The sequence below is a fragment of the Schistocerca gregaria genome, chromosome 3, assembly GCF_023897955.1.
Source record: "Schistocerca gregaria isolate iqSchGreg1 chromosome 3, iqSchGreg1.2, whole genome shotgun sequence".
In the NCBI taxonomy this organism is placed as follows: domain Eukaryota; kingdom Metazoa; phylum Arthropoda; class Insecta; order Orthoptera; family Acrididae; genus Schistocerca; species Schistocerca gregaria.
This window is the reverse complement of record NC_064922.1, coordinates 373,752,759-374,041,116: the sequence shown is the minus strand read 5'-3', so window position 1 is coordinate 374,041,116 and position 288,358 is coordinate 373,752,759. Positions and strand designations below refer to the sequence as shown.

General features: G+C 40.9%; 3 protein-coding genes across 3 annotated transcripts; 1 reads left to right on the top strand and 2 right to left on the bottom strand.

The window, feature by feature from the left end:
- Positions 1-137,351: 137,351 nt before the first annotated feature.
- On the bottom strand, positions 137,352-151,185 carry LOC126353849 (cytochrome c oxidase subunit 6B1). The gene is made up of 3 exons (XM_050003004.1): positions 150,281-151,185; positions 138,121-138,245; positions 137,352-137,784 (listed from the first exon to the last, which is right to left on the bottom strand). The coding sequence occupies exons 1-3, from the start codon at positions 150,404-150,406 to the stop codon at positions 137,613-137,615; spliced, it is 423 nt and encodes a 140-aa protein (XP_049858961.1). The 5' UTR covers positions 150,407-151,185; the 3' UTR covers positions 137,352-137,612.
- Positions 150,281-171,904, bottom strand: LOC126353847 (eukaryotic translation initiation factor 3 subunit A). The gene is made up of 2 exons (XM_050003002.1): positions 171,760-171,904; positions 150,281-152,124 (listed from the first exon to the last, which is right to left on the bottom strand). Exons 1-2 carry the CDS (start codon positions 171,902-171,904, stop codon positions 150,809-150,811), a joined length of 1,461 nt encoding a protein of 486 aa, XP_049858959.1. The 3' UTR covers positions 150,281-150,808.
- Positions 171,905-172,281: 377 nt separating this feature from the next.
- LOC126353848 (uncharacterized) lies at positions 172,282-234,567 on the top strand. The gene is made up of 3 exons (XM_050003003.1): positions 172,282-172,906; positions 173,020-173,153; positions 234,226-234,567. Exons 1-3 carry the CDS (start codon positions 172,748-172,750, stop codon positions 234,338-234,340), a joined length of 408 nt encoding a protein of 135 aa, XP_049858960.1. The 5' UTR covers positions 172,282-172,747; the 3' UTR covers positions 234,341-234,567.
- The last annotated feature ends 53,791 nt before the right edge of the window (positions 234,568-288,358 follow it).

The following is a 288,358-nucleotide window of genomic DNA, read 5'->3' as shown; positions in this document are numbered from 1 at the left end:
CCGCCCGCAAGCAACAAATCTGTGAACTAAAGTGTCAGTTTGATGACATTCCTCACACTGATCAGTCGGACGAAGGCCAATACAAAAAGACGATCACCAGTAGGTATCAGTCGGTGAATGACCTTATACCACGTTGAAGCAATCTCCATCGGCAATATAGGAAGACTAAGATGAGACCAGACCGTTTTCCAAGACGTTGACGGGGAATCAAGCTCAACAGAAGAAAAAAAAATGGCTCTGAGCACTATGGAACTTAACACATCTGAGGTCATCAGTCCCCTAGACCTTAGAACTACTTAAACCTAACTAACCTAAGGACATCACACACATCCATGGCCAAGGCACTGCGACCGTAGCGGAACAGGAGAAAGGGGAGATGGCGCACCACAAAGGGATGATAGAATGTTGGTAATAATATGCGTCATAGAAAGTACACTCCTGGAAATGGAAAAAAGAACACATTGACACCGGTGTGTCAGACCCACCATACTTGCTCCGGACACTGCGAGAGGGCTGTACAAGCAATGATCACACGCACGGCACAGCGGACACACCAGGAACCGCGGTGTTGGCCGTCGAATGGCGCTAGCTGCGCAGCATTTGTGCACCGCCGCCGTCAGTGTCAGCCAGTTTGCCGTGGCATACGGAGCTCCATCGCAGTCTTTACCACTGGTAGCATGCCGCGACAGCGTAGACGTGAACCGTATGTGCAGTTGACGGACTTTGATCGACGGCGTATAGTGGGCATGCGGGAGGCCGGGTGGACGTACCGCCGAATTGCTCAACACGTGGGGCGTGAGGTCTCCACAGTACATCGATGTTGTCGCCAGTGGTCGGCGGAAGGTGCACGTGCCCGTCGACCTGGGACCGGACCACAGCGACGCACGGATGCACGCCAAGACCATAGGATCCTACGCAGTGCCGTAGGGGACCGCACCGGCACTTCCCAGCAAATTAGGGACACTGTTGCTCCTGGGGTATCGGCGAGGACCATTCGCAACCGTCTCCATGAAGCTGGGCTACGGTCCCGCACACCGTTAGGCCGTCTTCCGCTCACGCCCCAACATCGTACAGCCCGCCTCCAGTGGTGTCGCGACAGGCGTGAATGGAGGGACGAATGGAGACATGTCGTCTTCAGCGATGAGAGTCGCTTCTACCTTGGTGCCAATGATGGTCGTATGCGTGTTTGGCGCCGTGCAGGTGAGCGCCACAATCAGGACTGCATACGACCGAGGCACACAGGGCCAACACCCGGCATCATGGTGTGGGGAGCGATCTCCTACACTGCCGTACACCTCTGGTGATCGTCGAGGGGACACTGAATAGTGCATGGTACATCCAAACCGTCATCGAACCCATCGTTCTACCATTCCTAGACCGGCAAGGGAACTTGCTGTTCCAACAGGACAATGCACGTCCACATGTATTCCGTGCCACCCAACGTGCTCTAGAAGGTGTAAGTCAACTACCCTGGCCAGCAAGATCTCCGGATCTGTCCGCCATTGAGCATGTTTGGGACTGGATGAAGCGTCGTCTCACGCGGTCTGTACGTCCAGCAGGAACGCTGGTCCAACTGAGGCGCCAGGTGGAAATGGCATGGCAAGCCGTTCCACAGGACTACATCCAGCATCTCTACGATCGTCTCCATGGGAGAATAGCAGCCTGCATTGCTGCGAAAGGTGGATATACACTGTACTAGTGCCGACATTGTGCATGCTCTGTTGCCTGTGTGTATGTGCCTGTGATTCTGTCAGTGTGATCATGTGATGTATCTGACCCCAGGAATGTGTCAATAAAGTAACCCCTTCCTGGGACAATGACTTCACGGTGTTCTTATTTCAATTTCCAGGAGTGTATTTTCCCGTGAGACTATTTTGCAGTGTATAAAGCCTTTCAGTTTTAATTCATTTATACAGTCACCCGCAGGGGGGAGGCAGTGGGGGCAACTGCCCCTAATGAGAATTCATTTAGTTTACGAATATCAAAAAGTTCCTGTAACTGTAGGACCCGGGCTTCTGTGATCTAAAATACCTGGAAAGTGATAACCAAAATGAGCAGAAAACTCGAAAAAATAAAATTAAATAAAACGTATGTAAAGACAGTTCCAAAATTAACTAGAGTAACGAACGTTTTATAAGAGGTTGGAACTGAAATTACAAAAAGACTAATTAATTTAAAATCACTGAGTTTTTCTTTAACAAATCTCGTTCTTTGAAGATGTATCAAAATTTTTTATAATCATCTCATAGCTACTGCACTGTATGACTGTCAGTATGCAGAGGCTATCGAAAGTGAGGAACGTTTGTTCTCGGACAAAACGTTCTCGTAGCTGTTGCAGTTTGATATTTTCCTTCAGTTTTAAAAACTAGTTTAAATGATCGAAACACAATTCTCGCTATTTCACATATGGAAGTTACGTTTGGCGCAATATCGATTCAAAATATCGACACTTTTGTTTCCATTCCTATACCTGGTACAAATTAACAACATTAAGTGACTTCAATCTACCCTTAACATATACGAATACGTTCTTGAGAAAAATTAATGTGGTTCTCCAACAGGAACGTGAATTGTTCGTTCTTGCGAAAATTGAAAGAATGAACACTTTTTACCCAAATTAACGTTAAACATTAACATGTTTGAAATGAAATACAATCTTAAAAATGACGTCATACTTGAAAAATTAAATACTGTACGGTACCTACATAAAGAAAAACAGGAAATTAAATTTACATTTCTTTAGTCAGAATATTCCATATGTTATTGCTTCTGAACAATGTGGAATTAATAAAAGAAAGGAAGATCACATATCAACAAGCTCCGGGAATTACTAATAACGAAATGATGCTGTTCATTGACAGTGACGAAAACACTCACGTGTACATGGTTCCATTGAGAAGGATATCCGTGATGAGAGCTCCGTCTCGAAAATGTTGCCTTCCTAGGAAGCAAAAATGTAACCCTCCCTGTTCCCACGTCAAATGGCTATTGGTATAAGAAGACAGTTGTACGACGAAACACACTTGACAATTGCTTACTTCATCAAAATTCAAATAATGGCTAACAACAGTCAGACGCTGATTTAATGTAGCATATTGTGTTACATTTCGTTTACTGATGGGTTGTTCATGTGCTCTGTGTGGTTAATGATAGGTCTGTGTCAGTAGAAGCACAAAGATGTTGTCATTGGAGCTACTGCCAACCTATGAGATCTGACAGTGAGTGGAACTCGTTGCGTAACTGCTGTACACTAGCTGTACAACAGCAGTCACGAAACGCAGCTGATCAGGACGGTGCGAGATTATTGGCGGCAGTGAATGTGGCTACTTCTCAATTTTTCCATAGCCTACAATGTGTTATATAGGAACAGTGATGCACGAATGTGCATACTTAAAATTTTGTGCGTGGTGTAAACATTTAGTGAATAGAGTGACAAAATTACAGTTGTTCCTAAGTTTTAATACCCGATAAACGAAGGAAAACTGTAAATAAAAGTGAATGAAACGAAAAATATGCTACCTACGATGAAATATCACAAGAAAAGAGTGTGTGAGGCTCAAATATCTTTATTAGAAGTCCTCTGTGTCCTCGGTGGCTCAGGTGGACAGGGCGTCTGCCATGTAAGCAGGAGATCCCGGATTCGAATCCCGGTCGGGGCACACATTTTCAGCTGTCCCCATTGAGGTATATCAGCAATACCTGTTGGCAGCTGAGGGTTTCGATTAATTATCATTTCTTTCAAGAGAAGCTGCATGGTCTTCATTGGTATTTGTTCTTTCAGAACAGTTACTATCTTCACCATCAGGTCTGCCGACAACTGTTGGCCATCGGGGTGCACTCAGCCCTTGTGAAACTGAGGAGCTACTTGATTGAGAAGTAGCGGCTCCGATCTCGTAAAGTGGCATACGGTCGGGAGAGCGATGTGCTGAACCCAAGACCCTCCATATCCCCATCCAGTGGCGCCTGAAGGCTCAGGATGACACGGCGGCCAATCGGTACCGTTGGGCCTTCATGGCCTGTTCGGGCGTAGTTTAGTTTATTTTGATGTCTCAGAATGTGTCCTGTCAACCGGTCCCTTTTTTTGGTCAAGTTGTGCTACAAATTTCTTTCCTCCCCAGTTATATTCAGTACCTCATCATTAGTTACATGATCGACCCCTGTAATCTTCAACCATCATCTGTAGTACCACATATCAAAAGCTTCTATTCTCTCCTTTCTAAACTGTTTATCGTCCATGGTTCACTTCCATACATGGCTACACTCCATACTAATACTTTCAGGAAAGACTTTCTGACACATCTATAGTCGACGTTAATAAAATTTCTCTTCTTCAGAAACGCTTTACTTGCTATTGCCAGTCTACATTTTTTATCTCCACTATTTCGACCATCATCAATTATTTAGCTGCCCAAATAGCAAAACTCATCTACTAATTTGCCTCATTTCGTAATCTAATTCCCTCAACATTACCTGATTTAATTCTACTACGTTCTATTATCCTCATTTTGACCTTATATCCTTATTTCAAGACATTGTCCATTCCGTTCGGCTGCTCTTCCAAATCCTTTTCTGTCTCTGACAGAATTACAATGCCATTGGCAAACTTCAAAGTTTTTATTTCTTCTCCCTGGAGTTTAATTCCTACTCCAAATTTTTCTTTTGCTTCTCTAACTGCTTGCTCAATATACAGAGTGAATAACATCCAGTCTCGCATAGTTCGTGGAAAGAAGGATTGTCGGTATGCTTCTGTGTGGGCTCTAACCTCTCTGATTTTATCCTCATGCTCTCTTCGCGTGATATATGCTTGAGGGAGCAATATACTGCTTGACTCTTTGGTGAAGGTATGTTCTCGAAACTTTAACAAAAGCCCGTACCGAGCTACTGAGAGTCTCTCCTGCAGGGTCTTCCACTGGAGTTTATCTGTCATTTCCGTAACGCTTTTGCGATTACTAAATGATCCTGTAACGAGGCGCGCTGTTCTCCGTTGGATCTTCTCTATATCTTCTACCAACCCCATCTGGTACGGATCCCACACTGGTGAGCAGTATTCAAGCAGTGGGCGAACAAGCGTACTGTAACCTACTTCCTTCGTTTTCGGATTGCATTTTCTTAGGATCCTTCCAATGAATCTCAGTCTGGCACCTGCATACCGACGATTAATTTTATATGGTCATTCCATTTTAGATCACTCCTAATGCTTACTCCCAGATAATTTATGGAGTTAACTGCTTCCAGTCGCTGACCTGCTATTTTGTAGCTAAATGATAAGGAATCTATCTTTCTATATATTCGCAGCACATTACACTTGTCTACATTGAGATTCAGTTCCCATTCCCTGCACCATGCGTCAATTTTCTGCAGATCCTCCTGCATTTCAGTACAATTTTCCATTCTTACAATCTCTCGATACACCACAGCATCATCTGCAATAAGTTTCAGTAGACTCAAGTCTAATGTGTATCGAAACAACCCTCCTAGTCTTAAGAACTGCAACAGATCATTTCGAATTAGACTGCAGCAATTCCAGAAGTCCTGCTTCGATCCGCCTTCAGCAACTCGCTGACCAGGGGCCATAAGTGCCAAGAGAAGAATGGTGGTCACTTTCAACATCTGCATAGTCATGTTAGTACTGTATTTCCTTTCCCCTACTATGTTTCTTTGTACCCTGGAACACTGTTCTCTGGGCCACTTTTATTTGCTCCACCCTGTATAAACTGAGTAAAAAAGAACTCCGATGTCAACATATTCATACACTCCTGGAAATTGAAATAAGAACACCGTGAATTCATTGTCCCAGGAAGGGGAAACTTTATTGACACATTCCTGGGGTCAGATACATCACATGATCACACTGACAGAACCACAGGCACATAGACACAGGCAACAGAGCATGCACAATGACGGCACTAGTACAGTGTATATCCACCTTTCGCAGCAATGCAGGCCGCTATTCTCCCATGGAGACAATCGTAGAGATGCTGGATGTAGTCCTGTGGAACGGCTTGCCATGCCATTTCCACCTGGCGCCTCAGTTGGACCAGCGTTCGTGCTGAACGTGCAGACCGTGTGAGACGACGCTTCATCCAGTCCCAAACATGCTCAATGGCGGACAGATCCGGAGATCTTGCTGGCCAGGGTAGTTGACTTACACCTTCTAGAGCACGTTGGGTGGCACGGGATACATGCGGACGTGCGTTGTCCTGCTGGAACAGCAAGTTCCCTTGCTGGTCTAGGAATGGTAGAACGATGGGTTCGAGGACGGTTTGGATGTACCGTGCACTATTCAGTGTCCCCTCGACGATCACCAGAGATGTACGGCCAGTGTAGGAGATCGCTCCCCACACTATGATGCCGGGTGTTGGCCCTGTGTGCCTCGGTCGTATGCAGTCCTGATTGTGGCGCTCACCTGCACGGCGCCAAACACGCATACGACCATCATTGGCACCAAGGCAGAAGCGACTCTCATCGCTGAAGACGACATGTCTCCATTCGTCCCTCCATTCACGCCTGCCGCGACACCACTGGAGGCGGGCTGCACGATGTTGGGGCGTGAGCGGAAGACGGCCTAACGGTGTGCGGGACCGTAGCCCAGCTTCATGGAGACGGTTGCGAATGGTCCTCGCCGATACCCCAGGAGCAACAGTGTCCCTAATTTGCTGGGAAGTGGCGGTGCGGTCCCCTGCGGCACTGCGTAGGATCCTACGGTCTTGGCGTGCATCCGAGCGTCGCTGCGGTCCGGTCCCAGGTCGACGGGCACGTGCACCTTCCGCCGACCACTGGCGACAACATCGATGTACTGTGGAGATCTCACGCCCCACGTGTTGAGCAATTCGGCGGTACGTCCACCCGGCCTCCCGCGTGCCCACTATACGCCGTCGATCAAAGTCTGTCAACTGCACATACAGTTCACGTCTACGCTGTCGCGGCATGCTACCAGTGGTAAAGACTGCGATGGAGCTCCGTATGCCACGGCAAACTGGCTGACACTGACGGCGGCGGTGCACAAATGCTGCGCAGCTAGCGCCATTCGACGGCCAACACCGCGGTTCCTGGTGTGGCTGCTGTGCCGTGCGTGTGATCATTGCTTGTACAGCCCTCTCGCAGTGTCCGGAGCAAGTGTGGTGGGTCTGACACACCGGTGTCAATGTGTTCTTTTTTCCATTTCCAGGAGTGTATGTCCATTCACTATCTAAGAGGGATGCTAACAACAGAATATCTGGTTTTTCTAGCATAAGCGATCTCCTGATATTATTGATGAATTTATTAACTTTAGTAAGCATCGTCGCTATTACATCATCATCACTAATTCCTGTTTCTATACTGACACTGTCGATAAGGTCAGGCCTCTTTGTAACTACAGGGCTTAAAATACTTCCATTGCTTGTATATTGTCTAATTAGTTGTTCAAGGCAGTTTTCGGAAAATGTGTTTAGAAGTACTTCACAAGACTGTCTGTCCATACCGTCTGCAGAGAATCCATAGACATCCCAGTCTACACTCGGTAAGTTAAAGTCGGCTCCAACTAGCATTGCATGATCTGCATATTTACGTGCTACTGACTGTAGACTCTGTGAGTGGCTCTAAAACTGTCACAGAGAAATCGGGTGGCCGGTAAAAACATCGAACAGCTAACTTGATTTTGTCTAGACGTGCTACACACGTCCAGCTAACTTCACTGTCACACTCCAGTTAGACCTCAAAGTTATGAATGTGTCTGGGAGTACTTACTGCAACGTGTTGCAGTCGTTATTAGCGCGAAAAGCCGACCTGCAGGATGTCCGAGAAGTCATCGTACCCCTCTTGACATCGAACAGTTGCGGAAGCAATTGTTTTGAAGGGACTGAATGTAAATCCTTACTTGGGCGTATTGAAAACGTGGTTAATGCTTCATATCTAAGGAAAGTGTGATAGAAGCTGCACGAAGCTACAGCACACTTTGGTATCCATTGCGTGAGTTCCTTGATGAACAATTCCGAGGCATCTGGATTGAATGTGGTTCAGCACCCAGTCGCAATGAAATGACCACCACAAAGCCCAGACATTATTCTCTTACAGACATTAATCAAGTCTCACGTGGGTCAAAGTCGGTACAAAACTAATAAATAAAAGAGCAAAGGCGTTGTGGAGGCCTCGAAAAAGCTCCAAAAATGTCTAGGAGGACTTGGGGACACATAGATCTGTGTGTAAGGCACGACAGTACACATACAGATCTGCTAAATTCATGGTTTTTACATGCAAGTACTCTAATAGATAGTATACAGTGTCGACCGAGGAGACTGGTCGAATACATTGTGCAAGCTACAAGACACTTGTCTCTATGCCGAAATATTCTCTGTTGTAATAAATACTAAAATGATATTCAATAATTATCATGCAAAAAACCTATGAGAATATTCAATTATACTGTGGAATACAGCGAAACAATCACATCCGTGTATTCTCGAGGTCACGATCGCAGCACACTTTTGCGCACTGCTTCGTTGACTTGTTAATATTTTCGTAGTGATGCCCAACAGTTGGCAGCAACTGTCCATTGTGAAAAGGCCGAACATTCAAGAATGTGTAGCTCAGGTTTCCATTGGGAAAAAATACCTCTGTTGCAGCTAGGACGCAGTAAAAGTCGATGTATTCAATCATAGCCAGATGGTCTGAAGGTGTTAAGAGGGACGCATGTAGGATATGTGATAAGAAAGCAAGGAATAACTCTCAGCGTACTAGAGGAAGCTAAAGACGTCAAAAACTGCGCAGAAAGATAGTCGATGACGTTTGCATTAATTGCTGCTTTGAGATGAAGAGATTCACTCAGGAGGAGAAATCTTGGCGGGACCCATCAAATCAGTGAGAGGACTAGAAGACTGATGACAGAAAATAGAGCATCTTTTGTGACGATGTGGTGCGAGATTAAACACCTTTCATGCCATCATAATCGAAATACGAGGTCACTTTTGTTTGGTATCCTAACTGTGCCCACTCACAAAACAAGAACTTTTGCAAACTCCTTCTCAGTTCCGCTGTCCGCCTCTGGAACAAACTGCCTCTTACCTTGCGCAAAATTCGATCACCTGCTGCTTTTAAGAAGAAGCTGAAGCATTTCCTACTATCGTTCTCGCTTTCCACAAAGTTAATGTACAAGGTCAATCCTCTCCTCTGTCAAATAGCAAAGCTAGTGTCTCCTATCTTGCTCCTTTCTCTTCTTCCTCTTCATCTATCTCTATTAGCCACACAATCTTCTTTTCCTTTATATTTCCTTAGCTATGTTTCATCATGTCTCTATTCTTCTCCTCCCTTCACCATCAGTCTCCGTCATACTCCCTGCTGCTAACACTCCTATCTACAACCTGTCTCTTTCATAATGTGTAATTATAACACTACTTATCATCTACCAATATAAACTCTATATTTATGTATTTTTCCAAGTGTGCCTTTGCAATCGTTTATTTCACTTTTTGTACATATGAATGTAAAATAAGTAGAATGCCTGGTTAATGTAAGAGAGGTCCTGATGGCCCTAATCTTGCCAGGTTAAATAAATAAATAAACACTCGTACTCGTAGGACGCCCTCGTGGTGAGGTGGGGTCAGTCGTCACCCAGTTATCGTTCAACGTCAGATGATGCTGGTCTCCTATGCGAGGCGAACACATCAGATCCGTCCAGTACTGAATCTATCTGTTATTTAACCAGTGAGTGATAAGTAAGAGATAAATGATACGATTAATTCTGGTTCTAGTCAGACCTTTCCTGACAAACTGGCCAGTACCCATTGCTCAATGTCAGATGCAGTACCTTAGACAAGCGCTGCAGACGCATCAACAGAAAAGCAGCATCTGAAAGCATTGTTAAGCGATTGACTGGCCATACCCCTTGCTATGAGTCGAGAAATTCTTCCGTCGACACAGCTCATAAGTTAATGCACAAACGTAGATATGGTAGCCTGACCGTAGCCAACAGCGATGTTCCAGAGGAAAGCTCCAGACGTTTCCCCACAACAGTATGTGTAACAGCTAACATGAGGTCACACTTGATATACTGAAAATTACGTAAGCGAAAAGGCAGAAGCAATGTAGACTTCGATTGTTTCGAATATACATTGCGAGTTTTCAGTATTCACACAAACCACAATTACTACTTGCCTCCTCTCTGCGTAACATGTAATCTCCGTATTTCGTAATGATGCGATTGGATCGTGACTGGACCTAATGATGTTCCAATAACGTAATTAACGTAATTGTCAAGGGAAGATGCATTGTCATGCATATTATACGACGTACTTCGCTTTTCCAAGCAGTGCGAAGTGATCCGCTGATTCTCGTTCGAAATCTTACGTGGAACGTGGCCTCGATTGTACTGATCCCAAACTAGGAAACTTATCAAGAGGTAACAAAAGCTTGTGAATGATATCGTGATGGACGTCTGAGCGTCGCAAGACAGAAAAATGGGGTAGCTGACCGCACCTACATTAGCGTCAGTCGAATAGTGCACTTCAGCATCTTCGCCTAGCATGCTACGCAGAGAGTATCATGGTACAGATCTAGCGCGAGACCTTCTAAATGGGTAAATAGCAAATGTCAGCTTCAGCTGCCGTAGTCAACAAGCTGCAGATGGTGATCGTCGCCATCTGCCAGCTCAAATTTTTAAACCACGAAGATGGACCACACTGAAAAAGATTATTTACGAATCCAGTGCTGAAAAACCTCTCATAAAATCTATTTCCAATGGCCACTTCATTGCTCGCCTAACACTTGTGCTAAATACTGGTCACTCGGCATTCCTGTATCTCAGCTTCACATCGATGAAGTCGTTCACTCATGGCCCCCATCAGAGATTTATACAACTCGACTACCGCAGTCATTCCCTTGATAAACCCATCCAGTTCTGTTAATCGCGTATTGAGATTTCCGTTGTTTGCTTCAGTATTCCCCGCGAAATCTGGCTCTCGTTGCTGGATTCTGTCATTCAGCTGTTCCACGCTAGATTTATGTATTTCTCCTTCCGCAGTTGCTGCCTTGATATTGCTGACCCATTCCGTCAACTTTGTGTTGGTTGCTTTGAGTGTATTGATTCCTTTGACATATGCCGCACGTCGCTGAATTCTGTCATTCAGCTGTTCCACCTTGGAATCATGCGTCTCGCTCTTCGTAGCTGTTGCCTTGATAATATTATCAAATTCCGTTAATTGCTTCAGTTTTTCTGTCAACAAATAAAAATATGTTTGGTCAATGCACCCCGTCTTCGGAACGAGTGTAGGCTACTGCATTCGTGAGAATTTGTCCACAGTCTACAGTATACTGACGCAGTTACGTATTGGTACACTATCTATTGAAGAGAAACTCTTGGAAGTTTCGTCTGTTCAGTCGTCATTCGTTCTTCTCGTTTCATCAGTAATCAGGAATCCATGCTACGTGATTCCACCAATCCCCGTTTTCTATAATACGAGAAAATTCCTTGAATGTAAAGTCCATGAATGTCACCGTCACAAGTCCACCGCTGTTGGAATATCCAAATAATTTAAGAAAGGTTGAAAAAGGCTAGAGAAGGGATAGAGTTGCTGTCGACTTGACGAATAATGAAAGCGTAGGAGGAACAATGAGATAAGATAGGAGCTCCTTTGTAGGAAAGGTAGAAAAGACCAACAGTATAGAAAGGAATGCCATGACCATCTATTACGTGAGGATGATAGCCGGATACCAAGAAAACCCACGATTATACATCCAACAGCAAGAGAAGGATAGGATGACAACGAAGGAGACAGCGTGATCAACTTTAAACTGCTTGGTTTCGGAACAAACAAAGAGATCTAACCCGAAAGTGTAGACGATAATGATGAAAACATTTTCTCGACACAATTTAGGGCAACTGTGGGAACCGTTTCAAAATCACTCCTGTTCTCTCTGTGGGAATCTCCACAATGCATAAAAGGTCTCCTGGCCTAAAAAGTTGTAACTCCAGAGATTACACATTGTGTTATCAGAAGCACCTTATATAAGTTCGTACTTGAATCAGTGCATCCAATACTTCTGCAATAGATCAGAAACCTGTCAGTCGTTCATTAATACTTATCACCCTTCACAAACAAGAATGTATCCTCGCTGCTGTATATGTCCCACGTTGTTTACAGCTAAGGCATCACCTCATGTGTTTCAAACTTTCATTTTGCTTTAGCGACCTTACGTTCCCCACATAAGATTAACAGAGCTTCTATAACTGTCTACAAAATCTTCGAAAAATGTTTTGCAAAACCTCTTGACTTGCACAATTTTTCAGTAATTTTTTAAATCAGAAACATCTTCTTCTGTACTCTTCTGACCATATAAAATCATTTCGTACAACTTCCTGTGTAACGGAGGTGAAAGCAAACAAACTTGCACTGTCATTGCAGTTTAATAGAAATCGCTGAGTGTGTCATCGCGATACGTACTCTGTGGACTGTATGCACTATTCACTCTGTCCTCATGTCTCTAACGGTTACGTCAAACTCAGACCGAGTCACTTTATGGTAAGAGGGATTGCCAGCACGCATAATTGGCCGCTGGATTGGCAATCCCAGAGCGACGTTCAAATGTTTCAAATGGCTCTGAGCACTATGCGACTTAACTTCTGAGGTCATCAGTCCCCTAGAACTTAGAACTACTTCAATCTAACTAACCTAAGGACATCACACACATCCATGCCCGAGGCAGGATTCGAACCTGCGACCAAAGCGGTCGCGCGGTTCCAGACTGTAGCGCCTAGAACCGCTTGGCCACCCCGGCCGGCCCAGAGTGACGTTACTCATTCATCAACAATCAGATATACGAATAACCCTCGACCAAAAAAACACCAGGCTATAATTCGTACTTTGAGGAAAATGCAATAGAACTGAGCACTGTTGTTCTGGAGGGCGTTGTCGACTGGGACAGTACACAACCATTTCCACAACATCAATTTGGCCTCTAGATGTAGCAATGCACAATACAGCCGTGTTTTGCAGGCAGATGCGTCCTGGAACCTTTTTAAGAAAGTCTTATGTGCTGTGTGGCGGTTCTCGTATTTAATGACCCAAATGATTGGATTTTGCTGAGAAAAGTCCAATCTCAAGAACCCGAGCGCTCACTTCAGTCCTAAATATCAGTTCTGCTAAACTGTTTTGGATGAACAGTCCATAAAATCGGGCCTAACACAAAAATCCCCGAATATGCGCTACGGATAAGTACTTAAAGTCTTACTGAGGCCCTAAATTCCCATCTGGCTACCTAACCACACATAATTCGTACAGCAGTAAAAATTCCACCATTGCAGGTGAATAATAATTCTAACAAGTAAAACACCATAAGCAAACAAAAACTCTCTGCCTACGACACATCTCAAGCTTTAAGCGAAAAATAAGTTGCATTGTATTGTAATAAATTAGCATAACTTCATCATATAGGCACTACATAACGGAAGTATGGAACACTGATCTTTCAAACGTATTCTGAAAACACATATACAATTACAGCGGTGTAATCCCTAACTATCTTTCATGTAACTCAAATAATGTTAAGTTCAATATAAACGGTAATTAGTCTGGCCTAGAGCCATAAGAGATTGAAATCGGTCTCACATGAATGCTTTACTTTTTTTGTCATTGTTCTTCTGACTGGTTTTGATGGAGTCTGCCATGAATTCCTGTCCTGCGCCAAACTTTTCATATCAGAGTACCACTTTGCTGGGTGTATTCCAGTCTCTGTCTTCCTCTTCAGTTTTTCCCTCTACAGCTCTCTCTAGTACCATGGAAGTTAACCTATGATGTTTCAACAGATATCATACTGCCCCTTCTTTTTGTCAGAGTTTCCCATATCTTCCTTTCCTCGCTGATTCTGCAGAGGACCTCCTCGCTCTTTACCTTATCAGTCCACCTAATTTTCAATATTCTTCTATAGCACCACATCTCAAATGCTTCCATTCTCTTCACTTCCTGTTTTCCAACAGTCCATGTCTCACTGCCTTACAGTGACGTCCTCCAAACGTACATTCTGTAGCGGCACTATCATTTAAGATTGGAGAAAGCTAGATTCGGTGCAATATTACAGCCAGGTGCGGGCCTGTTGACAGTAAGTTAAGCTTACCAGCGGTTGCAAAGTAAAATGGAGGCCAAAGGGCTGTAGAACAGCTGAAAAGAGTAAACGCAGCGGTTTGCATGGGGAAAGTAACAGGAGGAAGGGGCCCCACTGGCGCCACCTAGGTGTTATGAGTACATGACAAAGAGCAGCACATTAGCAAAACAGAGGCGCACTGCCGCATATAAGTAGGTGCCGGTTTTCCATCGAGGGGGATTCAAGTGTGGCAGCTCTCCTGGACGGCAAGGGCATGTCACACCACCGGTTACATGCAGCAACAGATGGGGCGCCAGCGTCCCAGTCCACGGTGGGTTGCTGGTTCGAGCATCTGAGGTCTATGTGGAAAGCCAGTGGCGGGCCACTCAATGGTTCTCTATCATGGGCAGTCTTGTTGGCTCCCAGCAAGAGGCACTGAGGCAACAGGGACGAAGACCGCTGAGTTGACTGCCGGCGCATACTGACATCTCAGAACTCCACAGCTGTACACGACTGGCACGGGTTGCTGAGGGAGCCCTTCCACTCCAAGCTGTTTTGCAGACAGCGAAGCAGCATCCTCAGGTTCGCGGGACCCTGTGACATAGACAAAGAGGAACGCAGCACTGTAGCTGGGAATAATAAAACACTTGAAGATCATGGCTGAGTTTCAATATGGCGCATCCTGACAGTTTCCAGCCATGTCCAACATTCCTCCACCGCAAGCTAACATCTACATTTGGCACTGGTGGCAACAATTCTCAGACATTTCTTCCTCAAAATAAGACCCATCTATGTATGTATTAAACCGGGAACCTAGAAACCATAGAGAGACTTCATCCCACAGCAGTCCTCAGTAGTTCACAGCTCCACAACAGACCACAGCAGTCCACCCACCATACCACCACCCCACACCGTGGTTATTGTGCAGTTCAGCCACCAGCGGAGCCCCCAGGGAACATTTCATATCAGACAAGTGTAACCATAAATGTTTGGATCGTAGAATAATTATGGTGTACCTGCACATGGAAACCGTGTTTGCGCAGCAATCGCCAACACAGTGTGACTGAGGCGTAATAAGGGAACCAGCCCATATTCACCAAGGTAGACAGAGAACCTCCTTAAATACCATCCACAGCCTGACTGGCACACCAGACCTCGACATTAATCCATTGTGTGGATTCGTGTTGGGGACTGGCACACCTTCCAACCCGGAAGCAGACTGTTAGACCACGCAGCAAGCCAGGCGGGCTAATTAGACCCAGGTTCGATACTAGTAGACTTCTCTTCACCAGGAATGCCCTTTTAGCCAGTGCTAGTCTGCTTTTCATGTCCTCCTTGCTACGTTTTTCATGAGTTATTTTTCTGCCTAGACAGCAGATTTCCTTAACTTCACTTATTTCCTGAACACTCATTCTAATGCTAAGTTTTTTCACAGTCCTCATTTGTGCTTTTTCTCATTACTTTCATCTTTCTTCGATTTGCTCTCAATCCATATTTTGCACTCGTTCGATTGTTCATTCCATTCAAGAGATACTACAGCTCTCTGCTTTCACTGAGGATACAAATGTTGTCAGCGAATCTTATTATTTATATCTTTTTGCCTTGAATTTTAATCCCACACTTGAAACTTTCTTTTATTTCTGTCACTGCTTCTTCAACATATAGACTGAACAGTGGAGGAGAAAGACTACATCTGAGTCTTACACCCTTTTCAATCCATGCACTCCGCTCCTGGTCTTCCACTCTTATTGTTCCCTCTTGGCTCTTGTACATACAGCATATTACCTGACTTTTCCTACAGCTTACCTCCATTTTTCTCGGGACTTCGAGAATCTTATACCATTTTACAATGTCAAGCGCTTTCTCTAGGTCAACAAATCCTATGAACGTGCCTTAATTTTCTTCAATTCTTGCTTCCACTGTCAACTGCACCATCAGAACTGTTTGTCTGGTGGCTTTGTCTTTCCTAAAGCCATCTAGCACATCCTTAATTTTCTTTTCTATTCTTCTGTATATTATTCTTGTCATCTATTTGGATTGTATTATATTGAACTGGGGATCTAGAAACGATGGACAGACTTCATCCCAACCGTACCCCTAGCGGTTCACAACCCCACAACAGGATGCAGCAGTCCACTCACCCCACCGCCGCCCCACAACGAACCCAGGGTTATTGTGCGGTTCAGCCTCCAGTGGACACTCCCTGGGGACGTCTCACACCAGACGAGTGTAACCCCAAATGTTTGCGTGATAGAGTAATGATGGTGTATGCCTACGTGGAGACGGTGCGCAGCAATCACCGACTTAGTGTAACTGAGGCAGAGTAAGGGGAACCAGCCCACATTCGCCGAGGCACATGGAAAACCGCCTCAAAAACCATCCACAGACTGGCTGGCACGCCGGACCTCGACACATATCTGCCAGGCGGATTCATGCCAGGATCAGCACACCTCCCCACCGGGAAAGCAGTATGTTAGTCAGCATACCTAAATGGGCAGGCTGAGAATTTTGATACATGACTGTGTGATAATTCACACACTTGTCAGGTGTTGCAGTCTTCGGAAATATGTGGATGATGTTTTTCTGAAAGTCTGGTGGTATATTGTCAGTCACATACGTTATACGCACCAACCTGAATAATCGCTTTCCAATATAATTCAGATCTTCTTTTTAATCGGAAACATCTTATGGTGTCCGGTTTATTCTTAAGTTGCCGTCACTGCTCGTTCCTCCTGCGTCCAACTACTCTGTCCCCTGGCTAACTGAATTACTGAGTGGCGGCTCGTTATTCAACACGAAACAAATTTTCGAAACAATTAATATAGAGAGTTATCCCCGGTTTGAGACCCTAATTCCGTCACCGAACAATCATGTTCATTGCATCTACCTAGCACTACTATTTTAAAGCGAGGGAGAGAGAGAGAGAGAGAGAGAGAGAGAGAGAGAGAGAGAGAGAGAGAGAGAGAATTGGTAAATCTGAAAAGGAAGATAATGCATAGTTCATCTGCTGCAGGTCTACTCTTGGGAAGGATGGGGTCACCTTTTTTTCCTAAACACTGCCATCTGTTTCTTCTTATCACATTATGATCGTCATGGGAAACAACACATTGCTTCAGCTGCAAAAGATGGCCTACAGGGCTAGAAGACTTTACGTAATGAACTGTTCAAAATTACGAAACAACAACAAAAAATGAACGCTGGACCTCTGCCGCAGCTGCGGACATCACTACAAAAGTGTGAGAAATTGCTCTTGCGCTTGTTTCCCTTAACGATCATGCTTTCCGCAATTTCTTGACAGCCGGGATCAGTCCAGAACTGGGTATGTATGTAGGTGCAATGCTCTGTTGCGAACCTTGCTTTTCTGGTGCAATTCCCTTTGTCTAATGAAACTGAATAAACAGGCGTGGCAGGAACTAAATGTGAGCAATACTTTCTTTTTTAATCATGGTGTCGTTTGCACCGGTACTTGACAGCACACGATTCATTGTGCTGGTCTCCGCTAGGGTACCACAACTTATGTTTTCGGAAGATGTAGTTAAAGATATTAAATAAATTAATATTCGTATAGTACATAAAATGATATAGCACATCTGCCCTGCTTGGACAATCTCCTTTGACTAGCTTTGAGTATCAGGAGATGCAGGTGCCGCTACGATCTAACGCTAATACCTCCCAACTCCAGCAGGGCAATTATAGAGCAGAGTCGACAAACGGTACAGTTAACATTGCTTTTCTGTAAGTATTGAAGGACGCAGCACCTGAAATACACTCCTGGAAATTGAAATAAGAACACCGTGAATTCATTGTCCCAGGAAGGGGAAACTTTATTGACACATTCCTGGGGTCAGATACATCACATGATCACACTGACAGAACCACAGGCACATACACACAGGCAACAGAGCATGCACAATGTCGGCACTAGTACAGTGTATATCCACCTTTCGCAGCAATGCAGGCTGCTATTCTCCCATGGAGACAATCGTAGAGATGCTGGATGTAGTCCTGTGGAACGGCTTGCCATGCCATTTCCACCTGGCGCCTCAGTTGGACCAGCGTTCGTGCTGGACGTGCAGACCGCGTGAGACGACGCTTCATCAGTCCCAAACATGCTCAATGGGGGACAGATCCGGAGATCTTGCTGGCCAGGGTAGTTGACTTACACCTTCTAGAGCACATTGGGTGGCACGGGATACATGCGGACGTGCATTGTCCTGTTGGAACAGCAAGTTCCCTTGCCGGTCTAGGAATGGTAGAACGATGGGTTCGATGACGGTTTGGATGTACCGTGCACTATTCAGTGTCCCCTCGACGATCACCAGAGGTGTATGGTCAGTGTAGGAGATCGCTCCCCACACCATGATGCCGGGTGTTGGCCCTGTGTGCCTCGGTCGTATGCAGTCCTGATTGTGGCGCTCACCTACACGGCGCCAAACACGCATACGACCATCATTGGCACCAAGGCAGAAGCGACTCTCATCGCTGAAGACGACACGTCTCCATTCGTCCCTCCATTCACGCCTGTCGCGACACCACTGGAGGCGGGCTGCACGATGTTGGGGCGTGAGCGGAAGACGGCCTAACGGTGTGCGGGACCGTAGCCCAGCTTCATGGAGACGGTTGCGAATGGTCCTCGCCGATACCCCAGGAGCAACAGTGTCCCTAATTTGCTGTGAAGTGGCGGTGCGGTCCCCTACGGCACTGCATTGGATCCTACGGTCTTGGCGTGCATCCGTGCGGTCGGGTCCCAGGTCGACGGGCACGTACACCTTCCGCCGACCACTGGCGACAACATCGATGTACTGTGGAGACCTCACGCCCCACGTGTTGAGCAATTCGGCGGTACGTCCACCCGGCCTCCCGCATGCCCACTATACGCCCTCGCTCAAAGTCCGTCAACTGCACATACGGTTCACGTCCACGCTGTCGCGTCATGCTACCAGTGTTAAAGACTGCGATGGAGCTCCGTATGCCACGGCAAACTGGCTCACACTGATGGCGGCGGTGCACAAATGCTGCGCAGCTAACGCCATTCGACGGCCAACGCGGCGGTTCCTGGTGTGTCCGCTGTGCTGTGCGTGTGATCATTGCTTGTACAGCCCTCTCGCAGTGTCCGGAGCAAGTATGGTGGGTCTGACACACCGGTGTCAATGTGTTCCTTTTTCCATTTCCAGGAGTGTAGTAATTAAATCAAGACCTTATGATGTCGACAGGCGTTGATATACATCAACGGGGACATTTGAAAATGTGTACCCCGACCGGTTCTCGAACCCAGGATCTCCTGCTTACATGGCACACGCTCTATCCATCTGCGCCACCGAGGGCACAGAGGATAGTGCGACTGCAGGGACTTACCCGTTGCACGCTCCTCGTGAGACCCACATTCCCAACTTAATGTCCACAAACTACATTCGTAATGCCCCTGCCCATTACACTCATTCCTCGCGGCAGACAATCTTTCCGAGTCCCGTAAGAGTTCGGGCAATACGTGTGCATCCGCACAGACGAAGAAGGTCAATGGCCGGTTAGCCTTAACTGTATGAAGATGGTATTTGTTCTTTCGGATATGTCCGAAAGAACAGATACCATCTTCATATAGACGCAGTACCTGTCTTACAGATAACACAAGGCTTGTCAGAGGTCTGTAATCTGGCGAGTGTATCGCAAGCCAGATTAAAAATTGCAAGGTCAAAATTCTCGGATTTAGGGTTTCATCCACACTTTATATGCCTTATCAAAGAACAAGGCCTGTAGATTTTCAGAATCTATTTCAAAACACACTGTCTTGTATGAGGGGCAACCGCAGCATAAGAAGACATCTCGAATAATAATCGCTTGACTGCTCTTGCAAATAATTTATTTAACGACCGGTTTCATAGTCTAGAAGCCAGATCATCGCGTTAGATAAGCTGAACCCTGACATTGAAGTTGCAACACGGACAGGGCCGAACAGTCCTTGTCTATGAATAAATGACGCAATTAGTGGATCGTCAGGTAAGCGGGAAGTATGTACCAACAAGTCCTCAAGCGTGCCATGATACCGGATTGGACGGCAGAAGCCGAAAAAAACAGTAAACTATTAAGTATGGGGGCAAAAGACATTCAGAGTACCATAAATAGGCCTACAACACGCCACAGTGCACGGAGATGCAAATGGGAACGTGCCCAATAATGTACCTCAGTGCATTGCGGTTTGCTGTAGGCCTATTTATGGTACTCTGAATGTATTCCACCCCAAAATCGAGTGGGTCACTGGTTTTGTTCGGTCTACTTCCGTCCAATACGATTTCATGGCACGCTTGAGGACCCGCAGACCCATACATTCCGCTTACCTGACAATCCGCTAACTGCGTCATTTATTCATAGAGAAGGACTGTTCCGTCCCCTCCGTGTTGCATCTTTAATATCATGATTCACTATATCTAACCTGATGATGTGGCTTCTAAACTACGGAACCACTCGTTAAATAAATTATTTACTAGAGCAACCAAGCGGTTACTATTCAAGATTTTCTAATACGTTGAAGCAAATTGTAGTCAAATTTCGCCTTGTTTGCCACATAGGTTCGTGTGTGAACCCGACTGAATAGTCCGGGAAAATGGTCTGTAATTACACTACTGGCCATTAAAATTGGCATGCCAAGAAGAAATGCTGATGATAAAGGGGCACTCATTGGACAAATATATTATACTAGAACTGACATGTGATTACATTTCCACGCAATTTGCCGGATATAGACTGGGAGACTCAAACGTTCATAGCGGGTGGCAGGGACAAAGAATCCAGTGAAATATTTTTAAGTGCTTTATCTGAAAACTACCTTGAGCAGTTAAACAGAAAACCGACTCGTGGCGATAACATATTTGACCTTCTGGTGACAAACAGACCCGAACTATTTGAATCAGTTAATGCAGAACAGGGAATCAGCGATCATAAAGCGGTTACTGCATCCATGATTTCAGCCGTAAATAGAAATATTAAAAAAGGTAGGAAGATTTTTCTGTTTAGCAAAAGTGACAAAAAGCAGATTTCAGAGTACTTGGTGGCTCAACACAAAAGTTTTGTCTCAAGTACAGACAGTGTTGAGGATCAGTGGACAAAGTTCAAAACCATGGTACAATATGCGTTAGATGAGTATGTGCCAAGCAAGATCGTAAGAGATGGGAAAGAGCCACCGTGGTACAACAACCGAGTTAGAAAACTGCTGCGGAAGCAAAGGGAACTTCACAGCAAACATAAACATAGCCAAAGCCTTGCAGACAAACAAAAATTACGCGAAGCGAAATGCAGTGTGAGGAGGGCTATGCGAGAGGCTTTCAACGAATTCGAAAGTAAAGTTCTATGTACTGACTTGGCAGAAAATCCTAACAAATTTTGGTCCTATGTCAAAGCGGTAGGTGGATCAAAACAAAATGTCCAGACACTCTGTGACCAAAATGGTACTGAAACAGAGGATGACAGACTAAAGGCCGAATTACTAAATGTCTTCTTCCAAAGCTGTTTCACAGAGGAAGACTGCACTGTGCTTCCTTCTCTAGATTGTCGCACAGTTGACAAAATGGTAGATATCGAAGTAGACGACAGAGGGATAGAGAAACAATTAAAATCGCTCAAAAGAGGAAAGGCCGCTGGTCCTGATGGAATACCAGTTCGATTTTACACAGAGTACGCGAAGGAACTTGCCCCCCTTCTTGCAGCGGTGTACCGTAGGTCTCTAGAAGAGCGAAGCGTTCCAAAGGATTGGAAAAGGGCACAGGTCATCCCCGTTTTCAAGAAGGAACGTCGAACAGATGTGCAGAACTATAGACCTATATCTCTAACGTCGATCAGTTGTAGAATTTTGGAACACGTATTGTGTTCGAGTATAATGTCTTTTCTGGAGACTAGAAATCTACTCTGTAGGAATCAGCATGGGTTTCGAAAAAGCCGGTCGTGTGAAACCCAGCTCGCGCTATTCGTCCACGAGACTCAGAGGGCCTTAGACACGGGTTCACAGGTGGATGCCGTGTTTCTTGACTTCTGCAAGGCGTTTGACACAGTTCCCCACAGTCGTTTAATGAACAAAGTAAGAGCATACGGACTATCAGATCAATTGTGTGATTGGATTGAGGAATTCCTAGATAACAGAACGCAGCATGTCATTCTCAATGGAGAGAAGTCTTCCGAAGTAAGAGTGATTTCAGGTGTGCCGCAGGGGAGTGTCATAGGACCGTTGCTATTCACAATATACATAAACGACCTGGTGGATGACATCGGAAGTTCACTGAGGCTTTTTGCAGATAATGCTGTGGTGTATCGAGAGGTTATAACAATGGAAAATTGTACTGAAATGCAGGAGGAACTGCAGCGAATTGACGCATGGTGCACGGAATGGCAATTGAATCTCAATGTAGACAAGTGTAATGTGATGCGAATACATAGAAAGATAGGTCCCTTATCATTTAGCTACAAAATAGCAGGTCAGCAACTGCAAGCAGTTAATTCCATAAATTATCTGGGAGTACTCATTAGGAGTGATTTAAAATGGAATGATCATATAAAGTTGATCGTCGGTAAAGCAGATGCCAGACTGAGATTCATTGAAAGAATCCTAAGGAAATGCAATCCGACAACAAAGGAAGTAGGTTACAGTACGCTTGTTCGCCCAATGCTTGAATACTGCTCAGCAGTGTGGGATCCGCACCAGGTAGGGTTGATAGAAGAGATGGAGAAGATCCAACGGAGAGCAGCGCGCTTCGTTACAGTATCATTTAGTAATTGCGAAAGCGTTACGGAGATGATAGATAAACTCCAGTGGAAGACTCTGCAGGAGAGACGCTCAGTAGCTCGGTACGGGCTTTTGTTAAAGTTCCGAGAACATACCTTCACCGAAGAGTCAAGCAGTATATTGCTCCCTCCTACGTATATCTCGCGAAGAGACCATGAGGATAAAATCAGAGAGATTAGAGCCCACACAGAAGCATACCGACAATCCTTCTTTCCACGTACAATACGAGACTGGAATAGAAGGGAGAACCGATAGAGGTACTCAGGGTACCCTCCGCCACACACCGTCAGGTGGCTTGCGGAATATGGATGTAGATGTAGATGTAGATGCATAGATCCTGAGAAATCAGTGCCCAGAACAACCACCTCTGGCAGTAATAACGGCCTTGATATGCCTAGGCATTGAGTCAAACAGAGCTTGGATGGCGTGTACAGGTACAGCTGCCCATGCAGCTTCAACACGATACCACAGTTCATCAAGAGTAGTGACTGGCGTATTGTGACGAGCCAGTTTCTCGGCCACCATTGACCAGACGTTTTCAATTGGTGAGAGATCTGGAGAATGTGCTGGTCAGGGCTGCAGTCGAACATTTTTTGTATCCAGAAAATCCTTTACAGGACCTGCAACATGCGGTCGTGCAAAATCCTGCTGAAATATAGGGTTTCGCAGGGATCGAATGAAGGGTAGAGCCACGGGTCGTAACATATGTGAAATGTAACGTCCACTGTTTAAAGTGCCGTCAATGCGAACAAGAGGTGACCGAGACGTGTAACCAATAGCACCCCATACCACCACGCCTGGTGATACGCCAGTATGGCGATGAGAAATACACGCTTTCAATGTGCGTTCACCGCGATGTCACCAAACACGGATGCGCTCATCATGATGCTGTAAACAGAAACTGGATTCATCTGAAGAAATGACGTTTTGCCATTCGTGCACCAGGTTCGTCGTTGAGTACACCATCGCAGGCGCTCCTGTCTGTGATGCAGCGTCAAGGGTAACCCCAGCCATGGTCTCCGAGCTGATAGTCCATGCTGCCGCAAACGTCGTCGAACTATTCGTGCAGATGGTTGTTGTCTTGCTAACGTCCCCATCTGTTGACTCAGGGATCGTGGCTTGGCTGTACTATCCGTTACAGCCATGCGGATAAGATGCCTGTCATCTCGATTGCTAGTGATACGAGGCCGTTGGGATCCAGCACGGCGTTCCGTATTACCCTCCTGAACCCACCGATTCCATATGCTGCTAACAGTAGTTGGATTTCGACCAATGCAAGCAGTTATGTTGCTACACGATAAACCGCAATTGCGGTAGGCTACAATCTGACCTTTATCAAATTCGGAAACGTGATGGTACGCATTTTTCCTCCTTAAACTAGGCATCACAACAACGTTTCACCAGGCGTTTGCTGTTTGTGTATGAGAAATCGATTGGAAACTTTCGTAATGTCAGCGGGTTGTAGGCGTCGCCCTTGTGTGTGAATGCTCTGAAAAGCTAATCATTTGCATATCACAGCATCTTCTTCCTGTCGGTTAAATTTCGCGCCTGTAGCACGTCATCTTCGTGGTGTACGAATTTTAATGGCCAGTAGCGTATACAAAGCTTCCTCCATTCACCTTTCATAACCGCTCCTTCCAGAGTGCTACTAGAACTCTGCGGGCTTTAGAAAGCTCATTTACATGAAAGCGGATTCCGGCGCCGCGCCGGCATCTCCCGCCGCGGTGAGCTCACCCGCGAAGCATCCGCTGGCGGATGGAAAAACAAAGCTTTAGGTGAGGTCGCGGCTAATTACATGCCAGGAAATTGCACGAAACAAGCCGCCGTTGATCAACAGGTTGCGCAACGTCAACCCAAGCCAGTCACACATTCTTCTGGAGGAAGGGAGGGTCCGCCACGGGTCTCTTTGTGTGCCCAGTGCGGTCATGTCGGCAGGTTTCCCTGCAGACAACAATTGGAATTGGAAAGAGGAATACTGCACTTGTCATTTAACGGTTATTTGTGTTCTCGCAGTAGGATAAAATAAGAATCTGCGGACCATTCTATCGTATCATACGTTCGACTTAGCGTAACCAAGAGCACTAGATTGGGATGACGCATTGGCACCGGCCTTGGAGTTACAGCACATAGGCGGTCCCAGTCCTGTTGGTGGACCGAGCGAGGTGGCGCAGTGGTCAGCACACTGGACTCGCATTCGGGAGGACGACGGTTCAATCCCGTCTCCGGCCATCCTGATTTAGGTTTTCCGTGATTTCCCTAAATCGCTTCAGGCAAATGCCGGGATGGTTCCTTTGAAAGGGAAAGCTTGCGCTCCGTCTCTAATGACCTCGTTGTCGACGGGACGTTAAACACTAATCTCCTCCTCCGCCTCCTCCTGTTGGTGGAAGGAATTTTCACTCAGAATCTAGCCTGCGAGGTATGGAGAAGCTAAAGGTCATTGTTTGTGGCCAGTAAATTTATATTCGTTTTGACTTTTTCTCTGTATCCCAGTAAGAAACAACATACAAAAACTGAGGCTACAAAAAGCCCACTATTTTTCTGGATGTAATAGGATATAGGCCTTTTTTTATTGGCAGGGGGAGCGGTGGTTCTGCTTACGTTGACATCTAAAGGCTCAAAGCTAAACAGATAATTTTTTCTATCTTTGTACAAATGTGTGTGTGTGTGTGTGTGTGTGTGTGTGTGTGTGTGTGTGTGTGTGTGGCTTCCTAAGGGATCAAACTGCGGAGGTCATTGTTCCCTAGACTTATACACTACTTAAACTAACTTACGCTAAGTGCAACACACACACATGCCCGAGGTAGGACTCGAACCTCCGGAAAGAGCTGCCGCGCAATCCGTGACATTGCGCCTTAAAGCGCGCGGCCACTCAGCGTGGTACCTTTGTACAGTTCCACAATATGATTAGCTGTTACGGTAATTTGATAATTTTTACTTTTTGGACCCTCTGACTACAACTGAATGAAAAACAATTTTCGTGCCATACGTGTTTCGGTTTTATTCTCTGCAAGGCATCTTCAGTGTCTTGGAATATGTACATATTTTTACTACTTGGTTTACATTTTGTGCAAAGTACCTATAGGTGTTCTGGTGGTTGATTTTTGCTACTATGTAGTAGTATTTTGAACTGTACTTAGACGTTTCATGGACGAGAAAATTTTCCAGGTCGCTGAAGACGCCTTCCACAGAATAAAGGCGAAACGCGAGTGGCACGAAAATTCTGTTTCATTCAGTTGTAGTCAGACGGTCCAAAAAGTAAAAATTATCAATATACCGTAATATTACACGCAACTGAGGAAGACAGGACTACAAAAGTTGAAGATGAATGGCTGTGTCTAGTTTTGATGCCACTACATTTTGAGTGTCTATTGTGATATAAGTTTCTGATTGAAAGTGTGTACCGTTTGGTTTGAATTGAATTATGTAACAGGACCTTATTGGTCTTGTAAATGTATTTCTTCCAGTTTTTTGGAGTTCTAGCCACTCGGAACTAAATTTAACGTTCACTTAAATTGTCAGTGTTGCCTTAAGAGCTTCAAAAGGTGCCTGCTGAAATTCACGCCACCAAAAAATCTTTCCCTTTCGCTTTAGTTGGTTGAGTGGAGCTGCCAGCTGGGTAATGTTCTGGACGAATTTTGGAATGAAGTTGGTCATGACAACGAATCTCGCTATTTATATCTTATTCTTTGCCGTCAGAAACGTAGGGATGGCTTTGGCGCGCCCTTCGTCTGTCCTTACACTTTTTGCAGAGGCTATATAACCTACCAAGGAGGTTTCCTTCTTCACTGCATTAATCTTTGACATCGCACAGACGACACAATACATTCCCCACACGGTTCAGATATTCTTAAAATAATTTGCTATAAATAACATCATCCAAATAATTGCATACACTCTTCAAATTTAAATCACCTAAAACAGAATCCAAATGTCGGGAAACACTGTGGCTCCCACGTCCAATCCACAGAAAGCGGTCAAGGGCATGGACTCTTTTGCTAGTGGTACCTGGTGACAAGCCTGGTTGAGATCGGAAACTGAAAAATTCTGTGCACCCGAGAACCAAGTGAAGCAATAATGCAACTCAGGATGTGGGACTTACTCTAAGATCACTTTCTGATCTAGCTGATCACTGGATTATATCACTCACCAACTACCTTGGGAACCAAAAGCATTGGAGATGGATAAGGAGTCACAGAGGGGCTGATTACTCCATGCTGATAGATTACCTTTCTAAGTTGTCTCATTTTTGGGATTGGTAATCGATAAGGCGGCTGACACACCAACTGAATGTCAACTGTCTGTTGCATACTCAAATGCGCTACCACAGGGAAACCAACCGGCCACTATCACTGCTAAATTTTTAGGTAAAGTATCCCTTTTCCAGAAATGAGAATGAAGCCACGTTAACGCTCCACCTAATATGAGGTTTCTGAAGTACGGGGAGTTTACGGATTCGACCAAACCTATAATACCAGGGTACATCACTCAGCGAGAGGCTACTCCCAGAGAATCTATGAAAATCGCGCCCAGTGAGATTCACGCCCAACCAGAAATGTGTGAGATTCGCGCCCAATACTTGCTCCCTTTGTGTCGGGCTTACCCGCGCCGGGGCCGTCCTAATCACCCTAAACTACCTGCTCCTCGGACCTGCCCTCTCCCCCGGTACTGGTCACAGCCGCCGACTGATCACAAACATAGCCTTAGTGCCGCTCTGGCTCTCCAAGAGTTCATATCGCGCGATTCGTACATTTTTCACACAGTTGTTCACGTATGGAATTTTCAACCACTAATCACGGTAAGCCATGTTGCCACTACGAACGTTATTCTTACAAAGTGAAGAGAACTAAAGAAGATGGAACAGTAACGTGGCGCTGTTCAAGACAGAGAGCAAACCACTGCCGAGGAATGCTGAAAACGAAGGATTTGACACTGCTTTTTTCATTCGAGCATCAATGTGGACCTCCGGATGTCGCTCGGTTGGAAGTAAGGAAGACTTTGAATCGTGCAAAGAAGAGGGCAAGAGACGAAGAGACGTCCATTTCAAAAATATATTCAGAGTAGCTGAGTTGTCTGGATAATCGAGGCTATGATTTTGTCACTGAAATGCCAGAGCAGCAAACAACGAAGAGAGCTTTGTACTGCCAGTGGGCAAAATCACAGGGAAATGAGAGAGATCTGCCGACAATAGAAGAAATTGACCTACAGGCAGATTTACTAGCTATGAACGATGGCACCAGTTTTCTGTTAAGCGACGACAAACTAGGAGAGAGGATAATAGTTTTTAGCGGAAGGGCAGGAAGAGAGGCTCTAAGGAGTAAACAATACTTTTTTATGGATGGTACGTTCAAGTGCTGCAGCAAACAGTTTTCGCAAATATACACCATTCACGCCGACTTTGGGAGTACAAATAATGAGACAAACATCTATCCACTACTACCAAACAAAAGAAAAGAGACGTATGTCCATCTTTTCCGAAATTTGATGAAAAAAATTCCAGAATGGAAACCTCCGAACATGACCATAGACTTCGAATCAGCTGCGATTTCATCAATTACAGTTGTATTTCCAACAGCTGAAGTGCATGGATGTTATTTCCATATGAAAAAGTGTCTCTGGAGAAAAGTTCAGTAGCTAGGACTTAATCGTGATTACAAAGAAAACGAAGAAGTAAGACAACATGTTCCCATGTGTGCTGCGCTGGCGTTTCTACGGCCTGAAGACGTATGTGATGGTTGGCTGGAGATACATTCACATGCACCGGATATCCCCAAACTTCCTGAATTTTTTGACTGCTTCGTAGATAGATAGCTGGAAAATGAAGAAACCCCTATTAGCATTTGGAGTTGCTATAAACGGCGCACCGAACCCCCAACGCTGTAGAAGGTTGGCACCACAAAATTAATAACATGCTTGCTAATCCGAATCCGAAAATTAATGACGTTATTTGGTGTTTGAAAAGAGAGGCAGAAAATTCAGCGTGCGCCTTAATGAGGCACTAATGAGTATGGAAGGTAAAAGGAAAAAAACAGTCTACATGAACCGTGATAAAAGGTTGGGAAAAATAGTAAAAAAAATAATGAAGAGGATGGTGAGATCAAGGATTGCTTGAAAGGCATATCCTACCTACAGAAACTTGACTGAATTTATCAGAAGATGTATATACACTCCTGGAAATGGAAAAAAGAACACATTGACACCGGTGTGTCAGACCCACCATACTTGCTCCGGACACTGCGAGAGGGCTGTACAAGCAATGATCACACGCACGGCACAGCGGACACACCAGGAACCGCGGTGTTGGCCGTCGAATGGCGCTAGCTGCGCAGCATTTGTGCACCACCGCCGTCAGTGTCAGCCAGTTTGCCGTGGCATACGGAGCTCCATCGCAGTCTTTAACACTGGTAGCATGCCGCGACAGCGTGGACGTGAACCGTATGTGCAGTTGACGGACTTGGAGCGAGGGCATATAGTGGGCATGCGGGAGGCCGGGTGGACGTACCGCCGAATTGCTCAACACGTGGGGCGTGAGGTCTCCACAGTACATCGATGTTGTCGCCAGTGGTCGGCGGAAGGTGCACGTGCCCGTCGACCTGGGACCGGACCGCAGCGACGCACGGATGCACGCCAAGACCGTAGGATCACACGCAGTGCCGTAGGGGACCGCACCGCCACTTCCCAGCAAATTAGGGACACTGTTGCTCCTGGGGTATCGGCGAGGACCATTCGCAACCGTCTCCATGAAGCTGGGCTACGGTTCCGCACACCGTTAGGCCGTCTTCCGCTCACGCCCCAACATCGTGCAGCCCACCTCCAGTGGTGTCGCGACAGGCGTGAATGGAGGGACGAATGGAGACGTGTCGTCTTCAGCGATGAGAGTCGCTTCTGCCTTGGTGCCAATGATGGTCGTATGCGTGTTTGGCGCCGTGCACGTGAGCGCCACAATCAGGACTGCATACGACCGAGGCACACAGGGCCAACACCCGGCATCATGGTGTGGGGAGCGATCTCCTACACTGGCCGTACACCTCTGGTGATCGTCGAGGGGACACTGAATAGTGCATGGTACATCCAAACCGTCATCGAACCCATCGTTCTACCATTCCTAGACCGGCAAGGGAACTTTCTGTTCCAACAGGACAATGCACGTCCGCATGTATCCCGTGCCACCCAACGTGCTCTAGAAGGTGTAAGTCAACTACCCTGGCCAGCAAGATCTCCGGATCTGTCCCCCATTGAGCATGTTTGGGACTGATGAAGCGTCGTCTCACGCGGTCTGCACGTCCAGCACGAACGCTGGTCCAACTGAGACGCCAGGTGGAAATGGCATGGCAAGCCGTTCCACAGGACTACATCCAGCATCTCTACGATCGTCTCCATGGGAGAATAGCAGCCTGCATTGCTGCGAAAGGTGGATATACACTGTACTATTGCCGACATTGTGCATGCTCTGTTGCCTGTGTCTATGTGCCTGTGGTTCTGTCAGTGTGATCATGTGATGTATCTGACCCCAGGAATGTGTCAATAAAGTTTCCCCTTCCTGGGACAATGAATTCACGGTGTTCTTATTTCAATTTCCAGGAGTGTAGATACAATAGTGTTCAAATGTAGATAGCAACTTATATAAAATAATAAAGATTTTAAAAAATATTGACGATGCTTATAAGCTGATTTTAAACACGCCTAAATGACTTTTGCACTTTAGCTAGTCCAAAACCTGGATAAAGTGTGATGGAAATCAGATTATATTTAATATACAGTATATGTGTTTTACAACACACCAAAACAAAAGCGAACCCTTTTCAGAGTCAACCCTTTACAATTATACTTCTCATTCAAGAGTCACCACCCCAATTCCTCGCTAGTTTTTATAAGTTACGAGTTAAAATTAAGTGACATTACTAATCGCCAAGTATAGAGTCACTTGATATTTCTGAGTATTCAAGAAGTGTAGTTGTTATAATGAAAATGATATTGCTAATGACTGCTGAATGGTACTGCAAGTGAAGCAAAAGAATGTAATCTATTGTATTTACTGCAGTTTGAAGTGGTTTATGGTAGAAACTTAACTCTCTCTCTCTCTCTCTCTCTCTCTCTCTCTCTCTCTCTCTCTCTGTCTGATGGCTGAAAACTCCAGCTCGGAAACCTCCAGGTAGCGTCCCTCAACTATTTTGTCTGCCGGGCAAGGGGATTAGGGGACCCGTCCTCGACCCTTTCTGGGAGCGAATCTCACTGGGCGCGTTTTTCACTTGGCGCATTTTTTCAGCACTCCACTCCCAGAATCTAATGTGGCGCAAATAGATTCATGGGCTATAGTAGTGCGCACAAAGGGGAGATCCGATTGGGAGACTTTTCCGAGTTCTTTTGTTCAATCGGTGAACCTCCCCTCCCCCCATCCCCACTGCAGTCTGCACATCTCTGGTATCAGCTTTGAGTTCCTTTCTCCTGCAACATTAGACAATCATTCACCGAATGTCCCTCCTTATCACATCGAAAACATGCCTCTCCCCTGGTCAATCTATATCACAGCGGGCTTTGCTTACCTGGAGTTTTCCCACCCACTAAAACAGATTTTTACCAATGGGACCAAGCTTCCTAGCACTATAACAAGCTCACGATATTTGCTACTAATGCATCTAAATCAAAACAGCTTTGCAGTTTACATGCAAATAGCATTTGCGGCCAACTCTCAAGATGCATCCGCTCTATAATACTGTTTACAATCTCAGACATATTAAGAGTTAAATTAGTATCAGCCATTCTAACCTTCTCAATCTATTGGACCAAACTCTGTCCATGTCCCTGGACATGCAATAGAACGATTAACATGCTCATATTGAAGATGCCTGGACAAGTTATTGTTTAGTAGTCTTTAGCGAAACTTATTCAGTAACATTCCTTCCCTGATAGCTTCAGCACTTACATGACCTGGAATATCACAGTACGGTATCTGTAAGTTGCAAACACCGCAGCTTGATCCTGCAATTGGACTATTTGATTATTAGTCCATAGCCAAACTAGAAATCCCTTGCATTACAGACAGGAGAGAACTGGGCGGTTTATTAAACAGGTTCCAAGCATACAACCTATCCTCTTCTCCTGTGCAGAGTACTTTTGAACTGCACTTTCCGTGGGATCAGAATCCTACCACATTAACTTGCCAGTTCAACAAACTTGCTTGTAGTTTCACAGCTACAATAACTGATTTCTGTTTAGGATCAGAGTTAATGATGGTGAAGACTCGGGTACAGTTAACAAGATGATGTAACTGAACTTGAAGTATTTGCACACACATGTGGAGGCACTACCCCCCAATACAGGAAATGGGCTTGTATACTATACAGGACGTTGCCTCAAACAGAGTAAGTGCCACATACCTCGCCTATGGTGTTAGACGCGACAAAAGCCCGCGCCTTAGCAAGCCGTGCATCTGCTGTGCCAACTTGACCGTACTGCCTTCTGCGTTTTTCCCATGGATGGCAAGCTCGGATTTCGGGTGATCTTTAGCGAGACGGAATATCTCCAGAACTGGCCTCAATACATGATCTACCTCATTTTTCTTAGAACACCTGTAACCAAAATATCTAATACAATGAACTTTACAAAAAGTTTTAAATTTTTAAGCCTGTCACTAAACAGGATCAGAACCCTGCCATTTGATTACAACCATGTACTGCTACAACTGACAGTGGTAGGGAGTTCGTGTGCAGTAGTAAGGCACTGGGACAAATAAGTTTATTAAAATTTAAGCAAATCACTTTATTTATACAAACAAACAAAATTTCACACAAGACGGACTCTGAGACAAGTTTAAGACAATCAGATAAGAACAGCACCTACCACCAGATTTTACAAATGAGTCTTTACCAAACAGCAGCTGGTGGCAGAACTTAATAAAAGTAAAACACAACAGAACTTACTCTTACGATTTTATGAAAGCAACACTCGGCAGTTTTAATACAAACAAGTTTTTGCCTTCAGTATTAAGCTAACAAGATTTACATTTGCAGCATAAGAAAAGCAACTGGTGGCACAAAAACTTTGAGCAACCACTGGAGCAAACATCTAAAGTTAGTTGTCAGAATGTCAACAGGAGATTGATTTTCGTTGTCAGAAAGGTGATACTTTAAGTAAAAATATAAAAATTCAGCAGTGCTCATGGCTAATTGAGTTCACTATGATACAGGGTTTGAGTGTCGAAGTTTTGAAAGGGTGTGATTTTTTTAAACATACCGAATGTCTTTTAAATTATAAAGATCAGGAGATTAAGTTTTAATTTTGTCCTGGGAAGAAATATCGTTTGTGTCACCATAAGCAACAGCAAGGGTGTGTTTAGTTAAAAGGACTCTTATTTTCATTTGTTTCGTTTGAATCTAGAGCAGGCTGGGGTCTTATTACACGTTTGAGAACAGTTCTCCAAGGTTTCGATGGATAGGCTGGGTGGCATGAACAAAACTGAATATAACGTTAGTTGACAGATAGGATGACAGTGTACCATCCGCCTTACCGATTATCAACCCCAAAAATGAAATAACTTAGAAAGCTAATCGATCAGCAACTGGCCGATAGCATAATCCATCCATCTGTGTCCCATTACGCACTTTCAATAACTTTGTTTCCCAAGACAGTTAGTCATGGATACTGTTCAGTGATCAACTACCGTCAGCTGAATCAGAAAATGATCTTAAGGTCAGGCTCTCTTCCAGATTTGCACGATTGCTTCAGCTGGTTCTCAGGCGAACAGTATTTTTCATTGTTACATCTGAACCAGGCTTATCTCAGATACCACTACCAGAAGAGTACGTCCCTTGACAACTTTTCTGTATGGAAAGGAATTTATTTGGGTACAACTGAGTCCCTTGTGGATTGGCCTCAGGCGCCACAGTGTTGCTCTGGCTTTTAGATTCTGTTTCAGGTGATTTAAAGTGAAGAGTGTTGACAATTTTTTAGGTAAATGAGAATATTTGGCAGCTAAGATTATTAATTTATTTTACTTCCTCAATGACCAGTTTCGACAGACTCTGTCATATTTAAATCTTCTGCATATTTTGCTGTGCATGAATCGCACAAACATAATATGAGCCCAGTTGACTTAAAAAACAAAGGCGCCACATTGGCTTGTCAAATATCAAAAACAGAGTAAATAAAAAGTCATTAGCGCCAACAGTGTGCTATGCGACAGAGAATACATATAAAGTCATGAGCTCCTTCGTGGCATTTTCATTGCTGATTTGGAGGATCTCGATGGAATGAATCCAGGTTTCAATTCTGTCATGAAACTACTTCAACAAGATGTATCAGCTCTGAGACAGTTGTGGTAATCATTTTAATCATACAATGGAAGTTACTGGTCAGCGCCCATCTGCCGTATTACATCTTTATCGGGGCTCTACGGTGCCAGAGGCGGGTGTCGTACTAGTCGTGTGAATCAATCCTGATAATGATCATGGGAGCTCAGCTGCCCCATCATTTAATTTTTGTTGCTATATTAGTCGTCGAGAAATTAACTGTCAACCGCTGTGGTGCAAGACGATGGATTTATGTACTTTTTTACGTAGTTTTTACATGTATTCCTGTGATTTAAATTTATCTGTAAATATTGCACCCCCTGCGTGGTATCTCGCCGTAAGTTACTATGTGTTGAACCGCCCACGCTGACACTTGCTTTCAGTATGTGAAACTCAGCCAAAGGAGTAATTTAACTGATTACTGGAACATAGATTCTTCTTCGCTCTTAAATTGTGGGAGAGGTGCAAAACTGTTGCCTTCTCTAAAATTATTATGTTCTTGTTTTAAGACGTTATGATATGTGTCGCAATATTGTGGTTTTTTTCTGTTTTACAGCTCTAAGACCTAATTGTTGTATTGTACCTATATCCAGTGGGTAGGCTTGTTGGGACCTGTGGCAAATGTAAACACGGTTATACCAGCTTCTGAACGAAGTTTTCTTGGATGAGATCTTGGCGCTATTCGTCTGTTACTGGCTTGCCTTTTGATGCTGTAAGTAAACGGTAGGTTATGATCTACATCTTGTTATTCGAACTTGGTCCGTTGTTAAGTTCATTGGTTTGTTCATCTGTGCCCTTAAACTACTTTACTGTTTTCTTTAATTGCACTTTTAAATAAATTTTGATGTTATGGTGTCTTTGAACTATCTTGTCTTTGCTGTTTCTTTGTTATTGACACTTTTACGTAATTTTCGATGCTACATACATACAAACATAAATCCTTGTTCCATAGATCATGAATACGACATTTCGTAATTATGTGGAACGTGACACTTTAACATAAGTTTTCTTTACACAAAATAATTAATTAATTAATTAATTTTTTACAGTTACTACTTCATATCTAAGAAATCATCTATTGAGTAGAAGGAGTTGTCATTCAGATATTTTTTTAATTTGCTTTTAAATATGGGTTGGCTATCTATTAGACTTTTAATACTATTTGGCAAATGACAAAAAAATTTGGTGGCAGCATAATTCACCCCTTTCTTTGCCAAAATGAGATTTAAACCAGCACAGTGAAGATCATCCTTTCTTCTAGTGTTGTAGCTATTTTTGAATTGGGATGGGTTATTAATGACAAATTTCATAAGTGAATATATGTATTGCGAAGGTACAGTGAATATCCTGAGTTCCTTAAATAAATACCTGCAAGGTGATCTTGGGTGGGCTCTAGCTATTATTCTGATTATACGCTTTTGTGCAATGAATACTTTCTCTCTTAATGATGAATTGCTCCAAAATATAATGCCATATGAAAGCAGCGAACGAAAATAGGCATAGTAGGCTAATTTACTGATATGTTTATCAGCAAAATTTGCAACAACCCTACTAGCCATCAACAAGTGTCAGCGTACGAACCATTCCGTGAAACATCATCGATTTGGGCTTTCGGCGAAGAAGGCCACCTCGTGTACCCTTGATGACTGCACGACACAAAGCTTTACCCCTCGTCTGGTCCCGTCAACACTGAACTGTGAATGAGTGGAAACATCTTGCATGGTCGGTCTAGTCTCGTTTCAAATTGTGTCGAGCGGATGGACGTGTACGGGTACGGAGACAACTTCATGAAACCATGGACCTGCATGTCAGCAAGGGACTGTTAAAGTTGGTGGAGGCTCTGTAATGGTGAGGGACGTGTGCAGTTGGAGTGATATGGCGCCACTGATGTGCCAAGATACGACTCTGACAGGTGACACGTACGTAAGCATCCTGTCTGATCACCTAGATCCATTCATGTCCATTGTGCATTCCGACGGACTTGGGCAATTCCAGCAGGAAATGCAACGCCTCACTCTTTCAGAATTGCTATAGGAATACTCTTCTGATTTTAAACAGTTCCGCTGGACAACAAACTCCCCAGACGTGTACATAATTGAGCATAATTGGGAACCCTTGAAACGTACTGTGCAGAAGAGATCTCCAGCCCCTCGTTCTCTTACGGATTTATGGAGAGCCCCGCAGGATTCATGGTGACAATTCCCTGTACCACTGCTTCAGACATTAGTAAGAGTCCATGCCACGTCGTGTTGCGGCACTTCTGCATTGTGGCGGGGTCCTACACGATATCAGGCAGGTGTACCAGTTTCTTTGATTCTTCAGTGTGGTAACACGTACACTACTCTTTCGTCAGTGCTGTACCATGTCTTATGCCATGTATTTGTTGTTCGTTTCTGACGCCATTGTTAGTAAAATAGCACCGATCGCCAATACCATTTCCCAATAACGAAATATTTCAAAGCAATCGAAATTTTAAGAATAAAAATTACTAGCTTTTTTAAGAAGGGTTATTTAAAAATTAAAACTTTCGCACCGTTGCTATGGCTAATTGATATTTCGTTTTTTACGCTCTTATTAGCAAAAATTAAAAAAGCACCTACTATAGCCCAGAACAAACAAACACTGAACAATACCAGTTATTCAGACTTAAAATAAGTACCAATATCGGTTTTCACCGGTCGGCTTTTACCATCCCTAATTTCTGGACATATGTCCGTATGAACCTTTTTGCTCCTTATCCTATGTGGGATCGTTTCTGCAGTTTGTCTCCATTTAGTAAAATCACACTCCCTATTTCCGTGCATAACAATTTCAATTGACCTCGTATCGTACACAGGACCAATCACAAAAGCGCAGTCCTACCTTTTTGCTGCATAAACGACGGTGCTGGCATGGGGTCTCCAGCTGCCTGTGGTCACACTGCAATAGCCGAATATGGAAGCCTTGCCTTTCAGTTTTCCAATTTCTTTGCGAAAAGTTTCAACGCCAACATTAATAACCGTTATATCACTGTACCTACCTCTTCAACAGCTCTGGAGTGCCGTTAAAAACGTATACCGTTTTATTTAACAACAATACGCACTTGCTTCAACATATCGGTTGATACTGGAACGACTTGTAGTAAATAAGCAACATAATTACGCACCCCTTTGCGTAGTAGCAAAGGACTGTTCAAGCTGGTAAGGCTGTGTAACGATGTGGGTCGTGTGCAGCTGGAGTGATATGTCACCACTGATACGTCTAGATACGACTCTGACAGGTAATACATGCGTAGGCATCCTGTCTGATCACCTGCATCCATTCATGTCCATTGTGCGCATTCCGACGAACTTGGGAAATTCCAGCAGGACGGTTTTTTGAACGGTTCGTAAAAGAAACAGCGTGCAAGCTTAAGGTAATTCGCCCGGTACATGTACCTTTCGAGTAACAGCTGTGACTGTGGACCTAAAGGATTTTTATACCGAGACGTGCGGACACTCTCCCTTCCATGACCCCACCCCCAAACGGAACAAAAAAGGGCGGCAAACTTGTTACACTCTCCATCAATCAATCTCTATCAAAAAACGGAGGGTAGTTTGAAGATCAGAGCTGTAGCCTTTCTAGTCTGAACACTTTTTCTCAGAAAATTGCGAATTAAGTTGAATCCTCTGAATCTTCACCATCATCATTATCATCTTCTTCTTCTTTTTATTCTTTTTCTCGCTCTACATCCCGTTAATTTTCGGATTAGGCTATGTTAGTGGTAGAGGGGGAGGGCAAGGAGGGCGGGGGGGGGGGGGGAGGGGGGAGGAAGAAGGGGAGGAGCAGGATGCCGTTCCTGTCATCACCCATCCACCGACCCACAACAGTGAAAAACTCTGTAATTTGTTGTTACCAAAATATACAACAGAAGACAACACAGGATATAGTATCTCGTAAGCGACTATATACAGCTGACGTGGTTGGCGCGCCGCTGCGGGGAGAGCTCAACTTTGCATTCTTTGTGCCGCTCTTCCACTGCATTCAGTGAACCCATACACGAGAGGCCGCTGGACCTGATGGGATAGAGTTCGATTTTACACAGAGTACGTGAAGCAACTTCCCCCCCCCCCCCCTTCTTGCAGCGGTGTACCGTAGCTCTCTAGAAGAGCGTAGCGTTCTAAAAGATTAGAAAAGGGCACAGGTCATCCCCGTTTTCAAGAGGGGACGTCGAACAGATGTGCAGAACTATAGACCTATATCTCTAACGTCGATCAGTTGTAGAATTTTGGAACTCGTATTATGTTGGAGTATAATGACTTTTCTGGAGACTAGAAATCTACTCTGTAGGAATCAGCATGGGTTTCGAAAAAGACGATCGTGTGAAACCCAGCTTGCGCTATTCGCCCACGAGACTCAGAGGGCCATAGACACGGGTTCACAGGTAGGTGCAGTGTTTCTTGACATCCGCAAGCAATTTGATACAGTTCCCCACAGTCGTTTAATGAACAAAGTAAGAGCATATGGCCTATCACACCAATTGTGTGATTGAATTGAAGAGTTCCTAGATAACAGAACGCAGCATGTCATTCTCAATGGAGAGAAGCCTTCCGAAGTAAGAGTGATTTCAGGTGTGCAGCAGGGGAGTGTCGTAGGACCGTTGCTATTCACAATATATATTAATGACCTTGTGGATGACACCGGAAGTTCACTGAGGCTTTTTGCGGATGATGCTGTAGTATATGGAGAGGTTGTAACAATAGAAAATTGTACTGTAATGCAGGAGGATCTGCTACGAATTGACGCATGGTGCAGGTAATGGCAACTGAATCTCAATGTAGATAAGTGTAATGTGCTGCGAATACACAGAAAGAAAGATGCTTTATCATTTAGCTACAATATAGCAGGTCAGCAACTGATAGCAGTTAATTCCATAAATTAGTACGCATTAGGAGTGATCTAAAATGGAATGACCATATAAAATTAATAGTCGGTAAGGCAGATGCCAGAATGAGATTCATTGGAAGAATCCTGAGGAAGTGCAGTCCGAAAACAAAGGAAGTAGGTTACAGTACACTTGTTCGCCCACTGCTTGAATACTGCTCACCAGTGTGGGATCCGTACCAGATAGGTTTGATAGAAGAGATAGAGAAGATCCAACGGAGAGCAGCGTGCTTCATTACAGAATCATTTAGTAATCGCCAAAGCGTTACGGAGATGATAGATAGACTCCAGTGAAAGACTCTGCAAGAGAGACGCTCAGTAGCTAGGTACGAGCTTTTGTTGAAGTTTCGAGAACATACCTTCACCGAGGAGTCAAGCAGTATATTGCTCCCTTCTATGTATATCTCGCGAAGAGATCATGAGGATAATATCAGAGAGATTAGAGCCTACACAGAGGCATACCGACAGTCTTTCTTTCCACGAACAATACGAGACTGGAATAGAAGGGAGAACCGATAGAGGTACTCAAGGTACCCTCCGCCACACACCGTCAGGTGGCTTGCGGAGTATAGATGTAGATGTTGATGTAGAGTTGCATAGCGGCCAACTCTTCATCAGTAATCTTCTCCGCAGTACTGCAGTGTACTAATGTTAACTCTCCACGATCACAGTCGGCAACAAAACCCTAGACAGAACCCAGCAATACTGAATGCTAACTTGACGGCAACGATCTAAAGAGGGCATTACTTTTGTCAACAGCAGTTACTGTGGGCGAATGGAAACGAGGCATGCATCGCATACCGCCGACATTATCACTGTTCTGCACTATTTAAATGTAATGTAGATACGAATGTAGAAGGACCAAAACCCAAGAAAGTGCAGTTACCCTGTAACGAGCTGTCAGAGACCGCGTGTTGTACCTGATGCCAGAATACTCACAAGGTATCCCTGACCAATATCTGAATGTTTGTCGTGGAGTTCTGCTTCACACTGTACGTACAACCATACCCGGAAGGTCGCCGAAACTACCCAGTGTAACATAGTCATAATTATGAGCTACTGACCTGGCGAAGGCATGATCCTTTCGTCCTGATTTTTCTCACGAGGAGTACACGGCAAATGCCACATCTCGATTTCCCAGAAACGTCGCTCAGTGAATGAGGAGCCAAAATAGGCAAACGCCAATCTCGGCTTATCGATGGATACTCGACCGTTTCCGACAAAACGACCGTCAAAGTTTACAGTGTATTTTGCATGCCTTTTAGCGTGTAATAGGCCGACATAAACTGGTGGCGTAGTGATTAGCATCACAATCTTTCACTTTTCGGTGTTCGAAACCCAATTATTTTTTCATTTTTTTCCATTTATATACCAATGTCCGTAGAAGGTTACTACATTAATGATCCTTATCAAGTTAGGTCATACAAGGGCGCTATATATATAACTGCAAAATTACTACTGGCTACCACAATAAGTTTCTTACATTTATCACATACACTAAGTGCTAAAAAAAACTTGTGCACGTACCTAATACGGTGTAGAGCCCCCGCGAGCACGCAGAAGTGCCGGAACATGACGTGGCATAGACTCGACTAATATCTGAAGTAGTGCTAGAGGGGACTGACACCATGAATCCTGCAGGGCTGTCCATAAACCCGTAAGAGTATGAGGGGGTGGATATCTGTTCTGAACAGGACGTTGCCACGCATCCCAGATATGCTCAATGATGTTCATGTTGGTGGGCAGCGGAAGCGTTTAAGCTCAATAGAGTGTTTCTGGAGCCACTTGTAGCAATTCTAAACATGTGGGGTGTTGCACTGTCCTGCTGGAATAGCCCTAGTCCGTCGCAATTCACAATGGACATTAATGGGTCCAAGTGGTCAGACAGGATGCTTACGTATGTGTCACCTGTCAGAGTCGTATCTCGACGTATCAGTGGTCCCATATCACTTCAACTGCACATGCCGCACGCCATTACAGAGCCCCCGTCAGCTTGAACAGTCCCCTGGTGACATGCAGGGTCCATGGATTCATGAGGTTGTCTCCATACCCGTACACGTCCATCCACTCGATACAATTTGAAGCGAGACATGTCCGACCAGGAAACATGTGTCCAGTCATCAAAAGCCCAATGTCGGTGTTGATGGGACCAGGCAAGGCGTAAAGCTTTGTGTTGTGCAGTGAATAAGAGTACACGAGTAGGCCTTCGGCTCCGAAAGCCCACATCGATGACGTTTCGTTGAATGATTCGCACGCTGGAAATTATTGGTGGCGCAGCACTAAAAACTCCAGCAATTTGAGGAAAGGCTGCACATCTGACACGGTGAACGATTCTCTTCTGTCGTCATTAGTCCCGTTCTTGCAGGATCTTTTTCCGTCAGCAGCGATGTCGGAGATTAGATGTTTTACCAGATGCCTGATATTTACGGTATACTCGTCATATGGTCGTACGGGAAAATCCCCGCTTCTTCGCTACCTCGTAGATGCTGTGTCCCTTCGCTCGTGCGACGACTATAGCACCGCGTTCAAATTCACTGAAATCTTGATAAACTGCCGTTGTAGCAGCAGTAACCGATCTAACAACTGTGTCAGACACCTGTCATCTGCTGGCGTTGCCGACCGCATCGGCGTATTCGGCCTGTTTGCGTAGATCTGTATTTGAATACGCATGTCTATACCAGTTTCTTTGGCGCTTCAGTGTAATATAAGCGCGTATGGCTATTTCACTGGTTACAATCTTTCGAAATCCTCTAATTTTTATATTTCATCTGTATATCATTTCTTAATTCTTATATTTTATTCTTATGTTTATTCTTCAGGGAGATTTGGTGCACTTGCTTGGATGATACCGACCGTAGAAAGATTCGAAACGCAGAAATTCCAAACACCAGGAGCACCACGCGAAGGCAGGTTTGCCACAGCGACATTTATTCGTATCAATCTCAGTTAGGAAAGAAACGTCGTTAACACTGCTGAAGATCTCACACGTTGGCGATAATTTCGCTGTAGTCCACGGACAACAGATCACTTTTCCCAAAACTGGCGGTTTTGAATTAAGATACACTCCAAGAATTTAACCTAAAAATTTCAGATAATTTTCGATTCATTTACTGATTTTTTTTTTTTTTAATTCATTCAGACATGCACCTGGTAGACGAATAAGGACATTATTTCAATACACATTGGAAAACATCCGTGTAGATTTCTTCTATGGACATGGGTAGATATATGGAAACAAAAATAAAAATAGTAATCGGTTTTCGAACTCGGGGCGCAAACGTGTGCCTCCTCTTCGGTCAATACATTTACTTGCTAAATAAGAATATAAATAACTCGAAAACTTCTAAATTCGTTTTATCAGGAACAGTCGAATATACACGGACAAGCTGAGACACGTGTTCGCTTGTCTTGGTCCATCTTCCACTGAACGAAGTTTCTGGGAATTCGAGTTATGGCACTTGCCGTGTTCTGCTCCAGCGTTACATGTGCGGCTATCTATTGATACCGAGTGGCGGCGTAAACAAGAGAAATGCGTACCATAGAACGTGCACAATCCTTGCCGGTCGGTTGGAAGACAATGGAAGAGGGGGCTAGGTGTAGTGTGAGAGGACAGTGCACAGGTGGGTGCCTCTGGTTGCTCTGACCACGGAGGCGATGGCGCCGGACGTGCGGTGCCGCTCTGCCCGACCTGGCGCATAACATCGGCCGCTGCCAATTCCATGACATCACCGTCCAAATTAACCTGTTTAATACAGGTCAGTCTGCGGCGGCCGCCACACCTCGCTACCTCCCCACCTCAGCTTCCTGAGCCTCCATCTTTCTCTCTCTCTCCCTCCCTCTCTCTCTCTCTCTCTCTCTCTCTCTATCTCTATCTCTTACCACGGCGGTGGCACAGCGGAGGTGTGTGGCTGATCCAAAGCCTACAGGAACATCCCCGTTAGGCTTCTTTCACAGTGGCACCGACAAGAGCCACCGGGCGCACTTCCCAGAGGTCGCTAACATCGGCCGAGGCCGACGAGATCGGCCGACAGCTTGATCATAGCGCATCCGATTCTGTTTCGGGAGCTTTTGGTGAGGTCAATACGGTTACGTTAGGTTAGAAAACGGTTCAAATTGATCTGAGCACTATGGGACTTAACTTCTGAGGTTATCAGTCTCCTAGAACTTAGAACTACTTAAACGTAACTAACCTAAGGACATCACACACATCCATGCCCGAGGCAGGATTCGAACCTGACACCGTAGCGGTCGCGCGGTTCCTTTAGGTTAGTATAGAATATATTCTGTCAAGGAGGTTAGAATATATTAGGTTGTAACGTAAGTTCGTAGCATTTTTGCATGTTGGTATTCCGGTGGCTTCTGGTTTGTTTACCGGATTTCATTTTTTCAAATAGTTCAGATGGCTCTGGGCACTGTGGGGCTTAACATTTGAGGTCAGCAGTCGCCTAGAACTTAGATCTACTTAAACCTAACTAACCTAAGGACATCACACACATCCATGTCTGAGGCAGGATTCGAACCTACGACCGCAGCAGAAGCGCGGTTCCTGGAACCGCTCAGTCACAGCGGCCGGCTGCATTTTTTACTTGTAGTTCAGTGTTGCTATTTGAGTCATTTTGTCATTTGGAGATGATGAGTGGAGCTACGGGCGTTTGAAAATGGAGTTCCAAGTTAAGAAATGGGAACATTTCCGACATATCCTTCTAAGTTCAGTAGAGGAGTACAGTAGCGGAAGCAGTCAGAAATATTTGCGCCGTCTATGAGGATAATGCCATTGGACAGAGCACGATCAGAAAATGGTTTTCTCGTTTTAAAAATGATCGTTGTGGTGCTAGTGACTCTCTAGGTTCAGGAAGAACTTCAGGGTTTGATGAAGGTCGTTTAAACGCATTAATCCTCAATTAACCCTGTCAGAGTACTAGAAAATAACAAATGCGCTGAACTGTGATTATTCCACCTCCATGCGGCCTTTGCATGCAATGGGGAAGGTTCAAAACCGGGTGTATGGGATCGCATCCTCTAAGCCATCACAAAAATCAGCTCTACTTGCCCGTTACCAATTGGCTCGTGAACAACACCAAACGCTCCTGTCCCGTATCGTTACTACTAAGGCGAGTACACCGTTCGCTTGTTACACATTTTTACGAGCTTCAAACAGGAGCGACTTATTTTCAGTAATCTGTGTAGTTACTAGTTTATTTTTGTACTTTCTTGCGCGTTTGAGTGATTACCAGGCACAACCTTTTATTTCAGTAACAGTGTGGTGTACAGTACCACCCTTGCTATCGACCGTTGCATCGACTCTCGTATCGTGCAGGCTTTTGTTTGTTTGGTTAGAACAGCTCAGTGTCAGTTAGACCGTCAGAGAGGGTTCGCTTGACGAACAAGTTTCGGGCGTTACCTGTGGCTGACGAAGTCTCTAAGGCTGATGCAGTCGTCTACCCCGTTTCAGAGGAAGCTTCTCGGCCCGCAAAGTCTGGGCATTCACAGAGGGTGGGTTTGCTGGTAGGCGTGTAATGGGGCCCCTTAGGAACATGGCTGCCAAGGAGGGGAAGGAAGCCAGTGTTCACACTGTGTGCATTCCGGGGGGAGTCATTCCGGATGTAGAAAGGGTGCTTCCGGATGCCATGAAGAGTACAGGGTGCAGCCAACTGCAGGTGGTGGCTCATGTCGGTACCTATGACGTGTGTCGCTTTGGATCGGAGCAGATTCTGTCTGGTTTCGGACGGCAAGCGGAAATGGTAAAGACTGCCAGTCTTGCTTCCGAGATTAAGGCGGAGCTAACCATTTGCAGCATCGTCGATAGAACCGACTGTGGTCCTTTGGCGCAGAGCCAAGTGGAGGGTCTGAATCAACGGCTCAGGCGGTTCTCTGACAGTGGAGGCTGCAGATTCCTTGGCTTGCGCCATCGGGTGGTGGGTTTCCGGGTTCCGCTTAATAGTCAGGAGTCCACTACACACAGGAGGCGGCTACACGGGTAGCGGGGTCTGTGTGGAAGGGACTGGGCGGTTTTTTAGGTTAGAGGGTCTCAGGGACCCACAGAAGGGGCGTCCGTCAGAAAGTGGGCAGGTAAAACACAGTAAGGTAGTTGTTGAAACGATTGGTATTGTAGTTGTAAATTGTCGTAGCTGTGTTGGGAACGAACCAGAGCTCCAAGCCCTAATAGAAAGCACTGAAGCTCAAATAGTCGTAGGTACAGAGAGCTGGCTGAAGCTGGAAATAAGTTCAGCCGAAAGTTTTTCAAACGATCTAACAGTGTTCAGAAAGGATAGATTGAATACAGTTGGGGGTGGAGTATTTATTGCTGTCACAGGTAGTTTGCCTTTTAGCGAAATTGAAGTAGATAGTTCATGTGAAATAGTGTAGGTAGAGGTTATACCAGACAATCGAACTAAACTATTAATTGGATCTTTTTACTGACCCCCCCCCCCCCCCCTGACTCAGAAGACATAGTTGCTGAACAGTTCAAAGAAAACTTGAATCTCATTTCAAATAAGTGCCCCGCTCATACAATTATAGTCGGTGGTGACTTCAATCTACCCTCGATATGCAGGAAAAATTATACGTTTAGAGCCGGAGGCAGGCATAAAACATATTCCGAAATTGTACTGAATGCTTTCTCAGAAAATTATTTTGAACATTTAGTTCATGAGCCCGCTCGTAAATGGTTGCGAAAGCATACTTGACCTCTTAGCAACAAATAATCCTGGAGAAATAGTGAGTATTGTAACGAATACAGGGATTAGCAACCACAAGGCAGTTGCTTCTAGGCTGAATACCGTAACACCTCCAACCATCAAAAAGAAACGCAAAGTATATCTATTTTAAAAAGCTGATAAAAATGCTCTTAACGCTTTTTCAAGAGACAGTCTTCATTCCTTCTGACCTGATCATGTAAGTGTAGAAAAGTTGTGGAATGTTTTCAAAGAGATAGTATCAACAGCAATTGTGAGATATATACCACATAAATTAATAAGTGATGGTACTGATCCCCCATGGTACACAAAACGGGTCAGATCGTTGTTGCAGAAGCAACGAAAAAAGCATGCCAAATGTAAAAGAACGCAAAATCCCCAAGATTGGCAAAGTTTTACAGAAGTTCTAAATATGACGAGTACTTCAATGCGAGATGCTTTTTAATAATTTCCACAAAGAAATTCTGTCACGAAATCTGGTAGAAAACCCAAAGAGATTCTGGTCATACATAAAGCACACCAGTGGCAAGACACAATCAATACCTTCACTGCGCGATAACAACGGTGAAGGCACTGGTGACAGTGCCACTAAAGCACAGTTATTAAACACGGTTTTCCGAAACTCCTTCAATAAAGAAGACGAAGTAAATATTCCTGAATTCCAAGTAAGAACAACTGCCAAGATGACGAACATAGAAGTAGATATCCTCGGTGTACAAAGCAGCTTAAATCACTTAATAAAGGTAAGGCCGCCAGTCCAGATTGTATACCAGTCAGGTTCCTCTCATAGTATGCTGATAAAATAGCTCCATATTTAGCAAGTATATACAACCACTCGCTCATAGAAATATATGTACATAAAGACTGGAAAATTGCTCAAGGCACACCAATACCCAAAAAGGGAAGTAGCAGTAATCCGCTGAATTACATGCCTATATCACTAACATCGATTTGCAGTAGGGTTTTAGAACATATTGTATTCGAACATTATGAAGTACCTCGAAGAAAACGATTTATTGACATATAGTCAGCACGGATTCAGAAAATATCGTTCTTGTGAAACACAACTAGCTCTTTATACTCATGAAGTAATAAGTGCTATCGACAGGGGATGTCCAATTTATTCCATATTTCTAGATTTCTAGAAGGCTTTCGACACCGTTCCTCACAGGTGTCTTCTAACCAAACTGCGCGCCTACGGAGTATCGCCTCAGTTATGCGACTGGATTCATTATTTCCTGTCAGAAAGGTCACAGTTCGTAGTAATAGACTGAATGTCATCGAGTAAAACAGAGGTAACATCCGGCGTTCCCCAAGGAAGTGTTATAGGCCCTTTATTGTTCCTGGTCTATATTAACGACGTAGGAGACAATCTGAGTAGCCGTCTTAGACTGTTTGCAGATGATGCTGTCATTTACCGTCTTGTAAAGTCATCAGATGTTCAAAACAACTTGCAAAATGATTTAGATAAGATATCTGCATGGTGCGAAAAGTGACAATCGACCCTGAATAAGGAAAAGTGTGAAGTTATTCACATGAGCACTAAAAGAAATCAGCTAAATTTCGATTACGCGATAAGTCACACAAATCTGAGGGCTGTAAATTCAACTAAATACTTAGGGATTACAACTACACATGACCTAAATTGGAACGCTCACATAGATAATATTGTGGGTAGAGCAAACCAAAGACTGCGATTCATTGGCGGAACACTTAGAAGGTGCAACAGGTCTACCAAAGAGACTGCTTACACCACGCTTGTCCGCCCTATTCTGGAGTACTGCTGTGCGGAGTGGGATCCACATCAGGTGGGACTGAATGATGATGTCGAAAAAGTACAAAGAAGGGCAGTTCGTTTTGTATTATAGCTAAGTTGGGGAGATAGTGTCGCAGACGTGATACATGAATTGGAGTGGCAATCATTAAAACAAAGGCGTTTTTCGTTGCGACGGGATCTTGTCATGAAATTTCAATCACCATTTTTCTCCGACTGCGAAAACATTCTGTTGGCACCTACCTACATACGGAGAAATGACCATCACGATAAAATAACAGAAATCAGGGCTCGCACGGAAAAATTTAAGTGCTCGTTTTTCCCGCGTGCCGTTCAAGAGTGGAACGGGACCGAGACAGCATGAAGGTGGTTCATTGAACCCTCTGCCAGGCACTTTATTGTGAATATCACAGTAATCACGTAGATGCAACGATAAATGTTGTCCTTTCGCTTACACAATGAAAAGAAAGGATGGCTGAGCCCAAACAAAGCAGTAACTCCTAGTACAAAGGTTTGTGCACATCCACAAATGCCAGTGTTACGCATCTGGTGGAACAGCGACGATGTGATGTACCACGAATTGCTTCCCCGAATTGTAACCATCACTGCTGACATGTATTGCCAACAACTGAGACGCCTTGGAGACGCAGTCCAAGAATAGCCACCAGGATGACTGCGTGAAGTGGTATTACTGCATGATAACGCAGACTGACAGAAGACTCTATGCAGCAAATGGTTTGGGAAGTCATTCCACACCCACCTTATTGACCTGATCTTCTGTACTCTAATTTTCATCTTTTCCGCTCTCTACCGAGCAGTCTTCAAGGAACTTCCGGCGGCCGCGGTGGTCTCGCGGTTCTAGGCGCGCAGTCCGGAACCGTGAGACTGCTACGGTCGCAGGTTCGAATCCTGCCTCGGGCATGGATGTATGTGATGTCCTAAGGTTAGTTAGGTTTAAGTAGTTCTAAGTTCTAGGGGACTAATGAACACAGCAGTTGAGTCCCATAGTGCTCAGAGCCATTTGAAGGAACTTCCTTTCTGGATGAAAATTGGCTCCGAACGTGACCCGACGAGTTCTTCGCCTCAAAACCACGTGATTTCTACATCCGCGGAATCGAAAAGTTACCCCAGTGTTGGCAGACAGTTGTAAATAGTGAAGAAGAATATATTACTGATGACTAACGGAATTTCGTCAAGAAATACCGTCTTTGATTAGTAAAACGTCTTATGTCCCGGGCCCCAACACCACCACCGCTTAAATTTTGAATAATAATCAGCACAGGCGGCCGAAGACTTCCGGCAGGATCAACGGCATGAGGATCCAAAGCCCCACAAGTGGCCCGTAGTTGAAAAAGTGACATGACGGTCTCTCCATTGGCAAAAGATTCTGAAGCAGTCCACATTCTGATCTCCGGGAGGGACCTGCCAAGGGGGAGGTGACCATGAGAAAAAGACTGAATAACAAACGAAAGGATAACGTTGTACGAGTCGGGATGTGGAATGTCAGAAGCTTGAACATGGTAGGAAAGCTAGATAATCTGAAAAGGGAAATGAAAAGTCTCAGTCTAGATATAGCGAGGGTCGCTGAAGTGAAATGGTCAGATGAGTATAGGGTAATATCAACAGCAACAGAAAACGGTATAACAGAAGTAGGATTCTTTATGGATAGAAAGATAGGACAGAGAGTATGGTACTGTGAACAGTTCAGTATAGCGTTGTTCTTATCATAATCGACAGCAAACCAACACGATAACGATAGTTCAGGTATACCTGCTGACGTCGCAAACTGGAGACAAACAGATAGAGGAAGTATATCAGGATATTGAACTGGTAATTTAGTATGTAAAGGGAGATGAAAATATAACAGACATGGGGGCTAGATTGCGTTTGAAAGGGACTGAGTGGAAGAAAGAGTTACGGGAGAATATGGACTTGGTACTAGGAATGAGAGAAGTGAAACACTAATTGAGATCTGTAATAAATTTCAGATAGTAACAGCGAGTACTCCGTTCAAGAATCACAAGAGGAGGTGGTAAACTTGAAAAAGGCTGGTGATACGGGGAATATTTCAGTTAAATTACATTATCGTCAGTCAGACTTTCCGAATTGTAAGGCGTACTCAGGAGCAGATATAGACTCAGATCACAATGTGGCAGTGATGAAGAGAAGGCTGAAGTTTAAGATTAGTCACGAAAAATCAATACGCAAAGAAGTGGGATAAGGAAGTACTAAAGAATGAAGAGCTACGCATGAAGTTCTCTAAGGCTACAGGTTCTGCAATAAGGAATAGCTCAGTAGGCAGTACAGTTGAAGAGGAATGGACATCTTTAAAAAGAAGTTTGAAAGAAAAACATAGGTACAAAGAAGTCAATTCCGAAGAAACTATGGGTAACAGAAGACATACTTCAAGTGATCGATGAAAGAAGGGCCGGCCGCGGTGGTCTAGCGGTTCTAGGCGCTCAGTCCGGAGCCGCGCGACTGCTACGGTTGCAGGTTCGAATCCTGCCTCGGGCATGGATGTGTGTGATGTACTTAGGTTAGTTAGGTTTAAGTAGTTCTAAGTTCTAGGGGACTGATGACCATAGATGTTAAGTCCCATAGTGCTCAGAGCCATTTGAACCATTTTTTTTTATGAAAGAAGGAAGACAAAAATGTTAAGGACATTCAGACATAAACAAATACAAGTCATTGAGGAATTAAATAAACAGGAAGTGCAAAGAAGCTAAGGCGAAATGGCTGTATGAAAAATGTGAAGAAATCGAAAAAGGAACGATTGTCCGAAGGACTGACTCAGCATGTAGGAAAGTCAAGACAACTATCGGTGAAATTAAAAGCAAGGCTGGTAACCTTAATGGTGCAATAAGAATTTCAGTACTAAATGCAGAGGAGAGAGCGGATAGGTGGAAAGAATACATTGAAAGGCTGTAACGGGGGAAGATTGGTCTGATGTGACAGAGGAAGAAACAGGAGCCGATTTAGAATATCAGGGGATCCAGTATTAGAACCAGAATTTAAAAAGAGCTTTGGAAGACTTAGATCAAATAAGGCAGAAGGAATAGATAACATTCCATCAGAATTTCTAAAATGTTTGGGGGAAGTGGAAACAAAACGATTATTCACGCTGGTGTGTAGAATGTGTGAGTCTGGCGATGTATCATCTCACTTCCGAAAAAATATCATCCACACAATTCCGAAGAGTGCAAGAGTTTGCAAGTGCGAGAATTATTGTACAGTCAGCTTAAAAACTCATGCATCCAAGTTGATGACAAGAATAATATACAGAAGAATGGAAAAGAAAATTGAGGTTGTATTAAGATGACGATCAGTTTAGCTTTACCATATGTAAAGGCACCAGAGAGGCAATTCTGACGTTGCGGTTGATAATGGATGCAAGACTAAAGAAAAATCAAGACACTTTCATAGTATTTGTTGACCTGGAAAAAGCGTTCGACAATGTCAAATGGCGCAAAATGTTTGAAATTGTGAGGAAAATAGGGCATTGTATAGGAAGAGACGGATAATACAAAACATGTGCAAGAGCCAAGAGGGAATAAGAAGGGTGGAAGATCAAGAACGAAGTGCTCGGATAAAAAAGGGTGTAAGACAAGGATGTAGTCTTTCATCGCTGTTCAATCTATACGTCGAAGAAGCAGTGATAGAAATAAAAGAAATGTTTAGGAGTGGATTTAAGGTGAAACGACATAATGATAAGATTCGCTGATGACACTGCTATTGTTCAAATGGTTCTGAGCACTATGGGAGGTCATCAATCCCCTAGAACTTAGAACTACTTAAACCTAACTAACCTAAGGACATCAAACACATCCATGCCCGAGGCAGGATTCGAACCTCCGACCGTAGCAGCAGCGTGCTTCCAGACTGAAGCGCCTAGAACCGCTAGGCCACAGCGGCCGGCGACACTGCTATCCTCGGTGAAAGTGAAGAAGAATTAAATGCTGAATGAAATTAAAAGTGTAGTGAGTACAATATATGGACTCACAGTAAATCGAAGAAAGACGTAACTAATGAGAAGTATCTGAAGTGAGAACAGCGAGAAACTGAACATCAGGACTGATGGTCACGAAGTAGATGAAGTAAAGGAACTGTGCTATCTAGGCAGCAAAATAATCCATGACGGATGGAGCAAGCAGGACACCAAAAGCACTGGCAAAATGGGCATTCCTGACCAAGAAAACTAGTATCAAATATAGCCCTTAATTTGAGGAATATTGTACGTTAGGAGCACAGCATTGTATGGTAGTGAAACATAGACGGTAGGAAAACTAGAACAGTGGAGGATCGAAGCATTTAAGATGTGGTGCTACAGACGAATGTTTAAAATTAGGTGTATTGATAAGATACGAAATGAGGAAGTTTTGCGCAAAATCGGAGAGGAAAGGAATACGTGGATAGCACTGACAAGGAGAAGGGTCAGGATAATAGGACATCTGTTAAGACACCAAGGTATAACTTCCATGGTGCTAGAGGGAGCAGTAGAGGGTAAGAATTGTAGAGGAAAACAGATATTGGAATACTTTCAACATGTGCTACTCTGAGATGAAGAGGTTGGCACAGGAAATGAGTTCATGGGGGGCCGCATCAAAACAGTCAGAAGACTTATCACTCAAAAAAAGTCTCTACTATGTGTATATGTTGTGTTTATGCCAACCTGTGCGTCAATCTAATATCTCAATCTCTATGGGAAGGATATAAGCCATGAAACTTCTGTGCTTGAGGAAGTGTGCTGCATTGCAGTTTCCCCAGGAAATTGTGATACGACCGCTGTTGTTTTCTGTGTACATAAATGTTCTGGTGGACGGGGTGGACAGAAATCTCCCGATTGTTTGCTGATGATGCTGTCGTGTATGGGAAGGTGTCTTTGTTCAGTGACTGTGGGACGATACATGATAACTTAAAAAATTTATAGTTGGTTTGATGAATGGCAGCAGACTCTAAATGTAGAAAATGGTGAATTAATGGTAATGAGTACGAGAAACAGTCCCGTAATGTTGGGATACAACATTAGTAGTGTACTGCTTGACTCAGACATGTCGTTTAAACATCTGGGCGTAACGTTGCAAAGCGATATGAAATGGAACGAGCATGTGAGGATTGTAGTAAGGAAGGCGACTGGTCGACTTTGGTTTATTGGGATGAATTTTGTGTAAGTGTGGTTCACCTGTAAAGGAGGCCGCATATAGGATGCTGTTGCGACCTATTCTTGAATATTGCTCGAGTGTTTGGGATCCGCACTAGATCGGATTAAAGGAAGACGTCAAAGCAGTTCAGAGACGGGCTGCTAGATTTGTTACCGGCAGGATCGAGCAACACTCATAGATGCTTCGGGAATTCAGTGGGAAATCGTGTATGGAAGCCATGTTCCTTTCGAGGAACACTATAGCGAAAATCTAGTGAACCGATTTTGAAGCTGGTTGCAGAATGATTCTGCTAGCACATTTCGCATAAGGACAACCAAGCTAAGATAAAAGAAATCAGGGCTCATCTGAGTTATAAAGACAGTCGTTTTTCCCTTGCTCTTACTGCCGGTGGAAGAGGAAACTAAACGACTGGCAGTGGTACAGGGTACCCCGTCACGCACCGTACTGTGGCTTGCGAAGTACTCATGTAGATGTAGATTCGGCCTTTCTATACTAAAAAGACGCCGAATGCTTGTTAAGGAGCTATGTCTGTCTCAAACAGAACGTGGCGACTACCGTACACTCTCTCCTCAGTTTTTGGAACAACCAGACAAGTTTTATGAATGTATGAGATGAAGAGAGATGATGCATCGTGACACTGAAAAGCAAGATTACAAATAATCTGCTCAACATCAAATAAATTCATCAAAACAGACACATGTCGACTAACCTTCAATTGCTGTCATTCAGCATACACCTGAAAGACAAACATAAATCTGACAATAAGTTGCTCTGAACATCCAAATCAATGAAAAGTGGAAACACATATACCACATCTGCAAATAACTTCATGTAATAGAATCACTACCCTACCGTTATAAAAGCATCAGTAAACAGACAATAATTTCTTGACAGCTAAAGTCGACCTATCACGACTGGAAAAGATCCAATACAGTAACTTTAAGCATAAGACACCCCACCCTTCCCAGGTGAACCAATTATTTTTCGAGGTATCTAAAAATTCCGATAAAGAATTTCCCTGTTTTGGGTTTCCAACTATATTTCGAGCTACATCTCGATTATAATATTTTTCATCCTCAAGATGTCACAGACTCCTTCATTAATGGACTCAACAGTTTCTCACAGTCCTCATTTCAAATGTGAGGACGTCGACCGTTTCGATCGAAGTAAACATACTGATATGAATATCAACGACTGCCGTCCAGAGTCTCTCTGTACGCTCGGGCGATGGCAACGCCTGAATTGTGACCGCGCACGTAGTTATTTGAAAGGGTCAGCTGTCTTCGGTTAATGTCGGTCTTCGGTAGAATCACCCAGTGTCGGTGCCACTGTACTGCAGCCCTAGATACCTACACCAGCGGAGGATTGCTCAAGTCTTACTCTCGTTTGAAGGCCTGTCTGAGAGTTCTGTGCACTATTCCCTTTCAGAAACACGACGGGCAAGTCTTCGGCTTTTCTCTTAGATACATATAAACAGATACTCAAACATGAACTTGGCCTTCACACATTTGCCTGTGCCTATCGGTTAAAACATATAATTAAAAATTGTTCCATTCCTCGGATACCAGCCAAGATTTTTGTAGGTTTCCCTTGGTTATAATGCAAATACCAGAATTGAAAATTCCTTCCCTGATATTCCCAAGTGGGAGCCCTCTGCCTCTCTACCATCACTACCAGCTCGTCTACTACTTGTGTGGACTCTGCAGTTGTTTAGACATCAAACAGCCTGCGTTTTCCTTGAAGGCAGAATTATGAAATGTGTGTGAGTTCCTAAGGGATCAAACTGCTGAGGTCATCGGTCCCTAGACTTACACACTACTTAAACTAACTTAAGCTAAGAACAACACACACACACCCATGTCCGAGGGAGGAGTCCAGCCTCCAGCGGGAGGGGCCTAGCAATCTGTGACATGGCGCCTCGAGGGTAGAAAATGAAACGCATCTAGTTCTACGAGGGTGAGTCAAATGAAAACCTTAAATTTTTAATAACAAATCGAAATTTCGCGCCGTTATCCTCTAAATTGGTGAGTGTGCTACAAACAGTGTGCAGAATGGCCTGTAGGTGCAAGCATAGCGCAGATGCACACATATGGTCGCAGTATCAGTATAAAGATGGCCGCCCCACTTGCGACTTGCACCAGGGAAGTACAGCGTTCTGCTATTCGGTTTTAGCGTAGTGAAGGTGTGAAACCTATTGAAATTCATCGACGAATGAAGGTTCAGTACGGTGATGCATGTTTGTCACAGCAGCAAGTCTACGAATCGAGTAGGAAGTTCGCAAATGGTGTGACTTTAGTGGAAGATGTTCCTCGTCCAAGTCAGGCACAACGAGTTGTGACTGCACAGAAAATTGCAGCAGTTGAAGCCATGGTGAAGGAAAACCGCCGAGTGACACTGAATAACATTGCAGCATGTTTACAGATTAGTCACGGGTCAGCACACCACATTGTACGTGTTGTGCTCCAGTTTCACAAAGTGTCTGCAAGATGCGTGCCACGGCAGCTGACTCCTGAAATGAGAGAACGACGTGTTGATGCTTGTGAAGAACTTCTTCGGCGCTTTGAACGAGAAGGTGATGGCTTCCTTGCAAGAATCGTTACTGGGGACGAAACGTGGGTTCACTTCCACCAACCGGAAACGAAGAGAGCGAGCTAGGAATGGCGTCATTTCTCATCACCAAAACTAAAGAAGTTTCGAACAGAACTATCAGCAGGGAAGGTTATGCTGACTCTCTTTTGGGACGAAAAAGTCGTCATTTTGGAGCATTATATGCCTAGAAGGGCCACTGTCAGCAGTGCATCATACACAGATCTGCTAAAAAAAATCATCTGCAGCCGGCAATCAAATCAAAGCACGTGGATTGCTGTCAGCACGTGTCCTTTTGCAACATGACAATGCAAACCCCACACTGCCCGTACAACAGTTGCAACAATCACAGACCTGCATTTTGAGTGTCTTCCTCATCCACCATACTCACAAGACCTTGCCCCAAGTGATTTCCATATGTTTGGACCACTCAAAGACGTAACGGGAGGAAAAAATTTCCGTTCTGATGAAGAGGTACGCCACGCCGTGCATGAGTGGTTACGCGGACTACCAAAAGAATTTTTTTTCTAAATGAATTTATGCGCTTTGTAAGCGCTGGAGGACTTGCATGGAGCGTGGGGGAGATTATGTTGAAAAGTGATACAGCTTTGTATCAGTTCTGGACAATAAATAATATTTTAAAAAATATTAAGCTTTTCATTTGACTCACCCTCGTACAAAGTGTTGACCAAAAAACATATTACCATGTGTATTACGGTGTAAGGAACACACTGGCATTCCAAACAATTTCCAAGCGCCTCATATTGAATAAATACAAGTTTGCACTGTTTTCAAGGCAATTTTATAACATTCTTCCTGCAAAATAGTGGCAAGGTCAGGTATAAAGTAGACCACAAAAGCTCAAGACATGACAATTCATCCTCGTGCTATGAAGCCAGTGGTGGACGATGCGAACTTTGTGAACAAGGGTCCTTCCGTCTTGGAATACAGCATCACCGTTGTGGAACAAACATGGTGTCGCGGGATGGATCTGATCAGCCAAAATGGTCACATAATCCATGGTAATAACGTAACCTGGCAGAGTAACCATGGGGCTCATGGGATAGCACGATATGGTTGCCAAAATCATCATCAATCGCTCGCCATATTTCTCTCTTGGTACATAAACTCCGCCAGAAGTTGGCAATAGTGTGAATCAAGTATCATTCGACTTTCTTTCATTGTTCCACAATCCAGATTTTATGGCTTTTACCGGTTACGGGCATTTGCACCACTAATGAGTGGTTTTGGAATTCTAGCTCGCCCTGTAATCCCCTGCTAATGGAGCTCATTCCGAAATTCTTTTGGGCTGACAGAGTTCGCTAGTGCGACATTCAGCTCTGCAGTGACTATTGCAGCCGTCATCCTCTTTATCTTTTGTCACACTACTCGTCAATAACCGACTGTCACCCTCACTGGACACACACTTCCGACCGTGTTGTGACTTAGCGGATGATGTTTTCCACTTCTTTAAGCTGTGCAAATCTTTGATAGGGTACCTCCTGATGCACCAAACACTTCGGCTACCTTGGTTACGGAAGTGGTTCAAAAATGGCTCTGAGCGCTGTGGGACTTAACTTCTGAGGCCATCAGTCCCCTAGAACTTAGAACTATTTAAACCTAACTAACCTAAGCACATCACACACATCCATGCCCGAGACAGGATTCGAACCCGCGACCGTAGCGATCGCGCGGTTCCAGACTGTAACGCCTAGAACCGCTCGGCCACCCCGGCCAGAGGTTACGGAAGTACCCGCCATATGAGCACCAAAAATCTGCCCATATTCGAATTCACTGAGCTCCGACATAATGCAGAGCTACGCAGACGTCTTACACTTGGTGACGTGTTGAGGACACTGCACAGTTGCCGTTCGCGCTCAAATACCGAGGTTGTCCACAAAGCAAGTTCCGACCCGTCAAGAAACGGAGACCACAGTGAAAATCAGAAATGTTTTATTTGCAAGAATGAGCTAAACGTCCAGGTACTTCTCTACATAATCGCCGCTCCAAATTACACATTTGTCGTAGCGTTGTACCAGCTTTCCAATACCATCGTCAGACGTCAGTGCATTCCGCAAAATGTCTGCAATTCATTTCTGTGTCGAAATGTTATTGCCATAGCCACTGGTTCGTGTGAGCGAAGGAGAAAGTCGAGGGAGCCACTTGTGGGCTGTATGGTGGATGATCAAACACGTCCCATCGGCAGCGTTGCATGAGAGTCTTCATTGTCCCCGCAGTGTGCGGCCGAGAATTGTGATGAAGAAGGAAATACACGACAGTTACGCTATGTGGGGTTGCATGAAATTAAGTGAAATCTTTTGGCAGGCACCCGTACTTAGCAGGAGACAGTAGTTTTAGGTATCTTTACGTGTTCACTGTGCACTCAGAACTGCAAAGTGCAACGTGACGCGATCGACGGGCATACTACAGACACTGCCCAACACCCCTGTGAAAAGCTTCCTCGGGTTTTCACTGTGGTTTCCACTCGCAACGTACTTCCTGGACACTCGTAATACAACAGCACAAGCTTCAGGTTTGGTTAGCACCTGCATTTATGTTCATGATGAACTTGTCGCGGTGTTTCCATATTTATGTCTATGCCTTGTACATACATATACCACAAGCCACCGTGTCGTACGTGGCGGAGGGTACCTTGTGCCACTATTAGCCATTTAGTTTCCTGTTCGACTCGGAAATAAAGCAAAGGAAAAACGATTTTCTGAATGCCTCAATACGAGCCCTAATTTCTATTATTTTCGTGATCCTTACGCGAAACGTACATTAGCGGCCGGTTCTCTAAATTTTCACAATAGTGTTTCGTGGAAAGAACGACGTCCTTCCTATAGAGATTCCCACTTCGCGAAGCATCTCCGTAATACTTGCATGTTGGTATAGCCTACCGGCAAGAAATATAGCAACACGCCTCTGAACTGCTTCGAAGTCTTCCTTTAATCGGACCTGGTGTTGGTGGGCATTCCAAACACTCTAGCAGTACTCTGGAATGGGTCGTACTAACATTCTACATCGGTGTCCTTTATAACTGAGCTACACTTCCCTTAAAGTCACTCAGTAAATCAAAGTCTACTGTTCATCTCCCTGCTCCCTTCCTTACCTGCTATTCAACCGACGTGGCTGTTTCAAGCAGCACAGTATTACATCTACATCTACATCTACATGACTACTCTGCAATTCACATTTAAGTGCTTGGCAGAGGGTTCATCGAACCACAATCATACTATCTCTCTACTATTCCACTCCCGAACAGCGAGCGGGAAAAACGAACACCTAAACCTTTCTGTTCGAGCTCTGATTTCTCTTATTTTATTTTGATGATCATTCCTACCTATGTAGGTTGGGCTCAACAAAATATTTTCGCATTCGGAAGAGAAAGTTGGTGACTGAAATTTCGTAAAAAGCTCTCGCCGCGACGAAAAACATCTATGCTGTAATGACTTCCATCCCAACTCGTGTATCATATCTGCCACACTCTCTCCTCTATAACGCGATAATACAAAACGAGCTGCCCTTCTTTGCACCCTCTCGATGTCCTCCGTCAATCCCACCTGGTAAGGATCCCACACCGCGCAGCAATATTCTAACAGAGGACGAACGAGTGTAGTGTAAGCTGTCTCTTTAGTGGACTTGTTGCATCTTCTAAGTGTCCTGCCAATGAAACGCAACCTTTGGCTCGCCTTCCCGACAATATTATCTATGTGGTCCTTCCAACTGAAGTTGTTCGTAATTTTAACACCCAGGTACTTAGTTGAATTGACAGCCTTGAGAATTGTACTATTTATCGAGTAATCGAATTCCAACGGAGTTCTTATGGAACTCATGTGGATCATCTCACACTTTTCGTTATTTAGCGTCAACTGCCACCTGACACACCATACAGCAATCTTTTCTAAATCGCTTTGCAGCTGATACTGGTCTTCGGATGACCTTACTAGACGGTAAATTACAGCATCATCTGCCAACAGTCTAAGAGAACTGCTCAGATTGTCACCCAGGTCATTTATATAGATCAGGAACAGTAGAGGTCCCAGGACGCTTCCCTGGGGAACACCTGATATCACTTCAGTTTTACTCGATGATTTGCCGTCTATTACTACGAACTGCGACCTTCCTGACAGGAAATCACGAATCCAGTCGCACAACTGAGACGATACCCCATAGCTCCGCAGCTTGATTAGAAGTCGCTTGTGAGGAACGGTGTCAAAAGCTTTCCGGAAATCTAGAAATACGGAATCAACTTGAGATCCCCTGTCGATAGCGGCCATTACTTCGTGCGAATAAAGAGCTAGCTGCGTTGCACAAGAGCGATGTTTTCTGAAGCCATGCTGATTACGTGTCAATAGATCGTTCTCTTCGAGGTGATTCATAATGTTTGAATACAGTATATGCTCCAAAACCCTACTGCAAACCGACGTCAATGATATAGGTCTGTAGTTAAATGGATTACTCCTACTACCCTTCTTGAACACTGGTGCGACCTGCGCAATTTTCCAATCTGTAGGTACAGATCTATCGGTGAGCGAGCGGTTGTATATGAGTGCTAAGTAGGGAGCTATAGTATCAGCGTAATCTGAAAGGAACCTAATCGGTATACAATCTGGACCTGAAGACCTGCCCGTATCAAGCGATTTGAGTTGCTTCGCAACCCCTAAGGTATCTACTTCTAAGAAACTCATGGTAGCAGATGTTCGTGTTTCAAATTCTGGAATATTCCATTCGTCTTCCCTGGTGAAGGAATTTCGGAAAACTGCGTTCAATAACTCCGCTTTAGCGGCACAGTCGTCGATAACAGTACCATCGGCACTGCGCAGCGAAGGTATTGACTGCGTCTTGCCGCTTGTGTACTTTACATACGACCAGAATTTCTTCGGATTTTCTACCAAATTTCGAGACAATGTTTCGTTGTGGAACCTATTAAAGGCATCTCGCATCGAAGTACGTGCCAAATTTCGCGCGTCTGTAAATTTTAGCCCATCTTCAGGATTTCGCGTTCTTCTGAACTTCGCATGCTTTTTCCGTTGCCTCTGCAACAGCGTTCGGACCTTTTTTGTGTACCACGGGGGATCCGTTCCATCTCTTACCAATTTATGAGGTATAAATATCTCAATTGCTGTTGCTACTATATCTTTGAATTTGAGCCACATCTCGTCTACATTCACATAGTCAGTTCGGAAGGAATGGAAATTCTCTTTTAGGAAGGCTTCTAGTGGCACTTTATCCGCTTTTTTAAATAAAATTATTTTGCGTTTGTTTCTGATGGATTTGGAAGAAATGGTATTGAGCCTAGCTACAATGACCTTGTGATCACTAATCCCTGTATCAGTCATGATGCTCTCTATCAGCTCTGGATTGTTTGTGGCCAAGAGGTCAAGTGTGTTTTCGCAACCATTTACAATTCGCGTGGGTTCGTGGACTAACTGCTCGAAATAATTTTCGGAGAATGCATTTAGGACAATCTCGGAAGACGTTTTCTGCCTACCACCGGTTTTGAACAAGTATTTTTGCCAACATACCGAGGGTAGGTTGAAGTCCACACCAACTATAACCGTATGAGTGGGGTATTTATTTGTTACGAGACTCAAACTTTCTCTGAACTGTTCCGCAACTGTATCATCGGAGTCTGGGGGTCGGTAGAAGGAGCCAATTATTAACTTAACTCGGCTGTTAAGTATAACCTCCACCAACACCAATTCGCACGGAGTATCTACTTCGACTTCACTACAAGATAAACCACTACTGACAGACACCAACACTCCACCACCAATTCTGCCTAATCTATCTTTCCTGAACACCGTCTGAGACTTCGTAAAAATTTCTGCAGAACTTATTTCAGGCTTTAGCCAGCTTTCTGTACCTATAACGATATCAGCTTCTGTGCTTTCTATTAGCGCTTGAAGCTCAGGGACTTTTCCAGCGCAACTACAACAGTTTACAACTATAATTCCGACTGTTCCTTGATCCAAGCACGTCCTGTAATTGCCAAGCACCCTTTGACATTGCAGCCCATCCCGCACTTTCCCGAGGCCTTCTAACCTAAAAAACCGCCCAGTCCATACCACACAGCCTCCGCTACCCGTGTAGCCGCCAGCTGAGTGTAGTGAACTCCTGACCTATTCAGCGGAACCCGAAACCCCACCACCCTATGGCGCAAGTCAAGGAATCTGCAGCCAATACGGTCGCAAAACCGTCTGAGCCTCTGATTCAGACCCTCCACCCGGCTCTGCACCAAAGGTCCGCAGTCGGTTCTGTCAACGATGCTGCAGATGGTGAGCTCTGCCTTCATCTCGTAAGCAAGACCGGCAGCCTTCACCAAATCAGATAGCCGATGGAATGCAGAGAGAATTTCCTCAGATCCAAAGCGACACACGTCATTAGTGCCGACATGTGCCACCACCTGCAGCTGGCTGCACCCTGTGCTCTTCATGGCATCCGGAAGGACCCTTTCCACATCAGGAATGACTCCTCCCGGAATGCACACGGAGTGCACACTGGATTTCTTCCCCTCCTTAGCGGCCATATCCCTAAGGGGCCCCATTACGCGCCTAACATTGGAGCTCCCAACTACCAGTAAGCCCACCCTCTGCGATTGCCCGGACCTTGAAGGCTGAGAATGATCCTCTGAAACAGGGCAGGCGGCTGCATCTGGCTCAGCCAGAGACAGTGCCTGAAACCGGTTTGTCAGACGCACCGGGGAGGCTTTCTGATCAGCCTCCGGGGACGCCTTTCGCTGCCTGCCACGCCTTGGAACGACCTCCCAATCAACCACTGGCGAGGGCTCAGCCCCACTGCGGGCAGCAACCGGGGCAACCACAGCGGCAGACCGATCTGGGGACAGACGGGATGAGGTTGACATCCCCGTGATACCCGAGTCCGGCTCCCCACAGTGGTGCCCATTGGCAACAGCCTCAAGCTGCGCGACCGAAGTCAGCGCCGATTGCAGCTGTGAGCGAAGGGATGCCAAGTCAGCCCTCATCCGAACACAGCAATCGCAGTCCCTGTCCATTCTAATTGATGTTTAACAACAGTTAGTGAAACACGAGTCCGTGCCTAGATAACGCAAGCGGAACACACAAAGAATGTGTCAACTAACCTGTACAAATGCCTAACGACTGCGCTACAATCTGCTGAATTTACGATTACAGTAACTAAAACTCGAAATTGCACCTCCTATACGAAACTCACACGCAATTTAAATAAGAATCTACGAAGTAAACACTAAAGCGCGATGCTACAACTGTCAAATACTATAATACGCCCGAAATATATGAATTAAACAATGCAAGTACCCAAAAACACGCAAAGAAATTAATTAAACTATCTAACAAATAAGTAAGCTAGGGTTATACGACTTGCTGCAGCGGCTGCTTATCCAACGGCGGCAGGATGCATTCGAATACTTCGGAACTGTTTCTCCTATTTATCTCCATTGACTTACATTTTTCGACATTTAGAGTCAGCTGCCATTCATCACACCAGCTAGAATTTTTTTTCTATGTCCTCCTACAGTCACTCAACGACGACACCTTCCTGCACACCGCAGTGTCATCAGCAAGCAACCACAGTTTTCTGTAAGATCATTTATGTATGTAGCAAATAAGAACGGTCGCATCATACTTCCATCGGGCACGCCTGATGACACCCTTTCCAGGTGACAAGACGTCCATTACCTCATGTAGACGAGTCTCGACTTGCTGCCAGCGACAGATACACACTGATCAGCCAGAACATTATGACCACCGACCAGCTATAAATATAAACCCTTTCAGGCGATAGCATTGTCACCTGGCGAGGATCACACATGCACGGTGAATGTATTATCAATGAGCGTGCTGTCCGTGTGTGCACTGGGGGAGGCTCAAGATCTATCTGAGTTTGTCTCAGGGCAGACTGTGACGGCCCTGAGGCTCGGCATGAGGATTAGGGAACTGCATTATTTGTCGGGTGTTTGAACAGTGCTACGGTGATTGTCTTCAACAAGTGGCGGAACCAAGGTGAGACCACGTCCGACCGTCGGGGGGTTGGGCGACGATCCCTCATTACAAATGTCGGACATCGTAGGGTGGGCAGACAGGTAAAACAGGACAGGCGGAAAATTGTTGCGAAACAACGTGGGCAGAGTACGGATGTATCTGAACACACGGTGCATTGAGCACTCCTATAGATATGCCTCCGCAGCTGACGACCCATACATTTGTCAATGTTAACAGCACAACATCGGAAGCTAGGATTGAAATGGGCACGTGACCACCGGCATTGGACGTTGACGCAGTGGCAGAGCTTTGTACGGTCTAATAAATCCCGACCCCTTCTTCATCATGCCAATGGGAGGCGCGAATCCATCGTTTTCCAGGGTAACAGCGCCTTGACACCTGTACTGTGGGACGAAGACAAGCTGACAGCGGCTCCATTGTTATCTGGGGAACATTCGCGTAAGCATCCGTGGGTCCAGTGGAGCACGTGCAATGCAAAATGAGGGCCAAGGAGTATCGTCCACTTGTTGCAGACCACGTTCACCGCTTCGTGACGATCATATTTCCAACGGGAGTGATATTTTTCAGCAATATAATGTGCCATGTCACAAGGCCAGGAGTATGATGAAATGGTTCGTCGACCATAGTCGCGAGTTCCAGTTGATGTGTTATCCCCCCCCCCCTCCCCCCAAGTCGCCAGATCTTAACCCAATGGAACAAATCTGGGATGTAATTGAACCTGGCTTCAGAGCCCCCTTCTCCGGAATTTACGGGAATTAGGTGACTTGGGTGTGGGCAGATGTGGTGCCAACTCCCTCCAGTGACCTACCAAGGCCTCATTGCTTCCATGCCATGACGCGTCGCCGCTGTTATCCATCCCATAGATCACACACCGGCCATTACGTAGGTGGCCATTATGTTCTGGTTGAACAGCGCAAATTTTTCTCAATGGCTTTTCATCTACCATTGTTAAGTGATGCATTTAACTTTGGGCACGTCATTGTTTTAAATCTCAGCAATTCTCTACCAATCTTACTATCATTTATTCATTGCATTCATTCATTTATACGTATATCGTGCTCCACAAGCAGCAGAGACCTCAGAGACATAGAATGAGACAAGTTATGCTTTAACAGGCAGAAGCACCACTGCTGTCTACTTCCATAAAATATACTAACTATTATGACTGGCGTTAATATGCTCAAACTGATAATTATCGTAATATTTTCTATATTACTTCATACATGTATGATCGGAGAAAAACGAATACCTTGAAAAATGTCGCTGGTTCTCTTCGTATACCTTGGTTACTGTCTTTATACAAGGTGGGCAAATAAAAGTATCTCGAGCAAGTGGCACGCTGTATTGCCAACATTTTGGAACTATTTGTGGCAGCATTAACAGATGAGAAAAATCCCTACAGTACGCCTGAAGATCAACAGAACATGTTCGAAACGCGTTGCATTATGTTAGATTAAGCATAAAATAAAAAGTGACTGGTAGCAAAAACTTGAAATAAATAATTATCCCTCACAGTCACGGTGCACAAACATAGCCATTATGACTGAAAATAATTACTTCTAACAGGATGGAGCAACTGCTCATACAGCCAGCAGAACCTTAGAGCATAATTTCACGCCTGACAGAGTTGTTAGCAGACTTTAGGTCTGGCCGTGGTCCTAGCTGGCCATCCAGGTCACTTAATCTGTCAGTGCGCGATTACTTTATGTGGGGAGCACTCACGTCTAAGGGGTGTCGCGGCAACCCTCATTGTCTTCAATAACTGCAGCAGAATATTTCGGATGAGACTCCAGCACTTCCAGCAGTCCAGCATCTTGCTGAGTAGGGCCCAAAAGTGCCTCGAGATGAATGGTGATAACTTTCAACATCTTCTATAGACAGGCTAGTACTGTATTTCCTTTCCGTTGCTATGTTGCTTTTTACCCTGGAACTATGTTCTCCGGTCCACTTTTATTTGTCCCACCCTGTATAATACCAGCGAACCCAGCAATGCTTCGAAATTGTTCAATATGTGAGCATATTGGATATACGTCGTAATCTCGTCCTCCCCCCCTCTTCCCCCAGTATTGTAAATCTCCTTCTCCCCCTCTCCCTGTCCACCTCCTCCTGCCCACCCTCTCCATTTCCTTGCCCCTCTCTTTATGTCCATTTTCACCCTCACTCCTCTCTGTCTGTCTCCCCGTCTCATCTATTTGATCTTGAGCCTTGTTTATTATTATCCCAAAAGAAACTTCAACTGGCAATTGAAGTCACTTAAAATGTATGGGTAAATCGATTGGTATCTTTCGTATATACGGAAAGAAGTACAATCACGGAAATTAAAAAGGGTACGTTACTGGAAGTACACAATTAGAAGCGATCATTCAGATTATGAAAGAGGCAAAGAAGAGGCGACAGCAGGAGGAAAAACAGAGGAAGGAAAGGGAAGAAAAGAGAAAAAGAGAAGTCGGGGAGAAGACTAAAGACAGGAGATCCTCATTAATGAAATTAAAGGAATTTAGAAACGACAAGAGAAGTACGGGACGGAGTCATAAAAGAAATAAAGGAAATAAGCAACGAAGTTAAGGGTGTAAAAGCAGAGGTTGAAGACATTAGGAAAACATCAGATGAGACATCTTGGCATCGTTTACTTTCATTTCTTGAGTGAATTGAACGCTCATTATCGGAAGCATTCCGCATTTGACATTTGTGCCCTGTTTGCAGAGTGATGTAAATGAACGAACTTCTTCCACAGTCGCAGGTTCGAATCCTGCCTTGGGCATGGATGTGTGTGATGTCCTTAGGCTAGTTAGGTTTAAGTATTTATAAGTTCTAGGGTACTGATGACCTCAAAAGTCAAGTCCCATAGTGCTCAGAGCCATCTGAACCATTTTTGAACTTCTTCCGCCGCTCTGTCTTGTTGAGCATCAGTGGCTGGCTCGTGTTCCATTTTGGACGACACAGTGCGCAGCCTTTCTCACAACATATGAGCTTTGCTTCTCGCGAGCATTGAAGTTTCCGATCCTAACGCATCACGCGCCACAACCCTAATCCAATCTTCTTTTATGTAATGCACATATTTATGCCTAAGTCCATGAAACACAACTTACTCTAAAATATCGTACACGTCCCCGTACTCAAATTCTTCCACGGAGGCTTGCACAACGCTGTTAGTAACAACGCAACGTCATACGTCAAGTGACGCAGAAGTCACTGACAAGACACAATGAGACACAAATAAATAAATAAAGAACACAAACAATACATGCACTGAAATAAAATAAGTGCAACATACTATAAATCGCTGAGATACAACGCATAGCGCCAAAGCGGAGTCTAAATGTTCTCAGTGCATCATAGTCTCACTTTGAAAAAGAGAAAAACACGCACCTGTTCCGCAAGATAACGCATTAACTGCCTCAAAAAGTGCCATGAGTCGATATCCTGGCCAAGAGACGCCATTTGCAAGCCGTCGCTTGCTTTGATTATAGATATATTTGTCTGAGTGAAGCTAAATGTTATTACCTTCACATAAAGAAAAATATTATCTTGGCAATAACCTTCAAATCGTGTGCTACACTCTTATTCTTTATATGTGAATTAGTGAATTTACTCATGGCACTTTTGTTGCTCTATGCCTGTAATCACTTTCAGAACTCAAACTAATAGTCAAATTAATTGATTTGATAAATTTGAACCTTAAGCTGCTGGTGTTTTCATGTACCACCACAAAAAAATGAAAACAGTAATAGTAGAAGGAGTATGAATGGGAACAGTGGCGTATTTAAGTTTACAAAATAATGACAAGTTTTATTAAATCTTTAGTAACGACAACTTTCTGGACAGCAAGCTGATAACTCTTACACAAAAGTGACAAAAAAAAAGTCAGTTGAAGAACAGTGACTGATATGCAAAGCATACCTTGCGGTGGGAGCTATGTTAATTATCTCCTGAATTAATCCCTTTCACAACACAATTTAATTTTGTTTACATGAATCCATTGTGAGGCCTAACTCTATCTAAATGGAATCAACTACAACCTAGTGTCACAAACTATGGTTATCCTCAGAACAGGAAACCGTGAATATCATTTAACAACCCTATGTCGGTGCAGCACCTTGATTCAGCAGGAAACGCCGTGCTGTGGGCGATGAGTGGTGCGCTGCGGCAGCTGTATGTTCTGACGCATCCACGAAAATATGCAAACTGTGCGACCTGGCGTCTGATTATGACAACGCAGGCAAATTCCCTATCAGAGGCCTGAAATCCCAGCAGATTTCTGTGTGAGGTGCACCCATTCGCTGGTCTGGCCAACCAATTTGAGTCACAAGCAGTACTGTGCGTGCTGGACCTGTCAATCATCAGTCAGCCGACTCAGGACGAGCAAGTACACCCTCGTGACACGCGATACGTCCCAGATAATATGCATTTCCACCATCGGCACAGTTGGTAACTGCCTCTGGCTCTTAGTCCACCACAAGATAAGGGCATGAGTCTCACCCACTAGGGAGAGACTTTTAAGTTCAACACCAGGGAAGGACCAGAAGACGAAGATGCCAAGAATCTCCGTCAAGCCTTGGTGCAGGACTAGAATTAGTAAATACGAAACCGTACCCACATTGCACAAACCAATCAAACTATCCTCTAGCCAGCCGTTGTGACCGAACGGTTCTAGGCGCTTCAGTCCGGAACCGCGCTGCTGTTACGGTCTCAGGTTCGAATCCTGCCTCGCACATGGATGTGTGTGATGTCCTTAGATTAGGTTGGTGTAAGTAGTTCTAAGTCTAGAAGACTGATGAACTCAGATGTTAAGTCCCATAGTGCTTAGAGCCATTTGAACCATTTTTTTTCTGCTCATTAAATCTCCCGTCTTGACTGTTCTGTTGACCTTATAGCCAACCCACATGCAGCACTGGGGTCCTACGCTGGGCAGCAAAGCTCTACTTTGCGTATCCTGAGAGGAGCCAATCAGCAACTCCAGATCTCCCTTGTCTGTACAAAAAGAGATTTTAGACTAGGAAGGCGTTGTTCTCACAGCAAGCATGGCCATGTTTTGTCAAAAAACATCTACCTAGACGGATCACATTCACTCATTTATGGAGTGATCTAATCTTTCCCGGTCGACTATTTCCAATTTCTGAAAGAAGGCTGCTAAACTTCCAGACAGTCATGCCCATGAAATTTATGTTTTTGCCGCTCATCAAAATAACCTGCCCACCTCCTGGCTTGAGGGAGGGGGGGCGGGGGGATTACAGTCCTGCCTCCACTAAACACGTACTCCAGTCACTCTATCCATATCGTTCCAGTTTCTAACATGAGAATGCATGGAGTTTTATGACCTTCCCACCGTTTGCACAAAAGCTCCGTTTACGGAAGTCTCTCTTAAGTGGCTTCGTCAACCCACTTTCCACCATCTTTCCGCCTTTGTGATGGACTCTTGCCTGGTCTAGTTAAAATCTTTTGCGAAATGGCACCCTTCTGCCCAAACCCAAGTGAAAGGAGGAGAGAGTTTCGGCCAGAAGCTGTGGTAACCTCCCCCTCACTTATCGACGTTAATGACAGTAAAAAATTAAGCCGCGTGTACCTAACGGAAATTTGGGTCTAATGGAAATTTGGGAAAAGCAATCGTCACCGAAGTTAATCTGTCGGTAAAGAGGGAGGAAGGGTTACATCTAAATGAAAGGAAAAATGCAAATGAAATTGATGGAAATTAATTTTGAAAAATGGTAAAGCTAATAAAGAAAGTAAACGTGCGGTCGTTACATTAACAATTAACTGGCGTTAATTAGATATTTGAGATTTGGGGAAAATTGGTCGCCAGTCCTATGGACAGCTACTATAAAAACTGAAAAAGAAAGGTTAATGCACATATAATTAGCACTAAAAGCGTGGCAACTGAAGGTTGACACGTGTTGTGTGAAAACTTAATGTTTGTCAGAGGTAATAAATTTCGCTACACTCTGACTTAATTTAGCAAAAGAATTAATAAAACCAGACAATTTTAAGTTAACTTAGTGACTAAAATTAATAGTAAACTTCGTTTCTGAAGCACTATGAAATCAAATAAAATAAGGTTAGTCTTGGGCTACCTCAACAATCATCTCAAAAGCAACTTAAATCAAGCAATTTGGAAATGAAAGATTTAACTTTGAACTTCAATTAAATGATTTAGAACAATTAACAATAGTAAAATTTAGTACGTAACAAGCTGAGCTGCAGTCACAGGTAAGCTAAAATACGGTAACGAAACTCGCACTCTTAATTTGTGCTTGTGTAATCAAAATATTGTAGCCAGCTGTGAATACTTTCTGAACTTTGTAATTAAAGCAGTGAAATGGAATGATATTACTTTAATGCTGGCGCTTGAATATCAACGACACACGGGTTCATTTCGGAAAAGGAAGTTGGTAATGCAATTGTGATAATGAGCAACAAAGGTTCATGCTAATTTGCTGTATTTTAGTAATGCAAATGGAACAAATTGAAAAGCTGAGGTCTGCCATACAGTTCTAAAACTTTACGTGCTTTCAGTCTTCCTTGTTGGTTGATTGAATGTTTAAAGTCCTCGATCGAGGAGGTGGCGACAGTCACTTATTGTTGGCGCGCCTTCTTCTCGACACTGTCACCAGGCGAAACGGGCTCTTGATGTGTGCCAGCTAATGTTTCCCGTCCGCGACACCGTGCCAGAACCTATCATAGCAAATCGAGCGCAATTACATGCTGCCAAACCCCGAAAGGGCGGCAACTCGCGGGAGCGTCACTCAGCACACCCGCTCCACCGCCCTACTCCAGCCAGACACTGCTCTGCCCGCGCTCCATGCGGCAGAGTTAACACTACCCAAGATCCTAAACACATTGGTTCTCCACACAATCTATCGATGTAATCGTTCGATAACATAGTTTTCCCTAGGGCAGACCCAGCGTAAAAATACAAATAATATTTACAAAACAAACCAATTACACTCGACGTAAAACAATTGCAATATATAAAGAAACAATTACAATATATAGACACAGAAATGTCATATCTTCAGGTAACAAAATAAGGAAAAAATTTGTAGTACAATAGATGGAAATAGGAGGATATGCAATTCTGGCGTTACAAAGCCCCTCTGCAGGTAATATCCAATGAGTGCTGCTTCCCAGAATCACTCACACGGCCAGGTCGCTGTACTCAGCGATTATGGTCTCCAAGTCCTTTCTCTCCCATGTCTCCGTTGCCTCCACTATGGCCCCTCAGGTACAAGCTCTACATATTACATGTGCAGTTATAAGAACATTCTGCCCAATATTTCCCCATGTAAAAAGTCATAAACCACACATAGAACACCAATATTGTGGCCCAAAATGTGAATGATAATCTGACTGACAATGTTAAAGTGAGAGATGGTGTGCTACCTCTCAACCTGTCAACGAGATGTGGGCGGGGTTGAAAAAGTAGTATTTCCACTTAGTGACTCGCAACAATTCTTACACACAATTTGAAATCTTTATGAAACATTTTCCTGCTGCCAAATGCACAAATGATGAAAGGAAAAAGATTACCACTTACTACATTTTTGCTGTGCATGTAGTAAAACTGCCAAATCATTCGTTACTATTTTATTTATTACTTCTTTACTACTAACTTTTCGCTACGTACACCACTGAATGTAACTGCAAAGTTGTATCTTGAATGGCTCACAGTCAGGAGATACGACGTTATTAACACTGAGCTGCAAGAAAACGAAACTGCAGGACGAAATTCGCTAGAGATACAGGTGAACTGTGTGTACAAATAAGTTCTAAATATACTGCATAACAGATTTAAAGGATCACTTTTTCAAAACCCCATACTTCACATCTACCGCGACGCTTAAGTTTGAAATTTGGCTCAAAGGTGCATACAACCTTCATCTGTAATGGTGCAAAAACGTGGCCCACTGCATCGTCATCCTCGGGCTTTTAACTGGAATAATGTCTGTTGACATTAAAATATTAAAACTAGGGTAACCTAGAATGTCAGTGGTGCTTACTGCAGGACTCTAGTGTGAGTAGTTTACGAGATATTTTTTTAAAAGTTTCCAGACCGATACATGCTTGTGCCATTCAACCTGAGTAGTTGCTAGGTACACTGTTGTTATACTTGCTTACAGTGTGCTCGTGTGTTCCTTGAGTTGCTAGCCAGTAAGTGTGTCACAGTCCAAGCAGCAGGTCATGAGTGGACGATGAGATTTACCAGTGCAGAAAAAGACGACATTCTCATGCTGTATGGAGAGTATAGGAAGAATGCAGTCCATTCTTGTACGGTGTATGTGTCGAGAGATCCCAATAGTCAGTTATTTATCATCCTCTTCAACCAGTTACGCGAAATTGGTTGTGTAATACACAGACAATGTAACAGAAGGAAATAAGTGATTATAGAAGAGGAGTAAATTAATGTTCCTGCTGATTTTGCACTTGATCTGCACACTAGCACCCCGGCAATCGCAGGAGGAAGTGGCAAGAGTCAGGTAAGTGTCCTATGCATTCTCCATCGATGCAGGTTCTATTCCTATCACATCTCTCTCCATGACGAGCTGCATGGAAACGATTGTGAGAGTCTTGTTGACTTCTGTTCATGGGCATTAAGACAGGATACTCGAAATGCATCATGTATTTTGTGTAGTGGTGAAGCCACATTTACTAATCACGGCCAGGTAAACACCCAAAACATGTACTATTGGTCTGCTGACAATCCCTGTTGGCTTGATCAGGTGGAATGTCAGCGTCCATTTACTGCAAATTGCAATGTCAGATACTGAACCATCAACTCATAGGTCCGTTTTTCATAGACGGAACAGTGAATGCGCCCAAGTATTGCGCTCTCCTAACAGACCGTCTTCCACGGATGCTAAAAGACGTTCCTCTGCAGACTGTAAGGGACCTGTGGTACCAACAAGATGGCTATAGGCCCATAGTCAACGAAGTACTGCAGCATGTCTTCATGATTTTTTTCCAAATCGTCGTATTGGAGGCAGAGGACCCATAACTTGGCTGACCTGTTCTCCGGATTTTATGCCTGTAGACTTTTTTTTCTGTAGGGAAGGCTGAAAACGCTGTATACAGGGACTTGATATGCAATGATGTATTACTGCAACCTGCTCGGACATCTTTGCTGGAATACTAGCACGTGTGCAGCAGTTGTTCCACACTAGACTGGAAACACATATTGCCGCTGCCGGTGGTTATCTTGAACACAATCTGTGATGGTCAATTGTCTCGTTACTGGTCAGAACCCACTAACTAGTGTATGCGATTTTGTTGTGCTTTGGTGTGTGCTAGGCCAGGTGTTGAACAAGTGTCCGTATGAGAACTTTTCAAAATATGATATCTCATAAACGATTCGTACTAGAATCCTGCATCAAACACCACTGACATTCTAATTTACTCTACTTTTAGTTGGTTAATGTTAATAGGCACTGTTCCATTCGAAAAGTGTATGTTTGTACAAAAAATACTTTTTATAAGTATTAGTCCAATCAAATTGCAGATATACCTCTCAAAAGGTGGGGTAGAAGAGTTTATTTTTTAAAATCGTTCACATGGTTGGGAAAACTTTCTGCAGTCAAAAAACTTCGGCCTTTTCTCAGTTTTTTTCAAAATATCTCAATGTCATTTGCTCCTATCGCTTTAACGTCTATTTTCTTTTTTAAAGAGCACAAAATTCTCTACAAATTTGATTCTTGCCATTTTTTCTACTCCCAGTATCTAAGGAGCTCCAGGCCCTAAAAAAATACCAATGTTTCAAATTTTGAAAATAGTGGCAAGATACCTTATTTTTGAACGCTATTTTTTCTGCTTGTGTAGTATAAATACATTATACATCATGTTATATGTTGGAATTTACCAGCTCACTTTCAGGTATTCAATATCTCTGTATGCAACATGAGGATTGCTGGGCACCCAACTATTGTGATTCTTACATCACTACCTGAAGTTCACTATGGGGCACCTCCGCCCTGGTATTTGTAAAACTATAAATATAAAAATACATCATTAAGAGACATACACACATACACACACACACACACACACACACACACACACACACACACACACAGGCGCGCGCGCACACACACCCACACACACAAAATAATATGTCTCAGGAAACTGAACTATTATTAGCTGCAATAGGCAACCTAATTAGGTAGGTAATTATTCTTGTGTATAAAAGCCAAACAGTTGACATTAAAAATAAGTAGCTTTATTACAATTGCAATGCATTGTCACTTACTAAAAAATGTTGACAGTTCTGGGTGTGCAATACTTGTAATATCGCACTTTAACGCACTTGTGACAGATACGAGCATCACTTCCAACGTTTTGATGGGCCAGGTTCCTCAACGTCACCAGAAATACCTTGAGTTACGGATTCAGGATCTGTACATAGAGTTGATCCCAGAGTGACCTCTTCTTTAAACAGCGAGTCAGCCTCAGCAAGTTCGTTGATTTCCTCAGCGGTTTCCTCAACATCCTCCATAAAATCTTCTTCACTGTCTTCATATAAAAACGTTGGCGCGTTTTCACAGGTGACCCCAATACATTTCTTACAAATTGAAGAACATTTCAAACCCGCTTTTCTGCAAGAGCACGCTCCGCCACAGTTCAGCTTGCATGAGCATGAAACAAAGTGAAGAAGTGCTTCAGGTGCTGGATCTTGGCTCATTATAACGGGTATTGGACCGTGGTCACTGTGATTCCAGCCCCATTTCTCAGGAGGTTTCCAGTTTCCCATCCAACTTTGGACTTGTTGGTAAGTCCGCAACGAATGATGTGCAACATCTTGTGTAGGTGGCAACCGTTCAAGATTCAGTTTGCTTTTTGTGGCAGACTTGGCAAATAGCTGGTACCCCAAATGGTCTAGTGTGTGGGAACTGCTTACACCTCCACTATACAATGCGATAGTAACCTGTTATCCTGCTGCTATTATTTCTACACGGGTAGCATGTGGTTTATTAAACGTGCAAAGGGCTGAGGTTCTTGACTATTAAAAGCGGATGTTGTATCACATCCGCTAAAGGAGTAAGTGAACAGACTGTCAAACTTGTAAGCTGCAGTGGAAAACCACTTGTCTTCTGCATTTCTTATTCCTGGCTTTAAGAAAAATAAGTTTTCAATGCCTTGCCCCAAACCGGTCATGAGTACAAGCAGGTCAACATCTTCTCCTACAATGACAACACTTCCAAAATCTTTGGTTCTTGAAATGGCAGATGTTACAATCATAACGTCAGCATCTTCTTGTGCCTGGAGCAATTCAATGCTACACTCCAGAAATTCCTTTTTAAGAAGTGTGATCAAACGCATCTTGTTTCGTTCGTTGTACAAGAACTTGTCCTGAGGGACTTGGTTCACCATCTCTGATTCAACCACAACGTCAACCGAAGAATGTTTTTTGGACCTACGAATCCCCTCAGCACACTTTGTGCTACACATTTGTCTCCCTCACATGGATACCCATCAAATACAATAGCAAATTGAGATCCAAAATGACGTTGCAGGCAAGAAACATAGCTTTGGACTATTGACTTGAAACAAACATTTCGAGTCCAAGTCACTTTGTGGTTAAGGTACCCTCCATCAATGACAAAAAATTTAGTCGGTCCACCTGACTTCACAACTTCCACAGGAACGAAGGCCAAAGAATAAATACGCTTTTGTCCGCTAAAGAAAAATTCCTACATACTTTTTCTTATAACTGATCATTAACGTCAATCAACTGTAGAAAATGTACTGCAACTGCATGCAATCGTATTACATATTGTAACACAAATAAACTTCACGCAGTCCGACGTGAATGTGTTCGTAGTTACTGAATATGATGCTGTTTGTCCTGGCCCTGCAGCAGAGTGAGACGGTAAATTCCAATGAATAACATGATGAGTAATATGTTTATACTACACAAATAGAAACTGAAATAACAGAGTTCAAAAATTAGGTAATTTGCCACTTTGCTCGAAATTTGAGATAAATGGTATTTTTTGACGTGCTATAGCGCCTTAGATACTGGGAGTATCAAATTTGTAGAGAATTTTGTGCTCTTTAAAAAAGAAATTAGACGTCAAAGTGATAGGAGCAAATGAAACAGATATTTTGAAAAAACTGAAAAAAATCAGAAATTTTCGAAGTTTTTTGACTGCAAAAAGTTTTCCCAGGAGAAATTTTGTTGGCAAAACTTCGTTTTCTAACCTTTCCAACAATATGAACGACTTAAAAAATTCATTCTTCTACCCCAACTTCTGCAAGGTACAGGCTTTCTTTCTGATAGTTTCACTGGACTATATCATTATATTCTGTTTATTGCCTAACAATATGAGCCCCTGGTAATAATCCATTCTGTGGAAACCGCGCATCAATAGCATATTGCTGAAAGGTAAGCCCAGGATGGTTTCCCATAAAGGCCAACAAAATGGGCGTAGAACATCGTCAATGTAGGTCCTACTGTTGTGGTATATGTGTGGGGCAGATGACAACCAAAGGGGTCCTGTTATGAAGTAAAATGGCAATTCAGATCATCACTCCTAGCTGTTGGGTTGTATGGCGACTGACAGTCAGTTTGGTAAACTGATCAGTATAGATTAAAAAGTTACAGAAGTGATGAACATGTGGATTACAATATTTGTTACCAATTAAAAAACGAGTGAGTTACCACTGTATGTGATAGACCTGGTAACATAAATAATAAAGACCAAAACAGTTATAAGTAAACAGAATGCCATTGTTGTTACATGAATAAGAGAATAATGATTCATGCACAAGGATGAATATATCTTATGATCGTCTTTCTGAGTTTGGTGTTAGTTCTCTGTTGAGTCAGTTTGCTCATTAAGGATTTTTTGAGGTGATTTTCGTTTGTGAATGTTCGAGGAGATCCATCTGTAACCCTTGTCAGCAATGTGTAGCAGAGATGGTGTGTCACTGATATCATGAACGGAGGGTTGATGATCAGCGTAACTCGATTTGTTTAAATTTTTTGGTTAGAGGACATCTACATGTTCTTTGTAGTGGGTGTTCGCCCTATGTAGAAGCGAATGCTAGAGAGGGGTACATAAACTATTATTTCTTCTTCCGTGAATTGCGGAATTCATCCTAAATTAAGTCTTGTTATTAACCATAAACACCGTTAGGGAGTATATGTATTGGAATGGAAGTGTGAAAATCCCCAGGTTGCCGAGTGGCCTCTGCATGATGTTTGATTATAAACTTTACACAATATTCTTATTGCATGCTCCTGTATAACATACACATTTCTCACCTCTGCTAAAATCCCCTGATGGATGGAAGTAAGCAAAGTATGCTTGGAACCTTGTCCACAGGTCAGCACAGTGTGGGGAATTTCTGAGTGCAAAGCATGCAGAACCAAGCCTTTATGTTTACTTTTTCATGTGTTGATGCCACCTCAGTTTATTAACTATACTAATGCCCATTAGTTTCACACATGGAGGTTCATCCAACGTATGTCCACTGATCTTTACTTCTAGTAACAGTAAGTCATTTTTATTTGTTTGGAAAGGCATAAAACGAGTTTTCCTAAGACTAAGGGTCAAGCTATTGGCTGTAAACCATTGTATGGCTTCTATGGACACGTTTGTGCTCATATGGTTCTGAAGAGGTCACAGATGATGTCGATGTGAAGATTTTTGTTATCATTTCTGCAATTGCTTCATTGGTTCAAATAGACAAGCGGATTGCAGTCCACAAGAATAAGCCTAACTCATTTCCTTATTTACATCGCTTGGCGTCAATTGGGAAGGAGGGCAAGACTAAACCATAAGGTATGCTTCAATGCTCTCTGAACGCAAAGTTTCGCACAGAGAAATCCTCATGCAAGCCACTCCAAATACCTTGGTGTTGCACCTTTTTGGGCACCTGTAATTCAAACGCACAAATTACAACTCCTGACGTGTATTTTCATCTGTAAAAATTAATTCATTGATTTATGTAACAGCTACAATTTCCAATTCTAGAATAAATAAAAATTTACATTCTCTATATATATGTTTTGCTATAAAAGTATAGTTTTACTACATAATTCGTATTTCTCAAAAATATGGTTGTAGGCCACCTGACAACAGCAACTGACCACACAACACTGAAATGGCCTGAAGGATCAGACAAGCAGGTTGATTCAGAGGGTGTTAAAATTAAGTAAATTCGACTTTGAGGTAATTTACAAACTGGGTAGGAATCATTATAATGGTGATGGACTAAGTAGGAAGACTGCTGAGTGCTTGGTCATAGCCTTGTAGAATGGCAGAAGGCGCAAACCACTGATGCAGTCTGCAGGTTATTCAAAACATAGCCATAGTTTACTGTTCGTGATGGATTGTTATGTATGGCAATTAAGCTTGGGCTGCATATTTTAGTGCCTGCTGCACTACAGGACAAAGTGTAAATAGAAACACATGACCATGTGTTACTGGGACATGAAGGAAGCAGAACAATGGCTCATAAAATAGCCGAATGGTGTTGGTGGAGGATGTGGAAACAGCATGTTGACCAGCATGTGAGAAATTGTGTGCAGTGTGCACAACATGATGCCTTACGCTGTCTGAGACGTGATAGTCAAGGGAAGGCAGGATTCGGTTACGATTGTGGGCGGGGACGTATTCAGTTACTGTTGATTGCCTTTTACAGTTACACACTTTTATTTTTAAAACAGTAATTCCAGACACAACAATAAATTAAAAAATACCCGGCGTGGTATCGCACTGCGCAGACCTGGCTCCTCATGAGTCCCCAACCGAGCTGCCACACTCACACGACACGGAAAAACAACGACGTCGCCCCAAAGATAGGGCAACAGTTACTATACATCGATAACCACCGCTGCTGCTACTAGCGGACAGGGAACGCTTACGAAACGAGTGGCACCAGTCAAGACGAGAAGAAGACAAACTACTGCAACCATGCCAACTAAAGGATACGATCTGGCTTCCAACAGAGGACGGAAACCTACAAACAGCACCAACTCAAGCCGCAGCACGGCTTAACCTCCCCCCCCCCCCCCCTCAAGGAGAAACACCAGGGGTGTTAGGAGACCCAACAAGAAGCCTAACCAAACTTAATTTGATCAAGGTGGACTCAGTGTTGCTTACCAGTACAGTTGTCTTAACCACAAGATTAACTTGGCCTAAAATCCTCATAATCGTGCACAGACCCAGAAAATGGGGACTAAACTAACCAAAGCCCGCCCGTTTGGCCGTGCGGTCTATCGCACAGTTTTTCGGGAGGGAAGGAGCGCCTGGTCCCCGGCACGAATCTGCCCAGTGGATTTGTGTCGAGGTCTGGTGAGCCGGCCAGTCTGTGGATGGTTTTTAGGCGGTTTTCCATCTGCCTCGGTGAATGCCAGGCTGGTTCCCCTTACTCCGCCTCAGTTACACTATGCCGACGATTGCTGCACAAACAAGTTCTCCACATATGCATACACCACCATTACTCTACCACGCAAACATAGGGGTTACACTCGTCTGGTGTGAGACGTTCCCCGGGGTGTCCACAGGGGGCCAAACCACACAATACAAACTTACCAAGGTTTCCAACATCCACCTCCCTCCTGGGAAAATTATGGACATACACCTGATCTCCCACCTTACCCCTGGAGGCCCGCCGATTATTGTTATAACAAGCAGCTTGTCTATTGTGGGCCCTGAGAATATTACGCCTCGCACAGTTCCAGTTTTCTTTGACTACCTGAGGAGTTATCAATACAGCGATTAGATCTTGGATCCCCCACGAGTTCGAAACGGGGGAATTAACAGGATAAGCAAACATCAAGGAAACCGGAGTAGCCTTCAAAGCCTCATGGCTGGCGGTATTGAAAGCAAAGCTAAGCCAAGGCATACTAGAATCCCACTTATTGGGAGGCTTCTGATGAAAGATAATCAGTGCAGATTTAAGGTTACGATTGACCCTTTCTGCAAAGGACCCCTGCGGATAATATGGAGTAGTAGTTACATGCTTAACACTGGTTTGAAAACAAAAGGCATTGAAGGGAGTCGATGTAAGGGGCCCACATAATCAATATAGAGTTTGTCCATAGAGCACGATTCACGCTCAGAACTAAGGAACCCCTATTGAAGGGCGTTATTCGGCTTGGCCACACAACACAACTGACACCGAGAAACCATTTCTCTAACGTCTGAGTCAATAGACGGCCAAGTAAGATGCTCCTTAATCTTCTGCAAGGTCGTATAGGTTCCTAAATTCCCGTCAATCAACGAGTTGTGAAAATAATGGAAAACGAGGCACAGTAGGATGCTTGGTAGACAGATCTTAATCTCCTTGGTACGTCCCACCATTTTACACACAATGCCTTTCCTGATAATGTATTCATTCCAATGCTCCCCCGTCGAAAGCCGTTTCTTAACGGGTCCCCAAGTGAGGTACTGATCCTGATGGTCGGCAATGTCACTAAACAAATGAGGAATATCGCCTAACATGACACAACTAAGATTGCCTTCCGAAACTTCTTGGGTGTCCTCACTAGATGGTTGTTCAGTAAACATACAGCTGAGGACATGCGAGAGCACATTCTCAGTGCCTCTAATGTGCTTAACCTCGAACAGAAACACCGAAAAGCGAACCGCCCACCTTGCGATATGACCAACTTTACGCGGCCTAGCTAGCACCCAGCTTAAGGCTTGATTGTCGGTCTCTAGCTGAAATACTCTATGTTCGTGATAAAAGCGGTACTTTTACAGCGCGAGCAAGACGGCCAATGCTTCAAATTTGTAAACAGAATATTTAAACTCGGCGCTGGTTGACCAACGAGACGCATATGCTAATGGCTGCCTTTGACCCTCGAACTCCTGGAGGACTGCCGAAATTCCTGCATTAGATGCGTCGGTTTGGAGAATAAACTTCTTATTAAAATCAGGCACTCTGAGAACCAGGGGATTGGCTATAGCCGCCTTAATGTTCTCAAATGCGGCCCCTTGAGAAGCACCCCACTCAAAACGCACTCCTTTGCAGTTCCTTTAAAGGGGCTGCCAACTGATCAAAATTAGGGACAAAACGCCTAAAATAATTCGCCATCCCTATGAACTTGTCAATCCGTTGCTTATCAGTGGGCAGCAGAAGGGCTCTCAAGGCCTCAGTTCGCTGAAGTGCGAATACTCTCTCCCGATTCTAGATGAACTAAGAAGGATACCTGCTGCCTGGCTAATGTCACCTTATTGGGTTTAACAGTCAAAGTGGCCCCCTATAACCTAGCAAAAACTTGCTGGATATGTTCCAAATGCTCTTTAAACAAACGACTATAAATTACCAAATCGTCCAGGTAAATGTAAACACAGACTAATTTCAAGTCTCCAAGAATATCCAGCAACAAGAAAGGACGGCTGCACCAGTAGCCAAACCAAAGGGGACCCTATTAAACTCAAACCGATTCCAGTCAGTACAAAATGCTGTAACGTGTTTACATTCTTCGGATAAGGGAATCTCACAATAGGCTTGATTCAGGTCGAGCACAGTAAACCAGTTAGCCCCGGCAAACCAAGGTAAAGAGTTATGAAGATCAGGTAAAGGAACCGATTCTTGGACAACCTTCTTATTTAGGCAACGGTAGTCAACAACAGGCCAAAAGTCCTGCCCCTGATCCTTAGGGACAAGGAATATAGGGGAGGCATAAGTGAATGTAGAAGGCCTAATAACTCTCTCCTCAAGCATTTTGGACATCTTTCCCCTAAGTATCTTCATCTTAGGCGGTGAGATGCGATATGGGGCCTGCCTGACGGGAATATGGTCAGACAGAAGAGTATGGTAGTCAAGAACATTATTAACCCCCTGTCTATAACAGAGAAGCTCTGAAAACCTCTCCAGCAAACCCCCTAGTTCAGAGGCCTGCTGTGAAGAAAGATGGATGAGATCAAACTCACTAACATTAGCATCAACAGCCAGCATTCCCACATCTCAATGCACCTTACGTTTAGTACGCTCACAGAACCCAAATTTCTGACCAGAAGCGAACTTAAAGAAAAAGGTGTACCCCAAATAATACAAGACAAGGCGAGTTTTACCGATAAAATCACATCCCAAAATCAAATCGACCGACAGCTGCTTAACCAAGGCCAAAGACAAGGGCCACAAAAATCCCCAACTGAGATACTCTCACGGATCCAACCGTGCAGTGGCAACACCTACCCGTTGGCAACCCAACATCTCTGCACTGAAGAAGGGACCAGCATAAGTCTCTCAAGATGACCAAATTCAGGATACCATTCCAAACTCAACAATGAAAAGCAGCTACCAGAATCCAAAAGGGCATAAATAGGTTTGCCACCTACTCGAGAACAAATATAAGGCAATGGGGGTGATGATGGAGCAGCGACACAGACACACCTGGTTTTAAGGGCTCAACCCCGGGGTCACTGCCCAGCTGGGCATCATTTATTGATTCCGGCTGTCCACAGTTCAACAGCACCTGAACAATGCCGCGATTCCCCTTTAGCAGACTCAGCTGATGTTGGTAATCCGGAGTTCCCCTCAGTGACACCTAGAGGCTGAACTTGATGGTGTCTATCGCCTGAGAGCAGCAACGTGGATATCGCTACAACGGCGGCACGAAGTTCTTCCCAAGAGGAGGGACGACCACGAAAAACAAAATTTGAGTTATCTGCCACTAGCATTCTCCTCAGGACAATTGAAACTAACTCCCATTCTGGCAAGTCGACTAACAAGGCTAAACAGGCCGTCTTAACCATTTCCACGAATTGATGCAAGTCCTCCCTATCTTGCTGAATCTGCCAAATATAGCAACACTCGAGCTGTTTACGAACCCCCGTGGTCAATCTTTCGCTGATCACAAGCTCCCTCAACTGCTGCAATGAAAACCCTTCTGCCATAGCCCTGGATACCAGAGTCCTCAATTCGCCTCCAGTTAAAGGATACAATAGAGACAAAATTACCTGATGCTAAACACCAAACGCATCAGAGTGTTGCTCAAAGCAAACCAACAACCTTGACACCTATTCAGTTTGCTCTAGTCAGTCTATATCTAATTCTGTGATGTCTCGAAACAGATGGGCCTGGAGATTAGGCAATTTAGCAAACACCCCGAATAACCCTTCGGAGGACATGAGGGCGTTATTCCTGGGCTCGCTAGCGCACCACTTGGAAGGTAACAAATTCTGCTCCCTGTCCTCTTCCCATCAAGCTCTAAACATATAACCTCAAACTGCAATTTATTAATCAAGGAACCCAATTCAGCGGTTGATTCCTTATCATGATCCTCTAAATTTAATGGCTTGAAATCAGATATCCGTTTGGTTAAATGTATATATTGTGCCTGCAACCTGTCTAACTGACTGCCACTAGGTTGAGCACCCTCTAAAAAGCCAATGTCCTCAAGACTCCTAACAGCTTTAAGCAAAAACTCAATGGCTGCCTTTGTCTCACCCACAACACCTGGCGTGACATCAACCATCTGAAGAACGGTGGCATATAAGCAGTCTGCTTAAGTCCAGAACAGTACTGTCAATAGGCTTGTGTCTTATCGCCAGCTCATAAATGAGGTGGTCCTTCCTCAATAGGCTGATCCTAGGGCACTGCCTGACCGCTGTTAGAGTGTTGATCACCTAAAACAGAACACTATACCAAAGGCGGAATTCATACAACACTAACAGAGTTTAACAAATCAAACCAACAGTAACTGAAATGACCATATTACAATTGTAACCATACTCTGTTGCCAGTTGAGACCTAACAGTCAAGGGAAGGCAGGATTCGGTTACGATTGTGGACGGGACCATAATCAGTTACAATTGGTTGCCTTTTACAGTTACACACATTTATTTTTGAAACAGTAATTCCAGACTCAACAATAAATTAAAAATACCACACATTATTAATGAAGGAATAAACAACTGTGTAAATAATAGTGTTTTCAGTGCATTACAATTTAGCAAATCATCATAAAATATAGATATAGATAATGTTAAAAAAAAAACAAGCCACTGTGATCACAGCTGAAGGCCTTACACCTCAAGAATGGCAATAAATTAAGAATGTTTAAGAACTCGCTACAAATGCAACTTACATGTATTGGAAATAGTAAAAAGTAAGTGGCCTCAAACGCAGCAGAAGGTATCAGGCGCCAAGAATGGCAATAAATAAGGTTTTAAGGTTCACTACTAAAATGCAAATATCAATTTGTTTTTTTCAAAGTAAATGACCACAATCATAGCTGAAGGCCTTACACGCCAGGAATGGCAATTATATAAAAAATTTAGAAACCTGCTGTAAAACAGCAAACACAGGCAAAGGTTAATTAAAATAAACAAGCAACTGACCACCAAACAAGTGAAATAAGATAATGGTAACCTTCTAACACAACCCTCACATTGCTAGATTTATTCCAGAAGGCAACCGGAACTAATAGCTAGGCACACATAACCTTTAATGTCGGCATTACAAGGTATGGTAATAAATAATACAATAATAAAACACAAGGACCAGTCACAGGCGGTGCTCCAGGAATCGACCTCTGAGAAGGTCCGGCAACAAACACTTTCGCCAGTGATGAGATAGGCAGACATGAGTTGTATTCACTTCACAAGATGATAACTCAGTCTAGTTGCAGTCTAACGAATGACTGATGATAATCTTGCTGAAGCTACCTGTTGTCCAATAAATCAAATGCAAGAATGGAACAACACACCAAAGCTGGAACCGGCAGACTGCACTACGCCCCCAGAATACTGTGCTTAGAGCGCCTGCAAGGAGAAAGGAATCAATATCACCAGAGTAGAAGAATCACAAACGGCCTACAGTCAAGAAAGCTGTCAAAACTACATGCATTACCAGACAGTGAGGAAACATACACTGCTGTTACATACACTAACCCCCAGGGCAGGTAACTGGGGCATTAGCGGCCACCAGGCAGGAAAAATGCCGCTGGTTGAACTTAACAAATTATAACAAGCTGAACATAGTAAATAGTAGGAAGAAATCGATGAAAGCTAATCAGATTCACTTTCCCCAAGCACTCCAGTCACTGTTCTTCACCTCGGCGACACTACTAGCAGCAACAAGGCGAACCCAAGTCACTGGAGAATCGCGAGATGTCATATTGGTGGAGGTTTCTCTACTTGAATTAAAATGCACTCATCTTAAAGCCTGCAGGATCTGGTTTACGGCGAGGTCATGCACCCTCGTGACCACAGCCCCTTCTGGCAGTCCATGCACGCTGTCAGCAGTCCCGCCGTGTTCATGCACTGCACAGACCTGGCTCCTTCTGATTCCCCACCTAACTGATACACTCACACGACACAGAAAAACAACGACGTCGCCCCAAAGGTAGGGCAACAGTAACTACATATCGATAACCGGCACTGCTGCCACTAGCAGACAGACAACACTTGCAAAATGAGTGGCCCCAGTCAAGACGAGAAGAAGACAACCAACTACAACTATGCCAACTAAAGGGTACGGTCTGACCTCCAACAGAGGGCGGAAACCCACAAACAGCACTAACGCAAGACACAGCACGGCTCACTGTCAGCAAGTCAGAGATTGCCAGAGGCATCCAATCCATTTCAGATGACTGGGATGAACATCTTGGGGCCATTTAGCCGAAAGCAAATGCATAACCGCTATATTTTGACTGTTATTGATCATTTTTTACTTAATGTCATGATGACTACTGTCTAAAACAGCAACTAAGTGCAGTTGCTCCTGTGACAGTGAGTAACTGGTTGTTTAATTTTGATATATCTGACATGACAATTACTATCGATTGGGCACCAACTTCATGTCAGAACTAATGAAACAACAGTGTCACCTGTTAAATGTCCAATGAACTAGTCCACTGCACCCGAAGACTAACTGAAGGGCTGAATACATTCATCAAACTCTCAGTGAGACGTTGAGCTGTTACATCAGTAGTCACCATAATGACTTTGATGTTTACCTAAGCTATGGTGTGGCTGCGGATGATCAATGCTATGTGACAGCAGTGGTCGCTTGCCATAAAAGGTAGTTCAAATGGTTCAAATGGCTCTGAGCACTATGGGACTTAACATCTGTTGTCATCAGTCCCGTAGAACTTAGAACTACTTAAACCTGACTAACCTAAGGACATCATACACATCCATGCCTGAGGCAGGATTCGAACCCGTGACCACAGCAATCACGCGGTTCCAGACTAAAGCACCTATAACTGCATGGCCACAATGTCCTGCTAAAAGGTAGTGTCTGAAAGGAAGATGCAATGACCTCTTGAGGTTATCAAACCTGAGGTAGGGAAACATTGGGAATGCATATGGAATTTTGCAAAAACGTAAAAGTTGTATGGAAGAGAGCGCAGAAAGCAAGTATTGAGGCACTTCAGTAGCAGTGGAATGTGGGGTGGTGTACTGGTAAGCTGCCATAGTATAGAGGTAGCCAGTGGGTGTTAACTAGCCCATATGCACAGAAGGGTAAAAGGAAGACATTTGTTACACAAGGTCAAGGACTGTACCAAGTTTTGGAAATGAAGTCGTCAAGCCATACTGAGGTGATCCTGCACTCCTGGCAAAACTGCCAAAGCTGCCTGTCATACCCCCCCACTCCCCCACCCATCACCTTGCTGCAATTTTTCTACTCTCAGACACTCACATACAAATGAAACATCCAAATGAGAATGACTGTTAGGTCGAGTGATACGACTGTCCAGTGACATTTGATACAAGAACTACACGGACTGAGTCCTTATCGTGGTTATAAGTAAGGAAACTAAAGAATTTCGATGCTTTAGCGTGTAACTAAGTTTCATTCACAGTAAAATAACAACAGATGCTTTAGTAGTGCAGTCAATGATCTATGGTTGTGCCTGTATTTGTTTATAAGGGGCATATCTTACTCTTAAGGGAAAAAGTATCCTTATTACTAAATGGCTAACCCAATGTGTGGTGCATGATTCCAGTTGTGGGATACCCATCTAACGGTTTCTAGGGGCAACAAAAATTTATTTGCGGTATTTCACCAAATTATTAACCAAATTTAAAACATTAAAATTCTTTCATAATCCACACATTAAGAGGTTCAATCTTATACTGAAGGTTTAACACAGTAAGACAAGCATTACTGTCAGAAACTGTGTGTATATCTTGAGGCAGCAATAACTCGCAGCAAGCAAATCACAGAGACTATATTCATCCAGTATTTGAGAATGAGAGCATTTAGCGGCTTCCAACAAACTTTACACATAATTCCAAACCTTACCAAATGTTTCCTGCTGACACCTCCCCACCCCCACCCCCTACACAAAATGATAAAAGTAAAATAGTTTATCACATACTACATCTTTCATCACTCATCCTGTGAAAATTCAGCAACAGGTATGTGTTTTAATGTATTACCTTTTTGCTACTAACTGTATTCTCAACACATTCTGACGACATTATCAAATACTACTGAATACTTCCAAAATTATTTCATTGTACAACACATAGTAAAGGAAGTATGACCTCATAAACATTTACATCTATAAAAACCAGCTTTTGCTTACAATGGACAAATACTCCTGCAGTACTCATTCAGTGTTTGACAGTAAAAGCACTTAACCTCTTCCAACAAACTTAAGACACGATTTTCAACATTTTACAAACTTCCTGCTTACTTGCTTAAAGTTAGATATTTAACATATTAACTCCTTTTTGACGTCATTAGATGTTTGTGCTGTTTGATACATGGGAGATGGTTTCTTTAAAGAATCAGGCTTGTAAAGTTTGCTTTAGCTGTCTACACGCAGTACTCCTGTGATAGTACTAATCAACCACAGAAATCTTATTCTTGAATTCCTTTTCATTTACACAGCAGATCGTGTCAACCAAAATGGAATGAGCAGAAGTACTGGCTGTAGAGGCAAGTAAATTACATAACCCCCAAATTTTTTACTTGTTCCACAATCGTGTCGAGCTCCTGTCATCAGTTGACAGAAATCGATAATAATGAGATCAATTCGGTCAAATATCATGTTTGTTTCAGCACTGGCGTTTCAGATACTACTATACTGGAGCAAAGTAGAAGGGAGAACTTAATTCTTTGACATTATCGAGCTGTATAGGTTGTAGCTATGTTTACCAAGCACACTGTTGCCACATATACAGTGTCAGCAATAAACGTCAGTTCGGCAATAGTTATTTCTTTATTACGCTATGTGGACAAAATTACACAGTAGAAATTATGTTGTTACAACAGCGCGTATGTACAGTAATGGGCCAAGAAGGTAGGAACATGAGGGTTAGAGGAACTCAAGCACCTCTCCTGGTTAATTCTTAAACTGTCTGTCTTTCTTGTTCTTATTCTGTCATTTTCAATGCCTGTGCCCTTGGAACAGCCGTGGACATCACCAGTAAACACTGAGTTGGAAGGGCACCCATTACTGGGTGCAAGGGGAAGCCGCCACCCTCCACCGGCGTCCCAGCCCATAGTTAACAGGGAAATGAAAAGATACAGTGCAGTCAGGTGTTTTTCTTTCAAAAAATCAGTATTACACATGTTTTTAAGAGTATTGGAATTGGAACCTTTTTGTGACTACTTGCAAGTCGCCACTTGTCTTTCAAAATGTTGAAAATACAGGCCTAGTCCCCATCCCGCCCCCCTTCAAACTATCGTATGGGGGCCTTTGCTGAGTTGTAGTTGCAAATGTGGACAACCATTGTCCACATGGGGCACTTTAGGCCTTTCAAAGGCGCTGCTGACACCTTACCACAAGCAAACGTGCCACTACATTGGAGGAGCATAGGAGACAAAAGGGTAGTAAGGATACAGAAACTCGTATTCAGACCGCAGACGAGGTACCTCACATGCTGAGGTTGCGCAAATAGGTAGATAGACTGACATATTCGCACAAACAAAGTTGGCACTCTGTCTGATGGGAGTTACGGTCGCCCCCATTAGCCAATGCGTCAAGTGTCTACTTTGCTTTCACTTATAGTAGAGCTATAATTTGATGATGTTTTCGTATGAGACAATACACTGACGAGCCAAAACATTATGACCACTTGCTTAATAGCTCGTTTGTCCATCTTTGGAACGAAATACACCATTGATTCTTCAAATTAGTGATCCGACAGTTTGTTGGCAGGTTTGTGGAGGTATGTGGCATTAGATGTTTACGCACAGGTCATGTAATTCGCGTAAATAACAGGTCATTGATTTGTGTATGCAGCGATGGCGCTCGATAGCGACCCAGATGGGTTCCATAGAATTTACATCAGGTGAATTTGATCGGCCAGACATCAACATAAGTTCACTATAAGCTCCTCAAACTACTGTATCACGGTTCTGGCTCCGAGACATTGACAAGTATACTGCGAAAGACGACATCAAACATGAAGGGATGCAGGTGGTTCGGAGCTGCCAGCTTGTCTTCGATTACTGCCATAGGTCCCATGCAAGTGCAGGACAATGTCTCCCATAGCATATTACTGCTCCCACCAGTCTGTGTCCGTGGCACTCTTCACGTTTCGAGCCGCCGTTCACTTCAATTATGGCGTTTGTGAAGACGATCATCGACCTAGTGTAGCAAAAATGTGACTCACCCGAAGAACCAACATGCTTCCGTTGGTCGACAGTCGAATCCCGACAGTCTACATCTACATCTACATTTACACTCCGCAAGCCACCCAACGGTGTGTGGCGGAGGGCACTTTACGTGCCAATGTCATTACCTCCCTTTTCTGTTCCAGTCGCATATGGTTCGCGGGAAGAACGACTGTCTGAAAGCCTCTGTGCGCGCTCGAATCTCTCTAATTTTACATTTGTGATCTCCTCGGAAGGTATAAGTAGGGGAAGCAATATATTCAATACCTCATCCAGAAACGCACCCTCTCGAAACCTGGGGAGCAAGCTACACCACGATGCAGAGCGCCTCTCTTGCAGAGGCTGCCACTTGAGTTTGCTAAACATCTCCATCCCCACTGCAGTAGTAACTGACGATGTTGTTGCATCATCATGTGAACACATAGGGGTGGTCTGCTGAGGAGCTCCATATTCAACACTGTACTATGAACGGTGTGCTCCAAAACATTTGCGCATGCACCAGCATTGTGCTCTTTGGGCAGAGATGCCACAGATCACTGGCTTTCCTGCTTTATCAAGCAGAATATCCTCCAAACCCCATGTTCTAAAAAGAGTTGTGGACGTCCATTTAGCAGCTACTGGTAGTTCCACTGTCCTTCTACCTCTTTCCATTGATGTTCACATTAGCACATGAACATTCGACCAGATTCGTACTCGTTTTTACAGACTCTGCATAATAATAATTTGCCTATGTCAGGGTCGCTTATCTCAGTGTATTTCCCCATTTTCAGCTCTTATCTTCAGTAGTGTGATCTCCCATCCATGTCTGCTCCACTTGCATATTTTTGTTACCGCATCACATGCCTGCAATGCCACCAGGCAGCATCCAGTGTGGGCAGGGGTCATACTGTTTTGGCTTATCAGTGTAAAGAGCATTGTGGTAGATTATGTTGTATCTCTATAGTTCTGTTATTTTGTTGAATTTAATATCTTTTGGTACCACATGGAAACTTGGGTTTTCACTCTGATGTATTCTGTAGCAATAGGTGTGGTAGGGAGCATGTTCTGTAAGCAAAAAGAGTGAGTGTGAGTAGTGGGACAACAGGGCATAGCACCACACAGCGGGTTGCTTATGTCAGGGACAGGTACGTGCTCAGGGGCAACCATATGGTCCTTTCATACTAATATGGATTAATAGTCTTAGGATAGAAACCGACCTGGCTCACGCCGGTCTGAACTCAGATCATGTAAGAATTTAAAGGTCGAACAGACCTAATCATTGGGCTCCTGCACCCAAAATTTTTCTTAATCCAACATCGAGGTCGCAATCTGCTTTGTCGATATGAGCTCTCAAAAACAATTACGCTGTTATCCCTAAGGTAACTTAATCTTATGATCATAAATTATGGATCAAAACAACAAACATAAATCAATGATATAATAATGAAGAGTTTATTTATTCTTCATGTCACCCCAACAAAACATCATCATTAAATATAGAAAGACAAACAAAAAACTATATAAAAATAAAATGTCAAGCTCTATAGGGTCTTCTCGTCCTAAAGAAGAATTTAAGCCTTTTGACTCAAAAGTTAAATTCAAACATTTATTAAGAGAGAGTTGATTTCTCATCAAGCCATTCATTCCAGCCACTAATTAAGAGACTAATGATTATGCTACCTTTGCACGGTCAAAATACCGCGGCTCTTTAAAAATCCTCCTTTGATTGACAGATCATTAACCTATTGTTCTCCTTTGATTGACAAGTACTTAACCTATTGTTCTGCTAAAAGGGTCTTTCCTTTTGGTTGACAGGTCCTTAACCTATTGTTCTGCCACCCCCTCTCCCCACCCTGAGGAAAACCACCACACCACCCCCTCCCCATCGCTGCTACAGGTAAGCTTTCAGATCTAAGTTATTGGAATAGCCCCTGTCTCTCTTATCAGTTTGATTGACTACTAAATTAAATTGATTAATTAACTCCTCCCCTCTGGTAAATCCCTCCCCTCCCACTAAATAGACAAGGAAAAGACACAGTTGATCAGTCATTTGGAGGGAATTCGTTTGCAGTGTATGGAATATTGTTTCAACGATTTTTAGACAATGTATGGAATACTGTTTAATTATTTATGGCAGTGTATGGAATATAGTTTATTTATTTAAAGAATTTTTCAGGAAATCGATCTACCCTCCTGCCACACCGTCCCCCCTTTCATCCCTTCCCCACTCCCCTCCCCTCCTCTACCTGGAAATTAGCAGCTCTGCGCTGGACAAGAAGGATCTCAAGAAGCGAGATCAAAGGGATTATTGTTTATTTATAAACAATTCAGTTTGCGGGAACTGAATTTCTCTTGCTCATCATTCTCTGCTGTTTGGAAAAATGTAGGTCTTGTAAGATCACCCTTGTTTTTACTCCAATCTCGCAAGGAATACCATCATGAAACACCTATCCCATGTAATTACACAGTTAAAAATCTTTCGATCGCGAAGCGCACACCACCCACTGTCCCCTGCCCACTGGATTGTACAGAACGGCACCGCACACGCTGCCAGGAGTCGAGGTGCACCGGCAATCCCTGCAAAATAATGACTACCATCAGATGCTGAGCCACGTACAGATCTCCATTTGGGTTCCACAAGCATGAAGCAGCAGCATCCCTTTCATACTTGTCACCTGAGAAATTACTGTCGAAACACGTGTTTACCTAGGCACCATTGCTGGCACGCTGATGGATAGCTTTCATACCTGCACACTCAGCGAGATGTTGACATAGCGACTCACGCTTACAGGTGCAGCTAAAATTTCAGTGATATATTGATGTCTCATGCCTATGTAAATAACAGCCATGTCTCTCACTAGGTGTGCTATAGAAATCTTTTGCAATGCTTCCCAATATAACAAAGGTTGCATTCTTCCTAGCGATCTCAATGGGACAGCCCATCCATTACATATCAACCTTTCCCAGAAATCGTAAAGTGTCGCAGAAACAGTTAACGGTCGTTTTTGTTATTGTAGGAGCTTTCGTGATGTCTCAGCTTGTCTGCATGGAAACTAACAGGACCTGTTTACGAAAATAGCCCAGAATAACACCGACTGCATTATTCATGATGGCCCAAACGAGGCATGTGTTCCCTTCCTGGAAATCGTGATGCCCTGCTTTCAACATAGGTCTCAGAAACGGTAAACGTTCTCACTGCTAAAAACTGTCATCATTCCTGGTGCATGGTTGCAATAATACTGTTAATCATAAAAACATTCTTGTATTTGGAAAGAGAGCACTGTCTAAGCACATATGGGAGAAATCAGAACAATTACAAAAACAGAATTCGAAGCATTGTCCTACAGAAGATAAAAATGGCTGGAATTTTCGGTGTCCTACAGCTACTGGTCTGAAGGTGTCCTAATGCCACAAAAGCGGATGAGGGATAGCATGCCACAAAGGTGGATGGTCTGCTTCAATTTTTCTTTGAACACTTAAAAAAAGAAGACACGACCTTACTCTCAGAACTTACCACACATACCTTGTCCCCATCTTGTTTGAACCAGTCTGTAGAGCCTCCTATGTCCCAAAACAAGGGATATGTTGTGAATGAATGGAGCATTCTGATTGGCTCGTACCGAATTTACCCGCCATATTACTAATGCTCCCGGTGTGGAAGCACTGTCCACTTTTTATTTCCTGCAGAATAGACTTGCAGCAGAACTACTTTGGACAGATCTCCATATTGCACTGACACTTAAATCCTGTATAAGTGGTCTCCAGATCGTCAAATACGGGAAGACACTTCCTCAGTTACACTGCTCTGCCTCTGACGATGGAATCTTGAATGTTTCAGCGTCAAACCGACCTCCAACCCGGCTATATATCACCACATATCGTATCGATATAGTAAACATGAAATTCGTATACTGTGCCATACAAAATAGCCACTTGTGCGTCCTGCATCTAGGTAGTAATCGCCAGACACTCATACATGTACCACAAAGACAGATAGGATAAGCACATGGATTGTACATAGTCATTTGGAGCACTAGTTATTTCCCGCAAGGTCGGTAGGTCATCCACCGCGTCCAACGGTCACAAGTCATCTGCCCCTGCACACACACTGGCCCAATGCGTGACCACAGCACACCCAGCGGACTGAGGTCACTTTCCGAACTGTTGAACACAGGTTGAGTCAGTTCCCCTACGCACAAAGGCGTTACTGTTTCTGGTCTCGACCTGCTTGCTTGCTTTCTACACCCATCTCCAGACTCTGGGATTACAAGAATATATGTATTTTCAATGGTTTACCGGAATATCATACCATTTACGCGATACTTCTCGATATGAAGCACATAGAAGCACGCTACCAGTCGCTTGCACAGTATAATTCCGAAAATATAGACCGGAAATTATTTATCTAGAAACCCGAAACTTTAGGAAGGTGCAACGTGTTGGAAACTTGCACACCAGACGGAATCGTACTAGGAAACCGGCCGCATATATTTTATCACTGTACATACAATTAAATATTACGATCCCGGTCTCAACTGGACGACATTCTACAATGAGCAAAGTATCTGAAATACCCCTTGCGCATGACAGTGGCTCTGGAAATAGAAATATCTCTACCAGTCTTATGACTTGACATACTTTTCCAAGTTAAAAAGAAATCGTTCATTCTCTTTGCGGCTATCGCAGTATTCCACGTCAAATCCATACCTTCCTTATAACTTGACATAGTCACTTTCTTTGCCCACATACACACACACACACACACACACACACACACACACACATATATATATATATATATATATATATATATATATATATATATATATACTTCATAAGCCTGATGCTCAAGGTGAACCTATCCTGCATTCCCTACTACCAGGTATAATACATCGTCAATAACTGATTGCCGTCCATCCGAAACAATACTGAGCGATACCACAGTGTCTTAGAAAGAGAAACGAAACTGTCTTACAAGCCGCCAAATGTTAAAAAACACGATCGCAACAACTATGTTACTGTCACAAGCGGTCTTGATTCTACAGGTGCTCACTAGTATTGCTGACGATATCTATGTCAAAAACTACAAAAGCCTTATAAATCGATGTATGGCATTAATTCTGAATGAAGTGGTTTTTCAAGACAAATACCGCAACAATGAATGTAATCGGTGATCGGCGGAGTATCTATTACAGGTATCAGATCAACTGTGCAGTTACACGTCACCGATGGTGTAAGCTCGTAATAAAATTTAGAAAGTGATTCAGCTAGGAAACACGGAATTAAGCTGGTATCTGTAGCTTCCTCAAGCCACCGCTAGATATGTATCCAGTATTTGTAACGCATTCATTCTCAATGCCATGTCAGAGGTTCTGTAATATATCCACTGGGCTATGGTGATGGTTGGTTGAGAATGATCACATACAGTAGATGGTGTTCTGATTGAAGTCATAATAAATGTAAACTAGCTTTTCAGATCTCTAGTGCTAAGCTGTCCGGTGGAAACGCTGTCTATGATTTGGAACCAAGTCCTTCCATTCAAGCACATACCTGCGTTGGATCCTTCGGAGAAGTCTTTTAATGATTACAGTCACTATTGAATCATATTTCTGGCATTCTCATATCTCAAAACGAGACATCTTTTTCGAACCCATCTGCTACAGCAAAATTCCAATGAGGTTCTAGATAGTCCCTATATATCTTGCAACTGCTCCTCAGATTCTGCACTGCCATCTCTGTAGCTTTGCGCATTTGATCATTCTAATTTAAGTCAGAACTGAGCAGAAGTCGGATAGAGCTATGTCTACCACATTCTGCAGCCTGTGTAGAAACAGCGTAACCTGAGATAGTGCAACAGGGCTGTGTTTTATCCATTCAATGGAAATGGGTCATGTTGTCATAGCTCCACCAACCACGTATGATATGTACGGTCAGTGCCAAACGAAGACCGCTCCTGCAACACGAGGTAGTATAAGGACAGTAAAAACAATTCAGTGGTGTTTCTTATTTGGAAAATTAGGAAGACTCAACATCATTCAGGTAAAACAGTCTTAAGCAAGTCTGCAGTCCTCAGGGTCCATTCAAGTCCATCACCCCAACATTCTCTCATTGTTATTCCATACCATCCAACAGATACAAATTACGAACTATAAAAGCTATCTTCATCCAATAGAGAACTCGACAAGATTTTTACTGCATCTCTCTCTTCCCATATATTGAAAACAAATACTGTCTGCAAGCCGCCATCGAACACATGCAGCAATTATTAAACATAAAAGTATTGATCCACTGGAGCAGCTGGCCAGTGATCGAAGTAACTTACACAGACCAGAGTAAAGTGCCAATGCCTGTACTATAGGTGGAGGAGGATGACCGAATCCCACAGACTATACGGTCAGTCGCAAGAGAGGCTCCCTGTGTCGTTGTTTGAAACATTTTTACTTTTTTTGCTGTAACGTGCTTTGTGCACTGTCATATATTTTCTTTATCCCACCACTGCATCAATGTCTGTGTCAGGTTCTAAACTGACATTAACACATTCTGACCCATTGCCTTTCACAGAAAACTAGATGTTGCATGGTGTAAATCATGTTGTTTCTGCTGCTACTACAACACACACACACACACACACACACACACATATATATATATATATATATATACTTGCAAAAACAAAAGAGGAAGTAAAATGACAAAAAAGATTTTGAAATGCAACAGTGACAGTAACAAACGTAATTGTTGGGTTCAAATTAATGATGTGAATAAAATAGAAAGAAACATTCCACATGGGAAAAATATATTAAAAAATAAAGATGCTGTCACTTACCAAACGAGAAAGCGCTGGTAGATAGACACAAAAAAACATAAAAAAACACACACACAAATTTCAAGCTTTCGCAACCTAAGGTTGATTCATCAGGAAAGGAAAGAGGGAAGGAGAGGGAAAGACGAAAGGATGTGGGTTTTAAGGGAGAGGGTAAGGAGTCATTCCAATCCCGGGAGCGGAAAGACTTACCTTAGGGGGAAAAAGGGACAGGAATACTCACACACACACACACACACACACACACACACACACACACATTCGCACATATACTGACGCAGGCAGACATATGTCAAGACAAAGAGTTTGGGCAGAGATGTCAGTCGAGGCGGAAGTGCAGAGGCAAAGATGTTGTTGAGTAACAAGTGATGTATAAGGGGCGCCAATTTGAAATTATCGGAGGTTGCGTCCTGATGGGTAACGGGAAGAGAGGATATATTGAAGGGCAAGTTCCCATCTCCGAAGTTCTGATAGGTTGGTGTCAGTGGGAAGTATCCAGATAACAAGGATGGTGTAACACTGTGCCAAGATGTGCTGGCTGTGCACCAAGACATGTTTAGCCACAGGGTACTCCTCATTACCAACAAACACTGTCTGCCTGTGGCTGTTCATGCGAATGGACAGTTTGTTGCTTGTCATTCCCACGTAGAAGGCTTCACAGTGTCAGCAGGTCAGTAGGTAAATCACGTGGGTGCTTTCACATGTGGCTCTGCCTTTGATCGTGTACCCCTTCCAGGTAACAGGACTGGAGTAGGTGGTGGTGGTGGGAGGGTGCATGGGACAGGTTTTACACTGGGGCCATTACAAGGTGTAACATTACAGGACATACTGAAGTATTCGATACTGTAGACTTTTAGGGGATGTCGATACAGATATGCAAAATGTAAAGGGAAACTTTGGTGATGTTTAAATATTGTACTGTGTCAATATTAGGACGTTTTGCACAGAAAGAACAAAAATAGAATTAATGTAAATATATATTAGTGTTGGTAACCTATTTTCATTCAATTTTGTAATTATATTTCATTTTGTAAAAGAAAGACTCACTGTTTGCTGTAGCTCTGATTAATTGTATAAATTATCAGTTTTGAGCTAAATTATTTCGTATAATATGGACAAGATACTTTTAAAAACTCACCAGCTAAAGAGAAAGTCTGTAAATGAACGTTTAATGCACAATTCTGGAACTTTCTATGGAGAAATTCTATATTATGATCGCAAAAATACGAAAACTTGTGAAAACTGTTTCATAACCTAATTTCGAAAGACGATTTGTATCAAGAAATATTGCTAAAAAGATTTATTTACGTTTTGAAGCACGATTTAAATCATTTTACGTATAAATAGTTGTTCTGGATCACTCAAGAAATATCCAGGATCAGGTGTCAGGGTGTTTCTGGAAGCATCGGTACAAATCTGGTGAAGGTTATCCAGAAGCTGGTAGAAAAATGTTATAAAATCTATTTGGAAATTATGCTTGTAAGAATTTATATGTACTGATCCTTTTACTTACTTTAATCTGTACTAAAATTCTGTAATGTCTTATTTAGTTTTAAGTTGTGAATTGCTATCGTATTGTAAACAAAACATTGTCAAAGACTCTCATTGTTTGGAAAGGTATTAATACACCTAGGAGTTGTCAGTTGCCAGTTCGGATATGCAGTGCGGTTAGCTCGGAGAGTCAATTGTTGATTCTGTGAAGTCTGTCAGTTCTGTTTATAAATAAACGTCGGTAATGAAGAATTACTTGTTGTCGTCAATATGAACTCAAGACCTTTTGCACGAAGCAGACACCTCCTAATGCAACGTTTTAATTTGGTGTTGAGGAGCTGAAATGTTATAAAGGGTAGGAGCCAAAGGGTAGGGAAGGTGGTTTGGGGATTTCATAGGAATGAACCAAGAGGTTACGAAGGTTAGGTGGACGGCGGAAAGACACTCTTGGTGGAGCGGCGAGGATTTCATGAAGGATGGATCTCATTTCAGGACAGGATTTGAGGAAGTCGTATCCCTGCTGGAGAGCAACATTCAGAGTCTGATCCAGTCCCGGAAAGTATCCTGTCACAAGTGGGGCACTTTTGGGGTTCTTCTGTGGGAGGTTCTGGGTTTGATGGAATGAGGAAGTGGCTCTGGTTATTTGCTTCTGTACCAGGTCGGGAGGGTAGCTGCGGGATGCGATAGCTATTTTTGGGTTGTTGGTGCAATGGTTCAGGGATTCAGGACTGGAGCAAATTCGTTTGCCACGAAGACCTAAGCTGTAGGGAAGGGTCCGTCTGATATGGAATGGGTGGCAGCTGTCATAATGGAGGTACTGTTGCTTGTTGGTGGGTTTGATGTGGACGGATATGTGAAGCTGGCCATTGGACAGATGGAGGTCAACGTCGAGGAAAGTGGCATGGGATTTGGAGTAGGACCAGGTGAATCTGACGGAACCAAAGGAGTTGAGGTTGGAGAGGAAATTCTGGAGTTCTTCTTCACTGTGAGTTCAGATCATGAAGGTGTCATCAATAAATCTGTACCAAACTTTGGGTTGGCATGCCTGGGTGACCAAGAAGGCTTCCTCTAAGCAACCCATAAATAGGTTGGAGTAAGAGGGGGCCATCGTGGTACCCTTGGCTGTTCCCTATAATTGTTGGTATGTCTGGCATTCAAAAGTGAAGAAGTTGTGAGTTAAGATGAAGCTGGCTAAGGTAATGATGAAAGAGATTTTAGGTAGGGGGCAGGTGATCGGCATGAAAGGAAGTGCTCCATTGTTGTGTCTACACTGAATGATTTCAAATAAAAGACAGTCGTTACATAGGGAAAATGGAAGAGTTTGTGGTGTTGTGGAGTGTTTCCAAACTGTTGTCCGAAGGTGACTGGTGACCTCTACATTTAAACTCATCTATCTCAGTGACGGGATAGCTGATGACTCTGTGTTCAGTTATGATAGATTCCTCATATTGCATTCATGTATATGATTACTGTTTTCATGCTAGCCAGTAGTTATGAGAGGAGTAGTTATGACAGGAGGAGTTATGGTAGAGGAGTAGTTATGGTAGTTATGAGAGGAATCACTTAAAAATACAGTGCCAGCTAAGACATTAGATCACATTCTGTATGTAGGAAGGATCAATGGAGTTTAATGTTCTGTCTGCATCAGTATCAAATTCCCATCACAGCAAGGTACACCTACAGCGAAAACTGGTGTTAGTTAAAGAAGTTATACTGCCATCCATCAAAAGAGTGTGCGGGTCACTCTGGTACAGATGGCTGAGAATCCTACAGTTATTTGGAAATCTACTGCAATCTGAAGTCTTCTTGGGGCCTACTGTTTGATTCTATTGAACCTACTACAACAGATGTCAGTAAGGTACCATATAAACTGAGCCAAAGTGACCCACACATCTGTATGAACTGTTACAGTATATTTTCCTGTACAAGCACCAGTTTAATTCATTGGCAATGTGAAAGTGTGATGCATGGTTTCTGATATGTGTTGTGTGTGGCGTTAAAGACTTCAGTGCTGTCTTGCTCTAATATATTCTGGATGGGTAGTAAGCCTATATACAATGCATTATGGGGAAAATTTTATTCACAGCTAATCAGTACCTTTTTCTGTTCTACTTGCATATAGAGCATACAGGTTACGCATGCAGTTTTAAGAATATTCTGCCCACAATTTCCACGTGTAAAAATTTCATAAACCAGACATATCAGATGTAGTGCTGAGTAAGGCTGAGATTGTGTCCTAAAATATGAATATTAATCTGACTTACAATGTTGTTAAAGTGAGAGAGAGATATGCCACTTCTCAGTATACATTTGAATGATTTATAACAGTGTTTCAGTTCATGTATCAAGGTAGTGCCAGATTCAGCTTCAATTGCTGAAGTTAAGTATGGAATCCCCATTTGGACCAAATCTACAGATGGAATACCCAAGTATCATGATGCACTAATCAGTTTTAGGGAAATATGAGCAGAATTTAATGCACAGAAGAAACAGTTATTCAGGAAATATTGCACTGCTGTGAACAATGAACCAGTGGATTTTCCTGTGAAAGTTTTTAAAGGAACCAAACTGTATAACACAGAACTAAAATGTACTCATACTTCTTTGTCTAAGAGAACTGAATAAATGAATGCATAACCACCCATCTCTGTTGTTGTTATTTACAAAAAACTTTTATATATCCGTGTGTGGGGGGGGGGGGGCAGGTGGGGGGGGGGGGATGTACATGTGTGTAGATGTGTCCTAGCTCACAAAGTACCAAATGTATATTGACAATGTGTAAAAGTTGCAAATAATGGATAACAATTATTTACAAGTTCCATTTGTTTTATTCCAGCATGCATATATCCCCATGAGACTTAATGGTTCAGATGTTGTAGAAATAGAGCCTTAGTAGTTCACACATTTGCAATGTCAGGGAGTGGCTTTGCTGTTCAGTTGCTGCTATGAGACTTAGCAGAGTTTATATAAGATACAGTTTAACAGTTCAGCTGCTACAATGGCAGACAGAGTTACCACTTTTTCTAGCACGCTATTCACAGGTGACATTCCAAATATTTAGGTAGTGGAAGCATGCCATTTCTGGCCTACATCCACCCCTAAACTACTACCCCTGAAATGTCTAAGACTTATATTTTATTGTACAGCTCCTCACAGGCTCCTTTCAATGTACGCCCGTTATCAAGGATCTTTCTATCACATTCCTCCTCAGTGGTGTTATTGATGTATGTAAAGCAGGTGATGACAGTATTGGATCTGAAGTACACGGTATTCTCATATAGATGTGAATGACAGCTGTGAAGTAACTGAGATAGGTAGGTCTGTGACTGATGGATTGATGCAAATGAATGTAGGTGCGGTAAGTGACTTTGATGGAGGTGAGACTTGTATTGTCAGTGATGTTGTTGATGAAGTAATTCTGGAGGAATATGGTGATGATGAGAATCAGTTATTTGTGAAGTTTAAGAATAATGAAGTTTAAGAGCTATTTGTAAATGATGTTGACAATACAAGTAAAGTAAGTGAAGTATGTGATGTTGTAAATGAGGGTCATGGAATACCAGACCAGTCAAAACAATTTTTCATGAATGTCATGCAGAGTAATAATCCAAACAGTAAAGGTGAGGTATCTGTAAGCCTGGAGAATAAAGGTGAAAACTGTTTGGAGTTTTTTTGGGACCATATAGATGATAATGTAGACAAAGGTGCATTCTGGAATAAGTGAGCTGTGGTTAGTCAAAATTTGTATCCCAATTGGTGGAATTAAGTGAAAGAGGATCTAAGCAGGAAGTGTAATTTTGACAATAATATATGTTGTGTTCCTTCCGTAACAAGTGATGTTAGTTGTGCCATGGAATCTACTCATTGTGTTCACTAATTACCTGACAACATGAGTAATCAAAGTAATGTTATGATGCCTGTAAAGTTGATAAAACCTTGTGAAGACAGTGTGGATGTAGCATCTGATGAAATTGAAAGTGATCTTTTGCAAGAAGTGTCTGACAACAGAGAGGGGGGGGGGGGGGGGGGGGGGTTCGTGCATTAAAATTAAGATTGATCAGTGAAAAGTCAACTGTTTGACATACAAGTATAGCATGAATATTGTCAAAATGCCCATTGTATGAGTAAAGATAAGAGGAGCTACAGGTAAGCAAAGTAAATTTGTAAAATCTCAGGTGCTTTTAACTTTCAGTATAGAAGACAAGATCTGTGAACATGGATGCTTAGTGCTCCACAGTCTGGAAGAAAATATAATGCTCAGTATGGATTGGATAGTGAACATTGAGGCTTGTTTTGGATGGACTGCTAAAGAATTGTTTATTTTGGAACCTAAAGTAATACTTACATGAAAACTAATTTCTGCATTTTGAACTGTGAGAAAAATTGTAACTATGTGCAAAATATTGTGTACCAAGGTGAGTACCAGATGTTTGATGACAATACAAATTTTGATGAGACTGGGAATCAGGATTCTGAAAGTGTAGTAGATTTTAAAGTGAGGGAAGCTACAACTCTTAATGACCAACAAAAGGAACAACTTAGGAATTTGTTATTGGAGTTTACAGATGTGTTCAGTGAAATACCAGGGAAAGTGAAAAGCTATGGTGCATGCTTTACCTTAGAGATCATCAACTTTTCTTTCTCAAGCCATATAGTATACCATTTTCAAAACAAAAAGGAAGGATGTTGAGAAAGAAATTCAGAAAATGGAAAATGTGGGAAGTACTTGAGAGAAGTAGGAGCACTTACAATAATCCTTTAGTTGTGGTAATTAAGAGAAGTGGTGGAGTGAGAATTGTTTTGGACTCTAGACATCTTAATAAGTTTTTTATCAGAGAGAATGATCATTCCGAGAACATGAATGAGCTGATACACAAATCTGATTATGTAAAATTCATGAGTAGTTTGGGCTTGGCCTTTGGATTTCACCATAATTCACTTGAAATTAATTCTAGACAGTATACTGCATTTTTGTATGGAGGTAAGTGCTTGCAGCACTGTGTGGTGCCATTTGGGCTAAATATATCTGTAGCTGAATTCATAAGAGCTCTGTATTTTGTCTTGGGAAATGAAGTGAGTTCAAAATTAATTTTGTATGTTGATGACATTGTGGTCAATGAAAATACTTGGGAACAACACTTGGCTCTGTTAAGAGAAGTGTTTTCAAAATTGGAATCAGGGGGTATGACTTTGAAAATAGGTAAGTGTAAATTTGATGTGGAAGTTGTAAAAATTTTAGGACATGTTATAGCTGGAAAAAGAAATGCACCTGATAAAGAGAAACTTAATGCTATAGCTAATTTTCCTGCTCCTCACAACAAAAAACAGCTTAAATCATTTTTTGGGTTAACTGGATGCTATACATAATTTTGTAGCAGCCAAGCTTTGAATGCCTCTTGCCTGTGTGAACTTTTTGAGAAGAATACCATTTGGGTTTGGAATCAGGAGTGTTAGCAAGCTTTCAATGAGATCAAAGGACAGTGATGACAGATTCAGATATTGTTCATACCAGATTTGTCACTTCCTTATTGCATTACCACAGACAGTAGTGATGTTGGTTTGGGTGCTCATTTATTTCAGGAGGTTGAAGTTGAAGGTGTTATTGAACATAGATCTCTTGCATTTGCTAGTAGGGTATTGCGGAAACATCAGAAGACATACACAGTAACTCAGAAAGAACTTTTAGCTATACATTATGTGTTCAACAAGTTTAAGAATTATTTACTAGGTCACAAAGCCATCATCTATACTGATCACAAAGAATAATGTTATCTCCAGGTGTGTAAGCTGTATCATAACAGAATTACTCATTGGGCCTCATTTCTACAGCAACTCAATAATGAAATCAGGTACATTAAGGGCACAGACAATATAGTTGTTGATGCTTTGCCTAGGTTAACTTCACGGACTGAATAATCTAGCAACTTTGGAGAAGGAGAGAAAGAGTTTAAAATTATGTACCTGAGAGGTGTGGGAGAGGTAAAGGAGATCTCAAAAATTGGCAAAAACAGCAGCAGGTATCAAAATCATGATCAAAATTGGAAATTGGTTAAGAGAATGTTGGGTAAGACAGGAAAAGAAAAGATGGGACAGTATTATAAGGTACACAAGGGCATTTTATTCAGGAGACATAAGACTGACTCATATGAGAAACTATGTTGGCCTGAACAATGTATTGATACTTTAATTACTTATACACATGAGAGTTTTGGTTATTGTGGATCATTCAAATGTGCACAAAACATTCAGGAAAATATCTATTTTTATTAGGAGAGTCAAGAAAAGAATGCAGAGCTGTGACCAGTGTCAAAGGCTGAAGGTAATCAAACAAGTAGAAGCAAAATGCTAAACATACTGCCTAATAGGAACCTAGATCTCATTGCTGTGGATGTCTGTGGACCTTTGTCTAAATCTAAGAATGGATTTTGTATATTTTTGTGGTGGTTGATGTATTTTTTGAGTTCATAAGTCTGTAACATCTTAAGAAAGCTACCAGTGAACAAAGAATTTCTAAGTTTGGAAATATATTTTCATTAGGTGGGTATTCCTAAAACCATTTTATCTGATAATGGTTCTCAGTTTACATCACAATCTTGGAAAGATTTAGTTGATCATGGAAAAATAAGGCATATTCTAACCTCTGTGTATCGTCCATCAATCCTGCATAAAGATACATGAGAGAAATTGGAAGATTGTGTAGAACATATTGTAGTAAAATATATTAAAAACAAAGATTCCAAGACTTACCAAGCGGGAAAGCGCCGGCAGACAGGCACATGAACAAAACACACAAACACACACACAGAATTACTAGCTTTCGCAACCGATGGTTGCTTACCATCGGTTGCGAAAGCTAGTAATTCTGTGTGTGTGTTTGTGTGTTTTGTTCATGTGCCTGTCTGCCGGCGCTTTCCCGCTTGGTAAGTCTTGGAATCTTTGTTTTTAATATATTTTTCCCATGTGGAAGTCTCTTTCTATTTTATTTACATCATCATTAATTTGAACCCAACATATTGTAGTAAGAATCATACCAGTTGAATATATTGTGTCAGTGATTTTTAGGATATTATGAACAAGTTTCAACATTCTTCAACAGGTTTTTCACCATCTGAAATCATGTTTACTCACAGACCAGCTATCTTTATTTCTAAGAATGTTGAGTTTTCACCATGTAAAATTCTGGCACCACAAGAGAGGGAGAGCATGTTAAAGAGATGATAAAAAAGCAGGGGCATAGGAGAAAGCAGAGACACAATGGTACAGGCAGATTTTCTAAGTCTGACAGATTTTCTAAGTTTGAGGTAGAAGAACTTCTGTTGGCAAAAGACAAGGAGAAATCTAAAGTGTTGACATCTGAGATAAAGAAGTTTTTCAGTATTTATATAGAACCATTTGAAATTCTTGAATATCCACATCCTAACACATACAGACTTGTGTGTCCTAATTCTAAGTTGTTTGGATTACACAATATCACTGAATTGAAAGCTTATAGACAAGATCCATAACTATATAACTTTTTTCCTTTCTCCTTTGTCAGGAATGTAGTATGTAAGATGATGTGATTTTTAAAGCTCTGTCTTATCTATTGACTGCATTTAAATCTATGCCACACTATATTTGCAGGTTCATATAACTGTATAATTCTGTTTTGTAACAGATTTGCATTTTAGAATTTGATACATGTATGCCATGTGACTAAATGGGTAGATCCTTTTACAATTTTGAAATGGGGCAATGCCATTAAACACCTTGTAATAAATTTCTTGCTTTAGAATGCTCTAGTGTTAAATATTATTATTATTATCATTATTATATGGATCTGATCAGCTAGTCATTGTTCTGTTAAATATTTTAATTCTGGGTATCTGGTAATAAATGTTGTGTATACTTGTGATCTGTATCCAGTTGTGTTGGTTCCTAAGTTTGTTGCTTGGTAATAACAGAACACGAGGTGTCGGTTAACTTCATCTGACCATCTCATCCTCTGTCTTTGTTTTCCTTCTAGTGGTTTAGGAAGCATATCCTGCAAAACACCTCTATTTGGATTTAAATCATTTTCCGTGTGGTTAGCAGTGTCGTTACCATTGTGGACGGGCATAGGATTCAAGCGTCGTCCCCGACCATGACAGCGCTTGTCCGAGGCTTCATTAGTTCTGTCCTGAACCAACTAATCACACTAAAAGGGGGGGTTAGCCCTATTAGTGGTTTGTTCTTTTCATCACCTTTTATGACTGGCAGAACATACTGGAGGCCTATTGTTTTATTATTATTATTATTATTATTATTATTATTATTATTATTATTATTTCCTTTCTCAGATGTTATTTCTGGTTAAAAATGGATAGTGACGCGGACCTTGATCAAGCGTGTCTTCCTTTTAACTGTACGGTATATGTTACATTGCATTTAGGAACTTTCGAGTAACTGAACATGTATCAATAATTACAGATTTCTGTAGTTGTAAATATAAGTTTGGATGTAGCTGTACTGTTTTGATGTACTGGTGGATATCGTGTGGTATGACTCCTGTAGGTGATAGTATAATTGGCATAGTGTCAACTTTATCCTGATGCCACATGTCCTTGACTTCCTCAGCCAGATGGATGTATTTTTCAATTTTTTCTTCTGTTTTCTTCTGTATATTTGTTGTATTGGGTATGGATATTTCAATTTGTTGTGTTAATTTCTTCTTTTTATTGGCGAGTATGATGTCAGGTTTGTTATGTGGTGTTGTATTATCTGTTATAATGGTTCTGTTCCAGTATAATTTGTATTCATCATTCTCCAGTACATTTTGTGGTGCATACTTGTATGTGGGAACGTGTTGTTTTATTAGTTTATGTTGTATAGCAAGTTGTTGATGTATTATTTTTGCTACATTGTCATGTCTTCTGGGGTATTCTGTATTTGCTAGTATTGTACATCCACTTGTGATGTGATTTACTGTTTCTATTTGTTGTTTACAAAGTCTGCATTTATCTGTTGTGGTATTGGGATCTTTAATAATATGCTTGCTGTAATATCTGGTGTTTATTGTTTGATCCTGTATTGCAATCATGAATCTTACTGTCTCACTGTATATATTGCCTTTTCTTAGCCATGTGTTGGATGTGTCTTGACTGATGTGTGACTGTGTTAGATCATACGGGTGCCTTGCCATGTAGTGTTTTCTTTTTCCAATTTACTTTCTTTGTATCTGTTGATGTTATATGATCTAAAGGGTTGTAGAAGTGGTTATGAAATTTCGATGGTGTGTCCGATGTATTTATATGAGTGATTGCTTTGTGTATTTTGCTAGTTTCTCCTCTTTCTATAAAGATTTTTTTTAAATTGTATGCCTGTCCATAATGTAGGTATTTTATGTCAATAAATCCCCTTCCTCCTTCCTTTCTGATTAATGTGAATCTTTCTGTTGCTGAATGTATGTGATGTATTCTACATTTGTGGCATTGTGATCGTGGAAGTGTATTGAGTGCTTCTAGGTCTGTGTTACTCCATTTCACTACTCCAAATGAGTAGGTCAATATTGGTATAGCATAGATATTTGTAGCTTTTGTCTTGTTTCTTGCTGTCAATTCTGTTTTCAGTATTTTTGTTAGTCTTTGTATATATTTTTCTTTTAGTTCTTCTTTAATATTTATAGTATCTATTCCTAAGGCATCTGTTTTTTTCATCACTACTATGCAGTCACTGTGTGTGTGTGTGTGTGTGTGTGTGTGTGTGTGTGTGTGTGTGTGTGTTTTTCCGCTCCTGGGATTGGAATGACTCCTTACCCTCTACCTTAAAACCCACATCCTTTCATCTTTCCTTTTCCTTCCCTCTTTCCTGACGAAGCAGCCGCCGGTTGCGAAAGCTCAAAATTCTGTGTGCGTGTTTGTGTGTTTTTTTTTTCATTGTGCCTATCTACCGGTGCTTTCCCGCTTGGTAAGTCTTAGAATCTTTGTTTTTAAGATGTTAAATAATTTAGTTAGATGTGAATGTGTTGAGGTGAACTTCTTTAGCCATAAATTTTCTATTCTATCTTTTCCCGGGGCTTTCCAATTGTGAGTAGAATTAATTGCTTGGGTGACTTCATGTTGCAAAATTATCACTTCAGGCATTTGTGGTATCATCTTGCATGTGTCTGTTTCTGCTTGAATCCACCGTGCATGCCTGTTATGCTGTACCAGTGGTGGTGGTTAGTGTTTAACGTCCCGTCGAGAACGAGGTCATTAGAGACGGAGCACAAGCTCGGGTTAGGGAAGGATTGGGAAGGAAATCGGCCATGCCCTTTCAAAGGAACCATCCCGGCATTTGCCTGAAACGATTTAAGGAAATCACGGAAAACCTGAATCAGGATGGCCGGAGACAGGATTGAACCCTCGTCCTCTCGAATGCGAGTCCAGTGTGCTAACCACTGCGCCACCTCGCTCAGTATGGTGTACCGGGTTTGACCATATGTTGCTTCAGAAGTGTTCCATGTATGTCTGTTATGTTTGGTGGATTGTCTATTTTAATGTGTGTGTTATCTATTGTCAGGTAAAATTTCTTTTGGTTTGAGTTGAATATTTGGTTTTGTTTCCTTCTATGTTCACTTTATCTGTATCTTCTAAGACTTTGGCCAATGCTTGTAATTTCTGCTTCTTTTCATCTAATTGCTCTATTGCTTCTTGTTGTGAGATTTTTACCTTTTTTTGTTTTTGGTCTGATATTTCATTTCTTATAAATTGTGTTAGCTGTCCGACGTCTTTTCTCTTTTTTCTATTCTGATCTGTAGCCTGTGTTGCCATGCTGGTTATGTGGGTTTCTTCTGTGTGTTTGTTGGTTCTGATCTCTGCCTAGTGTGTATATTTAGTGTAGTGAGTGCTCCTGTATAAACCAGTAGTTGCAACTATTCCATAGTTGTATTTTCATTTATTTTGTTGTGTATGATTGTGTTGACAGTTGTTATTGTTGTTTCGACTTGTGGGTTATTTGGTGGTCTATGCAAGAATGGTCTGATGTCTGTGTTTGTGTCTATGTAAGTCAGCTGAAATTTTTCTTCTCTATCTAACATGTGTGTCACTTCGCGATCTATCTGTGCTTGTTCTGGTGGCCGTCTTAAGATTTCTTTTTACTCTGATTGTTTAATTGATGCATGTTCTTTGTTGGTTTGTTCTGGGATGTTTGAGTCCATTACTCTATTTTCTTCTTCTTCTGATTGCACATTATTTTGTTCCAGTATTTGTTGTACTTGTTGTTTGATGTTTTCTAATTCTGGCTGGGGTATCCTGTTATTTTTTATCATTACACGGATCTGATCAGCTAGCCATTGGGCAATTGAACATGTATCAATAATTACAGATTTCATACGTGCAATTCAAACACATATGTATGTTAAACACAAAATTCTAATGTCAGTACATCATTTAATATGGTCGATACCTCATTTTGTAGGCATTCATCAGATGCTGCGTCAGTGCAGTCCAACTTATGTTGCTTGTCTAATAATTTCTTCTAATCTGCTAATTGCTAAGAAAGTGTTACTTCGAGACACCTTTAGTATATCCATGTATATTACCTTACTAGTTCATATTTTCTTTGCATGTAAGCTCCTTTTATTAATGTACCATATATAGGAACACTTTTTAATCCATTCTAATGTGAACCCTGTATATTTATTTTTTCAATATAGATAGGCAAAACATACACTGTGTGATGTGAGGGAGTTACTGAACATCATACTTATTACACAAAACAATGTTTCAGGATTCGATGTGAAAGATAGATAGAAATTTACCTATCCGTTGGAGAGTGTGATGAGAAATATATGGAGGAAACTGAAAGATGTGGGTGGATCCACTCCCACACTCCTGTATGGCTGCACCCTTGTTGGTCCAGTTGACTTACAAGAGATTGTAGGTGCTGGGTAATGTGCTCAAGCATATGTCAACTACATCAGTCTTGTGACTGAAATTTGTAAAATGCTAGCCAAGAAATTATCCTACATGAAAAATTCGTGAACTATATGTACTCACTGCTATGGACAGTGTTATTCCATATAAATGTATGTTTTTTCAAGTGGAGGTATGAACTTCCTAATACATTATGTAACGTTAAGTAATGCTGTGGAAGGCTGATATTCTATGACTGATGATTTGTTATGTTGAACACAGAAATGTGAAAACTTAAAAAGTTCAAGAGTACATTCTATGAACCATGTTGTAAATAATTATCAGAATCTGATAAAATTAGGCACTGTTAGGTTAGTAGTCATACATTTCAATGAATTTTCTTATCTCAACATTCAGTATGTATTTTTTTATCAATTGTAAATGAATCGTCTAGGCTTCTATGTATGTAGGATAGTTTGTACAAACATTTAGCAAGTAGTGTGGAAGAAATTTATGATTGTGATCATCATCATTCAAAGCCATTTTTACTCTGATTACCTGTACTTATCCTGAGTACTGTGTTAGTGAATCTCATTGGAACTTGAGTTGTGCGCAAATTCGTGCTTAACTCTGTTTTGGGTACCCCTGGACATTGCGACTGTGTGAGTGTACCCAACAAGTATGTGTAACTATTGATTGAGGCTAGATACTTCCTCTGATTACTCTTTACATATGATTGAACTTATTGATGTATGAATCTGAACTTTATTCATTTTGTTGTGTCGAAACATTCCTGCTCGTGTGTACCCAGTGTGGCTTGGATTCATGGGTCGGACCCCAAGCATAGGCTCAAATATTTTTTCACTATTTTCTCCTTTCATGAGTCAACATATCCTTACATACTCTGGTTATGTGGCTGATTGATTTTGTGCTATACTCCTACTTGTAAATGAGTATATTCTTTTGGTCTGTACCCGTCGTTGCGAGTTTTTCGGGTCAGCTCACTCGCCGTACACTTAGGGTCTGAATATTTCCTTTCTTCTTCTCTTTTGATTATTTTGAAGGTGTGACTTTATAGATGTAAACTTTCAATTTGTAATTCCAGTAATTTGCATTGCCTCTGCACTTATTTCTATAGTGTAGTGTTGTAATGTTGTAGTTTTGACCTTGTATCATATATCTTGAGACAGAATGTTCCACAGATCTGAAAAGCTGAATGCCATGTCCTCTTAGATGTTTAAATTATGACTTGTATAGTAGATATTTTCCTTGTGTTTTCTGTAATATGTTACGTATCAGATAGTTCTATCCCTCTATATTCTATCTTTTGTCATAATTTCGTACACTGTTTGGCAAAGCTTATAGTAGGTCACAAAACATTGTAAACACATTGTTTCCATATTATGTGAGGGGGATATTGTAATGGGGCATCCTCCTCTAGCATTACTTTCCCTTAACATAGATGTCAATACCAGAATTATTTTTCAAATTTTTGACAGGTCAGTATTATCTCAGCTGCTTTTTCTGAAAACTTTCATATAATTTTATACACAATATGTTATATTTCAAGGTAACTTTATGAAAAGGAATTACTTTATTTTTAATGTTACAATTGATAAATACTAGCTCTGAAGGTACAGTTAAAATTATTTTTTTTAGAAACATTTGAAATTAAGAACTGTCAGCACACTTAAAATTTCCCTTATTAATTATGCAATCTAGTACTGTTTACTATGCTTATTTCTGGATTCGTTTATGAAATAATAATCAAAACTAATAGAAATTCATTTGTCAAGGAAACATGTAAATCCTTTGGAATATTGTTACTTCTGCTGAGTGAGATAGTAGTAAGCATGCCTCTGATTTGATCAGACGTATTTTTGTATTTTGGGTGAACAATATAATTTTGGCTTTGTTAATGTGAAAATTTAAAAGAATGTATGATATACTGTGGTTCACCAATAAGTCGAAATCAGACCAAGGCGCTGGGCCAGAGTGTATGGGGTTCAGCCAAGACTGGAGGGCATCATCTCTCTAGGAAAACTGGCCTTCGTACTCCAGGCTGAAATTACTGCACTCAGGTCATGTGTGGAGGAGAATATGCATAGGTGCTACAAGGACCATAGCATCTACATCTATTCAGATAGCCAGGCAGCCCTGAAATCACTGGCAGCTCCCGCAACAAGATCTAAGGTGGTTGCAGAATGCCACAGGGCTCTGGTGGAGCTAAGGGGAAGCAATAGGGTAAACCTAGTGTGGATCCCTGGCCACTCAGGAAGGGATCTGTGGCAATGAACAAGCTGACAGTGTGTCCAGGATGGGGGCAACGACTCCATTCATTGGACCAGAACCTGTCCTAACAATCACCAAGGCTACGATTGAACTAGAACTACAGAAATGGCTTAGGAAACAGCATGGAGAATATTTTACCAAGGTCTATAAACAAAAACATGTTAAGGTAACGATGCCTAAGCCATGTTTTAAAAGAAGATATGTAATCCTGGGATTGAACAGGGAAGATATTGAACTCATGACTGGACTGATGACTGGCCATGGGAATTTCAAAAAACACCTACATGCAATGGGTATAATGGAAGAAGACCCTAAATGTAGAACCTGTGATGAGGATGAAAAAACTGCATCACACCTAATCTTTGATTGCATGGCAATGGAGAGCAAGAGATACAGAATTTTCGAGACAACTAGACCTCAAGAAATTCTGTCTAACAAAAAACTGGTATAGGGACTCCTTGCATCATTTAAGGGCATTTGTTGGCTTTACTAGATATATACAGAGCGATATCGCACAATAAACTTGGTTTCGGTGCATGCGGTGGTGGGTTAGACCAAAACTGTTTTAGCTTCCCTGTCAAAATCAAATCAAATCAATGATATACTAAAATGTGACAAAATATATTAACATAACAACGAAAATTTTGCAACAACAACCTTCAAATTTATTTAGATCATTTCAACCATGAGGACCTAAAACGTGAGGATTCCAGCATCATGAATCAGACCGCTAGACAAGAAGTACTGCTAAGTAAACTACAAAGTTTATTGTAATCTTTGCTCCTCTCACATTTTTCATAAAATACTTTGCTTATTGTGGACAATGACTGGAACTAGGAAGGAGTGGGAGATTACAGGGCTAACAGATGTACATGGAAAAAAAAATGTGGTAATGTGAGCACAAAAACAAAAAGAAAGAATATTGTACATATATTTCCTGGGTCTAAATAGTGTTGCTAGATGAGTCACAAGTGAAATAGAGACTTTATGGACAATAATTAGCCTAGAAATGATTGATAAAATAGTAAGATACATGAACTTATATATTTAGTCTAAGACAGAAAGTGTACAGTATCAAAAAGGAAGGGATGCTGAGGAAACTACTAAGTGTGAAAGAATGGCATTTCTGTATTAGTTCAGGACTAAGAAAGCTAACCACACTAATATTATTGAACTGTAGACAGCAGATGGCACAGGCATGGAGACTATGCGAGCTACAGTCGATTTCTGTTCCTTTTACGATGTATCCATTTTGATGACGAGCAAGAAAGGAGGTAACTGATAAACCTACTGCAGTATGACAAACAGTAGATGAGTTTGTGGTGAGCTGCAAGAACAATTACAATGTAGGCAATTTTGTGACAATATCATACAATGAAGGCTTTCAGAACCGGGTTGTATGGCCATGGTCCATGGAACTCTTCTATCCCTGATGTTTCGTCCAAAGCTATGTTGTACATCTGCGGAGGTGCTCCTGGTTGTGCTGAGTCTTGCTGACTGACAAGTTAGACGTCGAAGAATGCCCTAAATACCATGGAAAGTGGGCGTGGAGTTGATGTCACGTGATAGCAGAGATGAACCTTGTCAAGGATAAAATATAACTACCAATCATAGCACGCCAAAGATAAAAACTTCTCATCGTTTCTGTAGCACCACTGTCCATATATCACTGAGTTTCATAGCTTCTTGTTTTCTCTTAAAACTATTACCATGTTTATATATTTCGATGGCTTCTATATATAGCTGTGGATAATAGTTCGTCATAGTATATAAAACTTCAGTTCCGAAAATTTCACTACATGATCACCTTACTGAGGCGCATGTTTTTCCATGGCTGACTTGTCTGTTTTCCTTAGTCAGCAAAGACAAGACAAAAAGTTACAAGATTTCCTGGATCACTGTTCTTTTGTTTCGTATATTACAAACTAACTGGCGAAATATGGGATAAAGATTTTAGTTTTAAGAGATGCTAAAACATTCTCCACAAGTAATATTGAAGTGTATTGTGGGAAGTAACCTACAGAACCAATTCCCCAGTGCTCTTGTAGGAAGGCTTGTTACTCACATTGAAGCTCTGGAATAAATGTTACAGTGGGTAACTGGTACACCAGCTATTCCTTAGGCAACTTCTTGTTGAAAAATGTGGCTATCATCCATCAGAACATAAATGAAAAAAAAGGCTATGCATGATCCTAGAACTGTTGATGAAGTTACAGGTAAACCAGAGATAGATTTAGACTACAGCATAACATAGGAAGGAGTGAACACAGTCCACCAACAGCTGGGAGGTGTGTATTCCATCGCACGGATGACAAGATGATGGCCATTGGGCATAACTTAGGTGCTAATGGGCAGAGCAGGAATCATTACCCAAATCATTTTTCATGAAAATGAGGCAAATCGAAAATAGAAGAGAAAAATTTTCTTGAAATACTTAGGATTTTCCCTTATGAAGCCTCAGCTAGTGGAAAGGGCAAAGATTTTTTCACTTCCAGCCAACATAGCAACTTGCCTTGATAAGTACAAAGAATCTTGCCACAAAGAAAAGAGGACAGTGTGTGACATGTTGTCAAACAAAAAACACTTGTACTACATTAGGTGTGCTCATTCCATAGCTTTGTTTGCAAAGGACATATGAAAATCATGCATACATGTGAGAAGTGTAAAGCAGTTCTTTAAAATTCACAACACAATTAACTGTGCAGTTCCTTAAAATTTGTGATAACTGATACAGTCTCATTATAGAAAGCCTATGTCATGTTATACTGCAATGAAAGAATGTTATTGTACAGCGCATACTTATGAAGAGTATTGTGCCAGATTAATATAAGTCAGCTGCAGAAACAGTGTGAGATAATGAAAGTTTATTTTATTATTGCTTAAGTAAACCATGAGTTAGCTCATATAATGTAACTTTAATCTAATGAGTCATTGCAGACACTTTCTGCAGCAGGTAATTAACACATACTGCACTGGAAGGGTTTGTGATGTAGTCTGTCAAGCCCAGCCATTGTGCAGGAACTCCAGTTAGACAGGTGGTGCTCTGCATATATCAGTGTAAGGAATAACTATTTTTTCATCCCAACTTTAATGGTAGATAGGTAGTTTTTACCCCCACTGTACTTTTTTCCAGACAGTAAGTGTTATGTGTAGCAAGGCTGGTTGACATCAACCCAGCAGTTTAGGAGGAGAAGCTGTACATACATATATACATATATTTTCATAATATACAGAGAAGATATATACTATATTCACTAGAACCAAGAGCGAATGATAAAAATGGATGACCAAAACAGAAATGCCCAGCTCCAAAAAGGCACAAGGCAATGGTGATATTTCCCCTTTCAACAAACCAGACAATTTGTGTATTTTGTTAAAAGTAATATTAAATTTGGACATGGGTTATAAAGTGACATGAGCAGGTCTGGAATTTAGAAGCAGAAAGTGCCCATTCCCATTAGTAGGCACAAACATGCGTTATCTGTTGCAACAGATGGTCCAATAGCAGAAACTATTAGGATGAGGACCTATCACTCTAATGCAAAGAACTGCTGGAGCTAGCAATCAAGATCTATTTGCAGTTTGATGCTTACAATTACATACTTTTATAACAAATATTAAAAGCCACAGATATGAACCAAGATATATACCTTCATATTACTTTCCTGTATTAATTCCATTTGTAGTGCCATTAAAAGCAAAAGTTTTACAAAGCTATTGCCAATATTTGTCAAGTCAAAACAAGTGAAAATGACACTGTTGAAAATCTAATACTGAAACTTATCATGGCAATGAATCAGCACTGAGGTCTGGTCCAGAACACATTAAGTGTCACTCAAGATAACATGTAGTAATATTTTGATTTTGTGTGTCACTATATCAATCAGCTCTTGAGAGAGAAAGTAGAGACTTTGAAAATATGCCATATCACAAGTGATTTTTGCATGACATATGTAGTGATGACATATGTATTGATGACAGGTGAAGGCAAAAGAAAGAGAGTTTTGTGCAAGACTTACTGTTCAGTAGGAAAGTACATTTGGCTACCTTGAATAAATATCAGTTAATGACATCCTTTTCTGTTATTCAAGATGGCTGCACCATAAACACCATTCAAAATGTCAACCGCATGCAACAGAATATTTTTAGCCAGCAGATGCTATATTTGCCAGAACAAAGTGAAAGAGTGAGTCCAGACTGATGCCATGTCAGGATTTAGTACAAATAAGTTCTTTATCTACACTGCAGCTTGTCATGAGAAGTGTGTCCCACAGCAATTCTATAGTGGCACCAGTGCAGCCTATGGGTGAAGCAGAAGGACAGACTTACATCAGCCATGAAGGTAGATCACACAGGAATGTAGTCTGCCTCCACTACTATGCATATTTTGCATTAAAGAAACAATGATGGCAATAAAAGGAAGGTTTGGCAGTGGGACTAAAGGCAGGGTTAAAGGATGTCAATGATAAGATTCACTGATGACATTGTTAGCCTCAGTGAAAGTGAGGAAGAATTACAGGCCTGTTGAACTGAATGAACAGTCTAATGAGCACAGAATATGGATTCACAGTAAACAAAAAGAAAGAAGGAGTAATGGAAGGTGGCAGAAGTGAGGTTACAAAAAACTCTACACTGAAATTGGGGACCATGTAGCAGATAGAGTAAAGGAATTTTGCCATCAAGGAAGCCAAATCACATATGATGGACATAGCAATGAGAATGTTAAAAGTAGACAACTACAGGCAGAGAATGCATTAGTGACTAGACATGACAAAAAAGGAAAAACAGTTCCACAGGGTCACAGACTTGAGCAGTTACACCATTCTTGAAGCGGTATCAACAATGTAGGAAAAGATGTATGGCTACTTACCATATGAAAGCCAATAATATGGAGGAATGAATAATATGGAGGATGTTGTGTGATGAACTGGTAAGTAATAGTAGGCAAAACTCACTTATTCACAGGTTGCTACAGTTTTGCAATACATCAGGTATTTAAATTGACATTGTTCCACATTTATAGTTATTACACATTTTTCATACCACGTCCGTACTTTGTCAGTATCTGATTGCATAGTGTTGTATTGTGTAATGGATCATACAACTTCATGGGTAATCACATCATCTACAAAAAGTATGAGACTATCACCACTAGTGTACTACTTCTAATGACCCTACACACCTAAAATTGCTTTTTTATTTGTGGATGACTCACTGCCCAATATAATACATGTTCTGTCTGTCAGAAGATCCTCAGTCCAGCTTTGGCCCTTGTTAGAAATCAAACGTGAATGAATATTCTTGGGAAGCTATTGATATAATACTGAACAAAAGGTCTAGAAATATTAGATTCTCGATTTACCTTGAAGCATTTGGAGATACACTCCTGGAAATGGAAAAAAGAACACATTGACACCGGTGTGTCAGACCCACCATACTTGCTCCGGACACTGCGAGAGGGCTGTACAAGCAATGATCACACGCACGGCACAGCGGACACACCAGGAACCGCGGTGTTGGCCGTCAAATGGCGCTAGCTGCGCAGCATTTGTGCGCCGCCGCCGTCAGTGTCAGCCAGTTTGCCGTGGCATACGGAGCTCCATCGCAGTCTTTAACACTGGTAGCATGCCGCGACAGCATGGACGTGAACCGTATGTGCAGTTGACGGACTTTGAGCGAGGGCGTATAGTGGGCATGCGGGAGGCCGGATGGATGTACCGCCGAATTGCTCAACACGTGGAGTGTGAGGTCTCCACAGTACATCTATGTTGTCGCCAGTGGTCGGCGGAAGGTGCACGTGCCCGTCGACCTGGGACCGGACCTCAGCGACGCACGGATGCACGCCAAGACCGTAGGATCCTACGCAGTGCCGTAGGTGACCGCACCGCCACTTCCCAGCAAATTAGGGACACTGTTGCTCCTGGGGTATCGGCGAGGACCATTCGCAACCGTCTCCATGAAGCTGGGCTACGGTCCCGCACACCGTTAGACCGTCTTCCGCTCACGCCCCAACATCGTGCAGCCCGCCTCCAGTGGTGTCGCGACAGACGTGAATGGAGGGACGAATGGAGACGTGTCGTCTTCAGCGATGAGAGTCGCTTCTGCCTTGGTGCCAATGATGGTCGTATGCGTGTTTGGCGCCGTGCAGGTGAGCGCCACAATCAGGACTGCATACGACCGAGGCACACAGGGCCAACACCCGGCATCATGGTGTGGGGAGCGATCTCCTACACTGGCCGTACACCTCTGGTGATCGTCGAAGGAACACTGAATAATGCACGGTACATCCAAACCGTCATCGAACCCATCGTTCTACCATTCCTAGACCAGCAAGGGAACTTGCTGTTCCAACAGGACAATGCACGTCCGCATGTATCCCGTGCCACCCAACGTGCTCTAGAAGGTGTAAGTCAACTACCCTGGCCAGCAAGATCTCCGGATCTGTCCCCCATTGAGCATGTTTGGGACTGGATGAAGCGTCGTCTCACGCAGTCTGTACGTCCAGCACGAACGCTGGTCCAACTGAGGCGCCAGGTGGAAATGGCATGGCAAGCCGTTCCACAGGGCTACATCCAGCATCTCTACGATCGTCTCCATGGGAGAATAGCAGCCTGCATTGCTGCGAAAGGTGGATATACACTATACTAGTGCCGACATTGTGCATGCTCTGTTGCCTGTGTCTGTGGTTCTGTCAGTGTGATCATGTGATGTATCTGACCCCAGGAATGTGTCAATAAAGTTTCCCCTTCCTGGGACAATGAATTCACGGTGTTCTTATTTCAATTTCCAGGAGTGTATATTATTGTTGTGTAACATGTAGGCCCTACACTTATGATTAGCATGAAATTGGTTTTTAACAATCCACACTGGCTTCCATAATACCTTTTTTAGATAAATCATTATGCATTGATTTTTAAACTATTAAAATATCACTAAATAACTCTTGTTTCAGAGGCTAGAGAGAGACAATATTTATACTGTTTTGTGTTTTTATACACAACACATCAATTAGCTCTAAGTGAGCGGTTTCTGATTCTTACTATTGTTCATGTGCAGGAAAATTAGCAGACAACACACCCAGTTTTGTTATTTCTCTCCCTTTACGATTCCCCCCCCCCCCCCCCCCCCCCCACACACACACACTTCCCCACCTGTCCCCTCCACTCTAACATCCAGCACTTCACTGTTGAGATTACACAAACCCTTAGCCTTCACCAACATAGTCCTGCAAAACCATACCAACCAAGCCCAAACCTACTTGCAGTACCTACTCTCAATGTGCAATATTCTCCTGCTATGCAATCCCAAATTCCAGGAACCCATAACACACAATGAAACTCTTTGCCCTGCAGGAACTCGAGCAACATGCACAATGCCACCTCACAAAGTTTTCCATTCTGCTCACTTCCTACTCCCACCTTGGAGTAGCATCACCTCTACAACAACCTACAAACCTTCCCCACATCTCTTCAAAGCTGACCAACTCTGCCTCACCCCCCAAAATTTTTCCCACCACCACACAGAATTTAGAACTTAAACAGACCCACAATGCAGTCATAAGGATTTCCTCCAGAAGCCTTATCCCCACAGAAACATCACTCTTTTCGAAAGACTTCACGTTTTGTCCCATTCACAAATTCAATTATGTTGGACCTTCTCTCCTTGTCCCAGCCCCTACAGTGGAAACACTGCCTTATCGCAGTCTGGGGGTCTCACCCCGCTGGAGGTTCGAGTCCTCACTCGGGCATGCATGTGTGTGTTGTTTATAGTGTAAGTAGTTTAATTAGTGTAGGTTTAGGGACCGATAAGCTGAGCAGTTTGGTCCCATAAGACCTTACCGTAAATTGCCATGTTTTCTGAATTGCCTAGGTGGGAACTTTCCCTGCAATACATGCTACGTTTGCATAATCCTCCTGGTTTCAATCTTTGGTAGTCACTCTCCTCACCCATCCAACCCCTCCCTGTTCCCACTGCAGCACTCTAGCACTACACAGCCATTATTCCACCACCACACTCAGTCTTTTTATTTTTCTCCCTTTCCAATTCTTACCTCCCGCCTTCCCATCTGTCCCCTGCCCTCTGTCTAACTTGCAGCACTTCACTGTCCACCACCCCAACCATACTATCCCTGTCCTTCCCCAACACTAGATCGCGTGTTCCTGCACCCAGTTGCCATACTAACCATGTACTGGTGCTACTGCTCACAGTGTGGTTTCAGTTGCCTGTGTGTGTGAGATGTGCTTGCATGAATGTGTGTGTGTGTGTGTGTGTGTGTGTGTGTGTGTGTGTGTGTGTGTGTGTGTGTTGTTAACAAAGTCCTTAATGGCTGAGAGTTTTTACTGTGAGAGTCTTTTTGTTGTGGCTATCTGCGACTCAGCATCACCACTGTACGGTGAGTAGCAACGTTCCTTCTCATGACACTGTTACATTCCATTCGCGGTTTTTTATTGTCTGATTTTTGTCTGACAGCTTTCCTTTGATCCTAACCCAGGGCTGATTTCCTTTGCTGCTATTTTATTTTGCATCACTATACTCAAGGTCCATCCTTATTTCTCTCCTTTCTGTGTTTCTCTTGTTGCCTTAAAAATCACATTGCATGCTCTAATTAAGAGACACACTGTATTAACTGTCTCGGCTGCACACTAGATCGCGTGTTAAGATCACGCTGATTGATGGTGCAGCATCTTATGTCCCACTTTATTCCTGATAATTAAATTAATCCTGTACTTTCAAACTGATCACTCTTCTTGCATCGTTTTCCATATTGTTATGTGTTAACTCCCACACCTTTCTGGTGCCACACGATCTTATGTCTCATCCTACATACCCCTTCCCACACCCCACACTTTGTCTGTTCTATCCCAGTTCCCACTCACTAATTCCACCTCATCCAGCCACATCTGGCATCCCCTCCTTCACACTTATCCACCCTCAGACCTGCTACCCACAGTAATATATATAGGTCTTACTAGTTACGTTATTTACATAATTTTTCACATTTCTTCCACTACTATGGATCCTTGCACCTTCTATCTGCGACAATACAGAAGTTTCCTCATCCCTAGCCAGATCCCAGTCCCACATATTGTTCCTTCGTTGCTGCTTGGCTGATGGAATCCCCCCCTCAATGGTTTTCCCATAAAATTACCCATATCTGGCTGTCACCCCTCCTTCCACAATGACCTCTACCAATCAGATTCTGCCCATCATTAGCACTCACCAACCTAGTCCTGCAAAACCATATAAACCAAGACCAAACCTCCTTCTAGTACCTCCTCTCAATGTGCAATATTCTCCTGCTATGCAATACGAAATTCCTGGGACCTATAACACGCATTGAAACTCTTGCCCTACAGGAACTTGAGCAACATGCACAACGCCACCTCAAAAAGCTCTCCACCCTGCTCACTTCCTACTCCCACCTTGGAGTAGCACTGTCCATTAACTCTACAACAACCTACAAACCTTCCCCACATCCCCTCAAAGCTGACAATCTCTGCCTTGCAGACCTACTGCCATTACCCCACCCTCCAAAACTCTCTCCCTCCACCATACAGAATCCAGAACCTAAACAGACCCACAATGCAGTCATGAGCCTTTCCTCCAGAAGCCTTATCCCCACAGAAATATCAGTCTTTTCGAAAGGCTTCACATTTTGCACCACTCCCAAATTTAATTATGCAGGACATTCTATCCTTGTCCCAGTCCCTACAGTGGAAGCACTTTTATCAATAGCTTCCCGAGAATATTCATTCATGTCTGATTTCTAACACGGGCCACACCTGGACTGAGGATCTTGTTAGAAATCAGACGTGAATGAATATTCTTGGGAGGCTATTGATATAGTACTGAACAAAAGGTCTAGAAATATTAGATTCTCCAATCACCTTGATGCATTTGGAGATATATTATTGTTGTGTAACATGTAGGCCATACACTTATGATTAGCATGAAATTGGTTTTTAACAATCCACACTGGCTTCCATAATACCTTTTTTAGATATATCATTATGCACTGATTTTTGAACTTTTAAAATATCAACTATATATCTCTTGTTTCAGAGGCTAGAGAGAGACGATTTTACACTGTTTTGTGTTTTTATACACAATACATCAATTAGCTGGAAATGTGCGGTTCCTGATTCTTACTATTGTTCACGTGCAGGAAAATTAGCATATGGTCTACTTTCAGTATAACTGCAAATAATTTGTATTTGAAGAATAATTCAATAAATAAAACTGACTATAAGAATAAGACACAGAAAGATCACAGCATTACAAAGACCACCTTGTGGCTTAGGTGGAACAGTCATCTAAAGCGGAGGCTGCTGATAGAACTCCTGATCACCATCTAGAATTTTTTGCTGTGAGAAATACTGAAAAAGGATCCCTACTCATTCTTTTGAGACCAAGTGACAAATTGCTTGAATAAATATGATGTAGTGTTTAACACACTAGCCACCTAAGTTAAGCCAAATAAAAAGTTGTACCAGGCCAAAAGTCAGAGAACATACATATTACAGAAAAAATAAGACAAAGAACTCAGAAAAAGAAGATTTCAATAATGTTTCATAATATAGCAATAAGACAATAACAGTAACATATGTATTAGTCCATAATTGTCTAGGGGTACATAACCAGCAGCAGCAAACACAAACAACATAAATTTGTAAAATATGAAAATTCCAGCAGGTAAATATTATGAACATCTTTATTTTTAGACTTAGGCCATACATACAAAAGTCAATCTCTAGCTGGTAACCAAAAATTAGGGAGAGGGAAGCAGACAAAGAGAGGGAGATCAAAGGAATGAAAGAGAGAGTTTAAGAAGGGTCGAGAGAGGAAGAGTGAGAAGGGTGGAGTGATGGGGTTAAGGAGAGAGAAGTGGCATAGAGAAGGGTAGAGGATGAGAGGGAGGGGGTTACGGATGAAGAAGAAGCAGAAGGGGGAGAGGGGATATCAATGAGTATGGAGGGAAAAGGAAAGATAAATGAAGTGGAGGGCAAGAGAGAAAAAGAGAAACAGGGAGAAGAGAGTAAAAAGTAATGATGCAACGGAAGAGGATGATGAGGAGGAAGAGAGGAAGACGAAGGAGGAGAGGATGAGAAAGAGAGGGAGGCAGGGTGAGCAGGTGAGTTAGGAATGAAAGGCAGAATGATACAGGGGGGGGGGGGGGGGGGCTGAAGTAGAAATGGAGAGAAAGGAGAAAGAAAGGGAGAGTAAAGAAAGGTGAGGGAAGAGCAAGTGAGAGAGAAACATTGAGGAAGACAATGGAAAAACAGAGTGAGAGAGAGGGCAGAAGAGAGAGAAAGTGAACATGGAGTAAGGGAGAGGGTGGGAGGGAAGAGGAGAAGTGAAAGGAGAAGGTGAAAGAGAGAGGGCTTGAGTAGGTGTGGGTGTGTGTGTGTGGGGGGGGGGGGGGGGAGGAGGGGGGGATGGAATAGATGAGAAGTGTGAAGAGAATTAAGGCAAGAAGACTGGGGTGAGTGACGGACCTAGGTTGTAATAAATTATAGATATTTTTGTTGTTGCATTGATGAAGATGTAATATCATCATAAGATTATCAAAAATGTTAAAAATGGCCACAATTTAGTAAGGAGCTCGGTGTTCTTGAGTTAGTTGACAGGCAAACTTTCCATTCATTCAAGTCTTGGAATAAGATGCTTTCGCTAGTCACTATGCAAGTTCACTGTATTATGTGATCAGAGTTAACATTCATCTAGAAAACCCTGGATATGTCCTACATTTTAACCTGCTGACTGACATCTGGAAAAAACTCTAGAATGATGCTGACCATCTTGCAGTCTGAAGAACTTTATTAAACATGTATATGCCTTCAGTCCCTGTGCTTATTATTTGACTACAGCACTAAATGTAACTGACCATCTTGCAGTCTGAAGAACTTTATTAAACATGTATATGCCTTCAGTCCCTGTGCTTATTTGACTACAGCACAAAATGTAACTCCAAAATATTACGTTGTCTTCAAATTAAGCCTTAGTTAAAATAATAACCAATCTGAAATAATTCTGCACCATATCAATGACACTCTACTTCATGTCAAACAATGGAAAACCCAGGATGGAATGTAACAGTATTAAGAGAAAGAAAGTTGCTACTCACCATATGGAGGGAGATGCTGAGTCGCAGATAGGCACAACAAAAAGACTCTCATAATTACAGCTTTCAGTCATTAAGGCCTTCGTTAACCCCCCCCCCCCCCCCCACACACACACACACACACACACACACACACACACACACACACACACACACACACACACGCACGCACAACTGCAGTCTCAGGCAACTGAAACCACATTTCAAGTAGCAACACCAGTACATGATGGGAGTGATCAATGGGTGGGAGTAAGGAGGCTGGGTGGAGAAGGGGATGGCAGACAGTGACTTGCTGCAAGTTAGATGGAGGGCAGGGGAGAGATGCACAAAGGAAGAGAAGTAAAAATACTGGGTGTGGTGGTGGAATGACAGTTGTGTACTGTGAAATGGGAGCAGGGAGGGGCTGAAGAGTGAGAACAGTGAGTAATGAAGGTCGAGGCCAGGAGGATTATGGGAATGTAGCACATATTGCAGTGAAAGTTCCCACCTCCACAATTCAGAAAAGTTGGTGTTGGTGGGAAGGATCCATATGACACAGGCTGTTAATCAGTCACTGACATGAAGGATATCATGTTTGGCAGTGTGTTCAGCAACAGGGTGGTCCACTTGTTTCTTGGCCACAGTTTGTCAGTGGCCATTCATGCACACAGACAGCTTGTTGATTGTCATGCCTACATAGAACGTAGCACAGTGGTTGCACTTTGCTTGTAGATCACATGACTGGTTTCACAGGTAGCCCTGCCTTTGATGGGATAGGTGATGTTAGTGACCAGACTGGAGTAGGTGGTATGGGACAGGTCTTGCTCCTAGGTCTATTACAGGGCTATGAGCCATGAGGTAAGGGATTGGGAGCAGGGATTGAGTGTGAATTGATGAGTATATTGTGTAGGTTTGGTGGATGGCAGAATACCATGAGAAGGATAGCACGCAGAGCATATAACATTTCAGGGCACGACGAGAGGTAACTGAAACCCCAGCGGAGAATGTAATGCAGTTGCTCCAGTCCTGGATGGTACTGAGTTATGAATGGAATGCTTCTCTGTGGTCAAACGGTGGAAATTTGGGAGGTTTTTGTGCAAGGTTTGGGAGGATAATTATGGTCAGTGAAGGCTTCAATGAGACCCTTCCTATATTGGAAGAGGGTCTGCACACTGCTGCAGATGCAATGACCATGGGTGGCTAGGCTGTACGGAAGGGACTTCTTGGAATGTAACAGGTGGCAGCTGTCAAAGTGGATGTACTGCTGGTGGTTAGTAGGTTTGATAGGGACTGAAGTACTGATGAAGCCATCTTTGAGGTGGAGGTCAACATCTAGGAAGTTGGCTTGTTGGGTTGAATAGGACCGAATGAAGCAAATGGGGGGAGAAGTTGTCGACGGTTTGGAGGAATGTGGAAAGGGTGTCCTCACCTTCGATCCAGAAAGCAGAGATGTCATCAATGAATCTGAACCAGGGGAGGGGTTTAGGATTCTGGGTTTTTAGGAAGGATTCCTTTAGATAAACCATGAATATGTTGACATAGGATGGTGCCATGTGGGTGCCCATAGTCACAACCCAGGTTTGTTTGCCTTCAAAGGAGAAGTAATTGTGGATGTTGATATAGTTCATCATAGTGACTAGAATGGAGGATGTTCATTGCTTTGGAATCTGTCAGGCATTGGGATGGGTAGTGTTCAATAGCGGTAAGTCCATGGGCATTAGGAATGTTCGTGTACAGGAACTGCAGTTCTTTCTCAGGATGTAAGGTTAGTTTGCATGTAGTGAGATTAAGAAATTCTGGAAAGTTAACAGCGTGTGGTTTGGAGGCAGTGGCAGTGGATCATGGTTGGATGGAGGAGGGAAATGAGTTAGGCAATGTTCTATATTGGTCTTTGATTGAGTCTAATTGGTAGGGTTGGTGGCGAAAAAGTGTTTCCACTGTAGAGACTGGGTCGAGGAGAGAAGGTCCTGCATAATTAAATTTGGGAGTGGGGCAAAACATGAAGCCTTTCGATATGACTGATATTTCTGTGGGGATAAGGCTTCTGGAGGAAAGGCTCATGACTACATTGTGGGTCTGTTTAGGTTCTAGATTCCGTGTGGTGGTGGGAGAGTTTTGGAGGGTGGGGTAAATGGCAGGCAGTTTGTCAGCTATGAGGGGATGTGGGGAAGGTTTGTAGGCTGTTGTAGAGTTAATTGACAGTGCTACTCCAAAGTGGGAGTAGGAAGTGAGCAGGGTGGAGAGCTTTTTGAGGTGGCGTTGTGCATGTTGCTCAAGTTCCTGTAGGGCAAGAGTTTCAATGTGTGTTATAGGTTCCAGGAATTTGGTATTGCATAGCAGGAGAATTTTGCACATTGAGAGGAGGTACTAGAAGGAGGTATGGGCTTGGTTTATATGGTTTTGCAGGACTATGTTGGTGAGTGCTAAGGATTGGCAGAATCTGAACAGGTAGAGGTCATTGTGGAAGGAGGGGTGACAGCCAGAGATGGGTAATTTAATGGGAAGACCATCGAGGAGGGGATTCCATCAGCCAAGCAACAACGAAGGAACAATATCTGGGACAGGGATCTGGCTAGGGATAAGAAAACTTTTCTGTATTGTCGCAGATGGAGGGTGCAGGGATCCATAGTGGTGGAAAAAAATGTGAAAAATTATGTAAATAATGTAGAATTAAGTGCGAATAATTTCACAAAAATATACCCATATACGTGTGAAAATTCACGAAAAGGATGAAATGGGTGTGAAAGGGGGACCAAGATTAAACCTGAGTGAGTTGATGATAGCGAAAGTCACTAAACTTGGCTAGAAGTCACATGGATCAGAGTAAATAATAAGTAATTGAAATATTTATATTACTGTGGGTAGCAGGTCTGAGGGTTTATATATGTGTAAAGAAGGGGACGGCAGATGTGGCTAGATGAGATGGAATTAGTGAGTGGGAACTGGGATAGAACAAACTTAGTGTGGGGTGTGGGAAGGGGTCTGTAGGATGGTGGTGGTGGTGGTGGTGGTGGTGGTGGTGGTGGTTAGTGTTTAACGTCCCGTCGACAACGAGGTCATTAGAGACGGAGCGCAAGCTCGGGTTAGGGAAGGATTGGGAAGGAAATCGGTCGTGCCCTTTCAAAGGAACCATCCCGGCATTTGCCTGAAACGATTTAGGGAAATCACGGAAAACCTAAATCAGGATGGCCGGAGACAGGATTGAACCATCGTCCTCCCGAATGCGAGTCCAGTGTGCTAACCACTGCGCCACCTCGCTCGGTTGTAGGATGAGACATAAGATCGTGTGGCACCAGAAAGGTGTGGGAGTTAACACATAACAATATGGGAAATGATGCAAGAAGAGTGATCAGTTTGAAAGTATAGGATTAATTACATCAGCAGGAATAAAGTGGGACATAAGATGCTGCACCAGCAATCAGCATGATCTTGTAGCTGTCTGCCGTGCGCAGCTCTTAAGTAGAGCATGGAGTATGATTTTTAAAGCGGTAAGAGAAACACAGGAAAGAAGAGGAAGAAGCATGGACCTTGAGTATAGTGATGCTAAAGAAAATAGCAGCAAAGGAAGTCAGCCCTGCGTTAGGTTCAAAGGAAAGCTGTCAGACAAAAATCAAAGAATAAAAAATCGCGAATGGAATGTAACAGTGTCATGAGAACGAACATTGCTACTCATCATATAGCAGAGATGCTGAGTCGCAGATAGCCACAACAAAAAGACTCTCACAATAAAAACTCTCAGCCATTAACGACTTCGTTAACAACGGTGGCGGACAGTGAAGTGCTGCAAGTTAGACAGAGGGCAGGGGACAGATGGGGAGGGGGGAGGGAAGTATTGGAAAGGGAGAGAAATAAAAAGACTGGGTGTGGTGGTGGAATGATGGCTGTGTAGTGCTGGAGTGCTGCAATGGGAACAGGGAGGTGCTGGATGGGCGAGGAGAGTGACTACCAAAGATTGAGACCAGGAGGATTATGCAAAAGTAGCATGTATTGCAGGGAAATTTCCCACCTAGGCAATTCAGAAAACATGGAAATTTGCAGTAAGGTCTTATGGGACCAAATTGCTCAGGTCATTGGTCCCTAAACCTACACACTAATTAATCTAACTTATACTAACTTTGGCTGTAGACAACACACGTCCATGCCCGAGGGAGGACTCAAACCTCTAGCAGGGTGAGCTTCACAGACCGTGATAAGGCACCTTAGACTACGTAGCTACTCCACATGGTGTGCAATTCAGAAAAGCCATATAATACAGGCTGTTAAGCAGTCATTGAAATGAAGGATATCATGTTTGGCGGTGTGTTCAGCAGCAGGATGGTCCACTTGTTTCTTGGCCACCGTTTGTCTGTGGCCATTCAGGCAGACAGACAGACAACTTTTTGGTTGTCATGCCTACATAGAATGAAGCACAGTGGTTGCCACTTAGCTTGTAGGTCACATGACTGCTTTCACATTTAGCCCTGCCTTTGATGGGATAGGTGGTGTTACTGGCCGGACTGGAGCAGATGGTGCAGGTGTTCCATGAATCTGAACCAGGTGAGGGGTTTAGGATTCTGACTTTTTAGGAAGGATTCCTCTAGATGGACCATGAATAGGTTGGTGTAGGATGGTGCCATGTGGATGCCCACAGTTGTATCCTGGATTTGTTTGCAGGTAAAGCTTTCAAAGGAGAAGTAATTGTGGGTGAGTATATAGATGATCATGGTGACTAGGAAGGAGGTTGTTGGTTTGGCATCTGTTGTGTGCTGGTAAACGTAGTGTTCAATAGCGGTAAGACCATGGACATTAGGAATGCTGATGTACAGGGATGTGCCATCAATAGTAAAGAGCAGGCACTGTATGGTAAAGGGACAAGAACTGTGAAGAGTTGGTGGAGGAAATGGTTGGTACCTTTTATATAGGAGGGTACGTTCTGGGTTAATATATTGAAGGTGTTGGTCTACAAGAGCAGAGATTTTCTCTGTGGGGGCACAGTAACCAGTCACAATGGGGCATCCTGGGTGTTTAGGTGTATGGACTTTAGGAAGCATGTAGAAGGTAGGAGCCCGGGGAATGGTAGGGATGAGTAGAAAGATGGACTCCAGGGAGAGGTTCTGGGATGGGCATAAGGATTTGAGTAGAGACTGGATATGCTGCTGGATTACTAAAATGGGTTCACTGTGGCAAGGTTTGTAGGAGGAAGTATCTGACAGCTGGTGGAGTCCTTCCGCCAAGTAATCCTTGTGGTTCAAACCAACAGTAGTGAAGCCTTTTTCCGCAGGTAGGATTATAAGGTCGGGATCAGTTTTTAGATGGAGGACTGCAATTCTTTCTGTGAATATAAGGTTAGTTTGCATGTTGAGGGATTTGGTTCGAGATTAAGAAATTCTGCAAAGTTAACAGGGTGTGGTTTGGGGGCAGTGGTGGTGGATCATGGTTGGATGGAGAAGTGAACTAAGTTACGTAAGGTTCAATATTGTTCTTTGATTGAATCTGATTGGTGGGGTTGTTGATGAAAAAGTGTTTCCACTTTAAGGACTGGGAGAAGGAGAGAAGGTCCTGCATAACTGAATTTGGGAGTGGGGCAAAACGTGAAGCCTTTCGAAAAGAGTGATGTTTCTATGGGGATAAGGTTTCTTGAGGGAAGGCTCATGACTGCATTGTGGGTCTGTTTAAGTTCTAAATTCTATGTGGTGGTGGGAAGGATTTTTGGAGGGTGGGGCAAATGTAGTAGGTCTGTGAGGCAGAGTTGGTCAGCTAAGAAGATATGTGGGGAAGGTTTGTAGGTTGTTGTAGAGGTGATGGACAGTGAAACTCCAAGAAGTGAGCAGGATGGAAAGCTTTCTGAGGTGGCATTGTGCATGTTGCTGAGGTTCCTGCAGGGCAAAGAGTTTCATTGTGTGTTGTGGGTTCCAGGAATTTGGTGTTGCATAGCAGGAGAATTTTGCACATTGAGAGTATTATTAGATGAATCAACAGATGTAACCATCAGGAAATATCTCGGGATCATCATAAGATATTTCAGTTCAAATTTTTAAAAAAGGTAGTGTCGCATGTTTAGCTTTGCAGCCCCTAGAGTGTTCTGAAGCCGTTGGAATGGTATCGGCACTTTTACAGTGTATAAAAGCTGAGGGCCTCAAACTACAAAATTTAATTGCAATAGGAACCGATAATGCAGCTGTTATGACTGGTTCCAGCCACAGCGTGTATACAATCCTGAAAACGCAGCACAATCTTCCACATCTCATTTTGATACCTTGTGTATGTTACTCATTACAGTTGGCAGTAACGCATGCATCAGAAATCACTTCGCTATGAAACATTGAGTTTCTGGTCTGTGAAACCTACACCTGGTTCTTACACTCTTCAAAGTGCTAAATTTGGTATAAAAATATTTTTCAGCTAATTAATTGTGGTGATTCACCATTAAAAATACTGAAAGCGTGTGACACACGATGGCTATCTATCAAACTGACTATAGCAAGAATACTTTAGTTCACTACAAAAACCAAAACATTACTGTCACACATTCCACGTACAAATGAAGAGCAAATGAAGAGCAACTGACATACTAATACTTCAGGCATTCACCAATTACCGTTTATGGTCACTTAATTCTCCCTTGCCAAGTACTCAGAAATAACTGCCCCTTATAATCTCTGTCCATAATACAAAAATCACTTTTAGCAAATGGATGACTGCAGATCTCTGTGATTGGTTTTACAATGAGCTCTGTCTGTAAGTTGGTGCTGGAGTGGAGACCCTCATGTTTTAACACTTTGTAACATTGCGATCTCTTGTAGGACAATTCATCTAAAGAAGTGAGATAAAAAGAGGTAAATGGCCGAGTTTTGCCCAAAAGCCCACTGCCCAGTAAGTTGTTGAAATTGTTAAGGTCATTATCACAAACTGACCCTTTGAGAACTGCTTTGATAACACACCTTTGTAAAATTATATATGTACCACAACAAACAAATACCTAAGCTTAGACCACAGTTTGGAAAAACATCCTCTGAAGATTAACAGATGATTTTACAGTGCAAGCATCCACAGCTTACTTAACATGTAAAAATTTCTTTAACATTCATTTTTATTAAAATCTTGCAAAAGGCTTCTGGAAACTGCACTAGCTTTTGATAATGCTTCATTCCAATGTTATTGAACCTTGTAATAACAGTTTATCAACAGCTAACACAGTTTCCAAAGTTGTTTTAGAATATTTTAATAAATACTTTTAAATAAATTTTTTGCCTGAAGATGAAACTGACATAACAGTTTCCAACTCTATCAAGATTTCCATCAATTCACAATGAAAGTAAAAACTGTTAAAAACTGCTACTAACCCTTTTGCTTCTACAGATATGCTCTCTATATGCTGTGCCAAGTGTGGCTGTGACTGTGATGTGAGATGGCATTCCAACTGCTATGAGTTACATATCATCCAGCTTTAACAAAATTACTGGGTGAATAAATCTGATTTTTTGCACATCTTAGTCTGGTAGCTTCACTCAAAGGACTGAATTGATTTTCGTTATTTGTCATAGTTACTGTGCTAGTCAATATAAATAAACATGGCATGAAATTTTAAATAGTTTGCAGAGGTAAAGAAACATGTGCATGTGGAGTTTAGCTAATACATTGCAGTGTAGGCACATATACTGTATAATAAACAATCATAACTTTTTTAAATCATCAAGATATGGAAATCTCCATCAGTGAGAGATCAGCAGAACAGGATGTATTAACAAGTCAAAGTGTTTCAGGAAAACCCAGGTTCACATTGTAAACACATATTCAGCATCTGGGAAGCAGCCAAGCATGACAAATTAACCCTACACTGCATGGTGTTGCTGTTTGCAACACTAATTTTCATTATGTTTTTCGGGTGTACTTCTTGTTGCCAGAAGGCAACACTGAAAACTTATATATATATATATATATATATATATATATATTATAGAAAGAAACTTCCACATGGGAAAAATATATTAAAAACAAAGATTCCAAGACTTACCACGCGGGAAGCGGGAAAGCGCCGGCAGACAGGCACAATGAACAAAACACACAAACACAGAATTACTAGCTTTCGCAACCGATGGTTGCTTCTTCAGGACATCCGTCTGCTTGTGTGTGTGTGTGTGTGTGTGTGTGTGTGTGTGTGTGTGTGTGTGTGTACACCTGTCCTTTTTTCCCCCTAAGGGAAGTCTTTCCGCTCCCGGGATTGGAATGACTCCTTACCCTCTCCCTTAAAACCCACATCCTTTCGTCTTTCCCTCTACTTCCTGAAGAAGCAACCATCGGTTGCGAAAGCTAGTAATTCTGTGTGTTTTGTTCATTGTGCCTGTCTGCCGGCACTTTCCCGCTTGGTAAGTCTTGGAATATATATATAATTATCATATTACAGAGACCTAATAGGAGTTGAAAACATATTAAACACTAATTTCTTTCTTAAACATAAGTTTCTGTGTAAAGGAAATTACGTGTCGCCATTAGGCAACACTATACATTCAGTCATGGCATTGTCGCGTACTTGCTTAGAAAGCTTGCACGCAGTGCTGACGAAATTTCTGCAATTTCAGTGAATTATGTCTTTCTTTTATAAAATTAGGTATCATGAATCCTGAAAAAGTTTATTTCGTGGATGACAATGGACGATTTAAAGGCGTTGACAGAAGAAATTTGGTTTTCAAAACCAGTTCCGAGTGAAGTGAAGATGCCAGTGGTGATAAAGATAAATATGTGACACCAGCAATAAATTCGTGAATTCGCACAGTGAAACTGTTAATCTTGTTGAATCTAATGTGATTTCAAATGATTGTGATTGTGCTGGGCAGTCAATCAAGGCAGACACTGCAGTAGTTGCAGCAGAAACTACAACTTCAAGTAAGAGAGGCGGTTCTGCTGCAATATTTGCACAAGGTAAGAACAATACATCACAGATAAAGCAAATACGAGATGCGTTGAAGAAAGAGGAAGTATGTAGAGCAACCTTTTCTTGGAAAGGAAGCTTTAATGGGTGAGCTATTAGCAAAGGAAACTCCATATGACTTCTTTTCGTATTTTTTCCATGAAAATATTTTGGACTAGATTTCACACGAATCTAAGCTTTATAGTAGCCAGATGAATTTGTCTAAGCCAGCAATGTTACTGTAGAAGATGTTCAAAAGTTTATAGGTGTTTGTGTCCTCTCTTCTGCTGTAACACTGAAGAATGTGAGGATGTATTGGAATAACACTGTGGGCCCCATCAGTTGTACAGGACAATATTACTGTCAATAAATTTGAGCAAGTGAGGCACTTCTTACACTTTCATGACAATTTAGCAAATACTAATGGAGAAGACAAGCTGATAACATAAGACCTATTTTTAAGCACCTGATTGAGAAATTTGGTTCAGTTCCAATGGAGGAGTCATTAACTGTAGATGAACAGGTGTGCCACCAAAGCCAGGCACCATCTCAAAATGTACATGCCAGATAAACCCCATAAATATGGCTATAAACTGTTACTTTGTGGTGTATCTGGGTATGCTTACAAAATTGAGATGTATAAAGGACATAAACACGAATGGGACAAGAATGATGCAGAGCCGCTGATTTGTTAGATTATGACAGAATATACCAGAGAATGTAAATGACAAAATTTACTTTGATAATTATTACACGTCAATACTGCTAATGCACTATTTGAAGGGAAGACACATTTTATCTCTAGGAACTGTTTGAAGAAAGAGAGTTCACAGTAAGAAACTCCAAGACAAGTCCCTGACTAAAGAGGAAAGGTGTAAAATACTTGAGTTTATTGGAAATTATGAAGGAACAGATCTCAAGTGTCCTCCGGAAGGACAACAAGGCAGTCATGTTATCCACATTTGTAGGAAGTAGCCCTGCAAGCAATACAAAGACATATGATAGAAGCAGAAAGGAACATATTTTTGTATCTTGACCAAAAATTGTGCAAATTTATAACAAACATATGACGGGAGTGGATCTTCTAGACAGTCTCATTGGCAGATACAGAATCATAATGCGGAGTAAGAAATGGTACTTTCGAATATTTTACCATCTTGTTGATGTAGCCACAATCAACAGCTGCATTTTGTACCACAGAGTTAACAGAATCTACAAACCAGCACCTCATGATAAACAGCTCGAATAAGCAAATTTTAGGATTGAACTGGCTGAAACTTTCCTCAAAATTGGTTTCTGTTCTACAACAAAGAGAGGAAGGCCAAGTTTTATAGAGAAACCACCTAAAGACAGCTTCACACCGTCCAACTAAAAATATCACAGATCCGATCAGGTCGGACACTGGTCTGTATATTTAGATAAAAAACAGAGGTGCAAAAATGAAAATTTCAAAGGTTACAGTTAGACCATTATTAAATGCAAGAATTGTAACGTGGAGCTGTGTCTTAACAGGAAAGGTAACTGTTTCGCTAAATATCATGTACTGTGATTTCAATGTTTTCAGATTTATTTCACAGAACTATCCTGCTTTAAATGCCACTGAGATCAATAATATGAAATTTAAATTCAAAATCAAAACTCATAAAATCTTTGTTCCATAAAATGTATTTGTTACTTTATTTTCCTGTTTGATTTGCTGTAAAAGTTTTGGCAACTGGAAAGTGTGTAATGTCTAAACTCATGTTGCCAAATGGAAACAAGTAACAAATAATGACTTTCACATTGTTAAATGTGATATTTTTTCAGTATTTTTCCCTTCATTGGTGAACATTTTCTACAATATATATTTTTTGCACTAAAATAAAATTTCATGCAGTGTAGGGTAAACTAATCACAGCAGTTACAGGGTTGCTGACAGTAACATACTGGAAGAGTCTGATTAGAGTGGTGATTAAAGTGTCGGAGTTCATTTTGTCATTGAAAGATTTTGAACTACTTTAAACTGCCCCAAGTGACATCTATATACTACAGACAGGGGCTATGGCAGCTCCTAGTACACTCAGATAAAAAGTAGCTATGATTTTTTTAGCTTATTTTATTCTTTAATTCATTTATATTACACACAGGCAAGTCTCTTATCACATTACTATTACCACCCACATATCACTCATTTTGCGTAAGTAACTGTTTTCTGTTTTGAAAAATGTACATTTATATTCTGTAAACCACCGTGACGTGTATAGCAGAGGGTACATTCCTTTGTGCCAGTTATTGGGGTTTCTTCCCATTCCACTCGCATACGGAGTGCGGTAAGAGTGACTGATCATCTCTGTGCTTGTAATAATTATTCTCATCTTACCCTCATGATCCATATGAAAATGATACATGGGGGATTGTAGTATATTCCTTAAGTCATCATTTAAAACTGGTTCTTGAAACTTGGGTAATAAACTTTTGCAGGATCCCATTAGTCCTGTTTTACTCACAAATGAGCCTGTATGATCATTCCATTTCATGTCCCTACAGTCATTTACACTCAGGTATTTGTTGCCGATTCCAACAGTGACACTGGTGTTAAACTCATAGGATACTACTACTTTTTCCATTTTGTGAAGTTCACAGTTTTACATTTCTGAACTGCACCACTTTGAAATCTTATAAAGGTCCAACTAAATATTTATGCAGCTTCTTTGTGATATTACTTCATTATAGATAACTGTATCACCTGCAAAATGTCTGAGGTTACTATTCACATTATTATACAACAAGAACAGGAAGGGTTCCAATCTGCTTACCTAGAGCACACCTGATGTTACTTCATCTGACAATAACTCTCCATCCAAGGTAACATGTTGCATCCTCCCTACAAAAAAGTCCTCAATCCAGTCACAGGTTTCACTCTATTCCCCTTATGACCATACTTTTGACAATAAGTGTAGATGTGATACCAAGTCAAATGCTCTTCAGAAATCAAACATTCATCTACTTGACTGCCTTGGCTCTGAAAGCCTTCAGTATGTTATGTGATAAAAGACGAAGCAGGATTTCACATAATTGCTGTCTTAGAAATCTGTTTTTGGAATCCACACTGGTTGGCACAGAGGTCATTTTCTTCAAGATACCTCATTATGTTTGAGCTCAGAATTTATTCTAAAAGATTCTGCAACAAACTAAAGTTAAGGGACGGTAGTTTTGTGGATCATTTCTACAAATGTGTGCAACCTTTTACTTTTTTCCTATTGTCTGAGGCTGTTAAGCTCGTCTACTTTACGCAATCTAGGTTCACCTACTAAATACAGCTTATGGAAAAATGCTTTTTCCTTTCTACAAACAGAACAAAGGTCACAAACGAGCATATTTTGCAGAATCTAAGGCATCTTCATCAACCGCACATAGATAGATGAGAGACAGCACTTTCAAACCTCCTGCCAGTGTGCTGCTGAGACAGTTCACTTGTCCACTGCTCACCATTCTCCAAGGGGTGTTGCCAAGCACAGAAGCTGAGTTGACAGTACTTCACTACTAGTGACAATTGCATAATTTCAAGCAGCCACAATTCAGGGCTTCACCTCCAGCTTTAGTACATCTACAGACTTAACATCAATACAGAAGACTGTCTTGAGGACAATACATCAAACATGACGCTACAAAGTATTACTGCTATTCACTGACTTATGTTATTGTATTTGCATTAAAGATTATTTGTTACGATCACCAACTCAACTCTTTATATAACTCAGCATAACGGAAGAACCTACAGCTATATAAAGTTATGTGTATCTCTACTATTAAGTGTACAAAGTGTAAATGAATTTATTAATGTGTTAAAGTTTTTGTACACATCAGACTGACTGTATTTACCATCTCTACTACAGACTTATCAGTCTATACATTCTCTCCTTACCCTGTAAGTTATTTCTTTGAAGAGTTTCTTCCACTCTGTTAATGCACCATAAACATACTTTTGCTTTTGTAATTTAAATATGCCAGTCCGTTGAATTATCAGTTTCAGAAAATACTCTGAACACACTCTCTGCATAATTTTTGACTCTACTGTTAATCATTAAATTCTGCATAGAATATAAGAACACACAACTTTGATATTTTATGATGCAAGCAAGTAATAAAATATAAGATGGTTCTTTTTCTGCGGAATGAACCACTAGATAATTTTAGTTAATTTCACACTTTAACAAGATTTAATAGTGCACAAGCTTGTAAAACTGTAGCAGAGATGATAATATTTAATAAATGTGAAATTAACAGTAACTGATTTTGGCTGTAATTAAGGTGACAATTTTATTATTGTGTACACAATACTGAAAGAACTAATTTGCTGATAATATTACAGTATGGATTGAACATGAACTATTAACTACCTTTATGTGAGTAGATTTCCAAACTTCAATGTCTACAAACTGCAATATGTTAATGCATTCAAAAGAATCAGCAGAAGCACTCAAACCAGCTTTACAACTGTGAGATAAAACAAAACCAGAAAATATATAGTGTTCATTTTGTACTCTTAAAGCTAAAAGTAACTTTCGACTGCCTGAACAACAAAGATATCCACTGGTTCGGCCAACCGCTTAAGAATTGTCCTTTTAAACATAGCTAAGTCACTACGTTACAGTTTGAGCAAATCTGAATTGTCTTTGTGCTCAAAGCCTACACATAAGTTCACCCCATCAGAGGATTACCAACATCATGAAAGGTCAGTGACTAGGGAGTGTCGTCAAAGCTGTCACTGTTATCCTAATCGTCTTGGTAAAGAGTGCCTATAATTTGCATATGTGAGAGTATATATAACACAGTTGGGAACATCTGTAACTGAAAATGAAGTTACACATGTTTCGCAAGAGGAAATGAATTTATGATTTCCTCCCTACAACCATAATTAAGTCCTACCTGTTTAATTGGAGCAAAGTGAAAATGAGCTCATACCTGTATGTTGCAAACCCTCCTTTTTTCATGTATTTTATGTTTTTAACAGTAACATTTTATAGAAATTACATTTCGGATGCCCTAATGACAGTGTACATTCACAATTATTCATACATGGTAAACAAACATTTACAACAGATATATATATATATAAGAGAGAGAGAGAGAGAGAGAGAGAGAGAGAGAGAGATTGATGGAACTAAGTATGTGGAATTTAAAACTTCAAGAACAGATTCAGGAAACTATTTCTGACAGGAATGAAAAGTAACAAACAGCTTTAATTGTTCATTACCAGTTTCAACTGTCAGGGACAATTTATTATATACACTAAAGTTTATGAAATTTGAAGAACATTTTAAACACTCATTACCATCTTCTCAAGCATATTTTATCAATGTATTTACATGATCCATTTACAAAAGCATTATTAACCATTACAACAACACTACAGGAAAAACTGTCATTTCATGCCTTAGGGCATATGCACACACACATTACAGAATTTTTCCAGGAAATCTGCCCTCTTCAAGTTGTGTGTCCCATTTTTCAATCCACGCATTAGGACAAATGGATTTGAATACCCTCCTGAAATAATCACACGGCTCATAGTTCTCACCCTTCAGAGCTCTGCAACGATGAAAGTCGAGATAGCTCTGGTAACAGTACCTGAAACACACCTTAGTAGTAATACACAATGTTGTTCAAAAACTATTATAATTACGTAAGGCAAGGCATGTTATAATAGAGTTTGATTTCAACCGGTTTTGTTTTAATTCCTACAGTTAAAAATAAATTTTACTCTACACAAACATTAACAAGGTTTTTCTGTTTAATACTGTTATTTTAGCAGCTTGTCCCCTACAAAGTCACTCAGTCCCTAGTATTTCCCACACACTATTATGCACCACAGGCAAGATATATTCATATAAACATAACAAGACAATTTCCTGTTTCCTCACAATAAATAAATTCAATTCAACAACCACCAAAACTTTTACTCACTTTGTTTGATTTTGATTTGGGAATCTTGGATCAAATGGAGCTGTTCGTAGCTCATGCTTTTCTTCTTTGCCCTTTGCCGCAGCTTCAGTAACAGGCATTATGGCGACAGGCATTCTATATAAAATCTGCAATCAAATACAATAACTCACTTTATACATAAACGAAATCCAAAGACACCTGCTTACATTTAAAAATCAACATTCAATACATTTTATGTTAACCTCAAGATCCAATGAGTAATCACAAAAGGAAAAGTGGAAATTTGTCAGATTTCATGAATATTTCTTACAACAGTTGAATTTCAAGACACTGGTAACCAAAATATATATGATCTTTACACACATCATTGGAAGAACAGCAATATCAGTGCAATTTTTTTAAAGTTACAAATTAAAACATAAATGTAATAAAAGTTTTTACATGATCGAGATTGTTTTAATTTGTAACTTGACAAAATATATAATAAATGTACACATTGTTTGACCACACATGCCATTACATCTCCACAGCTAACCAACAGTCCCACAGTAGTTATACAGTTTGTAAGCTTTCCAACCATCATCCTTGAAGAAGGTTGGAACTGCTGGAGTTGGGTTGGACGATATAGGTCTCTAAAGGGCGCATCACATGAAAGGGAAGTCTGAAGCAACTGAGAATTACATGCCAAAGTTACAGATTGGCCAGAATGTTCCTGAATGTTCTAGAACACTATGGTGGGGATACCTTCCAGCTTAGAAGGGTATGGGCAGTAGTGACCATTATTTTGACACACATTTTCACTGCTAGGTGTGTGTCATGTGCTTCCTACCTCACTAGCCCGTCTAGGCTCACAGTGCAGCAGCACACATCCATATAAACACATGCATCAGGATTCAGCACAATGGCAGTAAGTAGAACACTGAGAATATTGTGGTCCGAACAAAAGTATTTTGACACTGTGGTTTATTGTTGGAAATAAAATGCCTATGCCAGTACGACGACAAATACCTTTGGTTTACATTAGCTTTTGTTTTGTTTTCACGCAGTTCACGACACGCAGAATGCGCTATAGCGGACAAGTATCAGGCAGATGTCACTTGGGATTTTGGTTTGTCCTGAAACATTTTGAGTATTGGGAATACGAAGAAACAATTCACAGGAACCAACGTTAATAAAGAACACATAGGCCCAGCAAAGTCACACTCCAATTGAAGAATCTCGTAAGGATAATGTCAAAGAGCGACCCAAAGAAGACTGTTGTTGAGATAAACAGAGAACTGCATGAATTCCACAACATAGCAACATGGACTGGTACTGTAAAACAGATTCTTAGAGTCTAATCTCATGGCCAACACCCAAGCAAAAAGCCATTAATATCTGCAAAGAACAGGAAAACCTGACTTGAGTTTGCGACATTACACGACTGGACACAAACAGTGGTTGCGTGTGCTGTGGAGTGATGAAAGTAATTTTAACTGGCTTTTTTTCCAATGGGATTCGATATATTCAAAGGCCATTCAATGCAAGAAATGACGTCCAGTACCAAATACCCTTTGTTAAGCAAAGTGGCAGGAATGTATTGGTGTGGTGACCCATTGGAATGGCAGTCCTCTGGTGCTTACTGAAGACTTAACAGATAGTTTCAAATCTTGAGAATGCACGTTGCCCTACACCAAAGATAAAAATGGGACAAAACTGGGAATTTCAGCATGAAATTAATCCTAAGCTCACCTATGGTCATGTCAGACTTTTTGTGAAGGATGCAAGTAAGGATACTGAAATGGCCTAGCCAAAGCCCACATTTCAGTCCAATTGAACATCTGTGGGAGAAACTTTATCGAAGGCTAAGGGAACAAAAATTCTCCAGCCTTTGTCAATTCCTTCTGCACCATTTATTGGTCTACACTCATTGACTCCACACCACCACGCTGGGCGGATATAAGATGAAAGCTTATGGAACCAAGTACTGATAGCTATCTACACTAACACAAGTTCCAAAAGTCAAACTGTAACATGACTTTCGTCAAACTACAGTAATCTTGTAAAACCTGTCTGTGATATTTGCCAGTTATGGAACACAATGTTCCGTGACATTAGCATAATTAGCTCTGTTAAGCAGATTCAGAAGTATGTAGGTTGCAGCAGGTACTGGGAGATGATGAAGCTTGCACAGGATAGAGTAGCATGGAGCGCTGCATCAAACCTCTCAGGACTGAAGACCACCACCACCACCACCACCACCACCACCACCACCACCACCACCACCACAACAACAACAACAACAACAACAACCAAATGGCGTAACAGTTAAAGATTTTCTGTTTAATAATTAGGTTTTCTTATGAGAATGTGATTGTCAAAATATTTAGTGTTGCTGCCATATGAACAATGCTGAGATGCATGCATCGGTATACTCTTGAAAATCTATTACAGCAGATCAATGAGGAGTGAAGTAAATTTGCATGAAAGGGAATTCCTTAAGGTAGTAAGCAGTGTATTTTGTGGAATTTTTGTGTTCTAAGCAATAAATATATAACAGAATACCAAAACATAAAAGAGAAGATCTTGCCAATGGCAAATTGAGTGAAGGAAACAGCAGCAAAGAAATTGAACAGATGAGGAGTGAGAAGCATGTTTAGCTTTACAACAGAAGAGAATGAATGGACAGAAGATATGTAACAAATTAACAATGAGATGAAATTAGATAAAAGGAAAGAGTGAGACACTCAAAAAGCAGCCAGAGAGAAACTGCTCAAGAAACAAAATTATGAAATGAGCTAAATAGAGTAACAATGAGTGAAAGACACATGTTTCTGGGTATGAAACATTAACATTTTTACAATTTTCTGAATGTTCATTTTCACAATACAGAATATTCTAAGAACAAATGAAACTAACAACTAAAGTTCGCAACCTTGAGAAATGCTACAGACACGTGGATTAGGGGAGGAAAAAAGAAGCATCTGTTACTGAAAACCATTTCCTCATAAGCAAAAAGAAGTCTTCCATACTTGCACACAATTAGTAGGATGAAAATCACAATTCCAAAAGTGTATTACAGTACAGGATGAAAAATGCTTTAAAAATTACTGGAGAACTTTGTCAACAGCCAGTACTGCTATGTCAAGTAAAGAAGCTAAACGAAAGATGAAGTAAAAAGTAATGGCTTAAGTTCGCCAAAAAAATTATTATAATCATAAAATTTTCAATAGTCCCGTTCAATCACAAAACATAAAAATGGTCGCTTCTTCACAGAAGGAACTAACCAGCAGTGAAAAGAAAAATTACAATAAAATAACCATCAGCACTGTGTGTGTGTGTGTGTGTGTGTGTGTGTGTGTGTGTGTGTGTGTGTGTGTGTGTGTGTGTTGTGAAATCTTGCCTGTGAAAACAAATCATTACAAATCCACTGTTCCTCAGGACATCCTAATACTTTTGTGCTACACTTCAACTGATAAAAAACCGCAACAGCTGCTTTACAATGATTAATAAATTATGAATAAATTCTTGACATAGTTACACATTCAGGTAATAAATTGTTTATGTTTCATACACAATGACATTACAACTCTATAATGGTAAATAACAGGGAAGCCCTCTCTTTCAGCATCAGATTGGCATCACAAGGTACAATTGTCATAAATATCATATTCCTCGATGGTGCCATCTGACATTATATGTAATTGTTTATGAGACGCACTTTAGACCAGCCAATGTGCAAGCAAACATTGCATTTCTTTATCGAAAATATATTCTGCTATAACTAAGTTGTCATCTGCCATTTAAGTTGCAATAATGCCTGCACGTAGCCACAGTAGTGCTCCGCAGACGCGCACGCACGCACACACACAATCAATCAAAGTATATTTCCTGCAAAAACTTCACAAAAATATGTAAGTTCATTTATAGTACAAGTACTTTAGCCAATATAATTCTTTTAGAGATACAGCCATCAAACGTGCTCCACTGACTTTGTAGCAACTTTGAGACTTATCACCTTTGGCAGAAATAGAACTTTGCAATCTTTTACAGCTTTTTGTGGTAAGAACAATAACAAAATATTTCTTCAGCAATTTTCAAATGGATAATTCAAAGGGAAGGTGACCAAAAAATTTAGACACTTGAAAAAATGTTAAGTTTAGCTTTTATTTCTTCAGGACTAACTGTGGCATAAAACCGAAACCTCACATGCCTTAACTTAACAATAATAGGTCTTTGAATGTAAAATTCGATTCTCTTACTGCTTTCCAGCAGTTTACAAGTTCAGGGAAACGTTCAAGATTTTTGCAAAAACATCACAATTTGTTATTTTAGACCACTTTTACAATAAAGTTTTTCCTGCAAACACTTTTAAACCATTTTCATTAGAAAGACCATGTTCTAAAACCACCTACAAATGGGAGTCGGTTTTTTAATGTGAGCATATAAGACACTAAAAGACAATGACAAGATGGAGATGCATTTAAAATATGCCCATTTTCCCTGGCACTCAAATCTGACATCTTTAACGATATTTCACAATTGTTAAGTATTCTCTGGGGAAGGTAATATTTAAAGTCCTGATGATCAAAAAGTGAGATTGAGTCAAGTGAACTAATCTAAATACTTTAGAAGAGGGGTGTCTAGTCACTACTCATCAAGACAAATTTCAGACTGTTTTCCTCCTGTAACAACTACAGGATCAAACTGGTTCTAAACTTAGAAATTTAACTGAAGTAACAGGGCAATGGGCATCACGGTAGTAAAATAGTTGTACAACACCTGCAACACACATCGTATAAACTGTCTTCAACTATTCATTTTATTGGCAATTGAGGACCGCCACATGCTGGGTGCTATAATGGCACGTTATTGCAGTTATTCTAGCTCCATCAGTGACCTCACCTGCCTGGCACTACAGCTTCTCTCAATTTTTTTGGCATACTAATGAAACCTGAAAAACTTGAAGTAAAAACAAGCTTGCGATCCTGAGAGATCTCTCTTCTAGTATTGGCTGGTGACACTTACAGGAAAGAAATGTAACATCCTGCTTGGGATGCTATGTAAAGAAACCCTTATCAGGTTAGAGAAACTGTAGTAAACAAATCCACTGGTGGCTGCTGTTGCACAGCTATGGGGCATGACCCCTATGATTATGGGAATGTCAGTTTTCTCAATTTAAAAGAAACCCAGCTATGGTAAGGCTGTCATGAACCAGAGCAACAATTTACACAGTTTTTCCACCAGTACATTAATATTCTTCATAAGCTGCAAACTATGCGAACACAAAATTAGCTATACTTCAGACTTACATTAAATTAATAGCAGTGCATAGTAAAAAGACTCAAATTTTTCCACAACATGAATCCTTTCCAAATAATGTAAGGCAGATTGCTATGAACTTCACCAAAATTAATGGTTCTTCCCTTTTGACTATGGTGTAGAACTTTAAGGCAGTATATGCACTGTGTATTGCAGCAGTTATGCAACAATTTTACAACCATGATGTCCAGTGCCTCTGTAATGCATAGTTGATTAAGAAGTTTAGAACAAGTCTGATTCTGTATTATAGCAGGGAAACAGGCTAAAATTTGTCATCATGAGTAATGACGAAAGACACCCCTTTCCTGAAGTTTGAGTCCTTCTGACACAGGATTTCAATATTACCTTCTCCAGGGAATACTAAACAACAGTGTATCATCATTAATGATGTCAGACTTGAGTACCAGTGGAATATGGGCATATTTTCAATGCACCTCCACCTCCTTGTTTTTCAGGGCCTTATATGCTCAGATTACAGAACCAAATCCACTTTCTTAGGTGGTTTACAAGACTGTCTTTCTAAAGATAATGGTTTAAAAGATTTTGCAGAAAATGTTTCTGTGAAAATAGGCAAAAATTCTCATTTTAGTGTTTTCAAAAATCATAAATTTTCCCTGAATTTGTTAACTACTGGAAAGCTGTAGGAGAATGAAATTTTATATTCTCAAACCTTGTGTTGGCAAGTTATTAAATGTAAAGTTTCAGGTTTATATCACAATTAGTTCTGGAGATAAAGAAAGCTTAACTTCACATTTTTTTAAGCATCTATTCTTCGACCAACTCTGCTTATATTATTAGTCATAAGAAAATTGCTCAAGAAACCTATCATTTTTCTGAGAACACAAAAGGTTTTAAACGATGGTCTAGTTTTGTTTCAAGAAAAACTGGCACATACCGCTGAAAGCTGCACTATGAAGTCAAAAACGATTATTTCCACAACTATTGAATTGGTGATCAGGAAACTTTACCAATGTTTATTTGGAACTTGTGTAAATGTTCACACAATCTTTTATCAAGGTGTATACATGGAAGAGGAAAAGTTCCTGGATTCTTCACAGATTTCTCAGTTCAAAACACACTTTTTCCCATGTGAAAATTCTCTTTTTCCATGCTAAGTGACAGTATACTTTTCCTTGTAACTGTAAAACTTATCAATCTTTTCAATGGTTGTGGTTTTATACACCAGCGTAGAATTGCCCGGCACTTTAGAAAACGAAACTTATGTAAAAAAAACACTTTTTTGGGAAGATGTATTATGTGCAGCAACATGTACACTGCATATTTTCGTATTACGAAAGTATAAATTCGGATTGCACCAAACACCCATTTTACCTTCTGAAGCATTGAAATCGAGATTGCGATGCACTTTTGTAAACCAGTCATAGCTCATGTGAGGTGATCTCGCCAGACGGAGACAGCGAACATTTTTGAACGAGAGCCAAACGCTCTGTGACTTAAGAAATTCATCGTACATTCTCGAACAGAGTTCATCTTGCGTAAAAGGAAATTTACTTTGAAAGTAACACTTTTCAAACAAACATTCGAAATATTTTCCTGCAACCTGTTACAAAACAAGTTCGTTTCCGCAGCTCCCAGAAAACACCAGATAATAGGCGTCACCACACTTGCGCAGCTACGATGATGCAGGAAGTCCGTATGTTTGTACATGTAAAATATTAAAAGATCTTACATTATGTAATAAAAGAAACGACATCAGAGGATACTGAAAGAGCATGGGAATTTTGTGAACCATACTAAAATGCATAATTCGGCTTAAAGTGCACCTTCACGTGTCCAGATTCGGACATAAATTTTCTTGAGTACCAGTACTGTATTACCTCATGTTTGGTTCTTTATTATGGCATAATGCCATACGTGCTAGAAGATAGAAACTTGCACTTTAAATGCAGCGAACAGCTGAAACTAGCCAGTAGTGTGGAATTAAACACTTCACTTCAAATAAATTAACTGCCTCAACAGAGAAAGTTAATGAAAACCAAATTTCTTTAACAAACCAACAAAAATAACTTCATTGTTCTGCAAGGTGATTAATGCTCGACTGTCAGAAAGGTGGAAATAAAATAAAATCTGACATTAACATATTTTAGCCTTCTGTAATTATGTGGATGTATTTTAATTCACTTGATAGCTCCCAGCCACAGAAATCCGTTTTGTTTTCATTTGACGTGAGAGCAATAAACGAAGAGGAAACAGCAAAATCACTTAACGTAAACATGGGTCACGTGAAGACTACCACCTCCCCACTATAACTTAAGCAAAATGGCTTTGAGCACTATGGGTCTTAACTGCTGAGGTCATCAGTCCCCTAGAACTTAGAACTACTTAAACCTAACTAACCTAAGGACATCACATACATCCATGCCCGAGGCAGGATTCGAACCTGCGACCACAGCAGTCGTGCAGTTCCAGACTGCTTTGCCAAGAACCACTCTGCCACACCAGCCAGCCAACTTAAAGACTCCTCTGTGCATCAGGTCCAGGTCTACAACATATCCGAACTGGGGCAATATTAGATAGCGGCACTCCCCCCTGCCTCTAGTATCTGAAGCAGGATGCAAAAACTTAAAAAAAAAAACAGACTTTTCATAAGCATTTTCATTTTGTAGCGCACGTCTTTCTGAAGAGTCTCATACATAAGACATATGTTCAAGGGAACGTAAGACATGTTATTTGTCCGTAAGTGTGCCATCATGCAGTGCAACACCTCCTCACACAGCACTCTTCCATCGTATGTATCTGTATTTCGCTCTGTGGAATTCAAACGTGCAATATTTTGTAATGGGTTCTATCCAACTATATTCACGAAAGTGGAAATTAAAATGTCCAGTGGTGCCTCTCCTGCTCTCAGTTGGCCGGTTTAACAACTCACAATTATTACTGGATAGGATTATTTGTAACCGGCAGAACAATAACTGTTCAGAAAATTTGCAGTCTTTACTGCCTAACAGCTAAAATCTTGCTGTTTTGTGAGACATAAAATTAAATATGGGATACATAAAACCAGTAAAGGCAAGTCATTGCATTTTTTTTTCTCTCTAATCTTGCCAGAGCTTTATATGGCATACTTTCCTTTCTGGGAAAGAATATTACCTCAAAGTTTGTCAACATTTTGCTACATGAAAAAACAAAATTTCGTCATCTAATACTAGAAAAGCTGATAATACAAATAGTACTTAAGACTGGTGTCGTTTCTCTATCTGATTATATTTATTTTGTCACCATCTGTTTGGCCTGCCTAATATTGCAGCAATTGTTACACACACCAAATAAACAAGACTGTTTTGGCACATATGGTAATTTTTATAACACGACAGAACATAATTCACAAAGTACCAATGTCAAATGCCTATTAGGCCAACTACAAGCAAAAAGTTTTATGTTAGGAAATAGCTTCACATTTTATTTATGCTCTCCAGCTTCTGAAGAATGAGTTCGAAAAAAGTAGTAGTACAAAATTTTTATATAAATTTGGAATTGTCATATTCCTCATTCTAACAAATTATATAGTCTTCACTAATTCTGTAAAAATTCCTGCCACTGTCAAAACATTCTCTGGTTAACTTCACTAACCCTGACACAATCACCAGTTTAGTTGTCCTGAGTGTTATTACGTGTTCGTACAATGCATTTTCCGCGCTACTCCCAGAATAGAATTTTAGCAGCTGCTAGCCGGGAACTGTATAACTGGTGCTTACTAGTGTAGCGGTCTGGCCAAAAATTTTCTGTCAAAATTTAATTATCTTGGATACACACAGAAGATAATAGATAATCTTTGTTACCTGTTATTCATGTTAGTCGTTTATTAAATATATGGATGCGCTAGTAATTATAACAATGCTGATCATTTGCAAACCCAGTCAACCACATTAACAGCGATTGTCATTCACATGTTTGGCTTTATTCGGCACAGCTCGTATAGCACCATCCCCTTTTGTCTGTAGGAAAGTTAATGCCTCGATGCGATGGGGATTCCCTGGCAGACATCGTGTACACTATTCATGCATTCAAAAATCAACTTACGATTTATTCAGAAATCAACTTAGAATTTGTTCAAAAATCAACAGGGATGTGTTTCAAAATCATATGAATAACTGATAGATCAATATGCACTGGAGCTAGATGCTTTGTGAAACAAGGTCTCTTTCCACAATACTATGAATTTGGTTTCCTCTGTTGCCAGTGACCAGAGGGATATCCCTTGAACATTAAAAAGCAAATTATTAAATGCATTACACTGCCACGTCTTTTTCTGCTCTATTCCAACTTTCTTTGCTCACACTGCTCTGCCTGCAAAGAGCAACACATATTCGTTCAATATACTTCTTTGGTAAATATATTCATTTGCATTTCTAAGTTAGTCCCACATTTATTAAGTCTCCTTCTGGGAGCCACATACTAAGAATTCCATTTACTGAACCCACCCACAGAAGGAGATGAGTGGTCCCAGGATTTTAATTATTTGTCATGTACTCCTCACTTAGGATACAAATTGAAAATGGGAACTTTTGATTTTGTACCACTGCATACTTCACGCGATACATTCTATTCAAAATGATTTTTACAATCAAGAACAACTGCCAACATCAGTAACTTAAAAGTAGATAACCTCGATGCAGTGAAGCAGCTTAAAACACTTAAACACAAGTAATACACTGAATTAAGTATCCATATTACTAAAGTCAACTTAGAGGATTTTGAAACACCTCCTGTGTTCGAACCTTATGAATTACCTCGAAGAAAACAATTTATTGACAAATAGGCAATATAGGTTCATAAAATATGGTTCTTGCAAAACACAACTAGCTCTTTAATGAGTGTATTGACACAGGCCATCAGTTGTGTGACTGGATTCACGATTTCTTGTCAGAAAGATCACAATTCGTAATAACTGACGAAAACTCATCGAGTAAAACAAAAGTAATATCTGGCATTCTATAAGGAAGTGTTATAGGTCATCTTATTTCTGATCTATATAAACAATTTAGAAGATTGCTTGCAGATGATTTGTCAATTACAGTCATGTGAAGTTATACGATGATAAAAATCACATGCAAAATTATTTAGACAAGATATCTGTATGATGCAAAAAGTGGCAATTGACTAAATCATGAGAGGTATGAAGTCATCCATATGAGCACTAAAAAGAATCTGCTAAATTTCAGTTACGTGGTAGATCAGACAAATGTAAAGACTTAACTGCGTACTTGGGATTACAATTACGAATAACTTAAATTGGAATGATCACACAAATAATATTGCGAAAAAGAAAACTAAAGACTGCCATTTATTGGTGAAACACTTAGAAAATGTAACAGGTCTACTGAAGAGACTGCTTGGACCTACATTTGCCTGCCCTCATCTGGAGTATGGTTGGGCGGTGTTGGATCCACATTAGATACGATTGACAGAGGACATTGAAGGAGGTCAGCTTGTTATTATTGCAAAAGAAGGGATAGGATGCCATGGATATGATACATGAATTAGGGTGGCAATCATTAAAACAAAAGCATTTTTGCTGCAGCAGAAACTTCTCATGAAATTTCAATCACCAACTCTCTTAGAGCATGAAAATAATTTTGTTGGCACTCACTATATAGGGAGAAATGATAATCATAATAAAATAATCACAGCTCACAAGAAAGATTTAAGTGTTCATTTTTCCCATACGCTCTTCAACAGTGGAACGGTAGAGAAATATCTTTAAGGTGGTCCCAGAAAGAGCCCTCTGCCAGGCACATAACTGAGAATTGCGGAGTAAAAACATAGATGTAGATGCTCCAAGTAATTTTAACTTTACAAAAGAAAGCTTTACACCTATTGAACTACTGCCACTGCCTTTTAGTGATTAATGACATGTATGACACTGCAAGAATGTAACATGAAAACTTCACACACAAATTCAGTTGTCAGCACAAAGATTCTGAAGAGAGTCCTATACATATTGGTTGAAGCGACCACAGCAAGAAACCAGATAGTTGGGTAGAACTACACACAACCCTAGCACACAAATAACAAGATAATTGAATTTAACTGAACAACTGGAAATAATAGCAGCTGACCGAAACAGCAATTATTCCTTCCACCTTACAAAGGAATTCCACACTAACTCTGCATCTTATCTCACTATATTAGACCTGATAATGCATAAGGTAGAGATGAAACTCAAACTTTCAGTCTAAGACTGGAGACCACCAGTTAATTATATTTTACAATATGACATATCTCTTCAAACTTATATACATTTCATCCATTAATTCTTTTACACAAAAAGTGTATCTGCATGGGTCAAATGAAACTGACCATTCTTCATTAGTCCTTTAACTTGCCCAAAAGTCAGATCCATAACATAACAACCCTGTTAGGCAAATTTAACTTTCACAATGAAATAACTGAAACAATCTTTTCTGGTTTCTATACATTACATGTACTTCACCCTCAACATGACTTAGCAAGTTATTAACTTAACAATGTAGTAGGACTCCTGACAAGTATTGTGTTCATCAAAATAACAAGTAACACAAATTAATGCCATGTTATTTGCTAAAAATGTGAAGATGAGCCCAACACAGCAATATTTGGGAAAAAATAAACAACAATCTGAAAAATCTTTCAAAAAAAAAAAATCATGAGTAGACTTTTTCACTGAGTACACACAAAAGAAAACAAACTGAACTTACTTCACAATCACCATGAAACATTGTTATGGAGTAGTATACAAGTAAAAATGGAAAACAATGACAAACTGTGGCCCTTGTTCCTTTTACTACAATCAATGATTAACAGTTTACAATGATGGATGTGGTATGCATAATATAAAATGAAGAAAGCATATACATATATATATAAAAACAAAACTTACCGATATCATCAAAATCATTTTCAGGACCCTGGAAATAACAGCCAAAACACAACACCAGAAAGTTTCAACATCAACAATAAAGCATCCTCTCATATAACAGTACTTTTTTCTTTGATGACAGTTCATTGCTGTGTCCACTAAACTAATTTGTTTACAGCTATAAATTGCTTCGCATTGTAGAGAAGTTCCCTAAGAAGGCATCACTACTATGCTGTAGATTCAAAAATATTTCTTATTTACAAGCAGCCAGTGGCAGAGTCTTTTTGGTCACTTGAGGCATTCCCCCACATCGCCACAGCACTAAACACACTGTCAGTGTCTACCTCATTCAGTCTCACCCAGAAATAATCCTATAACTAAATACTTGACAAAAGTACACATCACAACATAAATAAATGCAGAAATTTTAATCTTCAGAGTTGTTACTGCGAGAAGAGACTGTACCTATTCTCCAGAAAAAAGTATTCTTTCAAATTATGATGATCTCTTTTCGCACCTATTAAACAAAATTATTAAAAGTCCTTCATTTTATTTAACAAGTGGCCTTGTTTTTCCCTCTTCTTCACACGAGGCTTCCTTATATTTGCGCACCTCAGCCATATAAAGGGACCATGCATCTTTTGGTGGTTCTTCTTCCACTTCCTCCACCTTCCTTACTTTTTTCACCATTCCTGTAGGGAGCACTCTACCACCACGGCGTTTTCCAACAAGGGACGCAGTTGGTCTTTTCAAACCAACAGATGGTGTCGTCGTCTCTGGAGAACTTGCTGTAGCAGGTACACTGCTCTCAGCACTCTGCCCTGCCTCCTCAGTTTCCTTAACATCTGGTGGTTTATTGGCTTCTTGCATCTTCTTAAACATTTCCAAAAAGCTGCCATCATTCTGGAAAACATTTTGAATTCTTGGAGGTTCAACAACATCTTTCGATTCCTCTTCATCATCATCATCTTCCTCTTCCTCCATTTCTCCATAAGCCGTAACTGGTTTGTCCCATCTAACTGAGCTTTCTCCATACTTGGCTTCATCATCCGAGTACCTGGACGTACCACGGTACCTCTCCTCTCTGTGACGTGACCTGTTTTCTGAGTGCCAATCATCGCCACTATTTTCCCGGTGTCTACCATAACGCCTTGAATTCTCAGAGTACCTTGGCTCATTATCGTACCTCGAATTTTCACCATACCTCCTATCATCAAACCTTGAATCATCACGAAATCTCTGTTCAGAGTACCTCTGACCATCTGGGCCCCTACTGTCTTCTGAACATCTCTGATCGTCACGATATCTGGAATCATTGTATCTTGAATCTTCAAAATGCCTCGACTCTTCCGAGTATCTCGATTTTTCGATGTATCGAGAACTTTCTTCATATCCTTCACCTGACCTGGATTCTCTGTGGTAGCGTGATGATTCACGATACCTTTGCCTATCAACATATTTAGGACTGTCATAAAACCTGTCATCAATTCTTTCACGCTCCCTTACATTGCCCCCCCTTCTGTCCCTTGAACGTGATCGATTGTAGTAACGATTGTCTCTAGATCTAAATCCACTCCTTGGAAACCTCTCATCTCTACCATTTCGTGACCTTGAACGTTCAGAGTATCGACCTTCTCTTGTTCTGTAATTTCCTGGTCCCCTATCATCATCCATCCCTTCCCATGACTGCCGCCGTTCTGGAAAAGACCCTCCCTCTTCAGGTCCGCCTGGTGGTCCCCCCGAGTCTTCTCCGGCGTCTCTGGGAGCCTCGGACTCCTGTTGGAAGGCAGCAGAGCTCGAACTGCCGCTGTCCAACCTATGATACACCATCACGTGGGATGCCCCTTCTCCTCTCTGTAGTCCACCTAAAAGGAAGAGAAACTGCCTGGTGTAATTAAGGTGCTAAACACTGTTTCATATGGAATTTGCCGGACTAAACAACTTCATTAAAATTTTCTGAAACCACAATCCATCATTGTAAGCTATATTCCAATAAAGTGAGTATTTTATCTACACTGCACATTTAATAACGGACAGCAAACATTAGGGCCAGCCTCATTTAAAATCCTGTAAATGTCAATTTCCTTTTCGAGAAAACAAAAGGTAAATAACAATCATGTGGATAAGATAATGTACAATCATGCACTCTTGGAATTTCAGTAAATAACATCTCTAAATAGAGGACAATATCCTGGGCAATCTGCTCCCCCTGCCCCCAACTTACACACACACATATGTAAATACAGACAAATCGCTCTATGTACAAATCCCCAGGATACAATAATTCAAACAACAACAAACAAAAAAAAAGTGTTAAAGGGGCAAAAATGTACCTCACTGTTATAGAACATGTATTGTCTCTCATAGTCGGCACAGACATTTTTTCCCCCACCGATCAAACTTGCCACACAAAAAGTTCTTAGACCGAGAAAACAGATATTGGATGGGAAAGGATGATGGGCTTGTCTTACTATAATATGGATAATGTAATGTGTAAAAGAAATCTCTTAAATGAGCAACTCACTAAACAGAAGTGATACAACAAGTGAGAGAAAATTACCAGAGCCAAATAAGTAGTAGAATAAAAAAATGAAGCAATAATGTAATTTTTCCAGTAACACTGCAAAGCTGCTGCATTCCACGACGTTAGGGCAAAATATATGACTAAGGAACTAGCTACTGCAAGTAGTTGTCCATTTAGATAAGCTGTAAATGTCATTATCAGACCCCACATTTAAATATAGCAACTTCACTTGGCATACCATAGCCAAATATTTCATAATTTTTTTAGCACACACAATACAAGATTAATATTTTATATATTCACGTCTCGCAAAAACATTTCAACACATCCAAATCCCACGTATGTTCACAAATGGGAACAGAAATTGCAGTTGTATGAACCAAAATTGTCACATTTTAAATAAACAATAGAATCCCCTCAAACATATAACTTTAATGCTGAAAAATTCCTGCTTTTCGAAGTTGATAACTTCACTACATGAGAGATGGGAGTGGTGGAAAGGGGGGGGGGGGACGCAAGCTCAGATGAACAGTGATGAGATTGGAAATCTCTCCTGAAAAAGTGTTTGATCACATGTTGATGCAGTACACTAGTAGAGCTGGCCTGTAGTACTAGTGTTACAACTCTGCTCCCCCGAAATAAAAATTCTCAACTGGATCAAACAACCCTAAATCATGCTAAGTCAATCTTATGTAAATATGCATGCCTCTGTACCTGTAATTCACAAGCCATCGTGTGGTGTCCAGGTACCAGTATTGTTTCCTCCTCCTCTGTTCTATTAACAAATTGTGCACAGGAAGATTTGCTATTGGTGAACTTCAATACAGGAGTAATAAATTGTTTGACTCTTCTTACAAACAAATTAATCAGTGAACCTCTTAACACCTGACCAAGTGAGATGACAGTGGCGACACACTGGATTTATATTCATGAAGACAACTGTTCAAATCTCCATATGGTCGTCCAGATATAGGTTGTCTATGATTTCCCTGTATCACTTTATGTAAGTTTTAAGATGGGTCCCTAAAGGACACAAGCAACTTCCCATTTCAAGCTGATGTTCCATCTACAGAGGGCATCATAATTAATGGCATAAACAGATACTGTTGAAAGCACACAATACTAGAAGCAAAAGTGTCTCAGTAAACAAGAGGGTCAAAAATGCATACCTTAAGAGCTACAAGCAATTTTTCCATCTTGGATGGAAACAAATCTCTTCAACTGCAAGTTCTTTGCTTTCAATATTTATAGATGTGGTAGTATGGACAATAATAAGAAAGAAACATCCAGCAAATATTTGCACTAAAATGCATACCTTAAAAGTTACAAGTACTTGATCATTAGAACAGTTGTTTTTCAAAGCAACAAAGATGAAAAATTGCTCGTAGCTCTTAAGATATGCATTTTCAACCCTATGTTTGCCGAGACTTTTTTTGCTTCTAGTATTGAGAACTTTCAACTGTATGTGTTTACGCCATAATTATGATACACCCTGTATAACGGTGCTAAGCCATAATCTTCATTCTTCCATGTTCATGCAGAAAGTGCCACTTCAGTTCGTAAGAATATCAATAATGGCCTTCAACTCACTAAACAAACCCTTAATCAATAAAATAAATCAATTATTCTTTGCACATGCATCACCTTATTAATCCTACCTCATAAGAGAGAGTGACAAGCTGTATTCAATACTCTGCCTTACAGCAAGTAGATAATTTGGTCTTAAACCATTATCAGTGTACTTATCTACACTGAAGAAAAGGCAGCTCCCCATCCAAAACACATTTTTATTATGTTGCCTTAAATACAGCAGTTGTAAAAGCGACATCAGTATTTAATTGTGCAGATATTTTAAATTTTGTAGAATCCTACATTCAAATCATCTTGGCAGTCTTCACCCACTGCCATGTACTTTGTCTTTATGTATATTTTCATGCCCCATTTTGAGAATAATTCACACAGTTTCCTGAATGTGTAACATGGGTCATCAGGAAGAGCAAAGAAAACGGTGTGTATTCTGCAGGGATTCCCATTCCACGACACTTTTTCTTCCAATTTTGCAAATCTTTTTCCAAGCACAATTGGTGCTAATGAATGTCATCATCTTAAGACTCTTATTTATGGAGAAGTCTTAGGAAATTTTGTTACCTGCTTCAACCATATAGTTGCGAACTCTCATGCAAGCTTCTTATTGCCTGGACATACTTATTCCAAACAATGAAGTTCTGCACTGGTACCCAAAACTTACTTAGTGGGACTGTATCATGTACCTTCTGTAGAGGAATAAAAGTTAAGTGAACTAATTCCCCTTTCTAGCCTCATTTCAATGAGGTATTTAAGAGTAAAAATACAATCTGCACACAAGCTTCGAATCTGAGTACATTTTGCTCTTCTGACGTGTTTGCGCTTTCATTTTACACTTCATTACTTTACTGTACAGTTGGGCTATTCATCAAATAGTAGTAATTCATCTGTAATTTGTACAATCTTTTGTTTCCTTTATTAAATATGGATGAAATAATTGCTCTCTTCCATTCATTTGGCAGTTAAACAACATTTCAGCATCTATTAAATATTTCTGCCAGAATTTCTAAAACAATACACTATATGGAGATTACTATCAGCAGAGGACTGAAAACTGTAACAGATTCTCTACTTCAATAGTCAAGACTGAAGATGGATTCAATGAGAGCTACAAAAATGCTATACATAAACTGATAAAATCACTTCAAAGGCAATTTCAATTTACCACTTATTGATAAAGTAATGCATTTGTAGAAGCTGACAGGTATATTTCTATCAAATCTGTGACCAAACTACTGGAAAATCATCTTGAATTAGTTGTGAAAATCTCATGACTTACAATATGGAAAATTTCTACCTAGTTCGGTTCAAGGACTTAGTTATGGTGACAAATTTGGAGAAGATACCCACAGATTTTTAAAAATTAAGTAGCTATTAAAATAGTATTGAAGAACTGCAAAAACAGTAACATTTGTGCTATGGGTTCAAAAGATATCAGATTTTGCAAAAACATATTAAAAAACTATCTGCAAAAACCCAACACCACCTTAATGTTTTACTCATACAATATCGGTCATGAGAAAATCGCTTGCTCAGTTGTTCATGTTCAAATTGCTGTTAAAGAAGTTGGTAGCAAAACAACAACTTGGTTTTTTAAATCCTATTTAACGGATTTCTTTCACTGACACTAATGTTACTCAATTTGGTTATAACATATTTAGGAAGGTGGGAAACATACAAACATGCTTCTGTGAATCTGTAAATACCTAAAACCTTTGTGCAGAGGCACAGCAATGAGATCCCCAAATTGGTTTCAGAGTTGACTGAACACCATAACAGAGCTGACAGTTTACATAATATAAGGCTGTCCAGTAAGCAGCTGACCATAGTGGTGGAAGAGAGAAAAAACTTACATTTCCAAGACAACGAAGCCAATCTGTACTAATAGAAACTTATGTCTAACACCAGCTGCAAAAAATCTAAATACCATGTCCAAATGTGTTCAACTCAGTACTATACAGCTCCTCTGTGGAGATCAAGATGGATTTCAAAAGTGATAACAGTTGAAACATACGTTTCTTGTGTTCATGAGAGTTTGAAGACTATGTTAATGACATCCATGTTACACATTTTTGTATTCGCTATGCACTAGTATATAATGAATACAGTACGTACTTAAAAATAAACAACCCATGACTCAACTGATGATGCTTCACATTACCTAAAATATGGTGTACAGAAGAATGCTTAAGATTAGATGCGTAGATTGGATAATTAATCAAGATGATCTAAATTAAACTAGGAAGAAAAATATGATGGGCACAACTTTACTAAAAGATATCACCAGTTGATGACACATCCTGAGGCATCAAGGAAAAGTTAAGTTTTTAGTAAAGAAGTGAGCAGATTAAAATTATTGGGGAGGTCAAAGCTTGACAACAGTAATCAGCAGGCTGTGACAGTTAAATACGGTATTATGACCTTCCGAACAATTCAAAAATGTAGCTATTGTGTTAATCTTGACAGCGAAAGGACAGATTTATCAGTAGCACAGAAAGAAATTTTGACGAGACAATTTTCACATAAGAGCAATGACACCAATGTCCACCACCAAACAGCAGGCAGACCATCAGGTCACTTTGGAAAGCAGTGGAACAAATTAAAAATGTCTTTCAATTAAAAGTTCACTCCTACAAAATTGGCCTCAAATTACTATGCTGCCTATGTTCTAGGCTACTCGTAACCATATGCTCAGTAAAATATTTACAAGCAGAGCTACTTTACAGTAACCATAAAGACAATTCATTGAAACAAAATTTTTTACTGTTTAAGGAGTAAATGGCTGCAACCAGGAAATGATTCATATAAACATTGCAAAGAGGAATAATAACACAATGGCGCATTTAAACTGCACATGAAGTATCAATTCAAAATTTAATATATTATGTTCCTCCATCATTAAAATTAGGTTATGTTTACTTAAAATGGACTATTAACAGTTTACTGGCAAATTAGTGACATGCAAGTGTACTCAAAGTGAAAGCATTTTTCTTTTTGAATATTTATGGTCTGAGAACATACATACACCAGTCTCAAGAAGTTAAAGAAGTATCATAATAGAAAATACAGAACTTGGTGGTGGTGGTCATGGTGAAGAAAATAATGAAAAATCAAGAGAAGGAAAAAGAAACAGGGTAATGGACTATAAATATAGCAAAAATTTAACATTCTGCCCTGCAAACCAATATATACCAATTAAGACCTATTACTTACACAATGCTTCATTAAGTTTCTTCCAAGATGAATAAGTAACCAGATAAGCAACCACTATTTTACTCTCACTTAGCTGAGCTACCAAAGGTATTTCTAAATCTTCCCCAACATGTTAGGTAGCAGCTTTCTTGTATAACTGTTGTGGGGTTCAATTTCCTTCATTTCTTTACTTCTTTTTTCCCCACACAAAGCAACTAAGTTAAAGTTAGTAGATCATTCAGATTTCAACCCCATATATCTGCCATCAACTACACAAGGCATGATTTTTCATGTACACTAAATACAAGTTGTGGCGTAAAATTACATGTATTTAGATCCACATTGTGTAAGAAACTTCACCCAATTTTCCTGACAGTTCATCAGTATCAACTGTGTACTCTTCTAGGGAGAAAAAACTGAGAAAATCAAGTGAAACATAGGGAGGAGGGGGGAAGGGAAGGGGGGGGGGATAATCATGCAGAATGTTTTCCCTAAGAAATCTGGTGTTCTCCCTCTTCCTTTGGTCAAGTCTCTTGGCACTGACCAAACAACACCATCAGAAAAATGTTCCTGTCTGCACACAGAAGATGTGAATATGTTCCTCTTTAAAAAAGACTGACGGAAAAGAGGGGAAACCATCTGTCTCACTCTTTATTCTGCCCTCCAACCGAAAAGTTTGCTTGCAAACATATTCACAGAAGATTCTAAATTCCTTTACCCTGTCTCTCTTTACACCCCAATGTCTCTTTTTCCCACTGATTTACAGTACAGCCCAATCCACTGTCTCCTCTCTCTCACACCAACTCCTTTCATCTTTCTATCCCACTGCCAGTGTCTTCACCATACCTCAGAAGCTCAAAAATTCTGGGTGCCCAAACTATTTTTTTCACTTATGTCCATGTGTTTAACATTTCGGTCCCAAACACACCCTCCCCCTATGCCCAAGTCTTAAAGCACATAGGTCTGGGAGAATACAGACCGCCCCCCCCCCCCCTCCCTCCAAGCTAATGTATGGTCTCCATTAATTTGAATTTTTCATTTCCACTGTCTCCTCTTTTGCTCTCACTGCTTCTGTGTCCATCCATCTCCCTTTCCCTTTTGCTGCCATTTTTTCTTCCTCACATCACCGTCTCCTTTCTCTTTTCCTCCCACTCGCACTATCCTTCCATCTTCACTGTCTACAACCACAAAAAAAGTTTATGTTAGCATGCCATAATTTTCGGTGAGGAAGTATGAATTAGGACTGAGGCAGCTGGTTCCCATTTTTCCTATCAGTCTTTTCAATAGGAATGTATTCACCTCTTTTGTGCTCCAACAGGAGCATTTTTCTGCTTATATAAAGAGAATATCAGTCAGCAAAGTTACAGATTTAAGCCTAGTTTACACAACGACACTAGATTGCAGGCGACTGCACTACCGGCTACTGTGCATGTGCGCCGCTCATTTGCGCAACTCGTTGAAACTAAACACTTTCGGCGTGTTCCAACTTTGGCAACACTAGTTGCACGAGTTTTGCGGTTGTGTGTTGGTAGAGCGTAGGCACCTGTGCTTTGCATAGGTATTTGTGGGATTTCAGTGATGCCGATTACAAAAATAAGCAACATGTTGCTGCTACTCAGACCTTCAATGCGATCATAACAAAAAATAGTTTGACAGTATCTGAGGTGCAGGACAAAATTTATTGAATTAGGAGCACATATACAACTGAATTAAGAAAAATATAAGTAAATGTAATACTATCTGTGGAAATGCTCTCGCCTACAAGACTAAAATCCCATTGTTTGAGTTGGCAGACTTTTTTTTAAGGAATATTGTTGACAAAGCTACACAAATCAAGAAGCTGCATCTTTTATTCAATATTCATCTATTTGAAACGTCGCAGCAATGCTCCCCATTCACATATGTTTGAATTTTGAAATATTGCCGCTGTAGAGATTTATCTTCAAGAGAGTAGTTTTCAAACCATTCTCTTCTTAATGCAACGTGCTTTGAATAATTACTGCTGTTTATGTTAATAATTATTACTGTTAATGTTAGTAATTATTGATGTTAAAGAATATGCGCCATCACCACTAAAACAGCATCTTATCAAGTGTTCTTGATTGTAATGCACACAATGTGATATGTAATTTAAGTTCTGGCGACAGTGCTTCATGTATTACATATCTTTATTCTGTATCGCATAATTAACTCTATTTAGAAGAAATGTGAACAGTTCTGGTGACATTCTGAGATAATTAAAAGAACTTCTTGGGTCTTCCATTATAAATTATATCAGCAACCGAACTGACGTCTTTTCTTCATCCAGTCACAATTCAAAGCAACTTTCTTATTTTTTTCTTATGCAGCGATTCCTCACAACAAGCTTTTAACTGCATCACAACTGGTGTGACGTTCGGCTGCCAAAAATTTCATTTCAGACACAACTCAGGAACCCACAAAACGACGAAACCGAAGTGTATACTGGTTTTGCCGTGTCTATGATCAAATAAGAAACCATTTGTGTACAACTCATTCCGCGCAACGAGTGGCGCAACCCAATGTCATCGTGCAAACTAGGCTTTACGTACTTTCACATATGAACAACAAATAAGTGTGCATAATATAAGATTAAAACAAAATTGTTTGCTTTATACTTTTTTCTGGATACTTTGTTCATCAAAAACACCCAGATTATGTTTTTTATGTTGTTAGAAACATTTTAGTAAATTTTCAGTCTTTACAGTTTTACATAATGTTTCACAGTCAATGTAAGTTTTTCAGGCATATTAAGACCGTTTTTTGTCCATTTTTCTTGCTGCAGTACAGCTTTGGTTGTACAGTGTTTGTACAGGTGTGAAGTTCCCATTATGCAGAGAAAGTGGTGGAAAAAAAAAAAAACGTTGATTAATAACAGTCTAGTGACCTCAGAACCCTTGTGATGACCCTAGAACCATTGCCATGTGTTCACTATTTGAGTTAACACTATATTTACACCTCAGACCAGATATTACTTGCATAAGTACAGTAACTTTGAACCTCTGGATCTCTGTAACATACAATATCAAAACAGATAAAATCATCTTATGCATATACGGTAAAAATTTCAATGATTTGCCATTAATAGGCATCATAGACATGGTCATATCCACAATCAGTACTTTTAACATGCATGCTGAAAATCAAAGTTTTCTGTGTGTAACTTGACAACCGACACAGATTTTTGAAAACTGGGGAAAAAGTGTTTCTAGATCAATAATCTACAGAATGTACACTTAAAATCTGAGGCATTTGCTACGACTAGTTATTTTGATACTTGCAACCTAAGGTGCAAAAACAACTAAAAACCAGTTTTTGCAGTTTTCTGCATACAATAACTCTGAACCTCAGGGTCTCAGTAACGAGTAGGGGTGGGGGTGGGGTGGGAGTGGGGGAACTAAGTCCACTGAGAATATCATCTTAAAAAAAAAAAAATCACGTTTCCTCAGGAATCACCCAATAACAAATGGCGTTGATCAAGCCACTTAAGAATCACTCTACACCATCATAATACAAAGGAACCAATTGATTTGCTCAATTTGCCTGGGGCTAGAAGCAGTGTGCAGCATTTAAATTACAACCCTTTACAAGCAGTGTGCAGCATTTAAATTACAATCCTTTACTGTGTGATAGCTACAGTACGCCAGTTCGTTCAGAAGATACACAAATGGTTGCTACGCAAAAGGTATAACCAAAAGATTTTACCCCTTACATCTTTGAGCAATAGACAAAAATCTCATTTTCATGCTCATGTTAATATGAACTAGTAGAAAACAAAATATTTCCTGCATTTATTAAGTGAATATACTTATCAAGATTTCACGCAAAAACAAGAGATCAATGACAGAAAACAATACACCAACAGTGACAAAATATATGACAACTATTACATCAGTAAAAATTCTCCAGTTATAAGGTATTCATTACAGTCAATGAAATCTACAAAGAAAAGTAAAAGCACAACGGTTCCTATAGCTGTACTCGATTTAGAAATAACATGCAAGTTAAGAACTAACCTGGTATGATTACATATCTGTGCAGTTACCAGGATTGTTAAAATATGTAAAACCTTACAAGTTTTGATATTACTGCTATATATCACTACTGAAGTCATTGTAGCCTCATAACATGTTCAATTGTGCCTCTTTTTGTATACACATGAAATAAGGTCTGCCATGGGCAACAGTTAAAGTTCCTCCATCTAGATCTATGACTTATCTACACAATATTAGGGACACTATTTTTTGTATGCTGCAGTGCACCTGCCCCTATACCATTGTTGTTTGTTTCAACAATGAAAAACAAAGTTGGATACTTTTTGAACAACCCCTGTATCTATTTTTCCATCCTTTCTGATCCTGGCTTTCAACTGACACTTATGAAGTTAAAAATATATTTGTTTTAATTTTTTTTTACATTTCTAATTATATCTCCTTTTTAAATAATTTATTCATGAGTGTTCATTTCAACTATTGGTTTTAGTTCCCAATTAGTAATGCTTCTTTTCGAGACAACATACACACAATGGTACATTACAATTTTTACATTGGTTTCTTGCTTCCCAGAGCACTTTGTTTTGTGGAAACAACATGTTAGTGCATTAGCAAACTTTACTTTTAATGTTCATTCACAATACCATCTGAAAAATGGTATTCGGTAAATCTTAAAGATGGAGCGTCTGTCTGCCGGCTTTGCTGTATTCTGTTCCATATTTTACTAAAATATCCCTAATGGAAAATAGGTGAAACTCAACAAGTGCCTTTTTTTCACTGTAACTGACCTTTGTCAAGCATTAGCTTTTAAAATTCACTAATCCAGAAAACAAACGAAAGTTTCATAAATCATTTCACTCACTTCCACACAGTAGTATGTCACAACAGTAAACTTTAGTTTTAAACTACAGTACACTGAGATTTATTGACTTTTTCACCAGAATTGCTTCCCTGCTTCTCTCTTGTAATATCACAGATTAACAATCAAAGTCACATAACAATCTCAGCTTCTCCTCACTTCAGTCACCTCTGTAGTTTTGTTCTCCTCACTTCAGTTACCTCTGCAGTTTTGTTATGTTGCACCTGTTGTATGAACAGTGGTGCTTACGGCTGTTCTACAGTTGTGAAGTCAGAGTTCCAGGTCTGGAAAGGAATACCATTGTGGAGATGTCACTGCTCAAAATATGGTCTCTTAAGTGTTATCACATAGCCACTACTGAGCGAGCTGGCACAGCAGTTAGCACACTGGACTTGCATTCGAGAGGATGATGGTTCAAACCCAAGTCCGGCCATCCTGATTTAGGTTTTCCATGATTTTCCTAAATCGCGTCAGGCAAATGCCGGAATGGTTCCTTTGAAAGGGCATGGCTCACTTCCTTCCCCATCCTTCCCTATCTGACAGCACCGATGACCTCACTGCTTGGTCCACTTTCGTCAAAACAAAGCCTCTGTTATGAACTAAATGTGCTGTGAAACTTTGTACAAACTTTTATCAACAAAATTCCTAATTTTAAATAAACTGTCACCACCTGTGACACCACACCTGCTACTGAAGTGTAGCTATTTTCGAAAGTAAAATAAAATGGCATCGGGACATTATTTTGATGAAAACTGGAGTTGTCAGGCTATAAGTATGGACCAATAATTGTTTTCAACTTTTTACTTTGACCCATTACAAGATAAATAGCAACAAAACAAAGTTCTTCAAATCCAGTATCATTCTGCCTTGACAATCAAGAATGCATAGATTCACAAGTATACTCCTTTGTGTATACACAAAATCAACGTGTTTTGTCTGCCACAAAATGTAATAGGCTTTCTGACAGAGTATTATAAAAAAATATACAATGCTCAAGTCATTAACAAGATGACATTTGCGCCCTGAAACCAACTCATCAAATGCATGTTTTAATGACTGGAAATTTATCTGTTTCCAATCAAAAGTGACACTAAGGTTTGCACTGTTCCAAAGTGTTTTGCTATCATATTCCGATTCATCCGATTCTGAACATCTGCCAACGTCATATTTTGTAGAAGTGTCAAACTAGTGTGCTGTTACCAGGTGATGTATATGGCTGAGTACAATTATTTTGAGCTTCTGCTGAAGACTCAACATTGCTACAATGTAAGACCAGTCATAAATACTATCACTGCTAATATCTCCATCATCTTTCAATCCACACAAATGCGGTAACGCGACAGTTACCTCACTGAAAATGTTAAGTTCATACTGAGAAAAACCACAGAATGCCTAGTCAAAATCTAGAATAAGAGTCCACAGTAACAAACATAAATGCACGTGAACCATGTAGCTGAAACACTGAAAATCTAAGGGAAAGAACAATAAGGAAATTATTCTCTGCTTGTTGACACGTATGGAACCTGCAGGTTCCTGTGACTCAGCAGGCTTAAACTTGTCCTCAGCAGTCAGGAGGCAGATGGAATGGGACATGTAAAAACCAACCCACAGATCACACACAAAATGCATCCACAGCACTGGGAATCAGCAAAGTATGGCAAGTTGTCCACAGAAGTCAAAGTGTTAACAATATTCCTTGGCAGATGGATGATTGCCAAGAACAGGCCCCTGGTTTCCACAATATTGCACTAAAATTTTGGAAGAAAGATATAATTTATAGTTGTGCGAGTCCCACCTTCAGTCTACACACTTGAGTAAAATCAACTCAAAGTTTAAGATAAAGTAGAAAATTTCCTACATTCAAAGTATGCCTTTGTTTCAATGTGAACTTTATTATTTCTTTAGTTCCAACATTATAAAACACATTACCACATCTGAAGATAATTGCAAATACCTCTCCTACTGCACTTAGCTCCATAGTCTATATAATTTGTCACAAGAACAATTACACTATTCAGCTCCTTTACAGGCTTCATGCTCACTGACATTCTTTCCACTCTTTCAATAGCAACATTTCAGCAAAAGTCAACCCTCTCCTGAAAAAGAACATTTTTCCTGTACAAAACGTTCTTTCTTTGTATAGGTAATCCCAAGGCATTCTGAGTTGCACACATTGCCAGTAATGCATACTCTCCAACTTATTTCTTAAATTTAATTTAGTCATGCCTTGATCATATGCAACAGCACCTTGTACCATATTATAAACTCTTTATCAGCAAACCTAAAGTTCCACTATCACATCCAACCATTTGGAAGCTGGTGGTAAAAATAATTGTCACTAATAATGGGTCATTCCATGTCAGTTCAACCAGGGGCTCCAGCTAAGTCTCAGATTTGACAAAGTCAGTACCCTAATTCTACCATGTGTGGAACACTCATGTACGAAGTATTAGTTTCCCCTGCCAATTAGTTCCAGAATTATGACTTGTGAGAGAAGGTGGCATGACCCAGAAATTGCAACTCGCATCTGGCAATCTACCTTCAGACCCAACTTCAGGTCTTAATAACCTTGGAACTATTCCATACAGTCCTGTGAAATTTTTACAACCCAGTAACATCCACTTAGAGAACACACACTATGAATCAAAATGGCAACAAACATATTTCTGAGGGAAGATAAAAAAGTTCCAAAGTGTGATTAAAAAAATGTAATACGTTAAAAGGTACATTTTCTAGGTGCCCTCTATTCCAAATGTAATTTACTCAAAAAGGGTATAATTTTTTTGTGGTAAGCTTAATGTGGCCAAAACACAAACAGAACTCATCATGCCCATATCAGTCACAAAAACTGAGTTACATGCACACAAACATTTGAAAAATTACCTGAAAAACATGGATTTTCAAAGTGTGGTAGCACAAAAGGGACAAGAGTTATCCAAGCCAAATTTCACACATTGCATAAGTAGACCATAATGATATATATCTCAAATTTCAGCATGTTATTGCAAGACATTTGTGTACAATGGAAGTTGACAGAGGTATTTGGTGATGTGGCCATTGAACCACAACACAATTTTGTAAAAACATTGTAAACTGTTCTGCCTCTTCTTATCCTCTCCCACAACTGTTTAATCACTAAGCAACAATGTACAGACAGATTAACACAACCTATCATTAATGTTTACTGCACCTTAACAGCTAAAAACCAGTCAATTGTGCTTTGAACAAAAGTTCTCCCACACTTTAGCTACTGTACTCTCAACATTGAGCAGCAAATTGTACTGTCTTCCTGACACTGTGATAGGAACTGGAAATGTCATATGAATATGTTCAAAAGGAATCCAACAATTGTATGCCAAATGTGGTCAATGAAATGATCTTGCTGGTGCCATGAAGTTCACAAATACATCACCTTCTGCTTCACAGCACTCTGCAACACATCCTAAGTACCATTTGTCATCCTAAACAGCAATAACATAGCAACCTGGTTGAATGTTGCTGCTTTTGCTTCTGAATCCTGAGTCAGACACATTGTGAAGACACATGTTGTGCATGAACCTATAGTTATGACTGGACAGTCTGGTCACCTGCACATTGTCAGAGTTCTCTGGAGAGAAGTGATGATGGCTCCTTGTGCCTGCAACAGTTTTAACGTGTTCTAGTCTGCTTTTTAGCCACTCTTTGATTTCACCTCATCTTTGGAAACATAGAATGATTGTATGCGAGATATATTTTTCTGTACCCAGGTAAATAACTGAAGAGGTGTTAGAATGTGACCTTCTGCAGGGTGTAGCAGACTAGCTCAAAATGCCATGCGCTTAATGGTCGCATTAATACCATCACATACATTTTTACCATGACTTCTTGTGAAAAAATTACATTCTGCATGAATCTGAAAATCATGGTAATGCATGCATAAATTTTTGAGATTTTTATGGTTTTTGTACTGACTAGCTGCCCCATCACTGAAGTATTTCTAAAATGTATGTAAGGCAGCTTGTTTTTCACATATGCCATGACAGTGTGAATGTGGGCATGAACTGCAATGGCATCATGAATTAAACAGTCACTAAAAAACGCACAGGTTCATGACAGCCACATCAATTGAGTCATCTCTATAGTAAATCTCAAATGGCTGGAAAGTTGCTTGACTTTTGTCCCAATGATATCCTTGGATGGCATCTTGACCTATAAATTCATAGGTTTCAGAAAAGTCTAGTATTTACTATAATTTCTTATTGTTTCAAATTATCCTTACAAAACTGTAGATATGCTGATTGTGCTGTTGCTGTGAAGCTGTGTGTGGTCAGTTTGTCCGGTTTTTGACAACACATTTCAACAAAATCTTCCACTGTACTTTGCTTTGTTTCAAGACTTGTGAGATCCATGTGTGCCCTTTGTTTATAAGAAACAAGTTCACCGTCATCCATAAGGAGTTCACCATACAGTTTGTTATTCAAGTGTTCTGCAAGATTTGCTTTACCAGGACACTTTTCACACCTGTGTATCATGCACTGGTAGGAACTGATGTCACACACTAACAGCTTCATTGCACCTTTGTAATCCAGACCAGAAGCCTTTATAGCAGCAATCAGCAGCTTAGCATTTTGATGGGTCTCACATATACAAACATTGTGTGTGCCCCTTGCACTTACAGGCACAACCCATTTTGGCCGAAGATTGAAAAAAAGACTATAAACCTACTTTGGCACTGGGATACTTTTCCTTGAATTCTACATACAGTTATATTATGTTGCATAGCAACAGTTTTTTTTTTCTTCATCTGTACACGTACATTTCCCAGTTTTACCGTTACATAGTCTTTTTTCCAGGCATTATTCGGTTGTAGTCATTATTTTCATAAAACTTTGACACTAGCACCTTTATTTCTGAACTCAATTGCTTACCATGAGCCTGCTGAAGTTGTGGAAGCACTCCTTGGGTTGCTTTTATTTTCCTAGCTTCCTTTTCCATGTATGTAGAAACACTGAATTCTTTTGCAGTGTAGTCAATAGACCAGCTAGATGGTGCAAGGGAAGGAATAGCCACTTTTCTTCTGGCATGTGGATATGACATTTTTTCCTTTCAAATCGTGCACAATTTTGTCCAAATCAGAGCATTTCTGGCATGATTTCTGTTCCTTTGGAGCACATAGTTCTTCCTCTTCCACTGTTAGTGTGTCAGTTATTTTGTCTATTAATTCCATTTGAGCTATTTGTGGTTTTGTTCTACCACAGCTGGACCTGTCTCTTCCCAACTTTGTGTGTCATGGGAGACAAACCAAGAGAAGTCTCTGAAGTATTTAACTGCTCATCCACTTTGGTTGTAGGTGGCTGATACTCTTCGTCACTGTCTTGTAAGTTATCAGAATATTCTTCATTTTTTTAGCACTGTAACACACCTGGAACATAACTTTTGTCCTGGTTTAAAGTTAAGTCCCGTGCACTGATTCACTTTCAATACTGATTTTATATCGATTTCTCTGTGGCTACACTTCACTGTCTTCTTATGAATCCGAAATGGATCAAAACAACTTTTTCTTAGGAAAGAATACTTACCCAGAAACACTTTCATATGATGATAAACACTAAAGTTTCCTGGAACTGTACTACTTCTGCCCACAGGGTGTATCCCGGCTCTCCATAGCAACATATCTTGGTCCAATTCATCCAGATCATATAGTACTAAGCGAATGCCACACTTTGTTCCATATGTTGTTATTTTTTATGACATTCAGATGCCTGTGCTCTATCAAAACTGCTACTTGTTTGAACAAATGCACCACTAGTACACTCTTCTGCCTCCATACTGACTTTCCACAACAGTACTTACCAGTCTGAACTAAAATCATGAGTACCCTGAAATTGTTGCTTGTTTCCTTTGTTGTTCCTGCCTAACAATGACCCATTATGTCCTTGAAAACTACCATTGTTTAACTTTCTGTTGCCTGATGGTTCCCAACCATTGCTGCAGGTTTATCTGAAACAATCTGTCTGCATCATCACTATTATTTGGTAAATCATGTTAAAAGAAACAACCAAATACATCTGTATCAACTTTTACTATACACAAATGGCTTGCAATAACGAGTTGAAATTTTGCCACATACTATATTATGGTCTACTTACACAGTGTTTGAAATTTAGCTTAGATATCACTTGTCCCTTTTGTGCTACCACACTTCGAAAATCGATGTTTTTCAGGTAATTTTTCAAATTTTTGTATTTTCATGTGCATGTAACTCAGTTTGTGTGACTGATATGGGAAAGATGAGTTCTGTGTGTGTTTAGGCCACATCAAGCTTACCACAAAAAATTATGCCCTTTTTGAGTGAATTATATTTGGCATAGAGGGCACCTACAATATGTACCTTTTAACGTATTACATTTTTTAAATCACATTTCGGAATTTTTTATTTTCCTCAGAAATATGTTATTGATTCATAGTGTGTGTTCTCTATGTGGATGTTACTTGGTTGTAAAAATTTCACTGGACTGTGTGGAATAGTTCCAACATTATTAAGACCTGAAGTTGGGTCTGAAGGTAGCTTGCCAGATGCGAGTTGCGAATTCCGGGTCGCGCCACCTTCTTTCAAAAGCCTTAATTCTGAACTAATTGGCAGGGGAACTTAAAATTTTGTACACGAGTGTTCCACACTTGGTAGCATTGGTGTGCTAAATTTCAGCCAAATCAGCTGGAACATTTTCTCAAATTGGTTGAATTGATATGGAACGAACCCAGATGTTTACCTCAGAGGTTGAAAAACAAATCCAACCACCACCACTAAGACACAGATGTCTAAGCCTCTAGCAAGACATTCCACCACAAGACCACAAAATCCAATAAGTGGAACTCATTACATACCACAAATGCTGAACAATGCCACACATTTTACCACACCATTAGAGGATATGAAGTACATTATGGCCTCAGAGTTAATACAAATGTTCTTTTTCTTACCTTTACATCCAACTATCTCTCCAGTCAAGGTTGTTCATGTCCTTTTGGACTATTCCTGAACAAAAACTTACGTTTTTGATTACAAAATCAAGAAGTTACCTAATTTTAAGGTAAGTTATTGAAACTCTTGTTGAGATATTTTAAGGACTACACAGAAAAAAAAACTTGTTAGTATATATTTAAGGTCCTTTCACTTGGTTCCCAAAAATGTGTATCTCATAATTATCACTTTTTTGTACATGAAAGCTTTATCCACTTACAAAACAAACACAATGCTTTGCTCCTAGATCTGGAAAATTTGTGAACTTTCCACGATGAGACCCATATAACATTTAGAATCTGAGGATGATGATACTATGTATATACTAAATAGTTACGTCAAAGACAACTGGACTTATGTATTCTGTACTGGCAGTAAATGAGTAACTTTGTTACACATTAGACTTTTTTCTTACAGCATTGGATCCATTGCGCAGTTTGTGAACTGCAAGCCACTGGGAGTAAAAGTGCACTTAACAGGCTCAGCTGCAGTTAGTAACTATTTGTGTAGTGAAAGGTAGGAAGTGAACATAACAAATCATGCATCAGATGGTTAGACAAGATGGCAGAACCAATGAATATATACCAATATATACAAAAACCAGTAGCCAACTTTATAATCAACAACAGCAAGATCAAGAATCATCAATCTCGCACTGTCCACGGTTCAAATGGCTCTGAGCACTATGGGACTTAACATCTTAGGTTGTAAGTCCCCTAGAACTTAGAACTACTTAAACCTAACTAGTAAAAAAGTAGTACATTTTATCAGATGTATCCTGTACTGCTGTGCCAAATAGTTGAACGGTGAATAAATGAGTAAATAATTTATATTAAGGTACAATGGCCTACAGTAGAAAGAAGTTAATAATTAAAGTTGCAAAGTATACACTTCTAATTCTGTTAATACTAATGAATATTTGCAAAATTGCATGTATAATCAGATTGTTTTCTTTACTATTTTCCACACACACACACACACACACACACACACACACACACACACACACACTTTTGCTTGCAGCCTCTCTGATGAGAGAGAATTTAGTTTTTAATTTCAGGATTTAGAGTGACTCTGCATGTTGAATGAAATCTGCAGAAGTAAAACTATATCCAGAAATCACATTTCTCTGCAGCATACTTCACCTCCATATAAAAGATTGTGTGTTAAAATGCATAGACGGCAGAAATGGTTTCTAATAAGGTGATTCCAACTGTGTTATTACATCCATCAGAAACTATTTTATATGTGATCGATAAATCAAAGTTCTGCACATGCACAAACTGATTCTGCAAAACTTTTTGGAAATGAATGCCAAAACATGTACTACAACAAAATTGAACTTCCAGAACTTTGTTGTAAGAATCAATCTGGATAACATAAAATTGGACTGCATAAAAGGCGTTCAACAGTTGATTCATCACCAACGCTGTGAAAAGAAAATTCAAGTTCTTTTACTTGCACTTCCCATCTGGCGCCACACGTACAAAACGGCCCAATTGAGGAGTGATTGATGGCTAAATGAATTCCACTTACAAAGTAGGCAAATTAACGCAAGCCAAAAATCGAAAAACATAAGGAAGAAATTTGAACTAGTGCAAACGTTAAGACCCTGTGACAATCAGAAATCGCGTGACATCATTACTATATTTTACTGCAATTGGGCTACTCGTCACCATACACATATCTTCAAAACGACTGGTGTAGCACACTTAATAGTCATGCGACACGAAGTTCATTACATTTAGGAGCTGTTTGCTTAATATGTTATGTTTAGTCTAACGTATTTTTTTTTTGTGTCTGAAAACATAATACAACTTCATAGGCCTCAATTAAGCCACTAAGAAGAAACACAATGTTGGAATGCCGGAACCTCTTTGAAAGCTGCAGATTTACTCCAAGTCACTAGCGATAATTTAAACAATTCTAAAAACGAGTAAACGACGCAAAATACACAACAAAGTACCTAAACTTTCTTCCCGCACTGGAACACGGCGGTTCACTACCAATGCATTTACGTTCTACCGACTAAGTTGGATAGAGGGTACACTGCAGTTAAGTAAGGCTTAAATAACCAAAATAAAGAAAAAAAACTTATCGTCATTAAACGGTTCTTGCTATCATGTTATCCAAATAATCTTTCCAGCAATATGAAGCAAGGTGCTGATCAATAGTACTCCCTGTTATTACAAATGAATTGTTCATGCAATTTAATTGTTTACTGTAGCACATATCAACCAGGGGAAAGCGTAAAAACACCGGAGATCATTACCTAAGAATCAGTTAACGCCTTTCCTACTTTTAACTTAGGAAATACTCCTAAATTCCTACCTCTTTCTACTCGGGTAAAATGGCCGAAAACCAAGGATGTTACACCAAAGACTGCGTTCTGCGAACTATGAATTGAACACACGACTTCAACTTTTAAGTTCCGTAATAATGCGAAGCTGTATATGTTGCCAAAATATTGAAACATTTAGAAATCGTTTAATTTTCTGAATCCGTTTAGTTAGATAATAGTGCAAATAGCGACTCAGCTTTCAATACGAATGCAGATTCTGGATTATTCTTTCTCGATAGATTTTTTTCCCCGCTTGCGTTTATCGAAATTCTCGACGATGACGAAACGTATATCCTACTGACTTTCCCACACATTTCAATTCACATCGATTATTAGCGGCCTTCTGACAAGTTTAAAAGGTTGCTCATAAAAAGAAGAGACGACATAGACTGTCCCACTCAGTTCCACGAGAATTAAAAACGAAAACAAACGTGAATGGCTCTATTGTTGCTACTAAATATTGTCAATAGTGTTACCAAACAATGTTGGAATAAACCAGTAATTAGTGCAATATTAGAATGGTATGTTTGCATTAACTTCATGATCTATCAAATTGTGAAAGATAAACTTTGAACACGAAAAAAGTAATGGAGTGAAAACGAAATTAATGGTGTAATTTTAAATAAGGACATTCATGCGTGACACATTTAACCTTAGTCGAAGCATCCTTGTCGCGGCCCGATTAAGGTAAAACAGGGGAAGAATCTTAATATACAATTTTATCATCGGTTCTACATCTTTTCATACTCATGTGACATCACACATACTACGTCAAGGTAACTCAGTGTTCAGTCATCGGTGTTGTTGACTGCCTTTTTTAGGTGAATTAGGTACATATCTTTGCCGATAGTGCTGTTGCGCTAAACGAGAAGAATACAAATGGGAATGCTAGCTACTTGTGTAAATTTCATGGACGCTCGGAGCGTTGAAAGGTAGATATTTTCCATTGACAGATAGGCATGAGCGCTTCATCGAAAAATGTTGTCGTTGTGGTTTGACAACTTTGTTGTATATTATGACAATTTATCCATGTACTACGTTGTAAGTGTAATTATGTCATTCATGGCACTTTTTCTGGCGTGGTGGTACAGTTACTACAATAATGGAACAGAACTAACTTCTGACCAAGCTCTGATGGTAAGTATATAGTAAAGAGCAGCCGTTCCCTTTACATGTGTAAGCAGGTGAGCACTGGGTGTCGTGAACTATTTAACGACAATGATTTTTAAAAAGAAAACGTCCCATTTCAGAGCGAAAATATCCAGTGTGAAGGCGCCGTATCTAAGAGCGGACTGCTAAAGAAAATAAAATTGGCTCGTCAGGAGGCAATTGAACAAGAATTGGCAGCAGGACTCACAGACCAGCAGCTCCAGGAAGAGAGAGAGTAACTAACCAAAAAAATAATAAAAAATTTAACAGAATGCATTTTTAGATGTCTGTGTGAAAGACCTAAAGAGTATAACCGTATTTAATCAATGTGTTTCACTTTCGAGAATACAGAAACTTTTGTTTTTTGAGTTTTTATTTGTCTATACACTTCTCCCAGCAGGAAAGACAAAACTAAAATATATACAGTATGCAAGATTTGGAATCAAAAATCATTGAATGAAGTTAGGGTTTCTAAAGGATATATTTGCACTGTTAAATGTTTTCATGTTCCCTTACACTTCACATCCTAAGTTGAAAACAAGTTTCAGAATGGTGGTGCTCAGATGTATTGTACATGTGGCTAGTGCTCAGGATTTTGTCCTACGCACATTTTAATGCAACGAAAAGTAAAGCTCTGCCACATGTTGTAATAGTTCTCTGATTCTGAATAAAGTAAATTACTACAGATCATCACCATGCGGTAAACTCTGGGGTATATTGCATTGCTAATGCTTACGTTAGAGTTTCTGTGGATCGGGATTTTCTTCAAATCAATATTGATGTGCTCTGGTTGTCTTAATTGGCTTACTGTGTTCTTTTTAATGTATTGCATCTCTTCGTGGAACACAGTTGATGCCCATTTGTTAAAATACACGCAGAAATTTAAATGCCAAAATGAATAAAAATACAAAAATATATCATTAGTGGTTCCAGCATGATTTATGTTCAAACAGCTGTGCATTGCATGGAAAATGTCTTATTAAATCATTTAAGTATTTTGAGTCATCAGTCATCAAATTTGTATACAGCCTGCTTCACCTTCCCTGCTGCAGGGCATTTCTGATGGTAAGAGACTTAGTTCTTCCGCCCATACAACAGAGTTTTGTATGTTTATGGTTACGTTACATTACATTAAAAAAACTAGATTTTTCTTTAAAATGTCCATACATATCCATTGCTATTTGAATTACTACTTAAATACTTATTTATGGTGTCTACATACTTTTTCGTTTTAGTGCTGCATTGTTCCCCACCCCCTTTAAATTGAGCTCAGTTGTTGGTTGGAAGAAATCACATTTACCACCTTTTTACAAGAGGGTTAGAAGTAGTGATCTATAAAACTATCTTCCAGTATCACTGACAATCATTTGTTTTAGAACATGTACTGAGCTCAAATATAATTCTGTGCCTCCTACTTGCCAGCTAATTTGGATTCCAAAAACATTGGTCTTGTGAAACCCAGTTCGCACTTTCCCATATAACATCCAGAAATCCATGCAGCATGGTAACAAGGTAGACATAGTATACCTTGATTTCCAAACAGAATAGGAGACAATGCTCACATAAACACATATTAACAAGCATTATCAACTAAATTTGTGAGAGTAGATTGAACATGTCTTGGGTATTGAGAACACAGCATATTATCTTGGATGAAGGATCATTGACATATATATTTATTTAAACATGAAATCATGACATGGGACACAAGTTATAGCAATACGTTGCTGTAGGATCATAAACCTTTCTGTTAGATAAATTTTTAAATATACATGCACTCTAAAGGACAGAATGTAAATACATATACATCACAATGATTCTAAGCAGCGATCTGTATTTTAAAATACAAAGTCAACATGAGCAATATTATTATTATTATTTTTATTTATTTATTTAACCATCTTCACATTCATGGTTAATACATTTTGGGTGGAATTAAAATTACAGGTGACACATATTTAGTCTACATAAATTCAGCAACAGAATAAAAACTGGAGCTTTACATCGGTAACATTCTTCCCGAAAAAGTTTTGACTGACCAAGGCAGGCTATTTTTTTTGTTGAGCAAGCTGCCTATGTACTTCATATTGACATGGCATTTACCTGGTGTCTGATGTTTCAGATGAATGTTACCATCACAACATTGTGATGATCACACACATTATTACTTGTTTTAAGAGGTTGTTTTCATAAAGCCAGTGTAAGAACCTTCCACAGCTGTCAACTATCTCAGCTCTCATCTCATCTTCTCAGCCTTTTCCCACATCATGTGGGGTTGGCATTGCTTTGTTGGGTCCTCCTCTTCCACAAGTGCCTATCCAGTGCTTCTTCTTCGAGCCATCCTTTCTACCGTAGGTCCGCTGCTACCTTGTCTTTCCATCTCAGTTTCGGTATTCCTCTTCTCCTTGAGCCTTCAACACCATAGCCTACTTTCTTTGATCTTTTTCCCTATGGGCCCCACTTTCACTGTTCCCCTGTGTTCCCCTGATGTACTCATTCCATAGTCTATCCTTTCGTGTCCCTGCACTCGTCCACCTTAACATTCTCATTTCTGCCACTTCCATCTCTTTCTCTTGGAGTTTTGTAATTGGCCAAGTTTCTGCGCTATACAGCATTGCAGCCCTCACCAAAAACTTGTGAAGCTTTCCTTTCATTCTGCAGCCAACCTTCTAATCACACAGTACTCTGCTCAGTTTCCTCCAGTTCATCCATCCACTATTCATCCTGTGTTGTATTTCGGCCTCCAGTCCACCATCACTTCACATTTAAGAGCCTAGGTATTTAAATTTCTTGACCAGCATCAGTTATTCTCCTTTCAGGTTAATATATAGATCTTGGGCACCCTTTGTACACATGTACTCTGTTTTCTCAAAGAGATATGGGCTGAGAGCAGATCCCTGGTGTAGTCCTAATCCCACTGGAAATGCATTTGTTGCACCTGCACTGCTCCTGACTTGGGTCATTGCACCTTCATACATCTCTTCTACCACCCTGATATATTTTTCTGGCAGACATTTACTTCTCAGACATTTCCATATCTCTTGCCTCGGCACTCTGTCATATGCCTTCTCAAGATCGATAAAGGCAATATGCATTTCAGCTTGTACTTCTCTGTGCTTCTCCATCAGTTACCTTAGTGCAAATATTGTGTCGGTTGTTCCTTTTCCTGGCATAAATCCAAACTGTTCTTCACATACTGCAGTTTCTAGGCGCAACCTCTTCTCAATTATCCGTTCCCAGATCTTCATTGTGTAGGACATCAGTTTAATCCCTCTCTAATTGCCACAGTTTTGGATATCTCCTTTCCCCTTATTTATGGGAACCAGTATACTGCTTCTCCATGCATGTGGCATTCTTTCTCCTTTCCAGATATTCTGCATTAGATCCCAGAGAATATCAGTTCTCTGTTCTCCCAGACTTTTCCATGCTTCTATTGGGATTTGGTGTGCCCCTAGGGTCTTCTCATTTTTCATTTTCTTCATCATGTGTTTGACTTCTTCTCTGCTTATACTTTGGGCCATTCCTTCATTTATATCACTATCCTCATACTTCTCTTGTACATTTTCCTCACTCAGTTGCCTTTCAAAGTACTCCCACCACCTATTCAGGATTTTCTCAAGATCGTGTAATACTACACCTGATTCATCTTCATTGATTTTATGTCCTTGGTTGCCTTATCTCTTGCTTTAGCAATCCGTAAGAGTTGCATGCCATCCTGTCTTCTTTCCAGCTCTTCATATACCTCTTCCATTGCCTCAGCCTTTGCTTTTACCACTGTTCTTTTTGCCTTCTTTTTTGCAGTCTTGTAGGCTTCCCTATCCTCCTGTCTACCTGCTAAGTCCCATTGTGCCCCCCCCCCCCCCCCCCCGCACCCTCACTTTTATCACTTTCTAAACCTTCCCATTCCACCACCATGCCTCCTCATCTTCTGGTGCTCCCTGTCCTGTTGTTACACCCAGCACATCTTTGCCAGCTTTTGTAATTACATTGCTATAATAACTCCACCACTCCTGTACATCCTCTGGTAATTTTATTTCTCTTAATACTGTTTCCTTGAATTTTTCTTGCTACATTTTTTTCAGTTTCCACCACTTTATTCTTTGTTCTCCTCACTTGATATGTTTACATTTTGTCCCCACTACCATTTCATAATCGGCCTCTACGAGTTTGTGATGTGCAGCCACACTTTCACTGTATATAACCGTGGTATTCTTTATTTCCTTTATGTGTTCCCTTCTGGACAACAAGTAATCTAACTGACTTTTATGGTCACCACTTCTGTACATTATAAGTTGTCCTCTCGTACAACTGAAGTAGGTATTGGCGATCATTAGGTCAAAAGATACAGCGTATTCTGCAATCTTGTGCCCTGCTGCATTTCTTTCTCCATAACTCCATCCACCATGAATTCTATCTTCTCCACTCCTCCTCTCACCAACATGTCCCATTTATCACCCTTTCATTGTATGGTGTTTCCATTGTTACTCCATCTAGGATTTTCCAAAATTTGTCCTTCTCTTCCTCCGAACACACTGGGGTGTATACACACGTAGAACTGTGGTGACGTCTCCTCGGATAGTAAGTTTTAGGCTCATGATTATGTCATTGATTCTTTCCACTACAGAGACTTCCTGTTTTAGATCTTTATCCACAATAGCCCCTACTCCATTTCTGGACTGTTTGTCTGCACTGCTATAGAACAACTTGTATCCTTCTGCCAATAGTTTGGCTTTGTCACCCTTCCACCTGGTCTCTTGAAAGCACAGGATATTTACCTTCCTTTTTTTGCACCATGTCTACAATCTCTCGACTCTTTCCCTTCAGTGTTCTTATGTTTAACGTTACGACTCTAATTTTGCACTTCATTCCTTCTTTTGCACCCTCATCTTTTGTTGGATTCTTCACAAAATGTCTCTCCCAGAGATCCGATTGGAAGATTATTACTCCAGAACATTTACTTTGAGAAGTTTCCACTGTTGTTTTGGTTTCGGCACTTCCCCCCCCCCCCCCCCCCCCCCCCCTGGCTGTATGCTCTTTCTGACGCCAACCCTCCTCCTTTATCCGGGCTCGGGACCGGCAATGACAGTTAACAAGCTACTCACTCCACTCATTACCTGTTGCAGGTGGAGTTATGTCAGCTCTCATCTGCTGTGGAGAATTGTTACAAGAGAGTATGTTTGTATCACTTGCAATTAACACAGTTATTGTGAGATTAAGTGTTATTGTAGGTCATTAATAAAGAGAAGGAAGAGGAGAGGGCCTAAGATTGAGGGACTCTTGACCACACAGCCATCTTCAAAACTTTGAGGTGGAGATTTGTATTTATAAATGAAACAGTCTCAAATCTGTACATGCATGGGACAGATATGATTTCCAGGTCTTTAAAGATTAGCTTGGTTAGTGGATGCGGTTGTACTCGATCATGATGTTGATAATTGATTTTTGCGTAACAAATATTTGCTTTATGATTGAGTTAACTAGTGCAGAGTACACAGTTTTAATGGTGATCAAGTTATAATTTTGACTGAGAACTCTAAAGGCATAGCAGAGGCTACTCAGTTTACACAGAAGTGTATCTCTATGGATATTCCACTGTAGTATGTTGCCTGTACAGAGCCTCAGAAATTTAGTCTCACTAACATGTTCGATCACTTTTTCCATATATTGTATGGATCTTCGATGGTCAGCATATCACATGAGTAGTTTTTTCGCATATTAAGTAAGAGGTTGTTTTCATATAGTCAGTGTAGGACCCTTTCACAACTTTCAACTATGTCAGCTCTCATCTGCTGTGGAGAAATGTTACAAGAGAGTATGTTTGTAACACTGGCAAATAACACAGTTATTGTGAGATTAGGTGTTGTTGTAGATCATTGATAAAGAGAAGGAAGAGGAGAGGACCTAAGGTTGAGGGACTCTTGATATAATTGGTATTATATATGAATAGCTAATTTTTTCCATCATGTATTATTATTTCTACTAGCTGCCCTCTGTTTGATAGATATGACTGAAACCACTCATTACAGTCTTTTCTTATACTTTAATCCTCCAGTTCACTTAAGAGCAGTGTGTGTCTGATTAGCTCAAACACCTTTATCATATCAGTGAAAAGCCCAGAAGCATAATGTTTTTCATTACATGCATGTATTATGTGGTAAGTAAATGAAAATAGCCTCATTAATGGATTCATTTAGGAAAACAGCACTATTGTGCTGCTAGTAGGGAGCTATTTTAAAGAAAGGACATTACTTGAGTATATACAATTATTTCTATTATTTTGGACACAAGTTGGGAGGAGGGATATAGGTCAGTAGTTCTTGAGCTCATGCTTGTCCCAGTTCTCTTGTAATAGAACTATCTTGGAGGTTCAGAGTGATTGAGGGAAAATGCCAGTGTCCATGGGGTGGTTGATTATGTTGCAAAGTGGTTGTATTACTTCATCATAAACCTGTTTCATTGCATAATCAGGTAAACCACCTAGGCCAGATGAGAGGGAATTTTTCATACCCCCAATAATTAGGAGTACCTCCTTCAAAGTTGCAGGTACTGTAAAAAGAGATTTGTCAGATCTTTGACACTTTGGAGAAAGAAGTTTTGTTGGTGGAGAGCGAATAACTGAAAGACTGCTAGCAATTTCAGGAAAGTGGTGAACGGATTACAAATACAAGGCACATCCAGAAAGTAAGTTTCCCTATTTTTTTTAAAAAACAGACAACATAGTTATATGAAAAACTTTATTGGCAATGGGCACAGCAATGTTTTATGTATTTTTCGACATAATTACCAAAAGAATTGAGCCTCTTGTCATAGTGTCAACTTCTGTATTCCTGTGTCGTAGAAGTCTGCCACCTGTGACAGGAATCAGCATGTGACAGTTGTCTTAGCTCTTCACCTTTGTCAAAACACTGACCAGATGACAGGAATTCCTTGAGGTTCAAGAAAAGAAGGATATCACTGGAAGCAAGATCAGGACTGTATGCTGGATATCAAACAGCTCCAAGCCGAACTTCTGCAAAACAGCTGCTGTGCTCCGAGCCATTTGGAAATGAGAATTGTCATGGAGCAGCACTACAACTGCAGTTAGCATTCCACGCCACTTGTTCTAGATGGCACATCACAGTTTTCACATTGTTTCACAGTAACGGTCTGCATTCACTATATCACCTCCGGGCGGGAAGTGAATGAGCAGAACGCCCCTATTATCCCAAAGCACCGTGCAAACTCATGTTCTGCACTGATGCACTCTCTTTAAATTTCACCTTGAGCAGAGATCCACTGTGATGCCAGTGCATTGACTGCCACTTGGTTTGCAATGTTAAGTAAGAAATCCACGTCTCATCACCATGACAGTCCTGTCTAGGAGCTCATCGGCTTCATCGTGATACTGCTGCAGAAGTGTCTGTGCTGCTCCAAAGTTTCTTTTTTTTTTTTTGTGGTCAGGTCTTAAGGCACACAATTTCTTGAACAGCAGGTGCGTAGTGACAATTTCATGCAACAAAGATCATGATATCTGCTGAAAATAGCTGCTGAGCTTCGTAATCATGAAGCGACAGTTCCCCAGGATGCACTGACACACCAGCTCAACCAGGTGATTATTGATCAGGAACTCACTCTTCATCATGGACACTTTGGCGGCCTTTGGAAAAAAGCGTATACCACTGACCCACCACCTGTTTGTTCATGATATTCCGCCCATAGATCTGGCAGAGCTGACAATAAATTTCAGTGGGCAATATATTTTGCGTATTAAGGAACTGTATCACTGACCGAACCTCGCAGGTGACGGGAAAACAAATAACAGACACCATTTCGGGCAGTGCACCCGTGTTGCAAAGTTTTTGTGACCATACATGTTATTAGACTCATTTATGTAGGCTTTATTTGCTAATTGTTTTGCTTTAGATATTACTTTATGAAGGTCCTTCTTGTTAAATATGAAATAACTGGAAATTTGTATCATCTGTTTTTATACTTTGCTCATAGAGGGACCTCTTGGTTTTACATGACATTCTTATACTTTCTGTGGTCCATCTATTATTACTTTTTCTTGCTGGATGTTGTACATTGATTTGTTTTACTGGAAATGCTGGCCCAGTACATTAAGGAATAATGAAGTTTTCTTATCTACATTATCTTCCTTGTAAGTAACATCCCAGGACTGAGATTGAAGTAGATTTTAAAACATGCCCATATTGGTAGGGTTTTTGGTCTGTTTTCTGTAGATGTAATAGGGTGGTGACTTGTCTTCCATTTGTCATAAACTAAGCCGTAACAAGATACCCTATAAAGTGAGGTGGTGCAGTGGTTAGTATGCTGGACTCGCATTCAGGAGGAAGATGCTTCAAATGTGCATCCGGCCATCTAGATTTGGGTTTTCTGTGATTTTCCTCAATTGCTCCAGGCAAGTGCCGGAATGATTCCTTTGAAAGGACATGGCCTTTCCTATCCTTGACACAATCTAAGCTTGTTATCTGTCTCTAATGACCTCCATATCAATGGGATGTTAAATTCAAACTTCTTTCCTTCCTTCCTCTCAAGATACCCTACTGGGCCAGTCCAGAAATGGGAGAGATTCTAGGTCCAGGAATGCTGCATCTATACAACTGCTTAAATGACATGTTATTGTAGTGAGATCCTGTACTGTATTTTGGATATTGAAGATTACTAGAAGATTAATGACGTGACTCGCTGTACCTGAAATGTTACCAAAATTTATTTTAAAATCACCACACAATGTGCTCTCCTTATCTTTGGACTTGTAAAAATACATGACACATTCAAGTCTGTTCAGAAACTGGGATATGTTGCTGTCAGGAGAATGGTAAATGCAGACTATTATTATGTTAGGCTGCTTGATTTCTGCAGCACAATGCTCAAAATGTTTCTCGATATTCAGGTGGTCAGTTTTGTCTCATTTGCTAAATACTGTACCCTCTTTAACAATCATTATACAGTCCCCCCTTTCCTGCTGTTAAGTCTGCAGAAACTGTTACCAGCTGTACAGTTCAGAAAGTTGAAGAATGACATGTTTTGACTTTTGAGCCAGTGCTCTGTGAAACAGGTGATGGCAAACTTGATACTGCTGTCTGGCAGGTAGACTTCAACATCTACCTGTCTGTTATTTATTGGTTGGATAGTTTGATAATATATTATAATGAAAGTTGAGTCTGAGTTCTGGATCAGGTGGGGGGGGGGGGGGGGAGGGAGGGAGGTAGTCTGTATTTCTACATTGCAATCCCGTGTGTGTGGTGGGGGGGGGGGGGGGGGGGGTGAGGTGAGGTGGCCAAATTCCATAGGAATTGGTCCACTCTACTGGTTTCCATGTGTAGGAGCACCAATGACAATAATATATGTATTTCTGCTTTCATTAATGAGATAAATCTCATCAAGAGCCCTGCTTATGTAAGAAGCTAGTATCATACTGCCACATTTGTTGAGATGCATATTGTGCTGTGGGGAATCTTTCTTGTCATAAATGCTAATAACATAACTTCAGGTATGTCCCAGGGAAATGTTCTGGAATCCCTGCTGCTCATGTTGCATGTCAGTGAACTTACAGAATGTTACTAGTAACCTCAGACTTTTTGAAGATGATGCGGTTACCTATGGGGTAATACCAGTGAGAAGCTGTCCAAATATTCAGCCAGATTTTGATAAGATTTCAAAGCAGTGCAAAACTGACAACTTGCTTTAAAGATTTAAAATTGTAAAATTCTGCACAAAATGCAAAAACCTGTTATCATATGATGATAATACGAATGAGTTACTATTGAAATTGGTCAACACACACAGGTATTTTTAGCATATTGTTCATGACACCCCCTCCTACCTCTATAAAAAAATAATTATGCCCACACAATTTTTTCCACTAATTTTCCTCCAGTGACTGGACTAGGAGAAAGTGTAAATGTTTTAATAGTCTGTTTGTTCTCAGCTGTTCCTATTTGCATGTAGGTGCTTTGAAGTAGTTCACAGTTGTGTGTAGTTCTTCAGGTGTAAGAACTGGATAAATATTGTAGTCTCCATATTGTATCTGTTATCCGGGTATGCCATACCAATATTTTCAAACAGTTTGTGGTTTGTTGAAAAAATTGTCCATGTAACTGGTATCTATGTCTTTCCTTCATCTTTGCCATGTGTGATGGTAACTTATACGCAATGAAATATTATCGTGCCGTAAAACCATCCTATTGCTCCCAGCACATCTTCCATCCTTCTAACTCAACAAACTCACACTATATTGTCTAGTTCTCCTTATAATCACCGAATACTTTCACTCACCTATTTGGCACATCATTTACCATTTCTTAACATCATCACAATGGAACATAAAAATCCCCTTCTCAGAATCTCTCCCAGCCTTTCACTCGACCTTCATCAGCTTAGTTCAAGAAGGGTCCTAGCCCTCACAAACTTGATACTGCTTAAACACATCCGTGAACCACCTCTGTTTGCTCCACAAGATAGTGTAACTGTGCAGTCGTCACTACATCACAACATCTCTGATATAGAAACCCCTGCACTCCAACACCGGGAGGTGGATTCCAGACACCATCTTCATAAATTGTACAACCTGTTGACATCCTACTCATGCCTTGAGACACCACTATCCATCAACACCCATCCTTCTCACAGTGAAACCCTCAACAACTCCTCAAAGCATACAGATCCTGGCTAGCTGACCTCGTCAGTTTGCCACATCTTCCGAAACTCCCTCTCAGCACCCTACAAAACCCAGAATTGAAGCAAACCCAAAACACTGTTGTTAACCTCTCCACCAAAAACGTCAGTCCCGCAGAAGTTACAGTCCTATCCAAAGACCTAACTTCCATTCCCACTCCCAAATTTAACCACGTTGGATTTGTCCAAGACATGCTCTCCTTCTCCCAAACCCTACAGTGGAAACACCCTTTTTATTCCCATCAATCCCTCCAACCAAAGCCAACATTGAACCCCGCCTCACCCAGTCTATACCACCATTCAACCATGACCCTTCCCCCACTCCCTACCACCCCATAATCAGCTTACAGGAATGCATTACCTGTAACTTGGCCTCACCATCCTTTCCCAGCCATACACAATCTGAAAACAGACACAGACCTAATCATCCTCACTGTAAACAACGGCTCCACCACCGTTGTGATGAGACACAGTGACTACCTGATGGAAGGCCTCTACCAACTGTCTGTTTCCAATCCCCACTGAAATCCATAGGCCCTTACCAGAACCTCTCATCTGAGCCAGTCTCTTTCCTCACCCCATCAACTACCTGCTCACCCACCTTCTATATGCTTCCCGAGCATCCACAAACCTGACAGTCCTGGACACCCCTTTGGTGCTAGCTATTCTGCTTCCACTGAAAGAATTTCTGCTCTTGTTGACCAACACCACCAACCAATTGTTCAAAACCAAGCCTCCCACATCAAAGACGCTAAGCATTTCCTCCGCAGACTTTCCATCATCCCCATCCCTTTATCTCCTGGACCCCTACGCATCATTGTTGGTGCCACCTCCCTATACACCAACATTCCTCATGTACACAACCTTGCCACTATCAAACATCTCTCCCAACATCCTTCACACTGTAAACCCACCACCTCTTTTCTGACCCACAACTACTTTTCCTTTGAAGGGAAGGTTTACAAACAAATCTGCAGCAAAGCCGTGTGCACATGCATGGCACACTCCTAAGCCAACTTGTTCAAAGGCCATCTAGAGGAAATCTACTTAGCCTCCCAACTCCTGTTCTGATTCAGTTTCTTTAATCATATCACCATGATATGGACTCAGAGCCAAGACACCCAATCTGCATACATTCCTTCCCGACTTCAACGCATTTTCTCCCATTGACTTCAACTGGTCCTCCTCTACCCTGGACGTTGACCTTCACCTCTCTGATGCCTCCATCCACACCTCTGTCCACATTAGTAATTGCACTTCAACAGCTGCCATCCCTTCCACAACAAAAAATCCCTCCCACACATCCCAGCCACTCATGGACAACATATCTGTAGTGACAAGAACTCCCTTGCCCAGTATGCTGAAGACCTCACTAATACCTTCACAGACAGGCAAAACCTCCCAAACCTAGTCCACAAGCAGATATCCCATGCTGCATCCTCACTCAACCCTGATCCTCCCACCACCCCCAAGAATAATCTACAAAGAAGCACATACCCCCTCGTCACTAGCATCAACCTGGAATGGAATAACAGAACCACAACTTTCACCAGGGCCTTATCTCTTATCCTGCCCTGAAATAAGGTATATCCTACCTAAGATCCTTCCCAACCTTCCTAGAGTGGCAATCCATCGCCCACCCAACATACACAACATGTTAGTCCCCTATGCCACTCCCAATCCCAGAACCTTGCCATATGCCCCTGTGGCAGACAAAGGTTCAAGAACTGCCAAATCCACCCACCCAGCACCACCTACTTCAGTCCTCTCACAGGCTTATCCTGTGCTCTAACCTGTCACAGGCTTATCCTGTGCTCTCAGTGGCTGGGCCACCTGTGAAAGCAGCCATGTCATACGCCATTTCTACTATAAACACTGCACAGCCTTTTATGTTGGTATGACTACCAACCAGCTGTCCACCAGACTGAATGGCCACCGCCAAACTGTTGTCAAGAAAAAAGTGGACCACAAAGACGCACTGCATGTAACTGGGCACAACATGCTCAATTTAAATGACTGATTCACAATCTTAATCAGCTGGAACCACCACCAGTTTCTGTACACTACATAGGTACGAATTATCCTTACAACACATCCTCTCCTTCTTTAATTTCTGGCTTCAGTCTCGTGTAACCCACTGTTCCTGCACCCTCTACCCAACAATTTCCCTTTCCTCTGACCTGTCACTCTCCAATTCATGTCCCCACATCACATTCAGCATATGCCACTTGCCACCAGCTACTACAATCAAGCCAATCCATATACCTGCATTCCATCCCTCTCACATTGCTAGCTAGCAAACTGGCTGCCTTCCTCCAAGCTGCTAGCCACTCATCACCAGTCTGTCTCCCTGCATCGTGTCTCCCACTCACTCTCCCCAGCCCATCTGACACTACACCCCTCCTCCCTGCCCCCCTTACAGTCACCAGTCCACCTGCAGAACTTGTGAAAGGATATCTCCAAAAATGTAGCGAGTTTTCTTTCTTTTACGTCTGCCCACCGTCTACCTTTACTTCTTATGTGGTGACTTGATGTTGAGCCAACTGGTCTTAAATTGGACCTTAATACTCTGTGATGTCCATTTCACTTTGAACATAGTAGTCATGATTTGTTAAGGTTACTTACCAGATAGTCAGGTTATGGTATAACAATAATACACTAGTGTTTGGATTGTTGGTGCAACTGTGTAGTACTTGAGTATTCTGGTAGTTATGATAGGATATTGGTCATAAAAAGGTCATTCTTAGCACACTGGCCAAGAACCATTAATCCATTGAGACTGCAGTTTGCTACCCACTTACCAATCCTATGACTATTGAACATTCAGAACAAGTGTATGATAAAAGAAGGAAGAAAAAATATAAGAAGAAAATGCCGTTGGCTTGATATTGTTTAACTAGAATTTCAGCTTGTCAGTATGTTAGCTGGGGCTGTGATTTTCTAAGCTTTTCACTTCAGCACAAGCAGCAGGAGACAGTCTCAAGCTAAAAAATTACAAGACTGTCATGGACAGGAGTATACTTGAATTTATTTGTGTCCTGTACACTGATGTAGCTGTTGTGAGCTGAAGCTAAAGTAGTTTCTCCTCCTCCACCCACGTACACAATAGGCATTTCAGGATTTGCTGAAGTTGATTCACAGATATAGATTTAGCTATGCCTTATTCACATCTGGCTTGTACATCTACATGGTGTATTCTATTACTTATTAGGATGCACTATGTTGGAGTTGAAGACCTACATTTGTATCTGGCACAGTTATATGTGCCACATCAGTTATGATCTTAATTTGTCAAAAATTCTTGTGAGTCATTTTGTAACTGGTGCAAGAGCTTTTCATTTTTCTGATTGTAGTAATTCACAGACTCTTGTCAATGTTTAGGATTGTTACTCATTTTGTAGTATGACAAACACTAATGTCAAACAGTATAGGTTGAGCCATGTGTTACATTTTGACCCTTTGCTCCTACAAATTAAACCATCACTTGGAATATATTGGAATTTTTGGAATATTGTGGTTTGCACATGGCTGTGTTGCCACTTTATATTAAACAACCAGTTTTGGTTATAAATAGACTATTCTCAGGTATAATGCGACATCACAATCAGACGTATGACAAACCATAAATATTAACAAGCATCATGTCATAAATGAAGGTTTTGATTCAGCTATGAAAATGGAACATGTAAGGCCTACAGTAGATGAGTGGTGAAGCATATAGCCATTTCACATAGTTAAGTTAGTTTCATGTTCCATGGATCCTTTGCACTAAATATTAGAATGATGTGGAACGAGTCATTTCAAATTATTTTTCACATATGACTACATGCTGATCACTTAAAAAAAAAAAAAAAAAAAAAAGATATTCATTAGTAATTCCTACTCACCACCTTTTACACATTACAATAATAGGAAATTAATGCCCCCATGTTGAAATTTTTTCAATTTGGTTTCAAATTTTACTTTGCTGGCTGTTAGACATTTTATATCACTGAGTAAGTGATCAAAAATTTTGGTTGCAGCATTATGCACCCCCTCCCCCCTCCTTTTTTGTACTATAGACAACATTAATGTGTCAAAATGAATGTCATTTTTCCTTCTGCTATATGTATATTGTTATCTGTTTTGAACTACAGTGGATTATTTACAACAAACTTCATGAGGGAATAAATATACTGTGAAACAGTAATCAGAACTCCATAAACAGATCACAGGTGAGCACCACATATTGTTCTTAACAGCTCATTTCTGAGCAATGAAGACTTTCTTCCTTAAAGGTGAGTTACCTCAGAATGTTACTCAACATGATGTTATTGAATGAAAGTATGCAAAATATGTGATCTTACGAATTTGTCTGTCCCCAAGAATTGCAGTGATTCTAAGTGCGAATGTTACTAAATTAAGTTGTTTCAGGAGTTCTGGACAGCTGTTGACTTATCTACAGCTGTACAAAATATCTACATGACTACTCTGCAATTCACATTTAAGTGCTTGGCAGAGGGTTCATCGAACCACAATCATACTATCTCTCTACTATTCCATTCCCGAACAGCGAGCGGGAAAAACAAACACCTAAACCTTTCTGTTCGAGCTCTGATTTCTCTTATTTTATTTTGATGATCATTCCTACCTATGTAGGTTGGGCTCAACAAAATATTTTCGCATTCGGAAGAGAAAGTTGGTGACTGAAATTTCGTAAAAAGGTCTCGCCGCGACGAAAAACGTCTATGCTGTAATGACTTCCATCCCAACTCGTGTATCATATCTGCCACACTCTCTCCCCTATAACGCGATAATACAAAACGAGCTGCCCTTTTTTGCACCCTTTCGATGTCCTCCGTCAATCCCACCTGGTAAGGATCCCACACCGCGCAGCAATATTCTAACAGAGGACGAATAAGTGTAGTGTAAGCTCTCTCTTTAGTGGACTTGTTGCATCTTCTAAGTGTCCTGCCAATGAAACGCAACCTTTGGCTCGCCTTCCCGACAATATTATCTATGTGGTCCTTCCAACTGAAGTTGTTCGTAATTTTAACACCCAGGTACTTAGTTGAATTGACAGCCTTGAGAATTGTACTATTTATTGAGTAATTGAATTCCAACGGATTTCTTTTGGAACTCATGTGGATCATCTCACACTTTTCGTTATTTAGCGTCAACTGCCACCTGCCACACCATACAGCAATCTTTTCTAAATCGCTTTGCAGCTGATACTGGTCTTTGGATGACCTCACTAGACGGTAAATTACAGCATCATCTGCGAACAGTCTAAGAGAACTACTCAGATTGTCACCCAGGTCATTTATATAGGTCAGGAACAGTAGAGGTCCCAGGACGCTTCCCTGGGGAACACCTGATATCACTTCAGTTTTACTCGATGATTTGCCGTCTATTACTACGAACTGCGACCTTCCTGACAGGAAATCACGAATCCAGTCGCACAACTGAGACGATACCCGATAGCTCCACAGCTTGATTAGAAGTCGCTTGTGAGGAACGGTGTCAAAAGCTTTCCGGAAATCTAGAAATACGGAATCAACTTGAGATCCCCTGTCGATAGCGGCCATTACTTCGTGCGAATAAAGAGCTAGCTGCGTTGCACAAGAGCGATGTTTTCTGAAGCCATGCTGATTATGTGTCAATAGATCGTTCCCTTCGAGGTGATTCATAATGTTTGAATACAGTATATGCTCCAAAACCCTACTGCAAACCGACGTCAATGATATAGGTCTGTAGTTAAATGGATTACTCCTACTACCCTTCTTGAACACTGGTGCGACCTGCGCAATTTTCCAATCTGTAAGTACAGTTCTATCGTTGAGCGAGCGGTTGTATATGAGTGCTAAGTAGGGAGCTATAGTATCAGCGTAATCTGAAAGGAACCTAATCGGTATACAATCTGGACCTGAAGACTTGCCCGTATCAAGCGATTTGAGTTGCTTCGCAACCCCTAAGGTATCTACTTCTAAGAAACTCAAGCTAGCAGATGTTCGTGTTTCAAATTCTGGAATATTCCATTTGTCTTCCCTGGTGAAGGAATTTCGGAAAACTGCGTTCAATAACTCCGCTTTAGCGGCACAGTCGTCGATAACAGTACCATCGGCACTGCGCAGCGAAGGTATTGACTGCGTCTTGCCGCTTGTGTACTTTACATACGACCAGAATTTCTTCGGATTTTCTACCAAATTTCGAGACAATGTTTCGTTGTGGAACCTATTAAAGGCATCTCGCATCGAAGTACGTGCCAAATTTCGCGCGTCTGTAAATTTTATCCCATCTTCGGGATTTCGCGTTCTTCTGAACTTCGCATGCTTTTTCCGTTGCCTCTGCAACAGCGTTCGGACCTTTTTTGTGTACCACGGGGGATCCGTTCCATCTCTTACCAATTTATGAGGTATGAATCTCTCAATTGCTGTTGCTACTATATCTTTGAATTTGAGCCACATCTCGTCTACATTCGCATAGTCAGTTCGGAAGGAATGGAAATTGTCTTTTAGGAAGGCTTCTAGTGGCACTTTATCCGCTTTTTTAAATAAAATTATTTTGCGTTTGTTTCTGATGGATTTGGAAGAAATGGTATTGAGCCTAGCTACAATGACCTTGTGATCACTAATCCCTGTATCAGTCATGATGCTCTCTATCAGCTCTGGATTGTTTGTGGCCAAGAGGTCAAGTGTGTTTTCGCAACCATTTACAATTCGCGTGGGTTCGTGGACTAACTGCTCGAAATAATTTTCGGAGAATGCATTTAGGACAATCTCGGAAGACGTTTTCTGTCTACCACCGGTTTTGAACAAGTATTTTTGCCAACTTACCGAGGGTAGGTTGAAGTCCCCACCAACTATAACCGTATGAGTGGGGTATTTATTTGTTACGAGACTCAAACTTTCTCTGAACTGTTCCGCAACTGTATCATCGGAGTCTGGGGGTCGGTAGAAGGAGCCAATTATTAATTTAATTCGGCTGTTAAGTATAACCTCCACCCACACCAATTCGCACGGAGTATCTACTTCGACTTCACTACAAGATAAACCACTACTGACAGACACAAACACTCCACCACCAATTCTGCCTAATCTATCTTTCATGAACACCGTCTGAGACTTCGTAAAAATTTCTGCAGAATAGTTAGGAAATTAATTTGCTGACTGAAAATTCCTTGACATCAGCTGTATTAGGTACAAATTTAGTACCCAGTAGTGACATACAAATTGTGTGGCCATTATCCAAAGCGGTTGAAGGCAGCAACTATTGATAAACGAGCAATCCAGGTTCAAATCCTAGTCCAGCACAAATTTTCATACGTTACTATTGGGTAGTATACTGATTTAGCAAATGTCATGGGATAGTGGTGCACAGATTGGACGGGTGTGTTATATGCACATCATAGTCACATGTGCCAGCTGCAGTTGTGTAGGAAATCTTAGATTAACTTTAGTTTCCATTCCATAGATCTAAAAATGAGATGATTCTCATGGGTGTAGAACATGTCAGAAAGTAGTAGTTGTTGTTGTTGTTTTCAGTCCAGAGACTGGTCTGATGCACCTCTCCATGCTGCTGTATCCTGTGCAAGCTTCTTCATCTCCCAGTACCTACTGCAACCTACATCCTTCTGAATCTGCTCAGTGTATTCATCTTGTGGGCTCCCTCTACGAATTTTACCCTCCACACTGCCCTCCAATACTATATTGCTGATTCCTTGATGCCTCAGAAGATGTCCTACCAACTGATCCGTTCTTCTAGTCACTTTGTGCCACAAATTTATCTTCTCTAATTCTATTCAATACCTCCATACTAGTTATGTGATCTACCCATCTAATCTTGAGCATTCTTCTGTAACACCACACTTTGAAAGCTTCTATTCTCTTCTTGTCCAAACTAGTTATCGTCCATGTTTCACTTCCTTACATGGCTACACTCCATACAAATACTTTCAGAAATGACTTCCTGACACTTAAATCTATATTCAGTGTTATCAAATTTCTATTCTTCAGAAACGCTTTCCTTGCCATTGCCAGTCTACATTTTATATCCGATCTACTTCGACCATCATTAGTTATTTTGATCCCCAAAGAGCAAAACTCCTTTACTACTTTCAGTGTCTCATTTCCTAATCTAATTCCCTCAGCATCACCCGACTTAATTCGACTACATTCCATTATCCTCGTTTTGCTTTTGTTGATGTTCATCTTATATACTCCTTTCAAGACACTGTCCATTCCGTTCAACTGCTCTTCCAAGTCCTTTGCTGTCTCTAACAGAATTACAATGTCATCGGCGAACCTCAAAGTTTTTATTTCTTCTCCATTGATTTTAATTACTACTCCGAATTTTTCTTTTGTTTCCTTTACTGTGTGCTTGATATACAGATTGAATAACATCAGGGATACCAGTAGGCTACAACCCTGTCTCACTCCCATCCCAACCACTGCTTCCCTTTCATGTCCCTCGACTCATAACTGCCATCTGGTTTCTATACAAATTGTAAATAGCCTTTCGCTCCCTGTATTTTACCCCTGCCACCTTCAGAATTTGGAAAAGAGTATTCCAGTCAACATTGTCAAAAGCTTTCTCTGAGTCTACAAATGCTAGAAACATAGGTTTGCCTTTCCTTAATCGATCTTCTAAGGTAAGTCATAGGGTCAGTACTGCCCCACATGGTCCAACATTTCTACGGAATCCAAACTGATCTTCCCCGAGGCCAGCCTCTTCCAGTTTTTTCATTCGTCTGTAAAGAATTCGTGTTAATATTTTGGAGCCATGATGTATTATACTGATAGTTCAGTAATTTTCACACCTGTCAACACTTGCTTTCTTTGGAATTGGAATTATTATATTCTTCTTGATGTCTGAGGGTATTTCGCCTGTCTCATACACCTTGCTGACTAGATGGTAGAGATTTGTCAGGGTTGGCTCTCCCAAGGCTGTCAGTAGTTCTAATGGAATGTTGTCTACTTATGGGGCCTTGTTTCAACTTAGGTCTTTCAGTGCTCTGTCAAACTCTTCATGCAGTATCATATCTCCCATTTCATCTACATCCTCTTCCATTTCCTTAATATTGTCCTCGAATACATCACCCTTGTACAGACCCTCTATATACTCCTCCCACCTTTCTGCTTTCTCTTCTTTGCTTAGAACTGGGTTTCCATCTGAGCTCTTGATATTCATACAAGTTGTTCTCTTTTCTCCCAACATCTCTTTAATTTTCCTGTAGGCAATGCCTGTCTTACCACTAGTGAGATATGCCTCTACATCCTTACATTTGTCCTCTAGCCAACCCTGCTTAGCCATTTTGCACTTCCTGTCGTTCTCATTTTTGAGACGTTTGTATTCCTTTTTGCCTGCATCATTTACTGCATTTTTATATTTTCTCCTTTTATCAATTAAATTTAATGTCTTCTATTACCCAGGGATTTCTACTAGCCCTCGTCTTTTTACCAACTTGATCCCTCAAAGCTACCCATTCTTCTTCTACTGTATTTCTTTCCCCCATTTCTGTCAGTCGTTCACTAATGCTCTCCCTGAAACACTCTACAGCCTCTGGTTCTATCAGTTTATCCAGGTCCCATCTCTTTAAATTCCCATCTTTTTGCAGTTTCTACAGTTCATAACCAATAGACTGCAGTCAGAGTCCACATCTACACCTGGAAATGTCTTACAGTTTAAAAACTGGTTCCTAAATCTCTGTCTTACCATTATATAATCTATTTGAAACATTCCAGTATCTCCAGGCCTCTTCCATGTATACAACCTTCTTTCATGATTCTTGAACCAAGTGTTAGCTATGATTAAGCTATGCTCTGTGCAGAATTCTACCAGACAGCTTCCTCTTTCATTTCTTACCCCCATTCCATATTCACGTACTACGTTTCCTTCTCTTCCTTTTCCTACTCTTCGAATCCCAGTCACCCATGACTATTAAATTTTCATCTCTCTTCACTATCTGAATAATTTCTTTTATCTCATTATACATTTCATCAATCTCTTTGTCATCTGCAGAGCTAGTTGGCATATAAACTTCTACTACTGTGATAGGCGGCGTTGGCTTCGTATCTATCTTGGCCACAATAATGCGTTCACTATGCTGTTTGTAGTAGCTTACCCGCACTCCTATTTTTTTTTATTCATTATTATACCTTCTCCTGCATTACCCCTGTTTGATTTTGTATTTGTAACCCTGTATTCACCTGACCAAAAGTCTTGTTCCTCCTGCTACCGAACTTCACTAATTCCCACTATATCTAACTTTAACCTATTCATTTTTTAACCTACCTGCCCAATAGAGGGATCTGATATTCCACACTCTGATCCGTAGAATGCCAGTTTTCTTTCTCCTGATAATGACGTCCTCCTGAGTAGGCCCCACCTGGAGATCAGAATGGGGGACTATTTTACCTCTGGAATATTTTACCAGAGAGGACGCCAGCATCATATAACCGTGCAGTAAAGCTGCATGCCCTCAGGAAAAATTATGACTTTAGTTTCCCCTTGCTTTCAGCCATTCGCAGTACCAGCACAGCAAGGCCATTTTGGTTAGTGTTACAAGGCCAGTTCAGTCAATCATCCAGACTGTTGCCCCTGCAACTACTGAAAAGGCTGCTGCCCCTCTTCAGGAACCATGTGTTTGTCTGGCCTCTCAACAGATACCCTTCCATTGTGGTTGCACCTATGGTACGGTTATCTGTGTCGCTGAGGCACGCAAGCCTCCCCATCAACAGCAAGGTCCATGGTTCATTGGAGGGGAATCAGAAAGTATAACATAAAAAACATAGAACATTTGAATATAATACTCACCTGACTGATCATTTGCCAGGAGATTGTCAGGATATCTTAATACAGCACAATAAACTGGAATTGCTAATATTTACAGAATTAATACCCTGTAGGAATGAAACATAGTTATGTACTGCATGATTATTAATCTTGATTGTTGTGACCAAATGTTGCCAATACTGAAATATAACAGACATTTTTACTTAAGCATGCCTAACAATCTCTGTAAATACACTCCTGGAAATTGAAATAAGAACACCGTGAATTCATTGTCCCAGTAAGGGGAAACTTTATTGACACATTCCTGGGGTCAGATACATCACATGATCACACTGACAGAACCACAGGCACATAGACACAGGCAACAGAGCATGCACAATGTCGGCACTAGTACAGTGTATATCCACCTTTCGCAGCAATGCAGGCTGCTATTCTCCCATGGAGATGATCGTAGAGATGCTGGATGTAGTCCTGTGGAACGGCTTGCCATGCCATTTCCACCTGGCGCCTCAGTTGGACTAGCATTCGTGCTGGACGTGCAGACCGCATGAGACGACGCTTCATCCAGTCCCAAACATGCTCAATGGGGGACAGATCTGGAGATCTTGCTGGCCAGGGTAGTTGACTTACACCTTCTAGAGCACGTTGGGTGGCACGGGATACATGCGGACGTGCATTGTCCTGTTGGAACAGCAAGTTCCCTTGCCGGTCTAGGAATGGTAGAATGATGGGTTCGATGACGGTTTGGATGTACCGTGCACTATTCAGTGTCCCCTCGATGATCACCAGAGGTGTACGGCCAGTGTAGGAGATCGCTCCCCACACCATGATGCCGGTTGTTGGCCCTGTGTGCCTCGGTCATATGCAGTCCTGATTGTGGCGCTCACCTGCACGGCGCCAAACACGCATACGACCATCATTGGCACCAAGACAGAAGCGACTCTCATCGCTGAAGACGACACGTCTCCATTCGTCCCTCCATTCACGCCTGTCGCGACACCACTGGAGGCGGGCTGCACGATGTTGGGGCGTGAGCAGAAGACGGCCTAACGGTGTGTGGGACCGTAGCCCAGCTTCATGGAGACGGTTGCGAATGGTCCTCGCCGATACCCCAGGAGCAACAGTGTCCCTAATTTGGTGGGAAGTGGTGGTGCGGTCCCCTACGGCACTGCGTAGGATCCTACGGTCTTGGCATGCATCCGTGCGTCGCTGAGGTCTGGTCCCAGGTCGACGGGCACGTGCACCTTGCGCCGACCACTGGCGACAACATCGATGTACTGTGGAGACCTCACGCCCCACGTGTTGAGCAATTCCACGGTACGTCCACCCGGCCTCCCGCATGTCCACTATACACCCTCGCTCAAAGTCCGTCAACTGCAGATACGGTTCACGTCCACACTGTCGCGGCATGCTACCAGTGTCAAAGACTGCGATGGAGCACCATATGCCACGGCAAACTGGCTGACACTGACGGCGGCGGTGCACAAATGCTGTGCAGCCAGCGCCATTCGACGGCCAACACCGCGGTTCCTGGTGTGTCCGCTGTGCCGTGCGTGTGATCATTGCTTGTACAGCCCTCTCGCAGTGTCCGGAGCAAGTATGGTGGGTCTGACACACCGGTGTCAATGTGTTCTTTTTTCCATTTCCAGGAGTGTATATTCATCTGTATGGTAGAATGTGTTTAAACTGTGCATTATCTGAGACCAAGTTTCTTCTGAGAAGTGCTTGTGCAAGTGATTTGTTTAATATGCAGCATCGTTGTGAGCCGACACCATTCGAATGGGGTATATTGGTTGGTGCCTGCTGGTTGGGAATTTCAGGTTTGGCAGTGATGTTGGAATTTGGCTTCACACGTTCAACCATGTCCAAAGTGTATTGTGAACTGTTGAATTAGGCTGTAACAGCCCACAACACAAACTACCAGCCATCCATTTGCCTTATATGACTATGACCAGCAACAGCAGAGACGAATTGCCAATAGTGACGTAAGGGCTACAGTGCAACAAACCAAGGCTCAGTTCAACACAGGACGTGGCAGACAAGTCTCCCAGTGAATGATCTGTAGGAACATGGGTTCCATGGGGTATGAGAGCCAGCACCACACATTGGTGCCACTGTTAAACCGAAGTCATCAGGCACAGTGGCTTTCATTTGTCACCAGTCTCCAGGGATGGATGCTGAAACAAAGCCATATGGTTGGATGAATCACGATTTCCACTGCTCCGTGCCAATAAGAGGCACCGTTTGTGGCACAGATCACATGAATGGATTTATTCCACGTGCCAAGATGATGTGGTCCAACGCATTGGTGTCTCTGTTATGGTCTGGGTGCATTTTCCTGGTATGGAATGGCCCCCTTGTTCTTTTGGAAGGTACTCTGAATGGTCTACAGTATGTTTAGCTGCTCAGGGACCATCTCCAGCAATTTTTGCCCTTCCAACACCATGACAGTTCCATGGTGTTTCAACATAACGCACAGCCACATCACTCCCATGTTGCCCGGGAGTGATTCCATGAACATGCACAGGAGGTCCAGAGATTGAGATGGCCACCGCAGAGCCCAAATTTGAACCACATCAAGCATATGTGGGATGTCATGGAACGCAGGCTCTGTGACATAGATCCTCCACCCACGAACAGACCTGAATTGGCTACCACTCTGGAAACAATTTGGTATCAGCTGCCTCCAGAGAAGTACCAGGGACTTGTAGACTCACTTCCAGAGCATCTCACTGCAGTCCGCAATATTAGGTGCCTATCCCATAACATCCCCCCATGAACCATGGACCTTGCCGTTGGTGGGGAGCCTTGCGTGCCTCAGCGATACAGATAGCCGTACCATAGGTGCAACCACAGCGGAGGGGTATCTGTTGAGAGGCCAGACAAACGTGTGGTTCCTGAAGAGGGGCAGCAGCCTTTTCAGTAGTTACAAGGGCAACAGTCTAGATGATTGACTGATCTGACCTTGTAACAATAACCAAAACGGCCTTGCTGTGCTGGTACTGCGAACAGCTGAAAGCAAGGGGAAACTACGGCCGTAATTTTTCCCAAGGGCATGCAGGTTTACTGTACTATTAAATGATGATGGCATCCTCTTGGGTAAAATATTCCGGAGGTAAAATAGTCCCCCATTGGGATCTCCGGGTGGGGACTACTCAAGAGGATGTCGTTATCAGGAGAAAGAAAACTGGCTTTCTACGGATCGGAACATAGAATGTCAGATCACTTAATCGGGCAGGTAGGCTAGAAAATTTAAAAAGGGAAATGGATAGGTTAAAGTTAGATATAGTGGGTATTTGTGAAGTTCGGTGGCAGGAGGAATAAGACTTCTGGTCAGGTGACTACAGGGTTATAAACACAAAATCAATTAGGGGTAATGCAGGGGTAGGTTTAATAATGAAGAGGAAAATAGGAGTGTGGGTAAGCTACTACAAACAGCATAGTGAACGAAGCCAATGCCTACCACAGTAGTACAAGTTTATATGCCAACGAGCTCTGCAGATGACAAAGAAATTGAAGAAATTTATGATGAAATAAAAGAAATTATTCAGATAGTAAAAGGTGACGAAAATTTAATTGTAATGGGTGAGTGGAATTCGGTAGTAGGAAAGGGGAGAGAAGGAAACGTAGTAGGTGAATATGGATTGGGGCTTAGAAATGAAAGAAGACGCCGCCTGGTAGAATTTCGCATAGAGCACAGCTTAATCATAGCTAACACTTGGTTTAAGAATCATGAAAGACGGTTGTATACATGGAAGAACCCTGGAGATACTAGTAGGTATCAGATAGATTATATAAAGGTAAGACAGAGATTTAGGAACCAGGTTTTAAATAGTAAGACATTTCCAGGGGCAGATGTGGACTCTGACCACAATCTATTGGTTATGACCTGTAGATTAAAACTGAAGAAACTCAAAAAGGTGGGAACTTAAGGAGATGGGACCTGGATAAACTAAAAGAACCAGAGGTTGTACAGAGTTTCAGGGAGAGCATAAGGGAGCAATTGACAGGAATGGGGGAAAGAAATACAGTAGAAGAAGAATGGGTAGCTTTGTGGGATGAAGTAGTGAAGGCAGCAGAGGATCAAGTAGGTAAAAAGACGAGGGCTAGAAGAAATCCTTGGGTAAGAGAAGTATTGAATTTAATTGATGAAAGGAGAAAATATAAAAATGCTGTAAATGAAGCAGGCAAAAAGGAATACAAACGTCTCAAAAATGAGATTGACAGGAAGTGCAAAACGGCTAAGCAGGGATGGCTAGAGGACAAATGTAAGGATGTAGAGGCTTATCTCACTAGGGGTAAGATAGATACTGCCTACCGGAAAATTAAAGAGACCTTTGGAGATAATGGAACCACTTGTATGAACATCAAGAGCTCAGATGGAAACCCAGTTCTAAGCAAGGAAGGGAAAGCAGAAAGGTGGAAGGAGTATATAGAGGGTCTATACAAGGGCGATGTACTTGAGGACAATATTATGGAAATGGAAGAGGATGTAGATGAAGATGAAATGAGAGATATGATACTGCGAGACGAGTTTGACAGAGCACTGAAAGACCTGAGTCGAAACAAGGCCCCCAGAGTAGACAACATTCCATTGGAACTACTTACGGCCTTGGGAGAGTCAGTCCTGACAAAACTCTACCATGTGGTGAGCAAGATATATGAAACAGGTGAAATACCCTCAGACTTAAAGAAGAATGTAATAATTCCAATCCCAAAGAAAGCAGGTGTTGACAGATGTGAAAATTACAGAACTATCAGTTTAATAAGTCACAGCTGCAAAATACTAACGTGAATTCCTTACAGACGAATGGAAAAACTAGTAGAAGCCGGCCTCGGGGAAGATCAGTTTGGATTCCGTAGAAATACTGGAACACGTGAGGCAATACTGACCTTACGACTTGTCTTAGAGGAAAGATTAAGGAAAGGCAAACCTATGTTTCTAGCTGGCAAACCTACATTTCTAGCATTTGTAGACTTAGAGAAAGCTTTTGACAATGTTGACTGGAATACTCTCTTTCAAATTCTAAAGGTGGCAGGGGTACAATACAGGGAGCGAAAGGCTATTTACAATTTGTACAGAAACCAGATGGCAGTTATAAGAGTCGAGCGACATGAAAGGGAAGTAGTTGTTGGGAAGGGAGTGAGACATGGTTGTAGCCTCTCCCCGATGTTATTCTATCTGTATATTGAGCAAGCAGTAAAGGTATTAAAATCCATGGAGAAGAAATAAAAACTTTAAGGTTCGCCGATGACATTGTAATTCTGTCAGAGACAGCAGAGGACTTGGAAGAGCAGTTGAGTGGAATGGTTAGCGTCTTGAAAGGAGGATATAAGATGAACATCAACAAAAGCAAAACGAGGATAATGGAATGTAGTCGAATTAAGTCGGGTGATGCTGAGGGAATTAGATTAGGAAATTAGACACTTAAAGTAATAAAGGAATTTTGCTATTTGGGGATCAAAATAACTAATGGTGGTCGAAGTAGAGAGGATATAAAATGTAGACTGGCAATGGCAAGGAAAGCGTTTCTGAAGAAGAGAAATTTGTTAACATCGAGTACAGATTTCAGTGTCAGGAAGTCATTTCTGAAAGTATTTGTATGGAGTGTAGCCATGTATTGATGTGAAACATGGACGATAAATAGTTTGGACAAGAAGAGAATAGAAGCTTTTGAAATGTGGTGCTACAGAAGAATGCTGAAGATTAGATGGATAGATCTCATAACTAATGAGGAGGTATTGAACAGAATTGGGGAGAAGAGAAGTTCGTGGCACAACTTGACCAAAAGAAGGGATCGGTTGGTAGGCCATGTTCTGTGGTATCAACGGATCACCAATTTAGTATTGGAGGGCAGCGTGGAAGGTAAAAATCGTAGAGGGAGACCAAGAGATGAATACACTAAGCAGATTCAGAAGGATGTAGGTTGCAGTAGGTACTGGGAGATGAAGAAGCTTGCACAGGATAGAGTAGCATGGAGAGCTGCATCAAACCAGTCTCTGGACTGAAGACGACAACAACAACATCCCATAACATATGCTAAATCAGTGTGGATCTATACCTGATACAGCTGACATCTAGGAATTCAGTCAGCACATTAATTTCAAAAGAACATTATTTATCATTTCTTCTGTTGCTGTGTGTGTGTGTGTGTGTGTGTGTGTGTGTGTGTGTGTGTGTGTACTTGTATAGATTATCATAGTAGTGTCATAAGCAAAAGAACTAATTCTGCTTGTTGCAAATTAGAAGGAATGTCGTTTACATGTGTGAAGAGCAGTAGCAGACATTGAGCTACAGAGAACCCATAAGTGTCCCCCCCCCCCCCCCCCCAGTCAGAATAATACCCCCTGATTCCATCGGTTGAATTAGTAAGTACAACTTTCTGCATTCCTTTGGTTAGATATAACATTATCCTTTTGTTGGCTATACCATGAATCCCATAAATCCTCAGTTTATCAAGGATGTTGCCATATGCTCAGTCAAATGTCTTAGATGAGTCTCAGAAAATACCAACCGGCACTATTTTGTTGTTTAATGTTTGTAAAATTTGGTGAGCAAATGCAGAAATGATATCATCATGGTGAGGAGTCAGTCGCCTTTCTCATCTTTAGTTGCCTTTTTATAGGTTTGTCACCTTTACTTTTCTTGACTAGTTTTTGTATTCATGTTCATTCATTTAACTTTTTGGACTGCTCCAACTCACTCTCAGCAAAATATAAGCTTAACTTTTAAATTACATATGGGCCACATCAGTTACAATTAGAACTTTCAGATCAGACACAACCTTAAAGTTCGTACAAATGCCAACAATGCTAACTTTTATTACCAAGGATACTTCCACCACCACTGAATTGACTTGGGCGCTTGGATAACGAAATCAGTGATTTCCAGTTACGCTGTGGATTTGTCAATTGATACCATATTTATGCGAATCTGATCACTGTCAAATGTAATGCACAACCCAATTTTAAAAATTAGGATTACAAGAAAAGATTTTGTTGGTACATCACTGATAGGCTAAATCTATTTTACCCAAAAATGGATATATACGTGAACTATCAAAACTACAACAATTTTTAAGTGACCCATTGTTAAGTAACAAAGTTGCCTAATTTGGTTACCTGTATGATATGCAACAAACGTTACAAATGTTACTTATCATTATTCACTCATATCATCATTACTAGTATTCTTAAAGTCCACATGAGAAATAGATTCCTTTCCTTTTTCCCTGTCATCATGTGTCATTCCATAGCATATAACCTTCTATGCCGTCCAGATGACTTCAAATACAGCATTTCGTGAATGATTGTAGGACCATTGGTGCTTCAGTACTTTTCCAGACCAACGTAATCCAGTGTGCAAAATAGGGGGTGCAGCATGCTCGATTTTCCCTGTCAGTCAGTCCTTGGTTTGTTTTGCAAAATTACTTTTCGTACTGTTCCTGAATGTAAACTTTCAAAGGTGTATTTGTACTAATGTTCAGAGGTTGTAACACAGTGGCTATTCCTCCAGTAATAATGAGAAGGTCACTGGCTAGTCTGTGGATCTTCTTTTTTACATAATCAGTGAGATGACCATGAAATGCGTCAAGACAAAACATTGATGGGAGTCCGGAAACCTCACCAGGATGGAGGTCCCATATGTTTCGGAGTGACTCGAGCATTACAGTTTGTCATCTATCCCTCCTCTTGATTTTGAACAGTAATGTCATCAGGGAACTGTTTTTACTGTTTTTCACATCCAGATGTTCTGATAGTAACTTCTTTTGTCCCCTTCACATCAGTTGTGTAATTATGTGACATATCAAACCAAATTGGTGTTTCATCATTGTTGCCTATTTGGCCCATCAAAAAATACTTCTCTTTCTGAAATTTTACGACATACTGTTGAATTTTTTTTCTCGGAATTACATGGAAGCTTTCAGCATACAATTCTAGAGCCTCATAGAGATAAGCCCATCCATATCATAAAGCAGTCAACCGATCCACAGCTATACTTAAGCTCTTACCTTGGTATATTAAAAACTGTAGACACCTCTTTTGCTTTGTGTCTTACAGTGTCACTAGTCACAGGTTGCCCACTCTTCCACCTTTCATGTACGAATTCCAAATCTTTTATTTCAATGTTGGGATGTCTCCCTTTGTGAGGGGCAGTGAATTTCTTTCTAGTAGTGTTAGATGCAAATAATGCCAATTTCTGTTACTTCCATAACTGAACATTATTCTCACCCCCCACCCCTCTTTTCCTGTTACCAAAATTTTCAGCATAAAGAATTACCATACTCTTCAGACTAGCATCATACAACGTTCTTCTCTGCTTGCCTTCCATTTTGTGATACCTAATGCAAACACACTATGTTGTTGTTGTGGTCTTCAGTCCTGAGACTCGTTTGATGCAGCTATCCTGTGCAAGCTTCATCATCTCCCAGTACCTACTGCAGCCTACATCCTTCTCAATCTGCTTAGTGTATTCATCTCTTGGTCTCTCTCTACGATTTTTACCCTCCATGCTGCCCTCCAATACTAAATTGGTGATCCCTCGATGTCTCAGAAGATCTCCTACCAACCGATCCCTTCTTCTAGTAAAGTTGTGCCACAAGCTCCTCTTCTTCCCAATTCTATTCAATACTTCCTCATTAGTTACGTGATCTACCCATCTAATCTTCAGCATTCTTCTGTAGCACCACATTTTGAAAGCTTCTATTCTCTTCTTGTCTAAACTATTTACCGTCCATGTTTCACTTCCATACATGGCTACACTCCATTCAAATACTTTCAGAAACGACTTCCTGACATTTAAATCTATACATGATGTTAACAAATTTTTCTTCTTCAGAAATGCTTTCCTTGCCATTGCCAGTCTACATTTTATATCCTCTCTACTTCGACCATCATCAGTTATTTTGCTCCCCAAATAGCAAAACTCGTTTACTACTTTCTCATTTCCTAATCTAATTCCCTCAGCATCACCCGACTTAATTCGACTACATTCCATTATCCTCGTTTTGCTTTTGTTGATGTTCATCTTATACCCTCCTTTAAAGACACTGCCCATTCCATTCAGCTGCTCTTCCAACACTATGTAGTAGTAGGCTAACAATAATATAATGAAGTTAAGAATTACAACATTGCATTGTGACATAAGGAACAGTACCTAAATTTCAGCCTTGTTGCCAGTGAATGATGAACCATATTTCCAGAAACATATATTAGAAGATGCAAGTTCATTTTATTACATATTGAGTTTTGATGAAACTACCAATATTAAAGATAAAAAAGAATTACAAACAACTGTTACATTTTTGCCACAGAAAAAGTTTTGCATAGTAGTGTGCCACCTAAGAACATTCATTATCGGCAAAACAGATGGTGAAATGTTACATTATAAATTAAATGAAACACTTTTTGAAGACTGCTTGCCCCTAAATAAATGCCTTAAACTGGGATCAGGCAGATCTAAAGTAAAAAAAAAAAAGTGTTTAGGCTTTTAGAAGTTTTTCATGGTGAACTCTTACATCAAATAATTAGCTTTCTCTTGAACAACTACTCGTTAGCTGGAAAGTAAATGAAGAGCTTTGTAAACTGGAAAAATGTGACAAGTTGTGACTTCTAAAGAATGCCTAAACACATTGCATTGCAGCTTGGAAACATGCGATGAAAAAAAAAAAACTTGCTTATGAACTGCAACTCTGAAAAATTTTAGGTTTTTTAGAATCCATATGAAGAACAAAGAGCAGAGGCTATGTGGCATTTAAGGGTTGCAAATATAGGATGCCATTAAATATCCAGCAAGATCACGTATTAGATAAGTGGAAGGCTCTACATTTTAAAAAAGATGTCCCAACTTTAGATAACAAAGGTGTTAACAATTACTGTCAGCAGTCCATCTCAAAAAGAGACCATTCACCCATAGAGTTAAAGTATCCAAATGTTTCAAAACTTGTTAAGGCTCGTCGTACATTGTCCCATGGCAAGGCAGACATAGAGAGAAGATATTATGTTTAGAGGCACAGATTAGGAGAAGACAAGGCAGCTATGGCCGAATGATTTTCAAACTGGGTTTTGACTGTGAGAGATGTTTGGGGATAATACTCCCATAATTTTTTTTGTGCCCAATGACTTACAGAAAGCACATGCAAATTACAAGGTGTTAAAAAGTGTTGAATATTTTGAGAGGTGGAAGGACCCATCAAAATAAGAAACAATTTCTAGTAAGCACGAGCTCTAAAATGCATATCTTAAGAGCTATGAGCACTCCTGAAAGAGAAGAGATGTGTTTCACTGTATTGAATATGAAAAAGTGCTCATAGCTCTCATGTTACTTGTTTTAGAGCCAATGTTTACTAAGAAAACTTAAATTAGAAGAAAATCAATAAGAGGATCGATACCAAAGGCATCTTAAAGATGAGATTAAAAAGATTATTAATAGGGGGGGAAAATTGACTAAGAGTCAGTTGCTCTGGAAAAAAAGAAAAAAAAAACTTCTCTCTCAAGCTTCAGCTAAACTGAAGAAAGCAATTGAAAAAATGATTTAAAGGCAGCAAATTTTGCCCTGGGTATGCTTCAGGTTGTACAAATAGTGACAGTAGGAGAAAGAGTGAAAGAAGGGGAGATGGAAACCATTTATAAAAATCTTGAGAAGACAAAAATGTAGTATGATTACTATATTTTTTGCTAAGGTTCCAAGAAAACAATAACCCAAAAATATTTTGTTGTTTATGCAGTATTTAAGTGTAAAATGTCATCAGTTGTAAAAAAGTAGTGTAGATTTTGTTTGTGAATTGTGATTACCAATAATAAATTATCATTTTAGCTGCAGGTATTAATAAATTTTATGAAGGGAGAAAAATGGCCATGCCTCACCCAGGACCATAATAGGGAAATTTATTATATTCTTTACCAGTCATTTTGTAGGATATTATCAAAAATGAAAACAAGTCATTTGTCAGACAATGGAAAACCCAGGATAGAATGGAACAGTATTATGAACAGGATAATTGCTACTCACCAATATAGCGGAGATGTTAAGTTACAGGTAGACACAAGAAAAAGACTGTCAGAAAGTGAGTTTTCAGCCAACAAGGCCTTCATCAGAAATAGGCAAAAAACACACACACTCTAAAAGCAACTCGCACACATGTGACCACAGTCTATTGGCTGCTGAGGTCAGACAGTGAGCAGCAGCACATGATGGGAGAGGCCACTGGGTGGGGCTAAGGAGCAGGCTGGGGCAGAGAGGGAGAGGGATATCAAGGTAGGGGTTGGAGATAGTAGAGTGCTGCTTGTGGGAGCATACAGGTACAAGATGGACAGATGGTAGGGCAGCTGGATGCAGTCGGTAGGTTAAACGGAGGGCAGGGGGTAATGAAAGGGAGAGAAGCAAAAAGACGGTGGGTGCATTAGTGAAATAGAGGGCAGTGTAATGCTGAAAAGGAAGAGGCTAGGTGGGGGTACAATGACTAATGAAGGTTAATGCCAGGAAGGTTACAGGGACATAGGATGTATTGCAGGAAGAGTTCCCACGTGTGCAATTCAGAGAAACTGGTGTTGGTGGGAAAGATCCAGATAACACAGGCTGTGAAGCAATCATTGAACTGTAGAACATCATGTTGGGTGGCATGCTCAGCAATGGGGTGGTCCAGCTGTTTCTTGGCCGTAGTTTGCTGGTGGCCATTCATGCTGATAGACAACTTGTTGGTTGTCATTTCCATGTAGAATGCAGGAAATGGCTACAGCTTAGCTTGTAGATCACATGACTGGTTTCACAGGTAGCCCTGCCTTTGATAGGATAGGGGATGCTTGTGATGGGAGTGGAGAAGGTGATGGTGGGAGGAGGTGATGGCTGACTGGACAAATAAGGCACAGGAGACCTGTTTTTGTAGAAGATTGGGAGGGTAATTATGGTCTGTGAAGGCCTCAGTAAGACCCTCAGTATATTTCGAGGTGGCCGCTCCTCAGTGCAGGTGCGACAGCCATGGGTAGATAGACTATGGAAGGGACTTTTTGGTGTGGAATGGGTGGCAACTGTCGAAGTGGAGGTATTTCTGGTGGTTGGTAGGTTTGACATGGACGGAGGTACTGAGGTAACCATCTTTGAGGTTAGCTCATCATCGAGGAAGGTGGCTTGTTGAGTTGAGAAGGACCAGGCGAAGCGAATGAGGGAGAAAGTTTTGAGGTTCAGGAGGAAGGTGGATAGGGTGTCCTGACCTTTGATCCGGATCACAAAAATGTCATCAATGAATCTGAACCAGGCGAGGGGTTCGGGATTCTGGACGTTTAGGAAGGATTCCTCCAGGTGGCCCACCAATAGGTTGGCATAGATGGTGTCATGTGGGTGACCATAAGCATACCCCAGATTTGTTTATAGGTAATACGTTCAAAGAAGAAGTAATTGTGGATGAGGATATAGTTGGTAATGGTGATTGCATAGGAGATTGTAGGTTTGGAATCCATTGGGCATTGGGAATGGTAGTGTTCAATGGTGGTAAGGTCATAGGCATAAGGGATATTTGTGTAAAGGAAGGTGGCATCAATAGTGATTAGCAGTGCATGGTGTGGTAAAGGAACAGGAACTGTGCTGTGGAGAGTTGGTGGAGGAAATGGTTGGTGTCTTTTATGTTGGGGAGTACATTACGAGTAATAGGCTGAAGGTGTTGGTCTACGAGAGTAGAGATTCTCTCCTTGGGGGCGCAGTAGCTGGCTACAATGGGGCATCCTGGGTAGTAGGCTTTATGGACTCTACAAAGCATGCAGAAGAAGGTGCGGGGAATGGTAGGGTTGAGGAGAGAGATGGACTCTGGGGACAGGTTCTGGGATGGGGATAAGGATTTGAGGAGAGACTGGAGCTCCTGCTGGATTTCTGGAATGGTTTCACTGTGGCAGGGTTTGTAGGTGGATGAATCTGATAGCTGGTAGAGTCCTTCTGCCAGGTAATTCTTGCAGTTCAAAATAACGGTGATGCAGACATGTCAGCAGGTATGATTATAAGCTCAGGATCAGTTTTTGAAGGTGGGTTGCAGTTCTTTTTGCATATGTAAGGTTAGTTTGCATGATGAAGGATTTAGAGAATGGAGGTTAGGCAAGGTTTGACATTAAGAAATTTTGGAACGATAACGGGGTGATTTGGGTAGGGGTGAATCACGGTTGGATGGAGGAGTGAACTGAGTCAGACAGCATTCTATATTCGGTCTTTGGTTTAATCTAATTGGTAGAACTGATGGTGAAACAGTGTTTCCACTTTGGGGACTGGGTGAAGGACAGAAGGTTTTTAACAAGTCCTGCATGATTTAATTTGGCAATGGGGCAAAAGGTGGGACCTTTGGAAAGGATTGATACTTCATTGAGGCTGGAGCTTTGTAGATGTGATGGATTGTGTTAGTCCAAGGTAGGAGTAGGAAGTGAACAGGGTTGAGAGTTTTTTGGGGTGGCATTCTGCATGTTATCTGGTTCCTGGAGGGCAAGAATTTCAATGTGTCATAAGGGATGCAGGAATTTGGGATTGTACAGCAATAGAATTTTTACAGATTAAGAGAGGGTATTGCAAGGATGTTTGGGCCTGATTGATATAATTTTGGAGGACTATGTTGGTGACGGTTAAGGATTGGCGGAGTCTGAGTAGATGGAGGTCATTGTGGAAGGAGTGGTGGCAACCAGAGATGGGCATTTGATGGTAAAGCCATTTGGGGCGATTCCATGAGCCAAGCAACAATGCAAGAACAGTATATGAGACTGGGTTCTGGCTAGGGATCAGGAAACTTTTCTGTATTGATGCAGATTAAGCAGCAAGGATCCATGGTTGTGGATAAAAATGCATAAAAAAATGTAATAACATAGAAATACATTTAAAAAATTAACCTATAGACGTACGAAAAAATCTGAAAAATGATGAAACAGATTAAATAAGGGAACAGGATGAAATCACTAAGAAAAAATAAATAAAAAGATTGTTATTTCGTTTGCTGGTTTGTGGCTGGAAAAATGTGAAGAAGGGGAACAGGAGATGTGACTAAATTAGCTAAAGCTAGATGGTGCAAACTGGAATAGAGAGGAAAAGGAGTGTGGAGATGGAGAGTGGTTGGTAGGATGAGATGCAAATTAGTGTGGCACAGGAAGGTATGGAAAATAACACACGAAAATGCACAGGAATGACACATGAAGAATGATCAATTAGAAGGAGTAAGATTAATGATATTGGTGGGAGTAAAATGGGACATGAGATGCTGCACCAACAATCGGCACAGTCTTGTAGCTATCTGTTGTGCACAGCTGAGACAATTTATACAGTGTCGTAAATAGAGCATGCAGTGTGGTTTGTAAGGTGACAAGATAAACCTGGGGAAGAAGACAAGGAAGGATGGACACAGAGAATAGTATGCATTAGGAAATAGTAACAAAGGAAACAGTACTAGGTTGCGGGATGGAAGAAAAGCCACCTGTAAAGTCATATAATAGGAAATCCATAATGGAATGTAACAGTATTACCGAAAGGATAGTTGCTACTCAACCCTGGCTGACTCAGTTCCTCCTCCATCTAACTGTGACCCATCACCATTGCCCCCAAATCATGCCCTGTTAACTTTACAGAATTTCTTAACCTCGAACCTTGCCTCACCATCATTCCTCAAATCCCTGAACGTGTAAACTAACTTTACATCCACAGAAAGAACTGCAACCCAGTACCTAAAACTGATCCCAACCATAAAATCCTACATGCTGACAAAGGCTCCACCTCTGTTGCTTTGAACCGGAAGAATTACGTGGCAGTAGGACTTCACCTATAAACCCTGCCACAGTGACCCTATTCCAGAAATCCAGCAGGATATCTAGTCTCTCCTCAAATTCTTACCTCATCCCAGAAGTTCTCACTGGAGTCCATCTCTCACCTCACCCCTACCACTCCCTGCACTACTACCTTCTACATGGTTCCTAAAGCCCATAAACCCTATCGCCCAGGATGCCCCATTGTGGCCAATTACTGTACCGTCACTGAGAGAATCTCTGCTCTCATTAACCAACATCTTCAGCCTGTTATCTGCAACCTATCCTCCTATATAAAGAATAACAACAATTTCCTCCATTGACTCTCCACAGTTCCTACTCATTTACCACATGGCACCCTGCTCATCACTACTGATGCCACCTCCCTTCACACTAACATCCGTAATGTCCATGACCTTACTGCCATTGAATACTACCTTTTCCAGCACCCGATGGATTCCAGACCTACAACCTCCTTCCTAGTTGCCATGACCAACTATATCCTCACCCACAATTACTTCTCCTTTGAAGGCATTACCTACAAACAGATCTGGGGTATGGATATTGGCACCAGCATGGCAGCATCATATGCCAACCTATTTGTGGGCCATCTAGAGGAATCCATCATAAACACCTATAATCCTGAGCCCCTCACCTGGTTCAGATCCATTGATGACTTCTTCATGATCTAGATCTAAGGTGAGGACACCTTATTGGGATTCATCCAGAACCTCAACACCTTCTCCCCCATTCACTTCACCTGGTCTTACTCAATCCAACAAGCCATCTTCCTCGATGTTGAGCTAACCTCAAAGATGGCTACATCACTACCTCCGTCCATGCCAAACCTACTAACCACCAAATATACATCCATTTCGACAGCTGCCACCCATTCCACACTAAGAAGTCCTTTCCCTACATCCTTGCCACCTGTGGCTGTCGTATCTGTAGTGATGTATACTGAGTGTCTCACTGAGGCCTTTGAAAACCGCAATTACCCTCCCAGCCTTGTACAAAAACAGATCTCCCATGCCTTATCCCTCCCATCGCCCACCACCTCCCAGAGTCCCACCATCTGGCCACAGAGGAGCATTCCTGTCGTGACTTAGATGTAAGACCTGTCCCATTCATCCTCCCACCACCACTTACTCCACCCCATCACCTGCCCCATCAAATGCAGAACTACCTGTGAAACCAGTCATGTGATGTAATAGCTAAAGTGCCACTAGAGTGTTGCAGTCTATGTGGGCATGACAACCAACAAATTGTCTGTCTGCATAAATGGCCATTGGCAAACCGTGGCCAAGAAACAGCTGGACCATCCCATTGCTGAGCACGATGTCTAACATGTTGTTCTTCATTTCAACGACTGCTTCACAGCCTGTGTTATCTGGATCCTTCCCATCACACCAGTTTCTCTGAATTGTGTAGGGGGAACTCCCCCTGTAATACATCCTATGTTCCCGTAACCCACCTGGCCTCAACCTTCATTAGTCATTGTCCACCCATCTAGCTCCTTCTCTGTTCCCATTCCAGCACTACACAGCCCTCTATTCCACCAACGCGCCCACGTTCTTTTTGCTTCTCTCCTTTTCCACTACCCCCTGACCTTCCTGCCATCTGTCTGTACCCCAACTGCATCTAGCTGCTCTACCCTCTCTCCTTCTTGTCCCCGTACACACCTACAAACAGCACTTTACCCTCCCACACCCCTACGCTACTATCCCTCCCCCTCCCTGTCTCAGCCTCCTCCTTACCCCCACATCTGGTTGCCTCTCCCATCTTGCGCTGCTGTTCGCTGCCTGGCCTCAGCAGCCAGAGACTGTGGTCATGTGTGTGAGTTGTGTTTGCATCAGTGTATGTGCATATGTTGTCGACCTTGTTGGCTGAAAGCTCACTTTCTGACAATCTTTTTGTTGTGGAAATCAGTGACTCAGCATCTCCATTGTATTGGTGAGTAGCACCCACTATTTTCATAATATTGAACAATTCATTTGTGCACTATCTGTTTATTGAAATAATTTATTACCTTTCAGTAACCTTTTAAAAATATTTTATCAGCTTTTAATCACCTTTTTCTAATATTTTGTCATGTTTTTCAAGTGCCACCATTACTCCTCACTCTGCATTCTCAGAAGAGCATCTCTTCTGAAATCCAAACTGTGATTTACTGAGAATATTATTGTTACTCTGCTGGGATACTATTCTAGAATACATTATCTTCTCAAAAATTTTGGAAAATAATGTTAATAGTGAAGTAGGTCAGTAGTTATTGATATCTCTTATATTGCCTTTCTTATCCAGAGGTTTCACAACTTTTACAACAGCATATTTGAGTCGTTCTGGAGAAATGCCTTGAGTTAGTGATGCCTTGCATATTACCAATAAGACAGGGCTTATTATATGGCAACAAATTTTTCATACTATGTTGGAAACAGCATCAAACCAAACCAACTTCTTGCAGAAGTCTGTTTCATAAGTTACAAATATTAACACTTACCTCTCAATTCATATTTTCTTTGATGATTTTTGTTTCTAACAACCTATCTCTTTTTAAAACTAATAGTGAATGTCATGATCATAATACTAGGTCTAAAAATGATCTACACAGGGATCTGAAACATTTAAGTCTTGTTCAGAAAGGTGTTCATTATTCAGCCACAAAAATTTTCAACTCCCTTCCATCAGGTATTAAAGATCACATTAATGTCTTACCTACTTTTAAATGTAAATTGAGAGAATACCTAATGGTAAATTCCTTCTATTCTCTTGATGAGTATCTACAGATAAAGCAATGATTTTTTATACTGATAAAAATTTGTTTGCTATAGATCACATTAACTGTTTAATTTGGAAAATGTACTATATTTCCTTTTTAGGTATTGTTTTATATTACTTGAGCTATACCTTTGATTTGATTTTAACCTACAAACTTATTCATAATCTTATGGTACATTTTTGTCATTTTATATATGTGTATTATTTGTTTAATTTGGAAAATGTACTATATTTCCTTTTTAGGTATTGTTTTATATTACTTGAGCTATACCTTTGTTTTGATTTTAACCTACAAACTTATTCATAATCTTATGGTACATTTTTGTCATTTTATATATGTGTATTATATCTGTTGTATGTAATCATGACTCATTCCACATCCTTGTGATTTATCACAATACGGATTAATGGAATACGAAATAAATAAATAAAAAAATAAAAATAAATAAGCTCTTATTTTTGAGAGAATATAAGAATTTCTTAATTTCATTGGAAAAATTTGGTTTTGCGTTTATATGATTGAATATTCAACTATGATTTTTCGCTTCAACTTTTTCTCTCTGTATTTTGTACTATATTTAAGATTTCACTATTAAACATGTTTACTGCCTGTGACTCATCATTTACAACTAGCGATTAATTCAGTAGCAATGTTATCTCATTATCATATTTTCTTCAGTGAGCTGTTGGAATTACTGTTTTTTGACACAGTGCAAAAGTTCCTTGAAGTTTTAATAACTTTTCTTAGTGATTTCCAGTAGTTTTTGTAGTGTGGAACTACTGCAGAACTCTATTTGTTTTTGCCAGAAGGTAATTTCCCTGTTTCTTCGACAACATACTTTAATCCCTTCATGATTCATTGTTTTTTTACATGGCTGTTTAATGTGCGTTATGATCAGCTTATGTGGAAAACTGTTTTCAGATTTATTGTGGAATAGATTAAATTTTATTTCAGCATTTGCTTCATTATAAATTTTATCCTGAGTCATCTCTAGCAAATTATTCTTAGAAACATTTGTTCTCAAATCATTCATTATTCTAACCAGTATCCACTGAGGAGTATCCACACTGTAAGACACCATCTTATTTGTCCTAACTAACTTGCCTGATGATCAGAGAGAGCATTTGTACTAGGTATTCAGTTATTTTCTTGCTTTGAGCTTCATCAAAGAAAATAATATCAATTGGGGGCATACTGTTTGTACCCACCCATGTGGAAAATTAATTACTGAACTCAAATTGTAGGATCCAAATGAGATTTCCAAATTATTTTTTCTATCAGAATCCCTTAGGAAATCTACATTGAAATCACTGCGAACTATTAAGTGCTTGATGCTGTCTTAGTGTAGTAAGGAATCCAAATTCCTCGTCAACAGTTCAAAATTTGCCTGTGGGCATTTACACGTATCAGTCAAAACGTTATGACCACTGCCCACTGCGATGTTGGGTGCTGCCTGGTGCCGTTGCAGGCACGTCACATGATAACAAAAGTATGTAAGTAGAACAGATATGCAGGGGGTCTCTGTACCAAAGATATGGGTTGCAAATGGGGAAATCCATTGAGATAAGTGATTTTGACAAAGAACTGATTATTATCACGCAGAGCCTGTGAAAGAGTATCTCAAAAACAGCAAAGTTGGTCGAATGTTCACATGCTACTGTCATGAGCATCTATGGAAGAGGTAGAAGGAAAGTGAAACTACTACTAGGTGCTAAATGGTTGGACGTCCTTGATGCTTCATAGAAAGTGGGGTTCGGAGGCTTGTCTCCCCTGTAAAGTAAAATAGATGGTGGTCTGTGGTATCTCACCCTAAAGAGCACAATGCTGGTGCATGCACAGGTGTTTCGGAGCACACCATTCATCGTACATCGTTGAATATGGAGCTCTACAGCAGACCACCCCTACGTATTCACATGTTGACCCAACAACATCATCAGTTACAATTGCAGTGGTCATGGGATCATTGGGATTTGACCGTCGGTCAATGTAAATGAGTCAGCTCCTTGAAACCTGTGGTAGTAATCAAAGACATACTGACAGCAGCGAACCACCTGCATCTCTTCATGCTTGATGTTTTCCCCAAAGGCGATGTCATCTTTCAGCACTACAAGTGTCCATGCCTCGGAGTCAGTCCCATGCTACAGTGGTTTGAGGAGCATTATAGTGAACTCGCATTGATGTCTCGGTGGCCAAAGTCATCTGTTGTAAATCTTATGGAACCCTTATGAGTTACTAATTGGGCACCATCACCATGTATGCAAATCAGTGGCATGTTATTTATGAATTACATGACCTGTGTGCAGACATCTAATGCCACATATCTCCACAAACCTACAAACTAACTGTCAATCCCTGATATGCAGAATCAGTGATGTATTTGTTCCGAAGACGGACAAAGTTTTGTCTTAACAATGTGTATACAGTTACAATCAAAAGTGAATGTTTTTCTTGTATTAATTCACAAGCGTATACTTCTATGTGCTGATGACTACAAAATCTTCTCACTCAATGCTTTTGAATGTGTATTCCGTCCTTTTCCCAATTAGTTCTATGTTAGTAAGAGGCTAGAGTGTAACTTCTGTAACACTGTGGTCATGTGCTGCTCAGGCACAGAATGTATCTTTATCATTTCATAGCTTTCTAAATTTTCCAAACTGTCAAGAAGCTTTTCTATCAGATGTAGTAAGCTAACCTTACTTGACTGTGCAGCCTTAGCATTTTGTAGGACTCTTTTGTTATTTTAACTGTTGTATTCTATAAAATGGACTCTTTGTTTCCATCTTTCCTCCATATATTAGTGTTTATCTCTGTATTCTTTGAATTTAATATCTAAATTATTGTGTGTTGTTGTTTTTTATTATGAATATTATCATCTGTCACTCCCATAAAAACATAAATATGATTTAGAAGTAACCTACATTACTTTTTTATTTGTTTGTCTTCCTCAGTGCAAAAATCTTTGTTTGGCACACGAAGAACAAACAGATTCTTGCTATCTATTCTGTTGTGTCCAACAATTCCTGAAATCCATATGAGATTGATCCACCATCCTAGAAAATGGGACATATACATTTGACAGCCGTTGTACATACCAGGTTGATAACAGACAGAAAAAAATTAATACTTGCCTTTACATGGTGACACAGGTATAAGTTCAGATATTTTTATATGCTGTTCCTTAATATGCACCACCTCTGTTTTTTCCCTTCATTGCACAGTCTTCCCACAAACAAGTCACAAACTTTACAGCATGATATTTTCTGCATGGTCGTAACTAAGTGGACTACGCCTGTCATTATAGACTAACCACTTTGCATCCACATTCCACACTTCCAACACCTGACCTACAGCCCAGGGGAAAGTGACCATTAATGGCTTGCTCTTGCCACAAGTACTTAGAGGTACTACCCAACCTAAAACATGTGACATTTAATAGCTATAATTATTAATCTGCAAATGATGTACTGGTGTAGTGTTGTTGAGTATGCTGTCCTCAGTCAACAATAGAAATATCTACACTTTGACCTGTTCCATTACACACACACACACACACACACACACACACACACACACACACACACACACACACAGACGGATGACTAATGGGTGGCAGCAAGTAATCTTCACTGCACCATTTATGCAAGAACAAATACTATTTCTTGTCAGTCATACGAAGAGTCTAAAAGTGTTGTTCATTATCACTGGCCTGTCATAAAACAGGTCTCATGTTCAAAAGGTTAAAACCTTGTCAGACAAGCACTCTAGCTTGACCCCTTATCATTCATGGGCAGTACTCTCACCAAATTGAATAATCTTGGAAAGACTCTTGAGCTGCCTAAAAATATCGATCTGCCAGATCTTTTCTTACCTCCCAAACTCTACTGTCACACATGTAAATTTGTAAACAGAGTAAACACTGGGTGAAATGAACAAACCACAAAGCCCCTTCTTTAATGTTCTTTACTTTTACTTCCTGGAAATATAACAACTGCAGCAGCTATATAAAATGATGTTCCAGTAAATTATCCATCCTGGGTCCAGCACTGGATGCTGTAACAAGCTTCTAACAGACTGTGAAAAAAACATGAGATGCTTTTACAAATGTACTTTCAAGAGTTTCCAACATTCACCTGACTGATTTACTAACTTCAGCAATTTGTTCTAAGTCTTTATATAACTATATTGTTGACTGCATGGAGATAAATAGTTATCATCCTCATGTAGTCTTTCATTGCAGGTTGTCGTGGCTGCAACATCCTTTCTACATTTTGGCTTATTATACTCTCACTAAATAGCTTTTTAACTCAATTCAGAGTTCTTCTCACATGCAGAACTATCCATTCATAGGGATAAATTAAAGGTGAATTTATTTTCACCTGCCATACTGCCATGTCAAAGAGCACTCAAACCTTTTTAAAAAAAAGCCTTGTCACTACAATAAAGAATCCTCTCTTGAACAAAGCAACTGTAGCCTTAGCCAGTGTGTCGGCACCATTGTCTCTACATCTAGGGAGGGAGGGGGGGGGGGGGAGAGAGAGAGAGAGAGAGAGAGAGAGAGAGAGAGAGAGAGAGAGAGAGAGAGAGGTGGCATTACATTCTTGGTATGTTCAAGATTTCATCTGCCACTTGAATAAGTGATAGCCGAAGTAACTGCCAAGTTGCTACCAAAATATAATTTCACACTACTGCTGCTGTGTTGCTAGCAGTATCCATTTAACTATTTCCTGTATTGTTATCGCAGTCTTCATTCTTAACTGTGGCTTTGCTTCTGGAAATTCAGCTGTGCTGCATAGTAAATTTTTTCATGGGTATTCAGACTGGATGACATAAGAGTTACAGTACTTTTTTATTGAGTGTCATTATAGTTACAATAATGAAATGTTGTCTGACTTTAAATAAACACTCTATCTTGTTGCTTCAGGTACACAAATTCACAGTCTGATGTATGATTGCATGTCATATAAACAAACAAATAGCTGTTTTGGCTTGTATTTGCTTTGTTTTATTGTACAAGTTCAATTTGGCAACTGCTCTCCTGTTCGCACTTAGCCACTGTCTACTCTGGCACTCTTCATTATGAAAATGCAGCATCAAATTTTTTTCTGATATATTTGCAATCTTTTAAGCCCAACACTATTTAACCGAAACCATAAAGCTTCTTTGTAGTCATACTAAATCAAACAATGGACAACGAGGATGTGATATGGCAATATTACAAAAGAATAATTGTCACCACATAGTGGAGATGCTGAGTTGCAGGTAGGCACAACAAAAGGACTGTCAGAAAGTAAGCTTTTAGCAACAGAAATAAACAGCACACGCCCACTGTCTCTGGCTGCCGAGTCTGGCCTCAGCAGCCAGACACTGTGTGTGTGTGTGGGTGTGTGTGTGTGTGTGTGTGTGTGTGTGTGTGTGTGTGTGTGTGTGTCGGGGGGGGGGGGGGGGGGGGGGCAGTTATCTATTTCCAACAAAGGCCTCCTTAGCCAAAAGCATACTTCCTGACAGTGTTTTTGTTGTGCCTATCTGTGACTCAGCATCTCCACTCTATGATTTGTGGGTATACTGTTCTATGGTTTGTGGGTATACTGTTGTAATACCTGCAGTATCAAAGCCATCCATTCTTAATGGTACATCCATGCAGATCGCACATGGAACATACAGATTAGTCAATTTAGTCTTCTTTTTCTCTCTAAAGAAGGTGTTGGAATTATACTCACCACTGTGTGGTAATCCCTGTTCAGTATTTTCAACACATCCCTGTTGTGCAATTAAAGTCTCTTGGGTGCCTTTTCTTTATGCAGTTTCTCTTCTCTCGGTATAGTCATCAGTTGATTCATTGTTAACAAGCAAGCTACATGATCCATGATCAATTTTTTTCCTATAGCTATCTGTACATAAACTATTAAACAAAAGAGAACATTACTCTTTACAAGTATGTAGATTGCCATATGACCAATGTTATTTGCTGTAGCAGTTGGGCCTACACTTCAGTTTGTCAAAAAAAAAAACACCAGCAATACAAAACATTTGTGGTGGTGTAACTTTATTTGTAGATAATGTGTAAATGTTTTTCACTACATTTCTTTTCATATTTCCTTCTGGGCCTCAGTACAAATGAATTTTCAATTTTAAAGCAATTACACCTATCATCTCCCAACCATTCACAAATATACCTCAGAAAAATTTCAGATCAATTTTAATACAGAAGGAGGCCTTTTCCTGTGCCTATCTGCATTACAGTAGTATTTTAACTTTTTAATTTTGGCCACTAAATAATAATTTATTAAATGCATTTGATGATCTCATCAAGAGCATTCTTATAACTGAGGGTAACGTTTTTGCAGAAAGTGTCTATCTATGAATCAAACAGTAGCTACTAGAACAGTTTTTATCATTATTTTTTTATAAACTATATAACACATTTGACAACACCATTCATCCAACTTCACTTGATCAGTACTTATATCAATGTAGTTGCCCAGTGGCATCTTATTTTCTTCCAGAAAATAATTTTGAAGACCAAAGATTTAAACTCCCCACTCATCTTCCAGAGAATTATAGCAAGGAGCTATAATTTTTTTAAAAGTAGAACATTATTTTTATCTAACTTGTCACTGTTACTCTGTGGTGAATAACTGAATAATATTTATTCATAACTTCATGTAATGAGTAACATTTATTATGTTTACTAGTCAAAATAAATATTCTATTCCGTTATTATTTTGTAAGTTACAGAGAAAAAGCCTTACCTGAAACACCCTGTATATAGATTCAACTACAAAGCCTAATGTGGAAACCTTTCTGGTAATAGAGGACAAAATAATATGGTATGTTGTGGATGCTTGTGCACATTGAAGATAACTTTCAGTTTAAATGGCTAGTGCCAAAATCGCACCTCATGCAGTCATTCCTCAATCTTAAATTCCCCATCTACAAAGTTGCTGTATGATATTTGATTCATGCAGCCTTATTCGCAGTCAGTGTTGCATCTGTACTGATAATCTAAATCAGTAACTGGAAGCAAGTGTTGGTTGGTTATTCTTTTTTTATTAACTTCATAGAAGTATTAATTTTCATTGTTAAGTCACTTTCTCGAGTGTCATGAAGTGTGTAAGTTTTGGAGAACCCCAGGGTTCTGCAAATCACAGTTTAGGAAATGTTGCTCCAGCAAATGCCTACTGAAATGACTTACCAACATTCAATCTTGTATACAGTGCTGACAGTTTTCTCTTTTCAGAAAAGTATTTCTTTTTATTGTCAGTCTGCATTTTATGTTCTCTCCACTTCAGCTGTTGTCAGTTATTTTACTACCTAAATGGGAGAACTCGTGTACTGTTTTTAACATTCTGTATCTAAGTCCCTCACTGTCAAATTATTTAGTTTGCCTTCATTACATTACCCTTTCTATACTGTTATTGATATCCATCTTTTCAAGATACTGCCGACTTTGTTCTAAAGATCTTCCAAGCCCTTTATCATGTGTGATAGAATTACAATGTAATTGGCAAATCACATAATTTTTATATCTTCTCCCAGAACTTAAATATCCTTTCAAAATTTCTCCTTAGTTTCTGTTACTCGTTGCTCAACATCAAGACTGAATAACCTGAAGGAAAGTCTACAGCCCCAACTCACTCCATTCTCAACTACTGCTTCCCATTTATGTCCTTTGGCTTAAACTGGAGTCTTTCTGTGCAAGTTATAGATAACCTTTCACTTCTTCTATTTTATCCTTGGTAAATTTATAATTTCAAAAAGTTTATTTCATTCACCATTGTCAAAAGTTTCCTCTAAATCTTCAAGTGCTGTAAATGTATATATGTCTTCTTCGGTTTAACATCCAAGATAAGTTGTAAGTTAAAATTGCCTACATTTCTCTGGAATCCAAACTGATCACTAAAGTCGGCTTCTACCATATTTTCCATTGTAAACTGATTGTTTAGTAATGTTATCAACTGTCAGGGTGTATGGTTGAGAATCAGACTTATTACAGTCTTCTTGAAGTCTGAGGGAATTTCGCCCATTTCATCTACTTGCTTTGTTTTGTCGTGTGTGACTTTCTTAACATTCTTAATATGTCTGTAAGAAAGTTGTCTAATGCAGAGCCCTCACCGTAAATTAGGTCATTCAGTGCCATGTCAAATTCTTTTCCAGTATTGTATTTCCAATCTCATCTAGATCTTCTTCCTCTTCCATTTCTGTATAATGATGTCTTCAATTTCATTTCCTTTGTATAGACCTTCTATATATTCCTTCCGTCTTTCAGCCTTCTCTTCTTTACTCAGTACAGGCTTCCCATCTAAGCACTTAATATTCTTTTCTCCAAAGACTTCTTTAATTTTCCAATAGCAGTAACCTTTCTTTCCCATAGTCATGCATGCCACTACAGCTTAGCATTCATGCTTTGTCATTGTGCACTTTCTGTCAGCCTCATTTTTTAGACATTCATATTACCTGTTTCCTTCTTCATTTGCTGCATTTTTATATTTTCTCCTTTAATTCAAATTCAATATCTCTTGTGTTATCCGGTTATTACTAACAGGCCTTGTCTTCTTGCATATTGGATCTTCTGCTGGCTTCACTATTTTTCTCTCTCAAATACTTACATTTGGTGACGAACTACAGTTCCAAATATTAAAATTTATTGCCAAAATTTAACTTCACTGAAATAGGTATAGCTTTATTACCGAAAGCGACACATGGAAAATTTGTGCAGGACAGGGCTTGAACCAGAATTTCCCTCTTATCGCAAGTGGTTGCCTTGCCACTTCAAGTGTGCTCCCCAGAGCATCCCAAACTTCCATATGTCACACATTTATCCATTTCTTCTCATAGATTATTAATTTAATTTAAGATTATTATTAATTAAATTTCAATATTTCAAACTGTAGGTGGTCACCAAATGTAAATATATAATAGTCACAGGCTGGCCTGTGACAAAAAGGACGACGATAGTTTAAGGCTTCTCGATATGTTAATGTGGAAATCATGAGGTATGTGAGTGTGAGTAAATGAATTAAAGTGTGTGACATGTGGAAGTTTGGGTCAGATTGATGAGCATGCTCAGATAGCCTAAGTGATGAGGCAACCACTTGTGATATTTGAGAAATCTGGGTTCGAGTCTTCGTCCAGTAAAAATTTTCATGTATCACTTTAGATAGGACATCTATGCTTCTTAAAGTTAAGTTGAATTTCAGGAATAAATTTCATCTCTCAAAGCTACCAGTTCTTCTTGTATTGTTGTTCCCTATTTGTCAGTCATTGCTTGTCACTCCCTTTGATACACCCAAAAAACTTCGGTTCTTTCAATTTCCTAGCTTTCTACACTTCCCCACTTTTAATCTGCAGTTCATAGCCAGTATATTATCATCAGAATCCACATCTGCACTTGATAGCGTTTCCCAGTTGGATATCTGGTTCTGAAATCTTTGTCTGTTATTGTACAGGTTGTACATAAAGTCTGGACACACTTTCAATTATTTATTGCACAAGAACTAAACATTGTATAGATGTAATGCATATTGCATTTTGAAGAGAAACTCTGAAAGTTAGTTTTTTTTTTTTTTTTTTTTACAAACATTCGATATGCGAACTATAAGTGACCCAGCAGATGGCAATACGGTAATCGAATTTTTGCCATACCCATCTCAGCATGGCATTGTCAGCTGTGACAGCCGCTTCCCATATTGCCTCCCAGACCTCTGCTACGTCACATGGTTGAAGCAGTATATACACCAGATCTTTAATATGTCCCCACAGAAAAAAGTCAAATGGAGTGAGATCTGGTGATCGGGGAGGCCATTTAATGAAACAGCTGACGCCTTCTGTAGCACGGCCGATACATCAATGCAGCAGCTCCATGTTCAGGTACCCATGAACTTCATGATGAAAATGGGGCAGAGCACCATCCTGCTGAAAGATGAATGGAAAGTCCGATTGCATTTGAGGCATCAGCCATTGCCGCAACATGTCTAAGTAGGAATATCCAGTGACAGTGCTCTCAGCGAAGAACAATGGCCCCTACAGTTTTCTACGTGACAAGGTACAAAAAAGATTTACCTTTCGGGAATCATGCTCAAATTAAATGTATTGGCCTGGATGCTTTGTACCCTAGATTCAACAATTATGCCTGTTCACTTTCTCACTAGTGTAAAAAGTGGCTTCATTGCTAAAAATTAAGCAATCAACAATGCCATCCCCATACACATTCAATTTTTGCAACTGCAAACAAAACTCAAAACGCTTGTCTCTGTCATTGTCATTGAGCTTTTGCAGTAGCTCCAATTTGAATGGTTTCATAGACAGCTTCTGTCGCAGGGCTTTCATACTGTCACTGGAACCATTTCGAGTTCATGGGATGCACGATGCACCGATATCTTTGGACTCCTTATGGATGTCTCTTGTATGCGCTCCACTTTCACTGCACTCACACTGGGATGTCTGCTTCTCTTTACTGGGCACAAGCAACCCGTCGTAATGAATTTGTTGTGCCAGTGGTAAATGACCTTCCTTGTTGGTTGATTTTTCTGAACTTGGTTCTTAACATCTGTTGAACAGCTGTAGCACACTTGTTTTTGTCGAACTCCAACACACAGAAAGTTCACTCTGCGCTTGAACTCGCCATGTTTGTGACTAGCACTGGCTATCAGCAAATTACCAAACTATGCTGTGGTGGTACACATGAAAAAAAAATGTTCAGAGTTTCTCTTCAAAATGACATATGTATGATATGTGTACGATGTTTGTTTCTTGCACAATAAATAATTGAAAGTGTTCCCAGACTTTTGTGTATACTTTGTATAATCTGTCTTAAACCTTCTGGGTTCTTCAGGTGTTTTCCATGTATACAACCCTCTTTCAAGATTTTAAAACCATGTATTAGTAATGATTAAATTATGCTCTGTACAATATTCTACCTAATAGCTTCCCCTTTCATACCTTTCCCTCAGTCCATCTATTATTTTTCTGGATTTTCCTTTTTCTGCTGTTGAATTCCATTGCCATCATAATTAAATTTTTGTCTCCATAAAATACTGAATTATTTATTTTATTGTATGCTGCATCAATCTCATATCATCACCACATCTGCAGATCTAATAGCCATACAAACTTGCACTATTGTGGTGGCTGTTGGATTTTGTCTATTCAGGCTACAAAAGTGTACTCATTATGCTGTTCATAGTTGCTTGCCCACATTACTATTTTCTGTTCATTATTAGACCTAACACTTCATTATTGTATTTGATTGTGTGTTATAATCCTGTACTCAAGTAACCAGAAGTCCTGTTCTTTCTGCTGTTACACACCACTTATTCACGATATATCTCACTTCTTCCTATTGATTTTCCTTTTTAAATTCTCTAACCAACATACCCAATTAAGTGATCTACTCACCATATAGTGGAGATGCTGAGTCACAGATAGGCACAAGAAAAGACTGTCACAAGTAAAGCTTTTGGCCACTAAGTTCTTTGTTAACAACACACACACACACACACACACACACACACACAGAGAGAGAGAGAGAGAGAGAGAGAGAGAGAGAGAGAGAGAGAGAGAGAGAGAGAGAGAGAGAGAGAGATGCAAATGCACCTCTCATCCATGACTGCAGTTTCGGGCAACTGAAACCACACTGCGAGCAGCAGCACTAATACCTGATAGGAGTGGCTACTGGGTGGGAGTATGGAGGAGGCTGGGATGGGGAGGGGGAGGGATAGTATGGTGGGGGTGGAGGACGGTGAAGTGCTGCAGGTTAGATGGAGGGCAGGTAAGAGGGGGGAGAGGGAGTAGCAGAAAAGGATAGAAGTAAAAAGGCTGAGTGTGATGGTGGAATGGTGGCTGTGTAGTGCTGGAATGGAAACAGGGAAGAGGCTGGTCTGTGACTTTACTGGAGTAGGTGGTGGTGGTGGTGGTGGGAGGTTGTATGGGACCGGTCTTGAATTTGTCTATTACAGGGGTATGAGCCACGAGGCAAGGGGTTGGGAGTAGGGGTTGTGTAAGGATGAATGATTATATTGTGTAGGTTAGGTGGATGGTGGGATACCACTGTGGGAAGTGTGGGAAGGATAGTGGGCAGGGCGTTTCTCATTTCAGGGCATGACAAAACGTAGTTGGAACCATGGTGGAGATTGTAATTCAGTTGATCCAGTCATGGGTGGTACCGTGTTAGGAGGGGAATGCTCTTCTGTAGCCGGAAGGTGGGACTTCGGGAGGTGGTGGCAGACTGGAAAGATAAGGTGCAGGAGATTTGTTTTTGTACAATGTTGGGAGGATAATTAGGTTTTTGTGAAGGCTTCAGTGAGACCTGTTGCACATGCCAAGCAGGGATATTGTATTACCTTTGGTAACATTCCTTTCAACACTTGTAGTCATTGATTTATAACAGCTTTATAGTTGCTGGCTTTGTTTCTAGTGAAGACTTTTCACTTCGCCAAAACAAAGTGTAAACATTGTTGCTGTATTGATAACAACATTTCCGTTGTGTTTTGGTGAAGTGAAAAGCATTCGTTACAAACAAAATTCTGCAAAATATGTAAAGTATTTGTGTATGCTTCTCAATAACTAATGAGAACACAAAAGAAAAATAATCTGCTGAAGCAAAATATGACGAACAACTAGTACATGATGATATACAAATGGTCTTACATAAGCATATAATGTAAAATTAAGACCTATACAAAGAAACCCACTGATTATGGCATAGAGGATCCGAAACATGTTGGAGTCACATGAAAAAACAGTGTTTTGCATAACATGCGGGTCTTATATCCAATAGTTTTAACTGCAAACATGGAACATGCAAAAGCAGCAAGTCCAAATGAAGAATATTAAATTGGATTGAACACCACTTCAAGATGGCAAACTTAAAATCAAATATGGAAAGATCTTTTGGAGAAAAAGTTTCACTTTCCTGCACAGCAAGAAAGTAGGAGAAAGCTACACTGGATTTGGTAGGTAGGCACCTAGAAGGCAGCAATGAATCGGAGAGTGTTTGCCATCACTCAGACATCAGCCAGTACATGAGCAGTCTCAAACATAACCAGATCAAATACATTCATCAGCATGGAAAGGCTAGATTGCTACTCACCTCATAGAGAAGACACTGAGTTGCAAACAGGCACAATGAAAAAGAATGCAAGAAATATTCATTTTTTGGGTTAAGTCTTTTGTCTGATGTAGAAAACTAGCACACATTCACAAAAACACAACTTGCACACTTATGGCCACCGTTTGCTATGGCACTAGACCCCATCTGCAACTGCATCTGAGCTTAGCAGGAATCGTAGCTGGGGTGGTAGTGGGGATACTGAAGAGGCTTGGCTGGGGAGGGAAGGAATAGAAGGGGTGGGGGATTGGGGGGGGGGGAAGTTGACCGTACTGCCTGGGATGTGTTGGAGACAGTATAGTGGACTGCAAGGTGCAGCATTTGGAGGTTATTGGGGGGGGGGGGGGGGGGGGAAGGACTGTGCAGAAGCATTGGGGGGATAGAAGGCCTGTGTAGTACTGGAGTGGGAGCGAGGAAAGAATAGACAGGTGATAGACAGGGACTAGCTAAAATTGACACCAGTGTAGTTAATAAGAAAGAAGGATATGTTGCAGGGGTAGTTCCCACCTGCACAGGTTCAGAAAATCAGGTGTTGGTGGGAAGAATCCACTTGGTGCAGTCTGTGAAGCGGCTGTTAAAGTAAAGCACATAAATCTGGGTTGCATGCTCAGATGCCTTTTGGCCATAGTTTGGCAGTGGTCATTATTGGAGACAGACAGCTCGTTAGTCATAATGCCAACATGGAATGTAGCACAGTGGTTGCAGCTAAGTTGGTAGATTACATGGCTGCTTTCACAGGTGGCTCTGCATTTGATGAGTTAGGAGGTGCCACTGACAGGCTTGGAATAGGTGGTAGTGGGAGGATCAATGAGACAGGACTTGCATCTAGGTCTGTTGCAGGGATATGAGCCATTGGCAAGCAGTCAAGAGCAAAGGCAGCTATAGAGACTTAAAGGATATCGCATAGGTTGGATGAGTGGCTGCATATGACTGTGGGAGAGGTGGGGAGGATACTTTTTATTTCAGGGCACAATGTGATGTAGTCGAAACTGTGGCAGAAAATGTTATTAAGTTGCTCCAGTCTTGGGTGGTACAGTGTCACAAAGAGGATGCTGCTTTGTGGCTGGACAGTGGGTATGTCAGGGATAAGGCATGGGAGATTATGTTTCTGGACTAGTTCGGAACTAGGCTGTTTTGAAGGAACTTCTTGATATGAAATGAATGACAGCTGTCAAAGTTGAGGTATTGTTGGTGGATGATAAGTTTTATGTAACTGGAAGTGGTGATGTAGCCATCCTTGACGTGGTTAACATCAAGGATTGTGACTTGGGCTGAGTAGGACCAGGAGAAGTGAAAGGGAGAGGAGGTGTTGAGATTCTAGAGGAATGCAGACAGGGTGTCATCACCCTTGGCCCAGATTATGAAGATGTCATCAACGAACCTGACCCAGCTGAGAGGTTTGGGATTGTTAGTCATTAGGAGTGATTCCTCTAGATTGCCCGTTAAGGACTGTTCCATGCAAGTGCCCTTTGTTGTATGAGGGGACGCTGACACAAAACGAGAATCACATTGCCATGGTTGGGGCTTATGTAGTACACATTTCTGTCACTAGGCATGTATAGTGTAGCTAGTTGCCAGTTCAGTGCCACCTGTTGATGATGCCAAGTTCAAGTGAACAATGTGCAGCTATGAAATTTTGTTTTCTACTCAGTAAAAATGCTGCTGAAACTGTTTTAATGTTGAAAGCATCTTACCAAGATGATGCTATGGGAAAAACTCAAGTGTACGAGTGGTTTGCTTGATTAAAAAATGGTGACATGTCAATTGATGACAGACCTCATTCTAGACATCTATGAGTTGCCCGAATTGATGAAAATATTGAAAAAATTTGAGACCTTGTGCTCGCAGACTGTAAACAGACATGTTTGGAAGTTTTAAGAAGATTTTGCAACAGTGTTCATCAAAAAAGACCTGATTTGTGATAGACAGGAGACTGGTTCTTCCACCATGAAAAGGGGCATGAAAGGACATCGATTTGACAACTTTTGGGGGGGGGGGGGGGGGGGGGGGAACAAGGAAAGAGCTGTCAGCCATTTCTAAATATGACTGCAAAAAAAGATTTTTTGTAGGTAATGCATTCAGAGTAGAGGTACTGTGAATGACGAGAGAGTTGATTATGGTGATAGAAAGAGGTTGTAAGTTTCCAGTCAATCAGCCGTTGGGAAAGTTAGTGTTCACTAACGCCAAGGCCATAGGCACTGGGGATGCTGGTGCAGTGGAAGGCGACATTGACATTAACAAGCCGGGCACCAAGTGGTAAAGAAACAGGAAATGTGTAGAGTAAGAGGAAATAGTTAGTATAATTTATACAGAAATGTAATTTATGGTTAATAGGCAGAAGTGGTTGGTCCACAAGAGCAGAGATTCTCTCTATGGAGACATAGTAATCAGCCACAATGGGGCATTCTGGGTGGAAGAATGTAGGTGTATGTGGCATGGTAGGCCTGGGAGGGGGGGGGGGGGGGGGGAGAGGTTCTTGTCTGGACCTAAGGATTTTAGGAAGGATTGGAAAAACTGCTGAATTTCAGGAATTGGGACACTGTGGCGGGGCTTGTAGGTGGACGTATCTGACAGCTTGGAGAGTGTCTCCACCAGGTAACCTGTACGGTTAGTAACCACAGTAGTGGAGCCTTTATGGGAAAGTAGGATTATAAGGCAAGGATCAATATTTAGGTGGTGGATTGTGGTTCTTTCTACAAATGTGAGGTGGTTTTCAAAGTTGAGGAATTTCGGGAATAATTGTTAGGCAAGGTCAAGGTTAGCGTTCTGGAAAGTTTATAGGAGATGAATTTGGGGCAGTGGTGGTAGAGGAGTACATTGAGTCAGGCAGGCTTCAACATTGGTTTTTGATTGTGTTTGATTGGTGGGCTCAGTGGTGAAAAAGTGTTTCAAGTGTAGGGATGGGGAGAAGAAGAGAAGGTCTTTATGAAGCCAACCATGACTGATTTTGGGAGTTGGACAAAAGGTAAGGTTGGGCAGCAATCTGCAGCTGTTTGCTGATGACCCTGTGGTGTACGGTAAGGTGTTGAAATTGAATGACTGTAGGAGGATGCAAGATGACTTAGACAAAATTTCTAGTTGGTATAATGAATGGCAACTAGCCCTAAATGTAGAAAACTGTAAGTTAATACAGATTAGTAGGAAAAACAAACCTGTAATGTTCGGATACAGCATTAATACTGTTTGCTTGACACAGTCACGTCATTTAAATAATGGATGTAACATTGCAAAGTGATATGAAATAAAATGAGCATATGAGGATTGTGGTAGGAAAGGTGAATGGTCGACATTAGTTTATTGGGAGAATTTTAGGTAAATACCATTAATCTGTAAAGGAGACTGCATATAGGAAGCTACTGTAACCTATTCTTGAGTACTGCTTTAGTGTTTGGGATCATTATTAGGTCAGATTAAAGGAGGGCGTGAAAGTAATTCAGAGACGGGCTGCTACATTTGTTACTGGGAGATTTGAACAACATCCAAGTGTTACAGAGGTGCTTTAGGAACTCAAATGGGGATCCCTGGAGCGAAGGCAAAATTCTTTTTTAAGACCACTTTAGAGAAGATTTAATGAACAGGCATTTGAAGCTGACTGCAGAAGTATTCTACTGCCACCAATACACATTTTGCTTAATGACTAATAAGATAATATGCAAGAAATTAGGGCTCATATGGAGGTATATAGACAATCATTTTTCTTGCATTCTGTTTGCGAGAGGAACAGAAAAGAAAATTTCTAGTAGTGATACAGGCTACCCTGTCTCACACACTGTACAGTGGTTTGTGCGGTATGGATGTAGATGTAAGACATTTGGAATGGACTGATATTGTTGTGGACTGAGGCTTTTGGAGGACAGGTTCATAACAATTGTAAGTCTGTTCACATTTTGTAACACACATTATTAATTCTCTAATAAAAACTGGAAAACTCAAAAGCTTTACTCCAGGAGATTATAAATAACATGGAAGAGCTATTTGACTCTTACGAATATGAAAAAATGCAGTGGCAAAACCTGTGCCATGGGTCATGAAACACCCCCCCCCTCAATTTGAACAGAATTTATTGTAAATGCAGAAGTAATTGATTCTGTAATTAATCTTCAGTGCATCTCAGCAAGAATTGTATCTTGAACCTTAAAAACACCAATTAAAATTTATACCATCATAAATGTTCATGGAGATCTTCTAATAAGTGTCAGGAAGAAAAGTGTAATAAGAGTTTTGGGATCTCCTTGAGTAGACAGTAATTCAAGTAAATAAAAACATTGTTAAACTCTGACTGTGGGCTATAAGTTTCCAATTCAGGGAAATAGAGAGATATAATCGAGAAATGGTTTCCACAGAAACATGACTAGGTACAGCTGTCATCAGATAGGGCAACCTCATCTCCAAATCTGCTTACTTAAAAAGCAGTTTAAACAAACTTAAAACTTAGGAACATCCTAACTGCAGAAAAGAGAGACGAAAAAAGGGTAATGGCCGCTGGATCACACATAGATAAATCCTTTCATAGAGAAATGTATGACATTGAAGTACTAAGAGAAGTTAGCATGGTATCTGACCACTACATAGCCACAGTGAAAATTAAATTCACACCTCTAAATAAGAATCAACTGAAAACCAACAAAGAAAAGTGGAATTGTGACCTGCATGAGTCAGATGACAATTGCCAAGAAATTACACAAACCATAAGATTAACTGACAGTTTAGAAGAACTGACAGCAATTTCCAAAAAGAGGATGAAAATTTAACCCCCTTTAACCCACGTAAAAGATTTGCCTGGCAGAATTCAAAATGTGACACAGTTTATGAAGAGATACCAGACATTGTTAAAATTTTAAACCTACAGAACAGAAGGAAATTCCATCAATCTCAAAGGTATTAGAAAAATTTTTCACTCAACAGTGATGGTACTTGAGAGGTAATATTAGAAAGATGTGCTCAACTCAGTAGAAGAAAATGACCACAATACCAATTAAAGTTTATTACAAAACTGTTGGGAGACTTATACAAAAATAAATCCTCTCACCCCACTCCTTTAAATTAATGATGAAAAGTGAGAATGGAAAAATGAGACATAGTCAAAAATGCTGAAAATTCTGGAAAAGTTTTTTGTTAACTTTTTAACTGTGAAGAACCCAGGAAACTTCTAAAAATAACAAAAATATGCCAGTAAAGACCAACCCTGAATGCATAGACCCCCAGCTGCTCAAGAGGTGGAAGCAGCACTCAATGAGCTGCAAAACTACAAAGCTTGCAGAGAAAACAAAGTTGTGGAGAAATGTGGAAGTATGTCACTGACATAGCTCAGACCTCCATATGCTTGGCTCCTATCAAAAATTTTGCTTACAGTTTCTGAACATTTGACCATGGCTGCGATCCACTCCTCCTGCAAAAACAAGATGAGTAATTGAGATAACTGTGGTATGGACTGCACATACAAATTTTCTCCAGGATCTTCTAAAGTAGAATTAAATAAAAACTAGAGTAAGATATATATAATAGCAGGGATGCTTCAGACTCGGGAGAAGCTGAACAGAACAGATTATTGCTTTAAAACTATAGGAAACAAAACAACTCTGTTGCAGTTAGCTTAGTAGGTTTTAAGGTGTATGACTGTGTCCATAGACCTTCAATATTGAAAATTTAAAGAAATTTCTGCCTCCACTCAAAATCAGTCATATTGACAGGATTCACCTTAACCAACACAAAATCCAAAGTCAGTTTCAGAGGAGAATTTTCTGAGACATTCCCCACAGAAACTAGGTTAAGACAGTGAGACTGCTTGTCTGACCACTTCTGTTCAACTGTTCATTGGGATGTATGATGAGAGAATGGTGCAAGGTTAACCCAAACATAATCAGTATTGGAAGACCCAAAGACATCATAAATTTCAACTCTGCCTGATTCATTCATGATCTTGTTGTCATGATGAACAGCATTCAGGAAACCCAACAAGGAGTTAAATCAGTACAGGAAATCACACTGAAGATCTGCCTCAGAATATCCTTTGGAAAACAGACATTATTTTAACTGACCCTACACTTGTAAACAAAATAATAGTGAAATTTGAGTATTTAGGCAAAACCAACAGACAAAAGCTCAGTATATCTTCCAAGAATACATACAACAATACACTGAGGTAACAAAAGTCATGGGATACCACCTAATATTGTCTTAGACCTCCTTTTGATCAGCATAGTTCAGCAATTTGGTGTGGCATAGACTCAACAAATCACTGTAACTCCACTGCAGAAATATTGAGCCATGCTACCTCTATAGTCATCCATAATTGTGAAAGTGTTGTCAGTGCAGGATTTTGTGCAAGAACTGACCTCTTGACTGTGTCCCATAAATGTCCAATGGGATTCATGTCGGGAAATCTATGTGGCAAAATCATTCACTCAAACTGTCCAGAAAGTTCTTCAAACCAATTGCAAACAATTGTAGCCTGGTGACATGGCACAGTATCATCCATAAAAAAAGTCCATCATTGTTTGGGAATATGAAGTCCACAAATTGCTGCAAATAGTCAAACATAACCACTGCCAGTCAGTGATCAATTCACTTGGACCAGAGGACCCAGTCTATTCTATGTAAACAAAGTCCACACAATTATGGAGCCACCACCAGCCAACACAGTGGCTTGTTAACAATTATGGGTCCATGGCCTTGTGGGTCTGCGCTACACTCAAAAACTTCCATGTTCTCTTACCAACCATAATCAGGACTCGTCTGACCGCGCCAATTTTCCAGTCGTCTAGGGTCCAACCAATCTGCTGCAGCTGATGTCATGCTGTTAGCAAAGGCACTGGCATTAGTCATTATGCCATAGCCCATTAATACCAAATTTTGCTACAGTCTCCTAACAGGCAGGTGCATCATATGTCCCACTTTGATTTCTGTGGTTATTTCACACAGTGTTGCTTGTTTGCTAGTACTGACGACTCTATGCAAACACCCCTGCCCTCAGTTGTTAATTGAAGGTGTCAGCTACTGTGTTGTTATTGGTGAGAGGTAATGTCTAAAATGTGGTATTTTCGGCACATTCTTGACACTGTGGATCTTGGAATACTGAATTCCCAACGATTTTTGAAATGGAATGCATCTAGCTCCAACCAACATTCAGCGTTCAAAGTCTAATTCCCATCATATGGCCAGAATCATGTCTGAAATCTTTTGACATGAATTATCTGAGTACAAATGACAGCTCTGCCAATGCACTGCCTTTTTATACCTTGTGTACTCAGTACTACCGTCATCTGCATGTGTGCATATCACTATCCCATGACTTTTCTCACCGCAGTGTAAAGACCTCCCAGTAGCCACAAAACACTACAAACATTTACACGCCTAGAAGTAATATATCAAACCATTCTCAAAACAACAAACACTGTAGAAATAGGCACCTTACTCAAGATAACAAAATAAATAATCAGTGTACATAAACGGAAAAAATATAAAGAACAGACACCTGCCACTAGCTTTCAACAAAACAGTCTACAATAGGTAATGAGCATGATTAGGGAGAAATGGATTTCATTCTTCGGACATCCAGTGAGGACACAATCAGGAATGTAACACAGAAATTATGTAACAATAGAAGCAACATCAGATGGATTATGTAAATTAAAGAATGTATGAGAGAGCTGCAAAATTCTAAAAAACAAAACAGACAAAAATTGATAAACTCAAAGACAAACTAACCAAGATCAACAAACAAGCAATGGGAAGAGAGATTTAAGATGAATAAAGTAAGTTTACTTGTGAGATAATGAAACTGAAAAATCCTTTGCACAAAAGGTGTTTAAACTGGTCCAATGAAGGCCATAAAATGTAAAATAAATCAATAACAATTGAAGGAGCAAAAGTAAAAACACATGAAGTAGTTGGTGCTGAGTCATCGACAAACACAACTCTAATTTATTCCATGCTTTTTATGTACATGTGTTGTTCTGTTTGGAGATAAATGGTTATCAGTCTGCTAAAAGAGCCAGTTGTCACTTAGTTACTGCATCTGACAGCCCCTTTGGTGCATGGTGGTTCCAGTTATTTCTCTTAACTTCACCCATTCATTCATTCATACAAATATAATACATCATATTCCGTTCATTGCATCAAGAAGGAAAACCTGTCAGGGGTATGGAATGATTCAAGGTATAATTCTACATAAGACAAATACATCATAGAAACTTAATCTGTATGTTGTATTAAAATAAATTATCACCATGTTGCTTAATGCTATTTACACTTGTGATGTCTACATCATTATGACCGAGTTGTATAGTGAATAACTTACAAATTCATAAAGAAGTTACTAAATAGTCTGTGTTGTTCTGTACTCTCATACATGATGGATATATAACTTAGGAGTTAAAAGTGTATTTTAATATAAAAATAGACAAGTGCCAGCATATACAGTAAAATTGCATTTTTCAACATTATGGCTGTTGTTACACAGTAAACAGTCATTCACTTCTCCTTCTGCAATAAGTTACTACTCATTTATAAATTCTCCAGATAAATTTCATTACAGAAAGAGCCTTTGAAAAAAAAAATAATAAATAAGAAAACTGTAGGTGCACTTAACAAGGAAACTAAAATTATTTAAAGTCTGCTGACAGTGTTTAAACATTAAAATAGTTCCCACAAGACCAATTAAATTTTTACACTGTCCCTTTGTGCCACAAATCACACCTAAACTAAAGTTATCGAGCTACATGAAACACCGTACTTCAATGGTCTTACCCCTGAAAGAGAAATCCAGGACTTTGTCTTCTATAGAGATATAGTCCATTATAGGAAGCTGTGGATGTAAGCTTTCATGTTGCTGAACTTGGGTTACAGACTGTCAGGTAGCTGTCATGGTACTGATTTCGTGAACTGCATAATAATATCACAGTTAAATGATCTGCTGCCAACTAGAATGCTGCAAGTTAAACTGAGATTCTACGTTTAATCTGATGATCTTCATAGTAAGTGTCTGTGTGGAGTTTTTCAGCAGGGGTAGTACATATAGGTGCACTTCTAGAAGGACCAGTAGAACAAGAAGGTACAGCACATTTTGCCATCCCTGTTCCTGGTGCTCCTAGTTAAACCGTCTCACATGTATTGTAAGCATCCTTGAACCCAGCAAAACCTTTTTTTTCTTATTAATAGTATTATTTAAAGGATCTTATGTTCACAAATACTCTTCTTGGTGTTTTTCAGAACAGAACAGGCTCAGTTGGCTGCTATTTTTAAATTACTGCAGGAGCAAGAGGAAAAATTTCAAGTATCTTCAATGGAAGAATTGCAGGAGCAGCTGAAACTTTATCGCCGATAAAAGGAGCTAGCTAATTCTGCTGCTGAAGAATGTATAATTTATAATTAACAGGTCCATTTGTTGTATGTAACATGAAGACAGTTACTTTCTTAAAATGGAACACAGTTGGTGCTAAAAAATGTTAAAATGCACTGATATGCATAAACTATTTTTATATGTCCTTTACAAGTGTGAACAAATGATTTACATAATATTTATAAAAGATTTAATAAAAGTTATTTGTTGTATGAGCCTCTCCCTTCTTTATTAAAGTCATTGAACCTGCAAGAACAACATACATTTTACACTAGGTAAACATCTACTTTATTATTGGGCTGTGTGTGATCTTTACAACTCTAACCATTGAATCTGTGTGAAACGATGGTAATAAACCATAATACTGTGTCTTAAGTGGAGCTAGTTTTATAATGCACACTAAAAACTAAACTCTGTCCAAACAGACCTTGGAAGGCCCAACAGTACCGACTGGCCGCTGTATCATCCTCAGCCCACAGGCATCACTGGATGTGGAGGGTCGTGTGGTCAGCACAATGCTCTCATGGCCATATGTCAGTTTACGAGACCGGAGCTGCTGCTTCTCAATCAAGTAGCCCCTCAACTTGCTTCCCAAGGGCTGAGTGCACCTCGCTTGGCAACAGTTCTCAGCAGACCAAATGGTCACCCGTTCAATTGCTAGTCCAGCCCTACAGCGCTTAACTTTGGTGATCTGACGGGAACAGGTGTTACCACTGTGGCTAGGCCATTGGCTATAATGCCCACTGTATAGACAAATATAAGACATACAAAGAGAAGACATACAAAAATTAAAGAAATGTGTAAGCTTTTGATGTCAGTGTCTCCTTCTTATGGCAGAAGAGTTGAACAGAAAGGAAGAGGGATGATGTGAAAGGACTGGTGAGGTTTAGGAAAAGGGGAGAACACTCCTGCCAGAAAAAGGAGCATCTGGCTCCAAAAACTTGCACATTTCTTTAATTTTTGTGTGCTTTCTCCTGTTGCTACATGGTGGCTAGAATTATTATATTATATTTTCAGAAATTGATTATTACACTAAACTTATATAATATAAAATAGAAAGTTTGTACATGTATGAAATAAAAAAATGAATGTTGCAATTACCATTTTTCTAACATAAACCATAAGAACGTACTTGGTGGTGTACAGTTCCTGTAAAATTCAAGATCTAGGAGGAGAAGCCTGGAAGCTTAAAGTGTAGTACCCTCATTCATTTATTGTTACTTTGCCTAATATCACAAAAACTGCATTCTGTCAGCAAAATATAAATTATGTTAGATAGCCTACAAACTGATGTGCCCATAGTATATCATTTTATTGTGTTAATTACCCATTAAACATACAGCTGAATTAAATTCCCCTTCTGTTTGTGTTTCCAGAACCAACAAATATTGCATGCTGTGTGTGTCAGCATATTTAACATTCTCCTTGAGTGTTAAGATTGTTTATGTTATTGGCCTTGCAAAGTATTTCACGAGTTAAATATTTGTAATGTAACTGCTGAAAAATCAAATAAGAATAATGCAGGAATAGGTTTAATAATTAATAAGAAAAATGGGAAAGTGGATACACTACTGTGAACAGCATAGTGAATGCATTACTATTGCCAAGATAGACACAAACCCAACACCCACCACATTATTAAAAGTTCATATGCCAACTAGCTCTGCAGATGATGATAGGATTGAAGAAATGTATGATAAGAGAAAATATTCTGATAGTTAAAGAATGGCAAAATTTAATTGTGATAGGGAACTGGAATTTGATAGCAGGATAAGGAACAAAAGGAAAAATTGTAGATGAATACATACTGGGGAGAAAGGAATGAAAGAGGAAGCTGCCTGGTAGAACTTGTAACTATGCCACTGGCCGCCTTAAAAACGGCAATCGATGCTAACGTTACACCTGTGCAAGGAATTTTTAAGTAGTTGTGACCATGAGATAAACTAATGGAAACAGAACAATCAAACTGGGAATCATTTCCAAAATACTCCAGCAGAGTATAACTAACAGTAAACAGGTGGGTCATGAACAGGTGTTCTCCAAGCACAAAAGCAAATTGTAACATTACATATTAAAACCAGTTGCCAGACTAATCAGGCATTCTTGTGTCAAGCAAAATCACACACACACACACACACACACACACACACCAAACTCTTCCCTTATATCTCTTCATAATACAATGCAGTAATGTAGCCTTGCAGATAAATGCATTACTAACAAACAAATGCCCAATGAGATAGTGAACAGTAACATATGCCTCTCAACAACAAGTAATTTAAATGAACCAGGTGTAACAGTTTATAAAACCAACACACATGAAACTAGTAGCAATACTGGAGAGAGAAAAGCTTGAAATGATTTTGAATTTAAACCAGGGGGTCTGCTAATGATCATAATCTATAACTCCATTGCTTAGTACAGGGTCTCTATGCCTGTGCATTAACCTTCTTGCATTAGAATAGATAACACAGTAAACAGTTCTTTCTTAAACTCAGTTTGAAGCAACCAAACAGAATACAAATCTAACTACACTGGCTCTGAAAGAGCCTTTGCATTGCTTCATCAACTAACTAGCCTAGTACTTGAGAGACCTTAAACTTTCATGGTTAGAAGACCCATGCTCATTAACTATACTACGTCAGTATGTATGAGAAATGGTAAGTATTCTTATCATTAATTACTAATTAAGTAAAGTACAACAAACTATAACTCTTTAAATAAGAAATGTGCTTTGATCAGTAGTCTTTTGACCTAATCAAAAATATAATTGGCAGTGCAACTGACTACACAACATTAAATTCAAGTTCAACCACTTTCTCGTTATAAATTAGGACACTTGGAATTAAATTCACTAGGATAGGATTACTGTCCAGGTTTGTGATCTGGGATAATCACAGGTCTAAGATAGAGTTTGCTAGCAATACCATGATTGTTATTAAAATCTACCAAATTTCACAAATACCTGGTTCATTTACAGAGTGCCTTATATAAACAATTTTTAGTGGAAGGCTGGTGATACTGGTGGTGTAATTTGCAGTGGTTATTAACATGGCAGTGATGCAATCATATCAATACTGTTGGCCTTGCCCTGTTACATATCTTCTTGGTGTCAGAATTATATTTATAGGGCCAAAAACCGTGCCATGATAATGGTATCACTAATTGCAGCATCCGAAGCCCATAAATACTGCTCTTAAGTTCTTCTGGCCTCAAAACTCCAGGAATGTGAGCCACAATGATCCGCTACTGCTAGTGAGGTGTTAACCACAGCACTGCTCAGACCAGACTGCTCACCCGTCACAAAGAACTAGTTGCCATTTGCACACCAACCACAGCTTTTCCACTCCGCCAGGCTACTTCTGTAGATGTGGGGCTTCCCCACATCTTTTACATTTAACCCTATGTTCCCTAATTATGGGTCAAGTCGTTTACATAACAATTATTCTATTAGTTATTTAAATTCATGCACATAATTTAAACGTCATTCAAAAGTTTCGCATAGCTGAAACATGTATACATATTCAAACAATTTCCCTGACAGATACAACATTTTATATAACCAATAGTACAAATTGGCATAGAAATATTGATACAGATACAAAATAGGTCAAAAATAGGTGTTACAAATTGTGTAAAAAGCATAATTTAATCATAGCTAACAATTGGTTTAAGAATCATGAAAGAAGTTTGTATACATGGAAGAGACCTGGAGACACCGGAAGGTTTCAGATTGGTTATATAAGTGTATGACAGAGATTTCGGAATAAGATTTTAAATTGTAAGACTTTTCCAGGGGCAGATATGGACTCTGACCACAATTTATTGGTTATGAACTGTAGTTTGAAACTGAAGAAACTGCAATATGGTAGGAAATTAAGGCAGTGGGACCTGTAGGTTGAAAAAATCGGTGTTTGTTGAGGGTTTCAGAGCATTAGGCGGTCACTGACTAGAACAGTGGAAAGGAAGATGACAAATGAGTAGCTTTGAGAGATTAAATAGTGAAGGCAGCAGAGGGTCAAATAGATAAGAAGGCCGAGTAGAAATATTTGGATAACACAGGAGACATTGAATTAAATTGGTGGAAGGAGCAAATGTAAAAATGATGCTAGCAAGGGGGAATACAAATATTCAAAAAATGAGGTTGACAGGAAGTGCAAAATGGCTAGAGGACAAATGTAAGGATTTAGAAGTATGTTTCATAAGAGGAAACATAGATACCACCTACAGGAAAATTAAAGAGGTCTTTGGAGAAAAGAGAAGCAGATATATGAATATTGGAGCTCAGATGGAAAACCAGTCCTAAGCAAAGAAAAGAAAGCAGAAAGGTGGAAGTAGTAAGTAGAGTGTCTATACAAGGGAGATGTACTTGAGAGCAATATTATGGAAATAGAAGAGGATGTAAATGAAGATGAGCTGGAACATATGATGCAGCAAGAAGAATTTGACGGAGCACTAAAACACTATATCCAAACATCTCCGTGAGTAGACGGCATTTTGTCAGAATTACTGACAGTCTTGGGAGAGCCAGCCATGATAAAACTCTTCCATCTGGTGAACAAGATATATGAGACAGGTGAAATACCCTCAGACTTTGAGAAAAGTGTAACAATTCCAAAGAAAACAAGTGCTGACTGGTGTGAAAATTACAGAACTATCAGTTTAATAAGTCATGATTGCAAAATACTAACATAAATTATTTATAGAAGAATGGGAAAACGTAGAAGACAGGCTCAGGAAAGATCAATTTGGATCCCTGAGAAATGTATGAACACACAATGCAATACGAACCGTAAGACTTATCTTAGAAGATAGGTTAAGGAACAGAAAATCTATGTTTGTAGCATTTGTAGACTTAGAGAAAGCTTTTGACAATGTTGATTGGAATACTCTGTTTGAAATTCTAAAGGTGGCAGGGGTAAAACACTGGGAGCAAAAGGCTATTTACAATTTTTACACAACTGAGATGGTACATAAAAGAGTCAAGGGGCACGAAAGGGAAGCAGTGATTGAGAAGTGAGTGAGTCAGAGTTGCAGCCTGTCTCCAATGTTATTCAATTTGTATACTTAGCAAGTGGTAAAGGAAAAACAAGAAAAATTTGGTGTAGAATTAAAAGTCCAGGGAGAAGAAATAAAAACTTTAAGGTTTGCCAGTGACATTATAATTCTGCCAGAGACAGCAAAGGACTTGGAAGAGGAGTTGAATGTAATGGACAGTCTCTTGAAAGAGGACATACGATGAGCATCAAGGATAATGGAAAGATGCTAAGGGAATTATGTTTAGAAAATGAGAATATAAAAGTATTAAATGAGTTTTGTTATTTGGACAGTAGAATAACTGATAATGGCAAAAAGAGAGGATATAAGATACTGACTGGGAATTGCAAGAAAAGCATTTTTGAAGAAAAATTTGTTAACATCAGATATAGATTTAAGTGTTAGGAAATCTTTTATGAAAGTATTTGTATGGCATATAGCCATGTATGGATGTGAAACATGGGTGATAAACAGTTTAGACAAGGAGAAAAAAGAACCTTTTGAAATGTGGTGTTACAGAAGATTTAGTATATAAGTCATGTTACTGATGACATGCAATCTGACTAGACATCAAGGGATCACAATTCAGTGTGTGTGTGTGGGGGGGGGGGGGGGGGGGGGGGCAGGGGGGCTTGGGGGTAAAAATTTTAAGAGGATGACCATGAGATGAATACAGTTAGCAGATTCAGAAGGATGTTAGTTTCAGTAGTTATTCAGAGATAAAGAGGCTTGCACAGGATAGAGTAGCATAGAGAGCTGCATCAAACCAGTCTTTGGACTAAAGACCACAACTGCTGAAAACAGTTCTCTGGCGTTTTGATCCCATAACATAACTGGCCCCACCATACTCATACTGCTGTTGGGAGTATTACATATCGATTTACTTTCCACCACTATAAAAATGTAAACTTAAGATTTATTGAAAAATAGTTGCTTGTATTTTGTGTGCATTTAGTCATAACAGTTCACTTCAACATTAGTCTTGAAGCATTAAAGAGGAAAAAAATACTAATATAGATTGTACAAATAAAAGCTATACATCATTCAGATGCTTGTGATTTTTCATGATGAAGTCATTGCACATTATTAATTTATCAAAATTAACATGCAGTGCAAAAATGTCCCATAATGATCAACTGTTATATTCTTGTGAATTAGTGAGACAGATCCGCCTCAACAGCTGAGTGGTCAGCACGACAGAATTCTATGCTAAGGGGCCCAGGTTCAATTCCCGGCTGGGTCGGAGATTTTCTCTGCTCAGGGACTGGGTGTTGTGTTCTCTTCCTCATCAACGTACAAGTCGCCGAAGTGGTGTCAACTCAAAAGACTTGCGCCAGGCGACCGGTCTACCGACGGGAGGCCCTAGCCACATGACACTTCATTTCATTTCGGTGAGACAGATTGTTCTTGGGGCAAAAATTTTCACTTGCTAACATGATCATATATTCCTGGTTATTTAAAAAGATTTACACCTTTCATATAGAAAAAAATTCTCCTTTCCTCCAAGTTTGAATGTCACTATTACATGCTGACCACAGAAGCTTGTTGTAAAGTGTTGTGTACTTTGGATTAACGGCTAACATATTTTGATTTTGGAATTTAAACTTAAGAAACAATTGTTCTGATTCTACAAAGCAGGAAAGTTGTTATTGTATCTACCCCTCACCAACTTAGTAACAACTACAAACCTCAGCTTCACAGTTTACGCCCTGTTATTGTACAACCTTGTTAGTTTGGATATAAGTATTCTCTTGGCAAACTGAACCTTCTGGAACAGAAGCCATGCAATCATTTTAATAATGGCATGCCTGTGTCATCATCATCATCATCAGCCAGTTCTATCACTTAACGATGTAGCCTCTTTGAGTCGGCGTGGAACAAAACATCCCAGTAAGATCCTCCATTTCTTCCAACACTGAGCTTCCCATTGCCAATTGAATCCTACTGTCTTCCTTATATCTCTGTCCCATCTGTCTGGTGGTCTACCCCTAGGTCTTTTTTGGTAAATTGGGCTCCAGTCTAGGACATGTTGAGACCATCTACCATCTTTTGTTCGAGCAACATTACCAGCCCACTGCCATTTCGATGTATTCACTCCTTCCATTACGTCAGTGACCTTCATTGTTCGTCTTATTTCAATTGCTCTCTTCCTGTCTTTCTTCGTGTAACCTGAAATTGATTTTTCCTTCCTATTTGGGATACTGTTAGCTCTACTAACAATGAAATCATTTAATGTCCATGTTTCACAGCCATAAGTTATTACTGGCAATACACATTGGTCAAAAATAGATTTCTTCAGCTCAACCAACATCTTAGCTTTCAAAATTGAAGAGTGCCTCCCATAAGCTTTCCACCCCAAGTTAATTTGTCATAGTATTTCTGGTTTTCAATCTCTTTCATGTTTATGAGTTGACCCAGATAGATATACTCTGTGGCTCTTTGGAGTTGTGTACTTCCAACTGATATACTTCCCTCGGGTGTCCATTCATTGATCGTTATCTTGGTTTTATCAATGTTCATTTTTATTCCAACTTCAGAGCAAACTAATGTCAGTTTTTATTAAAATGAAATTCCTCCAGCTGTACTTAAGATTTTTTATTTACTTCGCTACTAGTTTTGTCTTTGCGTCAATGCCATCTTCAGGCCCATACACTTTGATGAAATCAGTTGTGTGTGGCTCAGTCTAGAATTACTCGGTGAGATCAACACGTGCTCCACATGGATGACGGGCAGTAACTAGTGTCACTAAAAATTTGTGCCAGATCATATCCAAAATCAGATCCCTGGCTTTTTACCACTGCTTGTCTCCCTTTATGTATCCCTTAGCTTCAACCGGCTAAGTAATTTTGTTGCCCACATGTATTAGTACTATGTAGTCTTGCAAGAGAGCATGTACAGAATTTTGATGTAGAGGAGTCAGTGAGATTCAAGTTGCACATTAAATAGAGTAATTTTCATCAGTGGACAATTTGTAGTGGAGGTAAGCTCTGGAACATGGTTTCACAGGAATCTATTAGACAAGAAAGAACTGTACCCACTGGAATCTTCACATCGTCCATTGGCTACACATGTAGTATGTTTTCAGGTTTCTACCCAAGTTGACGATCCCATTTTGATGACATAGTCATCTTCTGGTACTCTTTCAAACGGCTCTGAGCACTATGGGACTTAACATCTGAGGTCATCAGTCCCCTAGAAATTAGAACTACTTGAACCTAACTAACCTAAGGACATCACACTCACCCATGCCCGAGTCAGGATTCGAACCTGCGACCATAGCAGTCGCGTGGTTCCGGACTGAAGCTCCAGAACCGCTCGGCCACTGCGGCTGGCTCTGGTACTCTTTAATGTGACTAATGTGGTTGTTATCTGGGCCTCAACCTTAAATTGTGATGGTGTATATGTTGCATCCCTATTTATAGCGGATTTAGACTCTCAGCATCCTCTATGCCAATTAATGTGATTACATTTTCTGTGCCTGTTCTCTTATAACACAGTCTTATTTTCAGTTATCTATGTATTACTAGTTTATTTTTGTAATTTCTTCATGTTTGAGTGCTTACTAGGCACGACCTTTTTTTTTTAATAAACATGTAGCGTACAATACTACCTTTGTTATCGATGCTTGTATCGACCCTCATATCGTACAGGCTGTTTGTTTGCTTTGGTTAGTATAGCTCAGTGTCAGTTAGACTGTCAGTGAGAGAGCACCTCAAGTTCCTGCTGCTTATAAGCCGAGTACACTGTTCATTTGTTACATATTTTTACGAGCTTCAAACAGGAGTGACTTCAGTAATGGATAGAAACTGTGATTGCTGTGTACAGATACAAGCTGAGTTAGTGACCCTTCACTCAAGGCTCCAGGTGATATTGACTTCCTTCACACAGCTTGTAGCTGCTGCCAAGGTGCATCACTGTTGAGGGTCGGATGCAGGGATTCGAGGGACATCAAGTACGTCCCACATGCCCCCTGACCGGTCCACTGCAGTGGCTGCCTCAGGTACTGCCTACACTTCGGTTGATCCCTCACCGGTGGTTGAGTGGGAGATAATTCCAAACACTGGCAGGCAGCTAAAAACTAACTAAGGGGCTGATCGTCGGGGCCTCCCCGGTTTGTTTGATGAACTGGTTTCGGGTGTTATCTATGGCTGACGAAGTCTCTAAGCCTGATGCAGTTGTCCACCCTGTTCCAGAGGAAGCTTCTTGGCCTGCAAGGTCTGGCCATTCACAGAAAGTGGGTTTGCTGGTAGTTGGGAGCTCCAATGTTTGGTGCATAAAGGGGCCACTTAGGGACATGGCTGCCAAGGAGGGGAAGGAAGCCAGTGTGCATACCAGGAGGAGTCATCCTGGATGTGGAAAGGGTGCTTCTGGAAACCATGAAGAGTACAGGGTGCAGGCCAACTGCAGGTGGCAAGACACAATCAATACCTTCACTGTGTGATAACAACGGTGAAGTCATTGGCGACAGTGCCACTAATTTGGCGTTATTAAAAATAGTTTTCCAAAACTCTTCACGAAAGCAGATGAAGTAAATATTCCTGAATTCCAACCAAGAACATCTGCTAAGAAGAGAAACATAGAAGTAGATATCCTCAGTGAGTCAAAGGAGCTTAAATCACATAATAAAGGCAAGGCCCCCAGTCCAGATTGTATACCAGTCAGTTTCTTTTCAGAGTATGCTGAGGCAATAGCTCCATATTTATCAATTATAGACAACCACTTGCTCATAGAAAGATCTGTACCTAAAGACTGGAAAATTGCTCAAGTCACACCAATACCCAAAAAGGGAAATAGGAGTAATCTGCTGAATTACAGGCCCATATCACTAATGTCAATTTGCAGTAAGGTTTTGGAACATATACTGTGTTCGATCATTAGAAATTACCTCATAGTAATAGATGGAAAGTCATTGAGTAAAACAGGAGTAATATGCGGCATTCCACAAGGAAGTGTTATAGGTTCTCTATTGTTCCTGATCTATATTAATGACATAGGAGACAATCTGAGTAGCCTATTAGATTGTCTGCAGATGATGCTGTCATTTACCATCTTGTAAAGTCATCAGATGACCAAATGGAATTGCAAAATGATTTGTGAGGTTACAAGGGATACTGTAATAGTATAAATAATTTGCTGGATGTGGTAATGTTTACTGTGGGAGAACAGTTGGGGTGTAGCAAGCACAAGCCAATATATTTATGGAGTCGCCTTCTTGATAAAGAGAGGAGGCAGCATATAACTGTTTCACATTGAATTACCTAGTTACATAATTGCCTATGTCCCAGTGCATAACTTGGTACATATGTTAATAATGTAAGGTGTGCTTGTCTTGCTAATCATTGGATTTGCTGGGTATCTGATCACTGAAATAGGAGTACTCCATAAACTTAAGAGCTTTTCAAAATAGTTCAAAACTCTAATTTAAAGCATAGTAGCAGGGATAATATTTTGGGCATTAAAGAACATGTTTTATATAAAAATTAAATTGTAAGTTATTGTCTTTTATTGTGAAGGTACTGTTCAGTTTTTGATCTATATAGAGCAAAATGAGTATTTTGTATGCCACACCTTTTAGGCAAAGACATGATTAAACAAAAGAAGAGGGGTGAAACTGCCAAAAAGTGGAGTGCCCTTAAATATGTAAATAATCTGATGATTGTCTACAATATAATATAAGGTATTTAGTTTTACATATTTTAATATTTTAACATTGTAAATGCATGATGGCCATGTTTAGAAATAATGTCTTTGACTAATGTAGTGTCACGTGACCAGACACAGGACAGAAGATATGGGACAAAGGTCGTGGTCTTTTGATCGTGGTCTGTCAGTGCAGTAAGGTCGGTGCAGCTAAGAGCCGCCGACATATTATCACGTGGCCATCAGTTTGTTTTGTGGATGTGATTTAGTAAAATAAAAACGTTTTCATTCTAAACCGTTGTCAGTGTAAATCATTTGTGAACGACCGTGATTTAGACAAATACTTGAATTCATTCACTGCTGAACTTAGGCTGGCTGTTTACTCAATATAGGACGTAAATGCAATTGTGCACAACCGAACCCCTTTTGCAGATGAGTCATGATAAAAGTTGTGTACAAGCCCGAGTGAAGTTGCAGATTGAGATAAGATATCCTGCAAAATGATTGAGATAAGATATCTGTATGGTGCAAAAAGTTGCAATTGACCCTGAATAAAGAAAAGTGTGTAGTTATTCACATGAGTACTGAAAGAAATCTAAATTTTGATTACTCGATAAGTCACACAAATCTGAAGGCTGTAAATTCAACTAAATACTTAGGGATTACAATTACAAATAACCTAAATTGGAACGCTTGCATATATAATGTTGTGGGTAGAGCCAGAACACTTATAAGCTGCAACAGGTGTACAAAAGAGGCTGCTTACACCACACTTGTCCCCCCTATCATGGAATATTGCTGTGCAGTGTGGGATCCGCGTTAGGTGGGACTGATGGGTGACATTGAAAAAGTTCAAAGAAGGGCAGCTCATTCTGTATTGTCGCCAAATAGGGGAGATAGTGCCACAGACATGGTATGTGAATTGGAGTGGCAATCATTAAAACAAAGGAGTTTGTCACTGTGATGGGATCTTCTCATGAAATTTCAGTTACCAGTTTTCTCCTCAGATTCCAAACACATTCTGTTGGCACCCACCTACATAGGGAGAAGCTGGATGTACACCTGAATGAGTCAATGAGGATTATTATGGGCACATTAAAATCCACCCCGATCCCCTGGCTGCACACCATCAGCAACATCCCACCATCTGAATTATGACACCAAGGAGCAATCGATCGAGAATGGAGGAAACTACACCACCCGGACTACCCACAAGACCATCCAATTCATACAGTCTTAAACAACCCTCCCCCAGACCACTTAAAATCTCGCAATCCACTGTGGCATAATGGAAGGAATGATAAGAAGTTCGTCATTAAAAAAGAGTGGCACAAATGTTGGAATGCTGCAACAACTGCACATTGAGGTATCCAAGACCCAACTGCCAGCCTACCAGGATTTCATCTGCTGAGAAGCGAGTGGACAAGGCTGAACAGAATAAGAATTGGCCACGCCAGGTGCAATGCTATGTTGCACAAGTGGGTACTCTGAGATTCTCCAGCCTGTGATTGTGGGGCCCAAGAACAAACTGTTCAACATATTGTTACAGACTGTCCTCAGAGGAAGTATCCTGGACCATATAGTGACTTTATTAATGCTACTCCCTCTGCTGTTGGCTTCAGTCATTAGGTATTGTATCTGCCTTTTTTAACTTGCAATTATATCAGTCAAAGTAGTCAGTAATATTAAGTTAGTAATTTTCACAATTTAAAAGTGTGTATACAATTTATACCAAAAAGTAAAACTAAAGTATATGTAAATACTTAACTGGATATACATGTAAAATTAAACTTTCTCTACATGTCAATATTTGCTGAAGTCACCATATGATAAATAAAAATAAAACAACGGGGGAAATTATCATCACGATAAAATAAGAGAAATCAGGGCTCGCACAGAAAAATTTAAGTGCTCGTTTTTTCCGCACACCATTTGAGAGTGGAACGGTAGAGAGACAGCTTGAAGGTAGTTCATTGAATCCACTGCCAGGCACTTTATTGTGAATAGCAGAGTAATCACATAGATGTAGATGTAGATTGCCCTTTTCAGGTTATGATGGAAATTGTGAGCAGAGAGGTCTTGTTGAGTGGGTACCTGTACACCAAGCAATGCGTAGATTTTAACAATTGTCATGATGCATAAGGTCTTCTGGCATCCCTATTTCAATAGGCTCACTAATGATGCTGCCTCCAAAATTTCTGCCTACACTATGACTATGTTGATCAGTCATCTCCATAGCCCAGTGGCCAGCTTGCATTGCTCCTGTGGCGCCAATGATTCCATCGATTTCGCCGGATGTTTTCGAGCCTGCAACAATAAGTGAGGTTAGGAGTACACATGACTTCGGCTATCAAACGCCTTTGTTCCCGCCACATGTGCCCTCCCTCATCGACTGTGCAGTTACCTCTTACGGATCTCCGTGCAGTGCAGGACCAATGCCGATTTCTGCAATTGCTTCGTCAGACAACCTACTACCGCCAGGACAACGATTTGCCACATCGCAATCCATGTAGTACCACGCAGATACCTGCCACATGGCTGGAACTGCTTTGTTCACAGGTCTACCTCCTCAGAATCCGACCACACCCGCGCCTGCCTCGGTTCAGCATCAGCACACGCCTTCCTACTTCGATACCTCAGCCTGCAGCAGGAACAATAACTTGTTATCTGTGCCTGACCTCCAACTCTGTCCCACTGCTACGCCTCAGGTGTTTCGTGCCACGACATTCACCTTATCCGCACACCTTTTTGAGTGGAGTGACTATGAACAGTGACCATCCACACATTCCATCCCACGTTCGACATCATTTCCCACACTGTGCTTCTGGACAGCCTGCACCTCTGTAGCCTCCCTGCAACAAAAGTGGCCCCGGCTCTGATCATATATCGAGCTTTCCGTGGACTAACTTTGTATGTTTTCTCACCTGTCGCCCCCGCGCCGGCTCCAGTCGAGCTTCCGCTACTCTTCTCGGCACGTCTCAGTGTCTCATCTGCATGGGTCTTCCATGACGCATCAAACCTAACACACCTGCAACGTGTTGAGCTTCCACAACCACAATCGACACATTACAGTGTCTCACCCGCGTTGGCCTTCCGCATCGCGACGGATCGCGCTCAACCACAACGTGTCACCTTCACGCTGCCACCTGAACAGCTGCCATTGCCACATCTCCTGGAGGCACACTCTCCTGGAATACTACAGCAACAACAGCATAATTCAGGCAGTGCCCTGATGAGCTCAACTCAACCTGTTCTTCCGAACATTCTACAACGCTTACCGACGCTGCCGCCCTTTAATCCCAACAGAGCAACAACCTGGTTCAAAATTGTGGACCAAGTGTTCGACCATTACAAACTCGACGAGTCAACCAGGTTTCTGTGCCTCATCACCCACCTGCACGACCAGGAGGACTTGATTGCTGACCTGGTCGACACCCCGGACTCATCTACATGGTACATTCTAGTCAAAAAGACAGTTCTACGTCGGCATGCAGGCTTAACAGAGGCAGCAATACAGCTAGTGCTCCATGTCAAGCAACTAGGTCACAACAAACCTTCCCAGCTCTGGAGACGGCTTCGTGCCCTGGTCAGTGCCGATCTATTCTCTGACACAGCTCTCCTCGCCATCTGGTCAGATAAGCTATCTCGTCACATCCGCTTTGCTCTGGCTCCAAGGTCTCCTGAACCGGTCGAGCAAAGAACGACAATTGCTGACAAGCTACACGACGCATCACTGCTCTATTTCCCCAGCCACTGCCTACCTGACAAGTCTCAGGTTCAGGCTCATAGCCCTGCGGCCAGATGCGGCCGGGGCCGTACTGTGCCAAACGTTCCGCGCACTCCGGGAAGCAGTAAACAAGCAACTGGGACGTCACTGGCTCCACCCACGGTCACGTCCCCTCCTGCAACCGAACCTACTGTGGCCACCAAACCTCATCCACCACTATTGGCAATGAACTTTCTGCAGGAAATGCAAACGCATTACCCGTACTGTTAATTCCACACACGGTTTGGTGAGGCGGCACGGAACTGCAGACCATCCTGCTACTTCCCAAACGCCAATCGCAGGTAGGTGCGGGTGCCACCTCCTGTGCAAAACATGACAGGCACCCCCCCAGTGCTCCATTCTGTCTGGGAGTAACCGGATAATTGTGGATGACTTTATATTAAAGACATTTCCTCGGGATACGTTTTCCTAGTGGACACAGGCGCCAATGTTTCGCTGCCACCTACATCCTTAGCATTGTCGAACATCGGCCCTCATCATACTTCACTGCAAGCCGTGAATTCAACTAAACTACAGTGCTTGGGTTCAACTTCTCACGTCGTCTCACTCTCCGCAAACTCCAAACTTGAGTGGACTTTTTTTTAGTGTGCGAAATTGACAAACCTATACTAAGCATTGACTTCATGCGACACCACAAATTTTCACCATGTTTCATCATCTGTCCAAGACTCACTTCCCCTGTGCTCCATCGAGCAACCTCCCTCTCCCCCCCGTGACACACTGGTCCGGGCTCATCTCATCCGTACACACTTGTCTCTGTCGACGACGTTACAAGAAACCTTGCACAAGAGCCTTGTTGAGCTTGAACACGTTGCTCGCCTACACAAGGAAAACTTCGAGCTCTCCCTCCGGCTCCACGAAACACAGCTCCAGCTCTCCGATGCAGCAAAGGAATTATAGACACTACAGCAAGGTCAGCTTGCAATCCCAGTAATTGAGCCTCCGTGTTTTCTCTCCCGCTACCCCTCACAACTGTGCTATCAAGACTGCCATAACATGTACTGACAGTTCCGCAGGGCCACACCCTTCTAACACGGCAGCGTTTGACACTCGACTGGACACAAGTGCGCATGCGCAACGAGCGTCATGTGTTCCCGAACCGACAGCTCCTACCCCGCCCCTTGCGGGCAGCATCTCAAACTGTGCAACTTCGGCTCGTGCATGCCGCCGTGCAACCGCCACTGACAACACAAACAATGCACTCACACCAAGCATTTCGCCCGCGACCGTGCTTCCATAGGCCACGCCCTCGGACAATGGACTCACTAATGGCTCACAAGCTCTACTGAGCTCACCCGAAAACAGTGCCACTGCTTCGAGCCGGCAGCCATCTTGTCGCGTTGACTCCTGGGCACTTTGCCGCTTCAGCTCTTGTCGAATCCACCGAGTGGCTCTGAACACCATGAACACTCCTCGCCTGCCCCACCTGCCACACATTGTAAACAAACCACCTCCCGTGCCATCGGCAACATTTCTGTCTTCATCAACGGCATGGTTCACCTCACGCCAGGTAGCCCGATCTCCAATAAACCACGTCGACTTTGTCCTGAGCTCCTCTCCGACCTTAAAAATCAGATTTCTGAACTACTAAGCTCCAGTGTTATTGATCCCTCTGCCAGTAGCTGGTATACGCCCATACATATGACACCCAAGAAAGATGGGTCCTAGCGCATGTGCGGAGACTACCGTCGACTAAACGCACGAACAATTATGGACACCTACCCCATACCCAACATTGCCGACTTTACCAGTTCCCTCGCAGGTGCGACCACGTTCTCTGTCATTGATTGCAAACAGGCCAACCACCAGATCCCCATGGCACCTGAAGACATTGAGAAGACAGCAATCCCCACCCCAATTGGGTTATTTCAGTTTCGATTCATGCCATTCAGTCTGATAAACGCAACCCAGGCCTGTAACGTTTAATCAACAAAGTGCTATTCGACCTAAAATTCTGCTTTGTATATCTTGCTGACATTCTTGTGTTCAGCTCCTCCATCAAGGACAACATTTGACATGTGCAAACTGTTATGAACACTCTCACAGCAGCAGGCATCCAGACAACCAGGACAAATTGCAGCTACATTGATCTGCTGTCACTTTTCTTGATTTTTGGGTCTCTGCCGATGGCATTTCACCTCCCCTTGAGAAAGTACAAACAATACTAAACCTACCCAGACCTTCGTCATTCAAAGAGCTCTGGCGCTTTCTGGAGACAGTTAATTATTATCGTCTACATCTACCTCGGGCTGCGGAGATTCAGGCTCCACTGACGGATGCCTTGGCAGGCACCAACACTTCTGGATCTGGGCCCGCTCCATGTACCCCTGCTTTGACTGACTCTTTCACTGCCCTCAAAAATCTTCTTGCTGAGGCCTGCACCATCGTGCATCCTCATCCCAATGCGCAGCTTTTCATCACCACAGATGCAAGCGATACTGCCATTGGCACTGTCCTTAGCCAGACAATTGACAGCCAAGCTTCGCCTCTGCAGTTCTTCTTGCGCAAGTTCTCCAATGCACAACAGAAAATGCTTATGGTCTACGAAGCGATTAAGCATTTTAAAACTGATGTTGAGGGACGCCCTTTCTATGTTTTAACGGACCACAAACCCCCGGCTGCGGCCATTACAAACCTGCCAGCTGACCCACCTCCTCACCGCTTCAGATACATGGACTTCATATCTCGGATCACCATCGATGTCAGACACATAAAGGGTGCTAACAATACAGTTGCTAATTTCCTTTCACGAGTCGACGCCATCCATTCGCTGTTAGACCAATCTGAACTGCCTAACCTCCAACCCGCCGACGAGGGAACACAAAACCTGATTTCAGACTCTACTTCTTCACTATACTTCGTTCGCACCATCTTCCTTGGCATTTCTGGTGAAATCTGGTGCGACGACAGTACGGGCATATTACACCCCCTCATCCCAATGAACTAGGCACCAACATCGATATGCATTCATCTTTGGACTCTAAGCATTATCTTTGGCTGTTCCTCCATGTTCAAGTCAGCTCTTTGCGATCCTTGTATGTGTTAAGGTTAATAAATGAACTATTGCTAACTGGGTGTGGTTATTGGTGCAACCAACCTGGTAATCCTCCTCACTGCTATGCCAAGCACTCTGTCTACTGCCAGGAATTTATCGTCGGTGGGAGGGCTCTAGTAAGGGTTACTCTCAGCCTCTCAAGGCCATTTGATGAATAAGCAATAACACCACCATGATCATGAAAGTCAATAATGGCCAAGAGAGAGGAGTGCTGACCCCCAGTACCCCTCTGTACTGCATCCACTGTTTCCATCAGCAGTCGAGTTAGGGCTGTACTCGACCTCCTGAGGACATTTTACAACTGAGCAATAGCAGCTGCAAGGTCAAGGAGGTCAATAATGGCCAGGAGAGTGGAATGCTGAGCCCCTACAACCCTCCATACTGCATCCACTATCACCATCAACAGAGGATGACACAGTGGTCGCTCAGCCTTGATTGGCCCATCAGGAAATGCTGGAAAAGTATTATCTACTTTTAAGCATTTCTATTGGCAGTATTCGGAATTTTGTCTCCTATGGTAATTGTAGAAGGCTTCAAACATTTCCCTCTTGATAACTAAGTATGTTTCATTCAATATCTCCCTTTCTCTAGCCCTGTGCATTGTTTACCAGCTATTTACTATGCATGTGCATTGTTTACCAACTATTTACTATGCATGGGTCTCTGTTACTTTAGAAGTTTCTATGCAGTGATTGTATGCCTTGGAGGTCCCTCCCATCATGAACTGTTCTTTATGTACATGTCTATCAACTGCTTGTAGATTGTAGATTGTATTTTATTGGTCCTGTTGTCTACATAGCAGCTTATGCATAAGATTTTGCAAAAACAGACATAATGTCTTATGGGACAACAGCAATCAGTGAAAACTGCTGGATTTGGACGGGTTACTCCTGTAACTGAAATATCAGATCTGAAGATGGTTCTGAATGAACCAAAACCGGTCATATGAGTAAAAATATTTGCAATCAAGACGGTTTTTAAGTAACATTATTATGCATAAGGCATTGGACAAGTCAAGTTATAAATATACAGGCTGAAAGTAATTTCAAGGCATACATATTTAAGCTTACAATAATACACTTTACACGTAAGTAAGTATTTATATAACACATTTCATAAATTTAAATATTCTTCAATGGAGTAAAAGCAGTGATGCTGTAAATATGACTTTAGAGATTTTCCAAATGTATTGACCTCAGTGACAGCTTTTATGTTTTCAGGAAGTTTGTTATAAAGCTTAACTCCCATGTGAAAAGTACCTTTTTGGCACAGTGCTGTGCTGATTTGAGTCATATGTAAGTTTCTGTTTTGTCTGGTAAAGTGCTCATGTATATCACAGTTTTTTTGTAGTCTCCGGTCCTTGCCTATTACAATTAATTTAAAGAACAAAAGGGTTTCCATAATGTATACACATGGTAATGGGGGAATACCAGATTTATTAAACAGGGGTTTACACGAGTCTCTAGGCTTGCACCCAAACAAGATTCTAATGGCCCTTTTTTGTAGTTTAAAAGTGCTATTAGCTGTTTTAGAGTTTCCCCAGAAGGTGACCCCATATCTAAGACGAGAATGAAAGTACGCATGATATGCATTCAATACTGTTTTCTCACTACAGCATGATTTTAATGAACAAAGAAGATAACATGTTTTGCTCAGTTCAGCATTGAGATATTCAATATGCTTATTCCATCTGATGTTACTCTGCAGCCAAAGTCCTAAGAATTTGGTTTCAGTACTGTTACCAACTGGCTCGTCATTGATAGAGACTGATGGGATAAACATGTCCTTGGTCCTTGTTAGGAACATTGTGGAGTTTTAGAGCAACGGTTTTCTTACTGTTTATTACAAGCTGATTACTCTGTGCCCAGTTACTAAGTTGTTTCGTGACCGTGTTTACTGTCTGCTGTAACTGTTCATTGTCGCCTCCTTTTAGTAGAATCGTGGTGTCATCTGCAAATATGATTGTTTTGTGTGCATCAATATTTAAGCTTAGATCATTTATGTACAGAAGAAACAGAAGGGGTCCAAATACGGATCCTTGGGGTACACCACATTTTATTTGTTTATAGTCAGATAAGTGATTAGATACAGTTTTTAGTTCAATATTTGTGTGCTTGACGCACACTGCCTACATAAGATTTGTCAGGAAGGAACTGATCCACTTGTTGGACAGACCTCAAATACCACATCTTTCTAGCTTTGATAGCAGAATTTTATTGTCTACCATGTCAATAGCTTTTGACAAGTCAATAAAGACTCCTATTGTTTCCTGTTTTTTGTCCATCAGGTTTAGGATGGAATTGATGCACTCATAGATAGCAGTTGTTGTTGACCTCTTATTTCTGAATCCATGTTGTTCATTACATAGGATGCTGTTTTTATTAATAAATTTCATAAGTTTCTCATACATCACTTTTTCCAGTACTTTAGAGATGCAGGAGGAAATTGTGATGTGTCTGTAGTTATTTACATTGTCTTTATCCCCTTTTTTATATACAGGAATAACTTTTGATGTTTTCAACACATCAGGGAAAGTACCTGCCTGAAGTGAGCAGTTGCATAAATGTGTGCGTACTTCAATCAGGTTTGATGCGCTCTTCTTTAACATTGTTGCAGGTATACCATCAATACCAGCCGATTTGGAATTTTTTAGTTCTTTTATTGCTTTAGCTACTTCATCTTGTGAAACAGAACTGATGTACATTGATCCTCTACATGCACTTATTTTATATTCATTTGCCTGGGTGCTCTTAAAGTTTGATTGTAACATATTTTCAGCAATACCTGTGAAAAAGTTGTTAAATGTGTTGGCTACTTCTAAGGGGTTTGTTACTTTTTTATTTTTATGTGATAGTGTTATATTTTTCCAAGGTTGTCTGTATTCTCCACATTCTTTTTTTATAACACTCCACATAGCCTTTGATTTATTAGCTGAATTATAAATGATTTCATCATTATGCATTATTTTTGCTGCTTTTATTATGTTTCTTAATATTTTGGAGTATTTTTTATAGTATGCGCGTACTACAGGTGAGGAATTTTTTGAGTTACATATTTCATGAAGTAGTCTTTTCTTCTGGCATGAAACTCTTATTCCCTTTGTGACCCAGCTGTTTGTTCTAAAGTTTCCCCGTATGGTTAATGTTTTCAGTGGGAATGCAAGCTCAAAGAAATGGGTTAATACATCAATGAAAGTGTTGAATTTTTCATTTATATCGTTCATTTTGTACACTCCTAGCCATTTTTCTTTCTGTAATAAGTTGTTGAAGTAGTTCACATTATGATGATTATAACTTCGATATGCTGTTCTGAAAGACATGTTGTTAATAATACTGCCTTGTACTTTTATGCTTAATATTTGAGCAAGATGATCACTAAAACCTGCATTGAAAATTCTTAGTGAGGTGTTGTGTAAACTCTTCTTGACTAGAAACTGATCAAGAGCTGTTTGGCAAGTTTCTGATACTCGGGTAGCTGCTTTTACTTCAGCCTTTAAATTGTAGGACGTTGCAAGGTTCAAAATGGTCTCCCTATTTCCACTATTCATGAGGAAGCCAATATTGAAGTCACCACAGATTATCAATTCACAATCCATTTTATTTACTTTATTTAGCAGTGACTCCATTTTGTTTAAGAAAAGTTCAAAATTCCCGGACGGTGATCGGTAAACTGTAGCAATAACCAGGTTGAACTGAGTAATTTTTATAGCTGCAATTTCATAATCCTTTTCGACATTTGCCCTAGTTAAGTCAGGTAGTGTAATAAAATCTGCATTATCCTTTGTGTAAATTGCTACCCCACCCTGCTTGCTGTTTTTCCTGCAGTAGTAAGTAGCCAAGACAAATTTGTTTATTTTCGTAATCTGGATTAATTCTGGGTTAAGCCAGAGCTCAGAAATGCATAACACTGAGATATAATTAAGTTCGTGTCTTAATAGAACGTTAATTTCATCGATCTTATTATGCAGGGATTGCACATTATGGTGATAAATTTTTAGTTCGGGCGTATTCACAATTTGGTAATTGGGAATCATATTTACAGCATCACATACCTCTAGTTTAAATTAGGAACGTCAGCAGTGTTGTATTTTCATTCTTCTTTCTTGTTTATTTTGTTTTCCTCGCTTTTGGAAGGATGTTCAGGAAGCTGATAAATTGTTCTATCCCTTACAAGTCTTTCTTTAATTATTTAACTAACACGATCACAAACAAATCTTTTCCCTTCATAGTTCAAATGCATTCCATGCTTTGTGTGCAGATTTCGATGCAGCTTGCTTATATCCAGTACATCGCACTTTGTGTGTTGAGAACACAGTTTCCTTATTTTAATGTTTGTTTTCTTTGTTTACACACGAACTATAAATCAGATCATGCCTATGAGGAAGTGTGGCAACTACTGTGTTTCTGCATTTATTAGCTTGTAAAAAATTCTGTAGCATTTTCACGCAAACCTCTGCTTCATTTTTTGCCACATCGTTTGAACCCATTATACAGACGATAAAGTCATTTTCTTGCATTAATTTCGTCTGAGAGTTAATGTCTACAACATTTTTACATCCCGCTCCCGGTTTCACTACACTAGTCACTGCTATGTCACTATTAACAATCCTTCTAAGTGTGAGTCACAATTCTGCCTGCTCCTCTCCAGTGCTAAATATTTGCATTTCCTTACTGAGATGTGACACTACTGTCTCTTTATCAATTTTGTTGAATATGTAAATCCTCCTACTTGTTTTAGTTGCCTTTGTACATTGGTAATCATTGTTGCTACACCTGCCTCGAGGTCACTGGTAGCTGTTTCTGTGTAGACATCCTCAAAGAGGTCAGGTCTATTTGTTGTTATTAAATCTAGTATATTTCCATCATGAGTGGATTGCCGAATCGTCTGTTCTAGCTAGTTCTCAGACAATGAATTTTGTAATATCTTGTCATGTCCACCACCTGCAAAATTGTTATTTTCATAACTGATTGTTGTATGGTAAGTCTCCTCCAATGATGACAATATGATTGGGAAACTTATGTACTTGTGAGCTTAGGGTTTCTGTAAAGTTTTTGGTTACATCTAAAAGTGAGTATGATGGTTGATAGAAGGATTTCATTATAAGTATAACCCACCCTTTATACTGAGTCTTGCCCAGACTGTCTTGGTGGATTTGAATTTCTTAGTTACTGTGACAAATACACCACCTCCATTTTCCATTAGCCTATCCTTCTGAAATATGCTTAAATTTTTGCCAAGTATGGCAGTGCTATCAATTTCGAGTTTTAACCAGTTTTGTGTACCTAGTACACGGAGTCTGGGATAAAAGTATAATAATATAAAATATAATAGCTTGAGACATAATTGAGACATTTATTCAAAATTTGTTTCTACAAGTATGGTAACTCAAAATGTTTTTTATTGGTATCACATGCAAATGAGGGTAACTACTTTGTTCACAAAAATGTGCATCAGTAGCCATGTGGTCTCCACAGCAGAAGGTGTTCTGTCTGCTTTCTCTCATGAAGCTAAAGTTTGTTACACTGGTACAACATCATTCTTCATGTATGAACTGTGACCAACCAACAATATTCCCACTTATGTAACAATCAATAATTGGGACAAGGGGCTTTGGTTTCAGTTCCAGGCCAGTGCTAAGCATGCAGTTCCAGAGGTTATTGTTGATTTAACCCATACATCCTTCTAGTGAAGCCATCCTATGTCAATCCAACAGGCAAGTAGACAGTTACAAGGATACACAAACTGCAGCTTCATTGCAAAATCAAGCATGAGGATAGGCCATGACTGAAGGCTTTCAAGGAAACAATTCTGGCAAAAATTGATGAAAATGTGGCATTTCTCTCAATATCATTTGTTTCTCAGACTAGGCTACATTCCACACTTCTGGTGCGGTGTGAAAGACACCACTGACCTACCAAATCTGCACGTTGCATGCATCTATCTATCACAAATTTTTCACCTGTAATGATGCAAAACACTTATAGAGGTGTGGAATATACATTAGACATCTGTCATGCAGCTAATGGTGTACATACTGGGGAGTGTATTAGACATTTAAAAAAAGCATTTGGAGTAAATATACTTGTAGAACCATACAGATAATAAATATCTGAATTACTACTCCAAGTTATTAAATTTTATATTATTATATGTTTAACATGTACACCCCGTGTAATGTGAGCTCCACAGCTTTTTGAGAGTGCATGAGACTCATGCACTTTTCTGTGAAGCTTTGGCAGTTAAACAGTAGGATTTTAATAGTCTCGTCTGAATGGGACATTCCTTTGGATCTTATATGGACTCATCTGGGTTCCCTACAGCTACTATTATTTTAACTAGAAGTGATGTCTCCTAAACTAAAAAAAACACTTGTACACAACTCACACAGAAGCAGCTACCTGAGTTGCAGTCTCTGATGTATAGTTCACGCCTGACCCATTTAAGGGAACACTGCAGTTCTCAACTGTATAATGCAATTCCAGAAAGTCACAGCCTAGCTATCACAGAACCATTTAAGCCTCTGGTTCAATCTTTTCACTCAACTTGGAACCAAGGGGGCAAAATCAGCTCTCTGGACAGCACTGCAAATTGTGAGCTTTGTTGAAACTCCCTAAAGTAGGTATGTCTTCACAAACTTCTTTGACAGTTGGAATGATCACAGTATGATCTCAGAACCCAGAAAACAAGCATTCTTTGTTCTAATGTGCACCATAACCTGCAGTTGGTTGAACCCTGTTCCCTCAGCAGCATCACACACATTCTTGAACAAAGTGGCAGACCTGTGTCAATGTGAATAAGTTATGCATTTCTAGAAGCTATAGAAACTATTATGCAGCAGCACTTTTTTTTAATTATTTTCTTTAAAATATATACAATGTTTTTAGATTCTGGATTTCTATAGGTGGTGCACTCAAATTTACTTTAGGTTTATGTAGCATACTTTTTTAATACAGGACCCTTCTGTGTACTTCTCCAATAAAATCTTTCAAACTTCTAGATTCACATTTATGAACTTAGATGTTTAATGCTGATTCTGAGTCCTTTAAAAGAATCCCTTCATGATTCCCTATTAGTTACCATTTTCACAATACCTATTGCTCTTTTTCCCAAATTTTGAATGGTTGTTTTACAAATCTTGCACTTCCACACACATCAAACCATACCATAACAGGCTATGTGCATTTGTATAGTACGAGGGTCGGTCAAAAAGTAATGCCTCCCATTTTTTTTCTACTTAAAAAAATTAAGTTAAGTGAAAAATTTGAATTTGGCGCCATTCCTCAAACCTTCTTCTGCAATCCACTGCAGTAGTAACTTTCTGTGTCAACAGGTGGCAGCACAGCAGAAGTTTGTAAGATGGCCGACATCGATGTTCGTTTGAGACATCGTTGTGTGATTGAATTCTTCAATGCAGAAGGTGAAACGCCAATACGCATTCATGAAAGACTGAAGAAGGTGTATGGTGTTGTGACAGTGGATGTCAGCACTGTTAGACGATGGGTTCGTCGTTGTAAGGAAGCTGAAGGGCAAACACCGTTGACTGACGAAAAGCGGAGCGGCAGGCCGGTGAGTGCAGTGACTCCACACAACATTCAGCAAGTTGATGACATCATTCGTGGTGACCGTCGGGTGACTGCAGATGAAGTGTGTCGCATTATTTCTCTTAGTAAAGGCAGTGTGATCACGATTATTAAACAATTGGGGTACTCAAAAGTTTGTGCACGGTGGGTTCCAAGAATGTTAACCAATCAGAATAAAGAGGCAAGGAAAACAATAGCTTCCCAACACTTGCAGCGCTTCCGTTTGGAGGGAGATGAGTTTCTGAAAAAAATTGTGACCGGGGACGAAACATGGGTGCATTTTTTTGAACCCGAATCAAAGAGGCAGTCAATGGAGTGGCGTCACACAAGCTCGCCGAGGAAGAAAAAATTCAAAACTGTGCGATCGGCAGGGAAAGTTATGGCAACAGTTTTCTGGGATACAGAGGGTGTGATTCTGGTTGATTTTTTGGAGCAGGGATGCACAATAAATTCTGTTCAATATGTCACAACCCTCAAAAAACTTAAAGCACGTCTTCAGTGAGTTCGCCCAACAAAATCAATGGCAGATGTCCTTCTTTTGCATGACAATGCAAGACCACACACCAGTCGTCACACCTCTGACGAGATTGTCAAAATTGGATGGGAAGTTTTGCCTCATCCCCCATACAGCCCTGACCTGGCACCATCAGACTTCCATCTGTTCGGGCCACTAAAAGAAGCTCATCGTGGGATTCATTTTGAAGATGAGGAGGCCGTCAAAACATCCGTGCGTCAATGGCTTAGGAAGCAGAGCTGTGATTTTTACCGTGCTGGGATACATGCCCTTGTTCAAAGATGGACCAAAACTGTAGAGATGGGCGGAGATTACATTGAAAAATGACAAAATGATCCTCAATGTTGTGGTTTTCAACCTATGTAATTGCATTTAAATTTCCTGACAATTAAACGTAGAAAAAAAATAGGAGGCATTACTTTTTGACTGACCCTCGTACATAGTATTGTTTTAATGTCCTTTTGTTCAATGTGTTTTCCCATCTTAATGATCACCTAACCAAACTCGTAGAAACTTTTTGTACAAAGGTGTTTTTCACTGCTGTAGTGCTTCTAGCTTTTGTCCTTCTGTCTGTAACACATCCACACCATTTTTTCTCCATTTACCACAATACAGTTATATCTAAAATATCTTTCTGCTTTTTCAGTTTCCAAAGAGACCTTCTGCTGTTAAGTTCAATCTGTCCTTTAATATGAAAGCTAGTATCATCTGCAATCTGTGCTGGCTCTACTGCTGGCAAGTTGTATGGTAAATCATCTATAAAAATTAAGGGCAACAGAGAGCCTAACACAGAGCTTTGTAGTGCACCAGAAATAACTGCTTGGATAAGGTGTAGAATGTCAGACTGGCACAATGAAAAAAGGAGTGCTAGGTATTAATTAACTATCAAACTAAGTTCTTCATCAGACATAGACAAAACAAAAAATATTCATACACAGCCACTGTCATCTCCAGATGCTGACAACCAACTGCACATGAGGTGAACAGTGATCTTTGCTCAGGGGGGAAGCGGGGGGCTGTCACAGAAGAGTTATGAAATGAGGCAGAGGGGGGATGGAAGGTTAGGGGTTGGAGAATATGCTAGTGCTGCCTGTGGGACCATCCAGAAGGCCTGCATAATACTGCAGTAGGTACATGGAAGGGTTGGCAGGTGGGAGATAGGGAATAGCTATGGTTTATGCTGGCAGGATTATGGAATGAAGGATAAGTTGCAGGGAGAGTTCCCTCTACCCACTTGCAAACTTTAGAAAAGCTAGTGTTGATGAGAAGGAGCCAGATGGCATAGGCTGTGTAGCAATCATTGAAGTTGAGCATGTTGTGTTGGGCAGCATACACAGCAACTGGGTGGTCCAGCTGTCTCGATCACAAGGGGCTGTGGCCATTGATGCAAACAGACAGTTTATTACTGGTCATGCCCACATAGAATGTGGCACAGTGGTTCCATCTAAGTTCATAGATCACACAGCTGCTTTCACATGTGGTCCTCCTTTTGACAGAGCAGGAGACATCTGTGCCAGAATTCGAGTAGTGGTATGGGCAGGACACATGGAACAGTTCATGCATCTAAGCTTATTGCAGGGATATGGGCTATGGGGCTTTGAGACGGGAGAAGGAGTATACTAGGAATGGATAAGGATATACATATCTACATCTATATAGATACTCTACAAGCAACCGTACAGTGTGTGGCGGATGGTACGCTGTAATTTCCTTTCATGTTCCACTTGCAAATAGACCAACAGAACAACAACTGTCTAAATGCCTCCATATGAGCCCTAATTTCTCATATCTTACTTTACAACCCCCCCTGGGCTCAAGAGTAAATATGTCAAAACAACAGGGAGGTACTGTTTGGGAGAAAAGGCTGACTCATGCCAAAGTGTGCCAAGAAAAACCAGCAAGTTCCCATTGACTTTATTGCATTGAAGGTACACAGCCAGCATTTTGCAATCCTGATGAAGGCACCGCATGTGTGCAGGTGTGGGTTAGTGCCAATGCCAATGCCAGAACCTGATGTGCTGGCATCCAGTCAGACAGCCTTGCAGACATAGCAGTCCTGCTCATGCCATGGCTAAGTGGCCACCACGTGTGTTGTCTGTGCCAGTAGCCCATGACATTGGCTGACTGCTCCCTCAAGTGCGGCTCATGGACCCCATGTAGAGCACAGAAGGGAAACACATCTACCATCATTGTAGTAAGCCTTAGCAGCTCTGGCCATCCACCCAGGGCAGTCTGGTCAAAGCCCGCAGAAGGCTCTGTACCAGGGAGGCTGTGAGTTCACATCCCAGTCCTGCCCTTACAGATGACAGTTTGCACTTTTCTGGATGATATCACCCAGAAAGTGGAGCCCAGCAGCCCTGCATCTACATTTACATCTACCCAACAGTGTGTGGCGGAGGGCATTTTACATGCCACTGTCATTACCTCTCGCTCCTTGCACCACTGCAGCTCCAAGGTCCTGCCCACCCCACCACAGTTATGCTGGGTCCGTACAATGGCAGTTGTTGGTAGGGTCAGAGGGCCAGTTGGCTGCAAATATTAATCACCACAGGTTATCATGGTTGGATTGCAACTTAAACGATTGTAATTCTCTCTGGTAGACAAAGACAGACTGCTTGATTTGAGTCTCCAGGCTTGCTTGTTTCTATGTCTTTTCCCTATGCCTCTGATGTAGTTCATATGGAGGGGACAACAGGAGTGCTCTTTAATAGTTACAGCATCATCTTTACTCAGCCCTCTTCAACCCCTACACACAGGTCATAAGGTGCTGTCATAACTGCAATGTTTGGGTTCTTCACAGCATGTCAGTCGCCTGTGCTTACCTGATTACCTGACACTTCTACACAGTGCCTGCCAGGCCATGCCTTCTCACCTGTGATCTGTCATATACCTGTCTCATAGAATAATTTGCCCACACCTGCCATCCAGTATCCCAGTTGGTCCCTTAAGTACTATCTTCCAGCCTTAGCTGCACGAAATTTACAAGAATTTCCCAAATCCATGCCTGTATTTATTTATGGCACAGCATACCTCCTCCCTTCTGAGAAGATACATCCCAAATCTTTAACATCATGTTTCCATCCAACTACCTTCACTCTAATAATTTGCGTATTGAGGACAATCTCCCGAATTCACCACACAGGACTTACACTCACACTTTACTACTACCATGTACTCATCATCATACCCTTATACACTAATTAAGACCTTAGAACCAATTGCTTCCCCTACCATTGCTGATCAACCATTCTACTCATAATTGGTGTTGACACATACACAACCTGTGCCCTCTCACATGTTACCCAGAAATACAGTATGCAAAAACCTGCTAGAAACACCCCACAATAGTTGGCTGATATGCTCACCACTAATACTTCGTGCTGCTGTTCTTTGTGGAAATGATGTACATGCTGTCTCATTTGTCCCACCAAAATTTCCCCTTACTTAGGCTCTATTAGTCTGTCCAAGGACTGCAAAAGCTCTGGATTGAAGGTGTCATTTAAATACGTTAAATTTTGGACAGGTAATACCCTCAGAGATCCTTCTGGCCATTACAATGTATTTCCCAACAGTGTCATAACAGTTGAGCCTGTAAGTGTAGCCAGAAGACAAAAATCCATTCTGACTACCTCATATGTAGTGCTATTAATGATCATTCCTCTTTCCCAAAGCTCAAGATTTTTCAACTCTACCAGTCTGCCTCCTTTGTAGCAATTCAACCATAATGATTTTGGCATGAATAAGGAGCATAACCAATGTGTACTCACCCCCTGGAAGTCCATTTGGACTGACAGAAGCTTCTTCCCACGACTTGTCCCATGTAATTTCCCCAGCAACAAACCCACTTCACATGTTCGCATATCAGTCCATACTTGACCATCTGGGCAGATCACAAATTACTCTGTCACCTCCTTCTCTCCTTCTGAGAAAGCACTATCCACAGATAAACAATATCAGCAATAATGACATAAAAAACTAACAACTCTGCAAAAAAAACTATGGCAATAAAAATACATATTCTTTGATACACTAAATCATAAATACCCACAACTAATTACAATTACACAACTTACTCACATGACCTTTACCTGCATGCCACACCATTCACCTTACTTTGCTCACCAATTCCAGGTTCCTTCTTTTTACCCTTTGTCACTTTCATCTCCTGGTTGGTTGCCAATAACTGTGGTATTCCCTCTGCCATTCCTTTAAATGATTTTAAATGTCTGATGTGTATAGCAGACATTTTTGGGGGGAACTGTATCTTCACATCGACCAGCAAGGTAACTTTCATGACCTGGTTGGTCCCCAGTATTTTGTAAACAATTCTTTGTTTTCCCCACTACCTGCTGCCCCATGCAATATTGTGGCAATTTGTCCACGCTTCTGTTTGGTTGTTCCTTGTGTTCTAGCATCTTCATGTTTGCCTTTTGCATATTCCACCACACTTACACAATTCTTCTGGCAAACTCATTAATTGACTCACCATCCTTTCCTAATTTAGCAATCAAAACATCAAAGGGAGATGGCACTTTCCTACTATACACCACCTCAAATGGCAACAAGTCCATTGCAGTATGAACCTTGAAATTACAGACACACTGTACATAAGGTAAATAATTGTCCAAATCATTGTGCCTGAAACTTATGTAATAGCTCAAAACCCTTGCAACTGTCTTGTGCACATGTTCCGTTGTCCCATTGATCTGCGAATGAAACAGACTCGCCCGTAACTTCCATATAAGCAATATGCAGCATAGTTGTTTCATTAAATCTGAGACAAAATTCATACCTTGATGCTTAATTATGGTCTCTGGCTCCCCAGACTTTAATATCCGCAGTACTGGCCCGTTGGTCCAGCATTGGTACCATTGCCAAAACTTGAGAAAAATGATTGATGATCATCAGAATGTACCTATTTCCTGCAGATGTTTTATTAAATGGCCCAGGACATCCACACTAACAAATAAAATGGACTGGATGCCTCTCGTAACCTTTGCAATGGCACTTTCTGATGCATACTGTTGGCCCTCTGCACACGGGGCCCACAGTCCTTAACATACTCCTCCAAGTCATGCTTCCTGTTCCTCCACCAAAACTGTTCTGCTACATGTCTCTCCATAGCACGTCACCCACCATGACCTGATAACATATGGTCATGAGATTGCTGTAAAACCTCCTTCTGAAAACACATGGTCCACACCTTGTCGTTCTACACAACAAACCATCACGCATAGCGAAATGTTACTGTTGACTTAAATGCCTGGCACCCCTTATCCCTTACTTGTGCGCACTGCCACTCTTCAATACTGTTCCCTAGTATATTAAGCATAGCAGCCCTGCAGCTTCACATCTCTGCATTTGCATACGACCTCCCTGTCTTATGGATTACCTTGTACTCAAATTCACTAAGCTTAAGTGTCCACTGAGTTAATCTACTAGACAGATCTTTCAAACCAAGCAACCATATCAATGAGGCATGGTCTGTCACAACCTCAAACTTCCTACCACACAGATATGTAATACCATATATGACATCCAACATCTCTTTCTCCGTTGTTGAGTAATTAAACTCCGCCTTGTTTAACTGGCTTGAAGGGTAAACTACCAGATGTTCCTCATTGTATACCCTCTGTCCCAAAACACTACCGGCTGCCTCAAAATGGTTCAAATGGCTCTGAGCACTATGGGACTTAACTGCTGAGGTCATCAGTCCCCTAGAACATAGAACTACTTAAACCTCACTAACCTAAGGACATTACACGCATCCATACCCAAGGCAGGATTCGAACCTGCGACCGTAGCAGTCGCATGGTTCCAGATTGTAGCGCCTAGAACCGCTTGGCCACATCGGCCGGCGGGCTGCCTCATTTGAAGCATTACGTGAAAGGATAAAATCTTTCTCAAAATCCAGAAAAACCAATGCTGGACCTGAAACTAATATTTCTTTCAGTTTTTGAAATGCCTTCTGACATTCCTGCAACCAATGTAATTCCATCCCCTTCTTCAGTAGCTTGTTCAAGGGTCTAGCTATTTTTGCAAAGTCTTTCATGTACCTTCTATAATAATTACAGAGGCAAATGAATGCCTGTACCTGCTTAGTTGTTTGTGGTATCAGATAGTTTTGAACTGTGTCTGTAAGATGAGGATCAGTCTGCACACCATGTTCACTAATCACGTGCCCCACATAGTTTACTTGAGTTTGCTTAAAATGGCACTTGTCCACTCTTAATGTCAAACAAGCAAATTGTAGTCAACTAAAGACATACTCCAGATGTCTCAAAAGCTCCAGTAAATCCTTCCAATAGACACTTATGTCCTTAAGACAGACTAGATAATTTTTTAGCTTTAATCATTTCAGTACCCCATCTAACAACTGCTGAAAAGTTGCTGGGGTGTTCTTTAGTCCAGATGGCAAGCATTTGTAATGAAAATGGCCTGCTGGGACAGTAAACGAGTACCCAATTAGCTTCTCCATTCTGGGTCTGTATGTACGTTGTTGCATTTAGCTTTCAGATTCTATCTGACAATGCATCCACAGAAACTTTGCACTGTATCAATAACATATTTAATTTCTCCCGATAAAATCACGCACTGTTCAATCTTTTGGTACCGCTGACACAATCCAGTCACCCACTTCAGGAACATATGTGCTTTACTCAATGTCCCATGGTAGACAACATATACTTTGGTGTCCCCAGCCAAACTCATATTAACAACGTACATGGTTACTTCATCTAACCACCCATTCACTTTCACAACGTCCTTAACATCCATAACAAAAATTGACACATAATCCGTTGCCTTGCTGAGAAGGGATTAATCAGTGCGATGACTGCTGGGTCATACAAAAGAGAAGGCACTCTCAATCCAGACTCTCTTTACAAGCATCTAACTCATGATTACGTATGAAATTTGTCTGCTTCATGCCCTCAAACTGTTCTGTTAACGTTTGCACTTGCTGAGTTAAAGCAGAAAGTGCATCTGCTACAGTAGCATGTGTTTCCACCATTTTGCATTCTCTACTTCCACCTTAATTCAACTGACCATTTGTTTTCTTTGAAAGAAAAGAGATGAAACACAATCTCCCATTTAACCCTCCACAAAAAATGTATTGTTGTTGTTGTTGTCTTCAGTCCTGAGACTGGTTTGATGCAGCTCTCCATGCTACTCTATCCTGTGCAAGCTGCTTCATCTCCCAGTACCTACTGCAACCTACATCCTTCTGAATCTGCTTAGTGTACTCATCTCTCGGTCTCCCTCTACGATTTTTACCCTCCACGCTGCCCTCCAATGCTAAATTTGTGATCCCTTGATGCCTCAAAACATGTCCTACCAACCGATCCCTTCTTCTAGTCAAGTTGTGCCACAAACTTCTCTTCTCCCCAATCCTATTCAATACCTCCTCATTAGTTACGTGATCTATCCACCTTATCTTCAGTATTCTTCTATAGCACCACATTTCGAAAGCTTCTATTCTCTTCTTGTCCAAACTAGTTATCGTCCATGTTTCACTTCCATACATGGCTACACTCCAAACAAATACTTTCAGAAACGACTTCCTGATACATAAATCTATATTCGATGTTAACAAATTTCTCTTCTTCAGAAACGCTTTCCTTGCCATTGCCAGTCTACATTTTATATCCTCTCTACTTCGACCATCATCAGTTATTCTGCTCCCCAAATAGCAAAACTCCTTTACTACTTTAAGTGTCTCATTTCCTAATCTAATTCCCTCAGCATCACCCGATTTAATATGACTACATTCCATTATCCTCGTTTTGCTTTTGTTAATGTTCATCTTATATCCTCCTTTCAAGACACTGTCCATTCCGTTCAACTGCTCTTCCAAGTCCTTTGCCGTCTCTGACAGAATTACAATGTCATCGGCGAACCTCAAAGTTTTTACTTCGTCTCCATGAATTTTAATACCTACTCCAAATTTTTCTTTTGTTTCCTTTACTGCTTGCTCAATATACAGATTGAATAACATCGGGGAGAGGCTAAAACCCTGTCTCACTCCTTTCCCAACCACTGCTTCCCTTTCATGCCCCTCGACTCTTATTACTGCCATCTGGTTTCTGTACAAATTATAAATAGCCTTTCGCTCCCTGTATTTTACCCCTGCCACCTTTAGAATTTGAAAAAGAGTATTCCAGTCAACATTGTCAAAAGCTTTCTCTAAGTCTACAAATGCTAGAAACGTAGGTTTGCCTTTTCTTAATCTTTCTTCTAAGATAAGTCGTAAGGTCAGTATTGCCTCACGTGTTCCAACATTTTGACGGAATCCAAACTGATCCTCCCCGAGGTCTGCATCTACCAGTTTTTCCATTCGTCTGTAAAGAATTCGCGTTAGTATTTTGCAGCCGTGGCTTATTAAACTGATAGTTCGGTAATTTTCACATCTGTCAGCACCTGCTTTCTTTGGGATTGGAATTATTATATTCTTCTTGAAGTCTGAGGGTATTTCGCCTGTCTCATACATCTTGCTCACCAGCTGGTAGAGTTTTGTCATGACTGGCTCTCCCAAGGCCGTCAGTAGTTCTAATGGAATGTGGTCTACTCCGGGGGCCTTGTTTCGACTCAGGTCTTTCAGTGCTCTGTCAAACTCTTCACGCAGTATCGTATCTCTCATTTCGTCTTCATCTACATCCTCTTCTATTTCCATAATATTGTCCTCAAGTACATCGCCCTTGTATAAGCCTTCTATATACTCCTTCCACCTTTCTGCCTTCCCTTCTTTGCTTAGAACTGGGCTGCCATCTGAGCTCTTGATATTCATACACGTGGTTCTCTTCTCTCCAAAGTTCTCTTTAATTTTCCTGTAGGCAGTATCTATCTTACCCCTAGTGAGATAAGCTTCTACATCCTTACATTTGTCCTCTAGCCATCCCTGTTTAGCCATTTTGCACTTCCTGTCGATCTCATGTAAACATAAATTAATTCCTCCAGCGAATCATCACCCATCTACACTCAGTACAATTTCTAGACAGATGACCAGTATGCCCATAGACAAAACAAATAGTTGCTACAGCACCATTACCTCTAAACAAAGATATGTCCAAAGGTTCCTGTGGCTTCACCAAAGTAACTCTATACATATTTTACCCTAGCTCACACAAATAACTCTGACAATGAGAGTAAACATCAAAAGTAATACAAATAAAACTTCAGCCCCCTGCACCACATTGAGCTGGTACCTATGTCAAGTGCCACTGCCTTACTCACCACTCACCAAAATCAACTCTCTCACCAAAACATAGGGTTGCACGTGGATGAACACTTTCCAACTCCACTGATCCCAGTGAAGGCGTGATCCCGCATGTGCATCCATGGGTTAGCGCCAATTCCAATCCTGGAATCTGCTGTGTCAGCATCTGGTCACCCAGTCTTGCAGACATAGTGCTCCTGCTTATGCATGGCTAATTGGCTACTGCCTGTGTAGGCTGCACCTGCAGCCCATGACATGACTGGCTGCTCCATCAAGTGTTACTCGATGACCCCATGTGGAGAGCCGAAGGGAAACATCCATTTGTCACCTTTGTAGTGAGCCTTAGCAGCCCCAGCCATCTGCCCAGGCAGCTTGGTCAGTGGCTGCAGACAGCTCTGCACCCAGGAGGCCGTGAATTCGCGTCCCGGACCCACCCCTGCAGACGGCAGCTTGCAGTTCACCAGACGACGTCAACCAGAGAAAGAAAGCCACAATGCTCTTGCTCCTCATGCCACTGCAGCTCCAAGGTGCGGCCTACCCCCACCACAATTATGTCAGATCCATGCAGCAGAGGTTGTTGGTAGGATCAGAGTGCCAGATGGCCACCAATATTCATTATCAGATGTCATCAAGGTTGGCCTGCAATTTAAACAATCATCATTCTCGCACTTCTAGACATAGACAGAATGGTGACATGACTGCTTGATTTGATCCTCTGAGCTCGCTCATTTATACATCTTTTTCTTACACCTCTGATGTAGTTGCTCTGCAGGGGACAAGTGGAGTGCTCTTTAATAATTACTATGTCAACATTCCTGAGGCTGCTTCTGCCCCTGTACATAGGTCACTAGGTGCTGTTGTAAATGCAATGTATGGGTTCTTCATAGCATATCAATGCACTGTGCTTCCCTGATACCTAGACACTTCTGTGTAGTGCCTCCCAGGCCATGTAGCTGCGAGCGGTGTTATAAACCTGTCTCACAGAATAGTAGGCAAAATATCGATATTACCCACACCTGCCATCTGATATGCCAGTCGATCCCTTAACTACTACCTTCCAGTCATAGCTGTGCAAAATTTACAAGAATTCCCCAAATCCAAAACTGTACTTATTTGTGGTGCAGCACTTACCTTCATGGTCTTTATGCGCAATGTATGTTGGTGGCAGTAGAATTGTTTGGTAGTCAGCTTCACATTCCAGTTCTCTAAATTTTCTCAACATGTTTCTCAAAAAGAATGTTGCCTTCCCTCTGGGGATTCCCATTTTAGCTCTCAGAACATCTCGGTAACACGTACATGTTGCTCGAACCTACCGGTAACAGATCTAGCAGCGCACAACTGGATCGTTTCAATGTCTTCCTTCAATCTGACCTGGTACAAATCCCAAACACTCGAGCAGTACTCAAGAATAGATTGCACCAGCATCCTACACGTGGTCTCCTTTATCAGATAAAAGACATTTTCCCAAAATTCTCCCAATTAACTGAAGTCAATCATTCGCCTTTATACCACAGTTCTCACATGCTCGTTCCATTTCATATCGCTTTGCATTGTTACACACAGATATTTAAATGACTCCATTGTGTCACGCAGGACACTAGTAATATTGTATCCGTACATTACATGTTTGTTCTTCCTGCTCATCAGTGTTAACTTACATTTTTCTACATTTAGAGCTAGCTGCCTTTCATCAAACCAACTTGAAATTTTGTCTAAGTTTTCTTATATCTTCCTACAGTCACTCAACTTCAACACCTTACCATACACCACAGCATCATCAGCCAACATAAGCTTCTCAGTCTCAAGAAAGTTTATTATATTCAAACTGAGAATACGCTCAAGGATTCTGCAGCAAACCGAAGTTAGGGATATTGGTCTGTAATTTTGCGATTCTCTTCTTTAACCCTTCTTACATACTGGAGTCACCTACACTTTTCTCCAGTCACTTGGGACTTTGTGCTAAGTCAGAGATGCATGGTAGATGTGGGCTCAGTAAAGGGCCAATGATATAGAGTACTCTTTGTAAAATCAAATTGGGATTCCATCCAGATCTGAAGATTTGTATGCTTTCAAATCTTTCAGTTATTTCTCTATGCCAGGGATGTTTATTACTATGTTGTCCATACAGGGGGCTGTCCAATGGTCAAATGATGGTATGTTTGTGCAATTCTCCTGTGTGAACAATTTCTTGAACATGAAATTTAAAACTCCGGCTTTCGTTATCCTGTCTTAAACTGCCACACCAGACTGGTCAACAAAGGACTGAATGGATGAATGGAAACCTTAGACCCACTTAGCGATTTTGCATAAAACCAAAACTTTCTCAGGTTCTCTGCCTCGTCTTTTGCTAAGATGTGACGTTGGTAGTTGTTGTATGCTTCATACACAAATCTTTTCACAGACATAAGAATCTCTATTAACCTTCAGTTGTCATCATTTGTGCATTCCCTTTTGAACCGAGAGTGCAACAGCTTCTACTTCTTTGGCATTTCATTATTAAACTATGGGAGGTCTTTCCCATTCTTTATCCAATTACTTGGCACATAACTCTCCAGTCCACAGTTTAAAATCTGCTTAAACTTTGGCCATAATTCCTCTACACCATCTCACTGGAACTAAGTGATGTCAATTCACTGTCTAAATCAGATGCTAAAAACTAGCTATCTGTCCTGTATAACAAAAACACTCTCATAGTCATCTTGACTGATTTATTAACTTTCATAGTCATAGTTGCTATAATGACAGCATGAACGCTAATCGTTGTTTCTATACTGATATTGTTGATAAGATCTGGCCTATTTGTAGGTCTAATAATCTTTATTGTATGTGGGCTGCCGAGCTAGCTGGTAAAGACCATTTTCAGAAAATGTTTCAAAAATATTTCGCATTACTGTCTGTCTGTATCACCCACCCTTGCCTTGCAATGAATCCGTAGACATCCTAGTCTATACTCCTTACGTTAAAGTCACCTCCAATTAGTACTGAATGATCTGTGTATCTATGCATTATTGACCGTAGATTTCTTTGAATGACTCTAGATCTGTTATAGCGGAATTGGATGGCCAGTATAAACATCCAACAATTAACTTTGTTTCACGTACACCTGTTACTCGTGACCAGATAACTTCACTGTCACAGTCAACTCCAATCTCAATAGAGACAATATTTTTGTCAACTTCAACAAACACTCCACCTCCTATGACCTTTAATCTATCTTTCCAACATACATTCCATGACTTGTTAAATATCTCTGAGCTTTCCACTTTGGGTTTTAGCCGGCTCTCGGTCTCAAGAATAATCTGAGCCCAAGAGCTTTCCTGGAGGGCAGTAAATTTGGGAACATTACATCAAATACATCAACAGTTTACTGATAAAATTATGACAGTCAAAGTGTCTTTCTTCTGAACATCATTTGAATTCCCTTGCTGCATATTTACTGGTGAGTGTTTATCAGAGCACCTCAAACTACTGCCTAGCCTAAAAATCCCTCAAGTGCTTTCCACAAGTACTGTGCTACCTGAGTCACTGCTTCATTTGTGTAGTGGTTTCCTGGCCTATTAAAGGGAGTCCTACAAAGTTAGTTAGTTAGTTACTTTCGTCTTCCATGGATCATTTTGCATGATAAATCATTATGATGTGGAATGAGTCATTTTACATTCATATTGCAAATGAAGTTGTACATCTGTTTGTACTCTAAACATCCATTTAATTATTTTTCCCCCAAAATGAAACCAAGATATACAGATAGGGTTAGCAATTCCTACCACCACCTTTTACACATTACAAACATAGAAATACTTCTACGGAATAGAAGGAGTTGTCGAGGAGTAAATTTTTCAATTTATTTTCAAATCTTACCTTGGTGTCTGTTAGACATTTCATATTACTGCATATTGTTCACAAATTTTTGCTGCGGCATTGTGCACTGCTTTCTGTGCTAAAGAAAACTTTAACGTTGAGTAATGAATGTCATTTTTTCTTCTAATAGTGTAATTATGTACCTCATTGTTCCTTTTTAACTGTAGTGGATTGTTTACTACAAACTACATGAGGGAATAAATACACTATGAAACAGTATTCAGAATGCCCAAATACTTAAACAGATGTCTACAAGATGATTGCGGGTGAGCACCACATGTTATTCTTACAGCACATTTTTGGGCAATGAATACCTACTTTCTCAGAGATGAGTTACCCCACAACATTATTCCATATGACATCACTGAATGAAAATAAGCACAATCTGTCAATTTACTGTTTTCTCTCTCCCCAAAATTTGCTATGATTCTAAGTGCAAATGTGGCTGAACTATGTTGTTGTTGTTGTTGTTGTGGTCTTCAGTCCTGAGACTGGTTTGATGCAGCTCTCCATGGTACTCTATCCTGTGCAAGCTTCTTCACCTCCCAGTATCTACTGCAGCCTACATCCTTCTGAATCTTCTCAGTGTATTCATCTTTTGGTCTCCCTCTACGATTTTTACCCTCCACGCTGCCCTCCAATACTAAATTGGTGATCCCTCGATGTCTCAGAAGATCTCCTACCAACCGATCCCTTCTTCTAGTCAAGTTGTGCCACAAACTTCTCTTCTCCCCAATCCTATTCAATACCTCCTCATTAGTTACGTGATCTACCCATCTAATTTTCAACATTCTTCTGTAGCACCACATTTCTAAAGCTTCTATTCTCTTCTTGTCCAAACTAGTTATCGTCCATGTTTCACTTCCATACATGGCCACACTCCAAACAAATACTTTCAGAAACGACTTCCTGATACATAAATCTATATTTGATGTTAACAAATTTCTCTTCTTCAGAAACGCTTTCCTTGCAATTGCCAGTCTACATTTTATATCATCTCTACTTTGACCATCATCAGTTATTTTGCTCCCCAAATAGCAAAACTCCTTTACTACTTTAAGTGTGTCATTTCCTAATCTAATTCCCTCAGCATCACCCGACTTTATTCGACTACATTCCATTATCCTCGTTTTGCTTTTGTTGATGTTCCTCTTATATCCTCCTTTCAAGACACTATCCATTCTGTTCAACTGCTCTTCCAATCCTTTGCTGTCTCTGACAGAATTACAATGTCATCGGCGAACCTCAATGTTTCTACTTCTTCTCCATGGATTTTAATACCTACTCTGAATTTTTCTTTTGTTTCCTTCACTGCTTGCTCAATATACAGATTGAATAACATCGGGGAGAGACTACAACCCTGTCTCACTCCCTTCCCAACCACTGCTTCCCTTTCATGTCCCTCGACTCTTATAAATGCCATCTGGTTTCTGTACAAATTGTAAATAGCCTTTCGCTCCCTGTATTTTACCCCTGCTTTCTTTAGAATTTGAAAGAGAGTATTCCAATCAACATTGTCAAAAGCTTTCTCTAAGTCTACAAATGCTAGAAATGTATGTTTGCCTTTCCTTAGGGTCAGTATTGCCTCGCGTGTTCCAACATTTCTACAGAATCCAAGATGCTCTTCCCCGAGGTTGGCTTCTACCAGTTTTTCCATTTGTCTATAAAGAATTTGTGTTAGTATATTGCAGCTGTGGCTTATTAAACTGATAGTTAGGTAATTTTCACATCTGTCAACACCTGCTTTCTTTGGGATTGGAATTATTATATTCTTCTTGACGTCTGAGGGTATTTCGCCTGTTTCATACATCTTGCTCAGCAGATGGTAGTTTTTTGTCAGGACTGGCTCTCCCAAGGCTGTCAGTAGTTCTAATGGAATGTTGTCTACTCCTGGGACCTGGTTTCAACTTAGGTCTTTCAGTGCTCTGTCAAAATCTTCACGCAGTATCATATCTGCCATTTCATCTTCATCTACCTCCTCTTCCATTTCCATAATGTTGTCCTCAAGAACATTGCCCCTGTATAGACTCTCTATATACTCCTTCCACCTTTCTGCTTTCCCTTCTTTGTTTAGAACTAGGTTTCCATCTGAGCTCTTGACATTCATGCAAGTGGTTCTCTTTTCTCCAAAGGTCTCTTTAATTTTCCTGAAGGCAGTATCTATTTTACCCCTCATGAGATAAGCCTCTACATCCTTACATCCTTTCATTTGCCCTTACATTTGTCCTTAGGTTTGGGCTTCATATCTATCTTGGCCACTATAATGCGTTCACTATTCTGTTTGTAGTAGCTTACCCACACTCCAATTTTTTTATTCATTATTAAACCTACTCTTGCATTACCCCTATTTGATTTTGTGTTTATAACCCTATATTTGCCTGACCAAAAGTCTTGTTCCTCCTGCCACCGAACTTCACTAATTCCCACTATATCTAACTTTACCCTATCCATTTCCCTTTTTAAATTTTCTAACCTACCTGCCAGATTAAGGGATCTGACATTTCTCCTGATAACAACATCCTCCTGAGTAGTCCCCACCCAGAGATCCGAATGGGGGACTATTTTACCACCAGAATATTTTACCCAAGAGAACGCTATCATCATTTAATCATACAGTAAAGCTGCTGCTGTAGGGAAAAATTACGGCCGTAGTTTCCCTTGCTTTCATCCGTTCGCAGTACCACAACAGCAAGGCCATTTTGGTTAGTGTTACAGAGCCAGATCAGTCAATCATCTGGAGTTAAAAAAATGTGTTTTTTCCAATTTAAATTCTCAGCAATATGGACACCTAAGAAATTTGGTTTCCACCCTATGTATTATTTCACCACCATTTGTCATGCTTATCGCTGGTGCAGTACCGTTACAGTTGCAGCAATGAATATGATGTGTCTTTGTGAAATTCAGGATAAGACCACTCGCAGAAAACTAGTCAATGATACTTTTGAGAACTTTGTCCGCCATTTCTTCCATTTTGGTATGTATACTGGGAGTGATTACAATACTGGTGTCATCTGCAAAAAGAACTAATTCTGCTTGTTGTACATTAGGCAGTAGATCATTTACATGTATGAGAAACAGTAGTGGACCTAGATTGAGTCTTGGGGAACCCCATACGTGATTTCTCCCCCATAAGAATTATATCCCCGGATTCTGTTGGTTGAATTACTACTATGTACAACTTTCTGCATTCTTTTGGTTAGATATGACATGATCCACTGCTTGGCTATACCATCAACCCCATGCAACTTCAATTTATCTCGGAGTATACTATGATTCACATAATCTAATGGCTTGGATAGGTCACACAAAATACCTACTGGTGCTAGTTTGTTATTTAATGCTTGTAATATCTGGTGTGCTACAGAAGAATGCTGAAGATTAGATGGGTAGATCACATAACTTTATTTATTTATTTGTCCATATAAATCTCTTTTTAAGTACATATATTGTACACAGGATATTGGACAGAAAACCTTTTTAGCTATTGGATTTTCAAATATCAAACATAAATTTTATAAATTTTTTATGACAAATTGGATTTATACAGTTAATAATTACAAATTTTTGAAATACTGTATATTTATAACTTATTTATACAATTAAAGAAACAAATGTTTCAGAAGGTAGAATGTCACAGACATTTTAAAGCTTTGTATTTCAGTAAGAGATTTTGTATGTCTTGGTAATCTGTTATAAAGTTTTGTTCCTGCATGATATACATCTTTTTGGCATAATGTGGTGTTACAATGATTGACATGTATGTCACTGTCTGACCTGGTACTTTAATCATGGACACTTTTGTTTTGAGGAAAAAGGTTTTCTTTTCTGAGTATGCTTTTTTTGACATGTGTGACTACTTCCAGTATATAAATGCAGGGAAGGGGTAGGATCTTTAGATCTTTAAAGAAAGGTTTGCATGATTTTCTGTTGCTCACTTGTATCATTATTCTTATAATTGCCTTTTGTTTCCTGAAAACTGTTATGGCCTGATGTACATTTCCCCAGAAAATGATACCATACTTCAGTATTGAATGTACACGAGCAAAGTATACAGCCCTATCTGTTTTTGCACTAGTACTGTTGCAGAGAATTCTTACCACATAGTTAATTTTGCTAGTTTTGAATTTAGGGCTGTGATATGAGTGTTCCATTTAAGATTTTCCTGGATATGAATCCCAAGAAATTTAGTTTCATTGACAGAACTAATGTTTTGGTTATCTATACATATTACAGATTGTGCTGGATTTTTATTTTGAACAGTTTGGAAATTCATGAGTACCGTTTTTTGGGGATTAACTATTAGCCTCTTTCTGGTAAACCAATCAGACACTCCTTTTGTAATATCTTTTGCAGATGCAGTGAGATTTTCTTCATTATTCCCTTCAATCAATAGATGGTGTTATCTGCAAACAGTACTGGTTCAGAATCCCTAATGTGTGATGGGAAATCATTAATGTAGACCAAAAAAAGAAAGGGACCTAAAATGGAGCCCTGTGGAACACCATGAGTTAGTCCACATGGTTCTGAAACGTGTACCTGTAGTTCATTTTCTTCTGTGTACTTAATTTCAGTTACATGAGAGCGATATTCCAAATATGATTTGATCCACTGATTTGGCACACCTCTTACACCATACCATTCAAGCTTCCTCAGGAGTATAGAATGATCAATCACATCAAGAGCTTTTGTTAGGTTCAAGAATAAACCTGAGATATTTCTGTGGTCGTCCACTGCATTTAAGAAATGGTTAATCAGATTGAAAGTCGCAGTTTCAATTGATCTCTGTGGTCTGAAACCATGTTGACATCCAGAAATAATATTATTCTTGTCAAAGAATGTAATTAGTTTTGAAAGGAACACTTTTTCAATAATTTTCGAAAACCCTGACTATAGAGACACAGGCCTATAGTTACCCATACATTGATGATCACCTTTTTTATATAGGGGTATTACTTTTGCCATTTTCAGTTGCTGAGGGAAGACACCACATGATAAGGATGAATTGCATATGTCCAATAAAGGTGAAAGTATTTGTCTTCCTGTTATTTTTATAATATAATCTGGAATATCAACAATACTAGTTGAACACTTACTCTTCAGTGAATTAATGGTATTTAGAAGCTCTGAGGAACATGGATATATTGTTTATTTCAATAGATGAAAGTTCTTTCCATGTTGTATTAGGTGGATTTCCAAATTTTTCCTTCTCTAGTTTCCCAGCAACAGTTGCACAGTAAGAATTGAAACTATTTGCAACTTCCCTAGGGTCAGTGACATTCTTGCCATCATGTGATATCACAATATTTTTGTGAGTTGTCTTCTTCCCAGTAAGATCCTGCACAGCTTTCCACATGGACTTAGTTTTATTGGATGACTTCATAATATATTTGTCATTTTCCTTAATTTTTGCCTCCTTTATAATGTGTGTCACAACTAGCTTGTATTTTTTGAAATAATTAATAAATTCTGGACTGCTGTTAGTTTTTGACTGCAGAAAAAGTTCCCACTTCCTTTTACAAGATGCTCTGATGCCTGGTGTAATCCAGTTTGTGAATCTATCTGTGCTCTTGGAAATAACTTTCCTTTGTGGAAAAGCTATGTCAAAATTATGCTTGAAAATGTTCAAAAAATGTTCCATCTTTTCGTTAGTATTAGAGGTATCATATACTTCTCTCCAAGATTGTTCACTGGTTAACTACTGGAAGCATTCAATGTTTTTCCCACTATAAATCCTTTTATGGAGAACAGTTTCTATACTGGTCGAAATGTGATTTACAGGTATGGTCAGTAATTTCGAAAGGTGGTCACTATAGCCGGTATCAAAGTTTTCTGATGTACACTTGTCCATGTTTACACATACCTGATCAAGGAGAGTGACACTAGTTTTAGTTACATGTGTTGGAGAGCTAACAGTAAGACAAAGATTGTAGGCTTTTATAATATTTAAAAACGTTTTCCTGTGAGGGCTATGGCTCAGAAAGTCAATATTAAGATCACCACAGAGTACCACTGTTTTCCCAGTTGTCTTAAGTTTGCCTAAAGCAAGGTCCAATTTTTTGAAAAAAAAACACTTATGTTGCTAACAGGAGATCTACACACACATAAAATAATAGTGTTTTCAGACATTAATTCTACAGCTGAGATTTCAAAGTCTCTTTCACAACCAAGTTTGCAAACAGATGTTATACTCTTATAATCTACATTTTCTTTTACATATATACAAGTTCCCCCATGTTTTGATTCCATTCTACAAAAGCAGTTTGCTAGGTTAAAATGTAATATTTTTAAGTACTGAAAATACTCATTTTGTAACCAATGCTCACAAAAACATAACACTAAAACATCTTTCCATTCACTATTGAGGAGTATATTTATTTCATCAACTTTGTTTGTTAATGACTGTACATTCTGGTGTACAATCTTCAGTCTATATTTGCAATTTAATTCTGCACCACATTTTTTTGTGATACAGTCTACTTCCCTAAAAAATGTCTTTCACCCTTTTTATAAGACGTCGCATTTTTCTTTATGACCCATTTGTCCAAAGTACTTTAGACTGCTTCTATATTAGTCCTATTGTGATTCCAATTTGCTAGACGACAGATTTCTTCAACCAAAGATTGTTTCCCACTGTGATTTAAATGAAGGCCATGGCTGGTGCGCATGGACCTGTCTAACGTGCTTACATTTATTAAGTTCACATACAGAAACTTTTTGCATACAGTATCTATCTCTTTGTTCACTCTTTCTATTAATTTATTTACACATGGCCAAGGATGAAGATCGTAACTGTGTGGTTGATTTACAACAGCTACAATTGTGTTGCCTAATTTTGATAGCACACTTTCAAGAACAGTAATGAGTTCACTACCTTTATCTCTGGCAACATCATTCGCACCTGCAAAAATTACGACACAGTCTTTTTGGTTAAGGTTTTCACACGATTTTACCACTGTTTTTGTCACTTCTCCAATGCCTGCTCCTGGTTTGACAAAGGCTTGGACACTTGCGTTAGTTTGTGTATCTGCTACCTTTTCTGCTATCTTGCGTCCATGATTATCGGCAAAAATTAGCACTTTTTGTTCTTTTTTGCACACTTGAGGAGGTATTGAATAGAATTGGGGAGAAGAGGAGCTTGTGGCGCAACTTGACTAGAAAAAGGGATCGGTTAGTAGGACATGTTATGAGACATCGAGGGATCACCAATTTAATATTGGAGGGCAGCGTGGAGGGTAAAAATCGTAGAGGGAGACCAAGAGATGAATATACTAAGCAGATTCAGAAGGATGTAGGCTGCAGTAGGTACTGAGAGATGAAGAAGCTTTCACAGGATAGAGTAACATGGAGAGCTGCATCAAATCCATCTCAGGACTGAAGACCACAACAACAACAATATCTGGTGTGTGAACATGTAAATGGCATTCTCATTAGAGCAACCCTTCTGAAACCCAAGCGCCATATGAGAACACTGGTATAGAAATCTGCAGCCAAGACCATCATAGAGTGTTGAGAGATTCCACTTTGCTCCAAACCAAAGACCCCGATCAACACTGGGAACAATTTTGCAAATTGTGAGCTCTGCTTGCATCGTTAGTGCTGATATGAGCGACAACTTGCAGGTAACTGCACCTTGCATGCTCAATAACCACAAGCAAGGCCTCCTCCACATCTCAGATGAGGTACCCCAACAGACATGCTGAGTGCACATTGGCTTTCTTTCTAGCCCTGAGTTCTGTCTGTCTAAGGAGCTCCGTAACACGCCTAACATTGGAGCTCCTAATAACCAGTAAACCCCTCCCCTAATGTGCATACTCGAACCCTACTGAAGCAGCAGCAACCTCTCTACTCGTGGGGTTAATGGGCAAGGCCAAGTGGCCAGTCTCCACATTGGCGCTCCGCCTCAAGTGATGAAACTGCATTACCACCCTTCAGTCATGCTGCTGTGAGGGCAAATCCACCATGTCGTATGCACTAGGAGGTGCCTGGAAGCAGAGCCCATGGTCAGGACAAGCAACATCTGAGCTGTCCCATGCGATGTGCCAGGTTGTCGGCCACCGCTACACCTGAGGCAGCAACCTGAAGGTGACTGACCATAGCCAAAATTGCCTTCAGCTGTTCACAAATTGTGGCCAATTCCTCCTGCATCCACACACAGCAACCACACATCCTAACTATCCTAAGAAGACTAACTGAAGATGTAAACTACGAAAGCAGACACAATCCCAGATATGCAACATGCTAACCTCCTGATTCGTCACCAATCTACGCTGGTGATTTAATGAGCTAAGTATCTGGCTGTTCAGTGAGCAACTACAGTAAAACTTCATAATTTCATTTATACGTTTTTCTCACTTATTTATTTATTTCATGTCCCAGCGAAATATCCACAGAGAGCAGAATTAATGATGCAGTGTTTCAGAGTGGGTTGCCGGGAAGTGGATTGGTAAGGTCGATATTAGACTATAATAAAATTTGACAGTGTAATAAGGAACTTCGTCAAAGATAGGCATTGGTCAAATTTTCTTTGATCAAATCAGGAGCCTCGCCTTAGATTTTATCAAAGTAAGTGTTCGTCTTATGTTTCCTGCATGGAGAAATCAACCGCTTGGAGCGCTAGCATCGCTGCAGCTCTCTGACCTTCGACCAATATCTATAGTCGAAGTCTCTGACACACAATGTTTATCAATGATTCAATGTGGTTCCCAAATTTACGTCGTGCGTCGCATATATAACGAAAATATAGAAATATTCGGAGCAGATGAAGCACTGTGTACCTTACGACGCCCGAATACAGAAACAGAATAAAAAGTGAGAGCTATAAAAAATTGCTCATGCTATTAGCCATTAAGTACTGCCAGGATATACCCTCCCGAGCATATAAAGGTGGAAATCTACAACTTCTATGGAAATAAATTTTTCATGACTGTAAAATTTATTTGCCTTCACATTTTCCTCCTCCAGTGCATTATAAATAGCTTCAAACGTTCTGGTATTATTTTCGTCAATGTGCACTGCAGCGTTGTAACGCTATACCGGTACTATAAACTAGAGTAGCTACAAATCGCAGTATTACGGTACGTCTGTCTTTTGCGGATCTAGCATTTCTGAGGAGAGTGTTCAGCTTCATAATATGAGGAGCCACTTTCCTGGGCACATATTGGAATGTACTCTCGTGAATTCTCAAAGGGATTTTCATCCGACTTTTCGTCATCGACTTGCAGCTCCCGTTGCAAATTTTGTTGTATATCTTTCGCATCTCGCCGTGAAGTTCACGGCTTCACCTAACTATGTTTCCTTTTCTTCTGCTTCTCTTGCAAATGCAATGACACTGCATTTGCAGGGCAAGCAACTGCAGACCAGGTATCATTTTTCGTACAGCATCGGTGGCGTAATGTGTTGATGTTGGCAACGACCATTCATAGCTGGGAATTCATTTCACCACGATGTAAATAATTAAATGTGTTCTTGCTCTATAGTTGACAGATTCTTGTATGTACCCTTGTCCGCTCAGTAAATTGGGTATACTCGTAAAATGAAGATTTCATAACAAAACATTTGTATTATATGAAGATGATGATGTCAAGATCAGCATACTACAACGCCGATGCCGTAAGAAAAATTGAAACAGGAGTCTAAAGCTAGCGAAATTAACTTTGACTAAATATTTGATGACAGTGTAATACCCCATTTGCGCCACGTCAAAGATCATTGTCAAAGAAAATTTCATAGTGTAATACTGGGCTAAGCTCCATCTATTAACACAGCACCGCGATTGCCAACTAGAAAATCACTTTGTTGCGACCATCCGAATCCAACTAACATCTAATTTTTAATATGACAGACTTGGGATTGTTTCATAGATTGGCAGATACGCAACAATAGTATAAACTGCAATAATAGTGTCTTCACAAAATCCAGATGTTATACAGAGCCTGTACAGTATTGGAAGAATAGTATAACGTATGAAGCTTACTATTAGGGCCATGGTGATAGCCATAGGAAAGGTTGGTAGTAGATGTAGCACTCATTTGTTTTCACGAAATTACCCGACTTCTGCCGGACTAGGGCACAACTGGACAAGAATTGTTGCATGTCACTCGGGAACCTCGAAACACATCACTCCTCATATTTTATAGGTTATAGTACCGTATTACAGTATTTCTAATTAATTTGAGATCTGGTTACATGAGAGGAAGAAAAATGAGAGACTGAAAAGCTAGGAATTTTGAGAGTTGTGAAGGAAAACAGTAATCGAAAGCGAGTAGCTATTGCCAAGGAATTTCGAATTTCTGCGTCTACTTTAAATTCTATTGTAGCAAAGGCTAAGCAAATTGAAGATAGTGCATTTATGTTCGGAATTTCTACTAATAAGCGGACACGCACTCGGAGCGGGAAATATGAAAACGCGGAAGAGTGTTTGTTGCAGTGGTTCAGGCAACATAGAGCAGAAGGCATTCCTATTAGCGACCCAATGCTTTGTGTAAACGCAAATGAATTTGCAGTTCGACTCGGTGTGGAAAATTTCAGTGCTTCATCAGGTTGGGTCCACAAATTTAAGGTAAGACATAGAATCAGCGAAAGGAAAAGTGTCGATCCCGAGACAGCGCGAGATTGGAAGGAAACCTGTTTGAAAGAACTATGCTCCAAAAAACATTTTCAATGCGGATAAGACGAACTTGTTTTACAAAGTGATGCCTGACGGCACAATGGCATTCAAAGGCGAGAACTGCCACAGAGGAAAACAAAGTAAACAACATGTAACAGTTCTGTCATGTGTTAACAGTGATGGGAGTGAGAAGCTCCCCCCACTTACGATCGGGAAATTTGCCAAGCCCTGAAAATTGACACGCTTCCCACAAAATGCGCTAGTAACAAGAAATTGTAGATTACGACAAAAGTTTTCGAAAGCTGGCTTCGAAGTGTCGATGCGAAAATGGGTGTAGCAGGCCAGAAGATTTTATTGTTCATAGACAGGTGTGCAGCACATCCTCCCCTTATTCCTGTTTGAGAAATGTATGTGACCGTGGAATTCTTTCCAGCGAATTGCACGAGTGAGCGCCAGCCACTTGACAATGGCGTAATACATAATTTCAAGTTGCATTATTGCAAAATGCTCGTGCAGCACGCCATCATGTGTGTAAAAATCGAAAAAAAGGAAAAATGAAAAATAAACATTTTACAGGTAAGATTTTTACCTGCCATTTATTTCATGTTGTGCTACTGGGGCCAAAGAACACGTCGAGAAATTATTAGTGAATTTGTTTCTTCTGATAGGCATTGCACTACACTGTAGCTTCATGGTACAGAGTTTCAGATGATACTATTCGGAACTGTTTGGAAATGAAGTCCATGATCGTGGTGGAAATGATCATGCTGACGATATTTCACCTAATGATGAAGAATGGAATCGACTTGAAGAGCAGGCATCATTTGAGGATTACGTGAACGATGATGAAAACCTCATCACTACAGAACCCATAACTATCGCTGAGATAGTTCAATGTGCACCACGGGACCTGGACGAGAAAGAAACTGACGATGAGGGTGACACAGAAAAGCCTCAGCATTCCTCCATGACGTTTAACAATGCAGCAAATGCGTTAAAAATAATTAAACAATTTGAGACATGCCACAATGTTTCTGACGAACTAATGACAGAGTTATCATGATTTGACAGCACAGTGTACGCTGCTACTGCATCAAAGAAAAAACATGCAAAAATTATGGACACACTTACGAAATGACGTTTTCTTCTGTGTAAAGGTTTACCTTGTTTTTGTATCTTTGTTAATTATTGTACAACGTAGAATGTTACTTTTTATTTACTAGATTTTTCATTTGTGTTTACCAATTAATTTCATGGTATGGTGCTCTATTTCACATATACGTTTTTCACTCTTATACGTTTTTTCTCTGTAGTCTGTTGAAAAACATATGAACGAAGTTTTACTGTATTGTGCTACAGATTGAATTAATTTACGCTTACAAAAACAGGAGAATAAATCTCTTAAGCAGGAAAACACGCTTGAAATTTAATAAATATACTACGAGGAAAGCACAGAAAAAGGTAAACACTTAACTTGCCGCTCTGTAGATGTATATTAGCTGAGAGCTGAAGCCTGACTGGCTGGCTTAATAAATGAGCCGGCAGTTGCTTAAAACAAAAAATCGAGCAACTACTGTGTTTCAGACAGAATGAATTTACACTTACAAAAATGCGCGATGAAACCTCTTAAGCAGAAAAACACACACGAAGTTTAATAAATATACTATGAGAAAAAAGCGAATTTTCTTTGGTTAGCGGCAGAGTATCACAGTGGGAGAGGAGGGGGATATTAATCATTTTAATACACTATAGATTCAAAACGCTGGCAGATAATGTGATTTAGTTTCTGCAGTTATGGATGTTACAGAGTCATGAGTGGCTGCTCCTTAGTGACAGGACAGTGAGGAATGGTAAGTGACTGGGAAAAGGCACAAAGTGGTTCAAATGGCTCTGAGCACTATGGGACTCAACTTCTGAGGTCATCAATCGCCTAGAACTTAGAACAACTTAAACCTAACTAAGCTAAGGACATCACACACATCCATGCCCGAGGCAGGATATGAATCTGCGACCATAGCGGTCTCACGCGAAAAGGCACAGGTGATCTCTTTCTGGACAAGGTAGGGAGAGTAATTTTGGCATGTGAAGGCCTCAATAAGACCCTTGCTCCTCTCTACAGATGCACCTTCTCTACAGATGCTTGACCAAGCTGTATAGAAGATGTGGAATGGGTTACAGCTGTTGAAGTGCTGGTGTTGTTGGTGGTTGGTAGCTTTGATTTGGATGGAGGTAGAGGTCAATATTGAGGGTAATGACTTGTTGGGATGAGGACAAGCAGATGAACTGTATTGGGGAGAAGGTATTGAGGTTTTGGAGGAATGTGGATATGGTGTCCTCATCCTTGTCGAGATAGTAAATACGTCATCAGTGAACCTGAAGCAGCAGTTAGGGATTCTGGGCGGTTTTCATACTGTTATTATTCTGTGCCAGATTTACCATTGTTTGATATCTTGACAGCCCTGCATTCTGAAAAGATTTTTTTTATTTTTATGACATATTACTCCTGTTTGTTGACTGCCAGAAAGATACAACTTAAAACAATTATAGGCAACTCCATGGATATCATAGTTTTATCATTTCCTTAGCAGCACATTATGCTGTATCAGATGGAATGCTTTATATGGGCCCAGAAACAGTCCACAGTACAATACATGTGGGTCTATAATGTTCAATACAAGCTTCAAGAGGTCGAAGATTATTGTTTTGATACATTTTTTTGTTAACTAGTATTTTATTTTTATTTGAAAAGTTAGATAACATTTAGGTATGGCTCTAGACTGTTATAGAAAAGCTACATGATAGTGAGATGGATGTGTTTTATTGTATATCTTATGTATCATCCATTTGTGAAGTATTTTTAGTGTTGGTTGTTTTTTATGATTGACCGTTTTAGGGAACATTCCTGTATTAAATGATACATTGATTATATTAGTTACCTTAGAATTTATTTGGAGTGAACTTTGTTTAATGAAATCTCATGTTACTAATGGCAAAAAAGCCCATAGGAGAACATTAAACTGAGAAATAATGTTTTCCTGTCAGCTTGCTCCCACTTTCTGTCAGATGTTTGCATTTGTGGAATTGTGTTTAAGGAACCAACGGAGCTGAAACACACAAGGGACTTACCTCAACATTGCCACATTGAGATCCTATTCCTCAGAAGTCTTCCGAATTACCCACAGGTCATTAATAGCACAATGTGGGAAAACAACAGAGCCCTCTAGATTGAGTCACTGATTAAAGCCATTGGTAGGCACACTTTTGTGCTCATTGTTCTCAGATAATATACTGTTAACCTTTTTTTAAAAAAACGTTCCTCTAGATTTTTTGCTCACATGCCTGTTGCTCAGAACCTTTTGCTAACTGTCTACTGTATGGATTATGCAGCCACAGTATGCTAAAATATCTCTGTCATGGACCTACCTTTATATCTGTATTGCACCATACAAAGGGGTAAAATGCAAGATCAAGGTCAAGATCTTACTTACATGTTTCATGCAGCAATGTTGTCAGTGCTAGCCATGAGACTGATAGTAATGAAAGGGAGTGGGTTGAGGCCTGGTTCTATGCATCTTATGGGAGAGCAGTGGACAGATGTGTTCCACAGCAAGAGGGAAAGGAATATTGTCAAATTCATGTCATAATATCACACACATTGGGTTCACCAACTCACAACTAAGTTATCATCTTCCAGCCTAACCTAGACCTCAGGCAGTAATACAGACCACTCAGTCAATACAATCTTTATTCATTGGCTTCTCCAGTTCACAATGAAATTATCACCTTCCAACATCAGTGGACCTCATCTTCACTTCTCATTCTGCCCTGTCATCCCAAGACTGAAGGTGGCATAGTGTTTAGCAATGTATGTTCCTTGACCTCCTCCTCTTCTCTGACACACCTCCTTCATAACTCCCCCACCCTCCTCCATCCTCACAGCAGGTAGAACCCTCTCAACCTATGGTCTAACTAACCTTCCCCTCCTTCCCAACCTTCTGAAACCTGTCCATCTGTGAAGAAGGAACTAACAGTTCCAATAGTCAGGAACAGTTTTCTCTACATTTTAATGTGTCTCTAGGCAGTACAGACAGTACTGCCCAGCCTATCTGTATCCTTGTGATTTTACATTTCTTATCCATTTGTTCTGCAAATTTCAATTTCATTTTATTGACTTCACCACGGTGTTGTATATTAAATAAATACTGATCAGACGACTAGTGCAAGTTTTGGAACATGTTATTATCAAAGGCTACTGATATTTCATTGAACAACAGCTCGGTGGATGTTCCTATGAGGGTCCTTCACACACTGAAGATTGTCACACAGTGAACCTGCATGGCAAAAAGCTGAACAGGCATTGGTAAAATTGCACTTTCCAATAGTTGTGATAGGAGAAACAGTTTATAACTTACATAGTAATCACTGAAATTGTAAAGAAACCAATATTTTGTTGCATCTGGTCTGATGAGTAGTTAATTACGTGCAGTCACAAACCTCTACATCAATAAATTCATAACACATTGAGTTGGAGACCCACAGTTACAAATTAGCGTTTGGCCGCATCCTTCGTCAGCAAACACACACACACACACCCGAGCGCGAGCGCGCGCGCGCGCACATGCACACGCACGCACACACACATAAACACACATGATGGCAGGCATGTGACATGCTGTGCTATGTGTATGAAAGTGTGTGTATGTTCGTTTTCC

Excerpts from the sequence above, each read along its gene's own strand:
- LOC126353848 (XM_050003003.1), top strand. The coding sequence starts at position 172,748 with ATGTTGTCGTTGTGGTTTGACAACTTTGTTGTATATTATGACAATTTA. Across the intron at positions 172,907-173,019 it reads CTTCTGACCAAGCTCTGATG|AGCGAAAATATCCAGTGTGA; the intron begins GTAAGTATATAG and ends GTCCCATTTCAG. Across the intron at positions 173,154-234,225 it reads CAGCTCCAGGAAGAGAGAGA|AACAGAACAGGCTCAGTTGG; the intron begins GTAACTAACCAA and ends GGTGTTTTTCAG.
- LOC126353849 (XM_050003004.1), bottom strand. The coding sequence starts at position 150,406 with ATGAACTGTCATCAAAGAAAAAAGTACTGTTATATGAGAGGATGCTTT. Across the intron at positions 138,246-150,280 it reads AAATGATTTTGATGATATCG|ATTTTATATAGAATGCCTGT; the intron begins GTAAGTTTTGTT and ends ATTTGATTGCAG. Across the intron at positions 137,785-138,120 it reads CCAAATCAAAATCAAACAAA|GTACTGTTACCAGAGCTATC; the intron begins GTGAGTAAAAGT and ends GGTGTGTTTCAG.
- LOC126353847 (XM_050003002.1), bottom strand. The coding sequence starts at position 171,904 with ATGTTTCAATATTTTGGCAACATATACAGCTTCGCATTATTACGGAAC. Across the intron at positions 152,125-171,759 it reads TTTTACCCGAGTAGAAAGAG|GTGGACTACAGAGAGGAGAA; the intron begins GTAGGAATTTAG and ends TCTTCCTTTTAG.